This window comes from Ursus americanus, chromosome 10 (genome assembly GCF_024610735.1).
Source record: "Ursus americanus isolate L20-20 chromosome 10, mUrsAme1.1.p, whole genome shotgun sequence".
In the NCBI taxonomy this organism is placed as follows: Eukaryota; Metazoa; Chordata; class Mammalia; order Carnivora; family Ursidae; genus Ursus; species Ursus americanus.
This window is the reverse complement of record NC_142136.1, coordinates 68,565,133-68,835,953: the sequence shown is the minus strand read 5'-3', so window position 1 is coordinate 68,835,953 and position 270,821 is coordinate 68,565,133. Positions and strand designations below refer to the sequence as shown.

At 42.4% G+C, this 270,821-nt stretch overlaps 3 protein-coding genes, 2 long non-coding RNA genes and 1 other non-coding gene across 8 annotated transcripts in view; 3 read left to right on the top strand and 3 right to left on the bottom strand.

Moving 5' to 3' along the window:
• Nucleotides 1-41,944: 41,944 nt before the first annotated feature.
• HMGB1 (high mobility group box 1) lies at nt 41,945-47,120 on the bottom strand. The gene is made up of 5 exons (XM_045797018.2): nt 46,964-47,120; nt 44,657-44,819; nt 44,288-44,433; nt 43,603-43,777; nt 41,945-42,581 (listed from the first exon to the last, which is right to left on the bottom strand). Exons 2-5 carry the CDS (start codon nt 44,804-44,806, stop codon nt 42,405-42,407), a joined length of 648 nt encoding a protein of 215 aa, XP_045652974.1. The 5' UTR covers nt 44,807-44,819; nt 46,964-47,120; the 3' UTR covers nt 41,945-42,404.
• A 339-nt stretch (nt 47,121-47,459) lies between these two features.
• LOC148109382 (uncharacterized) lies at nt 47,460-168,937 on the bottom strand. Its single transcript, XR_015725978.1, has 3 exons — nt 164,889-168,937; nt 50,131-50,188; nt 47,460-47,683 (listed from the first exon to the last, which is right to left on the bottom strand). It is a non-coding gene; the product is annotated as an uncharacterized LOC148109382 (long non-coding RNA).
• A 152-nt stretch (nt 168,938-169,089) lies between these two features.
• Nucleotides 169,090-202,790, top strand: USPL1 (ubiquitin specific peptidase like 1). Of its 2 annotated transcripts, XM_045797016.2 has the most exons (9): nt 169,090-169,224; nt 172,139-172,304; nt 172,831-172,959; nt 179,784-180,429; nt 184,659-184,772; nt 189,524-189,653; nt 192,684-192,809; nt 198,605-198,762; nt 200,736-202,790. In XM_045797016.2, the coding sequence occupies exons 2-9, from the start codon at nt 172,206-172,208 to the stop codon at nt 202,604-202,606; spliced, it is 3,273 nt and encodes a 1,090-aa protein (XP_045652972.2). In that variant the 5' UTR covers nt 169,090-169,224; nt 172,139-172,205; the 3' UTR covers nt 202,607-202,790. The 2 variants fall into 2 exon arrangements, with proteins under 2 accessions (XP_045652972.2, XP_087721343.1); XM_087865217.1 differs by lacking the exon at nt 172,139-172,304 and having other exon boundaries at nt 169,097-169,224.
• A 10,897-nt stretch (nt 202,791-213,687) lies between these two features.
• TRNAN-GUU (transfer RNA asparagine (anticodon GUU)) lies at nt 213,688-213,761 on the bottom strand. Its single transcript has one exon. It is a non-coding gene; the product is annotated as a tRNA-Asn (tRNA).
• Nucleotides 213,762-213,868: 107 nt separating this feature from the next.
• LOC123791937 (uncharacterized) lies at nt 213,869-222,732 on the top strand. Its single transcript, XR_006779560.2, has 3 exons — nt 213,869-213,946; nt 214,390-214,447; nt 215,678-222,732. It is a non-coding gene; the product is annotated as an uncharacterized LOC123791937 (long non-coding RNA).
• A 30,757-nt stretch (nt 222,733-253,489) lies between these two features.
• Nucleotides 253,490-270,821, top strand: part of ALOX5AP (arachidonate 5-lipoxygenase activating protein) — a 24,514-nt gene continuing 7,182 nt past the window's right edge. For both annotated transcript variants that reach the window (XM_045797014.2, XM_045797015.2), the window contains exons 1-3: nt 253,490-253,619; nt 260,253-260,352; nt 266,976-267,046. In XM_045797014.2, the coding sequence (XP_045652970.1) occupies nt 253,550-253,619; nt 260,253-260,352; nt 266,976-267,046 (241 nt within the window). In that variant the 5' untranslated portion in view covers nt 253,490-253,549. The remainder of the gene's footprint in view (nt 253,620-260,252; nt 260,353-266,975; nt 267,047-270,821) is intronic.

Here is a 270,821-nt window from a genome sequence, read left to right as displayed (position 1 = left end):
AAGCCGCCCGGTAGGTGCAAGTGGGGCCAGTAGCCATCACTTACTTTCTTTCTTTCTTTCTTTCTTTCTTTCTTTCTTTCTTTCTTTCTTTCTTTCTTTCTTTCTTTCTTCTTTTTCATTCTTTCTTTCTTTCAATATTTTCAATTTTTATATTTTTACTTATTTAACAAATGTTTACTGATCATCAGTGGGGTACTGGGCACCGTATGGGAGATTCCATGGCGAGCAAGAACGCAGACCCTGCCCTCACTACCCAGCCCACCAAAGAACTGAGTCTTCAGGGCACAAGATGTATGTGGTGTCCATTACTTGAGAATCCCAAACAATGCGGAGGAAGAAAACCACACTCTTGTACCAAAATATGCACTCGGTGCCATTGGTAGGAAGGTCAATGCAGGCATGCGCTCCTTTGGACCTTTTCACTTCATTTCATAGTAACAAAAAACCTCTCCTGATGGCTGACTTTGGGGCTGCGGATACAATGGTCACAAGCGGCATCCCTGTCCTTAAGGAACTGGTCTGCCCCATGTGCAGTAGGCCAGTAAAGCATAAAGAACAATTGTAGTGCGTCTCCGACCCTGGTGTCACCCTGGTTAGCTGTCTTGATTCCACGGATTGACTCCATGGAGCACAAGAGGATCTAGGAAAGAGAGACCCAGCCGGCAGCCCTGGGTAGGACCCAAAAGCCAGCCCAAACAATCTAGATTCCCGTAGGAAAGCCACCACGAAGCGCTCATGCCCAGGCAAGAACATCCGGTGTTCCATTCCCCAGGACGAAGGAATTTCTCATCTTGGGTCCGCTCTGGCTTCATTAACCCCATTTCTGGACAAATTCAATTTCCTGGGAAGTTGCTAAGAGCCAGTGTCACACATCCATATCCTACCCTTCCCTTCTCACAAAACTGTATTCTAGAATCTGGCTGCTGTTGGGAGAGAAAGAAGCTTCACCCCTGTGTCTGCCTTTATACAGCTCAGTAGTTGTTGTTTTAAGGTGCTGAAATTGTGTTTGGGCTTTTTTGTTTGCTTTTTGAAATAAGTTTTACAAATTTAGTATTTTAGGAAAGACTTTTTCTTTTTAGGTTAACAGAACACTAGCCGTGGGGTTCTGACCTCAGACATTTACAGACAGCAAAAATCTCATCACTCAGCCAGAGAAACAGTCACAAATTCCCATGACACACTTTCAAGCTCTATCTCTGTTCTTGGCCTCCTTCAGAACTGTGGGAGTCAGTCCGTGCTGGAGATATTAACTGGAAGGCGCCTGGAGTCCCTCCACGCTGATATTTTGTCCCATTTCCCCAAGCGAGAAACACAGAGTCTTCTGCAAGCCCTATTATGGTTTTTTGTTTGTTTTAATTTGTAAAAATACACAGATCTCTGTGTTCAGTGTTCTCTGAGCTCTGTGTTAAACATTTAGTGCTGTTTTCCAAAAGAAAACTTTTGCCTCATTGAAAAAGCATACCAAGGTCTTGTTTACTCTTTGTCTGTCCATACCAGAATAATTCCTGACTACCTAAATTGCCCTAGTAGTCACAATGGGATCATTCATTTCCTTTCTCAGCTGTTGAGTGCTAAAATCATTCTCCTTGGGACAGATGCCATGTCTTATCTAGAAAGATACTGAGAAAGCAACATTTGTGATTATTTATAAGGCTGGTGAGCACATTGGGCATGTGAATAAGAAAAATTAGGTATATTTTGATCGTTCTTGGGTTGCTGTCAGAGAATACAGAATGACACACAATCCGCACGCGATCCATCTTTCTCCTCTAAATCTCACATATTTCAGACCATGTTTCAGAAAATGGGCATCGTTTCTACAAATCGAATCCTATTATCACATTCAAAACATTGAAAATGTGTTCACATAAGAAAACTTATTTCGGTAGACCAAATTCAGAAATGTTTCAACAAGAAAGAGGTGGCCTAACCTGTGACAGTCTCATAAAATTGGAATAGAAAAAAATCTTAACTATCATTGAATTCAAGTCCCAAACAATGCCTCCGACGAGTGACTTTCTCACACCCGAGGAAACATGCCCTGTGGCGGCGAGGTTCCAAGTGGCCCACCCTTTCCAGCTCTTCGAAATATTTCTTTATATTGAGTCTGCGAATCCCAAAACGCCTTGCCTTGAGTGCCCACTCATCATTCTCGCCTGGCCATGTGGGTGGAAGAGGCCTCTTCCACGAAGTAGATCCTTCAGCGTGTGATGGAGCTCTCAGAGGCTGCCCTGTTGTGGGCTTGCAGTATGGCCTTTGAGTTCCTCAAAATGTGCTCACTGAGAACCTAAGGTGTATCAGGAGCCAGGTACAGAGCCAGGAAGCGAGCAGAGCTCTAGCCATCCTGGGACTTACATTCTTTTTTTTTTTCTTTAGTGATTTTTTATTATATTGTGTTAGTCACCATACAGTACATCCCCGGTTTCCGATGTAAAGTTCGATGATTCATTAGTTGCGTATAATACCCAGTGCACCATGCAATACGTGCCCTCCTTACTACCCATCACCAGTCTATCCCATTCCCCCACCCCCTCCCCTCTGAGGCCCTCAGTTTGTTTCTCAGAGTCCATAGTCTCTCATGTTTCATTCCCCCTTCTGATTACCCCCCCTTTCTTTATCCCTTTCTTCCCCTACCGATCTTCCTAGTTCTTATGTTCCATAGATGAGAGAAATCATATGATATTTGTCTTTCTCTGCTTGACTTATTTCACTTAGCATTATCTCCTCCAGTGCTGTCCATGTTGCAGCGAATGTTGAGAATTTGTTCTTTCTGATAGCTGAGTAATATTCCATTGTATATATGGACCACAACTTCTTTTTTTTTTTATAATGATTTTTTATTATATTATGTTAGTCACCATACAGTACATCCCCGGTTTTCGATGTAAGGCTCGATGATTCATTAGTTGTGTATAACACCCAGTGCACCATGCAATATGTGCCCTCCTTACTACCCATCACCGGTCTATCCCATTCCCCCACCCCCCTCCCCTCTGTAGCCCTCAGTTTGTTTCTCATAGTCCATAGTCTCTCATGTTTCATTCCCCCTTCTGATTACCCCCCCTTTCTTTATCCCTTTCTTCCCCTACTGATCATTCTAGTTCTTATGTTCCATAGATGAGAGAAATCATATGATAGTTGTCTTTCTCTGCTTGACTTATTTCACTAAGCATTATCTCCTCCAGTGCCGTCCATGTTGTAGCAAATGTTGAGAACTCGTTCTTTCTGATTGCTGAGTAATATTCCATTGTATATATGGACCACAACTTCTTAATCCAGTCATCTGTTGAAGGGCATCTCGGCTCCTTCCACGATTTAGCTATTGTGGACAATGCTGCTATGAACATTGGGGTGCATATGGCCCTTCTCTTCACTACGTCTGTATCTTTGGGGTAAACACCCAGTAGTGCAATGGCTGGGTCATAGGGTAGCTCAATTTTTAACTTTTTAAGGGACCTCCACACTGTTTTCCAGAGTGGCTGTACCAACTTGCATTCCAACCAACAATGTAGGAGGGATCCCCTTTCTCCACATCCTCTCCAACAATTGTTGTTTCTTGCCTTGTCTATTTTTGCCATTCTAACTGGTGTAAGGTGGTATCTTGGGACTTACATTCTATTGATAAAGGCAATAGGGGCTGTAAATTTGTAACATAATGTTAGGTACTGATAAGTATACTAAAGGAAAAGCTAGGTAAAGAGACTGGGAAATGGGAGTGTTTCTTTAGGTTGGGAGGTAAGGGAGGTCCAAATGAGGAAGTGACGTTTGAGCAAAGACCTGGCGGCATGGAGGGCATGAGCCAGGTGAGTACGTAGGGGGAAGAGCAAAGTTCCTGCAAGGGATAAATGCTTGATGTTTGAGAAATATCAAGGAGGCCAGCCATGCTGAAATGGAGAAGGGGAGAGAAATCAGAAGGGAGGATTAAGAGGTAGCCAGGAGTCATGTAGCCTTGAAGTTCTAGGACCACACTCTGCAGTGTTGAGAGCAGGGACATGACATCGTTTCAAGACCCTTTCCATATTAGTTGCTGTCTTCTCTACATATTCTAGCTAGTCAAAGTCTCCATAAAAGACAGTCACCCAGAATTGCCTCCAATATTGTAGAGTAGAGCAGGACCATCCCCTCTTTTATTCTGGACAGAATATTTCTATTAATACAACCCAAGGCCTCTTACGTAGCATTTTAAGAAGTCATTTATTTTTTCTTTTGTATATTGTACTCTTAAACCACACTCCCCACCAGAGTTTGTTCTCCACCCTCATCGTCCTGTTCCCCGGTCTAACGTCTACTGTTATCATGGAGCTTTGTGAAACATCCTAGATGCCAAGTGGAGGCCTACTCATAACAAAACCTTTACAGGTACATTTTTGTATTTGCCCTATCCTGGTTCCATTTAAACACGCCAGGTTCCAAACATCTGAACTTGTTTGGATGATTTTTACTGTGGGATACTTCCCTATTAAATTCTATCTTATTAGACTTGACACATTGTTCCAACCTTTGAAAATATTTTTGGACCCTTGCCCTAGCATCTTAAAGTATAAGCTATTCTCCCATATTTGTCACCGTCAGATTTCTTCAGGATATCACTTATCACAATATTGTACTGAGTGAGGCTGAAGGTAGATTCCTGGGGCAAGTCACTAGGGACCTCCCTCAAAATTGAAATGGATCCATTTCAAGACTTTTGGGAAGTGACTGTTCAACCAGCTACAAATCAATCTAATTTGCCCTACCTCTACCCTACATCTTTCCATGAATTGACAAGGACACGATAAAAGATTTTTGACTAATGTCCTGCTGAAATTTACATGCATTGCCTTAACCTTCCGGCCCAACCATGCTGTCAAACAAAGAAATTAAGCTCTACTTACACCTCACAGTTCATATTTTCTTTGGCACCCCTCTTTTACCAATTCTGAACTTTTCCTCCTGGCCTAAGGCTCAACGAACATCAGTCGCTGGCCACAACTAGAAGCCTGTGTTCTCCTTTTCTACTGTAACTGTACAATACGATTTCATCTTCCTAAATGTATGATACATGTAGCTGAAAAGTTGTGAATCAATTGTGATAATGTGAATCAAATTTTAAGTACACAATGAACTGTTCATTCAATAAGGTTATTGATCACTCCCTCTATAAGTCCAGTATAGTATTTCCAAAACGAGAAACCTTTTTGTAATGCAAGTATAATGCTTTCTAATGTAGATTTCTGTTTACCTACACTGAATTTTCTCAAAACATATCATACTTGTAAAGACCATAATAACGGACTAGGGCCACTGTAACTTGAATCACCAGTAAATCTAATACCTGTCAAATGACATCCTCCTGCCAGGAAACTCTTCAACCTTAAGTCTTCAGACTCACTAAAATAAATAGTATTTTTTTAAATTGGTAGTTTATGTGAATACAAACAAAAGCACTTTCCACCCGGTTTTACATCGATCCTGAATTTTCAAGTCATCACTGTTTCTCCTTTGCAAACTAGATCGCAGGTTTCCATGAAGACAGGAATCGTGTTTGTCTTACCCTCCACTGTCTTCCCAGAATAAGGTGCTATACCTGGAGCATACATACCAGGAGCTCAGTAAATATTTCTTGAACAGATAAAATGAGGAATAAATGAATGTATGTATAAAAAAATGATACCTCATCTGTTCATGAAGTGATTTTAGTTTTGCATGGGATCAAATGTAGCCAGGACCACCGCCTTCTAGAAAGAAACTTTTGGGGCAAGAAATCACCATCTTGGATGCGTAAATAATAGTAATACTCCTGATCAGTAGTTCTTGAACATTTGGTCTCAGAATCCCCTTGCACTCTTAAAAAATTGTTGAAAATCTGAGTTTTTTACTTCTCTGGAATATAACCACAATGCTTTACCATATTAGAAATTAAAACAAAAATTAAATATTTTTTATTCATTCAAAATAATAGCAATAAACCCATAAAACACCAACATAATTAACGTTTTGTGAAAATAAATTTCCAAAACGAAAATAAATTAGTGAGAAAAGTGACATTGTTTTAAATTTTTGCTAATCTCTTGAACATCTGGCTTAGTAGAAGACAGCTGGTTTTGTCTACCTGCTTCTGCATTCTGTCTGTGATAATATTACATGACATGTAACTTCTAGAAAACTCCACTGGGCACTCCTGACAGAACGGGAGTGAAAGAAGCAAACAATGCCTCAGTATTATGAAAATGGTCTTGATCTATGGATCCTCAGAAAGGGTTTTGAGGACCACAATAGTCCCTAGACTGTATTTTGAGAACCATTCTCGAGGTTTACACTGTTTAAATAATAAGAGCAATTTAATTCATAACATTCTCTTCTTTGCCTTGAATATTAGAAAGTTCAGAACTAGGTTTACGAGTCAATTCAGGCCAGGCATGATAGCCTGTCCATCTTTTGTCACTTTGTTCAACTGCAAGCTGTTTGCTACATGCCTTTTACTTCTTTTTTAGTATTAATGGCTTTTGGTCATATTTCCTCTGTGTTTTTATTGGAAGTTGCTTCCAATGCTTTTTGGAAATAAGTTGGATTTCTAAACACATATGTATGTGTGCATATATGTCTCTCAACACACAGGAGCTTAAAATTGCACTTTTAAAAAATTAATGTATTCATTTAAGTGAGAGAGCATGGAGGTAGGGAGGGAAAGAGGGAGAAGCAGACTCCCCGCTGAACAGGAAGCCTGACATGGGGCTCGATCCCAGGACCCCGGGATCACGCCCTGAGCTGAAGGCAGACGCTTAACAACTGCACCACCCGGGCGCCCCCGGACCACTCTTTCTGTATCAATAACTAATCTGATTGAAGCCTAGGATAGTCACACTTTAAAATGTCTGTCCACCACACTTCATTCTTCTGTCTGGAAGGGCTGCCCTGCCCGTCAGCCACCCGGGAGGTAGGGCACCCTACCTGTGGCCACCTTCATTGTGCACCTGACCCAGGCTGGGCCAGTCACACGTTCTCTCCTGGGCCGGCCAGTCACCTACAGCTAATCTTTTCCATGGAGGGATCATCTGTAGCCCGGCTGGCTGCCCACAGAGAAGAAAGGAAAGCCGATGGCAGAGAGAGACCTGGAGCAGAGACGAACGCTGAAGAAGGAGTCCTGCCTGGGTTCCTAGCAGCCATCTGTCCTTGGGCTTCAGGAGATATTGCTGTATCCACACATTTCCTTTACTGCCTCACCCAGCTCGAGCTGATCGCTTGCAACCAAGGTCTTTAACCTTGTCTCAACCAAGGTCTTCACTAAGGCAAAGAGAGAGCCAGAACCATCTGTGACATTGTTGGGTTTGTTTTTTTTTTCCCTCTACAGCCAGGTCCCACAAAGGGCCTGGAGTGCACTGTAGGTCCTAAACTTGCATTTACTCTCTGAGGGCTTTCATCAGGCAAAAACATCTTTCCATCCGAGGCCAAGTAGATTAGGAAATCGCATTTCCTCCAGCTTTCCATCCCCAGAGGGTAAATGTACAGATGACTGGAGTTGGCAATTGACTCTGTGGGTTAGTATTTGCTGAGGGCACACACCCAGAGACTTGAATGACAGAAATCCCCAGGTGCCAGGGAGACGACTGGCAATTATGCTTCCAATCACCTGCCTGTTCTCCGAGCCTCCCAATCAGCACTCCCCAGAGCGCTGACCCTCGGTGACAGGCAGGGCGACCCACTTTCAACCATGCCAATTTTTAGCAGCTGGAAACAATCAACGGAGAGGGAGGTGAAGATCCTGGAGGACTGATTTCTCCTTAACTGTTTTCAAAAATCAAAAGATACTGTGTGACTAGCAGGACAGCAAGGATGCAGCGCGCCAGCCACCCCGAGGAGCGCCCTGTGGTGGCAGGTTGGTCCACACGCTTCCCTGGGCCTCAGGTTTCGCAGCTGCGGGACGAGGAGATAGAACTAGATGGTCTTTAATATGCCTTTCATCTCCAACTTTCTACAATCTTTGTGAGCTGGAAAGATTTACACAGAACTTCATCTTGATTTTATTACTCGCAGTTCATCTTCTTGTGACAGAGCCAGCGGCAGCCTGTGCGTGTGGAAGTAAGTGGCTCGCTCTCCGGGATGATTTAAGAGGTGCTGAAAGCCCAGAGTACCTCCCTCATTGTTCTGCCACTGCAAAGGCCTGAAGCTCCCTGGCCCCAGAGCCAGACCTGGGATCCAAGCATTGTTCGTAGATGGTCTCAGTCAAATGGCAAACACATGCCCATTGTTCCTCCCAGAGCACATTCGCCTGGACTTGCCTCCGGATTCCCTAGGAATGATACCGGGATGGTATCCAGCAGAGCCACAACCGCCAGGAGAGGTCTGGGGCCCAGGGCACCCCGGGGGCTGATGGGCCTGGGCAGTGGAGTCTGCAGGGTGGCCCCCAAGGAGCAGAGGGCTCCAAGGGCCACTGAACAGCCGAGTCTCAGTCCCTTGCCTAGGGAGGTGGCCTGTCGGCTTCAGGCACTGCACTAGGCTTTGCTTCCTTTGGACTTGCCTGGTCCTCTTCCCCTCCTCAGGGGCCCTGCAGGAAGGCGGGGTTTCTCAGACCCTGTTCCCTGGTCCCTCCTCAATCCTAGGAAAGCAGGACATTAGTTCCCTGTAGAAGCAGGAGGCCCTTGGGGCAGCCTCCGCGTCATCTTCTATGATGTAGTCTGTGGTGATAGAAAGATCAGGGATAGTTGGCCACCCTGGAGAAAGTGGCCCGATTCTGTGGCAGAGCAGCTGCCTGGGGCCAGAGCAGAGGCCCCTTCCATAGCAGGGATCTGTGACTCGTCGTGGAGGTGGCCAGGGGCACCATTTTCCCTCCTCACTCTGCTGTCTGCCTAGGGAGCCGCGGGCCCCCATCTCACGTGCCCACTACCACCACCAAGGCTCGGGGGTCAAGTTGTACGTAGGAGGCCTCCTTTCAGCGGCTTCGGATCTTAACCTATAAAAATGAAGAAAGAATAACCAGGAGGGTAACTTCCTAGGGCTCCTGTGGGGATTTATTTATCAAGATGGTAGCTGTCCGATGTTTAGGAATCAATGAACCCTCAGACGGCAGCCTGAGTATTATTTCGCGACACAGCCTTTTAAACACCCGTTCCCTCCGCACTCCACTGGAACACGCATAGAACATTACATGTAAGAACCAGTCATCCCACTGACATTCTTAGCAGGCTGGGCTTCTCAAAACTTTATCTTATTTTTGGGTGAGGATTAGGGTGTGTCCTGGTGACGAACGAGCGTACAGATATCAACTAGTAATGAAAATACGACTGAAGCAAAAAACATCCTTCGTGGTATCTTGAAACCTTCTGAAAAAAAAAAAAAAACATCAGAGGAGCCTAACAGAAACAGGTGTGTTTTATATTGCTGGGGATAAACAGGAAAGGAACGCACATACATGCTGAACCACATATATCCCATCACCCTCTCCACCCGGCAACCATCTCCTCATCTCCAGAGTAAGTCACCCCGTTGCATACCATAGGAACAGAGAATCCCAGCTTTTCCCACGGTGTATTTCATAGTCCAGCAGAGATTTCTGGATGTGTTGCAAGGGCCCCATTAAACCCTCAGGTTTGATTTGCCTTGTTCGTCTCCCCCTCCTACTGTTTATTTCCTTTGTAGGAGATAGAGAATTTAGGGGATAGCTAAAAATCCTATTGGATAGTCCAGTAATTTTGCATTGGGATGCCAGTCTAGGGCCCAAGGGATTTCCCTAATGAGCCAAAAGGAGATTTGGGTTAACTAGAGACAATAGCTCTGTAAGTACCCACTCTGGAGAGGGTCTAGGAATTCAGAGATTCCTGCTAATGAAAGGCCTCAGGAACATCCTGGGGGGTAAAGATGCCCTGATTGTGTCCCTTGTGAAACACAAGTCTGGAAGAACTGTAAGCACGTACCTACCTGCCAATCTACCAGACCGTCCTGCAAACCAATCCGTGTTCAAGCTGGACTGAAGCTGTCTTGGACCAGCAAATACTAAGTCAGGTTTTGGGTTTTGGAGTCAGACAGATGTAGGTTTGAGTCTTGGGTCTGCCACTAAGAGCTGTGTGGTCATGGCCAAGTCACTTAGCCTACCCGGGCCTCAGGGTCCTAATGCGCAAATGGGAATAAGAGACCCAGGTGATCTACTGATTTTGATGGGGATGGGAGGGTGTGGAAACCAAGACTGTGTGGCCATCATTGCTGGCAATGGAAATACACCGTCCTTCCATGGGATTCTGCTGTCCTGGCCACCTTACCTTGACATCTACCTACCCCCCTGTGCTGGCGTCCAAAATAGGAACCTCCGCGGTAAAGGATCCCATCTAGCAGAACCCCAGCACCAACTTACTCCCCGTTTTCTTGCCTCCCCTGGCCTCTCTCCCTCTCAGTCTCCTTTTGAGCCCTCACGTCCCTCTCTAACACAAAAGTACTGCTGCGCTTTCATCTGTGCGAACCTTCAAGAGCAGAATCGTCGTTAAACTGAAAAAAAAAAGCGGAGGGCGCTGCCCTTGGGGCTGGGACCACGGGCCCCGATATAAATTCAGCGCTTTCCCCACGCAGACTTGAAGGCCAGCCGAAACGCCACCCGGAGCTCCAGGACACCCCTCCAGGTGGAGGTGCCAGTAAAGTTTTCTCATCTGAATTCCTGCCTGACGGCCTCGAGACCACATTCAGCCCAAATCTGAGTTTGCCCCGAAATGAGCGAAGCGCCCAGTGCGCTGGGGGCCAGGGAAGAAGGGAGGAGAAGGGGTGGGAGGAGGTGGGGAAATGAGGTGGGAGGTGAGAGGAGGTGGGGGAGGGGCAGAAGGGAGGATGATAGAAGTGGGGGTAGGAGAAGATGGGAGGGGGAGAAATGAGGGAAAGAGATAGACGTGAGGGTTTAGAAGAAGAGGACAGGGAGGTAGGAAGAAGGGATGAGTAAGAAAAGGGGTAGCGACAGAGGTGGAGGAAGGAAGGGTTGGAAGAGGAGGGAAGATGTAAAGGAAGAAGTTGAGAGAAGTAGCTGGGAGAAGGGGAGACAGAAAGGGACAGAGCGAGAGGACGAGGTGGGGGACTGGCAAAGACGGAGGAAGGAGGAGGGGGTAGGACGAATGGGAGGCAGGAGAAGTAGGGGGAGGTGGGAGAGGGAAGTGAGGTTAGAGGATGGGAGAAGGACGGAGGGGGGAGGAGGTAGGGGAGGGAAGAAGTGAGGGAAAGGAGGTATGGGGTGAGGAAGAGAGGGAGGGAGACAGGAAGAAGGGGTGAGTAAGAAGAAGGGGAGGAGGAAGAGGGGGGAGGACGTGGGAAGGAAACCGGTGGGGGAGGAAGCTGGACAGGGAAGAAGTTAAGGAAGAAGGAGGTAAGAGGTGGGGGAGGGGCGGAGGTGGAAAAAGGAGGAAGGTGAGGTAGGAGGAGGTGAGCTCGAGAAGTGAGGGAAAGAGGGGGGAGACGCAAGGGGAGCTAAGGGGAGGGAGGGGCAGAAGTGGAGGAAGGAGGCGGGGGGGTGGGGGGAGAAGGGGCAGGGCGGTAGGAAGAAGGGTTGAGTAAGTAAGAGGGGGCGGGGCGGAGATGGAGGAAGGAGGGAGCGGGAGCCCGCTCGGTGGCTGGAGGATCGGGAGCCGGCTGCGAGCCCAGCTCCTGGGAGCAGGAAATCTGGGCGTGCCGAGCAAGTTTTCTAGTTTTTGTAAAGCCCCGCAGCCGGCGGGCGGGTTGGGTTAGCACCGCGGAGCTCTCCAGAAACAGCAAAAAAAAACCCCAGCCCGCAGCGGCGCGCCGGCCCCGCCCAGCCCGGTGCAGCCCCGGCCGCACGGCCGCGGAGGGGGTGGCGGAGGCGGTGACGGGGGAGGGGGCGGGGCGCTTCCCTGTGGCCCGCGGCCGCGCGGCTCCGGGAACTCGGCTCCGTCACACTTCCGGGAGACAGGAGGCTTTTCTGCTCAGAAATCCACCAGGCTCCTCTGATGCGCTTTGCTTTCATAGTGGAAAACTACAATAACAATTAAAAAAAAAACAAACCACCATAGCCATGAAAATAAGTGAAATTAGAACCTGCCGACTTCACTTCCTGGAGGCTTTTTGTTGGGTCTTGAAACTAGGAATCTTTGCGGGTCATCCTTGTAAGTGCCTTTTTCATCTGTTCACACCGATGCTCGTGCGTCTGTGCTGCGTTTAACATCCTTAGACTGGTGACGTTGTGACATTGTATGAACTTGATTTAACGATGGTTTCTGCCTGGGTGGGTGAACATCGCCTCACTTGATAACAGAAATAAATGCATACACGTTGCAAACATAAAGGCACCGACCGAGGGAGAGGTATCTTTTTAACCCTGCCATAAAATAGATAAGAAAATATCCCCGAAGGCAATGCCAGTATCGAAAGAGTGGAGTATTATGTAGACCGTGAATATGTTAGAAACAACAAAAACTCATGGGCTTGCTCGTGGTCATTCGTGAATTAACATTACAAAATCATTAAATAATAATAGGGACGAAAACTCAGTTGTTGTAAACTTGCTGTTTTAGAACGTATATCCTATATAGTAAATCACTCATTATTAGGTCTCTGTGTGTGGGAGAGAATTTCTGCTCTGAAACAGCTGCTTCCATGCTTCAGTACTGGACAAGTTCCGCTTAGGAAATCAACCAACGCAGTTATTATAAAGCAGATGCAGTATGGGGTGCTGACAAAACTGAAGGTTCTTCTCCCCAGAATTTACCCCATTTTCTTTTAAAATGAGCTGAAAAACCAGGGGATTACAAATTTAAAGTTGGCCAATACCAAATAATGGTCACTCCCAAGCTGGAGTGATAAGGTTATCATCCCTAGTGTGGTAAGTTAATAGGTCCGATTCAATTTACAAAAATTCGGCCTTCGGGCCGCATCTGTTATGCCCGTATAGAATCAAAAGATGATGCAATGAGGGTTTTTATCGAATTAAACCAGCAGTAGTGATGGCGAGGCTGTAGCCTCTTGTAAGCAGAAGGCATGGACACGTCTCTGATCTAACCATTTCACGCTGAACAATATCCCAGTCGCTCTGTGTTGCTTAACTCCCCGGGATTTGTATACTTTAGACCGGAGATTTTGTTTTCCAGACCTGTTTGTTTGACTTTTGAGGTGTGTTTTAAACGTTTCAATTAGTTATCTATGTTTAAAAATCAGGATATTTCATGTGCAAAGGTGGACTTTTGGCTTTTCTTTGAAATATGAGACCTGGCCCCTGGGGAGGAACTATTGGCTGGAGCCCAGCAGTATGTAAGGGGGACAGTCTGCACCTCCCCTGTTGTCTACCTCGCCTCACCCCTGCACCCCTCCTCACCCCTGCGTTCACTCTTCAGGTGCTCGTCTGCCCTGTGCCCCTGAGTGTTTTGGTTCTGCCCCAGACAAACCACTTTACCCAGTGCTCCCCTTTTTATTAGGATTATTAAAGTCATAGATGATGTAGACATGCCTAATGCTTGTATAAATTAAAACCTCAAATCTTGATGTCCAGAAATGCATCTTGACAGATTCATCTGATCAGTAACTGAATGCATGTACATTTCTTGAAGACAAGCACTACAGAATGTCCCCGTTCCCTCGATCCTGCATTTCCAAAAATGCAGCAAGACATCAGGGAGAATGTGATCTCAGGAATTAAACCTGGTCTGGATTCCCACAGGCACGTGTGCAACGTTAGGCAAGTTATTTATTGTCCTTGAGCTGGTTTCTTTAAAAATAGATGTAATAAAACTACCGCCTTGGACTTTTGAATATTAAATTATTCTATGTGACAGCATCGTGAATAGTACCTGGTCCACAGTAACCACCCAAAATATTAGTTTTCCTTGCCCTTGGGATTTCAGTTACTAATGTGGGTACTTGAGAGAGAATTCTTATTAGATCTTTTTACTTGTCTACAAAATCCTACTTTAGTAGAATCCAAACTTTGACATGTGGGAGACTTACCTGGATACTTGGTTAAAATGCTAGTTTCTGGTTCCCCGACCAGGATTTTGATTCAGAAAGTCTTAAGTGGAGCCCTGGGGTTTCACATTTTCATGTTTAATTCTGGGTCTGGAGTTCTCAGATTTCACTCGACCGTCTGAGATCCGGACCGGCTAGGGTCCTTCCGGTGAAGGAGGTGGAGGGAACAAGGAGGGAACCCGGGGCGATTCCCTGGCTGGGCCTGGCCACGCGCTGACCCTGCAGCTAGATCCCATGCCCTCCCTGGGTCCCTATTACCTGCTCATCAATTCACAGACGTTGACTGAGCACCTACTAGAAGAACACCGAGCCAGCATTAGGTCTAGGACGGTGCATACAGTAGATGAAGTGGTTTCTGGGCAGGGATCTCGGAACTGAGCACCAAGCCCGGGGCCTGGCGAAAGTTTCAGCCTTTCCTACCAACGCCATTCTTTGCAAAGACACTCCTTGATGCCATCACCGCCTGTCCTCCTCCTCCTACCCGGCTCTGTGCCTTTTCGTGTCATATCGCAGTGCTGTGTATCGGTTAACTACACGTGGACACTTAACATCGCGCAGCTTAGGTGCTCACTAGATATTTGCGGAATTCAATGTCCTTTGACAAATCTGTCTTCTGTAGCTTAGTTGATGTTCATCCAGTCATCAAATATTTGAGCCGGGAACTGTTCCAGGAGCTGGGGGTGTGATCACGAACAAAATTTAAAAATCCCTGCGCACGTGGAACTTCTCTTCCAGCGGGGGAAGAGAGGCCATATAAACAACCTGTTTGGACTTCTCATGTGTTGGATGGCTGTCTGTAGCCTGAAATTTGCTGCAATCGTGTTTGTTCTGACTCCTGCCTTAGTTCACTGCCAGATGGACTTCTTGCCCAACCCCGGGCTACACAAGCCTTGCTCTGTGGTGATTCTCTCTGTGGCTGGAGAGCTCTCAGATATCCTATTGCATTTTGAATCAAAGTGTCTGCATCTCCTGTAGGCTTTAACCAAGATCAACCATTCATTTCCAAATGCCAGAAGCTTCCACGACAGGCTAATTTTTAAAAACTGCAGCTTGTATATTCTCTTCTCAGGGAATACTAAGACTTGACAGAAGCTAAGTGACTCCGCAGTCTCTCATTTGTTTTGTTCTGTGGCAATAGTGCTTTCTTTTTAAGCTTCTTACAACAAATATAAAAATAACTCTACTTTGCATGCGTATTCCGTAACTTATTTTGAGTAGTACTTTTAATAATTTATCAGTAAAAGATAATCTTACCTTTAAATATGTGATTTGGGGGGACATATGCTTTGCTGCATTCTTCTTGAGCTCTTTGTGTTTCTCTGGGTCTAATACTTGTTTTAGAGAAATACAAATCCAATTTTATCATAAAAATGAGAGGGAATTTCAGTTTTCCAAATACTCTGCGAAGCGCGTTATATCTGAAAATTCAGGTAAAGAAGTCTAATTTTAATTTCTTCTCTAAAGAGGCAACTTTTTTGTGAAAATACCCCCAAATATCTTATTTGTGTCTCTTTGCTTGGGTATATTTGTATATTTGACCTCTGTCTGTTCTCATCTTTGGCTCTCCCTTGCATGTCTTTTGTCAATTTCCAAGTCTATATGGCTTCCTGTTGAGAAATAAGAACTGGGGGGGGGCACTTGGGTGGCTCAGTCCTTAAGCCTCTGCCTTCGGCTCGGGGCGTGATCCCTGCATTCTGGGATCGAGCCCCACATCAAGCTCCTCCGCTGGAAGCCTTCTTCTTCCTCTCCCACTCCCCCTGCTTGTGTTCCCTCTCTCGCTGGCTGTCTCTCTCTCTGTCAAATAAATAAATAAAATCTTTAAAAAAAAAGAGAGAGAGAAATAAGAACTGGGCTAATGGAAATTCTTTGAGAAGCAAATTCAGACACCAAGGATTTCACGTTTGGCTGTGAAGTACAAGATAAGTGATTTAATTTGGATATAGCATTAGTCTTCAGTCATGTCACTGGTGAATATGCAGGTAGTGTTAAAACGCGATGAACCACGGATGGTCACTCTAAAAAGCGGGCAAGTTGCTGTGCTGAACGCAAGCTCAAACTGCTACGGTAGAACTTAATTTGAGAGTGTGTGCACATGCATCGTTGAAAGTGCCCATTACTAGATGGCACTACCCATCAGAGCAGCTGGAGTTTTAAAAACCTTAAGATCTGGGGCGCCTGGGTGGCTCAGTTGGTTAAGTGTCTGCCTTCAGCTCAGGTCATGATCCCCAGGGTCCTGGGATCGAGCCCCATGTCTGGCTCTCTGCTTGCAGGGAGCCTCCTTCTCCCTCTCCTGCCTCCTCATGCGCTCTCTCACTCTCTCTCTCAAATAAATAAATAAAAAAGAAATAAAACCTGTAAGATCTGCCTATCACCGGCCAACCAGAACCCAGGATTTACTTAGAGAACCTGAAAGAAAAGAAATTATGTGCTCCATTCCTTTCTCTTCCTTTCCCCCCCCAGTCCCCCTGAGGGTCAGGGTTTGGAGGGGATGGGGGGTAAGGGTGAAAAATCTGAACTTGGATCAGTGCCAGCCACAATAACTGTGAGAAATCCACTTTTGTTTTAACGGATGTTTCCTCTCACTGGACTGACATTTAGTGATCAAGATACTGGAATGCACACCGTAACTTGGGGGTTTTTATTTTAGGCCAAAGATGGAGACAACAGGAGATGAGGTACAAGGGGCTCAGACAGCACTGGTAAAGGGAACAGAGCAAATGCAAACTTCATAGACCAAAAAAAAAAAAAAAAAAAAAAAAAAAAAGGAGCGTCTCCAGCTCCAGGTTTTTCTAGGCTGCTCTGAAATGCTGTATTTTTGTTGTTGTTGTTGTTTTTTCTTATCATGCCTGGGCTTTCATTATCCTTAATGACATTTTCATGGCCCCCTCGTCCCTGGTGCCTCTCCATAAGATCTTTACCAGGCATGCTGGGACTCCTGCCCTTCCCTTTAGTAATTGGCGATAAGATTTCTCCTGTAGTACAGATACATACAGATTTGTTCCCTCTCCTGCTTTTATGATACTATTTTAGAAATGGAGCAGTTAAAGGTTGTGTCTGAACACATTTTCTGAACAAGAACTTTAATTAAGGGATCAAAAGGCTTAAGCTCATCGTTTTTAATAACTGAAACCAGTATCTATAATTTTTCTTATCTAAAATCTATGGAAATTGTTATCAGCCTAGCTTCTTTTACTTTCAACTTGTAAAGAAACTTTTCCTTCAAGCTCCCTTTTTTTTTTTTTTTTACAGCCAGTAGAAACAGCTCCTGTGATTATCATCAGCTGGAGGAAACCCGTACGTTTCAGTGAGCGACATTAAATTGCCAACATTGCCAAGGACTCTAGAGATTTCTTCTCCGGTCATTGTCACAGCCAATTTCTTCTCGAAAGACATGTTTTCATTTCATTGTCGTATTCGGGGGTGAAGAGTTTTCTAGTTATATCACTAAGCTTTTGACTATCTTAGGATTTAGTTTGCTCAATAAGATGGCCAAAGAGAGCCACAGGTGACTGTGTGTACTAATACATATGAAATAAATGACGCATGCCAACCGGGAAAGGTGAGCCACTCCTCCTGTTAGTCTGGGCGAATGTGTGTGAGTTGCTTTGTTTTTGTTTTGGAGGGCGAGGAACACTGGTGTGGGTAGATTTCCAAAGCACCCAAGGGAAACTAATCGGGAAGCTCGCGGCAGCCCCAGAGGGGAGTCCCACAGCGGGCGGGAGAGGGAGCTAGGAAAAGATTGGATAAAGGACCTGGAATTGTTTGGCATGCAAAGGCAAAGGAGAGACAAGAGAATTGTGTCCCACCTGAAGTGCAAATTCAGAGAAAAAAGGAATTTCAACCACAGCTGAACATAAAAGGGGAAACTTTAAATTTAGAACCAATAATTGCCATGAGTTGATTTATTGACAAAAACTGGCCTAACGGTGGTATCCCAAACTGCTGGAGTGTGGAAGAGGGGTGTTCAATTGCCTTTTGTGGGGCACCTGGGTAGTTCAGTCGGTTAAGCGTCTGCCTTTTCCTCAGGTGGTGGTCTTAGGGTCCTGGGATCAAGCCCCGCATCAGGCTCTCTGCTTGCTGGTGAGTCTGCTTCCCCCTCTCCCTCTGTGAACTCTCTCGCTCTCCCTCAAATAAATAAATAAAATCTTTAAAAATAAATTAATAAATAAATCACCTTTTTGTTTTCCTAATTACCTAACATTTTTCTGTAGTACAAGTATCTAGGTAAATACCAAAACAGTGGCTTCGAGAGTCTTGGAAAGTCAGCTGTTGCCCAAACGTAAGAGAAATTGTGAAATGTCAAGGGGCTCAGATGTGAGTCTTACCATTCGGGGTGTTTTGCTCACAGTGGCGCTGTTGGGATGGGGATGGGGTCGGTCATGAGGGTGCAGACCTACTCCGTGAAATCAACTTCTAAAGCTTGAAACATCTTTCAAATAGACTTCTCTACCTTAATTATAACCAACTGTAGATTTATCATGAGAACCTTTCTACAAACTTTTATGAATATATTTTTATTTTCGCTTTGTTGTGTTGGCATAGTTAGTAAAAATGAAGTGATTCCCCCCCCCCCTTAACCTAGCTGGTGGCCATTTAGAAACACAGCCTAAGAGACTTCCAGAATGAGTAAATATCTCCTGCTGTTTAAATGGCCAGCCTTCAGACTGATTACGAGAGTGCCCAGGCGGACAGGTATTCTGAGTCACCGTGTGATTCCGGACATATCCTCTGACCTCTCCCCAGGCTTCAGTGAAGTTAATGTTTTTCCTCCCACCAGCTCACACTGGTGCCTTTGGGACGGAAAAAATGAATGTGGCAAAGTCCAGTGCGGATTTTTTAAATGCCACAGGAAAAATCAGGTAAAAAACACTGCTTTTTTTGTGAAATGCAGCTGCTGTGTGAAAGACACAGGGCACACGGGCTTCTTGGCTCAGGGACAAAAATATCCATCTTTCTATAACTCAAAACCAAAGGTAGAAAAACACGGTGGAAGGTTTTAAGAAAGGAAGCAGAGTGTTCTTTTTAGGCCTACGAGGCAAGTCCTGTTCTTTTCTCATGTCTCTGGGAAAAGTGTGGTCAACATAAAGATGTTTTATTGCTGATGCTTACATAAAGAGACCTCAGTGTTCAAATCTCAAAAACACGTCTTCAGATGCCAATTTCACCTCTCTGAAAATGAGCAGAGCTGAGCTTTCCCTAAAGGAGGGTCAGTGGTGTAATTAGAGGTGTTGGGAGGGTGCCCAGGCTGTGTCTTTCGTCCATCCTCAACTGTTGCTCATTTCTTAAAACATCCATATGCACGGCCCCGGCGTGGTCTCTTGCCAGTGCTGACACACACACACTCTGTGCTGGAATGCCTTTCCTGGCAAGCCGGCCACATGCACCAAACGGTTCCACGGCACATGGTCATCTGAGGGGCCACCTTTCAAGCAGCATACACTCTGAAGCATCTTCCACCACTTCGTAAATTTAATCAGAAGTCAGGCTGGCTGGGATTCCAATGACAGAGAGGCAAAGACTTTGTTAAAGAGGAATTGTTTAATTCTTTTTTTTTTTAAAGATTTGTTTATTTATTTTGAGAGAGAGAGAGAGAGAGAGAAACTGCGTGCACATGTGTGCGCACAAGCTCACAGCGGGGGGGGGGGGTGGGGGTCGTGGCAGAGGGACAGTCCCAAGCAGACTCTGCACCAAGCACAGAACCCAATGCGGGGCTCGATCCCATGACATGGAGATCAAGACCCAGGCCGGAACTAAGAGTTGGATGCTTTAACCAACTGAGCCACCCGGGGGGCCTCAAGGAGGAATTATGTGAAATGTCAGTAAGGAAACAAGTGTTCATTTTTTCTTCATGGGAATACCGTACTATACACAAACCCACTAAGGTGAGAAACTGGGAAGTGGGCTTTGCCATAGTTGGGCCTGAAAAAGGTAAGTTGTGCTACAAGCAGCTGGCCAACTGGCCTCCATCGCGAACCAAAGACAGAGGCTGGCTTTTCCGACTAGCAAGGCTTTCTGAAGGAAGTAGAGGGGTGCTGGGGTCCATTGCCAGGTCATCCACTAAAGTTCAAGGATGCCCCTTTAGGCGTGGAAATATGCTTTGCAGTGGCTTCCAGAAGTGGATGGAAAAGTCTTGAAAGAATGTTTGGTTTTCTGGTTGTCCGGTTGGTTGGTTTTTTGGTCTCACCAAAGTAGCCACCAGTGCATCAAGTTTGGGAAACGCGACTTCAGAAAGCACAAATGCCTGCCCCCAGGGGAAGCTACTCTTCTATTGCCATGGAAAGTATGGAGAACCAGAAACCTAATTTGCTTCTTCTTTCATTAATTTGTCCAACAAACTTTACTGAGCACCTACAATGTACCAAGCACTGTGCTTAGTGCTGGACATAAGGGAGACCCAACTCCTGCCTTCAGGAACCTCCAGCCCATACTCTAGTGAGGATTCTGCATGTGTGATTTTAAGCTGATTTCCCCAACTGCGAAATGCATGGAGCCCAATGCGTTCGGAACATTAGAATCAGGGATAAGTGATCTCTTCAACTCATCAATAATTCTCACTAAAAACATCGTGTCTACAATTGCACTACTGGGTATTTACCCCAAAGATACAGACGTAGTGAAGAGAAGGGCCATATGCACCCCAATGTTCATAGCAGCATTGTCCACAATAGCTAAATTGTGGAAGGAGCCAAGATGCCCCTCAACAGATGACTGGATAAAGAAGATGTGGTCCATATATACAATGGTATATTACTCAGCCATCAGAAAGAACAATTACTCAACATTTGCAGCAACATGGACGGGACTGGAGGAGATTATGCTAAGTGAAATAAGTCAAGCAGAGAAAGACAATTATCATATGGTTTCACTCATTTATGGAACATAAGGAATAACAGGGAGGACATTAGGAGAAGGAAGGGAAAAATAAAGGGGGGGGGACAGAAGGGGAGGCAAACCATGAGAGACTATGGACTCCAGAAAACAAACTGAGGGTTTTAGAGGGGAGGGGGTGGGGAGATGGGTTAGCCTGATGATGGGTAGTAAGGAGGGCACATATTGCATGGAGCACTGGGTGTTACACACAAACAATGAATCATGGATCACAACATCAACAACTAATGATGTACTGTATGGTGACTAATATAACATGATAAAAAAAAACATTGTGTGTAGGGGCGCCTGGGTGGCTCAGTCAGCTAAGCATCCAACTCTTGATCTCAGCTCAGGTCTTGATCTCAGGGTCGTGAGTTCAGGCCCTGCTTTGGGCTCTATGCTGGGTATGGAGCCCACTTAATAAAATTTTAAAAAATTAAATTATATTAAGTTAAATATTTAAAAATGCTGTGTCTAGATATAAGAAAGAGATTCCTGTGACCTATTTCAAAGACCTCACTTAAAAATACACTTGGAAAACAAAAGTAAAATAGTGGACATTTTGATATTATGCTGCACCCATATACCCTGGATATCAACAACAGCAGATCAGAAAAGGTGAGGTTAAAGGGATACTTGTTGGGGCCCCTTCGGTTCAACGATCTTAAATCATAATCCATCTTCTCCGTATCTGAGAGGCTTATAAGGCCGTCACCCACAAGAGGCCAAGGAGGCAAATCCAGCTGTAATGGTTTCACACAGACTCTGTAATCAGATAGACTTGGTTTTTTTTTCTTAGAGGGGGAGAAATGCCTTACAGATAATGAGACCGAGCAGGGCCTGGATATGGAGACAAAAGTCCAGTGTTGAAATGACCCCCTCTGATACTGACCACGTGTTCCAGCCAGTGACCCTACCTCTTTGGACCCCAGATTCCTCACTTGTAAGATGAAGGCACTGTGCTGGATGACATCTGATGCCCCCCCCTTTTTTTTTAAATATAAATTCTAATTAGTTGATATACAGTTCAATGTTGGTTTCGGGAGTAGAGTTCAGTGATTCATCATTTATACTCAACACCCAGGGCTCTTCCTAACAAGTGCCCTCCTTAGTGCCCATCCCCCATCTAGCCCATTTCCCCCCCCCCACCTCCCTCCATGGACCCTCAGTTGGCGCTCTAGGGTTATGAGTCTCCCATGCTTTGTTTCTGAAGGCCCTTCTGAGCCTAATGTTTTATTATTCTGTGATAAAGGTGGCACCGGGCAGCATGTGTTGTGGTTTTAATTCATTGAAGAGGTATTTCCTCAATGGCCAGAGTTGCTTCAACCCTCTGATGAGAATAATTGTGGCAAGGCTTCTGGGTTAATCATTCACTGAAATAAACGAGCCCTTTCACACCTCCACTGGTTTTCTCCTTTCCAACTCTCCACAGGAAAATAAACAGCAAACGGCAATGAATTAATTCACAAGCAAAGATTATTTTTGGCAATTAGAAAAGCTAGGCACTTCTCTGTTTATACATACCCATTATATACATAAATCCGGGTGTACATTTATAAATATGTACATACATGCTACCATTCGTCATTAACGGTGAATATCTCAAGTAATAAAGTTACAATAGCTAGCATTATATTTATTGAGCACATCATATGTGCCAAGCCCTGTTAAAGGCTTTATTTACATTATCAGTAACTTCTTTTAATTAATTTCTTCTATTTCCATCTTAACACCCACAACTGAGTTCTCAAAATATGGAAGTTTGTGAAGTTTATGGCAAACATCTTGTCTGGTAGGCATAACTGTTAGAGTGTGGGAAATAATATTTTTAAAAAAGCACCCTCCGTGTTCCTGATCTTTGGTTAAAGTCCTCTCTAGAAATGCATGCATTTGATCATCTTCATATCTAGGGTAGGGGTTTTGTCTCCAAAAAAACTCTTCTCTTTTGGAGAGGGAGGGACAATCTTGGAGTTTATGGAGGGTGGGAGACATGGCCATCTCTAGTGAGATCAGAAAAAAAAATGTCAATAAAGCTCAAAGAACATTTTCCTGGCAACGAGGGTTCTGTTTGATAAGTCACTATGATATTTGAATCACATGTTCTGGAAACAGTTACAGAATACATTTTCACATACCCAAGACAATTCAGGTGTGCTTCTTTCGGTCTGGGCCCTGCCAAAATTTGTACGAGTACTGAAATGTCATAGGATTCCTAAATTCCACATGCTTTCCTCATGCAACACTCCCAGTTATGAAACATTAAGTAGCAGAAGGGACGTGGTTCCTGTTATGATGATTAAAATTCTACATGTTTCCCCAAAATGAACAAATATAAAATATGCTGGGTTCTACTCATATGCTTGCATATGGAAAACAAATGAAAACTGTTTACTTTGGCTACAACAAGTGTCCTTTTCTTGCCTAGTGGCTTTTGATATTCTTCAGCCAAACCAAACGTGCAGCTTCTCAAGATGCCAGGATCTGTATTTAATACAATAATGAGTTTCTCATTCCCGGCCTCCCTTCTCTCCCTCTTTTTTTTAATGACTCCATTGTTAAATAAGAAATGGATAATGTCAGCTTTCCTAATAGCACTAGTAGTATTTGTTGCCGTTTCATAAGTAATTTAGGAAAGGGACTGAAGCATAAAGAAGCTAAATTATTTATTACTGTATTCTCCTCTACTGGATATCACTATAATCTTCAATATTAATGCCTTCCTTACAAGTGTAAGGTTGGAAAATTGAAGTCAGTGGGTTAAATTGATAAACTAAACAATTATGAAGTGTTTTCAGGTACATGGTTGATTCTGCTTTTATCATTAAATCGAAATAGTGCTTCGCTTAATGTGTGCATTATCCAAATATTAATCTAATATGTGTTTATGTATTCTCTTTGTGTGTGTGTTCATGTATTCTTAATCGTTCTAGTACCTTCTCTAATGATTCCCTTTTAGGGTCAGAAGCAGCTTGATTCAGTTCTCCTGAGTCAAGTGCAAGGTACCAATCACCAACTCAGCCACTAGTGTGGCCGGGATCGAGCAAAGCCCAAGTAATGAAAACCAGTCGTCAGAACCCACCCTCGCCAGAGACGGCTTACAGGTTAACTCGAAAGCCACGATTTGGAGAACCGAGCGTTAGTGGAAACGTGTCCGACGTGGATGTGGTCTGCAAGTTTGTGCATGGGGCAGCTGGAGGAAGTCAGAAGACACTATAGTTCTAACGGGTTCCTCTTCAGCCAAACGTAGAAGAGTTTAGGCAGGGGCCACTAAGGAAAAAAAGCAAAGGGAATCCCTTGCCTGGCTCAGCTACCGTCTCTGTAGACTTCTACATAAAATCTGTCTAGGGCGCTCACTTCGGCAGCACTGGGAATGATACAGGGATTAGCACGGCCCCCAGGCAAAGATGATATGGGAATTCATGTGAATTCATAGAGCATACTTAAAAAAAAAAAATCTGCATAGCAAGCCCTGATCTCTCACCTGCTTGCCCAGAGAACAATTGTATTCAAGGGGTATGAAAATATGGCAGGTTTTTCTTTCTTTCTTTCTTTCTTTCTTTCTTTCTTTCTTTCTTTCTTTCTTTCTTTCTTTCTTTCTCTTTCTTTCTTTCTTTCTTTCTTTCTTTCTTTCTTTCTTTCTTTTTTTTTCAGATTTTATTTATTTATTTGACAGAGCACAAGCAGGGGGAGCAGCAGGCAGAGGGACAGGGAGAATCAGCTTCTCTACGGAACAAGGAGCCCGATGCAGTGCTTGATCCTAGGACTCTGGGATCATGACCTAAGCCGAAAGCAGACATTTCACCGACTGAGCCCCTTAGGTGCCCCCAAAATACCGCAGGTTTTCAAGTTAAAATTCAAAGTCATCTTCATAAATGAGCATCGCCTCGTCCGCATTTTTCTGGAATTAGCCACACCACCATCATCCTCCTGATTCCTGGGGAATGTTTTGGGACCCTGTCCCTTACCATCCATTTCAGCTGCCACACATCTGCCCCGGCCTCCTGGCTCCAGCTGCTGCCCGGACACCAGGAGGACACCCCGCCCTGTAGCGGCACTTCCGCCACCGCCCGTGGTCCTGCTGCTGGAGAACACACAGTGGCTTCGGCCTGCTTTAATCATCACAGCCTCCTTAGGACCCCTCGCCGTCTCCAACAGCTGAGCGCCTGCCTCTTCTCTTGCTGAGCGAATCCATGTAGCAGTCGCCTCCCAGCATGGCTTAGCCTGAGCCCTAGGCTTCCCAGTTGCTCTTTGCCCCCCAAATCCACATCTCCTCCCCACCCCGCCCGCGTCCTCAAGCCATGCCCGCTATTCCTTTCGCATTTGACGATATGTTGGTTGTACACTTCTCCTCTTTGGGGCGTGTCTGTGTTTAGGGCATGGGGTCTCCTGCACCTAGAGGGGCCCCTCCAATCCTATTTTGTGACTTCACACTGTGCAGAAGAGCGAGCGCTCTGTGAGCCCCGCGGGACAAGGAAGGCATATACATTTGTGATGGGCGGGGCGCCCGGGGGGCTCCGTCGGTGAAGCATCTGCCTTCGGCTCAGGTCATGATCCCAGAGTCCTGGGATCGAGTCCTGCGCCTTGCTCAGTGGGGAGCCTGCTTCTCCTTCCGTCTCTCCTTGCCCGTTGTGCTCACTCTCTCTTTGACAAATAAATAAATAAAATCTTAAAAAAATAAAAAATTTGTGATGGGAGATACCATCCTGCTCCTTCCCACAGCCACACACTAAGTGCTTTCGGGGTAGGATCAGAAAAGCCAAATTTGATCCCCTGCAAACAGGCCCCGCTAACTGCCCAATAGGCTGGTCCAGAAACGGCTCCCAGTAGCCTGCTGGCCTTGCCCCAATTAAAGTAACTTCCAGAAATAATTCGTCTTCAAAAATGCGCTATCTCCGCAAAGGATTCTTTACAAATAATCTACATCAGGGTTGGACAAACTATCCACGGGCCAAATCCTGCCCACCTCTGGTTTCGGGAACACAGCCCTGCCTGTCCGTGCTTGTGTCATCTGTGGCGACAATGGCTGAGTTGAGTGGTTCTGACAAAGACCCTGTGACCCACTAAATTAAAAAAAAAAAAAGGCTCTTCAGGCGGAACATTTGCTGACCCTTCACCTGCATGATCTAAGGATACAGTAATTGGTCTAGAAGTGCCATTAACTTGGAAATGTATTATGGTCGGATATATTATTTTCTGAAATAAGGGTGGGAGCAAGGCCTCCTATGCGTGTTTCCCAGCAGGGGCAGGTATAGGGCCCGAAATCTGGCTGCCTTAGGGAGTAAGCCAGGGAGGAAGTTGGGTACCAAGTAGAGTAACCAACCTATTCTGGTTTTCCAGGGACTGTCATGACTTTAAAATTGAGCTCCATATTCTGGGAAATCAGTCCTGGGTAAACCAGGAGCATTGGTTACCCTGACAGGTAGGGTGGGTTCTGGGGCTGACTGACGGGTTCAAATCCTATTTTTGCATCTTCACACTGTGCAGTTTTGAGCAAGTCAATTAATCTCTCTGAACCTCAATTACCCTATCTATGAATTGGGACTGATCTATTCTGAGGGGCTGTTGTAAGGATTAAAGGAGATTATGTACAGAAAGAGCCCAGCACATAATAGGCACTTACTAATACTCATTCCATCCTACCCTTTTGACTGCAATGAACTTTCTTTTATTCACTCTTTTTTTTTTAAGATTTTATGTATTTGTTTGACAGAGAGAGAGATAGCAAGAGAGAGAACACAAGCAAGGGGAGTGGGGGAGGGAGAAGCAGGCTTCCCGCTGAGCAGGGAGCCCGATGCTGGGCTCAATCCCAGGACCCTGGGGCCATGACCTGAGCCAAAGGCAGATGCTTAACCACTGAGCCACCCAGGTGCCCCTCTTTAATTCACTCTTTAACCAAAATTCCTTTTTTCATAAAAGTATCAGAAAGGAAATTTTATTACTTATTATTTTTTTATTTTTTAAAGATTTTATTTATTTATTTGACAAAGAGAGAGATTGAGAGTGAGCGCACAAGCAGGCGGAGCTGCAGAGGGAGAGGGAGAGGCAGCCCCTCCCCCACCCCCTGCCTAGCAGAGCTGATGCGGGGTTTGGGGCTCAGTCCCAGGACCCTGGGATCATGACCTGAACCGAAGGCAGACACTTAACCGACTGAGCCACCCAGGACCCCAAGAAAGGAAATTTTAGAAGACTTTTCTTGTGTCCTCCATTTTGTAATGAGGTCATTCCCGTGCACCTCACAAGTAAACGCTCTAACAAACAACTTGTTCTGCGGTGGGGGAAGTAGCCCATACACAAAACATTGCCGGATTTTTAACTTAAACTGTTTTCTGTTTTAAATATAAATACTTGGAGATAAGTGGTTGTTGAGTTTGGTTTTGTCCAACAGTGGGTGCATCACAGAGAGGTCTGGTCTGCCCAGCTAGTTCTAGAGATCACGATGCCCCAGGTTCATGGCCAGATGCAAAACTTCTGGGATATGAGGTTCAGGGGCTTTTTTGAATCTAGCATTTGGTGCCTGTAACGGAAAATGTTGACAGGATGTTGACAGAGGCTGCGAGCGCTACCCCAGTCATGATTCATCTGATGGATCAGTATGACCAAAGCGCTAAGTGGACCAACACGCTCATTAATTTTTTAAAGAGGTTACTAACACACAGACAGCAGTATACAAACCCAATAGCAACCCGCATGCCTTCAAAGGCCCCCCGGACGACATCAAAGGGATGAGACAACATTAATCTCGTCCCAACTATCAGCATTTTGATTTAACATCCAGTTGGTTAGCAAATGTGCAGGATGGGATTAAATAATGTGTACTCCTGTAGTGATTTATATTCTAAATTACACTTAAAATCCTAGCTGGTCCCCAACAAATCCAATTTTCTTTAGGCTATGGCTACAAGAGTTTGAAAAATTAAATTTTTATTAAATGAATTGGTCAAATCAATCTAGAACTATCAGCATTTTTATTTGATATCCAGTATCTTAGCAAATGTATAGAATGGAATTAAATAATATGAACTTCTATGGTGATGTACCATCTGAAAGTTTCCAAATACCCACTCAATCATAGCTGTTTCCCAGAAAATTCGATTTACTTGAGGCTACGGCCATATAATTATAATGAATCAAACTTTTTACTGAATTAATTGGTCAAATTAGTCAAAGCTTATGAATTCAGGGGCGCCTGAGTGGCGCAGTCGTTAAGCATCTGCCTTCCACTCAGGGCGTGATCCTGGCATTCGGGGATCGAGCCCCACATCAGGCTCCTCTGCTGGGAGCCTGCTTCTTCCTCTCCCACTCCCCCTGCCTGTGTTCCCTCTCTCGCTGGCTGTCTTGCTCTCTGTCAAATAAATAAATAAAATCTTTAAAAAAAAAAAAACTAAAAAAAACCTTATGAATTCAGTGAAAAAATAAGTCAGATTGATGGGCTGATTTGAATGGCTAATGCAGCAAAATGAGTCATTATTAGCTCAGAAGACATGCCGCTTTAATTTGATTTAGACTATGCGCATCGGCTTGCCTTTTTGAGTAGGACAACACCGAAAAGCACTGGTTTCCAAACTTGGCTGTACAATAGAGTCACCTGGGGGAGTTTCCAAAACATCCAAAGCCCAGGCTACACCCAAGATCAATTAAGTCAGAATCTTGGGGGTGAGACACAGGTCTCCATACCTTTGTAAGCAACCCAGGTGATTGGGAAGGCCTGACATCAAGTCCAAATAATTAAGAATGAAGCCACTACGTTATGTTTGGCCTTAAGGTGAAGCCCAAGCTGGAGAAGAAGAAAAGAATGGGACTAGGTAATAATATAAAAGTATTTATTATAAGCTAATAATTTGTTATATCATTTGTTATTATTTTAAAAATATTATTTATTATTACTATTATTATATCATTAGTTATTCTTATTTATTATACCATTATTATTATATCATTTGTTTTATTTTTATTATACATTTGTTATTATTATTGTTAAATAGCTAACTATTCACTGAGTTCTAATTAAGTGGCAAGCGCCATGCTGGGCATATTACATGGATTCTTTTTTTTTTAATTTATTTGTCAGAGAGAGAGAGAGAAAGAGTGTGCACGCGTGTGTGCAAGCACAAGCAGGGGGAGCTGCAGGCAGAGAGAGAAGCAGGCTCCCCGCTGAGTAAGAAGCCCAATGTGGGACTTGATCCTAGGACTCTGGTATCATGACCGGAGCGGAAGGCAGATACTTAACTGACTGAGCCACCCAGGTGCCCCTAATAGATTCTCTTACCAAATTTTCACACGTGCCAGTGAAGTCTTATGAAATCAATACGACTACTATGCCCATTTTACGAATGGGGAAACTGAAGCACAGAAGGTCAAATAAAATTTGCCAAGCATACCCAACTAGCACGTGGCCACATGAGGGCCGGTACCACACACTGTGCGACTGTGCTCGAATTGTTTTTTAAAACCAGTCACTTAAAACTCTCTTTCTTTGGGTCTTCTGACTTCACTATCTTATCTTTTTGGAGCGTTGGGTTATTTCACTTTTCTTCGTTTCTGGATGCCGAGGCCTCTCCAAACGGCACAGCAAAGCAATCTCTGATGCTCCTGGGAGAGAGGTAGGCCTGGCTTTATGGATATAGCAGGCAGAAGACTTAATACTCCACATTGCAATCTCCTGCTCTCTCAGGGGAGTTTCGGGCATCCTTCGAGCACTCTTAGGCAGCCTGCAGAAACCTGAGACAAAACTCCCACCTGGAGGAAACAGACGTATTTACTAAAGTGCGTTTAAAATTTAATTGCAAAGGAGTCTGAATGTAAAAGGACTTCCCATTTACGGCAAATCTTGTTATTTCATAAAGTCTTCCGTGGTGACCTCTCAACCAGCATAGGTTTGTTTAAAAAGTCGTTTGGGTTTTGGGGGGGGGGTTGAGGTAGGTGCCCTAAGGAACGTGTATTAAATACCAGCATCTAAATGCTTAACGTTTAGATGATAAACATCAATGTTTTTTGTTGCATAATGAAAAACAAAATAAAAGGAAGAAGGGAAGGATGAAAACACAATATAATGTCACGGTCATTTGCAGCAGTTTCCTGTGACAATTACGGGGCTGTACACTCATTTCTGAATTATGTCTTATTTCTCCTTTTCACATAAAAGCGGAGAGAGGAGCTAAAACTGCCCTGAGAAGCTCCCCTAGGACCAAGGCCGACCGTCAGAGCAGAATCTGGGCCAACCTCAGTCGTCGCGCTTTTCCTTCAGCCCACTGACCTCAGCAGAGCAGGGCTCCTCCTTCGTTCGCGTCTCGCTCACCCAGCACAGCCCCCAGCCGGGCGCAGGGCTCCAGGGCTCCGACCCGCACCCCCCCAGGCCGCTGCCCAAACCAGGCTGGGCGGACAGCACACAGCCGGGGCTCCCGCCACTCTGCCAAGGCACCTGGGCCTCCCCTCCAGCACCAGGCAGGGCCTCGGAGGAAGCGGTCCCTGTCCTCACGGAAGGGTCAGTCCCACGCGGGTCAGGCAGGGTCCAGCTCCGTGCTGCCAGGGGGCCTCCTGTTTGCGAGCGGAGCTACACACCGGTGCAAAGGGGCACCAACCTTGGAGAAGGTCAAGCCCCTGGGGACCAACGATGCTCGGCTTCCCCAAGGTCCCCTCTCCCACTTTCCCGCAGGCCAGCCGACTGCGGCCGGCAGGACTGGGCCTGTCTCTGCTCTGTGTGTGGCAGAACAGGAGGGTCTGTCTTCATTGCCTTTCACACTTCCTTCTTTAAAGTCAAATGTCCCATGATGTCTTATAAATCATACCGAGATTTTTGAGTTTAGGAATATGGCGAGAGGACGATGTGAGTCTTGAAACTCGTGGCAAACGCAGGTGGAACATATTTTAAGGTGGTAATGTAAAAAGACTGGACAAATCCCGAGGAGAAGACCATGCACCGAGAACACGGAGGGTTGGACTGGTTCCCCGGTGCCCTGTTGATCGGCTCTCCTCAGACCTGTCCCCTTTCACCTTGGACGAAAGCACTCATTACTGGTGCTGAGCGGCCTCTGAGACTGTGTGGAAGAGGAACAGAAAACGTTTCAGGGCACACGTTCCTTTTCTTCTTCGCCTGCCTTCCATCATCACGCGTGCACAAATCAGAAAATAAAAGCCATAATGTGCACTGGTGGGTTGGCCTAAATCCTGGCGGGTTCTGCTAGGCTGCTCGCAGGGGCGCGAGGACGGCCAGCCTGGCTCCCGCGGTGGCCGCGGCTGGCTGGCTTCCCGGCAGCTCCCTCCAGCTGCAGCTGAGCGTGCTATTTGCAGCTCTCCGCATCCTGAGAGCTGGTTCCCCAGGCCTCTCCTCTCAGGGCGTGAGCGAGACGAGCGAGCAGACGGCGAGCCGGGAAGCGGGGAAAGCTGGGAGCACCGGCACGGCCCTCCTGGGCCAGGGAGAGGCCTGGGACGTGGGAAGCAGGCGCCTGCGGGGTCCCGAGGGCCTGCCCCGGCGGTCACTGAGCACTGCCAGCCAACTGAAGAACCACTAACAAAGTTTGAAAGTACCTGAACTGACCTCCTGCTACGATCTCCAGAGAGACCCTTCCAGACTCTCTAGATAGCCTGCTCTCTCATTCACCCTCTGCCGTGGTTCCCCGTTTTATTATCTTCATGGCCCTTAGCGGCATCTGAAATTCCCATTGTCGTCTATTTGTTTGTTTGTTCTCCGTGAAACTCTAAGCTCATAGACACGTGGTGAGGGAGGGCCCTGGGGCTGTGTCTCTTGGGCCAAACACAGTGCCTGGCTCGTTTGTGAATGAATGAACGGGGCCAGAAGGAGCAAGCTGCCTACTAATACTCCAAGGAGCTGGATTTCTCGACTTCACAGGAGGAGGAGGTGTGGTCAGAAAACTCTGGAGAGTGGGGCACCTGGGTGGCTCAGTCATTAAGCGTCTGCCTTTGGCTCAGGGCATGATCCCAGAGCCCTGGGATCGAGCCCCACATCAGGCTCCTTCCCTGGGAGCCTGCTTCTCCCTCTCCCACTCCCCCTGCCTGTGTTCCCTCTCTCTCTGGCTGTCTCTCTCTCTGTCAAATAAATAAATAAATAAAATCTAAAAAAAAGAAAAAAGAAACCTCTGGAGAGAAACTGGATTTATTTGGGGGTAAAAAAAAATTCATTCTTCGTGGGCTTATGTATTTTCCAACCCATTGAGTGGGATCTGACTAAATATTAGCGGTTTTTCCAGTGTCTTTATGTGATGGCTGGCTGCCACTTGTCACTATTTCATGTAATCTCGTGTCATTTTAAAAAGGTTAAATTCTGGGGTGCCTGGGTGGCTCCGTCAGTTAAGCATCTGCCTTGGGCTCAGGTCATGATCCCATGGTCCTGGGATGGAGCCCACATCCGGCTCCCTGATTGGCGGAGAGTTTGCTTCTCCCCCAGGCTCTTAACAGCTCATGTTCTCTCTCTCTCTCCCAAATAAACAGATAAAATCTTAAAAAAAAAAAAAAAAAGTTAAATTCTAGGGTAACTAGAAAGTGACAATAATATAATCTTCAAACTTTTTATTTGGAGTCCTTAAACAGATACTTTATTGATGTAGTTAGACAAGTGGAACCACAAGGGAGAGGGCTGTGCCCCTTACAACCCCTGGTAACCCAGAGGCAGGAGAAAGTCGCATATACACTTTTTTTTTTTTTTTTTTTTGCATAGACACAATAATTGAGAGGAAGACTTTCACCTAAAACTTGATTAAAATAAATTTGAGAAAGACTCAGTTCAATTCAATTCAACAAATTTGACTTGGTGACAGATCCAACATTGTCTGTTGTATTTAATAAGAATTCAGCCCATGAAGGAAGATTTAATGACATTAACGAAATTACCTTTATTCATTAATGGAACCGAAGGAGTCTTAACACTAAAAGCAAATGTTCTCCAAACTTAAATATTTTACACTCGAGAAGAAAATCAGCTGAAAAGAGAAGGCTTGTCAAAAATGACTGTTCTATGTGAGGATGATATCCACAATTCGGAGACGCTGTGAAAATTATATGCACTGGACCTATTAGAATCCGTTCTTCCCAAGATTTCAGAGTTCACCACCTATTCCTCTATAATCAGAATGAATTGTACCCATTTTTTGCTAGCCTCTTCCCAAATCCATCCATGCAAGTGTGTGGTAGGGTACTTCAACCTGTTTCTAGAAGTGACTTGTGTCTGTTCAGTCTTAGAACCAACATGTTAGAGTTTGTAGTTTGCCGCAGAGTAGAAAATAGAATTTATTCGTGTAGGTGCTCACAGGTGAGCCAGCGATCAGCAAGATGGGAACTGTCCCGCTCTCCGGAGACTCACAGCCCTACTTGAAAATGTTACCACACTTCTGAACAAAGTCGCAATCAATGAAGTAATTTGAATTGCATTTGGACTCTCTCCCTGCCTTTTTAATAAAAACTGGAAAATAGAAATCTTGTGTGCAAGGACTTTGGCTTGAAGGTAATGTGCCTAGAGATAGGGAACTGGGGATCCAACCCCACTGCCTACAGATTTTTGGAGTCCAGAATTTGGGCTGGGGTGAGGGGAGTGAGGCTACCACAGCTGTTGACCCCCATTGGAGAAGTCTGTGGGATGTGCACAGGCCCTGGAGGTGCCTAAGGGTCTCACCAGCTCCCTCAGAGGCCACCGACACCTGCTGCCCTGGAGACTGGTGTCAGGGGAGAAAGGATCTGGAGGGATCAGCAGAACCAAAATGAGTGGAAAGGAGAGACGGGTGCGGGTCAGCCTCCTTACAGAATTTGCAGATCAGGGGACATTGGTTCCTACCTGAGACTCTCTCAAGGAAAAGACATTTGAGTGCTCGCCCTGTGTTATCATGTTTCATTGGAAATCCTGCTAGGTCAGTTCAAGTCAGCAAGAGGACACCTCCACAGAGTAAAAGCATACATGCATTGACGGTACCACATCATGTACTTAAAGCAGCCATATTTTGGTGAATAGAATTTTAAAATCCCTTTATAAAAAATTGAAAGACTTCTTCGTACTGGGTGTGAACTTAGACTGCAACCAGAAGTTCGGTCAGCCTTATTATGAATCTAACTTTGCTAGTGTATCTCTTTAAAGTCTTCCTCAGGCTTTCTCCTCTTAACTCTCTGGAGTGATGCTAGATGGGTTTTATTTTATGTTTTTAGCTAAAATTGGGTCCTGGAAAAGAATCTAGATGATGACAGTCATCTGACAATTTCTATTACTTACCTGCCTGCCTTCCTCCCTGGAATTAAAGAGACCAGAAACTTTGTGGAGACCCACATTCCTGAGCCCTCAGGAGGAAGAAAAACAGTTTTAGGAATTTTTTTGTATTTCTGAAAACCAGTAGAAGCTACCCCTGGACGTCTACCGCAGTGAAATCCCAACATACTGCACCAAGCAGCAGGTTGCCTACCTCTAGAAAATGTGATTCCAGATTTTCTTTCCCTGGAACATGGCTCCAAAGGGGCTGTTCCATCTTAAAGGAAGTGCTTTGACTGGGTGCTCAGTAAGTCTTGTCCATCAGGGAAGGCTAACAGTTGTCCTAAAGGTGAGAAAAAATTAGATTTGGTCTAACAATGAAGACACAGCAAAAAAATAATAGTAAAGAAACTGTATCTCTCTCTCTCTCTCTTTTTTCCTGGTTAGTTGATTTTAACTACAATTCTTTAAAAACTCTCAGGACCTTAATGTTTAATTAAAAAAAAAACACTTCAAGTATTATATTTACAATGGAGCTACTGGACAATAACATATCTCTAATTTTTAAAAGTAAAATCCATTTTTTTCCTAATGGTCCATTATAATTATCTATAGAGGCTCAGTGCATAAAAATTCATGACATAAAGTTCTGGAATGTTGACCTCCAAAGTTTAGGTTCTTAAACACGAAAATTATATTACTTTTCAAATTTGATCTATATAGTGTAAAGTCCAATACTCCTCAGTGTATGAAATGGATTCCCATGGGATTGACTAGAAGATGAGCTTTTTATAATTAATCCAATTTCGTGTTGACCTGTTGGTCACCATTCAGTAAGACATGTACTCCCCAGAAAAACTGTTGATCTATGCATTGGTCTTAAATCATACGTGAAAATACAGGGGGTTTTTTTTGTTTAATGAAAAGAATTCTGATACAAATGATTAATTAATAAGTTTTGGAAATTATGTCGATTATGTTTAAGAACAGTGATACAATGAAATGAAAAGCAAGAAAGCTCTAGTGCTTTGGTAAAATTTTCGGTTTTTTCACATATTCCAATTGATCTACACATTCTCGTTTTGTAGTCCTGCAATTACTCGAATATAAAAGCTCTTTCTGTTAATCTTCAACCTGAAAAGTAGTAAAATAACAGAAGTGTAAGGGGGAATGAACATTTCAACCCAATGGCTCTCCAGGCTTTTCATCTGCTGGCGTTTGAAGGTTTACCCCTTTCACAATTTCCCCCATTGCTGTAGGCTCGAACCTTTATAAAACCTTAGAAACCATGACCCTACTCTGTATCCCTTATATGTAAAAAACTGAATAGTCTTTTAAAAAAGTTATTACATTTGGGTGAAAACTTTCCTAAGACAGCTTGCTAAAGTCCCCCAAATTCGGCTCATGCTTTGTTTCAGCAATTTCATTTTGAGGAATAGATTTACTCACAAAATAATCATGGGCGCAAAGGTACGGGTAGAAGGAAAGGGTAGTCATCTTAGCCTTATTCAGGACAGTAAAAAATCAGAAATGACACAAATGTCCAAGAACATGGAATGAACTGGATCACTTATGGTATTTTACATTCGTTCAGTGGGATACCATGCAGCCATTAAAAATAATGCCATGCAGAATAAGAATATATGATGACATAAACTTTTGTTTAAGAGAGACCGTTAAGCAGAAAGAGTAGTTTATAAACAGATTATTTGCAAACATATCACCGTTTTTGTAAAACAAAAAAATATATACAACAAGCAAAAGACAACGCAATTTAAAAATGGGCAAGGGACTTGAATTCGACAGTTTTCCAAAGGTATACAAATGGCCAACAAGCAATGAAGAGACGCTCAACATCACTGATAATTAGGGAAATATGAATCAAAACCTCAGTGATATCACTTCACACCCACTAGGATGGCTATTATCAAGCAAGCAAGCAAGCAAGCAAGCAAGCAAGAAAGAAAGGGAGGAAGGGGAAAGAAAGAAACAAACCAAACAAACATAGGAAGTGTTGATGAGGTTAAGAAATTGGAACACTTATACATTGCTATAGGGAATATAAAATGGTTCAGCTGCTGTGGAAGAGTTTGGTGGTCCCTCTTAAAAAGTTAAACATAGAATTACCATATGATCCAGCAATTCCACTCCTAGCTATATACCCTAAAGAGTTGAAAATCGGGATTCAAACAAACACCTGTCCATGTATGTTCCTATCGGCACTAGTCACAATAGCTAAAAGGGCCAAGTGTCCATCACTGGATGAATGGATAAATGAATTGTGATACATATACACCAGGCAATATTACCCATCTGTGAAAAGGAATGGCATACTGACACATACTACAACGTGGACAAACCTTGAAAACTCTGCTAAGTGACAGAAGCCAGACACAAAAGGCCATGTAGGATTGAATTTATATGAAATATCCAGAATAGGTAAATCTATCCGGATGATGCAGATCCGTTTCTGCCAAGGGCTCAAGGGGAGGGGGGAATGAATAGGTACAGTATCTCCTTTCGGGGGGATGACAATGTTTGGGGGCGGTTGCACGATATTGTGAATGCCACTGTATCGTTCACTTCGAAATGGTTAATTTTATGCTCTGTAAATCTCATCTTCATTTGTAAAATTACATAAAATCTATACCATGTTATATATATAAAAATCTAGAAGGGCACACAGTATAATTAACAGTCTGACTAGTAGAATCATAGATTTTTATTTTCTTGCTTACGTGTTATCTTTCGGTGAAGGCAAATTTCATTCATAACAAGGGTAAACAGTTTTTAGAAGTTATCATAGTATGTAGTGTATTGCAATCCTTCCTTCTACTTGATAAAGTTCATGCTGCAATTCACATTCTTGTGATGCTTCCCAGCTCTTTAGAATCAGGTAGCTTATAACTTCCTATTATTGTTGATATTTTTGTTTTGTTCTGTCTGCAAGTGTTCCGAGTCACAGTAAACAGGAGGAGGCGCTGAAAGGAATCACAGCAATGGCCCATGTGCTGGCTCTGCTTGCACATCCACTATAGCCACGGCAGGAGAACCCAGGCATGAAAGGAAGGGGTAGGGAGGAAGTCTTCCAGCTCCTTCCTGTGGTCCTTAAAGGAAAGTGGAAGGAACTCACACTGTTTTTGCACCTACAGTGAACCTGGCACAGCTAGGTCATTCGGATGCTCCTTTTGGTCCCTGAGCAAGCCTCAGAATCTCTACGGGCCTCTCTGCCACTGCTTCACAAACATGCACAGGGATTGCAAGAGCCCCTGGAGCTTTACCACTCGTGTGCTCCTCCGAGCCTGCCCTGGCGCTCTACTTTATTCAGTTGAAGGCTCCCAAAGCAATGGCAGCTCTTGGTCATCTTGTGAAAAGGGGCTCTCTTCTCTGGTCTGCCTCCCTGCTTCTCAGCCCGAGTCCGCCTAGCCCTTACCTATGCCCAAATCCCAGGAAGGCCAACTCCAGGTGGCAGATCAAGGCCCGAGTCTCCCTAAAGTTCAGGCTGGGGAGTGGGAGGGCACTGGATGTCCTGGTTCTGAGTAGCCTTTAATCCTAATCCTTCACACCTTCCTGGGCATGACAAGGGCCCGTAGTAATTAAGCTTCCTGCTTTTCTTTACCTTTAGTAGGAGTATTCTCTCACATCCAACAGTTATTTCGTTTTAGGACTTTTATTCTCTTACCTGGTTTTAACACCTTATAAGATGATCTCTAATTGAAACCCAATTAACAAAAATATGGTAAAGCCTGTAATGAGAGAGTCTATGTAACTCTAAGGGAGTAAGTTTGATTTCACTTTAAAGCCTCTTAATACACTTGCATTTATAAATGCACTTGGAGTGTGACCTTCTTCCTAAAGTACCCTCTCCAGCAAGGTGGTGAAACAGTGGTCAAGTTTATTCCATTTAAGGCAGATTCTCAATATCCATTTCACTTTTCGAAATAACATGGCATCTTCTAATGCCCCGGATCTGGCCCACATGATCCTTGAGTACAATTTGTAGCTCACTCCTCGCTTCCCAAAGCTGCTGGCTGCAGCTTGTGTAAAGACTGACATTCGCTTTTAAAAAAAAGCTCCCTAATAAAATTATCAGATGCCTCCATTTAAGATGAAGGGTACCAAAATGGGAAAGTTTCTCATTTTCAACAGGTAGAGAACTTAAATATTTACTTTTGCAGTAACTTTTAAGAGCAATACTTTGTTCAGTAGTTTAATAATCAATAGCCAACCTAAGAGTCTTTCAGTTCTGATTCTGCCTTCTTGTATTTGGGTGGCTCTCAACAAACGACAATATTTCAGTATTTGAATTTCTTATCTTTAAAAGATGGATAGTATTTCATGGACCCAAAGAATAACCAGTCAAAATCTTAATTTATCATAAAAATTGTTAAATGTTTCATTGTAAGTATAACCTTTTGAGGGGGGGCAATTTGTCAGTACCCGCCAAAAATTTTATTATTTTTTTTAACATTTTTATGTATTTATTTGTCAGAGAGAGCGAGTGCGAGCACACAAGCAGGGGGAGTGGCAGGCAAAGGGAGAAGCAGGCTCCCTGTTGAGCAAGGAGTCCGATGTGGGGCTCAATCCCAGGACCCTGGAATCATGACCTGAGCTGTAGGCAGATGCTTAACCCACTGAGCCACCCAGGCGCCCCCTGCCAAAAATTTTAAACACACCTGCCTTTAGTGTTAGCAAATCTACTAGTGTTAGCAAATCTACAGATTTACCTATGCCTAAAAGTAATGTACACAGATGCTCACTGCAGTACTGTCAGAAACAGCAAAGACTAGGACACGTGAATGACCATCGATAATGATGAAATAGAGTATGGGGCATACTATGTGACATCACTTATATGTCTGAATTGTGTGACTGAAGAGAAAAAAATAAGTACATCATAAACATTTACAAGGATCTCTTTAATCCCTTCACTGATTTTCCGGCCACTACTGGCTTTCGGCCTCCATTCCTCATGCCACAACTTACAGGTCTATCATGATTCCTCATGTCATTCCAGATCTCTCTTAGTATTTCCTCTTTTTCAGTGGGTGACCAATAAATTCAACTTACATTGGAGGTCCAAACCATTGGACATGCCTGAAGACCTAAGTGATTACACTTCCTCCCGGTTGATATGATCTCTTTCAGACTGGGATATGGGCACTGCCCAGTTGGTGTGGCATACATTTCTACACCATGGGGCATGGTTAAACACAGCAGCATTCCTAGAACAGAGCAACATCTCTGCCTTTTAACTCCAGGGAGCAACTTGGCTCAGACCCAGGGAATTTCCCAAGTTGTGGCAAGTGTTAGCACTGCTGTTCAGTCTTTGCTATTAGAAGACAAGAGAATGAACCAGCCGGCCTCTTTTGTTGCATAGGTATCCAAACCATTTGCTGGCTTTTATGTAGTTTTAAAAGGCATTTCGAGTCATTTGAAAATGAAAAACCACCAATATGAAAAAAGCCTTAACTTACCACAGTCCCTTACTAATAAAGTACCCTAATAACTAGCCAATGGTTCACACTTGAGCAACAGGTAATACCAGGATTTATGGACATTTGTACTGATACCATCATATGCAAAAAGTGCCTGGCTGGTACTGAAAGAGAGCTATTTCAGGCCCTTTCAGAAGGTGTGTTGTACCAAGCTGACCTATATCTGAACTTTCATCATAGATTATGTGATGCCAAGCAAGGGAGTTGGCTGCATTTTTCATTCAAAAAATCGCTATTTTGTCTCTCCAGTGTAGTTTTCAATATAGCTAGTTGCTACCCTAACATCTGAGCAATACTTACAATTCTCTCATTTTTCATCCCTGTGGCGCACAGGACACAAAAAAGACTTCCTTTTTCAGATTTCACTCTAAGAAAAGTAATAAATATGGCAAGTATCAACACCTTGACAGATTACCAGAACAATTACAGTAACTAACCTGCCATAGTGCCCAACCTTTACACAGGAAATGTTAGGGAACTGAGATTTAGTTAGGTTTTAATCCATACTAATTTTTTAAGTGCCCCAAATTTAATACTAAAATTTATACTGGTTTTCTTATCAAGAAAATCTTTATGCCCACGGTGCTGTAACTATCTCTAAATATTAAAATAGTTCTTATACACTAACTTTAAGTTTTTAATCATCCCAATTATACCAAGGCTCTACACTACCTAAAATTTCAAGCCCTAGGGATACTGCTGAAACACTCACCAGAACTGTATTAGCTTCACCAGATTGAAGAGTTCTTGCCTTTTTCCTGTCAAGATCTGAAGCCAGTTAACACACAAAAAAACTTGTTCCCATTCGCAACATCTTAAGAAACTGGTAGTTGTCATGACACACTCACTGAAGTTACAAGAGTTTCCTTGAGGCAGAATTCACTTCTAATTGGATCACTTACTAGCAACAGATGTTGACAGTTGTCGTGCTATAGCTATAAGCAGAAACACCCATGTGAGGATACGGATTTGTTCCTCTTGACTAAAAACTTGACAAGTTTTTACAATCACCGCCTTTCTACTGAGGTCCTCCATGACTTAGAAAATTGATAAATTTAGATTTATAATCACCTTAATTGCATGTGCCTTGCTTTGAAAAACTATCTTGTGTAACCCAGCATTCTAAAAGCAAACTTAATTTTTCTGCATTTATATATATATATATATATGTGTGTATATATATATACATATATATATATATATATATAACATCCCCTGAGAACACTGACAAAAACTTGTTTTTATCAGATCATTAACCTATTTATAAACATAAAGTATTTTTAAAGGGAAAAACTTTGCCAGACCTTATACTTGTTTAAATGGTGTTGCTAAGAGTTACTACTGGAAAGATTAAAATATGTATATAACAAAATCTTAAAATCTTAAGTGAAAGTCATTTAACTAATATTTAAAACCTCTGCAATTATTAGTTTATTAGTATCATCCAGGACTCAGATGTTCAATATTCCTCCTGAAATTACATAAACAAATGCAAATGGAAAGAATCCAAGTCAAAATTATATAACAAAACAGCACTCCATCACAAAAGCGTGTAAAATTACAAGAACGCTATTTTAAAACACTGGCACTTTAAGAGAACGATAATCTCAAAAAACCACAAAATTGCCAAATTGTTCCCTAAACTGCTAAGTAGATAAACATGACTCTAATGAATGAGTTAGGGTTTTGTAAAGAAAAATCAAATTCAGATCAGATAACTCATACTGAAATACAAAGTTTTAAGTGTCTTCTTCCCTCAGGTCTATTCGACTTATATAAAGGAGCAAACTATAATATAGGAAAATATACCTGATTTTAAATGTGGCATACACTTTAGAAGTTGGCCCAATTAATTAAAAATACCTTTAATGGAAAGTCAAGTTTCCTAAGAAATCTATATTCAGATAAATAGGAGAAGACATTTACAGCCAGCACTTTTTTTTTCCAGAGCCTTTGCTGGGACTAATGTCAACAAAAAATTTTAATATGGCAGTCTTGTATTTTAAGCTCACGCTTTTGGGGATACATTCTCAGGTCTTCTTTAATATGGAAACTGCAAATATAACTGCCATTACATGGTAATGGGAGTTAAAGAATGTAGAGTCCTCATGTAAAGATTAGAACATACTTTTCTCTTAGTCCTTCAAGGACAGACACTTCAAAATGTTTGATTCTACTAATCCCATGCTGTGAATAGACTGGTTACTCTTCACTTTATAAATGTGACTGGACTATGTGAGATCTAGTATCAATCGATCAAGATTGGAGTTTCAGTTATGGATGAAAACTGTCTCAATTCAACTTTTATTACCCTCATCATGAGTATGCAGGGTGCAGACAAAAGCTTTTTATCAGCTAACTATATGAAAAGATAAACACTGTAATAATTCATGTGATCCAAAACGGGCAAAAGCAAAAGACTAGCTTCCCCTCAAGAAGAAAAATTTCAGACCTATGAAAAGGACAACAATACTAATAAAAAAAATTGTATTTACTTAGAAGCATTCAGAATGTCAACAAAACAGCCGCAACTTTTTTTTTTTTTTTGCAATTACAGAGTGGTATTCAGTTAACAGAACAACAATTATTTCGTAGAAGCTGCATCAGAGACAACTGAAGATGAAAAACTACCATCCCCATATATAACTAATTTGTGCTGTGCACCAACAAGAACCTGCTTTAAATTTCCATGCCAATTTACAACCCCCATACTGTACCAGGCAAGGTTAGTGGCTATTGAAAATACCACCAGGACAGGGCTATCTAAAGACACATTCGGTAGTGTGTTAACTATACAAAAAAAGACACTGTACAGTTTAAAAACAAATCTTACACAGCCTTACATTTCAATTTTTTTCTTTAAAAGGAGTGAGTTGTGTACAGGGGGGTTAAATGCTTTATAGACAAGAAAAAAAAACTGCGCTAGAACCAACTTATTCATCATCATCATCTTCTTCTTCATCTTCATCTTCTTCATCTTCCTCCTCCTCCTCATCCTCTTCGTCTTCCTCGTCTTCCTCCTCTTCCTTCTTTTTCTTGCTCTTTTCAGCCTTGACAACTCCCTTTTTCGCCGCATCAGGCTTTCCTTTAGCTCGGTATGCAGCAATATCCTTCCAAAATAACGGCAGGAGAAAGTGGAAGGAAAGACAAAACAGTTAAGTAAAGGGAGAAAGAAAAGTAACACTGAACTTGACCAAAACTTGACGAAAACATCAAGATCCCAATTACATGAAAATACCACATATCTATAGACTCACCCCGACTCCATAAATAAGGACTGAAGAATGCATATAAAAACACTAGGAGACAACTACAATTAATAAACCATAACTTATAGAATGACATGGTCTAATATTTGCAATGTTATGCCTCACTAAAGTACAATTATGCACCACATCCTAACTTTAGTTTATTAAAACTAGAATGTAGAGACTTTGATTAAAGGGTAGACACTGCCACCTTCTGAATGCAAAACAGCATTCTACAGGTTTATATCAGACCCGAATCCATAGTAGAAAATTTTGTCTTAAAAAAAAAAAAAAAAAAGAAATTTGCCAGTAATCGTGCAGTTAGGTTAAGAAATATCTAGAAACCAACATTTTTTCCCAGATGCCTAAATAAGCTAAAATTTAACATAATATTCCAATTCAAAGTATAGAGACATAGCTTTTTCTTTATCAACTTACACAGATCAAGAGTCATAACTTTTTTTTAACTAAGTTGGGGGTTTTTTTTGGTTCAGGGTAGGTTTACGAAGGATACAGTCTTTATTACTTTGCCCAGACTATTTTTATAATGTGTCTGATCATTTAACTCGAAGTGACTACCAAAATCTTCACAAGTTTGGAGGTATTAGAGAATAACAAAATCAGCTTAAGTGCGGACGGCCTTTGCACCCAGGTTAAAAAAAAAATTTACGATTTCTTTGATCTTCTATACTGTTTGAATGATGGAAATTAAGACTATAGCCAGCCAATGGCACACTGAATGTAGCTGTTAATCTAAAAACTGCATTACACCCCAAACTCTTGGAAAACCACAAGAAAATAGGAAACTGAGATGAGTACCAAGTATAATCTAACATCTGGCATACCCTTTCATCATTACACTGAGCAAATCCATACTTTTTACCTTTTCATATTTTTCCTTCAGCTTAGCAGCCTTCTTTTCATAAGGCTGCTTGTCATCTGCAGCAGTGTTATTCCACATCTCTCCCAGTTTCTTTGCAACATCACCAATGGATAGGCCAGGATGTTCTCCTTTGATTTTTGGGCGATACTCAGAACAAAACAAGAAAAAGGCCGAACTAAAAAGAGAAATTTAATTTTAGGATTTAAGTTTACTATCACATATGTATTGTACTGTTATATATAAGCCGCTTCTAATTTCTACCAGATACTGGACAGGATGTAGATGTTATATGCTAAATATCCTTTATAACCGAAGCTTAACTTATAGCTATTTAACTCAATGGCACTAGTTGAAGATGTACTATTGATAAATGTTAGAGCTCCAAAAACAATTCTGCAAATCACTCTTAAGTATTTCAGATAATTGATATTTCTCAAAAAATAAAAAGTAAGTTACATTTAGGAGATATATTAAGTGAAGGAGGTGAGTGTCTAATTCAAATGCTCTGGCTAAACCTCCCATTCAATAGGAATTTTACTTACAATATTCAAATATACCAATGTAAGCCACTTATCAGCTAAGAAACTTTGATCATACACTCTAAACCCACAAGGTGGCTTGCTAAATTTCTATCTGATTCTACTGCAAAACCCTCCTTGAAAATAAAAACAGGCATGATACTTACGGAGGCCTCTTGGGTGCATTGGGATCCTTGAACTTCTTTTTTGTTTCCCCTTTAGGGGGGATATAAGTTTTCATTTCTCTTTCATAACGGGCCTTGTCCGCCTTTGCCATGTCTTCAAATTTTCCTTTCTCTTTAGCAGACATGGTCTACAAAAGAATTACTTGTAAACTTAAGTCGATAATTGAATTTTAATAAATTGTCCTCAAAGTATTAAAATGACTAAAATCAGTGTTCATTGCTATTTATTCAGCAGCCTGTGCTAACATCACTACTCATGTCATGCAAATGGCACCTAGACTTTTTTAAAAATCTTAATTTGTATTTAATTTTTAACAAATTACCTCCTTAGTATGTTTCAGGCCCCCTTACCTTCCACCTTTCTGAGCACTTCTTAGAAAACTCTGAGAAGTTGACTGAAGCATCTGGGTGCTTCTTCTTGTGCTCCTCCCGGCAAGTTTGCACAAAGAATGCATATGATGACATTTTGCCTCTCGGCTTCTTAGGATCTCCTTTGCCCATGTTTAATTATTTTCTAAAAAAAGATAAATGACTGATGTTAGCAATGAAATTATAGCATTTTAAGAGCACTTTAACTTCGTGGGGAGTGAATGAAAACCCAAATATGGGTTATTTAACGGTAGTGACATTAACCTCCTATAATACTAAACAAGAAAATGGCAGTGATAACCAATTCCTAGAAGAGGCTATGCCAGGCAAAACAAAACAAAAACAAACCCAAAACGGTCCTTCAGTGAGTTCAAAAATGTGTAGATACAATGGTATCCTCATACAGTATTCGTTACTCATCTGCCTGTATCTGCTCTGAATGAATACCTAACCGGTCATTTAAAAACTTTTTAAATGTACAAAACCATTTTTAATAAACAAAACCAAAGACCACAAAACTAATGCTGGCGATTCGTGGATCTGCACCACATAAGGAATAAATAGGTAAGAGCCCAAGGGAGTAGTCTTTTCCCAAATTACGGGCCTAAATGACCGTCTACCTGAAGTTTTCCCAATGAAGACTTAAAAATACTGTCTCTGCACAAAACTTTGCTGGGAGGAGGGAGCAGTAGAAAGCTCCAGCGCTCGGACCCAGGCTGGGGGGTGGCGGTGGTATTTGTACGGCTGCCACCGCGAGGCAGCCTCCTTTCCTATCGGTTTGGCCCCGAGATGTATTTCAGTTCTGACTAAACACGTCCGGTCTGAAGTTTCTTCGAGTAAACAAGGATGAGGGACAAAAGCCACTCCTGCTCGTTGCTCTGCCTGCCCCCCCCCACAGGAGAGTTTTTTTTTTTTTTTAATCCGTGAAAGTCGGGGCGCCGCGCGAGGCGGGCTCCGCACACCTTCCCGCCACCCGGCCCCCACCCCCAGAACTTCGGTGGCGGCGGGGCGGCCGAGGAAACGCGGGGCCGCGGCCGGGCCTTCAGGCCCGGGCCCGCCCGCGCCGGGGCCGCCACGTGCGCCTGCCCGCCCGCCGGCGCAGGCCCCGCAGGCCTCCCCCATTTTGTCAGCTCCGCGGAGGGAGAAGCCCCGCTCGAAATGGGGGCTGGCTCCGCCCGCGGCCGCCGGGGCCGGCGCGCACGGAATGGCCGCTGCGCGTCTTCCCCGCCTGCGCCGCCGCCGCCGCGAGGGCGAGCGCGAGCGAGAATATGGCTCCTTCCCTTTGTGTGTGTGTGTATGTGTGTGTGTGTGTGTGTGAGAGAGAGTGTGTGAGTGTGAGCGCAGGCGGGCGGGGTGCGCGCCGCGCTCTGGCGCACACACTCGGCCATTACAGCCGGGGGGGAGGGGCGGGGGGCGCGCGGGCCCGGACCCTCCCCCTCCAGGCCCGCGGGGGAGGGGGCCGCCCCGGGAGGCGCCCACCGGCCCGCCGCTCCCCGTCCCTCTCCGCGCGGGCCCGCGCGCCCCGGCCGCCCCCGCACGGAGAACGCGGGGCTGGTTAGAGAGGAAAAAAAAAGTTGCCTCGGAACTGCTGCGCCCAGCTCCCCCGCCCGCTCCCGCCCGCCTTGTTTTCTCTCCAGCCAGCAGCGCCGGGCCGAGTCAGCCATGTTCCAGCGAGCGCAGCGGCGCCGCTCCCCCCGCCGCCGAGCCGCCGCCGCCGCCGCCGCCGCGCCCGGGCACAGGCCGGCGGGCCCGGCCCCGCGCCGCCGCCCCCGGCCCACCGCGCCGCCTCGCCCGCAGCGCCCGCCCGCCCGCGCTCGCCGCCGGCGCCCGGCTCTCTGCGGCGGCCAATGCAGCCCGTGGAAGCGCCGCCGCCTGCCCGCCCGCCCGCCCGCCTGCCCTCCCGCCGCCGGCCCCGCCGCCCGCCGCCCCCCGCACACGCCGGCCGCCCGAACACTCGGCCCGGGGGCCCTAAACACGTTAAAAAAATTTTTTTAATTAAAAAAATTTTTTTTTGCGCCAGTCAGCGCGGACGCCGCCGGGGGTGAAAACTCGCGGGGCTCGGGGTTCGCAGCGCCTCAGGCAGCCTGTGGGCCGGGGTTCCGGCGCGGGGCAGGGCTCCCGGCGCCCGAGAAGAGGCTCGCTCCGTGCGCAGTTCCCCCCACGGTCCCCCCTCATTTGCCTTTGTGTGGATCCTGACCCGCCGGCTCCCGGCCGCGGGGATCCGGCCACCGCGCGGGGTGGGGAGCTGCCGGAGGCGCTCTCCCCGCCGCGGCGCTGCCCCAGACTCACCCTCAGCGAGGCACAGAGTCGCCCAGTGCCCGTCTGGCTCTCACTTGCCCCGGCGCTGTCTCTATGGAGCTCAATGTACTGCAATGGCTGTGAGAGCGGGAGCCAGACGCAGCCTCCTCACTCTCTCCGCTCTGTAACATTACTCTCCAGCCAGCGCGGCTCCTATTGGCTACCGCCAACTCACGGGGCTCGCTCATTGGCCCGATACCTCCCATTGTCCTGACCAGAGCCCGTTTCCTATTGGCTGTCTCCGGGGACACGTCATCAAGGATTGAAACAGCGCGCAAATCTGAATGTGTGTGTATGCCGGGCAAAGAGGCTGAGGCGGGAGAGGCAGAGGCAGAGGCAGCAGCTGCTACGGGAAAGCAGAGCTCTATGGTGTATGTGTGCATGTGTCTAACCCAAGCCAGCCCCACACCGGAGCGGCCGCCGGAGCGAAAAGGGCCTGACTTTTCCACAAGTGTCTCCAACTCCTCAGGCAAAAGAGACACTCACAGGCCTCCCCCCCCCTTCTTACCCCAAACTCACTTACAAAGCCATTGAGATAAGAGGCCCCAGAATTTTAACAGACCTTCAAAAGTGAGGGCGACAGTATGAGATCACGTCCCCTGAAAATTGGGGTATCGGCTAGTGTAGAGGAGCGAGGGCAGCCAAGATTCGAGCCCCTCAACGGCATATGGTTGCAGTACACTTTAGATCTCTGGAAAGGCAGGGCTTTTCCTATAACAAAGTGACATGATCCAGTCAGCCGGTTTTAAAATACCCCTTTTCTGGGCTCGTAAGCCTTAACGTCAAGCTTGCTGAGCAGCTGAAATCTTGACTCACTGAACAGGCATTCAGTTTCACTCTTTTTCTTGGTTTGATCGAGTTTCACAGCATGTCTAGAACTTTTTATTTAAATACAAAGCACTGTCTTAACTTCCTGGAAATCAAATAATTATTCCATGTAATTAAAGCACAGCTACTCCGTCTTGATATGGGGTACTCTAGCAGGAAATGTTTGTGAGGGCCTGCTAGAATTAGCAAATTCATTAGAGACCACATTTTTAACTGTTTGGCTATTTTATTTGACTTGGTGTGGATTACTGTTATAATCAAACGAATCCTTGTGATGCTATCTTTCCCTCCCATCACACCACTTAGTGCATCCATGTAACTGCTCTAGGATTACAGCAGTTGTAGGTGTATTGTTACCCGGAGGATTAGATGCAGGCAGAGAGTGCATATGCCCAAATCCACAGGCTGTGGTTTCTCTAACTCACCAAGCTGCCTGGTATTAATAGACATACTATTATGTTTGTAAAGAAAATGTACTAGTTATAATGGCCAGTTCTCAAGACTATAGCTCTATCAGTCTTTTATGAAACTATTATCTATTCCTCCTTAGCCTAAGCAGACCACACCCCTATTCAGTTATAACAGACTTCCCCTTTTTCACTCTCTAATGGTGTGTTTATACACTTCTAAATCCACCAGCCAATTCCTCCTAATGTAATAGATCAAAGTTAAAACAAATCATTTTATCATGTTAATTTCATTTCTTATATCCACTCAAAGCATCCATAACCTAATGTATTTTGCTCCCATTTATTAAAGTACTTGAGAATAGGCTTAGATAACCTTTCTTGACCTATGGTTTTATGCGTACTCCTTTTTTTAAAAAAAATACACGACCGTTCTCCGGGATTATAATAGTCTTGTTGAATGGACAATACATGACACCTGCATGTGAAAATGAGTATAATATTAAAGACTATCTAAGCTAGTATAACATATGTGCAGTATTTAAAAAGTAAAAATCTAAAGGTAACTTTTATATTGTTATTTTCACACATATTTACTCTTGTCTATGTTCTCTATGAATCAAATTTTGTGCTCTATTCAAATCTAGACATTTACTTCAATTCTGCTTTATATTCTCAGTGCCTATATTGCAAAATAGTCATAAAAATTGTTGACATTTTAAATGGTATCCACGATATCGAAATTTGACTGTTATTTGAAGATGGCACCATCAATATTTTTCAGGAGCAATGCTGGATTTGCATTGTCCCAACCACACACTTTTGCCAGTTTTCTGTAACAGCTTACTCTTGCCAGGCTAATTTCATGGTCACAGAACCACAGGAAAGCAATGGGCCCACACAGGTTTCTATTTAAGCAGAATGGTATGCTGAGTAATAGGCACTGGATTTACATGGACCTGGGTTCAAGTCCCAGCTCTGCTACTTAGCTGTGTAATCTTAGGCAGATTTTTAAACCACTTTGTGCTTCAATTCTCTCAGCTATAAAATGGAGGTGATCACAGGGTTGTTGGAAAGATTAAACTTTTTTTTGCAAAGGTTTCAAATTATGTCATGCTGATCCCTTCAAACCTGTGACTTTTAGAAAACACCAAGTACAATTAAACTTGAGTTTGTCTTGATTATTTTAATTTTATATGAAGGCACTGGTTGCAAATCTAATTAATCTTTTTATTTTAAATCCTACAGTCAAACAACACCAATTTTCATCCATTCTAGTGATGATGCCTTTATATATTCCCAAGTGTAAGAGAGGCCATGTCGGAGAGAAGAATGTAAAAAGCCCCACTTATAGGCACAGCATTTCTCACATTTGGTTTTCCATGCTTTAGGCAGGGAAAAGCATAAAAAGGCAGGAAACTTTTAAATAAAACCTACAGGCTTCTAGCTCTAGTTCTGCAACCTTGAAGTTCACTTACTCATGATGTTAGACCCCTTCCTTCTTCAACATAATTTGTTGGCCAGAAATTGGCATATGTTTTAGAGTTATTGGGTATTTTATTCTAAATTACAAAGAAAACTTATTCAAAAGGCCTGAAGGCTCTCTCCTTACCTGACTTAGCTAACTGAATTACAGATTTTCATTAATATAGCTTACACCCTTCCTGAAGCCTGCCTCGATCTCCTCTAGGATAGGTGAAATGCTTCTCTTCTGTGATCCCATAATATTCTGTACATTAATTACCATGCTCACAAGTGTACTTATCCAGCTATGTGTCTGCTTGTCCTACTGCACTGCTTCCCTTAAAGGCAGGGACCCTAGCTTATCTTTGTATCCCAAGCACCTAGCAGGATGCCTGGCATCTAGCAAGCACTAAATAAAGTCTGCTGAATAAATGAATTAACAGCTGAAAGAGTACTTACTGCAAATTATTGTTTTAATCTTCCTCTTCCATCTTTGGAGATAAGCATTTGGGTCTCTCTAAATCAGAAGGCAGGAAAATAGAATAATAAGTAATAAGTAAATGTTAGAATACTAAGTTGAGGATAGAATCCAATTGCACCTCATTGTTATAACTTAAAAAGGGGAGGATGGGGTTGGGGGGCTGGAGGAGATCTCGAATTTAGACAATCACACATTTTTAGCATTTAACACTTTCCAACTAGGCCAAGGTTATTCCTTGTTAGATACAGTGAACTATGGCAAGCCAAATAAGAATTTATCACAGAAAACTGCAAGAATGTCTACTCAAAGGTTGCTTCTAACAGGTCTTTGAAACTTAACTCTAATGTAAAAAAATATAAAATGCAGACAGGGCTGTTAAGTCTTTGGCTGAAGGATATTGATTCCTCCCCAATGCAATGAATCCTAAAATCAAGCTATGTGAATTCTCTTGTCTCTCCTTCTAGAAAAGGGTCAGGTTCTGAAAAGGAGTAGAAACAGTAAACCAAAATGTCTGATGAGGCCAACCATACTACAGATCATACATACTTAAAACCCTTTTTTTTTTTTCAAGGGTGCTGAAAATAAAGGAGAGAGGAACTAAGGAAAAGAAGAAACAGGTTTGTGAAGTCTGGACTACAAGCTAGGACACTGAGTTCCAAGCCTCCCAATCCCCCACGGGGACTTCTGGGTAGCCCCTAAGGTCTGTGCCCTGTTTCCCCAACTCTTACTTAGGACTAGTGATACCTTATCTAACTTGAAAGGATGTTACAGGATAGGCACAAAGCAAGACCAGAGGTGGAGGGCAGAGAGGTGGTGTTATATTCGTCAGTGTGCAGAGAAGGGGAACCTGGTCTGGAGTTGCTGAAGTACTTCAGCTCTCAGCCTAAGTTTTGTCTGAATGTGGCTTGCAGGTGGGCAAACAGCGGCTTCAGCTGTGGGCTGCACTGACGGCCAACGCAGAGAAAACAGTCCTGAGCTAATGTATACCAATAATATCTCTAGAATTGGAATATTTCACTGGTGAATAAGGAAGAGATATCATACTTTTTCTTAATAAGACGTCTGTTCTCTGCCTAGTAAAAGAATGGTATACACAAGGGGAAAATTTATTAGTAAAACTATATAAAACGATGATCTAAATTCAAAAAAGATCACTATTTTAGGTCTTGATCTCAAGAACCACATCAACAGACCAAATTCAGCTGCTGTATTGAAAGTGCCATAAACCTTAAGAATAAATGTTTTAGCATACCTACGAGGATGGCTATGAGCAAAAAGAGGGACGACAGCAAGTGTGGGTGAGGATGTGGGGTAATTGGAAACATCATACGTGGCTGGTGAGTGTGTAAAATGGTGCAGCTGCTTTGGAAAACAGTCTGACAATCCTTCCAAAGGTTAAACATAGAATTACCATATGACCCAGCAATTCCCACTCCTAGGTATGTATCCAAGAGAAACAAAGACACGTCCACACAAAACTCGCACATGAATGTTCATAGCAGCCTTATTTGTAATAGTCAAAAAGTGGAAACAACCCAAATGCCCCCTCAACTGATGAGTGGGTAAATGAAATGCGGTAATCTATACGGCTGGATGTTATCGGCAGTAGAGGGGAACGAAGGACTGGTTTGTGCTACAACAAGGATGAGCCGTGGAAACACAAGGCTAAGAGAAAAAAGCCAGTGACAAAAGGCCACATATTGTATGACTCCATTCACATGAAACATCCAGAACGTAGAAATTTATAAACATGGAAAGTAGATTAGTGGTAGCCAGAAGTTGGGAGTTGGGGGGCGCCTGGGTGGCACAGCGGTTAAGCGTCTGCCTTCGGCTCAGGGCGTGATCCCGGCGTTATGGGATCGAGCCCCACATCAGGCTCCTCCGCTATAAGCCTACTTCTTCCTCTCCCACTCCCCCTGCTTGTGTTCCCTCTCTCGCTGGCTGTCTCTATCTCTGTCGAATAAATGAATAAAGTCTTTAAAAAAAAAAAAAAGAAGTTGGGAGTTGGGGGAAAGGGGAATGACTGCTAATGGTTATGGGGACAAAAATATTCTAAAATCAGATTATAGTAATGGTTGCATAACCTTGTGAATATACCAAAAATCACTGAATTGTGAGTTATAGCTCATTAAAACTTTTTTTTTTAAAGAAGGAATAAATGTTTTAGGAGTCGTTTTGGTTAACCAAACATAGAAGGGGATATGACAGAACACTACCTACTAGCTAATTCTGTCCAGTCCTTTCCTGCTGCGGCCCCTGATATTGAACACCTTGTGAAAACGGTGGCCTTCCTCTTCAGTAGGTGAAATTTCATCCATTATCGGAGCTACAGATTATGTGCTTACAGTGTATTTTTGCTACAAAATAATGTTAAGAGCACTTTCCAGGGGTACCTTGGGAGGTTTTTCTTGAGAGCCTGGGGTGACTGCAATAAGTCAGTGGAGCCATAAAGGTTAGGTCAGAGGGCAAACTGGCCGGCCTCTGGCATTATCTGATGCACGGACTTTTCATTCGGCCAACACAGTGCTTTTAAAAGCTGGATTTTTTCCACAGTAAATAAATCCAGATATTTGGCTTCTTTTGAAAAATCAGAGATCTGATAAGCTTGCATCCACACTTTGACAGGGTGACAATCTTGCAGCATGAATCGTGGCTGCCTCCCTCAAAGCGGGTGTATGTCCTGTTGTTGGGCCACAATCCCCACCACTACCTAAGCTTTCTACTTGACTTCTCAGCCACTCATGCTGCCTACCGGGCCCGTCTATAGGGGTAGACACTTGAGCTTGCAAGTCCTGAGTTGGGTCCTTATTATTTTATGGCTAAGACCCGTGATTCTGAAATTTTCTTGATGAGAGTTTCCTTTCATAGGAAACACTTATTATCACGGCAGAGAACACAGAGAACAGGAAACTGAAGCAGGGGGTCCCTCGGGTGAGAAACAGAACCATTTTTGGTGATGTCATAGGTTGTATGCATTCTTGATGAGGGATGAGGCGTCTGACTGTGAGGCAGAGGGTGATGTCTTATAGCCCAGACGAAAGACTAGAAAAATAAGCTTTATTTATCACGTGTCTCCTATGTGCTGAGCACTATACATAGGTCATTTCATTTAATCCTCCACAGTGATCCTACAGGTCAGGATGCTTATTGCCTTTTTACAAATAATGACAAGGAGGCTCAGAGAGGTCCCTTAAGTTGCCTAAGGTCCTACCGCTAGCGAGAAAGCAACAATATAGACCCAGTTCTGACCCCAAAGCCAAAGTTTTCTCCATTAAGCCATATGACCTTCCAGTTATCAGCTTAGCTAATAAAATTTTTAAAAAGATCACATTTTCCCACCTAAGAATATTGCATCACCTCATGTGAATCCTGACTTGAGTTTACAGCTTGGCTTCCAAGTTTTTCGGATAGCACCAATACAGTTGGTATATACAACATTTGAGAAAACGTTTCCTGAAACAATACCTACCACTACTGCGATAAGAGTCTGATTTTTTCCCCTAAAATCCTAAATTTACTTTCAGCCCCACCAGTGGGCCCCACAGTTCGTAAAACACTGCATTTGAGCTATAGTAAATGAGCCCCGTTTCCCATCAAGGGTACCAGCAGCTCTAGGTGACGAGTGCAGGTGCTGCAGGCTGACTGAACAGAACTGGAGAGAGAGGGGCACACCGGGAGACATACGGAGCATCCAGGACCTGCAGTCAGAGCCGCCCCCCGCCCCCCAGCACAGTAAAGGAGTTTGGTGCCATTGTTATCAAAAGGTGTCCCAAGCCCGGAGAAAGACTCTGAAGTCAGGAAAGGGGGGTGCTTTGCTCTGCCGGGGAGACCCAAGACAAAAACTAGTGCTCCAGGCCAGGGGCCTCTAAGAAATGCCAAAAAGAGGCCTTCAAATCCCCAAGGCCTAGAAGAGCCATCCCAGCAGCCCTGATAAATATCATCCTCACCTGGGGGAGGTTCCCCACCTTGGATGTGCCTCTCCTGCAAGTCAGAGGCCGGAAGCACAGAAGTCCCTCTGCCGATAAGGAGGTGGACTGGTGGGGAAGATGGTCTCATCTCCCCAGGTACCAGGCCTTTTTGTTTAAAAAACACTGAGCGCAGAATGGCTTGTGGGGCTAAGTAGAAGGTGATTGCTGACCCATACCTGTTGCTCGTGAAGATGTTAATTAAAAAAAAAAAATCAACAACGAAAAAACATGTATGCTTTTTCTGAAAGGTTGCTGTTGATCTTTGTTCTAAGGTTTTCTTTTAACTTGCAAGAATGGGAATAAGGAAGTAGGAAAGAGATAACCCGATTTAACATATTCTAACATAAGTACTACCAGTAAATGGATACCACACTCAGAAGTGGAACTGATTCGGAAACATTTCATGGTATTTGACCAGTGATTTTGCTTCTAGGAAATACTTAGAAAAGTATCAGAAAGAAGTAAAAAGCGCAAAGGTTTGATTAACAATATTAACTGCAGCATTCTCTGCAATGCGGAAACAACCTACATACCCAATGACAGGGGCTTGGTGAAATAAATTCTGGTCCACCCTTATGACAGATTACCATGATGCCACTGTCCAATTGTTATGAATACTAAATTCAATGCCATGGAGAAATACTCAGAATAAGGATCCCTGGTTTGGAAAAAAGTGTGTATGTAAATCCAAGAAAGAATGGAAGGATATACTAAAAAATGTTAGTAGTGCTTACTTGGGGCGAAAGGTTATCTTTGTTTTCTCCTTACACCCTTTAGTATTTCCCCAGTTTTCTACAGTCAATTTATATATTTTCTGTAATTAGAAATAAAAGCCCCAGTTTTTTAAGAGAGGAAATTTGCTAATAAAGGACTCAAAGATTCAGATCATTTTGAAAAATTCAGACCTCATTACTCTAGAAACTCTTCCCTATAAGGAAATATACAACATATATATGGTCTGCTGTACTATATATACGTGAAGTCATGCACATTGAAGTAAAGACATTTCCAGTGTTATCAAAAGGTGACCATCCTCATAACACAAATCAGAATTAGCTAACTGTTGGGAAGAAAAGTCTCAGCATCTACTTAAAACAGCTTTTATGTCTTGTCTCTACCGATGTGTCTTCCTTAGTGGCTCTTCCTTCTTTCCCCATAATTCAGTCCCCAGTCGGCTTTTTGCGTCTCTACTCTCTTAGAGACCTAGGCGACCCCACGTTGAGTATTAACCTCCATCTCTGGTAAATGACCCTGAACTTCCTGTTCAGCCTTAGGCTGTCTCCTGGACCCCACCACTTACCAGTTTCTCAAGTTCACCTGCCTGCTCCCTAGAGCACGCCTCTTTCCAATTTCCCCTCTCACTCAGACTTCCCACGCTGGCTCGTGTTCTAGGAGTCCGTGATTCCCCCTTCTAGCTCTTTCTTTATGTTAAATTCTATAACATCTATGTCACAATGCTTTGAAGCATTTCCTTTTTTTTTTTTCAATTTTATTGGCCCCAACTCTAGTTCTGGCATTTGCTATTTTGTGGTTCAGAGAGGAGAGTTTGGAACCAGACCCCACAGTTTAAAATCCTGGCCCTGGCACTAACTAGCTGTGTCACCTTGGAACAAGTGAATTAACCTCTCTCAGCCTCAAGGGCTCCTGTAAAACGGATAATACTCCCCTTTTCAAAGGGGAGTTGTGAGTTTAAATTAGCTCGTATACAGAAAGAGCTGAGCCTAGTATGTACACTGCTTAGAACACTGTAGATGATCAACAGATGTTGGCTGTTTATTTTAGATCATTTTAAAAAGCGGTATTATTAATATTTTCCTAATGCATAAAACTCCACTGCTTAAAAACTTTCCACTTAATTATAACATTTTCGTCCAAATTAACTGCACAATCCTCACCCGGCCTTTAGGGCCCTCTCTATTAAGACATGTTTCTCTCTGCTTCCCTTTCCCTGCTCGCCTATTTTCCAATCCACCTGGACCTTGTACTCTCCTACCTTCGAGCTTCTGGTCACGTTGTTTCTTTTGCTGGTAGTGTCCTTCCCCCACCTCTACTGCTACAGTCCAACCTGTCCTTTAAAACCTTCCCAGTCTTTTGTAATTCTCAACTTGGTGAGCTTTCTTTCATTTTTGAGTCCTGCCTTTCCAGTGGTTCTACAGCGTTGTGCATAGAACAATATATGATCATATATTTTGTTACCTATATAAATATATTACATATCATGTGCTCTTCCTCGTCTGTTTCTCCGGCACTTTGTTCATCACAGGCATTCAATGTCAGCTGAATGTAAAGGTGCGGTTTGACTTTCTGTCCACACCTATCACATTGTTGATACTCAATTCTAAGAAACGATGTCTAGAATTCCCTTCCCTTCAAAGACTAAATGACATTCTAGTATGTTGACTTTAGGGACGTGCAGCAAAACGTATTGTCCTGCTGTCATTTTTGTTGGTCAGAATCCGTTGATATTTGCAGCTTCATGTTCAATTCTGTTTAGGTTGGCCCCTACCTTGATCATTTGGGGCAAAGTTTTTATAAACCGCTGTTTTAACAGATTTTCTTTTCTACTTTGTACTGTGTGAGGTGTTGTTCTAGTTTGTAAGCTCGTAAATCCATTCATATTTCGATTCATGTAGTTTATTAAAAATCTTTAACGTCAAAACAGTAACGCCCGGCTTCTAAATGGTTGAGTTTGTATGGCAACAGAGATGCTTTCTGACATTAACACACATTTTTTTCCCACAGAGTGCCAGACATCACAAAAGTTCATCAACTCCCCTAAAGTGTTATCATTGTTCCTGTGTAGAAAATCTACTTCAACGCCGAAGTGTGTGCTCCCTGAATTCAAGGAATTCAATCTAGGTTTTAGATTTGGAACAACAACAACAAACCAGTTTAGATTTGCCTGAAAGTACTCCAAACGTAACAGGAGCAGGATTGCCCGGCTGACGCTGGTGGTGGTAGGAAGAGGGACGCTGAGTCAGCCTCACCTGCGAGGTCTCCGCAAGGACCTACTCTCCGGGACTTTGGTCACTCCCAACCCAGTGCTTCGATCCCTGCGCTGTCACTCTCCCCCTCCCTCCCTCCCTGCCTCCCCGCCTCCCTTCCTCCCTCCCCCTACAGCCCCCCTCCCGCCTTCTCTCCTCCGCCCCCACCCGCCCCCTGCTTCTCTCCCAACAATAGTTGCTGCTTCACAAACACAGTGCTTGAAGCACCGAGTTCCTGGGATTTATACTTGCCAAGTGGCTTTGGGAACAAGCTTTTCTCAAGCCCAGGCATCAAAAGGCACTTATTTCAACACTTCAGGGAAAAATAGTAACTAAGGAAATTAATAATCTCATCCCATGCAGAAGAATAGGTTTTGGAGAGGCTCTCTCTCTGGTTTCCAGCCTCTCTTTTAAAAAGAGGTAGAATATTAGTCTCTTCAATCTTTTTCTTTTTGTGTTTTCTTACCTGACCTACAGAAATGTAAACTTCTGGCAGGTAGAAACCATGTCCTGACCTAAGCGGTATATACGATGGCCAGTGGTCTTCATAAGCTATATGTTTATGGATGACAGAGACTCAAAGAACATTTTATGTAGTTCTTAAAATCTTCAGGGGCTGAAAGTGAACTTCGTTTCTTTCTCAAAGGGTTTTTTTTTTTTTAATGGAGCAAAACAATACAAATGAGATTAGAAGAGGAACTGCTAGAGTAACAGAAGAAAAGAATGCCACGAAGGGGAACGGGAAGGCTCTAGATGGGGAAGCCCGTGCCAAAGAGTGTTCCACTCAAAAATGTTCCCTAAATCCTTCCAACATCTAAGAAAGGTGGCCGGAGGGAGTTTGTGAGCCATAAATGCCAGGGGTAGATGCTATCTATATCCAGGAAGAATAATAAGAAAGAATTTACATTCACATCTACAAAAGCTGAAACATTTGGAGCAGACTCAAGGCAGAAGACCGCGTTTTTCTAAAGTGAGATGCCAATCGCATCACAGCTGCAAAGAGTGGTGGGGCAGAGCCAGCCTATGGAGGAAAAGAAGCTACCGTCTTACCGGACATTCCAGCTCCCTTCAAGTATTCTTAGTCTTGAGTGCTCTGCCACAGACACACATGATTGTCACAAGCCACAGGTTAACTGATGGCTGGCACTTGGAGGAACTCATGCAGGCAAAACTTCCACTCGCTTAGAAAAGTTGCTAAATTGGATTTGGATCCCTTGCCCTTTTCTCTCTTTCTCTCCATTGTCTAAGAAATTAAACGCAACAGCAACGGCGAGCCAGTTATCAGCAGGATGGTAAAGCGAAGAGCAGCATGGAGCTTCCTTGATCAGAGCGAGAAGGCAGTGCTGTCTGGGCTGTAAGTGCCCATGGATGGGGGTTGTGGAGGGAGAAACTAATATTTGTCAGGCATTTACCATCCGCTGGGCACCAGGCATGCTTGATCTCATTATAACTCTTGCAGCAAGTCCTTGGAGTTGGGGCTACCGGAGGGAATTAGGGTTGCCGAGGGCTTACCTAGCTGGTCTCTCTGGCTCCAAAGCCATAACATCCTGTATGGGTATCTCCTTATCGTCTCTGCTTTGGCACTAAAACCCAACAACCACAGAGACCTTCCAAAGGTAGCTAGATGACGGCTGGAGCAAGTGGTGCAGCGCTGCCTCCTCCTAGGGTCTCATGGGACTCGAGGAAACCCATAGACTTTACCAAGGAGATGAGGAAGAAGCACAGTGGAACAGAGGATGGGTCAGAGAATCTGCGGGGGTGGGTAGCGCCCAGCGTGCTTGGCCCAAAGGGAAGTGGTACAAGTAGGCACAGAAAACCCACTTCATTCTCTGAATCGTCCCTCATCCTTCTGGGTCCAGCACGACTTAGATACTTGGTAATGCTTTAGGGTGGCCGTGAGAGTCGGGACTTCACTCACCTCCGCGCTCACCATGAACACCCTCTCGTGGTGCTTTCCAGCTCAGTCGCCCTGGCCCTCAAGCCCACTCACTTCATCACTGATTCCTCCCTTTCCCTCACTCCCAACAACCAACAAACCATCGAGTCCTGTGGATCTGCCTCTTTCATTTATACCTCTGCCCTACCCATCCCTCCATTTCGAAGGTCACCCTCCTAGCAGATGCCCCTGCCCCTGTCTCTTGTTTGGTCTACTCTAACAATGTCAAACTATTTTTTATAAGATTTTATTTATCCATTTGAGAGCCAGAGAGAGAGTGGGGGGAGGGGCAGAGCAGAGGGAGAAGCAGACTCCCCGCTGAGCAGAGAGCCTGATGCTGTGATGCGATGCAGGGGGGCTTGATCCCCCAGGACCCCAGGATCATGGCCTGAGCCGAAGGCAGATGCTTAACCGACTGAGCCACCTAGGTGCCCCAATTTCTAACTACCTAATGTCCCTGGGCCTTGGCTTTAGAAAACTCCAGGTGGCTTTTCTTCTAAAGAAAATACAAGGATAAGATCACAAGATTTCCCTCTTTAAAAAAAACCCTCCAGGACGTCTTGTTGTCTGCAGAATGTTCAAACTCCGTAGCAGAGTATCATAGTTCTTTCAGGGTCAGCACCTGCTTCTCTCCCCAGCCCAGCGCTCCATGCTTCCACCATCTTGAACCACTGGGAGGTCCTGGGACGCAGAGGCTTCCTCAAGCCCTTGCAATTCCTTCAGTTAGATAATCCTCCACTTCTGCAACTCCTGCTTAGTCTTTCAGCTTAGATGTCACTGCTCCCAGAAGCCTTCGGTGACCACCTGGATCCGAGCCCAACCCTGGGTGAGGCACTCCCTGCGGAGCTCCTACTGCGCTCTGAGCCCCTTCCTATCTCGGCGTGCTCTCACCCAGGCCTGCAACAGCCCATATTTCCAGTCTGTAAGTCCTTCTCGAGCAGGGCAGGCTTTATTCACCCTTTTTCTCAGCATTTAGCCCTAGAGCCTGGCCTATAGGAGCCACCTGATTCATGAATAAATGCTTCCATATCATAAAATGGAGAAAGTAATGAAGAGATGTGAGTCTAATCATGACTTTGCCACCAACTACCGTATAACCTGCTACTAAAATCCATGGTAAAATGAAATGCTCTTTTCCCACCCTTCAAGTATGATCTTCACCTCTTCCTCACTTACCCTCTCCTACCAACTGCTACCCTCTCCTAGGATCAGGATGAGTATGAGAGTTTATTTTTAATTTTATTTTTTTAGAGGGGGCAGGGGCAGAAGCAGAGGGACAGAATCTTTTTTTTTCCCCCCCAAAGATTTTATTTATTTGAGAGAGAGACAGAGAAAGCATAAGGCGGGGAGGGGCAGAGGGAGACAGAGAAGCAGACTCTGTGCTGAGCAGGGAGCCCAATGTAGGGCTCAACACGGGGCTGGATCCCAGAATCTTGGGATCATGGCCTGAGTTAAAGGTAGGCAGACCCTTGACTGACTGAGCCACCCAGGCACCCTGAATCTTTTTTTTTCTAGATTTATTTGAGATTTAGATTTTATTTATTAGAGAGAGAGAGAGAGAGAGTTCGGAGGGAGGAGCAGAGGGGGAGGGAGAGGGAAAAGCAGACTCTGCATCGAATACGGAGCCTGACGCAGCAGCTCAATCTCAGGATCATGGTCAGATCATTGTCAGGGTCACAACCTGAGCCGAAATCAAAAGTTGGAGGCTTAACCGCTGAGCCACCCAGGCGCCCCAAGAGTGTCTTGTTTTGATTTTTTTTTTCCCCAGCATTTAAAAAAATGACATGCAAGTGGCAATACACAGAGCAGTCTTCAGTTCTGTGATGATTCTTCTTCAAGGTGATGAAGGGCCAAGGGGATAAACAACCAAAAGATCTCTCAAAGCTCTGAGAATGGGCAAAAAGTGGAAGATAGGTATTCATGCGGCAAAGAGTAAAATATTTGGGCAAAAAGATTTCAGATGTACCTAGAAGATGATGGACTGTCAGCTCCTATTTATAATACAGGAAAGGCATCTTGGGAGACACTGTACGTAGCCCCAAAAGGTACCACCTCAGGGCTCTGCTGCCCTCACAACGCCACCAGCCTGGAGTACCATGAAGAAACAAATGGAAAACACCATTACCCTGGCCTTCAGCGCACACTGCTTTCTTCAGGGCTGGGCTGGCTCTAGAGATGGGTAGCAAAGACAATAGAGCATTTTGAGACTTTCTAAATAAAAGTAGATTTACAAAGAGAAAAAAAAGACAATAGATCTGCAGTCAGTAAAGCTGAAGAAAAAGAGGGCGCAGGAGGAAGTTAATTCAGTCGTAAGAGACTGAATGGCAAGTGAACCTGGAAGACCAGAAATCGCATTGCTCTTCAAAGTGTGACCAAAGCAATTTAGGGACAGTTGTGGGGGAAACACTATCTTATGGTAGTGTTTTAAATACTATTGTCCATTTACTATACTATTAAGTAGCAGTTTAAAGAAGGTTCATGGAATTTTAGGACACGGTTATAATCAAATGCAGCTGCTCCCCCGCATCCCCCAATCACATTCTAGAAGAAGGAAGTAGGCCCAGGGAACTCGGAACATCACTTTCTGGCAGACCTACAGATTAAACCCAAGGCTTCTCGCTCCTTGCCTAATTAATGCTATTTCCTTTCGATTATTTAATATAAAAACATTGTGACAGATGATTGAGACCCAAAAGAGAGAAGTTGGAGGAAAGACCAGATAAATAATATATCATGAAGGAAAGCCAGAATGTTGTGTGCAGTAACCTTAAAAGTTTGAGGATGGCAAGGCAGAGAGCAGCAATGTTTTCTCTCAAAATAGCCCTTTGTGCCCCTGTCAGAGGCAGGAGACTAGCCTGGATGACCAGCAGATCTATAAATTGCTCTGAGATTCTTCCTCAGAGCGCCTATTGCCTGGACTCCAATGATCTGCCCTGTCTACAGGGGCAGAGCGTAGGCTGGTTCACTGGGCTGCATTCCCTTCAAGGTTGGGTGTCCAAGCCAACTGCAGCCACTCTAGGAATGTTGAGGTCAATGGAATTCTACCAACACTTGCAGGGTGGGGAGGGGAGACAGCTGCCAGTGGCAGTGGATGGAGGATGGGAGGGCCGTCCATCCCAGAACATTCTGCTGCTGCTTCTGCCGAGAGTCTGGTAGGCAGAATGCTTAGTACCCAGCGAGACCGGGAGTGGGAAATATCATAAGTATTCCTGTCCTCCCCTCTTGGCACCGCAGAAGCAAGAGAGACTAAAGCAGAGGAACCTGTTGGACGAGACGGTCAAGGCCGCTCTCTTGTTGTTGGAGGCCTCTACCTGCTAGAGGAGGCCTGAAGAGAAGAGTAGCAGAGAAGTGAGGCTGGGCCGGAGAGACCTGAGTGAACGGACTGCCATTTGCCAAGATCTCCGAAGAAGTGCTGGGAAACACTCCCCGAACATGCTCGAGCTTCGCATTCTGTGCTGGGGTGGACCAGATGCCTCAACAACATGATCACGGGGAGAAAAGGGAGCTGCTCAGACGGACACATGCGGCCGCGGAGGTGTGCAGCTGAGGAATCCAATTCCCAAGTTTGGCCTTGGAGGGAAACGGAGCCCAGTTTCACCTTCTTCTTCATGCTGGTCTTCTTTCCCCTGGCTCATTTTATTTTCATGAAAAGATGGTTGTAATGGGAGGATAAAGGGATATGAGGACTCTGATAGCAAGAGAGCCTGGCCTGGAGCTTGAAGGGCAGAGATAAGTGCAGGTGAGTGGGGGATGTGTATGTGCCTGTTTTGGGGACAGGTCTTGGTGTCCTTCCCTCAGACACCTTGCAGAATGAGGAAGTGGCTTTTTCAACTGTCAAAGACATCTATACACTGACAGCCTTGACTCGGCTGTGGCCAGGGCCTGTGTTCTGCAGCCAGAGAGTTCTGGCTTGAGCACCTTGCCTGCTGTCCCCATCTGCAAGGAGTGGGATTAAGTATTTAGCACAGAGCAGACCGCAGGAGATGGCTTCGTGGGACACACTTCTTGAAGTGGTGACCGAACTCGATGCTCTTTCCCATGTTTTTCTCAGGAAGGGGCTGGGACTCATTTGTCTGTATGCAGACATTTGCAGGAAAGAGAAGTATCTGAATTGAACTCTGACTTGGTGATTCCGACCAACCTATACATAAACCTCATATAACTCGGTATCTAAGACATACGGTATGTATCTTTTCGTTGTAAGGAAGAAGCTAAATGCCTACCCACCCCCTCTCCTTACCACTCTCCCTTCTCTTTCAAAAAGCTGCCACATCTAGTTTATTTTACAGTCTAAACAAGGTTGCATCACATTTGGTATTCCCTAAAAGGGAAATGGGAAAAAATTATTAAAAAGTGAAGAAAAACAGTACTTGCTTGCTTAGAAAATAAGATGTATGAACCCTTAAGAATGGGAAAACACCAGCTACTACGGCAGGGAGAAGACATTTTGCCAAATTTAGAACCCACTTGAAAATCACGGGTTCTAAGTTTAGAACTGAACTAAAAAACTTGAGCTCACATTGCATTTGGCATTGGTTAAAAAAAAAATCTAAGATACTAATTAAAGGGGAAAAAATTTATACTCTTAGTAGTTCTAAAAGCTGGGAATTATTTTCAAACAAATTCTTTATTGGCTCAATGGAGAGGCCTGCACTTAGAAGAAACCATTTTTTTTCTAATTAGATTTCCTCACAAAATAATGATTTACAATTGAGGGAAAAAACATGTTGCCAGAGTCTTTCAAGAGTTACGGAATGGTTGTGTTACCTTTGGACCCCACCAAATCCACCAGGTGGTCTACAAACTTGATGTCTAATACATTAAATGGTGTCCAGAATGGAAGTAATTGTATCCTACTACCGGCAAACTTGAAATAATAAAAATGCAACTGGAAACTATCATTCTAAACAAAACAAAAACAAACTACTACCAGCATTAGTTTTATTTTCTAATTTAGATGCTAAGATAGTTGTTGCAACATCATGAAGAAATGGATCAGGATTGCTATGGAGATAAAGTACAAAACGTTTCAGATTCAGAATATGCCAAGTGGGAAATCAAGAACTAGTCGTGAATGGACAGCGCTTAAACAGCATCCATTGGCTCACCGTGATTCAAGGCAGCTGACAACTTTTGCAATTATAGCAACTTAAAGATACCTTATGGCATCCTCCACACACCTAACATACACACACACACACACACACACACACACACACACACACACACACGATAGCCTAAGAAGAGGACTTGAATTCAAATTAGACAAAAGGTTAAACATGGGCATTCAGTGCTAATATTCACTACAGCCAGTATTCAAAAACACAAGTGCTGGGAAAAATTTTTTTCCTTTCTTTTTACGGCCTAGGAGTTCTACTACATTTTTCGAGGACCTTTAAGGGATCAGGCTTAGCAAGTGGTGGATTTGACCCTCTTCAGAAAATCATTAACAGTTCCAAAACCCTGTCACTTTAATTTCCAGGCACTTTCAAAAACTCTTGCTGAAGGCTATAAAATTAATTCCTGAGTTGACTGACTTTTTCTACCAAGAAGATGTGATTGTAGTCATGGAAAGAGGGTCAAAATTTAAAGTGTGAAAGCAAAAAAAAAAAAAACAAAAAAAAAAACAGTGCCTGTGTAAGTGGAAAAGGATTTGTCTAGAATATATTTCCAAATATACTTGCCATTAAATAAGCATACTGAAACAGTCCTCGTGTCCTGCTCCTAATACCATGTGTAGCTCTCATTAAGAGAAGGGAGAGAGGTTAACGTTTTTAAGATGTGTGCAAATCAGAATACAAACTTAGATTCCCTGGGTCCCCAGGCCCCATGCTTCCAAACACACGTTCTTCAATATATTCTTCTATCCTTTGAAGTGATCCGCTAAAATTGAATTTCATACTTAGTCTCTTCCCCCCTCTGTCCTCAAAATGGCTCTCGTATTTGTTTCAAACTCTTATTTATAATAAATTGGACTCGTGTCCTTCTTTCCTCAGGCCATTATACCTAGATAAAAGGAGCGAAAGAAAGAGACCCTTGATGGGAACAAAAAGTATTTCTCGAACCCCCATGACATGGCATGAGCACTATTCTTAGATCGTCGTTGAATCCATTTCTGCCAAGCACTTGCTTCTCTTGGGCTCTAGAGATAGAAAGGCCCACACATCTACACCAACGCCAGGGACACACGGCCAGGGATCCTGGTACCCTGAAAGGCGACTTTCTGAGGCATGATTTGGAATAAGAAAAGGCTGGGTAGTTTGCCAACGTCCAGATTCCTGATTGTCTTTGCAGAGCAAGCTCCCACATCCTTAAGCTGTCTTCAGGCATTTTCAGTTCTTTAACCTGTAAATTTGTCCACAGAAATAATACATGAATAAATTTAGTATTGTCAACAGTGAGGTCCCCCCAAATACTTTGTGACATGGTGCATGTGACCAAGTCTACATCCAAGTTTTCATATTTTCCTTATTGTTGTAGGTCTTACCTCTAATGTTAGCCCATAAGAAATATGTATTTCACTCAAGAATTTAAGAATTGACAAGTGAACTTGACAGTGGTAAAGAAAGATGCTTTTCTCCAGGGGCTGGGCAGAGATAGAGGGCTGATACTCAGCAAAAAAAGTATCTTTAAGTCCCTATTTCAATCATCTCCTTAGATACTTCCATATGGAACAGAAAAGAGACTCTAGAAATAGACCCACACATAAATGGTCAACTGAGTTTTAACGAAGGTGGTTAGATGACTCAATGGGGGAAAAGGAAAATCTTTTTAATAAATTCTGCTGGACAACTATGTAGCCATATTGAGGCAGGAAGGATGAACGCTGACCCTTACTTTACATTACACAGAAGAATTAGCTAATAATTTTTTTTTAAAGATTTTATTTATTGGGAGAGAGACAGAGAGAGCACAAGGGGGGGAGGGGCAGAGGGAGAAGCAGACTCCCTCCTGAGCAGGGAGCCCAACGCAGCCGTCAGCTACAGGACCCTGAGATCATGACCTGAGCCAAATTCAGATGCTTAACTGACTGAGCCACCCAGGCGCCCCAAACTAAAAATTAATGACACACCTAAATGTGAAACCTGAAACTAGATGGCCCCTAGGACTAAAGAGATGAGAAAATTTATTCAATATTGAGAGGGACAAAAAAAAAAAAAACTTTCGTAAAGGAGAAAACCGATAAACTGAACTTTATCAAAAATTTAAAATTTGCTTTTAGGAAGATACTCTTAAGAAAATGAAAAGATACAGCACAGAACAAGAAAAAATTTATAATACATAAATATGATAAAGGACTGGTATCCAGAATATATAAAGATGACAGCTCAACAGGAGGAAGACAACCCATGCAATGTTTCAAGCAGGCAAAGATTTCAACAGACACTTAGAAAATAAAGTTACTTGAGTGGCTGATAGGCATGTGAAAAGATAGTCAATATCATTAGTCATAGGGAAAATTGCAAACTAAGACCACAACGCGGTATCACCACACACCAATTAGAATGGCCACAGTTAAAAAGCTGACAGTACCAAGCGCTGACAAAGATATGGAACAACCGATGGTAAGAACGCAAAATATTACAAACACTTTGGAAAACTAACAGTTTCTTAAAAAGTGAAAGGTATACCTACCATTCAACCTGGTCTTTCTACTCCTAGGTATTCACCCAAGAGAAATGAAAATGACACATTCACCCAAACACATTACGGGAATGTTCACAGCAGCTTTATTTGTAATAGTAAAAAACTAGAAACAAACCAAACGCCCAACGACAGACAGACTCCTGGATAAACCAGCCGTGCTTATCCATACAGTAGACTATCAGTCAGTAATAAAAAGGACTGAAGCACTGATATGGGCAACAGCACGATGGTTGTCAAAATCGTTATGCTGAGTGAAGTAAGTCAGGCACACAAAAAGTACGTTATATGATCGATTCCATTTACATAAAATTCTAAAAATGCAAACTATTCTACAAATGGCAGAAGGCAGATAAGTCATTGTCTGGGGCAGGAATTTCTGGAACCGGGGGCCAGAAGGACCAGAAAACTTTTGGGATGATAGAAATGTTAGGTATCTTGACTGTGATAGATGCATGGATGCATGCGTTCATCAAAAGTCTTTGAGTTGCACACTTTAGATGCGATTTACATTGTATACAAGTCTACAAATTATTTTAAAAATCTCCACCTGAATGTTCTTCAGGCCACTCAGATTTCATGTTTCTAAAACCAAGCTCATAAGCCCCTCCCAAGCCTGTTTCTCTTTCTTTTTTTGGTTAATGCTCTCTTTCTTGACTAATGGCCCCATCCTCTACCCAGTCAGCTAAGCTAGACAGCTTGGCAACCACATTCACTCCTCCCTCACGCCTTTACTGCCTTTCTCAAATTTATCTCTCTTTTAAAAAAAGAACAGTGTATTTTAAAAATTGTGTATAACATAAAATTGACCATTTTAACCATTTTAAAGTGTACAGTTTGGTGACATTAAGTACATTCACATTGTTATGCAGCCATCACCACCATCCTTTCAGAGCCTTTTATCTTCCTAAACTGAAACTCTGTCCCCATTAAACAAGGACTTCCCATGCCCTTTCCTCCCCAGCCCCTGTCTCTATGAATTTGACTCCTCAAGTTTCCTTTAGAAGTGAAATCATACAATTTTTGTCCTTCATAACTGGTTTTATTTGACCTAGAATAATGACTTCAACGTTCATCTGTGTTGTAGCATGTGTCAAAATTTCTTTCCTTTTTAAGGCCGTGGAATATTCCACTGCATGTACACACCACAGGTTGTTGACCCATTCATCGGCTGATGGACCTGTGGGTCATCTCTAACTCTGAATGCCCACTGCCACTACCCTAGCTTCGGGTCTCATCATCTCTCGCCTGGATTATTTTAATTGCCTGTTAATTGGTTCTCCCTGCCTTCTTTTCTCATGCATCTTCTAACCCTACTGCCAGCATTGTTTCGCTAAAGCAGCGACCCAGTCCCTCCATTAGTCAAAAGATCTTTGTACACAATTTCAAATTAAAATGGAATCCAACGTCTTATGCGTTCTGAAATTTGTTTTTTTCCCATTGTACTTTCGAATGACTCTGATTAGTACAATTTTTTCTTATTCGAATCCAGTACATATTTCCTCAATCCCTCCCATTGCTCCTAGTTCTGCTCTCCAGAGCGGCACTGAATAACACTTCCCTCTTCCCCACGGCAGACACCCCGTGAGACACCTGAAGATAGCCACGGGGCCCTCTTTGTCCAAGCCTTTGCTCATTCCTCAGATAACATGGTGGCCCTAGCGATTCTTCTCTGATTGGGACCTCAGGGGGTCAGTGCCCCTCTCAAAACGGGATGTCTAAGACAATATAATCCTACAGACGGACGGCGGGACCCCTGTCTCCTTTCCTCTGCTACTCTACTACGGGAATGCAGCCTAACATGCCATTAACATTTTTTATCTCCAAAGCTGATGATGTATTAACCTGTAGTAAATTCAAACATTTAGGCTTTTTTTCCCCAAATAAATTTTGATGACACTGTTGGGCACCTGGACAAAGAGGTGGCCAAAGGAAGGAGGAGAGTGAGAGCTGAGACAGGAGAGAATTTTGTCCTCTCCAGTTTTGCCTATTTCTGAAATGTTTATTGCTCCTGATAGCAAATGCAGGTCACCACCACACCCTTCAGGTCTCCCTTCAGGCCCCTATCGGTTACTTACCGAACTCTAGCCCCTAGTAAGTAACTGCCTTTTCAGCAATCTGCCAAGACACACAATCTGACGCATGGGCCTCCTCCTCACACCGTCAGTGCTATCCCAGATAGCTACTGGGCACTTGTGGCAAGTGATTAGAAGCAGAAACTGGTTGGCAATGGCCATAAAACACACATATCCAGGAAATGCCTTAATGTAAAATATGGGCCGTTCAGACGCCTCGTGTCAAATAAAAGCCTTACCAAAAAATGCAGGGGAATGGTCCAATCAACCAGTCTCCTAGCTTACTTTCTCTGTGTAGCTAAAAAGCTAGGCTATCAGGGGGAGAAGATTCTTTAGGAGCATTGCTTATTTTTGTTGCGTTTTCCAAAGTAAAGTACAATATAATCAATGGGCAAAAAGAAGGATTGCTTTTCCAGGCACTTTCCTTGAAACTTTGAGTTGTTTAAGAGGAAAGACAATGGAACAAAGTTTTGGCACTTCCTCCCTTGTTGGTCAACTTCAGGCTGATGGTCATTTGTTCCTCCACACAGACATCCTTCCATCAGACCAGCCACCCCCACCCTCATAACACACACACCACTGATATACTCATCATTCCCAGAGTCTTGCACATAATGTTTCTTCTACTCTTAGAAATTCAGTGCTAATATTCTTCTACACAGGAAAACCATCCCCTCCCCTCCCCAGCCTTCCTTCTGTTCAATCCTAGAGAGAGACCAGAAGGTCCTCAGTCACCTCTTCTTTTTCCAACATATCCCCTAGCTCTTTCCATTGGCTCTTTCCTCTTCCCCTTTAAATATAACCAGGACTCTCCAACGTGGAAGACATATTTCAATTCAAAACCACTGCACCAACCCCTCTCTCTCTTTTCACTTGCTGAACACGTCAAATGATTATCCAACATTTATTCCCACCTCAGATTCACTACTTACTCCATTTTCACTAACCTACAAAAATAGATTTCCTAAGGTCAATAAGGACCTTTGGTTGGACCAAATCAATGGCCTTTCGGAATTTTTATTCTCATACACTTTTGCTTATCCTTTTAGGATCCAGCAGGTGTGGGAGAGACTTGAGAGGAGTAATAGCTGCTGGGGGTATGAGTTCGTTATCCTCTGAAGATTATCATTCCTCACTCTATCCCCTTAGGGTCCCCGTGCCCTTCACGTCTAGTTATAGAGCAGGATACAATTCCAATGATTTTGCCCCAAATACCACAAATCTAGGGAAATTTTTTAGTGTAGGAAATCAGCAAATTGTTCTGAAGACGGGGTCCGTAATCACCTAACCCTTTTCATTCCCCACTAACAGAAGAAATGGGGGCTGTGCTTAGGTCTGTGAGGTGTCCACTGAATCCCTCATCTCTAGACTGGGTGGCTCTTTACCGGAACGTCTCTGGATCATCAGTTCAAGAATTGCTGATCTCACCCCCCCTTGATCCTTAACCCAGTGCCTTCTCTGGTTTTCTTTTCTCTTGTTTTGAACTGAGATTCTCTCTGTATCATTGTCTTTCATGAAACCTCATGGTCAGTCCCAACACGGATCTTTCCATTATCATGAGCATTCCCCAAACCACTTAAGCCACAATGCCCTTCTCTGGTTCTCACAGGAGCACAACGTATGAGAAATAACCCTTCATTAATTGTGGATTCCCTCTTCTTTCAAAACTAGAGTTGCTAGTCTTGAACTTCTTAGGATCGTAAGACCAAAAACGGAATCTTGAGAAGCCAAGCCTTTAGTTATGCCCCTTTAAATAATTATGTAATGACTATCCGAAGAGTTCAGAAAACTGCTGAATTCACTTAAACAAAATTAAATTCTGTCCCAAGCCACTGGGGTTTGGTTAATGTGAATGTGAGGTCCATCTGCTAATTATCCTAGAGCCACCTGAGTAGCTCTTATCTGGAGAAGTGAGTATGACATTCAAACCAAGGAATTTGCTAGCTTGAAGAGTCACAGGTTAGAGATCGAAGTCACCATCAATACAAAAGTTAGGAGCTTTGGTCAAATTACATGCTTTTAAGTTAAATGTACATATAAATGTATAAATGGAAACTATGGGTGTGAAGATATCTATGGATACTTCCACGCATTTTAATGATTTAGAACAGGAGTTATTAACCTGGGGTGTGGACCATCTTCAAACGTATACATTTTTCTACTGCAAAAGTTCATCACTTCTCTCAGATCCTTAAGGGGTTTATGGCCTCCAAAAGCTTTAAGGACTTTTGTTTTAGAGAAAAGGCAAGATTAAAATCAAAATATTATTTTATATGCTTACAAATGCGTTAAAATAGCAAAAAACTTACATTTTAGCAAACAACAAGATAAAACATGTCAGATACTGTAAATAATCATAACGTGGTCAGTGACCATGTTTAAACACTAATACAGACACATTATTCCAGCATTTCCAGTACCTATCCACAAGTATCTACCTTAATATACATAAAACAAATTTATCTGGGAAGGGGAAATGCAAATACATATTTTAGCCTACATTGAAAACTACTGATAGATGTATTTCTAATATTGTCTAATGTCTAATAAATACTTTAATCAAGTAATTCAAAGGTAATACTTAATACAAATATGATCACATTTTTTTCCTCAGTTATGGCATCTCATCTTCCTGTATTAGATAAGAAAAATAAATTATTTTGCATGCTTTATAACAGATTGATTAAAAGACATACTGTGGAAACTCCTTTCATAGCCAAATTTTGCAGCCAAAAATCAAATTCAGAGCCTGAATTTTTTAAACCAGGATCCATTCAGAGTATTCCAAGAATAGTTCTCAAATTTCTGGAAAGCATCACTTCCATAAATCTATCTTGGAAATGGATTTTAAAAATTAGCAAGTTTGAGTCAGCCACACACAAGCCTATCAAGTTATTGTGCACACTATTTGGTTTCTTCATTTATGATGTAATTTACTATTCCATTCATTTGACAAATATTTATTGATCCTCTGCTATATCCAGGCACTGATCTAGGTGCTAGAGTAACAGCAGGGAACAAAACAGATGAAAAATATATAAAAATACATAAATATAGGCTCATTATAAAACACTTAGACACAGAAATGTATAGAATAAAAAATCAAAGTTGTCTTCCTGAAGGCCCGCCCCCTCCCAGTTCTTCCCTTTATAACTGTTATAATAATATATATAAATAATAGTGTTAACAGTTTAATGTATTTTCTGCCAGACGTTCTGTTTCTTTACACAGAATAGTTTATATAGGATTTTAAGAGCAGCTTTCTTGCAATGTAATGTACCTACTGTATATATGTATATACATACTATAAAATTCACTTGTGTCAAGTGTACAATTCAATGATTTTTAGTAAATCTGCAGGTCTGTGCAACCATCATCAAGATCTAGGTAAGTGGATTTAAAAAGTTCAAATATATATAATATTGTGTATATAATTTATTTAAAAATTCGGTTATCTAGATTATGGTGATATGCGGATCTATATGGATATATAACTTTCATTTTCCAGTTAGTACTAAACATTGAAGATGTTCTCTCAATGTCGGCATGGATAGATTTGTGATTACTTTCTAAAAAGAGAGGCCATCTTCCTTGTCAGTTTCCTTGGAAAAAGAATGCTCAAAGACTGCAATTAGATAGGATTGTTTTTGGTAATCCTATGATTTCAATAGAGAAGTCAGCTGATTTACAAAGTCTTAAGGATCCAAAAATGAACTGGAAAATGGGGGGGAAAAGGGCAGAGAATATATTTTAAAACACACACACGCAAAATAGCAATTTTGAGTATGTATCTTGAAATAATAATAGAAATAGCTAACAGTTATATAACCTTGGCTGTGGGCAAGATGCTGTTCTAAAACCTTAACATATCGGTTCTGACCACTGTTAAAGTTCTCACAACAATTCCATTAAGTATTTACTGTTATTGTACCCATTTTATAGACATGGAGACTAAGGCACAAGAGGTCAGCTTATTTGTCCACTCAAGTAATAAGCTAGAAAGAGGCAGATTGGGCTTCAAACTCAGATGGACTGGATTCAAAGCCCACACTCTTAACTGATTTGATGGAATGCGGGGGTGCAGATGGATGGAGAGAGGGAGTAGTTTAGGATAAAAGTACTTGAGGTTAACTAGGCAAAGTGTTTTGCATAATGGCTGGCTCCTGGTAATCACACCATAAAAGTGAATAAATGAACAAAACAAAACAAAGTTATTATATTCGGTCATATATTTTAGGGTGAATGTTCTTCTACTATTAGAAAATAGTATTTCTGTTTCCACCCTAGGAGTTTCTTTAATGAGCTGTCTTCATTTGGGGCTGCTACCTTTTAGGTGCCAAATACAGGTACTACGAAGGTAACCAAGACTAAACCTGGGCGCAAAACACTTGTAGCAGGGAAAACAATAGTCAAGGTGTGGTATAGATCAAAGCTCTGGAAGCACCAACGGAGAAATCAGTTTGATTTTAAGGCGTCAAGGAAGGCTTCCAGGAAGGAAACCTAGAGATGCAAGGGGAGAGAGACATAGAGTCAGATCTTGATGAATTTGATATGCCCTTTAAGAAATTTGGGTTTTATCCTGAAGAAAATGGCACAACCATTTAGGAGGTGGAATGGGATAGGGTAGTCCTGGAGGAAAGGACAGTTAGAAGGTTGAATGTGAATGACTCTGCCCCAGCCTGTGACACAGGCTCCACCCAAAACATCTGCTGTTCTTGTTAGTTGGTTCCTTATCTTTTGACTCATAAAGTTACTTGTCTTCAAGTTTCTCAATCACAATGTGGTCTCAACTGAAAATAATCTTTTATATCTGAAATTTGTTTTGCATGTTTAATATTGTTAAGCATCTTTTCAGTGCTGGGGAAGTTCTAGACACTTCCTTTTTAAAACATCGGAGACCTGTGAAAAAGCTGGACAAAAAAAGGACTAATTTCGAGACGTCCAAAGGGGGCGGTCATTGAAAAACAAGTAGGACACCCAGCAACTCCCCATCACACTGAAGTCATAGCTGGGGCAGAAAGAAGAGCCCAGACCACGGGAAGGTTTGGCTTAGGTATAAATGGCACCTTCCTTACAATAGGGTTATCCTTTCCAGTTCTGAACAGAGATACAGCATGCTCAGACAGAAGGGATGAAACTGTAGGATGAGTCTGATTAAAACCAAGAAGGAAAAATACCAGATGATACCGCCAAAGACTGGAGCCAGAGGTGAAAGGGAAGGGGAGATCCGACCCAACAATGTTCTCATAAGACACTTCCTGCTTTTTTTTTTTTTTACATGGCTAAATAATGTATGCTTATTCATTTTGACTGGCAAAAATGAGGTATTATTGTAAATTCACAATTCAAGTACCAACTATTTGTTTTTCTTTTATCACGGGAAGTTGCAAACATGCAAAAGGATAGAGATTAGAGAGTAATGCAACCCTGTGAACCCATCCTTGTGATCCCATCGTCCAGCTTCGGCAGCACGCGCCGGTCCTGTTTTCATCCGTACTGCCATTTACTGGATTTTTCTGAGGCCACCGACTCATGTGTAATGACTTCAGTGAGTATGATCATCTTCATGTCAAGCCTGCTTTTTGGATTCCCCCCCTTCCCTTCACTCACTCCCATCCTCTCGAGGAGTCATCTGAGGACAACAAGGAGACAGATTTGAAGAGAGAAGAAAACAATCTCCATAGAAAGACGAAACTGGCTGGAAGGGAGAAGAGTGAAGGCCCTTTGAATCAGGACAAGACTAGGAGAAGGCAGAGCAAAGCTTCTCCCTGGTGGTGGAGGTGGATGGGGCTTTAAGGGCTTCCTCAGCCCCCTGTCAGGTGGGGGCACCTGGGACGTCTGACAGGGGAGTGGAACCTTTGAATGGGGGAGGATAACCAACCTGGGAGGGCCACAGTAGGGGGTAGGCACAGCCTTTTGGCCAGAAGCATCTAAGATCTGCAGACGGTCATTCTGGCTTCCGTGGTGCTAAGGATATACGATTACGTGATTGACTAAGCCAACGTTTACTGAAACTTCATCTATCACTAAGCCCTTCTTTAAACCAATCCGTGGTCACAGCCACCCTCCACTTCTTGCGCTCCACTCTCACCGCAGGATGTGCTCCTCTTTGCTTGGGGCCAGCATGTCTACTTTCAGCTCTCCGGCCATCCTCCCACCTCCTCCAGGGCTCTCTGCTCCTGGGGTCACCCTGCACTCACTCCGCCACACACCTGAGCGCCACGCATGCGCGTGCCTCTGGCTCCTGTCCTCCCTCCCCTTGCCGCACCTGCCTTTCTCCTCTCTCCGAATGCTCCCCCCGCTCTCCTTTGCCTCACTGCACTGCTCATCCTCCAAAGCCTCACCTTTCTGCAGGAAACCCATGACTCGCGGCCTTTCCCCGGGAGAGTCGGGGGCGCTCCCCCGGAGCCCCTGCCACACCCGAGTGTCCCCCGTGCCCACTGCGTGCAGGTGCGTGTTATCATCTCTCTCTCTCTCTCTCAGCTGGGCTGAGGCCCTGACCGCAGGGGCTGAGTCGAATTTCTCCAGCATCCCTGGCTTACACGGTGCTCGCTCAGAAAGCGTTCAAACATTTGAGGGGAAATAATGCGGATACAAAGGTGAACAAAACCACCTCTGCTCTCAGAGTAATTCAGTCTACAGAGAAGCGTCTTCCCCAAAGCAAGGAGATCAGCGTGTTTGCCTCCTAACTGTTCTTCAGGAGGCTTCCCACCACATGCAAGGTAAAATCCAGATTTTTTTTTTTTAGAATGACACGTGAGGCCCTTCTAGCCCTAACTAGCTTTCCAGTTCAACCTCCCTTTACAACATGAGCTTCTCCAAGCCCCTTACTGAATTATCTCATGTTGTGGGTTCTCTCCCTTGCCTGGGATTTGAACCCCTACCCCACCGACCATGTCCTGCTGATCCCTGAAGACTCCGATTTCGTGTTAACCACTTGTGTGAAGTGTGCCCTGATCCGAGCCCTGGCATTGTCTTCTCCACTAGCCTCCAGGTTCTTAAGAGCAAGGACTTCATCTATGTATTTCGAGCAATTAGCACAATGTCTGGACCTACAAACACCTTAGTATATGTGGCAGGAGGAAATCAAGTATCTGGTTCCTTCACTTTCTGTCACTGCAGAAATACAAATAAACCGACACTTTCATGCTAATTTCTGTGGTCTGAGGGGGATGAACATTACAGTTTGAGTACCCAAGGTCTTGAAAATTAAAATCTCAGGAAACTACCCACTGTGTTTTGGTGAATAGTAGAGTAAGCACATTTCTAGCACAGGGTGCCCCTCTTCCTTCCCCTGCTGAACTTCAGAGACAGAGTGCTAGCAGCAAAGCAGGCGTACCTATGGCCCTGGCCATCAGTTAACAAAAGCCAGAAAACTCAATGGCACGGAGCCACTGCTCTCGTATCACACTGCATAAAAAATTAAAAACTGGGTGTAAATGTGTTCCTTAATATTCCTAGTTGGGTTCTAACCCATAAAGTTGGTTGTAGTAACATCATCTGAAAAATAAAGATTCATCTAAGAAAGTTATTTTTAAACCTTAGTGTCACAGAGCTGAAAATGGCAAAAAAAAAAAAAGAAAAAGAAAAAAAAAAAAAAGAAAGATCTTAAAAAAAAAAAAACCCTCTTTATCACCTATTTCATCCTTGTACTCAATCAAAACAGCACTCCTAAATTTAGCCCCCTCCAAATTTGCTTTGAGTATTTTTCTAAAGGTATCCTGGCTTTCCCCCTGGCTTTCACTTTGACGGTCGGGGGGTTTCCTGATAACTTGAATTTTCCTCTCAAATTTCTCTAAATTTCCCCTCTTGCTTGCTCTTCAATAGCCAGAATATCTGAAAATATTTCTTGCCTATTAATTATTCATTAGTTGTGTTTTTAGAAATCAGGCTGAATAAAAGTACAACTTTCTGCTTTGCATTATCTTCCTGTCTTGGTTCCTGAGTAGACACACCTCTCATCTCTAGACTATATTTATGAATTAGTCTAGTATTCTTCATTTCCATTCACAGCCAAAATATCAGGACCTATTCATATTTAGCTCCTGACCTCTGCCTGGAGGTGTGACGATAATAAGATAATAGGGGGGGTGTTAGTGCAAAATTTGCTCTTCTTTAAGGAATTTGCTCAACTGTTCGGTTCGAGAAGGTGCTGACACTATAGCATTGAAATATCAGCGATAATATTGTCAGCGTCTATAATGCTTTGCTATTTTCCAGGCCCATTCACGTTCGTCTGATCGAAGATGATCCTGTGATGTACATATTATCTTCATCTCCCACAGAAGGAAACTAAAAGCTCAGAATTGTTAAATATCTTATAAGATCTCCCCAGGTCACTTAACCCACTCTCGGTTTTAATGCTCACCTGGAGGCTAGTGATTTCCAAATCTGTATCACATCCCAGACCTTTTTCCTGAAAAAGTCAAACTTTTCTGTAAAATCCCCTACTTGCCAATTTCACCTGGGTGTCCCACAGGCGGCCTGAATTCACAGGGTGGAAACTGGAAGGACAGTCAGGAGCAGGCAATGTCTCTCCACTGTTGCCTGCAACACACCATGACGCTATAATCCACCTGGCAGCCCCAGCCAGGAATATGGAAACCTAGCCCGAGAGAGTAGAGCAGACACGTAATAGACCCCCAAGAAGTACTTGTACGAGTGATTTAATGAGTGAATGAGTGAGTGAGCGGCGGCAGGTCATCCTCAGCTCGTCCTTCACCCTCAACCAGAAGATTTAATTGGTCATAAAATCCTGCTGTTTCTACAGCATAAATCTCTCCCAAATCCTTCCCCCTCTTTATAATCCCTACCTTGTCTCCCTTGCTGGATTGTGTTGAGGCTAAAATGAGATTAATACACAGAAAAGTGTTCTGCAAAGAATAAACCTCTGGGGAAGTGGGGGGGGGGATAGAGAGGATAAATCCCTCTGGAATCTGTTACTAAACTTACCAGCCCTAGTTTGCCTATTCCTTTCAAGCTATGATTTTTTTTTGTCCTCCTAACCTTGTTGTTTTCTCTGCTGTAGCTTCCAGAAGCCCATCACTCAGTCTGTACATAAATACTGCTAATCTCTATGCACGGCTTAGTGGCTCAGTTATAGACTCTTTTATGTTGCTTGCTTCTGGTTATTTCTTCCAGTAGGATCTGGCTCCAGAGCAGGTGTTAAGCTCTTACGAGAAGGAGCTGTCATACAGCTTTTGGAGCCTCCATAGCACCTCATGCCACCTCGGGCATCTAGTAAGTGCCTAATAAGCGCTTACCGAATGATTCTTTCCCCCCACCCCACCCCCTCCACTAGCCTGAGTTTCTCTCAGAATTCTATTCCTTTTTCTTCCAAAGTCACTGCTTATGCTCAGGAACATTTCCTCCTAAGAGATCTGAGAAAGGAAAACAGTCTCGATTAGCCTATAGGTTGGCATTTTTTTTAAAGCTGCTCGTTCTATTAAATGTCCTAAGTAAACCAGGGTGAGAGTGCCACACTCTGACAGACTGTTTGTCACACTGAAACCACAGTTCTACATACATAATGCTTATAGACACACACCTCAAATGAGTATAGTTAAGTCCCCAAAACGCGGCCAATAACAATCATACAATTCAAGAAAGATAGTATTACCAATGTCTTGCTCTTTTATTCTCCCTAGCCCTTCAGTCACCGAGTCTTGTTGCTTCAGTCTCTGCAATGACAATTCAACGTGGCATTTCCTTTCCCTACCTTGTCACCGGTTTAGTCCTGGCCTTGCATTTCTTCTAAGCGCATTGTCTCAGCTTCCTAGCCGGGCTCTCAGCTTTTGGTTTCTCCTTATTTGAATGCAGTTTACCCCCAGCCCCAGATCAACTTCCCCTCAACATAGATTTCATCAAGCCATCCCCCCACCCGCACCCACATCTGCAGGGGCTCCCTTCTGTTCCAGAGGACAAGGGACACAATCCTTAGTCAGATATGCAAAGACTTTTTTTTTTTTTTTAAGATTTTATATTTTTATTTGAGAGAGAGCCAGCACGAGCACAAGCAGGGGGAAGCGGCAGGCAGAGGGAGAGGGAGAAGCAGGCTCTCCGCTGAGCAAGGAGCCTGATGCAGGACTCGATTCCCTGGACCCTGGGATCATGACCTGAGCTGAAGGCAGACACTTAACCGACTGAGCCACCCAGGTGTCCCAATTCAAGGACTTTTAAATCTAAGCCTGCGTTCCTGGTCTAAGCTCTGTGACTCTTCTTTACAGGGGGGTGACTGTGGACTGCCCTGTGAGTCCTGGGAAGTTGTCATCATGATTTACCTGGGTACAGCTCTACAGAATGGCTGTAACCAGCAGAAATGAATCAAAAGAATGTCTGCTCCATAAATGAGTGACTGCGGAGCTGGGGATGATGCCAAACTCCAATCAAAACCTGGGAGTCATACCAGGGAAGGATGAAAAAGCGACTGTCATTTGGCAAGCAGAAGCAAACAACAAACCTGGGTTAGAGAAAGAGTGTGACTAGAAGGGCCAGCAAAGGGAACCTAAGGAGTAAGAAGGGGGCAGCAGTTGTTAGGTCAACCAGAACGTCTACCCATGCCCGCTGAGGGAGAACGTGATAACTCAGGCTCTGACACTAGTGAACACTGGAGTCACCTAGCAATGCCCTTCACTAGCCCACAATCCCAGAGCAAGCTCCTAGCAGACTGGCTTCCTATGGACTGGGTCCTGGTCAGCCAGGCAGACAACTGATTATCGCTCCCCCTGCAAGTGGCCACTTCCACTTCGACGATAATGATAATTAACAAATAAAATAAACCAAATTTCTGAGCCTGAGGAAGAGCTCCAGGACCACAGTGAACTGACCAAGGTACATGTGTTCAGGGAAGGCCTCAGAGTGGAGAGTCTGCTCACCATCCGGGCACAATGTCTGCATCACTCCACGCTGAGCTCACCCTTGGAAAACCACACCACAAAACACAGAACTGTCTTAATCTGAATTCCATTTTATCTCCAGTTACCCCCATTTTTGGCTCTCCAGTCACCTTTCACTTGCTCTACAGAAGATCCCTTCTAGTATTCTCTCCTGGTTTTACTTCTGTCTCCCTGGAATCACCTGTTTTAGGAAGTTATTCCCCACGAACGTTCTCGTATGCTGTGCACGTGCCCACCCAGACACTGCAACATTCGCACATGTGTTTGGATGTCTCTACTTGGATGTAATACAGATAACCCAGCCTTAATGGAGCCAATGCTGAATTTACTTTTCCCTCCTTATGCCATCATCCAAAGAACATGATAAATCAGACCCAGAAGTCATCCCAAATCCCCTTTCTTGTTCATGCCCCACATCTAATCAGGCACTAAATCTCATCTACCCATTGTCCCTTCACATTTGTCTATTCTGCCTCTTACCTCAGGCCCCTGATGTCGCTCATCTAGACTGTGATGGTAATCTTCTAACTGGTCCCCCCACTCTACTCTTGTCCTTCTCAAATACATCCTCCACATGAAAGCTGAAATGATCATTTTGGGTCAACTCTGTCCATGTTATTCTCCTATTTAAAACAACTCCTATTCCCTACCTATGGGGTAAATCCAAACTGGTCATTATGTCATGCAAGTCCCTTTATGATGGGACTCCTGGCCTCCTTTCCAGCCTCCTCCATCTTTGCCAGTTCCCTGAGATCAGGCCATACAGAACCACCAGGTACATGAGCATTTCCCTAAAAGGGCTACATGATTTCATTCTTCCTTGCCTTTGCTCCTATCTGGGATTTTTCCTTGTCCATCCCAATGCTCCACATTCTCTTGGAGAACTCTTCATTCTTCAGATATACCTCAAGGGTCACCCCTCTGAGAAGCCCTTGGTGACCCACTCAACCGGAGTCGATCATTCCTTGTTTTGTGAAGCCATTGTACTTGATACATGCTCTCTCACTGCGCTTTCCATACTCAAGGGTGATGATTTGTTTCCCGCACCCTCTCTCTTACTGTGAAAGTCCCGAGGACAGGAAGTGTAGCTTACTTTTGTATTAAGGGCACCTCGCAGAGTGCCCAGCACGGGGTAAAGACCTAACAAAGGTCTGTCACATTGAATGGTGACAAGGAGCACACTGGCTTGGCAGTGCTCCCGGTTCTGCCACTTGTTGGTACTTTTGCCTCTCTAAGCTTCTGGTTCTTCGACTTTAAAACAGGAATCATTGTACTTGGACTTTGTAAAGATCAAATGAGATAATACACATAAACAGCACAGTACCCAGGGCTCATAACTCAATAAATGTTAGCCATTACTGCTATTATCCCATAGGGTCGAGTGCAATTTCTTTTTAAACTCTATCTGACCTTTCTAACCAACTGATTCCACTGATGTTGCTCTTCTATAAATTATTGCTGCACTAACCATACTCTCCATTTAAAAATGTATATTCTGTTCATGTTTGTGTATCTACCTACTGACTAATTTTTAAACGTTGGACAACTGGCATGTGCCTTATACTTTGTGGTAGGCAGAATTCTATGATGATTCCACATCACCCCTCTTACTTGTATCCCCTCCCCTTTCAATGTGGGTGGAATCTGTGAATGTGGTAGCATTCCCACAATTAGGTTGTGGTGGACAGAAGAGCTGACTTCAAAGAAAGGGAGATTACCCAGGTGGGCCAGATCTAATTACACGAGATCATTAAAAGCAGAGAGTTTTCTCTGGCTAGAGGCAGTAGAGGAAGTCAGAGCACAGGAAAGACTTGGGCATACTCTTGTGGCCTTGAAGGTAGAGGGGGTCACATAGAAAGGACCTGAAAGCGGCCTTTAGGACCATGGAGCAATGCCGCGAGACAACCAGCAAGAAAATGATGACCTCAGTTATGGAGTGGCAAGGAACTGTGAATCTGACAATTACCTGAAGGAGTTTGAAAATGGATTTTTCCCAAAGCCTCCAGACAAGAGCTCAGTTTGGCCAACATCTTGATTTCAGCTTCCCCATACCATGAACAGAGAACCTGGCTATGCCTAGCTGGATTTAACACCTGCAGAACTGTGAACTGATAGGTGGCGGTCGTTTGAAGCTTCCATTTGTGACAATTTTTGTTATGCAGCAATAGAAGACTAATACTACTTTTTTAATGTCTTAATTATTAACACATTATTTAACAGTATAGTCAATACATATTCAATGAGAAAACATTAATAGCTGAAATAACTTTACCTTATCACCAGTAATGTCAAATGTTAACTAGTCTTCTCTATTATTAAAATTAAAAAAAAAATTTAGCAAAGATTTTAATTTGAGCAATATCTGTCACGCTCATTTTATATTTATTAAATTGCCTAAAACACATTATTCCAGAAGTGTTGTTTTTATAAAACATAAAAAGCAATTACTTAAAGCAGAGATGCACCCAGATACACATTTCATATACCCAGGGGCTATATTTTAGTTTCAGGACACCAAGAGTCAGCTAGCAAAATATTTTACAAACTAAGGTAATCATCAAAGGAATTTAAAGGTAAAATTTCTTTGCATAAATTACCATTACAAAGAAGGATTCCCCGTAACAATTCTATTTCCATGTCAGTGCAGAAGATCCTTAGAAACAATGCTTTGTTGGTTTGTTTCCAAAAATTTTTATTTGAAAAAATCTGGCAAGTGCTGGGTACTACATACCCCTTTGGAGAGTCACACTGCATATTACCATACTAAGAATTCAAAGAAGTCATGAAGTGAATCTACTTAATTTTTTTTTAAGCACAGCATTTCCCAGATGTATTTACCACAGAATCTTTGCTTTGAGACATGACTTGACATCTTGTAGGAACACCATTGGGGAAATGCTGACCTAAACAAATTCCTCACTTCCCCAGACCAAATTCAAATCAAAATATTAGTAGGGAAAGAAATGTTTCAGAAAGTGAGTTGATTAAAGATATTCAGGAGTCATGGAAAGTGTCCTCCTTTCTTTCCCTATTGGCTACAGCAACTTTTCACTATTTTTCTTCCTGGTGTCAACAAATTGGAAAAATGAGTTTTAACAACCATATTAATAAAATACCTATATAGCCAAATGGATCTCCCAAGAAATTTTCTAGAATAGTTTTAATGATATCATACCTATTTGTGCATTTCTAAAATGGGTATGTTTCAAATATAAGTGGAACAGGGTGGTTTCTGTCAGCTAATACTTTATAACTGAATGCAGAAAACACATCAGACTATAGAACTTTTTAAGAAAAGGTACTTTTAGTCAGTGTTAATTGTCAAGTCGAGTAAGGCCCCAAGGAGGAGAGTAGGAGAATAAGATCAGAATTTCAGGCTAGGATTCTTGTACTTTTAAATACTCCGAATTCTAAAAGAGATCATGTATAAAATATGAAAACAAATATTTTTTTAATTGAATTTGAAATAGAGCTGCAATGTACTTCAAAAAGGAGGAATAACCTTAGGATCCTACCCACACTTCTGCTCTAGATCAGTGGGTTCTCAGACTTTAGGAGGCTTCAGGAACTACTGGAAGACTTCATAAAGCAAATCACTGGGCCACAGCCTCAGAGTCTCTGATCCGCAGTTCTGGGGTGGGGCCCAAGAATCTGCATTCCTAACAAGTTCCCAGGTGATGCTGAAGCTGCTGGTCCAGGAACCCTATTTTGAGAACCACTAAGAATCTAATTCTTCATTAAAAAAAAAAAAGATTTTATTTACTTCTCAGAGAGACACAGAGAGAGAATGAGCAGGGGGAGTGGCAGGCAGAGGGAGGAGCAGACGACCCATGGAGCAAGGAGCCCGAATCGGGACTTGATCCCAGGACCTTAGGATCATGACCTGAGTCAAAGGCAGACGCTTAACAGACTGAGCCAGCCAGGCGTCCTGAGAATCTAATTCTTACCCCAATTCCCTTGATATTCTCACTCAACAGGTCTGGGAAAAGCTGCATAGATGGTTTTGATGTGTGCCCATCTCTGGGATCCCATTTAGCTCTAAAGCTCTGTGTCTGGGGATTTTGTTATAAGATATCCTTGTTCTGGCTCTGCATCTCAACTCCTCTGCAGTTCTCTCCGTGGGTGTTTCAGCACACAAAAGCAAAACCAGAATGTTCAGAGAATGAAGGTGGAAGACAGAAACTTAATTAGTTTCAATAACTGATTAGCAGAACTTACAGAAAGAGAAAGTTGGAGCCTTTAACTACAGATTCTCATTTCTCCTGTTCCAACTTCCATCTAGAACATGGGAAATGCAGTGTTGGCCTCACTGACCATTAGTGTAATTAGAGAATGCCCAGAAGTCTACAACTACCGTATAACTTCTATGTCCATTTGTTTACTTGTCTGTGATTTTAAGATTCAATTTAGAATCTGCCACAATGTGTTCTGGCAGAGCAGTCAGAGCACGATCTTTTCAGTCGGATGGATTCAAGTCCTAGCTCCGTCATTTGTTGCCAAATGACAACAAATAATAACAAATGATAATAATGATAATAATAATAATAAGGATAATAATATTGCTAAACCTCAGATCCCTTTACTATAAAATAGGAAATAGTACCACCTTCTACATATCATGTTGTTAGGCACCAATGAGAAAATACATGAAAAGAAAATATAGCATAGTGTCTGGCAGAGTAAGGGGTCATAAACAGCAAACAACACTTGCTACTAATAAAAATTCTATGGAAGTCCTAGAACAGGTGTCAATTCTAACGCTTAAGAAGCTAGAATTATACTATTAATTTGTTTTCTCTTTTTTTCCCAAAGATTTTATTTATTTATTTGAGAGAGAGAGAGAGAGGGAGAGCATGAGCAGGGGGAGGGGCAGAGGCAGAGGGAGAAGCAGGCTCCCTGCAGGGAGCGTGACACAGGGCTCAGTCCCAGGACCCCAGGATCATGACCTGAGCTGAAGGCAGGCGCTTAACTGACTGAGGCACCCAGGTGCCCCTTGTTTTCTCCTCTTGGTGGATGCACAGGTTGGCAGGGCTGGCCTTGGCACCACTATAATATTTTTCAGTGCAACAGCTAGAGATGTTACTTTCAACTTAGAGGTTCTCACCACCCTCATGAACTACCTTTAATAAGTACCAAATATTATCAAATATAAGACCTCTGATTCTAAGATGCAACATTATATTATGTAGCACTTAGAAAAAATGTTGCCAATTAGACTATCAGATGATGCTTATCACTTATGATTTTCACTGCATACATTAAGAAGTTGCTCTTTCAAACTTTGATTTTTAAAAAGGAAAACAGAAAAAGGAAAGCACAGGGAAAATAAGTTGATTAAAAATATTCCTATGGGTGGGTGGGGGGATGGGGTAACTGGGTGATGGGCATTATTAAGGAGGGCACGTGATGTGATGAGCACTGGGTGCTACACGCAACTAATGATCACTGAACACTACATCAAAAACTAATGATGTACTAAATGTTGGCTAACTGAATTTAAATGAATAAAATAAATAAATAAAATACAATAAAACAGAAGAAAAATATCCCTACGTTGTCTTCATATTCAGAGTCCCTTACTCCCAGATCATTTGTTTGACTCAGAGTCCATGTCCCTGTTTATCCACTCGATGTCACCCTCAATACCGTCGGGGGTATTGGCGAGGCAGCATTTCTTTAAAAGAATCCTAAAGTACGAAAAGCTCTTGGGGTGGGGCTCTTTGCTTGCCTATTTTTGATTCCTGCTTCAAGAATACTGCCAAGCATGTGATGATTTCTCATTTTCCCCACTCCCTTTCTCATAAACATTTGGTTCTTGGGATTTAAAGAGTGCTTCATTCTTCCTTCTGGGAGTTTACTGCAAGCAACGGACACCCATTTCCCATGTTCCCCTGGACACTGGTGCATTTGAAGCTCATGACACGTAGGCAATGACAACTGTGGCCTGGTCAACACACTGGAAGGCATCTTCCATTACAAGATACATCTTGATCTCACAGATGTCGGTAATAAGTCAACGAGGCCCTGAACGGATCCTTGCTGAGGTTCAGCTCTGTTCGGAAATTGCAGAAAACACAGTATCACTATTAATGCCTTTGCATTGCACTTATTTTTTTTTCCATAATGGCTTTATTGAAATAAAGTTCACATACCGTACAATTTACTCATTTAAAGTACAAAATTCTATGGTTTTTAGTATATTTGCAGTGTATACCAACAAATCAATTTTAGAACAACTTTATCACCCCAAAAAGAAATCCTGGACCCATGAGTAGCCGCTACCCATTCTTCCCCCAACTCCCAGCCCTCCAATAATTCATCTACTTTTCAGCTCTATGGATTTTCCTATGCTGGATATTTTACATATATGAAATCACAATATGTGGCCTTTTGCGAACGGCTTCTTTCACTTCACATAATGTTGTCAAGATTCAATCGTGCTGTAGCCCATGTCAGTTCTGCATACCCTTCCCTCGTTGAACAATATGCAAGTGTATGGGCATACCACATTTGATTCATCCAGTCGTGAGCTGATGGACACTCGGGTTGTTTCCACTTTTTGGCTACAATGAATAATGCTGCTGCGAACATTCATGTGCAAGCTTTTGTATAGATGTATGTTTTCATTTCTCCTGGGCACATCCCCAGGAGTGGAACTGCTGGGTCTTACGGTGACTCTATGTTTAACTGTTTGAGGAACTGCCAGACTGTTTTCCAAAGCAGCTGTACCATTTTACAATCCAGCTGGCAAAATATGAGGGTTCCAATTTCCCGACATCCTTGTCAACATTTGTTATTATCTTGTCTTTTTGCTTATTGCCGTCCTAGTGGGTGTGAATGAGTATCTCATTGTGGCCACTGCATTTATTTTTAAAAGCATTTTCACTTGCATTTTCTCATTTGATCTGCAGAACATCTGTCACCATTCCTTACCCACAGTCAAGGAAGTAAACACTAAGACTGATTCACTGACTTGCTCAAGATAGCTCAGTTAGGGACAGCACGTGAACTAACATGCTTCTAGATTCTGGGACCACTCCTCCTCCTCCACACCCGGCTGTTGGAACCGCAGGAGAGCTACCTGCTACGGAGTAAGGGCAAGAGTGATGAGAGATCATAGGTACGCTGGGAAGGGTGGGGCGGCCGGTGAAGGACACAGTTGTGAGATGCTGTGGTGTTGCTGCCGGCTTTCACAACACATAGCTAGTAGACCACACCGGCCAGCAACAGCTCACGAACAGGAGTCTGATTGGGGAAAAGGCCCAGTTGTAGCTTGGGAGGTCCAGAGGCAAACAAGTCTTGCAACAAGGTCTATGACGTGGCTTTCACAGCTTATAGTAAAAGGCTGTGCAGTCCAGGTTAGTCTCTTTGGGGCATATCTGTTTTTGGACTTATGACATTAAGGAAGAATATTCTAGCTCTGCCCACCCCCCACCCCCAGAGGAATAGTAGATGTCAGCCTCCGTTGGTAAGCTGGATTCATTACTTTTCGTGTTCATGAACTGAGAGAACGAAAGAATTTTTGCTTATGCTTACATTTTCTATTCATGAACTATCTCCTTTATGTGCAAAAAAAAATCAATATTTTATGAAATAATCTCCTCAGAGGCGAAGCGCTACAGCACCACTCTTCTCTAGTCAAAGAAAATCCGCACGTTCCTAAACCCCGGCTGAGCGAGGGAAAAGGCCTTTTAAAAGAGAGCTTCCTTACTTCCCTAGTAAAGTCAACTTCTCATCATTGGACCATGACGTTTTACTGGGTTGACAGAGCACAACAGGTTGACTAGCACGCGGTGTATATCTACTGAAACCAAAAAAAAAAATTTTTTTTCAGGATTTGTCCCAAAGATGTGTTCCGTTCTTAGTGTAAGAACCACAAATGAAATAGGGCGCACTCTCTGCATATGCTGGTGTGGTGAAAACGACCGGAATCCTTTTCATATCTGACACCTGCAAAGGCGATCCCCGTTCATGCTGACAGCAGCTGCGACTTGTAGCACCTGGCGCTGCTTTTGTTTTCGTTGGGCTTTTCTTTGGTTTTGTTTTTTAATTGGAAGGCAGTATCTAACAACATTAAAGAACCTATGTCTACCTTTAATTATTACATTTTGTTTCCAAATCCTTGTCTACGCTTTAATTTATATAGCTCTGATTGGCGTACATCTGCAAGTTTGCGTTTTGCTTTATTGATCTGACATAACATCGCAAACACTTTCCCTTTTATATTTTTCTCATAAATATTTCAGTGGCTGCGTCACATTCTGTCATAATCTGTTAAACCTTTTCCTGTTTTTGGACACGAAGGTGGCTTCCCCAAGACCCCATCTCTATGCTGCCTAGAAGAGACTCACTTCGGATGTAAGGACACATGCAGAGTGAAAGGGAAGGGATGGAAAAAGACCACGCAAACGGAAACCAAAGAGAGCGGGAGTAGCTATCCTTACATCAAACAAAACAGACTTGAAGACAAAGACTGTAATAAAAGACAAAGAGGGGCACTACCTAATGACGAAGGGGTCAATCCAACCAGAGGATATAACATCTGTAATTATTAATGCAACTAACATAGGAGCACCTAAATATGTAAAGCAAATATTAACAGACCTAAAGAGAGATGGTGGCTTCCAGGTTACGTCCTCGTACATAAGGAAGATCATCTGCTCCTTTTTATTATTTCATTAGGACCCGTCCTCATAGAAGAAAGTTTACATTTACTGAACACCTCTTGTATACCACTGGCTCGATGGAAACTATTCATTATTTCTCCAACTCTACGAGATAGTGTTTTTGTATTCCCATTTTGCAGACAAGAAAGTACCTAACGCTGCTTGGCACAGACTAAGACCTGAATACTTGTGAACGGCAAGAAATACTAATGCACTCTCATTTCCACCATCACTATGGAGGCACTTGTCCCAGGACAGACAGCAGAAAGGGGCCTGGGCTATCTGATGTCACAGCGCCTGCTTTCCCCCACTGCAGCACTCTGCCTTCCTGTGGCAGGGCTAGGTCAAAGGATGGACCATCTTCATTCTCTTGCTGTCTTCCACAATTGTCCTAGTGATTTAGAAATACTTGGTGCTGTTTTGTCTCAGCTTCTCAGATCACAATCAGCCTGAGGTCTTTGCTCCCACGAGCCACTCATTTCTTATCTCAATGTTTTCAACACATCCCACTGATGGTCTTTTTCTTTGCATCCCACAGCCATGAGGGCTTCTGGGCCAGGTAGGTCAAGAAGGGGGCCGCGAACCTGCAGTCTGGCAAGTAGCCTGGAGACTGGGCAGCTCAGGCGTCCTCACCAAAGCAGGGTCTTCTCGCTCTCCGGGGAGGTAGGAGAGAAGGTTGGAAGGAGTACTTATTTCAGAAAGGGAACAGGACCCCGCCTGGGGAAGCAGTTGCTGGCACCTAGACATAAGTCCCTTGACTCCTGTTTGCCAGGACTGAAGCTTCAGTTCTAAGAGAGACTTAGGGAGAGAAGGCGCTGGCCAGAGGCAAGACAATGGACAGAACCCTCAACCTACTCTCACCTGGCCCTTCCGCTAATCCCGGCAGGCATGGCTTCCCCTTCCCTACGGGGGATGACCAGGCCCCACCTGAGCTGGCAGTCGCCCAGGTGAGTCAAGCCTGAACACGGTAAGAGCTCCCACTGCTGAGCCTCTTCTGACCTTCCTCAGAGGTTCTCCAGTCTGCAGTGGCTCGGGGGACTTGCTTCCATGGGCCAAACAGGACTACCTGCCTGCTACCCACCCCCTCCTCATGGCCCGTCACTTCCTCAGTCAGCATCATCATGTAGCATCCAGGGTCCCTTACATACACACGAAAGAGAAGGCTCTAATTCCATGTGACCTACAAAGAGGTGGGGAGGGAGACAGGCAAGCTCTCCCTCACTGAGCCCGGGCCCACGCCAAGCACCAGGCTGTGTCGTTCCATATTTGTTCTTTATGCTTCATAACGAGACTCAGAGATGGCGAGGAAGTAGTATTCCCACTCACAGAGAAGCAACTCAAGGCTTCAAAGTAACTTTCCCAAGGTCACATAGCCAACTACTTGGTGAAGCCAGGTTTCAAAGTCAAATATGTCTAATCACGAAAAACTTGTGTTCTTTTCTTACAGTGCCTTCCATAACTCCCAAATCCCCACTCTTCCTACATCCTACCTCACACATCAAACTTTTAAAAAAAGCAAACCAGGTGTTAATGATTTTTAAATTGTATTGAAAGTTGAGAATGGCTGTTTAAAGAAACCTGTCAGTGGATTTATGGACTCTGGTAAAACTGAACTGGAAAAGGCAGACACTTTTACAGCATCTCATCCTCACGTGGTCTTAACAACCTGATCCCCGACAGGGAACTCGGTGTGCTCCAGTGCCCGCGACCGGCCACTCGCTTCCTAGGCTGTTTTCTATGTAAAACTTTCCACTCGGGTCTTCCATTGCCAGCAAAAGGTAAAATGTGCCCTGTCTTTTTTCAGGTGCAGGGGTGAAGTGGGTGATCTTGAACCACGTACCCTCTCACGTGGCCAACCACAAATGACTTACGAAAGTCAGAGGGGTGGGAGAAAGGAAATTCGTACCATTTAGAAGGGATAACTTAAGGCGCTCTCAGCCCGGAATCTTTCCCTTTTTAGGAAAACAAAGAAGGTAACTACTGTGATGGGGGGAGGGTAATATCATGTTTACCCACGAAAGTACTAACTTAGCACCTTCCCTTGCCTTTGACTGCGTTTACATAAACTCATGAGGTAACACCGGTTGCCACAGGTTGACCAGACATCCTATGTGCAGTTGTATACACATCTGCTTGACTTAAAAAAAAAAATGAACTAGTTGTGAATGCAGTGTGTTTGGAACACATGAAATCTCAAGACATGAAGTCACAGGGGAAAAGCTGATAGGTATAAACACAGATGAGAACCACTGGGCTTACCTCATGGAAGCTACCAAAAAAAAAAAAAAAAAAAAAAAAAACCTGGGAAAATTTCTTACCGGAGATTTGCCGAGATTGAAATGCCTTTTTTTTTTTTTTTTTTTTTTAAAGAGAGAGAGAACAAGAGGGAGAAGAAGAGAGAGAATCCCAAGCAGGCTCCAAGCTCAGCGCAGAGCCTGACGCTGGGCTCGATCCCAGGACCCTGATACCCTGAGATAATGACCTGAGCCAAAATCAAGAGTGGGACACAACCAACTGAGCCACCCAGGTGTCCTGAGGTTGAAATGCTTTTGAAGGTCTTGAGTAGTGAGAAAGAATCATGTCCTTTTACAAGTAGGTATCTCTGGCTCCTAGGATGGTGAAACCAATAAACATGTCCTAACTGATGAACAAGATTGTGGTGGCCTGAGTTCCTTGTCTGGTCCCATCACAGTGGGCCTGGAGGCCAGTCTTTCTACCTGCCCCCCCTCCCCTTAGTGATGTCCCTGCTCAGACAGGCTTTCACTTGAACCAAGGCTGCTAGCTCTGAAGGGCGGAAATAATCTGCATGGGAACAAACTTAATAGTTCACCTATGCTGGGCAATACAAGCCCTATCTACCACTGACAACTAAGGAGATAAGAAGTGATGGAGCGATCACCAAAAAACCGGTTGTAAAGATATCTGAACACTCTTTCTGCATTGAAGGCTCTGCCTACATTTTGCCACATTGACAAGTTTCCTTACAGAGGTTTAAAACATGACGATTTCAAGCAGTAATTCTAATGAAGTCTCATGAAATCGCTTAGGCATACGAGGCACCATAGCTGATGACTGCAGGCTTGATAAACTGGTATTGGCTCTTCCAGATGCTGAATCAATAGCATGCCAGATTCTGTGGGAAAACGTACAAAGAGAATAATGGACAAGATTTCCGTAGTTTCAAAAAAAATTGAACTAGAATGATCCATTTCAGTTAGGTGAAGAACTAAGGACTGCTAAATCAGCAGCCATACATTTATTGATTTCTATGCATAGAAACAGGCCATCAGCCAACCTATCCCCCATTCCTGCCGATGAGGTCCAAATATGAAACCATGACTATACTAGGTCGTACTATCTGCTCTGTCTATTCTTCTTAATGCTCAATCCTGGACCATGTTTCTAAGCATTTTTTTTTCCTTTTTTTTTTTTTTTGGATGGTGAAACAGGAAAGTTTATTTCAATGAGGCCAACACCGGGAAGACTGCAGACTAGCATCTCAAAGACTTCCTTTCCCCGTTTCTAAGCATATTAATATATCCCCACCACCATTTAACCAAGAGTCAGACTCCAGGCCAACCTTCCCACTGGATCTGCAGACACGCATAACATTTCCAGATAGGTGTGGCAACAAAGAGATGTTCATCTTCAATCAAAGAAAATTCAAAATACACAACTGGATCCATTTGTCATATATCAGGCTTTAAAATAACAATAACTACAATCTAGGTGAAGGGGTGTGCACGGGGAAAAGGAATTGATACGGTCACTGCTGGTAGAAGTGTAAGTTAGTGCAACATGATAATAATTACTATTCGCATAGGTATCTTTTGAACAACACTAATTTCGCTTGTAAGAATTTATCCTACAGATCTGCTCACTGAAGTGGGCAATCATATATGTAAAAATATTTTGGGGCACTGTTAGCAATAGCAAGAATTATAACAATAGAGGGAATGGTGAAATAAATTATGACACACCTACAAAGTGGACTATTACGTGGTTCTTATAAAGGATGCATTATATCTAAATCTATAATATGGGAAGATGTTTACTGGTATGCATGATATAATCTTATTTACGTAACAGAAATATACACATAGACATTTGCGTACGCATAGACGTTTTGAAGACCATACACTGAACCATCTCTATGCTTGGGTAATGGGACTGAAGGGCAGGGGAGAGAATAGGGACTTTCAGTTTTTACCTGATAAACTCCAGTACTGTTTGAATATTTAAGATGAGCTTAAATTGCTATTATAATTTTAAAAATTAAAATGAATGATGGCATATCTTGTGAAGGGAGCCCTGAGACCACTGATTAAACGGTAAAAGAGAACAGGCCTCAACTATAATACTCAGTCTATCAGGAACGAAAAATAGGTATATTTTCTCTCAGAAACCCCAGGCACAGTGGTCTTACTGCTATAGAAATATTCGATTTAAAAATGCAGACCACCCGTGTTGAAAGTGAGTACTTGTAAATAACCACTCACTTCCAAGAGGGTCTAACTGCCTGCCCAGAATTACTGTGCTAGGTAACACGAGCATGTGCATGCAGATATGTATATCCAGCTAATTTTTTTCTGAATATAAATTTCACATATGCCCACCATAAAAAGAGAAAAATTGACAGAACAGAAATGTAAAGTCCCTTGTAATTCTGACTTCCAGAGATCACTACTATACCTGTCTTTAGGCTACTGTAGCATTTCTTTACATATTTCCAAAAAATAGATGCATTTTTAAAAACGGAGGGGTGCGTGGGTGGCTCAGTCGGTTAAGTGTCTGCCTTCGGCTCAGGTCATGATCTCAGGGTTCTGGGATTGAGCCCCACGTCAGGCTTCCTGCTCAGCAGGGAGTCGGCTTCTCCCTCTTCCTCTGCCCCTCCCCCAACTGGTGCACCCGCATGTTCTCTCTCTCCCTCTCAAATAAAATCTTTAAAATAAATAAATAAATAAATAAATGGGATCATGGTTTTACAACTGGTTTCTTTCCACTTAATAGTGTTGCAAATAGGAGGGACCCGGGTGGCTCAGTTCGGTAAGAGGCTGCCTTTGGCTCAGGTCATGATCCCAGGGTCCTGGGATTAAGCCCTGCTTCCGGGCTCCCTGCTTAGTGGGGAGCCTGCTTCTGCCCTGCCCACTGCCCATGAACACGCGCTCTCTCTCTCTCTCTGTGTCTTAAATAAATAAAATCTTTTAAAAAATTGTGTTGCAAGTATCTTTCCTTATCAGTAGATCTAGGTACACCTCACTCTTTTTAATAGCTACATAGTATTCCAATAGACTGATATATCGAAATTCTAAAAAAAAAATCAATCCCCTATTAGGGATTTATGTGCTTCTAAAGTTTTTGTTCTAGAAGTAAGACTGCAACTAATCATCCATGTGTATGAATCTTGGCACATGAATACTTACATAGATATACGTCTAGAAGTGGATTATAAACAACTTCTTTGAAGAGGACATTAAATTTTCACTATGACTCTATCAGATAGGTATTATTTCTCCCCATTTTTACAGAAGAGGCAACCAGGGCTCAGCATAGCTTCATAACTTTGTTAGTAAGTGGCTGAACTAGCTTCGAGCCCAGATCCGCTGAATCGAAAACAGATACTCTTTCCACTACATACTACATGGGTTCACGTTCAGGAGGGTAAAGTGAAGGATTCATCAGAAGTGAGGAGTGGGGCTGAGCAAAGGGTCTTGAATCCAGTACCCCTTGCAATGTCCCCTGCTGGGAGGATCTGGGATTGGACAGATGGGGGGACATCTGTGTCACCACAGCCCAGAGACTTCACAAAACTGTGGTGCACTCTCACGTGGCTCAATGGGAGGGCTTCCCATTTTAAATCTGTACCAGAACCACAGAATTTCTTCTACACCAGTGTCTTTCCAACTTTTTGACTGCATTTTACCCTGTGACCCAGCATGTACACACACACACACACACACACACACACACATACACACAACTGCAACAATACTTCTACTTGCTATCTGCAGAGCACTGTGAAATTTTCTCTTTCATAAAAAAACAATGCTGGTCCAAAACCTTAGTCTGAAAACTCTCCACTATATCCTGGAGGAGACCATGTTGATCTTCCTAGGAAGGTGGGCAAGTGAAAAAGATTAAGGACCATCTAAATTCCTCATTCTGATTATTCTTTCGTGAGCTGGTCCCCTTCCACCTTCCCATTCTCAGCCACTTCACACATCCTCAGTCAAGTCGCATCCTCTGGCTCAGCCCAGGGTCAGTCCTGCCTGTCACTTTAGCCTTACAAGGCTCCTCCTTTTGAGGGAAAGCTCTGTTTTATCTACCCTCTGTGGCTATCAGTCCAAACAGTAACATTCCTTCCAGCCCAAGTACAACCTGCCCTGGACATTCTGTCCCACATTGTTCTCTTCCTTTTCTATCTCCCTGAGCTTAATACCCGATCCTGCATGTGGTGACACAGATTCTGTCTTGCGTTATTGCACGTGTGAGGCTGTGCCTCTGCAGTGAGATCGCGAGCATTCCAGTGGCTGTGTGTGAGTAATGGGCTGCCTCATTCAATCCATAGAGGATAGAGGGTCCTTCACCATAAGAACATAGACCACAGCATACTGATAAAAAAGAAATAGGAATCAAGAATCTGGACCAGGAAAAACTTAAATAAAAGAAAAAGTTCAAGGCCATGGCAAGAAAAAAAGAGAACATCAACTTTCACATCATGAAGGGCCACATCAATGTTATCGTTGAGCTCTGAATTTAGCTGGGAAGCTTCCTGACCATCAAAGGTAAAAGGGGATTAAAGTTAGACATACAGACCAATGGAATAGAATAGAGAGCCCAGAAATAAACCCTCGAATATATGGTCAAATGATTTTCAACAAGGGAGCCAAGCTCATTCAATGGGGGAAAAGACAGTCTTTTCAACAAATGGTGCTGGGAAAAGGATATCCACACGCAAAAGAATGAAATTGGAAGTTACCTTACACCATATACAAAAATTAACTCAAAATGAATTAAATACCTAAAACTATAAAAGTCCTAGAAAAAACATAGGGGATAACTTTGCAACATTGGATTTGGCAATTATTTCTTAGATACGCCACCATAAAAAAAAAGCACAGGCAAAAACTCAAAACAGACAAATGGGACATCAAACATATCAAATTCTGTGCATCAAAGGATACAGTCAACAGGGTGAAAAAGCAATCCGCATAAGGGGGAAAATATTTCCAAATCATATGGGTAAGCGGTTAATATCCAGAATATATAAAGAACTCCCACAACTCAAGAACAACAAAAATCAAATAACCTGATTTAAAAATGGGCAAGGAACTTCAATAGCTATTTCTCCAAAGATGATATACAAACGGCCAAAAGCATATGAAAAGACGCTCAGCATCACTCATCATCAAAGAAATGCAAATCAAAACCACAATGAGTTACCACCTCACACCTATTAGGATGGTTACTATAAAAAAACACAGAAAATAACAAGTGTTGGAAAGGATGTGGAGAAACGGCGCCCCTATGCATTGTTGACAGCCACCATGGAAAACAGTATAGTGGTTCCTCAAGAAATTAAAAAGAAAATGACAAAAGAACCCAGCAATCCCACTCTGGATATATATCCAAAAGAACTGAAAGCAGTATCTGGAAGAGATATTTTTACACCCATGTTCAATAAAAGAATTCACCACCATAGTCAAAAGATGGAAGCAACCCAAATATCCATAAACAAAGTGGTATATCCGCACAACAGAATATAATTTAGCCTTAAAAAGGAAGGAAAGTCTGTCACTTGCTGCAACATGGATGAACCTCGGGGACAATATGATTGGTGAAAATAAACCAGCCACAAAAAGACAACTACTGTAAGATTCCACTTAAACGAGGCATCTAAAGTAGTCAAAGTCATAGAAACAGAAAGTAGAATGGTGGTTGCCTGGAGCGGGGGTTAGGGGGAAATGGCTGCTGTTGTTTACACAGAGTTTACTGAGTTTCAGTTTTGCAAAATGAGAAAGTTCTCGAGAGCCACATCTTGAGATGCAGTGTGAATATATTTAACACTAAAGTATACTTGTACTTCATTAGTGCTAAATTGTACGTTTAAAAATGGTTAAGATGATACATTTTATGTGTATTTTACCACAATTTAAGACAAAAGGTAAAAGGGGAGACAATTACATAATTTTTGATGAGAGAAGAATCATAATCTTCCCCCAGGGATCTAGGGTTTTGCCTATGTTCTCAAAGACTCTTAAGCAGTGAGCTATATTCCCTTCCCATCTACTCTAGGACCACAGCCACCCATAGTAAAAACAACTGCAGTTATCCTCCTTGGCTGAGGAAATTGCTCTAGCTTCTGGGAAACCGTTTTATTCTTCTTTGGGCCTCCTCATCTGTCCCCTTGGCTTTGTAGTTCATTCACCCTTCTCTCTTGGCCCTAGAGCCTGTGACATTCACCCCTGCATTCAAACAAGGCTTTCCAATTAGTGGACCTCAGGGAGAGTGCCCACATCTGGGGCCCTACTTAAATGTGGGGGTCGGGGGTAGGGGCGTAGGAAGGAGTGGGGGAGAGGGGGTTGGGGGTAGGGAGTCAATTTCATAAAAAAGATGGAGAAATCAATGCTCTAAACTGCCTTCCTACAGCAAATGCAGTTAGAATTTCATTATATATACATAAAATTTATTTCTTACAATGCCCTTTAACAAAAGCATTTCATTAAAGGGCAGAACATCCAAATGCAAATCAGTGAAGACGAAATAATATCCAAAGATTTGTATTTTGAAGTCCCTCTTTTTTCTTTTTTTTTTAAAGATTTTATTTATTTATTTATTTGAGAGAGCGCGTGCGTGCGCACACTAGTGGTGGGGGAGGGGCAGAGGGAGAGGGAGAAGCAGACTCTCCACTGAGCGGGGAGCCCAAAGCGGGGCTCCATCCCAGGACCCTGAAATCACCACCTAAGCTGAAGGCAGACGCTTAACCGACTGAGTCACCCAGGTGCCCCGAAGCCCTGCTTTTCTAAAGAAAATACTTTGTGCACTCAGATAATCTCTTCTTGTGTGCCATCTATGTCCATTCTGCCAAGTGCTTGCACTGTGGTTGTTCGTATCATTTTGTTTTCCCTGTTAGACTGTGAGCTGTATGAAGGCAGGAAATATATCTTATTCATCTCTGTATCTCTCACGTTGAATAAGTAAGAAAACTATGTTTAGTGTTGGCTGTGCTTTAATCTATAGAAAAGTGTTAAATATTATAGGCTACACTACTGAGTCGTGGTACACGTTTTTTAAGCATACACATTAATCAATATGAAAAATAACAGAAACACCTACAACATAATACATTTTGAAAGTACTCCAGGAGATCCTTATATCCAAAAAAACTGACACCAGAAAACACCACATAAATGAATTCACTTAGGGGTGCCTGGATGCCCTGGGAGGGTGCCCCTCCCCAGGCACCTCCACCCCCGCCCCTGTGCGTACTCTCTCTCAAATAAATACATTAAATCTTTAAAAAAATGAATTCACTTATATCATGGCTAAATTTTGCAAATAAATCTTTTTTTGGGGGGGAAGAAAGCTTAATTGATGAAACTTAATATTATGAAAATGTTGGCTTCTTTTTATGTTGATCAAAATTTAGATATTATTGCAATATCATGCTAGTTCTCAGAATGAACAAAGTGAGTAAATCACTGACCTCAGGGGCTATATTTTATCTGACAACAATTTGTGCTGGCACAATGTCATACCCTTCACTTCAAGTTTGCATTGTACAGCTTGATTACTAAAATGGTCATTTTTTTCCACAAATATTAAAGGAAGGGCTCATCAATTTTCCAAGGGCCTCCCTCAAATTTTAAAAAATTCACATCATCCTTTCTGAGGCATCTCTCACAGTATTATCCTTAGCGATCCTTTTTTTTTTTCCTGCGAATCTCTTTCCTGTGATTTAGCCTGTTTCCGAACATCACTTTCAAGGACTCCATAGAATCTTCCATCTTTTTGAAGATTTGCATTTTCATCCCGCTATCGACCTGGTTTGCACTGTCTCGCATTTACAACATTGGAGAGACTGGTCAATGGCTGACATAGGTTAAGAGAGGGAATGTGAATGAGCAATAATTTCCCAAGTCTGTGTCGTGTTATTCGTATTTTCTGTGGGGACCCTGATCATGACAACATGGATGAGAAGGCTCCTTTCTAGGACTTTCCGCATTTGGGCTTTCTCCGTCTGCCCTCTCATGAAGTGATCACAAACCTCAAACCCTGTGTTGACAAGCCTCCAACACCAATGGAGGGACTTCTTAGGAAGCTCTGCTTTGTCAGCCCTCAGAGAAGATAAGGGGGGAACTTCCATACTTGCTCGGTTCATTCTGAAGTTTCATCATTGTCAAGATTTGGAAAAAATAAATTGCTTCTCATGAAAGTGATACAGAACTTCTTGTGAAATTCACCATTCTGGGGGAATTGAAGACTTGATTAAAAGGTGTGCATGTATGTGTGTGCTGCTACTTTCTCGAAGCCGAAAGGATGAGCAATGTTAGTAAGAAGAGAGTAAGAGGGGAATTTTTTCCCACCAGGCCCATTTTAACCACCTGGGCCTTTGGGAAAAAGTTTCTAGGATTAACTGCCTCAGCAGGAAAACTGCAAAGATGTCAGGTGCCGTGCTTACTAAACTTTATTACTCCACTTATTTGAACTAATGCACACTTTCCCCCCCCCTCAATTTCCCCCACACAGTTGTGACAGGAATACACTATAAGCAAAAGCTAAGCAACACACTCGAATAATATAAGTCCACTTTTGTAATTATTACAAAGAACATTAACTCAGAAAACAGAAGCATGTTTTAAATTTGATTTTCTAACATTGTGCTTTAAATTTGATTTTCTAACGTTTACAGAACTGGACAAAAACACTAAAGTGCACTTTATGATCAAGAAATGGAAAACTTTACTTTCCCCAATTAAGTAGAAGTTACTGTAAGAAACAATTCTCACTGTGTTGCAGATGGACCAATTATTTTTCTTCTGATGATTACTGTTTTGAAAATTAATTATTAAAGTATTATACACACACAATATACATAGTATTGACCTCCTTTCATAGCCTATTAAGACTCAGACCTTGTCCCTAACTTCTTTCTCATGGCACAATGCACTTTTCTTTTCCCCTTTTCTAATATGAAGGTTTAAAAAAATTAAGTCATTTTTCAACACTTACATTATAAAACATAAATACTGTTCACTGTAGTGTACCATCATGACATTTCCTTTCCTGTCTTTGTTTTCCTATGGTCAGGAATTATCTTTTCTGTTTTCATTTGCTTACGTTTCTATGTGCTCACCACCATTCACCACCCTACTCCCCAAGAGAGCTGTTCACCTCCTCTCACACCTCAGACTACTTTTTGGCAGTATTCCTTCTAGAACCCTTGTCCTCCTGCCAGAAGCCACACAGATGCACTGCTAGCCTATGGCAGGGCAGTAGTTTTGGGATTTCTTTTTACCATAATTTTGGAGGTTATCTTTCCATCTCTTCTGCTTCTTGGATCCTGTCTTCCCTGTTCTTTTACTTTTGTGAAGTATCTTCTAGAAACTGCCTGTGGAAGAACGCATGGGTGCACATTTTTTGAGACTGTTTCATGAAACGTCTTCATATCACCTCCTCACCTGACTGATAAGGTTGGAAATAGTAATCCCTTGGAATGTTATAGGCACTCCTCCATTGTCTTGTAGTTTCCAACATCACTTTCAAGAAGTCTTCAGTTATTTTCTGTCTTCATCCTTTTATCTCCCTACCTCCGCCCAGTCACACTAGAGGTTTTTATCTCTGGTTCTACATTTCACTACGATGTGTTTGGGGACGGAACTTTCAGAAATGTCAGCTTTTTTCTGAAGAAGAATATACTTAACAGAGGACAGCACGAATCATAAATATCAACTTGATGAATTTTTACAAAATTCACACATACGGTGTGGAACTAGTACCTAGATGAAGAAACACTACCAACGAGAGCCTGCTTGCAGCCCCTGCCTGCCCCTAGTGGCAACCACTATCCTAATTGCTAACACCATAGATCCACGTTTGCCTGTTTTTGAATTTGTATAGAAATGAAGTCATACAATCTGTATTCTTTTACTACTGGTCTCTTTCACTCACCATGAAGTCTGTGAGATTCAGCCGTGTCACCTGCATGTCGTGGTCATTCATTCATTCTTGTTCATTATACGATTAATTTTATCCAGCACTAATGTTGATGGGCTTTTCGTTGTTTTCAGTTTCTGGCTATGGAAGATGGCGGTGCCATGAACATTTCTGTACATGGCCTTTGCTGAAGAGATGTAGGCCCTTCTGTTGGCTGGCGTGAGGCTTTCCCCCATTTTTTTTTGGCTGGGGACTCAGCCTTTTCAATCTGAGTATTTACTTTTTTCATTTTAGAGAAATTTTCTGGAACTGCTTCTTTGGTAAATTCTTCCTTTTCTTCCCTTTTTCTTTTCTAGTTCTTCTTTCTTTCTGGAATTCTAAGACTCACAACTTTCCTTTCTTGTTTTCTTTTTGGTTTATTTTCTGAGAGGATATCTCAACTTTATCTTTCCAATATTTCTACTTTTTGTCTTATTTTTTTTCATCTCTAACAGATTTAAAATTATTTTTCTGATTTTTAAAATAGCACCCTGATTTTGTTTCATTGTTGCAATGTCTTGTCTTCTCTAAGAAATTTTTTTTAAAAAACTTCTTTTCTTACACTCTCTGTAATACCTTGCTTTCGGCTCCCTTTTTCTGCTTATTTGTCTCTCTTTGACTGGGCCAGCTTTCCTCAAATGTGTGGTGATCCTTGACTGCCTCATCATATTTAAGAGTGAGGCATTTAAAAAATGGACTTGGAGCTCCAGGTGTGGGGGGGTGCCTGCCATACACAGGATGAGGAGGTGGGGTGCCAACCACGCCGTGGGGGTTATAGATCTTTCCCCTCTGGCAGGTCGATTTCCTCAGGAAGGAATCCTCCAGTCTGGGCCCCAAACAGTAGAAAGGGTTGAGAGATCTTACTATTCACTATAAAGAATTTTACTTAATTTCCATTACTCAGTAAGATAATCCATCCCTGTTCTCGGCAGTGCCTGGTGTCCCTGGGTCTAGAGCTGCACTGCCCTGCACAGTAGCCACTAGCCACATGTGGCCATTTGAATTTAAATTAAAATTAAATCAAAAGCTTAGTTCTGCAGTCACACCAGCCACACTGACTGTTGAGCTACGTGATGATGGGCAATGCTGATATAAAACATTTCCTTCATCACAGAATGTTCTGTCAGTGCTTGCACTGAACCTCACGTTTTATGCTTTGGGAGAAGTGGTTTCTTTAACTGTATTGTTGGATACGTGGATCTGAAAGTTGATGCCTTTTTTTTTTTTAAGATTTTATTTATTTATTTGAGAGAAAGAGCGAGAACAGGAGCGTGGGGAGAGGCAAAGGTAGAGGGAGAAGCAGACTCCCCGCCAAGCAGGGGGCTCAAGGATGCAGGGCTCCATCCCAGGACTCCAGCATCGTGACCTGAGCCAAAGACAGACGCTTAACCAACTGAGCCAACCCCTTGCTGACTTTTTATATAATTTTTTAAATTAATTCTTTAGCTTTCAACCTTGCCCCAAATCCAACTTCAGAGGTCCTGAAAGGCCTCCATTTTTGAAATTTGACTTAACCTCTCCCCACTCAAACAAACACTCTTGAAGGCAGGTTGCAGCTTTCTGCTATTCGTTACCACTTGTCCATCTGTCTTCCACCTTTCAAAGCGTATTCATACCTATATTACTCGTTTACTATCATTTTAAGGGGTTTTAGGCAGAGAGCAGAGATAAACACGTTCAATTGGCTACGTTAGACCTGAAATCCTCCTGAGAATGTTTTGAACATAACTAACAACAAAGTGAATGGGTACAAAGTGGTCTGCTGCTTAGCTTTGCCCAGCAGAATTTCCCCAAGGTTTGCTCTTAACTGTTAGAGTTGTCAGAAAATTTTATCGCTTCTGAGTTTTTTTAATACTCCATTGCTTTATCTCTTTCCAAATTTTATTTAAGAACTCACTGCAGGCAAGGCACTGCTCTAGTTATAAGTTTTCTTACTTTATCCTTTCATTTCACAAAACACTGTTTCTAAACACTTTCAGTGAAAGTTTAATAATTACGTATGGTGACAAAACCTAATGGACATCATATAGGGCAAGGTTATTTTCATCGGACTAAATATTAGTGTCCTTTACCCACAGCCTGAAGCAGAGTAACCCAGCTGAGCCCCTTCCTATGTAAGCGACCCTCGATCAACCTTAGACCCATGAGTATGAGAATAAATACATGATGTAAACCACTGTATTTGAGATAACTTCTTATACAGCACTATTGCTGCAGTAGAGGTCTCATAACACGGGATAAGGGTCTTTACCAACAGGACTCTAGCATTAAAAAAATAAAATAAAGGTCTGAGTTAGCCATCTATGTTTAGAAGAAAATAAAAATTCTCACTTTATAATGGGAAGTCCTTTCTCATCATTTTTTGCATTTTCTCTAATGGTGTTTTCTTATGAGAACTTGCAACAAGACCACCACTGCATTTCAGGTTTCTAAACAAGGACATAAGTATCTGTTACAGGAAACTCTGAAATCATGAATATTTTTTCCCTTCAACTAAAAGGATATTTCATTCATAAGCAGTGACTAGTACACAAATGGCATCAAGATCTGGGTGCTTCTTTCCCAAAAGATAAATTATACGCACTGTAACAAAATTTGAGAATACATATTGTTTGTAAAACTTTTCTGAGACAAGTTCTTCTTTGCCCAGAGTTATGCTTGCTTGCTGCTCAGTGTTTCTACTGAGTTGTGATAAGATGTCACTCCAGACCTACAGTTGTCGCCCTAAGGGACATATAAAAGAGTCAGAACATGTCTCCCATGGAAGCAGTTGCCCACAAAGCTGGGCTGTGAGTTGTGCCCCTAAGATCAGTTGGAAGTGATGGCCTTGGACAGCCCTGTGCAGAGAGCTGGCAGCAGTCACTAGTAACTGTCCCTGATAGTAAATAAAGGGACAGTGGGAGCTCCTTTTGGCTGCCTTCTCTCTTGGTGTCCTGAAATTTTACTTTTATTGGAATCAAAAGAATCAGGGGAAGGTCTGGCCCGCGTCTGAAAGGTCTGGGGTAGCAGCCCTGTATTTGGCAGATCCTGAAACAACACATTAAGTAATAAATACTGATTTTTAAAGCACACGAGCTTAGATTATTTTACAAGTTAATATTCATATTTACTAGAAGGACTCTGAATGGAATGTGTATGTGTGTGTGTGCGTGCACTACTAAAAAAACCTCATGTTTTCTTTAAAACACTAAATTGAAACTCGTTACAAAGAAAAGGGTTAATCCTGTTTTGACTATTGGGAACTGTGATCCTTTCAGAAAGTCATGTCTGTGCATTTGTCCATATGTTCACTCATACATGTAAAAACTATGGGGCACTGACCTTGTGCAAGGCACCATATTAAATGCTAGAGACACAAAGGTGGGTGGTTTTCATAGCACTTACACAAAGTCAAAGGAGGAAAACAGACAATTATCAGCTATTACAACAAGTGTGATAAGTCTGTAGCTGGGCGGGATGGGAGTACATGGTCTCCCTAACCCGGTAGGGAGGGATGTCAAGGACGAAAAAATCTAAATTGAGGCCTGACATCTTCAGTGTTTCCTTGATTTTAGGGAGTCTCTCTCTGTAATGATCTACCATTTACTCGCCTTCTTTGTTCAGCTCACCAGCCACCCAAGGAATTGTTGCCATCCCTAGGGATCATCTGATGACACACCCAAGCCACCTCTTTGGCCAGGGCTGCAATGTCTAGGTGAGTTTGGCTTCAGTATCGTATCTGTTCTGTTACTGCTACTCAAGCATTGGAATCACTACCAGGAGGAAATTTTTATATTTGAAAATTCATGTTATATGAAATAGAAATGTTTCCTACTTTGCAAATTCTGTAAATGCACATTTCACCTATCAAGTTTCCTAAGACATAGAAATATCTGTACTGTCTAAACTGAGAAAATAAACTAACCAATCGAAGACAAAGCTAATTCTAGACAGATCCGATGATTTAGAAAGTGCAGGAACTTTAAGTGGCCCTACCCTGGCATGTGTTCATTGTAGATTGCACGTAAACCAGTCCAACAGGTGTTAGGAGACAGATGTTCACCAAATGCTTAACCCTCAGGGAGAAAACATAAACGAAATATAGAGCATATTTCCCCTGAGTATCAGCAACTGAAGGAAGCACGTTACTATCCACTATTGTGATTTCTTAAATTTTTTTTTAAATTTATTGAATACCTACTATATGCCAACCAATACCAGATATGGAGATGGCAGAGAAGTAAACCTTTGATGTATAAACCAGTCTCCTTAATTTATCAGGCATGGCTAGAGAAGCTTGGCAATTTTATCCCTCCACAAGTCTTCCTTTTCCTTCGGGTTTAAAAGAGTCAAACAAACTGAACCACGTCAGCCTTCTTCTGCACCGAGTGAACTTGATGGCCAAGTCCTGTTGATTCTTCTGCCCATCTAGTTTCAAAGGTGTCTTCTTCACTTGATCTTCGACACCATTCTCCTCTAGGCCTACAGAATTTGTCCCTGGAACTGCTGTAATGTCCTATGAACTAATCCTTCTGCCATGATTTCGCCTCTTTCTAATCCAGTCTTACTAAACTCCCGCTGATGTGACCAACCTAAAACACAAAGGATGTGTGGATGCAGGATGCGGCCTCGACACGCTCGCGCAGTTCACCACCTTCTCTCGCCTCATTTTTGCCATCCTCCCACCATCAGCTGCTGCCTCTGTTCTGGTCATACCCAACCACTCACCATTTCTGAAAAGCCCCAAGCTTCCTCGTGCTTCAGTGCCTGTCACCATCTCATCCTAGACCTCTCCTCCTCACCTTCTCCCAACCCCTGCCTGTGGCCCCCAATTAATTTTTTCCTCCAGTTTTTTTTATCTTGGAAAATTTCAAAAAGTTGTAAGATCAGTACATAAGCACTCATTAGCCCATCACCTATATTTATCCATTGTTAACATTTTGCCATTTGTGCTCACTTGCTCTCCCCCGACCGCCACACACGTATTTGCTTTTGCTGAATCATTTGAGTAAGTTGCAGACATTATGACACTTTACTCTTAAATTCCTCAGCATGTATCTCCTAAAAATAGGACATTCTCTTACATAACCACAACACAATGATCTCACTTGGGAAATGTAATATTAAAATGTTAAAATTTAATTGGAACATACAGCCAATAGTTAAATTTCTCCCAAATTCCCCAACTGGCTACTACTACTTATATTTTAAGAGCAAGCTTTAGGAAAATGACATGACATTCTAACACACACACACACACACACACACACACACACACACACACAGAGTTAGGTGTCTCCTGTATTTTTATTAACCTTTCGTATTCTTCTACTGAAGCACTTACCACGCTCTACCATATTGTCTATTTCCTTTTTTGTTAGTATCTGAAACTCAGCTAGACTCACTTCAATTTCTCTTACACTTCACATACTACTTGGCGCGGTTGATGACTGAAGGGACAAAGGAATGGTGACGTTTGAGATTCTCATTCTACATTCTCATTCTAACTGGTCAGCATGTCTCAGAGCTTTCTGGGCACCACTCATGTCTTCTCAGTTTCACCTCTTATTTCAAAAGCTGTCACTGGTGCCCAGTCCTGCATCAGCTTCTATCAGCCTCATGTAGATGCAGCCTGACAGCACCTTGTTTTGAGCCCGTGCCGGGAACTCTCATTTCTGGGCCCAGGGCTGTGCTGGTGCGTGGCAAAGGATTCCCATGGAACCACCAGGCCTCAGACATGCACAATCTGGAAACCAGGCAGTTAGGGTCTATAGGGCCACCCTTGACCACTGAGGGACAGAAGCTCATGAAAAATGCTTCCCCACTTTCATATCCCCAGGGTAGCCAATTCTGAGTTATGTTCCACAGGGTTCCTCAGAAGCTGCCACAGGATCAAGTAGCAGATATTCACAAAAAGGATCCTCGAATTGGCTTTCCCTCCTCCTGGGGTCATCCTTTTGTTTCTCATAGCCTATTCCCTGGGGTCACATTCTCAAACAAGCTACCTGCAGGACAGCCCAGCCTAACAGAGTGTAGGAGAGTGAACAGAACATAGGCTTGGGCGTCAAGCAGACTTGAATTTGAATCTAAGTTCAGTCGTTCACCACCTATGATCTTGGGCTGCTAATTTAACCTCTCAGCCTCACTCTCCTCAGTTCATAAAGAAGATAATAATACTTTGCAGGATTGTGATAATTAGAAATTAGAAATTTCCTCCCCCCATATATCACACACACACACGCACGCACACACACATTCCTAGAGTAATCCTTGACTTTAATAAAACACATTGGATGTCTGCCCAGCTAGGAGCCATCTTCCCCTTTCTTATTTCTCTCAAAACTACTCCTCCCCTCGGTTCCCTGGAAGTGGGCTCATGTGTCCACATTTTTACTAAGAGACTTCGTCATCCTCCCCCTCAAGACATAGCTAATTAAACTATGAGTAGATTCTTTATCTGGGGAAATTGAATTTGAGATCAAGAAAGAGGCAGTTAACCTCTCATATGGCTTTAGCTATAAAATGAAATCCAGGATCTGTGGAGTGGCCGGTCATACTCTGCCATGTGGGTGAAGCAACACAGACGTCGGATTTAGAGAAAGAAGCAAATGTGAAGCATAGTACTTCATTATGATACTTTGTGAAGAAGCAGAGACAAGAGACAAGATGTGAGAAAGAACTTCTTGGAGTTAAGATGGCTTCTAGTTCCACTGGCCATTCCCTTCTTGAGGCCCAGCTGCCTTCCTCTACCTCCATCCCTTTTAGCACTGGCTAATTTTAGTCACTTTTATTAGCAACCAAAGTTCTAACTCATGCACTGAACACACTATTACCCTAATAAACAATGTCCAGAATTATTTTTTTTAATAATCATCCTAGGGACACCTGGGTGGCTCAGTTGGTAAGTGTCTGACTCTTGATTTTGGCTCAGGTCATGATCTCAGGGTCATGAGATTGAGCCCCGCATCTGCATTGGGCTCTGCGCTGAGCGTGGAGCCCACGTGGGATTCTCTCTCTCTCCCTCTCCCTCTGCCCCTCCCCACCACTGGCTTGCATGCACTCTCTCTAAAAAAAAAATTCTAAATTTAGGTAAAGACAAACCACATTTCACAATATAATGTGATATAGTAAATCTAAATTTCAGGAAGAAAGTCTCAATCTGTAGGTGAGAAAAACTGGTATGACATCAGGATCTCATAGGAACATGTTGTCTTATTTCTATCAAAGATTTTTGAAGCTTTGGGACCTCAAGAGTTGCCTTAATTCAAAACCTTCTACCCATTACCATATTCTCCACAGTGAAGCTAGGATGTATAAGGATTATTGTGCTTGAAATATTAATCTGTATGGATCTCACAATATACGCCAGGTTGTTTATACACTTAGTAAGAAATGGGAATTATTCAAAAGAAAGAGTCTACTTTCTCAATGTGAGAAGGGTCAGAAAGCCACAAAGACCTCAGAAAAAAGCAGCTGTTGGAAGCTGTTGCCATTGCTGTCAATAAGCAGGACACACCAGTGCGTATTTAGAAAGAATTCACTGAAACGATTTATTGAATTCTTAAGACACCAAAATTAATTTACTTACACAACAAATTAAAAACATTATTTCTTATTCTAATGTTTTTTAACATCGTAGCTTTTGATGATTTTAGGTAAATATTTCAAATGTGTACGGGGGGAAGAAGAATACTTGTATCACGGGTTTTTGTAGGCTACCAAAATTTGCACTGAATTCCACATTTTTTTAGAGTCACCTTTCTCCCTGTTTTCACCTTGACTTTTATACAAGCAGTGTTCTAATGGAAATAATTCCTCCCATTCTAGTAAAAAGAAAACTCCTTGGTTGCTGCACATCAGTCTAAATAATGCAGTCTCTAAGAATTCAAGTCGAAACATACTCGTAGTGATTCTTACCACCAGTTCCAGGGCAAAAAAATAATGCCTTGCCCAGATTATTTTGCACGGTTATTCATTTTTTATGTGTGTATATACGTATATGCCTCTTGAAGGCAAAGACCATGCTTTATGTCTCTTGAGTATGCCCAATGCCTGCACGATGCCCTGGCCACGCCTGTGCTCAAATGAACGCTGACCAAAGAATCCTAGAATTATAGATTCACCTTGGAGTTAAAGGACTTTTGGAGGTCACCTAAGCCGATTCTCTAACTACCACCCTACGTGATGAACAGCCAGTCTCTGCAAAAACACATCCAGGGAAAAGAATGCCTCTGTGCCCAGACAATTTCATTAACTACGACAGAGCTAATTTTTACATAATCTTCAACTGGAGTCACATTTTGCCCCTTTTTAGTCTTTTGTCCATTGGTTCTAGGTCTCACCTTGGGGATTATGTCGAATACAGTTATGGACAGAGCAGGGAACCTGGGGGACAGAGGCAGGAAGAAGGGTTATCTCTCCATATTCAGAGATGGACTTGAACCATGGGTCCATCAATTTGGTAGGTGTTGAGTGTCTTCTGAGTTTGGAATATTGTTACACCAGTGCCCCAGAGGTTCCTGTGCTTGGCTCCCTCCCCTTTTCACATGTCTGGCATATCTTGTGTATGCGGAGAAGGATCCATGCTAAAACTGTAATGACATATATACCGAAATTAGCATCATACAACTTCCAAAAATCGAGTCTATGCAAAAGCTATTAAAAAAAGGATAATGAAGGGAACAAGAATTTGTGTTGCTGCTTCTTGTCTTTCCTTTGGAGCAGATATGGAACGGAAAGCTTTTCCTCTCAATTCTGACTTGTGGCAATCTGGAAACTTAACCCTTGCTAGCTTGAGATTTGCTACCTGGATTGCCTGACTACATTCTTCAATGAAAAGGTAAAAATGATAAAATAAAATATTCTAGATACTGTGTTCTGTGTAATTTGATGCAATTCAGTTTATGTTCACTTGGCAAAATTGAACAGTGCTGAATTTTAAGAACTAGTGTCTATATCTTGCATCGCATTGTTAGCCAAAATTGTGGAGTTTAGAACCATTTGCTCACCAAGACCTCAGGAGAAATATATAAAAAGATAATTGAAATGAACACATAACTCACATAAAAAAGAGATAAACATTTTAAGATGAAAAAATGTTCAACCTTGCTGGCTTTGGACAACTACAAATTAAAACAGCTGGGCTTTTAGCAATAATACTAGTTCTCAGTGAAACACCAAATCTATCTTTAGCAGTCATGGGCTATGAAATCTTCCTTCCTCCAAAAGACATTCTGACAGATACAATCAAATCTTTCAAGTGTCCACAATTACTGCAAATGTTAATCCTTAAAATCTGTTTTAGCTCAGCTGCCATAACGAATTGCCACAGACTGGGTGGCTTAAACAACAAACATTTATTTCTCACCGTTCTGGAGGCTGGACGCCAGCCTGATAAATTTCTGGCAAAAGCCCTCTTTCTGGTTTCCAGGTGGCCATTTTCTTATATATCCTCACCAGGCAAAGAGCAGAGACAGAGGAAGGAAGCTTTCCCTTGTCTCCTGTTCTAAGGCGTTAACGCCACCCTCATGACCTATTCACCTCCCCAGGGCCTTCCCCAAATACTGTCACATTGGGGGGTTAAGATTTCAGACTATGAATTTGAGGGCAGGGGGAGGACACAAACACGCAGGTCATAACAAAACCACAGGTGTTTGCACAACTGAGTGCAATGGTTCTCACAGTGGTATTCTGGACCAGCTTCATTGGCACACCTTGGGAACTTGTTAGAAAAATGCAAATTCTTGGGTCCCACCCCAGACCGACTTACTGAATCAGAAACTCTGGTGGTGGGGCCCAGCAATGGATTTTAACACATGTCTGGGAGATTCTGATGCACTTTAAAATTTAAAGGCTACCACTGCAGACTGGATTATGCCCTTGAGGGCGGGGACCAAAGCCTGTTGAGAGCGGCAACCCTGGTGCATGGCTCATAGTTGGATGACTGGCTTCCACATTTCCCCAGAAAACTCAGAACCTATGTTTTTTAAAATTAAAAATACCTTTTGAGTACTTCACTGGAAATAAGTGAAATCTGGTTCTTTCTTCTACTTTTGGTGCAGAGTCGCTACGTTATTACATTGCCGTTACTCCTTAAATTAGGACTTTTTAACCTTGGTATTTTTTTCTTCACCTTGGTATCTGGGACCAGATCAGTTCTTTATTGTGGGAGTGTCTCCCCCGCATTGTATGTTTAGCTACACTCTTGGCCTCTACCTCTACACCAAGATGCCAATAGCACCCACCCAGTCAGGAGAATCAAAAATGTCCCCCACACATTGCCAAATGTACCCAGGGGTGGGGAGCAACCCCCCCCCCCCCCCCGTGGAGAACCACTGCTTTAGATCATTCCTTACCAGCATAGATTAAGCTACCTGCCTCTCTCCAAGGCTAGCTGCTTTCTCAGCATGGAAAGCAAAGCCCGCCAGGGGAAAACTGCCTTCTAGCCGTGACAATGACCATTTACAAAACCATGGACTAGTTTACATGTTACACCCCCAATCTCAGTTAGATTGCCAGAGTCTTAATGCTGATTTTCGGGGCTTCCTTGAGCAGCAAATTCAAATAATTTGTCAAAGTTATGAAACAATGGAGGCCAGACTCAAACCAACTGTGCGCTCTGTCCGCACCTCTTCAACAATATGGCATACTAACACGGAGTGTTCTAGATGTGCTTGTAGTAGGCTGCCTACTCTCACGCGTGAGACTTAAATTTAGAAAGCTACATGTGGAAAATCCACTTTTTAAGACAGAGGATGGAGCTCAGTTTCAAATAGATGGGCACCTGGAATGCTCTGGAGTTGTTGCTGCTCACGTATGGAGTAAGTGAACTGAAGAAAATTTACAAAAATGTATCTAAGACCGAGTCTCTACATAACTACTAATAGGCTGAGGAGACTGTACATAAAAAGGCTAAAAATATCTCCATTTGGAAACAGCAGATTGTGAGAGGGTATGTGACTGACAGTTATTAAATAATTAAGGGTATGACTAAGACGAGTATGCATTCATTCACCAAAATCTCATACTGAAAAAGAAAAGTAGTACAGTATGATGGATGATGCCTATAATGCTTCAAGTCTCAGGTGCGCTAGGACTAGATCAGGCCCCTAACACATGCTATCGCAGCACTTACCAGAATTCATAATGATTTTTAGTTATTTGTGGGATTATTCAATTGTCTCTCATCCCTTGTATCCTACGAACTCCATGCGCAGGGATTATATCCAACTCATCACTGCAGCTACAAGGTCCAGCTCAATAAATATCTGCTAAATCAATAAATGAATGAAGAGGAGCCCCAAAGAGGCTGCAAAGGAAAAAGCTAGAAAAAGGGGAGAAGTACCAGAGAAAAGTAGGATCGTGTAAATCCAAGGAGAAAAAAGTTCCAAGCAGGGGTGGTCAGCAGTGTCTAATATTACAAAGGCACGAGGTAAGGTAAAGATAAAAAACTGCCCATCAGTTTTGGCAAACATGAACTTTATTGGCAAGTTAGCAAGAACCATTTCATCAGTGTTTGAGGAAGAGAAATTAATGGCAGTGGGTTGGAGAATCAAACAGGCATAAGGAAGAGGGGATAGCCAATTACAGGTCACTCTTGCAAGAAACTTGATTCTGAAGGGAAGCTGAGCTAGGTCAGTAGCTAGAAGGAAATACAGAGTCAAGGGACTTCTCTTTTCCAAGGAGTATTAGAGTATAACATTGGACCAAAACTACTTGAGACAAAAGCCAGTATCAACAGAGAAGTTAGAACACATTCCTCAAAGTCAGGAAGGGACTGGATTGGGCTTCAAGAAGTGGAAGCACATTTCTTTCCCTGAGACTAATAAGAAGAAGAATGGGTAGATTCCCATGGAGGTAAATTAATTTCTAAATATTAAGGAGGTGGCTGAGGAAATCCTGGTGTGATGGCGAGAAGTAAGGAGGGGTCTGATAATCACTGAATTTATCATTCATACTGAATTCAAATCAATGAAACGTTCTAAGTAGGAAAGTGACAGATTGAAGAAGACTGAGGACTATTTGTCAAAGAAAATTAGAAGTAAACCAAGGCATTCTGGAATCAGGGAAGCCCATGGGAAGAGAGTATTTCACAAAGGCAGGATGTCAGTGACTTCCTGGTCTGGAGCTCCAAACGAGGAGGCAACTCCATCTGATGGTATTAAAGTCATAGCTGAGATTGCCCAGCCTGGGTGTGCTGAAGGAGAAGAGAAAAGGCCCAGGAGAAGTTCCTGAGGAACACACACATTAAGTGCGGCGGTAGTGGGAATACAGGAAGAGGCTTGCAAAGGACACTGAGCAAATGTCAGCAGGGAGGTAGGACAGTGGACTCAGGGAAGCCGAGGGAAGATGTTTCCAAAAGGAAGGATGAATGAATGACAGTGAGACTGCTGTCAAATATCAACCCACTGGAGACGAGGAAATTTCCAAAGACCCTGCTGAGAGCAAAGTCAGTGAAGTGGTGGGAGAGCAGGCAGATGACGTTGGGGTGAGGAGTGAGAAGAGTGAGAAGTGTGTGAGTGGAAACAGAGCATAGACCACTCTTCTAAGGCATTTAAGAAGTGCAGTTATGCAAGAAAGGGGAGTAGCTAGAAAGGAATGTGTGGCTGAGAAAGATTTTTTTTTTTAGTAAGAAGAAACTTAAGCATGTTTAAATGTTGGTGGGATAGAATTCATAGATCCAGCAGACAGACCTCATTCTTGGACACACTGGGGTCAGGACTGGCCAACACATTTAAAGATGGAGGAAGTGCCCCAGGTTGGCTGGAGGTACTACTATCCAACGGCAGGGGCTTGGCCTCCATGGTAGGGGCTTGGCCTCCACGGCAAGGAACAAATGAAGAGGAAAGTTTTTGGTGTTAGACTAGAGGATTCCAAAAGGGTAATGGTTAAGATGGTTTATAGAGAAGGTGTAAGGTCAGTAAACCATAAGATTTGTTCCAGAAGAGAAAAGGGAGTAGATTAGGCATTAATGACTATACCATGTTCCAGGTGGAACGGGGATGCATGTTCTACACAGCTTGGGCTATAAATAAGGGGTCAGCCTCCAGGGCACGTACTTAAGATCCCATGAAGCATACTAACCCTGCATTCTAAGGGCAACTCTCAAGCAAATTTTCCTAGAAAAGACTTGCTTCAAGGTCAAAATAGATTTCTGCATTTATAGAAGAATCTAGAGGTTTTCTTGTTAAAGAATGGGGGAAAATCCTCACAAATGTAATGTCTGACACGGTGTCCCCCTACACTGCCTTGCCAGTATTAATAATACTGCCTGGGTATTAATAATAAAATATTTTCTTTCATTTAGTACATTATAGCCATGTGCTTCAAAGGCTAGTAGAATTATTTTTCTGCAAATCTACATTTAGATTCTAGCCAAAAGGAATGTAGGACCTTCATGTTAGAGGTGTCTCTGACACAAATGTTGCATGGGAGAAATGTATTAATCAGTTGAGGATAAAGATACCTCACTGCTGCCTGAGATATGGTTTGAGGATTTTATGTATCCAGTTCATTTATAAACAACTTCTTTAACCTTTATTAGCTGGTTTTCTACTCTACAACTGCGTTCTTCTTTAATTTACAAGGCAATAAAGATTAAAATAGTAACTGGAAAACCTATCTTGCTTTTCAATAAAGAGTTTATTTTAATAACTTCAGGGGCATTGTGCCCAAAACATTTTAGCTGTGGAAATAAATTCGATTCACATTTTTAAAGGATCGATTTTATTGAGGTGATAGATTCTCAAAGGAAATGGAGACAAATGATCAGGACAGCACATGCTTACCATACTAACCACTGTCCTATGCTTGCAAAGATCTGTTCTTCTTCAGTTCTAAAGATCATTGGAAATACATTTTCATAGGTTTATGATAACAAAGAGTAATCATCTCTGTCCTACAGAAAGGTTCTGCTGAGATTTTTCTATTGTAGTCAGTAGTGGCAATATTCCAGAAGTCATATTTAAGGAACACACTTAGTACACTCAGCAGTTTTTCAAATAGGTACTTTTATCCCTCTAATATTCATGATTGCAATTTATCAAATTGACCTGATTGTATAAACAACTGTACTGTCTGTGCCTCATAGTGACAGAAACTGGAGACAACAGTAGAAACTGAATGTCTAAGTATCTGTAATCCTAAAACTCAACATGAGATACTCGGCATTAGGAGCTGTAACAATTCTACTGTAAAATGAGTTAGCAGGAGCTAACACTGGTTAACAAAAGCATAAAGTACCATGGTCTCCTAGTGCTGCAAATTAAAACAAACAATGATGGCCATAATTACTGGAGTACATAGGTCTTGCTGGACACAATGGTATCTCCTTCACAGAGATTCTCTCTCATATTATTTAACCCCATTTTAGAGATGAGAAAATTTTGGCTCAGGAAGGTTATATAAATCATATAAAAATCACAAAATAGGCGATAGAGCTGGGACTTGAATCCAACTATGACCGGGGTCATATTAAACCTGTATTTCTGAATTTCTATTAGGTCAATAACTCACCTTTGGCCCTGTGACCTTCACAGGCAAGCAATCACTTACAAACAAGCCCGTTTCCCCTCCCTGTCCACTTTCACTGTCGGGACTCCTGGTGCACTGCTGTGGGAAATGCTACAATTCCAGAGCTTTTAAATCCGAGGGTTTAAGAAAGGAAAATACCAAAAGGTATTTTCATATCTCATTCCCTAGCCTAGGTAAGCAGGTTCCCAGATAGAGCAGGCATGTTTATGTCACCTTCCAGGGCCAAAAATACATGCCCCCAAATTGTCTATTTGCTTTCACTTCCTAATATTGCCTGAAAGCCTGCCAAATTAGAACTTTATTTGGATCTCATCTCAATTTTTAATGCACATACAAATCACCTGGAGATCTTGTTAAAATGTGAATCTGATTCAGTAGGTCTGGAGATGGCCCTGAGAGGTGGCCTTTCCACCACACTCCCAGGTGAGGCCCGGTGACGCCTTGTCTTTGCTTAAGAGTAGCAAAGGTGTAGAAGGCATCCAGTTTATATTCTCTAGCTGCCTAGCATGGCCTCCCATTTGGGGGAAATCTTCTCTTTGTGCATCACCCTGGGAGGGATGGACTGAAAATTAGCGAATTAGAACAAGTACCTCACTCTCCCACACTCTGACAACGCGGTATGGGCATGTGGCCTAGGTCTGGCCAACTAGAAACCTTCTTTCCAGGGCCGTGCTCCTTGCAGAGATGCAAGGGCAATTTAGAAATCATTCCCAGCACGGTGGCATTCAGAGTTCAATGTCAATGGTGCTGGAGGCAGTGTCCTGTTCAGACCGTTCCTTGGCTCGCCTGCCTAGCGGTATTTGACCAGTCTTTGAACACTGTGGAGCATGTGGCCAGCTTACAAGTGACTGTACGCTCTTCCTCAGCCCACAGGAGGGGAGCTTGGCAGCCCTGTGACACAATGCATCCTTACTTCCTGAAGTCTACTACGAAGTGAGGAACAAACTCAAGTTCTAAATATTCTGAAGTTCAAAAATCAGCATTTTGATAGACACAGCACTAAGCAGGTGTTGACAGAATGCCAGATTCCTTCTGTAAAAGGTCAAAGAGTACCTGTTTTGGGATTTCTGGGCCACATATGGTCTCTATTGCCAACTACTCAACTTCACCACTGAGGGCAAAGGTAGCCATGGACAATACAGAAATGAATGAGCTATGTTCCAATATAACTTGTTCTGTGGACCCTGGAATTTCTGAATTTCATAGACTTTCCATGTGTCATGAAAATCCTTCTTCTGATCTTTGTCCAACTGTTTAAAAAGGTAACAACCATTTTTAGGCTGCAGGCCACACAAAATTAGGCAGTGAGCTGGGTTTGGCCCACAGCCTATACTTTGCCAACACTTGTTCTGAAGCAGTGATACCTTGATCTGATTTACACCAACACATTTTCTCCTTGAAACCATGCATTTTTTCCTTCTTACCAAGTCAACAGGAAGTTATTCTGAAAAATGAAGAGTCTGTACTTACTCAATCCAGCATTTAGATCATATCATTTACTTTCTCAATATTTTGATCTTTATGGAAATCAATCATAGCAACTTAAAAGGTGAGCAGTGATGGAATATACTAAATTATTGGCTGGTAAAACTTCTAAACAGGCACTGCAATAGGAACCACAGATGCAAAAGGGAACAAGGTAGTAATTAACTTTGAGGATATCTTGGTCAAGAGATCTGATGGACAAACGAGTTTTGATTTTAAAAATTTGTTCAACGCTCACTATTTTTATGGGCAGCTTACTACACATATTGGTAGGAAATTTTATAAGACAGTTACAACTCTCTACAGCCTGGGTTTTCTTGAACTACTGCTCCAAACCATTTTAGGTAGAGGTACAAGGACTCTTAAGTATTCAAATTCTAAGTCTCAGGCAAAGGGTCCTCGTATTGGCACTGTCCTTTTTCCAGCCACAAGTCACACTACTGTGGTGAAAAAAATTCGGTGACTTCCCAGCTTTCCTTATTCAGCACTGGCAGCCAATTCCAGTGCTCCATTCAGAGCAAAACCCAAAATGTCAAAAATATTCCTCTCCTCCACTTACTTTCTTGTCAACCAAATTTCCCATTATGCACGCCTGAGGCAAGGTAAGTTCCTGCTGAAAAGGGGAGATGGGGGTCAAGTGACTGAAGGGGCTAATAAGTACAGATAGCTATTGTTATCTTCTTCAGCTGGTGCTGCTTAGAACATTCCACCATGGCTCTCAAGCCCAAACCACATACTTCTAGCTCCACTGCTTGTACTTTCCCAAATATAGTTAATAGGCTCCAGAAACTATAGTACTGACATACTTGAGAAAGAAAACTGGCCAAATCCCTTCATCTTCAACAATCCCAGAGCTGAAGATGAAGATTGGGTGGAGATTTTATTGTACCTAGAAAATTAATCTTTAGGGGTTCCATGACAACGCTGACAATGAAGCTCTAGTATGCCCGCTGGGTGGAATCTTCAGGAAATGTAGCTTTCCTTTACCAGTTCATTCTCTCTTTCACCTCAGATGCTGGTTCTTTTCCTTACACAGTGCTCTCTAATACAGTGGTTGAATGGCAGTCCTCCAAAAAGATATGTCCATGCCCTAACACTGGAACTTGTGACTTTATTTAGAAAAACGGGTCTTTGCAGATATAACTAAATTGAGGATCTTGAATGAGATCACCCTGGATTTAGAGTGGGCCCTAAATCCAATGGCAGGTGTCTTTATAAGAGACAGAGGGAGAACTGAGATGGACCCCAAGGGGAAGGCCATGTGAAAAGAGAAGCAGAGATCGGAGGGATGCAGCTATCAGCCAAGGAATGGAGGCAACAACCAGGAGCTAGGAGAGATGCATGGTACAGTCTCTCCCTGAGAGCCTCCGGAAGGACCCAACCCTGCTGACACCCTGATCATGGACTTCTGGACTCTAAAACACTGAAGAATGAATGTATGTTGTTTTAAGCCACCAAGTTAGTGGGTAATTTGTTATGGCAGCCTTAGGAAACTAATTCACAGTATAAAAAAGTAAAAATGGTTCTTGGGACCTAGCCAAGTTTTAAGCAGCAAAAAGAGGTTAATCAGGGGCTGCAGTTTTCTATCAGCAAAACAGGCGTGTGCCTACGACTACGGGGTTGCTGGGATAAGGTCTTTTAAAGCAAAGCCTTTTCCACCAATTGTGTGGAACTCCTAATTTCATATTTGGAGATTATGTCATTATACCCTGTTCGAAAGATTAATTTTTCAGAGGCAACATATTACAACTTAAATGGATGAGCCTTACTGTAGGCAAGTGTAGTTCCTTTTTCATGTTTAGCTATTTAGCATGCAATTCTAGAACTCGGCAGTGTACTGAGCACTTTAAATGCACTACCTTGTTTAACCTCTACAGGATTCTGTGAGGTAGGCATTCTACCTATTTTACAGATGAGAAAAGTGAGGAAGCAATGTCATTAAATGCCTCACTTGTTTGAGAGATATACTTACTATGTGGCGGAGCTAGGCCATAAGCTACTCTGAGTCTGATTCCCAAAGCCTCCATTCTTTTTTTATTTTTTTTAAAAAGATTATTTATTTTGAGAGAGAGAGGGCAGGAGAGAGAGAGAGAGAGAGCATGAGCAGGGGCAGGGGTAGAGGGAGAAGCAGACTCCCTGCAGAGCAGGGAGCCTGATGCAGGACTCAATCTCAGGACCCCAAAATCACAATCTGAGCTGAAGGCAGATGCTTAACTGACTGAGCCACCCAGTGTGGCTTTTCTATATTGCCTTTTCTATATTGCCTTCAGAGAGTGTGCTTTGATGGATGAAGAACATAAGAACATAAGAACGGGTCACAAGATGGGGGTTAGGGGAGGAAAAGAAGATAAAAAAAATGAAAAAGTTAAGGCTTTAAGACACTAAAACCAAACGTATATACAACTTGAATCAGTTCTTGTGCTAAGGAGGCCAAGAGCCACGCATTTCATCTCTGTATGTTGTTCACCCCTGCTGAAGTCTGGAGAAAACCAAGATGGGTCTAGGCAGAGCCCAGCCATCCACAGTTCTCTGACGTACCAAGAATTTTATAAATGCATGGGCTTAATTAGAAGGAAGATGGGGTAAAGCAGAACATGCAAATTCAGTGCATTCCCTGATCCTGCTGATGGGTGTTTATGTGTGGCCCCCCTCCCCAACCCAAGTCATAGGTTGAAGCCCAATTCTCCGATGTGATGATTTTTGGAGGTGGGACCTTTGGGAGGTAATTAGATCATGAGGGTGGAGCCCTCATAAATGGGATTAGTGCCCTTCTAAGAAAAGACACAAGACAGATGACAGATATAGAGATCTAAGGATATGGAGCAAGAAGACAACAGCCTGCCTGTAAACCGGGAAGAGGGCCTTCACCAGAACGGTATCACGCTGGCACTCATCTCCGACTTCCAGCCTGCAGAACTGTGAGAAATAAATGTGTGCTATTTAAGCCACCCGGTCGATGGTAATTTGTTACAGCAGCCTGGGCTAAGACAGTGGGTCAACAGCATTTTCTTTGTTTGCGAAGGACAGCACACTGGTCTTGATGACTCAGGAGCAGAGAGTGGGAGTGGAAAAGAAGTCTGAGGCATTGCACAGAAGAGACTCTTCTGCTTAAACAAGTACACTAATAAAGAAAGCTACAAATGATTCAGTCTCGTTCTTTAAAAAAATCACTTGCACATTTCTAGATGTCAGTGAAAACTTTTACATGTTGTAAAATTGCTTTAATGCCTTTTTGGGTTCTCATTTTACTCTTAAGGTTAAGGTAACTTTTTCACTTTGAACTTCTGCATTTTATTTTATCATCACTTAGCTTTCAGAAAGTGATTTCAGTAAGCGCCTAACTTAATCAGTTTGTGCGCACACACTGATGCATGGGACTCTACTTATCCTTCATGTGCTTGGGCCCCCATAAATCTCGATCTTTCCACATGGTATACTTCTGATTTTGTGTGAGGCTCTCTTGTTCAAGCACTGTATTAAATGCTCTGCTTCCTACACTTTTAAGAATAAAAGCAGTTTTGATTATTCTTTATATCAAAAGAAGTTCATCTCCTGATTATTATAAGCTCTTATTAAATGTCCATCTTTTCCTGCTACTGTGTTAGGTACTCTACCAAGATGCATCAAACAGATAAGGCCCATGCTCCATAGAGATGATTAAATATCTCATATTTTCCAGGGGAGTTCTGATTTCATGTATTTCTCTCTTCCTAAATAAAGGCAATTTTCATTTTCATATCCTCATATGATTTTCTATATAAATTAATTCTCAAAATTTAGTATCATAGGCCCTTTACAAATAGTTGTGTTCAAAAGGTGGTCTCATGACACGAAAAGTGTGTGTATTCATTACAAATTATATTCTCATAAATTCAAACTTGAAAGAGTAAGAATAGTTAGAAGGGGTAGAAAAATCATATCCTGACTAGAAATGCACAGTCATAAAGAAATTTTTGACATAGGCAGACATTATATTCTGTATTGTTTTATTTTTGATTGGCAGGCAAAAAATGATGTAGGGAGTCTGACAACTTATAAAAGTAAGAGAAGTGTAGGAAAACACTTCTAGGATTAGCAAAAAATGACTAAATTCTGTTTTGGACAATTAAGCTGAAGAATAAAACTCCACTTATAATAGATGGCATAGTATTTTGTGGTTTTGAAGCCACAGATAGGGTAATGAAAAGCATTTAAATCTATTCAAGTCTAGAGAAAACTAGAATTGCCTAAACAGAATGAAAGCAGTTTAAGATTAGTAAGAAAAATGAATACATTCAAGTATATATTTGCAAATATTATTTTATATTGTTTTAAATATGACAGTGATACTAGCTAATATTTATACTTGAACGCCTCTTGTGAGTTATAAGTATATTTTAAAATAATTTAATGGAAAACTGCTTATATTTGCTCTCAGTAAATTTAGTGTATCATCAGTCTAGCTGTAGGGACCACGAGACTACACCCGAGACTGTGTCTGTATTGATATAAACTGAATAGCAGGTGTCACTTGGGAGGAAATGAAGTAGCTTCAGGCAAAGTTTTGCAAGCTGATGATGGGAGAGTAAGCATGACTTCAAAGAGCTGACTCTGAGTTACAATTTGAAGGATGAATGTGATGTCACCAGGTAGGGAACAATTCCCGGACTATTCATGAGTACTGGGGGTAAGTGGTGCAGATAAACACTCCAATTAGAAAGTAACTTTCGTTTCTCTGTCTCTCTTCTTAAAAGATTTTATATATTTATTTAACAGAGAGAGAGAGAGAGAGAGAGAGAGAGTGCAAGAGCACAAGAAGGGGGAGCGGTTGAGGGAGAAGCACTGAGCAGGGAGCCCCACATGGGGCTTAATCCCAGGACCCTGGGATCATGACCTAAGCCAAAGGCAGATGCTTAACTGACTGATGCCCAGTAACTTTCTTTTCTTACACGCATCAGGCGCCCAGTAACTTTCTTTTCTTATATGCATCAGCAACAGACTGTAAGCACACACAAGAGACAAAGTGTTCATCTCGACCTTTAGTCACCGTTCAGTTACATTCCGTAAAGGCATAAGAATTTATTTAATTTTGAAGGCCACTCTAAATGCAAACTCTCCACCTTATTGATAGAAATTGGGCTGTGTATTTATTTAAAAATTTTTTTTAAATAAGTAAAATATATTAGCATTTACACTAGCAAAAGAAACATTAGAATTCAAGACTTCACAATCATTGTGAGATGATTTTAATGCATCTCTGTTCATTAACTGAAATCTCCTTTAACTCTCACATCTGCCTTTGACTTATTCAAAACATTTTTCTAGTATTTCACCAGAACAAGGTATCGGCTGGGTAAAATCTCATATTGATGAACTTTGCTAATTCTTTGTAAGTCTGGTATAAGGTTTGAGGAGAAACTGAATGAAATTCTCATATACTTCTGCTTTCTCCAACTCCTAAGACTACTATAGAGAATAAGTATTTATAGCTATTATTTAAAAATTTGGATTAAAAGAGACCATAATTATGCTTCATGGATTTTAACAGAACTTAAATGGTTTCATTAGAAAAGCACGGAGACCTCCCACACTGTTGGTTTAATCTCACAATTACCTAGATATCTATCAACAGAACTCTTAAGTAGTTTGTTAACTCTGGATGCCAAGGGCTGACAGTTTCACTTTCAGCTTTCAGAATATCTATTGTTTCAGTGGTGTAAGAACGTCATCAGAGCCTCTACAAAATAATTTGTTATAATTGTAACTTGTATTAGATTTAGTACCAGAGAAATGTGGAAGACACAATTCATTAATTATGGGAATTTGACTAACAATTCTTCTGGGGAGGGGAGGGTGTCTGAATTTCAAATGGAGGCATCTTTGCAAGTCAGACTCAACTCCTCACTACTCTGTGATGCAGGCTCCTCCAAATGGCAGCAGAAATGTACTACTCTCTAGAAATTCTACAGTAGTGCTAAAATTTTATGGTTTCGGAGATAGGCACAAATTTAAAAAAATATATTCTCAGAAGAACAGCATTATTTAAAATAAAATCACTTCTGTGACTGTAAACCAGGATAGCTTTTCTATAATAGTTAAGCTCTTTATAATTTTCTGTACATTTTTTAGATAAAACTGTATTTTTTTCAATGTGGAAAAAAAGTGAATTGTTTGAAAATATGACATTTTTGTGTATAATTTAACAAAACTTAAAATACGTAATTATACATGATACCCTCACATATTTTTGATAAGCTTCTGATTATATACAAAGCATGTCTATTATAAAAAACCGTCAATTATTCAAAACTTCATGTAACTATAGTAACCGAATTAATACTGGTGGGGAAAAAGAGTCCAATGATTCTAGCACTTCCTCAAAGGAAGAATCCAGGCCAGGGGTGTATCAGTAATCATGTTCAAGACCATCAGACATGTTGATCTAGGACAGATGGGTGGAAGGGAAAAACAATGAAGATACCAATGGGCACGGTGGATTTGAGATGCCCAAGATCAAAAGTCACTTCCCCTGTGAAATCTTGTCAAATACTCCTACCTCCAACTGGAATTAACTTCTCCTCTGAGCTCACACAGCACTTTCCTTGTATTTTGATAATCACATAACTATATTTTGTTTATAGATATTTCTATTGTTATGCTATTTTATAGTTGTTTTCATATTTCTTTTGTAGCACCAATCATCTTTATCATATCAGCCTACAAGTGTTTTTTTTCCCCTTTCATCTACTCTTCCCCAATCCCACTGCTCGAAGGCCTATCTTACTCATTTTTGTATTCCTAGTGCCAATACAGTCAGCATCCACACAGAGATGCTGTCCAATAAACGGCTGCTAAATAAATCCTCTTATGATAACAGCGCTATGTTAATATAATCCCCAGTCAAAATTTCTTAATGTTTTACTTAATAAACAGAACACATTCATTTAATAAACATTTACTAAAAATCTACTAATTTCCATGGACTGCTCTAGGATGGGAATATTAAGATAATTATGGTTAGCTCCACCTTCTACTGAAAGTCTCAACGGTGCAGCATTATGGGTCAAACTTTTCATGAAATGCCTTCAGATATCATATTTGGAATAATACATGTTACTGGTTATACCAAGATTCTGCTACACTCTGAAGCTATGCTTTACCTATTTCATAATTTTGTCAAGGGCCCTCCCTGACGCAGAAACCTATATCACACATGAAAATTCTTCTTATGATGATAACTACATGCTATCTAGTTCTTCCATATAATGCTTACGCATACAGAGTTTGCTTTATTTTCCATATAATGAGCTCTTTGTAATATGCACGCACCACATAAAAATTCTTTAATGGCCTAGTACCAACGTTGTATCTGTTGGCGCACTGGTTGTTTACTCTATATGATTCTACTTCGATCGATATATTAAAATCAAACGTAAGTACAGAGCAAGAGTATCTTTATGGTATACATATACTTATTATTTTCAATGTCTGTTTACACATATGAAACTACAGAGTTATAAAATGGAAAAAATAGTGTTATTAAGTCAAATTCGTGTTTGCTTACTTGGTAAGAAACAAGAAAGCAATTAATACACAAGGCAAGTTGGTGGCTAAACCTGATTTCGTTTTTGTTTTTTAAAATTTGGAAGTGATAAATATAAACCAAAGTGAGCTCATGTAATTCTCATCATAAGTACGGAAGAGTACATCCTAGCACTCTTGACTACACTGACACCATTAAAATATTTGTGAGTCTAAAGGATCACGTGACATTGTTCCTACCTGCAACAGGTTCAACTGGTCTTACAGAGGGATGCTCTTTAATTCATTAATACAACCTGAAGTGCTTAACACAGTGCTTTATTTACAGTAGATACTCAAAAATACTTCACTAACTGAATTACAAGATAAACTATTACAGACAGAAGTCTTTACTTCAGGGCGGGGGGAGATATATAGCTGAAGGCAACTCTAAAATCCTGGAGAAGAAAGCTTCTCCACAAGTAATGAAGTCTGTCAGTTTCAAGGCTACAAGAAGATACTGACTTAAAATTAATTTTCTAATAATATAGTATCACTATATATCTAAGATGGGGTTAGTAATAGGAAAAAACATAAAAAGGAGTCACATTTGAAAACATGTGCCCCCACAAAACCAATCACAACACAACAAAAGAACTTGTGTGCCCAGAGCGTAAGAGGCAATGTGCCATTTTCACTCTCAATGTAGCAGGGACATCCCGTTTCCAAGCCCTCTTCCACAGGTCAATTTTCTTATCACTATCCAAGGCCAACACTATTCACCTCTCCTCTTAAAGTTTTCCACATTTTATATACTACTTCTTCCTCTCCCCAAATGCATATAATAGTAACTCTGTGATGCTGCTTTCTCCACTTTAGTGGAATTTTTTTTACAACTTAGACCAAATTTAAAACCCCACAGTGATGAATTCCATTTCATATATTGTCAAAAGCACTGGACTGACGTCAAGAGGCTTGGGAACGAAATTCTAGTTCTGCCCGTGCCATGAAAGAGACAAATCACTAGGCTTCGCCAGCCTTCAGCTTCCTTGTTTGTTGAGTGAGAGGACTGAAAAATCATCTCTCTGGTCCTATTAGGCAATGAAATGCTGTGATTCTATGACTATTTCCTTTTCTCACCTAAGAATACACATCAGACAATCAAGACGCTACAGAACCTGAGTGTTCGGCTCTCTATTGTTTGAAATTCTCCCTTGCTTTGGATTCAGCCATAAAGGTCTCTTATTTCTTAAGTCTCTCTGCTGTTCTCTTATGTCCCTGGCACATATTTTTCCATCCCTGGCAATCCTACCTCCTTTTCAGCCCTCAGATTTTCTCTACATGATGTGTGTGACCCAACCTGTGGTTTCCGCAGCCATCCATGTGCTGGTGCCGCTCCTCACATCAGCACTGCCAGCTAGCTCCTAGATGCTTCCAGGCACTTCTAATTTACTAGAAACGCAACCAAGCTGTCCTTCCTAAGCCCTCCCTGATTTGTTCCTTTTTCTGTGTTCCCCCCCACCTTTAAAAAAAAAAAAGATTTATTTATTTAAGAGAGACAGACAGACAGACCAACATGTGGGGCTCGATCTCACAACCCTGAGATCATGACCTGAGCCAAAATTAAGAGCCAGCCACTTAACCTTCTGAGCCACCCAGGCGCCCCTTTCTGTGTCTTTTGTGAGAAATCTGAGTCATCCTAAACTCTTCCTTCTCCCTCACTTTCCACACCAAATCACTCCCCAACTTGTCCTGATTTTATCTTCTAAATGGTTTCTGGAATGTAGCTGTTACAGACTGGATGTTTGTGTCCCCTGCCCCCCATTTATGTTGAAGCCCTAACTCCCCACAGGACTGTATTTAGAGATGCAAAGACCCTAAGGAAGCAATTAAAGTGAAATGAGGTCATAAGGGTGGGGCCCTGATTCAACAGAATTAGTGTCCTTGTGAGGGACACTGGACAGCCTGCTCTCTCTTGCCCCATGCATACACTGAGGAAAGGCTATGTGAAGACATAGCAAAAAGGCAACCTATCTACGAGCCAGAAAAAGGGCCCTTCCAGAACCGAATCCTAAAAGCACCTTCATCTCGGACTTCTAGCCTGCAGAGCTGTGAGGAAAATAAATCTGTTGTAAGGCTACCTAGTCCATGGTAATTTGTGATGGCAGCCTGGGCTGACTTCTCTCCATCTGCTACCACCCCTCCAGGGCAGCTCCTCATCATCTCTCCCCTGTACTCTGGCCACTCTCTTCTCACATACCTAACCGCAGCAGAGCACTGTGGGTTAGTCAGATCACTGGGGACTGAGTCCCTGCTCCACCACTGATTCCGTATTCTTGGGCCAGCTACTAAATCTGGGTGCCAGTGACCTCCCTATAAGGTGAGGCTGTGAACAGGAGGGCTGTTTCAACAAGGTGACACAGATAAAATTCTTACAATAATGCCAGGCGTATTATCAGCATCCAGTGAAAGTTGGCTATCATCACCGTCTACGTTACCAAAACAAGCCATCTGAACCACAGAGCTGCCCATGCCATTCCCAAGTTTTAAAATTCTTCACTGGGCTCCCCGCCACCAACAGCATGAAGTCCAGGCTCCTCAGAATGACTTATGGGCTCCATAGGAACCTGCAAGTTCCATAGCAGGAACTCACGTGCACCTTCCACTCCTCCTCTGGCCTCATTCATGTCACTCTTCACCCACATTACGCTCCAGCAATACTGAATTCCAAGTAGGACCCCGCTGTTCCATGATGCTCTCGGCTGCTTTCCTGTGCCCTCTGCCTGGTATGCCCTTTGTCCTTTGCTTCAACTGGACAATTCCTATTCATCCTTCTTGAATCCACTTGGATGTTTCCTTCCGAGGAAGCCTCCATGACCCTCTCTCAGTCTTGGTTATGAACCCTTCACCTTTGTTCTTTTCATACTTTATGCAAGCCTTTATCTTAACACTTAACCATTATAACACTGAAGTGATCTATTTGTGTATCTTAGTTTCTCACTAGACAGAAAACTCTCTAGATCAGAGATCATTTCTTATTCTTTTTTTTTTTTTAATCACAGCATGTAACAACCAGAAATACAGTCAGCATTCAATACGTATTTGACAAACTGGAATTGAGCTCTGGGATGTGGATGGTCCTTTCCATGCCCACTGCTGCGTCTCAGTTTAAGTCTTTACTTCTCACGGGAAGCCATGCACAGGATCTCCTGCCTCTAACCTCTCTCTTCTCCATACTATCCCCTTTAAGCAGCTGTCAGAACTGTTTTCCCAAAGGCACAAATATCTTATCTTACATAGCCTGGATTGAAAACCTCTCTGGGCTTCTCCCTGCATAAGAATCTAACCTCTTTAATAAGGCATACAGGTCATTCAACCCACCCCTCTGCTCACTCCTCTTCGTGCTCTTTCTTGCTACACTAAATTTCTTACTGTTGCTGGAACGTGTCCAGCCTTTCAAACCTCCTTGCCTGTGCATACACAGGTCCCTTTGTCACAAACGCTGTGCTCTCTTACACCTGGAAAATCCTCATTCATTCTTTATGACCTATTTTCATTAAGTCACCTCCCTCATCAAGCCTTTCTTGGATTTCAGCTAGGAGAGGAAGTTGCTTGCTCCTCTGTTCCCATAGCACATGGTTCATATTGATATTATAATACAGGTGACCTCTGAACAACACAGGTTTGAACTGCGTGGGTTCACTTTTACACGGATTTCTTTTGGATAAATACTGTACAGTGCTCTAAATATTTTCTCTTTCTTATGATTTTAATATTTCCTTTTCTCTAGCTCACTTTATTGTAAGAATACAGTATATAATACATACAACATACAAAATAGGTGTTAATCACCTATTTATGTTATCGGTAAAGCATCCAGTCAACAGTAGGCTACCAGTGGTTAAGTTTTTGGAAGTCAGAAATTATATGAAGATTTCCTTCCTTCCTTCCTCCTCCTCTTTTTTTCTTTTCTTTTCTCTCTCTCTCTCTTTCTTTCCTGGATTTTATTTATTTGAGAGAGAGACAGAGCAAGAGAGAAAACCAGCAAGAAGGAGATGGAGAAGCAGGCTATCTGCTGAATAGGGAGCCCGAAGCGGGGCTCGATCCCAGGACCCCAGGATCATGACTGGATACAAAGGCAGACTCCTAACCGAATGAGCTACCCAGGTGCCCCTAATATGATGATTTTTAATTACACAGGGGGTTAGTGCCACTAGCCTCTGCCCTGTTTAAGGGCCATCTGGACTTACTAAAAGTTATTGTAATTGTTGTCTGTCTTACCCATTTGAGTTCAAAGGCAAGGACTGAATCATCCTGGGACCTAGAACTGCATCTGACATCAGTAAGTGCTCAATACATATAAACGTATTTTGAGATAAATTTATGAACAGAATAGCTAAAAAAAGAAGAGAGGAAGCTCAGGCTTATTATCCTACTGTCAAACTAAGAATACATCCTCAGTAGACACACATTAGATCACTACTTTTCAAACTGTAGGTCCTGATCCATTACAAAAAAGAATTCGAATAATAGAAAACCTCAGAGGACATCATATACAGCAAAGTTGGGCACTAGTTTACACAGCTTTTGTTTCAACTCCATATGTGTGTGTGTGTGTGTGTGTGTGTGTGTGTGTGTGTGTGTATGCACTGGGTTGAAATGTAAAATTCTTTTCCCACAATGGGGTGTGATTTTTTTTTTTTTTAAAAAGCTTGGGAAACATGGCATATGTCACTTCTTCGTTTAGTTCATTCGTTTTTGTAATGACCCCAACTATAAAATAATGTCCACCACAGAGTTTTGGGAACATTCAATGAGATGTGAAGACTGGTGAGAAAGGCTGGGTCCATAGCATAGCTCACTGGGACACCTTCCAAAACTTCCTTCTTTCACCTTACCCACAGGTTTCAGTTTCCTCATCAAAATCAGTAAGAGTATCCTCTTGACAGAGTGGAGATAATAGGATCCTGCATGTAAATGTATGTAAAGCCCCCAAGTACCAAGCACCATGCTTTTTATTCAGTAAATCTTAGCAGTGGTGATGATGATGATGACGATGATGATGATGACGACGACGATGATGATGATGGTGGCATAGTGGCACATAAGACATTGAAAAAATATTAGTTCCTTCCTTTGATTAAATAAACTTAAACTGACTGCTGGTACTCAATTAGGCAGGAGGTCATTGCTGGTATCTTGGAAAGGTAGATTAAAATAAAAAATGACTACTGTAGGGGTGCCTGGGTGGTTCAGTCGGTTCAGTATCTGACCCTTGATTTTGGCTGAGGTCATGACCTCAGGGTCATGAGACTGAGCCCCACATTGGGCTCTAAGCTGGGCATGGAGCTTTCTTGAGATTCTCTCCCTCTACCCCCACCCCTCTCTCCCCACACTCTCTCTCTCTCTGTCAAAAACAATGACTACTGTATAAAAATAGTGAATACCTACTAACAAAGCCAGGTTCACCTCGTGTGATAGTGGAGTGACTTGATTAGAAGGAAAAGGAAAATAATGCAAGTGAATATGTACCCTGACATATGACAAAAGAAATGAAACATTGGACTATCAGTCTCCTAAACCAAGCCTTTACCTCCAACACAAAGAGCAAAAAAAGAGGGCTTCCCTCAAATAAATGACTATTGCTTTTGGATTCAGTTTTTCATTAGTAAAAATATATAAGTACAATTTCACAGAATTTTTCATTAAAAAAAAAAAAGTCCTCATACAACACCGAAACCAGAACTTAGTAGGTGTTCAAAAAGAACTCTTAGCTCTGCTTTATTAGCCAGCAGATACCCACCTGGTTCTAACCCCCAAATTAGGTCTTATTTCTTTTCCTAAACAAGTCTATTGTATTTATTTAATTCAATCACTTCCCTTTACATATATCAGTGCAGTATAAGAGATATTTAAATAATCTTGTTAAAACAGACATCATAGCTATTTGAAATCACCCTGGGTTCATGGTTGGACATTAGCTTTGGCTTGTTTTACTTATTAATTCATCCACTGATTCATGTTAATTGAATCCCCTAGCGAGTAATTTACAAATAACATCAATTTATTGATTTAAAATAGGAGATATTAATTCAGCCAGAAATATTTATTGAGCACCTCCTACATACCAGGGAATGAGCTCTATATGCTGGAAAGCAGATACCAATAGGCATTTCTTCCCAGTAAAAAAAATATTTTCAGGAGACATTGCTGAATACCATGCGTTGCACATAACAGACATTTAACAACTATTAGTTGAATAAAATTAGAGACTAGAATGACATCCAAGAGTCAAGAAAGAATCAAGCTGGCTTTTTGAGAATTTCTATCATGTTTTGCTCTTGACGTTGTCTTTCTAAAAACAACCACAGGCTGCCTTTATCTATTCTCCATAGTTTTCCATGCAGCTAATTACCACTGGTTATTATAATTAAGACACCCTGTGCCTGGGAACTACTGGCTAAATAACGACATTCCTCTTCTTCAGCATTTCTATCATAGATGATGCAGACTTACAGTTGTATGTCTAATACGAAAAAAAAAATTTTTTTTAATAGACAAAAGAAGGGATCAAATCCAAGAATTGAATCTTAGAGTTTGGATGACTTATAGGAGTGGATATATGATGGCTCCTTCTAATCATAGTCCATAAATAGCACAGCTCAGGTTTTGAGATTCTCTCTCTCCCTCTCCCCCTACTCCTAAAGAGTGTACCAGTTTGGTTAACAAAGGCCTAGAGAGAAGAGTTCAGCAAATAATGGTTTGTGAGCCAAATCCTGCCTGCTGCTGGCTTTTGTAAATAAGGTTTTATTAGAACATAGCTATGCCCACTCATTTTTGTATCATCAATGGCTGCTTCCAAGCTTTAACAGCAGAACTGGGTAGTTGTACCAGAGGCCATATTTATCACCTAACCCTGTATTAGACAGCTTGGGCTGCTATAACAAAATATCATAAATTGGGTGGCTTATAAACAACAGAAATCTATTTCTCATAGTTCTGGAGGCTGTAAGTCTAAGACTGAGGTGCCAGCGTGGTAGGGTTCTGGTGAGAGCTCTTCCAAGTAGCAGACTGCCAACTCCTTGTTTCCTCAAATGGAGAGTAGAGAGAGGAAGCAAGCTTTTGACTAAGTAATTAGGATTAGGTGAGGTGATAAAGACACTAATCCCATTCATGAGGGCTCGACCCTTATAAGGCAGGGCTTCAACATATGGATTTATGGGCACACAAACATTCGGTCCATAACAGACCCTTTACAGAAAGTCCGCTGACCCTTGGAGAGGACAAGTACTCTAAGTTGATGATTAAGAGCCAAACCTATCAGAGGCCAGAAAAGCAGGTGATAAGGCTAATACTGTATAACGGAAATTGAGGTTCCTAATCAGGGCTCTTGCTTTGATAGACGGTTATCTTAATGAGGAGGGAAACACAACAGGCAAAGTCAGAATTTTCTACAGGCAGAAGTTTTGAGTCCATTTTAACAGGTGAACAGGTGCTCCGCTGTATTTCATGTGTTAACTATGCTTCTACTGATGGTTCTCCTTAGGAGAGATTGCTTTCTTCAATAAGCTCCAAGACCTTCTGGGAAGTGGGGAAAATGGGATAAAAAGCGACTCAGGACTTACTTAAGGGAGTGCTTTATGACTTTCAATAGAATCACCATCTCGTGCTAGGATAAATGGGAATCAAAGCTGGAGCCAACAGCAAGGAGGGAGAACAAAACAAGACAGGAGGAGTAAGAGAGGTGGGGTGGTTTAGAATTAACTGTGGAAGTGTTTATGTGGTGGTATGTATGTTTCAGTGTGCTAGGAACTGGACACTTGAGCAAGAAGACATATGTAGGAATGCTGATAAAACAATGGCCTCTATTGGAATTGGCACAATTTCTTTGTTTTTGCAATCAAAAGCTTTTGAAAATTGTTTGAAAAAACACATTTTTTTAAGTAGCAAGAAAATTGATATTATGCAATCATTTAGGTGGTTAAAAAAAAATCAAAACACGAAAATGGGAAGAAGCGTGAGGAATTACTATCCAAGAAGGAAGGGACAGAGCTGCTTAAATCAATTTGTATATTTGTTATCTAACATGACACCACATCAGGACAGGTACTTAAGTCTGCTGAACATGACGATTCTCTCTCCCTTACAAGCCCCCATCCAAACCACCTGTGCATCCTGAATTTAACCATTCTCTACCATCTCCAGGGTTACAGCTCAGGAGAACCATCATGATCTCACTGGACTACCCTAGAAGCCTCTTAGTGAGTGGGCTTCACACTGCATTCAGACTGATCTTTCCAAGCGCAAATCTAATCCTGTCCCTTCCCTGATTAAAACCTTTCCAGGGCATCTGGGTGGCTCCTTTGTCGGTTAGGTGTCCCACTCTTGATTTCAGCTCAGGTCCTAATCTTAGGGTGGTGAGACTGGGCCCTGTGCTGAGGGTAGAGCCTCCTTAAGGTTTTCTCTCTCCCTCTGCTCCTCCCACCACCCCCTACATGGGCAAGTGCTCTCTTTCTCTCTAAAAAAACAAAAAACAAACAAAAAAACTTTCAATGGATTCCTATTAAGGAGAAAACTCAAATCCAAGTTCCTTGCCCTAAACAACAAAACTCAAATAATCCCAACAAACTCTCTGAACATCTACCAATCTATTCCTAGATTATTCCATATCCCAGGCACATTAGCCTTCTTATCTTCCTGTTACCAGGCAAATACAATCCTGCTTCAAGACACGTAGACTTGAACCTCCTACACCCATTATTCAGTCTTAACTCAAAGGTCACCTCCAAGAGGTTTTTCTTGACCACTTAGCAAAAGTCATCATTCCAGTCACTCACTACTGTATTATTCTGTCTTATTTTATTCATAGTAGTTGCTAATACTAAGTACTGAGTAATGTTATATTAAGTACCAAGTACTTTGTATTATACTAAGTAGTATGTGCTTTTTGTCTTCCCCCTACCTCCTAAAGTGTAAGCATTTCTGTAAAGCAGAGATCTTTTCACTCCCGTATTAACAGCAGCTAAAACAGTGCCTGGACATAGCAGTGTTTCATATAAATTTATTTATTGACTAGCTAGAAAACATTCTACTTAATTTCATTTTCTCAGCAAAACACATATGCATTGAAATGTAATTAATTAAATATTGGTATTTTTGCAGGTATGTTCCAATTATTTAAATAAAATATTTACTATTTTGGTCAACTAGAAACATTACATCATAAAGTGTTTTCGCAGCTGGATAGCTTCCAAAAATGCTTACATTAACACAAGTTTTTCTAGAAACCTGTATTCATGACTGGACAGAATACACTGAATTTTTTTTAAGTATAGACAGAACATAGTGAACTCTTTTACATTTATAAAAAGCAGTGCAATGTGGAAACTTTAAGCCCAGTATATATAAAATATATACACAGTTGATTCTGCAGGGACTTTAAAAAATTTTTTTATTTATTTTTAAGTAATGTCTACAGCCACTGTGGGGCTCGAACTCACAACCCCAAGATCAAGAGTCTTACGCTCCACTGACTAAGCCAGCCAGGTGCCCCATTCTGCAGGGACTTTTAACGTGTAAATACCTCTTTTAACACCAACCATAAAGCTCCAATATCTATAGGTTTAAAACTGATTGCTAGCTCATTCCCTTCAAAATACTATGCTGTGACTTCTCACCTGTTTACTCATTTCTCTTTTTTTCACAGCAAAACTTCTCAAGATAATTTTCTGTTTCCTCCTGATCCACTCACTTACCTTTAGCCCACTTCAATATGGCATCAGTTCTTAGTACTACTTCACTAAAACTGCTTTTATAAAGGCCACCATCAATGATGTCTATGTTGCACAATCCAGGGGACATTTCCTGTCCTCATCTTACCCAATCTCATAGAAGCATTTGACATAGCCGACAATTCCCTACTTAAAACACTCTCTTATTGACTTTTAAAAATACCCAACTCTACTTTTTTCCCACTGCTTCCTACTCTTCTATTGGTTTCTCTTTGTCTGACGTGTAAATATCAAGAACAACTCAAGGACTGGACCTATTCCCTTTTCCGTGTGTTTCTCCTGGGTGATCTCATTCAGTTCCATGCCTTAAATACTAACTATAGGCTGAAAAAAACACTGCTATATCCCAATTTTTTCCCCTAGGCTCTCTTAAAATAATTGATCTACTTGACATACCCACTTGGACTTTTTTTTTTCCTAATATTTCTTTATTTTAGAGGTTGTGGGGTGGGAGGCAGAGGGAGAGAGAATCTAAAGCAGACTCCAGGCTGAGCCCAGAGCCCGATGTGGGGCTCAATCTCGTGATCCTGAGATCACGACCCAAGCCGAAACAAAGTCAGACACTTCAATCAACTGTGCCCCCCCAGACACCCTATCTCCTTCAATAAATAACATTACCATTCCGTATTCATATACTGAATAAGTGCTTGTTCTGTAAGTATTTGTTGTTGTAAATTTACCAAAAATTCTTTTCTCCCTGGGTGTCTGGGTGGCTCAGTTGACTAAGCATCTGCCTTTGGGTCATGATCCCAGGGTCCATGGATCGAGCCCTTCATCAGGCTCCTTGCTCAGCGGGCAGCCTGCTTCTCCTTCTCCCGCTCCCCCTGCTTGTGCTCTCTCTCTTTCTCTCTGTCAAATAAATAAAAATCACTTAAAAAAAGAGTTAGAAAAAATTTTTTTCTCCCTAGTTATTGTGATTAAAATGTTAAATTTATTTTCTCTAAAAACTTCACCTGTAGGATTATTATTATTTTAGTAAGCTCCACACTGGGGAGCCCAATTCAGGGCTTGAACTCACAACCCTGAGATCAAGACCTTAGCTGAGATCATGAGTCAGACACTTAACCAACTGAGCCATGCAGGCACCCCTAGGATTATTTTTTAATTTATTTTAAAGATTTTATTTATTTATTTGACAGGCAGCAAGCACAAGTAAGGGGAGCAGCAGGCAGAGGGAGAGGGAGAAGCGTGCTTCTCGCTGAGCAGGGAGCTGATGTGGGGCTTGATCCCAGGACCCCTGGGATCATGACCTGAGCTGAAGGCAGATGCTTAACGACTGAACCACCCAGGCGCCCCTAGGATTATTTTTTTAAACAGAGATCAACATTAAGTAATATAACTTCTCTACTCTGTTAAAACTAGGTTTTCTCCTTATGTTCCATTCAGTATTTCTTTGTGAAAACAATGAACTAGACCAATATTGGTGTCAAAAAATTCATAATCTTACAATTTTAATAAGCACAGTGTGTAGCAAGGAATTTTGCCATCTTATATTACAATAAAATTTTTAGCTTGAATATTGGCAATCAAAAGATGGGCTGCTGAGAATAAAACTGCATTTCCCAGGTTCCCTTGCAGCTAAGTGTATTGCTGTGTGAACAAGTTCTAGCAAATGACATGTAAATGGAAATGTCAAGTGATATCTTCAGGATGCCTACCCAAAAGAGAGAGAGAGCACATGCATGGTTTTTCCTTTATTTTCATACCTTTATCCTGATACCTAGAATGCAAACGCCACCACCTTCAACCATGTTTGAGGCCAAAGACAGCATGGCAACAAGCCAGAAGTTTAGTTCCTTGATATCTTAGGACACTATACCAGTCTTAGATACCTATACAGTCTTGTGGTCAAAGAAATGAACTTGCAACTTGTTAAGCCACTGTAATTTAGGGTTTTCTGCCATCCAGAACTGCATCTATTTCTAAATAATTAGCCACAGTATCTAAATTCATGTTCCACTGTGGTAAGTGTTTTCCATAGGTACATCATGTAAACCTAATAACCACCTTAGAACAGTTATCCTTTTCCCCATTTTACAAATAAAGGAAACTAATGCTCAGACCGAGAAACTTGCCCAAGGTCCCCCAGCTCTCATCCGAGAAGAGTTATTAGAATTTAGTCTTCGATCAAAGCCCATGGCCTTTATCCATAAGGCACCAGATACAACTTTTATCACTTCCTACTTCAAGATGATCATATAGGTAATACTAAATGAATACAGTTAATGCCAAATTTCCATATTTCTATTATATATACCATATTGTTTTATACAACACACAACGTAAATAAAAACTAGGAGGTAGGACTGAGCATGGCATATTAATGGGATGGTAAAGAAAGATCTCCCTCTGTAGTAAAAAAAGAATAACAGGAAGTGAGATGGTTAAAAGATTTGACAGTTAAGGTAGAGTGAGGATACTAAAGGTCTTGATGTTGAGGCAAAAAGGTACAATGATAACACAAGAAATAGAAGGTTAAAAAAATGAGACAAGGTGGGGTGCTGGGGTGGCTCAGTGAGTTGAGTGTCCAACTCTTAGTTTTAGCTCAGGTCATGGTCTCAGCGTCCTAAGATTGGGCCCCACATCAGGCTCTGTGCTCAGAGCAGAGTCTGCTTGTCCTTCTCCCTCTGCTCCTCCCCCTCCTCTCTCTCAAATAAAATCTTTCGAAAAAACAGAGAGACAAAGGAGTAACAAAGATTTGTAAATGTGGCATAAAGGATGGATTAAAACAGGGAGGGCCTGGAGTCGGGGAAGTTAGCTAGAAGGTTACATAGTTAGAAGGGCTTGGATGAAGAAGGTGGAAGTAGACATTCAAGAGGAAACGATGGATACATGGTCAGTCATATCATCTATGAAGGACATGTTTTGGTAAAAGTACATTCTGAAATCTTCACAATGCAAATGGTACCAGTCCAGGCCCAAAAGTTCTTCATTAGAGTCTCTCTTTTCATAAAACTCAAAGAACTGAGGAGGTCGGATGTGTAACTGCTTAGAAACAATTAATTTAATAAAATTCGTTATTTAAAAATAAATCAGAAAGCAGAAAAAAACAGGTTATACTACTTTAAAATTATGTGCTTCCCCCTCCTATGCTGCATTTTTGTTTATAAAAAATAGCCTTTACTGTTCTTTTCTAATTATATATATTTATGACCTCTGTCTTAGTTCATGGTGCTATGACAATATCATAGACGGGCTGGGGGGCCTTATAAACAACAGAAATTTATTTCTCAGAGTTCTGGAGGCTGGAAGTTCAGGATCAGGGTGCATGGTTGGGTTCTGGTGAGAGCCCTCTTTCAGTTGCAGACTGGTCTTTTCTGGTTGTATCCTCCCATGGTGAAAAGACAGCTCCCTGAGGTCTCTTTTATTAGGAAGCTAATCCCATTCCTGAGGGCTGCACCCTCCTGACCGAATTACTTTCCAAAGGCCCCACCTCCTAATAAGACCACATTGGTTGTTAGATTTCAACATGGTAATTTTGGAATTTTGGAGGGACAAAAACTCTCAGTCCATAACAACCTTCAATCATAAAGTTGAAGTTTACCACTTCTATTTTATACATGAATAAACTAAGGCTGGACAAGATTAAAGCTAAGATCACAAAGGTAGTTAAGTGGAGAGCCCAGGACTTAAAATGAGATGTTTGATTCCTAAGACTATGTTGTTTCACTATATTTAGTGTGAATTAGATGGACTCAAGAAACATTTAAAAGGAGGAATTTGAAAAGTGTCCAGGCTGGAAGGAAAGACATACATGACATAAACCTAAATTTTCAACAGCAACGTGCCTTTATAATGAAGGCAAAACGCTAAAATAAAGGAGAAATCTAACCCAGACATTGGGAATGAACAGGACTGGCTAGAAATGTTTCTTGCATTAAATGACACACGTTATAAATCTTGAAGGAAAAGTAGGTTTCAAATAGACAAGGAAGAAGAGAAAGTTGTAGTGGTCAGAGAGTGTGGAACAAAAGGCTCTAAGGACATTGGCCAGTAGGACTTTCTGTGGTGATGGAAATATCTGCTATCTGCACTGTCTAATAAGGTAGCTACTAGTCACATGTGGCTTTTGAGTTTATCATACGTGGCTCGTGCAACAGGAACTGGGGTTTTAATTTAATTTTGATGCATTTAAACTTAAATTTAAATAGCTACATGCAGGTAGTGGCTATCAGAATGGACGGTGCAACTCTAAACTGTGGAAGTTAGATGTGAACAAGGAAATGACAAGCTATTTCATGTTGCTAGGAGATGAAGTTCAAGGTGGGCTGATGCAGGAGAGGAGGCTAGGCAGAAGCCACATTATAAAGAAACCCATTTTAAGGTTGAATCACATAAAATTTCCAGTATTCAACCAGTTTTCATTTTAAAAAGAATCACCTGGGAATTTCATAGCACACTACGTGTGTTAAAGAATTTAAAACACTTTGCATTCTGCTCTCTAAGCTCTGTGCAAAGCAGCAGGGATTTTTAAATTTAAGACAAACCTAGTCAATTCTTAATCAATATTAACCATGTAAATAAGAAATAACTTCTACGTATCCTACATTCCATATAATCAGATTCAGAGCTTATGTTTACAATACGGTCCTACTATGGGAAGCCCAACAACTAAGGTAGTTTGAAAGATCAATTATATTTATATACTATAATTAACTGCATTTAAACTACATAGGTTAAAAGTATCCACGTTCTTTTCCTTTCAATGTTAATAAAAGTAAAATTGTCAAAATTAGCTTATTTGAGAGTCTTACCAGAGAATTATTTTGACTAAAATGTACATTTATTAATAAAATATTTCTCTTTGTCAGTATTTATCAACATAGAAGGAAGGACATATATAGAGCCACTTAAAAAAAGTCTTTCCCAATCTTCCATTAGATTTATGGATTCTTGAATTCCTTTCTGTTCTCTGGGTGCCTTTTAAAGTCATATTTCTGACAATATAAAACCAACAGATCCTTTGCTTGAGCCTGGTATTTAGTTACTGCATTAACAGAATATAACATAGAATCTTAAATAGATAACATTTTCTTAATTCTTATATTGAGCATTCCATGAAAACATCAATCTTTCCAGTTAATTGACTAAGACACTGCCACACGAAGAGTCAAAAACAAAGCCGTAACTATCATCACAGAATCAGAAGATACAAAGCTGTTTTATCTTCAGACTTAAAAAAACATTTTTCACCTTAAAATAATATTGAACCATTCACCTGTGATACTGTTGGAAATGATGCATAAATAAATAGACAATTAAAAATTTAGTGCTATTATTTTTTAAAAAGGGAATTCCTGGACATTCCATATAGTACAACACAACTGACAATTCAAGAATTCAAGCATTAAAAGAAATAATCTATCTTATCCTGCAGTCTTTTATAAGGGATTGCTTGTACTACACTATTCAATGCGATTTAGTCATTTTCAACGCACCGGAATAGGTAAAAATGCCAAGCAGCAGCAAGGTTAAGTTCTTACAATGCATGTGACTCTTATAGGAGCAACTGGGATTCCTTTTGGGCAGAAAGGAGCATCCTGCACAGTTACAGACCATTGCCAAGCACAGCCTCCTGTCCTCTCTGGCATACTGGCCTCTCTGGTGGTCTTTTAACATAGAGTGTGGTATAGGAAGTCTGTGTCACATTCTTCTTTGTAAATCCTCACGATCCACTCCAATGTCTGACAGATGGTAAGAACTTCGCAATGTCCACTGAAAGTACAGCAATAGTTGGAAGAAAATCCTTTGCTTACACAGAAAGGTATCACTGGCTTTTTGGGTAGCTAAGTTCATCGTAAAGCTAAATAAAACTACTTAAGGTCGTCCCAATGCCAAGAGCTTTCTTGACTTTAAAAAATCCAGTTGTTGGGCCAATCAATAATACTTATACTAACATGAAAGACTGAAAATGCTCTTATTCTAAACATTTTCTAAGAAGTTGATTCTACAACAGGTTTTGGGTTTCCATTTTGATTTCCAATAATTCTTCCAAACTAAGCGTGACCTAAATTTTTCTTTAAATTGATCCTTGGAATGGAATACTGTTTTCTCACTTTAGAATATTTAAGAGGATACTGAATCCTTCCAAATAAACCCCAAATGAGGAACATTCTAACAAATAAGTGTGTGCAATGGGAACATGTGTTCTTCCAAAATGCCAATCCCATAGAAGACGAAGCCTATGGTAAGGTTACAGTTTAAAGGAGGCCGAAGATACACTAAATGCATAACCCCATACTTGGTCCTGTACTGGAAAGGGGGAAAATGGCAAAAAGGACATTACTGGATCAATTGACACAACTGGATTACAAACAGTAAAGTATCAATGTTCAATTTAATCAAAATTTGTTAACTATAATTCTTAAGAATGAAACACTTAAGAATTTAGGGGTATAAGGGCTATGATAATATGTGAGCTACAAAAAATTATGTAGACATATACATACATATATGTAAACACATACATATACACGTACATACATGTATGTATACATCTACAAACACATCACTGAGAGCAAAAGGACACAGGAACATAAATGACAAAGCAAATGAGGCAAGATCTTAATAGGTGAATCTAGGTAGAAGGTATATAAGTGCTCTTCATGTTTTTTTTTTCAACTTATCCATATTTGAACTTATTTTCAAATAAAGAATAAAAAAAAAACAAGGAAAAAGGACATTCTTTTTCTCAGAAAATGTTTTAAACATAACCAACTTTAACAGCTCTTCCTGGTTCCGAGTCTTTTCTCTCCATTTGTTTAGATACTTGTTAAAATACTAAGTCCCACATAAATAACTGTATTTTTGTTTCACTTGCATCTTTTAAACACTCGAACTTCTTAAGGAAACCTATTTAAAATACCACATCTATTTCCAAATAAGATAGTAAAGGTAATTTACATCTTTCCAGCAAAAGCCATAAAGGTGCAACCCCAGGTGTTCTAGCCTTTATATAAGCCAATCAGATTGAATTAAATATTTTCAGAGCCCTGTAATAACCTCACTTAAGGCATACAAAAGGGAGTTAAGACATGAACTCTGCCCTTCAGTAGATAATCTACTGGGAGATAAAGATATAAACAATGATCTGAAAACAGGAGCAAAATTAACAAAGGTGGTATTGTTACCTATTTTTGCATAGCATATTTGCCCCAAACTTAGTAGCTTAAAACAACAAACATTTATTATTAATGTTTCTGCATCTGAGAATCCAGAAGGGCTTAGCTCCAGATATGGCTCAGTGGCAGACAAGATGTTGGCTGGGCTGCAGTCCTCTGAGGGCCTGACAAGGACTGCACGATCCATTTCCCAGGTGACTCCCTCATATGCCAGGCAAGTTAGCACTGCTTGTTGGGAGGAGGCCTTAGATCCTCATCACCTAGACCTCTCCACAGGGCTGCTTGTGTCTTTATGACACAGCACCTGACTTCCTATAGAGTGAGTGATTCAAGAGAGCAAACTGGAAGCTAAACTGTCTTTTATGACCTAGCCTCAAAACTCACACACTGTCATTTCCACAATATCCTACTGGTTACACGGGTAAGTCCTATTTAGTATGAGAGGGGACCTCACAAGGACAGGAATAACCAAGGGCCATCTTGGAGGCTGACTCCCACAAAAGGTTGTATGAGAGGTAAAAAAAAAAAAAAAAAAAAAAAAACCAAGTGCAAAGGAGGTGCAATTAAACTCCATTCCTTGGGATGTCAATGTTAAGACATACTAGGTTATCTGTGGGGTATAGCCTTTTATTTTTCTCCATGGTTAAGAGACTGTTTTCTGGTTTGTCTCTTTTTTTATTTTACTTATTTGAGAGAGAGAGAGAGTGTGTGTGTGCGGGGGGGGGGAACGGGCCACACGTGCGGGCACACACAGGGTGGGGGGGGGAGAGAGAATCTTCAGACTCCCTGCTGAGCACGAAGCACCATGCAGGGTTTGATCTCACAACTCCTGAGATCACGACCTGATCCAAAACTAAAAGTCAGACACTTAACCGACTGAGGCACCCAGGCACCCCTGGGGTATAGCCTTTTAAAGTTAGTTCTTCACTCAGAAATCTGGCCCATAATTGTAACAGAAATTATGGCAGTCCAGCAATATTCCTCCCACTTGTAATCTAGCATACACTAGAATGTATCCAAAGAGAACTTTACAAACAGTTTTTATAATCAAATACTGGGGCACTATAATTCATGCTCATACGTAATACTCCAGATTGGCTAGATAAGCCTTAATCTGTATAGAGGTTTACCAGATCTCTTCAGTATGAAATTAAATGTATTGTCCCTAACCAACTGATACCCCAAATGCAAGAGGGTCTCATCACATTCACAGAATTAGAATCTTGGAATCCTAGACATACAAGGTACTTTTGAAAACCTTATCTCTTCTTTTAAAGAAATGGGAATTAAGGCTTAGAGTGATTTATCACAGGTAAAAAATGAGTCTCGAATCTTAGGACCTGCAGCAGAGTTGTGACTAGAACCTCTGGATGAGCCAACTGCACATAAATGCGACTAAAACAGGCAAAGCACAGTTCTAGACCAATGCGTGCTCTCTACAAATTCTCAACAACTACTATCTGGCTTATACTGTACATGTACGCTTATTCTCACTATAGTAACAACAGACCTTCCATAAGTTCTTTCCGAACTAAACATACAAAAAGTTTAAAAAATTTTTAATTCCAGTATAGTTAACATACAGTGTTATATTAGTTTCAGATGTACAGTATATGGCTTCAACAATTTCATATATTATACAGTGCTCATCACAGTAAGTATCTTCTTAATCCCCTTCACTTATTTCACCCATCCCCCGACCTACCTCCCCTCTGGTAACCATCTGTTTGTTCTCCATAATTAAGAGACTGTTTTCTGGTTTGTCTCTTTTTTCCCTTGCTCATTTGTTTCGTTTCTTACATTCCACATGAATGAAATCATATGGCATTTGTCTTTCTCTGACTGACTTATTTCACTAAGCATTATACAAATTAGTACATGATGTGCTTATTTCTGTAATGGAAATGATGGATTAATTCTAATCCATCTATAATTTATTATTCTTCTGTGATTATTGGAAGGCACATAAAAGATGACTGGAATAATGCAACTAGTACAAGCAAGTACTACACCTGATTTGAACCTCATTCTATTATCAATCGTGTATTATGGTTTAAAGGATGTAGGTGAACAAGTAGTGGACCAGTCAGAAGACCTACATTTTAATACTAGTTCTGCTCCTAGATAGTTGCAGGTCCTGAATTTCTTCTTTGTGCTTTCTTGGCTTTGGTGTTCTTATCTGCACAACAAAGGCTTACAAAATGTTGTGGGTTGATTTGGGTTCTCCAAAAAGATGCCGAAGTCCTAAGCCCCAGTACCCGTGAATGTGACCCTGTATGGAAATGGGGTATTAGCACACCATAAAGTTAAGATGAGATCACTAAGGTGGGCCCTATGCCAATACGATTGTATCCAAACAAAAAGGGGAAATTTGGACACAGAGACAGAAATACAAGAAGAATACCATGTGAACATGAAGACAGAGATCAGGGTGATACATCTACAAGCCAAGGAACACCAAAGCCTGCTAGCAAACCACCAGAAGCTAGGAAGAGACATGGAACAGATTCTTCCTCACAGCACTCAAAATGAACCATCCATACTGACACACTGATTTTGGACATTAGCCTCCAGAACTGTGGGACAATATATTTCTGTTATATAAGTCACCCAGTCTGTGGCACTTTGTTACAGCAGTCTTGCAAACTAATACTGGAGAGATGATTTCTCAACTTTCTATAGGGTCTAAAATTGAATAATTCTATAAAATACTACAAGTGTTCAGAAAAAATTCTCATATTCAACTCTTTACAATATACCACCAGTCTTTCAAAAGAAAACACAAAACAGATCCTCTATAACGATATGCAAGGGATGACAAACTTTCTGCAGAGACAGACAGTAAATATTTTAGCTTTGTGGGCCATATCAGGTCTCCATCATATTACTTTTAACAAATCTTTAAAAATGTAAAATTCATTCTTAGGGACATACAAAAACAGCCCTCAGTCCAAATCGAACCCACAGGCCATAGTTTGCCGAACCCTGATATGCAGGGCTAACAAGCTTCTTTTCCCTTAGGCTCCTTTCCTTCAGAATCCCAAATCCAAGGAAACCATTTCAAATTTTTTTCACAACTGAGTGGAAGATATTTTATACAGACCAGGCATGCTTCCAATGTCCTTAGAGCTAGCTGTCCCTTCTTGACTATTGCAACTATTGTAGCTATCAGAGCAGTTCAGGGGATAGCAACTTTGTCCATTTCTCCTCCTGTTACTCTCCATTAAGAAAGGGGCATGCACATGCAAATTACTTATGACTGTCAGTGACATGCTCTCAGAGTATTAGTACCCCCATGCTATTTCTGGGGCCATTCCCCAAAGGTACCCCAAGGATATGCAGCTTTCATATCTCACAAAAGGATATACATCTAGAGATTTCAATAGTTAAGGTACTTTTCAAAACCATCAGGTATTGTGAATCTGATAATGGCAGGGCTAAGTATATAGAAACTAGGGCAATGGCCAGAGACTCAAAGTTCCAAAGTGATGTCACAAGTCTATTACTGTTGCTTTTCCTTCTTTTCTAAATTGGGCCACTGCTGTTTTCTCACCAAAGTGGATGGTTTATGAAAGTGAATAACATAGTACCTAGCATGAAACAGGTGCTCTATAAATGTTAAGTCTCTCTCCTCCTTCAACTGGGCTACTCAAGTGTTTATTCTACAGAGTGAAGGCAGAAAAACAACATGGATAATTTTCTTGTTGCTTAGGAAAATAACTGAAGCTTGTTGAGAGAATGTGTCTGGAAATATAAGGACTGAAGGAAAAAGAGCCAGCTACCTGGTATGTATGTGTGCTGAATAGGGCAGTTTAGGGTAGAGTGAAAGGGTAAAGAAGTAGAAGGAAAGAGTTATAGGCATGGTGGTAAGATAAAGGATAAGAAGACCCTTCTAATCTGTTCTATTTCAAATGCTAGATCGTAATTTGGCTACTTTGTAAGAAAAGGTTCCTATAATTCATTTCTGATTTTTGTTCCTGTAACAACAATTTTTGGTTTTGAAAAAATACCAATTATTAAATACCATGTGCAAGGGTGGAAAATGGCCTGGCCCCTGTATTTGTGTGCATGGGAGGCCATTACAAAACACCACAGACTGAGTGGCTTATACAACATAAATTTATTATTATTTTTTTAAAGATTTTATTTTTAAGTAATCTCTACACCCAACGTGGGGTAGAGATCAAGAGTCGCATGCCCCACTGACTAAGCCAGAAAGCCAGGCGACCTCAGAAATTTATTTATGAAAGGTGGAAGTCCAAGATTAAGGTGTCAGCAGGTTTGGTTTCTTCTGAGGCCTTTCTCTTTGGTTTGTAGATGGTCACTTTTTTACTGTATCCTCATGTGGTCTTCCCTCTGTATATGTGCAGGTCTGTGTCCTAATCTCCTTTCCTTATAAAAACACCAGTCATAATGGATTAATGCTCAACCTAAAGATTTCATTTTGACTTAATGACCCTTTCAAAGACCTTATCTCTAAACACAGTTACATTCTGAGGTATGGGGAATTAAAGCTTCAATATATGAAACTTGGGCGGGGACACAATTCAGCCCACAACAGGGCCAAACCTTAATTTGTCAGCACTGTAGTTGGCATTTACAGTAGTGACAGCATCTGTGTACCTAAATGTCACATATGCAAATGAAATAATATCGCATGAGACAATCTGAATTCATTAAAAGGAATCTCTCCCTTTTTGCTATACAAACCCAAATCTATGAATTGTATATGTGACTGATGTAATCAATTGCCAGGGCTGGTCCATGAGGTAGGCAGACCACAAGGAGCACCACTGAGAGATCCCTTTCTTACTCTTAGCCTCCTCACTGGCTCGTCAGAAACCTAAAATTCTTTTACTCCATTCATTCATTGGCATTATATTACCTCTGAAAATGTAAATAATTTCTGGAAGAGTGATACAGTAAGTGATCATCAGCCACTAACACCTTAGGGTAGAACAGCTAAGACTGCAGTCTTATAATAACTAATTCCATCAGATGGAATTTATTATTGCTCTACTATTAGAATGTTAATGACAGTCTCCTTTAATAATAATTCTAGTCTGGGTCACTGAAATTTTTTTTTAAAGATAATGAGACAAATAAGATGTATAAAAACATTTCCTAATAAAGAAACCTGAGAAGAGTATGAGAAAGGTGGTGAAATTAACACTTTTGAGTACCTGCTCTGTATCATGCACTCTAAGTGCTTAATTTTCATTATTTTTTAAATTGAGGTATAATTGGCAATAGAACACTTATTAGTTTCAGGTGTACAACATAATGATTTGGTATTTGCATACACTGGGAAATGATCACCACAATAAATTTAGTTACCATCTGTCACCAAACAACTAAGAAAATTTTTTTCTTGTGAAACTTTGGAGATTTCCTTTTTTAGCAACTTTCAAATATGCAATACAATATTATTGACAATAGTCACCATGCTGTATATTACATCCCATGACTTACTTATAACTGGAAGTTTGCACCTCTTATAACTGGAAGTGAACCCCTTCACAACCATTTTGCCCACCCCCCAAAACCCATCCTCTCTGACAACCTACAAGCTGTTCTCTGTATCTATGAGTTTTTAGATTCCACATTTAAGTGAAATCACACAGTATTTGTCTTTCTCTGATTTATTTTGCTTAATTTCAAGGTCCATCCGTGTTGTCACAAAGAGCAAGATTTCCTTCTTTTTATGGCCAAGTAGTATTCCATTGTGTGTGTGTGTGTGTGTGTGTGTGAGAGAGAGAGAGACAGACAGACAGACAGACTTGTTTCCATATCTTGACTACTGTAAATAATGCTGCAATGAACGTCGGGATGCATCTATCTTTTCATATTCTTCTACTGTTTTCATATTCTTCAGATAAATCCCCCAAAATGGAGTTACTGGATCCTGGTAGTTCTATTTTCAATTTTTTGAGGAATCTCCATACTGTTTTCCATAGTGGCTGCACCAATTTACATGCCCACCAACAGTGCACATGGGTTCCCTTTTCTCCACATCCTTGCGAATACTTGTTATTTTGTCTTTTTGATAAGTAATTCTAACATCTGTGACATATCTCATTGTGGTTCTGATTTGCACTGTGATGACTAGTGATGTCGAGCATCTTTTCAGGTACCTGTTGGTCACCCATATGTCTTCTTTGGAAAAACATCTCTTTAGATTCTCTGGCCACTTTTTAATTGGATTGCTTGTTTTTCCTGCTATTGAGTTGTAGGAATCCTTTATATATTTTGGATATTAACCCCTTACTGGACATATGATTTGCAAGTATTTTTTTCCCATTCAGTAGGTTGCCTTTTCACTTTGTTGATGGTTTCCTTTGCTGTCCAGAAGCTTTTTAGTTTGATGTCCCACTCGTTTATTTTTGCTTTTGTTGCCTTTGCCTTTGGGAATCAAAACCAAAAAAATCATCGTCAAGACTGATGTCAAGGGGCTTACCACCTAACATTTTCTTCCAGGAGTTTTATAGTCTTAACACTTAGGTCTTACATTTAAGTCTGTCATCCATTTTGAGTTAATTACTGCTTATGGTGTAAGACAGTACACTAGTTTCATTCTTTTGCATGTGACTGTCCAGTTTTCCCAGCATCTTTCGTCGAAGTGACTGTCCCTTCCCCACTGTATATTCTTGGCTCTTTTGTCATAAACTAATTGACCATAGGCCTTTATTATGTTGAGGTATGTCCCCTCTACACCCAATTTGTTGAGTTTTTATCATAAATGGGTGCTAAATATTGTCAAGTGCTTTTTCTGCATCTATTGAGGTAATCAGATGGTTTTTACTCTTCATTTTGTTAATGGGGTGTAGCATGTTGACTGATTTGCAGATGTTCAACCATCCTTGCACCACTGGAATAAATCCCACTCGATTATGATATATGATCCTTCTAATGCATGTTGAATTTGGTTTGCCAATATTTGGTTGAGGACTTTTGCATTTATGTTCATTAGGGTCATTGGCCTGTACTTTTGTTTTTTTGTGGTGTCTTTTCTGGTTTTGATATCAAGGTAATGCTAGCCTTGTAAAATGAGTTTGTAAGTGTCCCCTACCCTTCAATTTTTTGAAAGCATTTGAAGGGGACAGATATTAAATCTTCTTCAAATGTTTGGTAGAATTCACCAATGAAGCTGTTGTCCTGGACTTTTGTTTGTTGGGAGGTTTTTGATTACTGATTCAATCTCCTTGCCAGTAACTGGTCTATTCAGATTTTCTGTTTCTTCATGTTCCAGTCTTAAAGATTTTATGTCTCTAGGAATTTCTCCATTTCTTCTAGGTCGTTCAATTTGTTGGCATATAATCATTCATATTAGTCCCTTATGGTCCTTTGTATTTCTTTGGTATCAGTTGTAACTTCTCCCTTTTCACTTCTGATTTTATTTGAGCCCCTCTTTTTTCTTAGTCTGAAAGTCTGTCAATTCTGTTTATCTTTTCAAAAGATATCAAAAGATAGCTTTTCTTTGACAGAAATGTTACAACCCCAGCTTTCTTCTGGTTTCAATTTGTATGAAACATCTTTTTCCATTCCTTTCCTTTCAGTCTGAGTGTGTAACCTTACATCTGAAGTCTCTTGTGGGCAAGCATGTAGGTGGGTCTTCGTTTTTCTTATCCATTCAGCTACGCTGTGTCTTTTGACTGGAGAATTTAGTCCATTTACAAATAATTATTGATAGGTATGTATTTATTGCCATTTTGTTCATTATTTTCTGGCTGTTTTGTAACTCCTGTTGCTTTATTCTTCTCTTGCTCTCTTCCCTTGTAGTTTGATGACTTTGTAGCGTTATGCTTGGATTCCTTTCTCATTACCTTTTGTGTAACTTATATATTTCTATTCTGTGGTTACCAGGAGGTTTACCTTTAACATATACATATTATATTTAACAGTCTGAATTGATAGCAAGTTAAGTATGAACACACACTAAAACTCTACATTTTTATTCCCCTGCCCATGTTTTATTTGAGGTCACATTTTATATCTTTTAATTTTGTGTATTCCTTAACTACTACAGCTTTAGTTACTTTTACTACTTTTGTCTTTTAACCTTCATACTAGCTTTCTAAGTGATTAATCCACTACTTTTACTCTACATATTTACCTTTACCAGGGAGATTTTTGCTTTTATAGGTTTTCTTAGTGTCCTTTCTTTTCAGCTTAAAGAAGTTCCTTTAAGTTCCTTTTAGTTCATTTCTTTAACATTTCATTTCGCCAGTTTAGTGGTGATGAATTCCGTTTTTCTTTGTCTGGAAGACAGTTTATCTCCCCCTTAATTCTGAGTGATAACCTAGCTGGGTAAAGTATTCTTGGTTGGAAGGTTTTTTTCTTTCAGCACTTTGAATATATCATGCCACTCCTTTCTGGCCTGCAAAGTTTCAGCTAAAAAATCTGATAGCTGCATGGAGGTTCCCTTATATGTAACATGTCATTTCTCTCTTGCTGCTTTTAAGATTCTCTCTTTAACTTTCGACATTTTAATTGTAATTTGTTTTGGAGTGGATCTCTTTGGGGTCATGTGGTTTGGAATTCTCTGGGCTTCCTGGACCTGAATGTCTGTTCCAGAGCCAGGCACTCAAGGGGCGTCCCCTATGTGGACTAGGCACTTGCCAGCTTTAGCAAGGCAGCAGGAGAGCACAGGGACAGGGCATGTCTGCCAGCTTTAGCAATGTAGTGGGGGAGTACATGGGCTGGGTGTGCTGGCCAGCTTTAGTGGGTCAGCAGGAGAGTGCTGTGACTGTTATATGCCTGCTGGCACTAGCAAGAGAGGAGAGCACAAAAATGGCACCCGCCAGTGCCTCTGTCCCCACAGAAAGTCACAACAAGCCCCTACTCCTCTGGCATATGCTTTAAGATTAGCAAATGAATCTCCCTTTTATAAGGTCTAGGTGTTTTACAAACTGCTGCTTTTCTGCTGGGCCCCGGGATGAGTGAGTCTGCATACAAGCTCTTTAAGAGTGGAATCCCTTACAGTCTCTTGGTTCTCCTGGACATGTAAGCTTCACTGGCTTTCAAAGCCAGGTGTTTTGGGGGTTTGTCTCTTTGTTGCAGGTCACAAGAGCTGAAGTGATCAACGTGAGGCAGGAACCCCTTGCTCCTCAGGGAGAAGTGTTGTATTTGTGAGATCTCTCTCAATTTTGAGTTACTATGTTGGAGATGGGATTTTTAGTGTGACCACATCTCTGCTTCTCCCACCAGTCAATGAGGCCCTTTTAGAGGAACTGTTGTAGAGGAACCGTCCAGTTAGTTTTCAGGTCTTTTCCAAAGGGAACCATTCATATGTAGCTGTGGATGTGGTGTGTCTGTGGAAGAAGGAGAGTTGAGGATCTTCTTTGCTACCATCTTGAACTGCTTCTGTTAGGTACTTCAGAAAGCAAATCATTCAATCCTGAAAACCATTCTGTATAGTAGTATTACTGCCATTGTACAGATGAGGAGTCAGGCTCAGATAAATCAACATCACAAAGTTTGCTGATTGGTAAGGAGAGACTGAAACCCTTGTTTGGTTCTGTGGCTTGCCTTTTTGGTGCCTGTGGTCAAACTACTGGTGCTGAGCTTTAGTTTCCTTACTTTAAAAATGAGGCTAATAACGGTACCTACTTTTTGTAGCACTGTTGTGAGGTTTAAATGAGAATCTGCATACATAATAGTGTGGCAGAATGCAACAGAACTGATCTTACGCAACTCCTAAGACTAGGCATTAAGAAGCCTTGGAGGCTTCTGCTTTTGCCCTCTTGGAATACTGCTGGTGCCATGTTACGAAGCCCAAGGGAAATTACATCTGCTTGCAGACAGAGAGAGATGCACAGCTGATAGGCAGCACCTTGGCCTCAGACATGTCAGTACAGCCATCCCTAGACCCTTCAGTCCCAGGCCAAGCTGCCAACTGACTGCAGCTGCATGAGTGGACACAGGTGAGAACTTTGCAGTGACCTACAGAATTATAAGAAATAATAATTTTTTAAAGCCACAAGATTTTGGAGTAGTTTGCTGTATAACAGATGACTATAAGTTCGACTAAAACATGCTAGTTTACCACCCCAAGTCAAAAGTATAAGAATGAAATAAAAAGAACCTCCATAATCCACACTGTAAAGTTTTTCCACCCCCAAATTTCCAAGTTTGAAAAACTGATTTTTCTAAAGCATAAAAGTTAGAGTCTTGGTACCCAAGACTAGTCATAACCAGCAGGTTCTATTTGTCCGATGTAATCAACACTTTGATAAGCCCTGAGGAAGAACAATTATTCAGTTTAAACCGGACTGAAGTAAGGGAAAATGTTCTAAAATATGATGACCAACTGACCCTATCTCATTTGTTTCCCTTGTCTTAGAGAAGCACATCAGCAGTCTCTTATCTCCCTCCCCCAACATTTCCCCTATGGCACGTCATTAGGGAATTTCCTTAGGTTACCAGACTACATTTCAAGCCTATCTTTCCAATTATGACATGTAAACATCCTCTCATTTCTGCCTACTTAATGATTATTCCCAAATCTATATCTACAGCCCAGTTGTCTCTCTTGAGATCAAGACTCATTATCTCTTAACCACCTGACAGAATAATCTCATGGAGGGATCCTGGAGTCAGTTTAAAATGGAACTAATCATTTGTTCCCCTCTTTCTCTTTTCCCTCTACTATTAAATACCTTTCTCTCCTTCCATACTACCAGACTAAGTCCTATTTAGGCATCATTTCTTCTAAGAGATCTTTTAAGAATCTCTAGGCTAGATTAAGCACTTAAGCCTTTCTTGAAATTTCAGTACTTATCTTGGCACATCATTACAATTATATTATTAAAACTCTAGACTTTGTATACATTATTACAATTATACTTCTCATTTTACTTATCGTTCAATAAATATAAGATGTAAACTGGTAAATGACGCAGTAAAGAAAAATAAAGTAGGGTAAGGGGCTGCCATCTACCTAGTGAAAAGGGTGTCCTTTCCAATTTGCATAAAGAGAAAAAACTTTGAACAATGGGAATAACCAGCTCTTCAACAGGGGTCTGGGTGTGTGTGTGTGTGTGTGTGTGTAGGAAAGCAATCTGTAGGTACTTACAGATTTGTGCCTAATGAGATGGGAAGCCACGGGAATGTTTTGAGCAAAGGAATGACATGATCTTACTGATATATTTGTGTGATACACTGGTTGCTAGATGGAGAATAAACTGTGGGGAGGCAAGGAAGTAGAGAGAACAGAAGGCTATTGCTATAATCCAGTCGTCCCCAACTGGAGGCAATTCCGCGCCCCCCTCACCCTGGGACATTTTAGCAATGTCTGGTGACATTTTTGGTTATCACAACTATGGGAGAGGCAGTTGCTACTTGCATCTAGCAGGTAATGGCTATGGATACTGCTAAGCATCCTACAATGCACAAGACAGCCTACCCCCTCAAAAAGAACTCCTGGCCCCAAATGTCAATAGTGCCGAAGTTGAGAAACTCTGCTATAACCTGTCATAGAATGGTGGCTTGGATTAAGATGGTAGTGGTGAGAGTTCGAAGAAGTGCTTAGTTCTAGATATATTTTAAAAGTAGAGCTGACTGTATGTGCTACAGGATTAAATGTCTTGTGTGATAGGAAAAAAGGAGTCAGAGATGATATCAAGTTTTCTCACTTGACCAATTAGAGGGATGAAGTGCCCAGCACTGAGATGAGGAAGAATGTGGGAGTGGTAAGTAGGAACAGGGGAGAGCAGAAGTGACTGATGAGACTCAGGCATTTAGTTTTAGACATATTAAATTTGAATTTGTCTATCTATTTGGAATCAAGTGAATATATTAGGTAGGCAGATTGATATGTGAGCCTGAAGTTCTGGGGAGAAGTTGGGGCTGGAGATATAAACTTGGGAGTCTTAGCATCTATATAGTACTAAAAGCCACAGGACAAGATAAGATTAGTTAGGGAGTGAGTGAAAATTGAGAAGAGATCTGGGTTCTGAGCCATTCCAATGTTTAAAGAGGAGGGGAACCAGCACAAAATACTAAAAAGGGAAAGGAGAAGACTTGAAGTAAGAGTACCAGCAGTGAGAGAATCAACAACTGTGTCAAATGCTGCTGAGAGGGGAAAGGAAAATGAGGACTGAGAAATGACTACGAGATCTGGCAACATGGATGTCAATGCTGATGTGGAAATGAACAGTGCAGTGGGGAGGCAGGAATGAAAGCCTGACTGGCCTGGATACCAAATAGTAAACAGAAGAAGGTAGAGACAAGAGCTATACAAGATGATAAAGCTCTCTTGAGGCCTTTGTAAATCTGAGTAAGAAAACAAAATAGTATCTGGAGGAAGATCTTTTTCTCCCAACTTCTTATTGTGCATGTTCAAACATACAGAAAACTACAATATGACAATACCTTGTATATCTACCACAGATTCAACATTTAACACTACACACATTAACAAACACACAGTTTTTCCTATTTGTACATATGTATACATACACACACACACCCTTCTGAATATTGAAGATAACTTCACCTCTAAATACTCGTCAGATACATCTCCTAAAAAAAAAAAAAAAAAAAAAAAAAAAGACAGGGCAATTCTCCTACATAACCGCAATAACCATTAACAACGTAGGAAAATAAAAAATACACTCACAAACATATTCTATAGCTATGCATATTAAAATTCCCCCCCAACATGTTTTGCAGCAGTTTTTCTCAAGCCAGGATTTAATTAAAGTCCATGCACTGGGGGGAGGAGTTAAGATGGCGGAGGAGTAGGAGACACCGTTTTCAGCCGGTCCTCCGAGTCGAGCTGGATAGGTACCAGACCAGCCTAAACAACCACGGAACCAGCCTGAGACGCAGGAAGACGCATCTGGATCTCTACAAATGAACATCTCCAGCGCTGAGTATTGAGGTACGAAGCGGGGAGCCATGAAACTGTGCACAGATATCGGAACATAAACGCAAGGGGGAGGGAGCCGCCGCGTTCGGGTGCCGGGAAGCGGTAGCCACTTGCACGGGAGAGCGGGCGGGGCTCGCGGACGGCACCCGCAAAACAGCAGACTGAGACCGTGAGCCCGGTGCGCGCGCCACTAGGCATCTCGCAGAATACCGGAATCCCGGTGCGCTCACTGGATCCAGACTGAGACTGGGAGATCCGGGAGCGCGCGCGGGGCGGCTGGCGGCTGGCGGCATTAGAAACACAAAGGACAGAGACGCGCCGGCCCTGGAAGTGAGGGCTGGGACGCCGGGTGTGGGGCGCACATCCCGGGACGCTGCAGGGTTGAGCAGCACCAACAGAAACAGAGTTAAAGTGGCCAGAACATTAGTAGAGAATGGGCCGCAATCCTTCTGTTCCGTGACAGAGGCTGAAATTTGGCCGCTGCTGCTCTGACTCTCAGAAGAGGCACAGCAAACCGCCAGGGAAAGCCGCCAGAGAACAAAAGCCTGGAAATACCGGCTCAGGGAGTGCCCATCCCCATCCCCCCTCGCAGGGGACGCGGAGACTCTACCCAAACAGGGTTGCCTGAGTATCGGCGCGGCAGGCCCCTCCCCCAGAACACAGAAGGCAGGCTGAAAAATCAAGAAGCCCACAACCCGGGCTCCTGGGTGGCGCAGTCATTGAGCGCCTGCCTTCGGCTTAGGGCGTGATCCCGGCATTCCGGAAAGGAGTCCCTCATCGGGCTCCTCCGCTGGGAGCCTGCTTCTTCCTCTCCCACTCCCCTGCTTCTGTTCCCTCTCTCGCTGGTTGGCTGCCACATAAATAAATAAATAAAATCTTTAAAGAAGAAGCCCACATCCCTAAGATCCCTATAAAACAAGGGGCACGGCCTGGGACCCAGTCAATAATTTGGGCTCTGGAAACCCCGCAACCTCTCCTCATCAGAATGACAAGAAGGAAAAGCCCCCCCCCCCCCAGCAAAGAAAAGACAGTGACTCTGTGGCCTCTGCCACAGAAATAATGGATATGGATGTAACCAAATTATCAGAAATGGAATTCAGAGTAACGATGGTCAAAATGATGAGTAGAATTGAAAAAACTATTAACGAAAAGGTTACTGAGAATATAGAATCCCTAAGGACAGAAATGAGAGCGAATCTGACAGAAATTAAAAATTCTATGAGCCAAATGCAGGCAAAAGTAGAGGCTCTGACGGCCAGGGTTGCAGAAGCAGAGGAACGGGTTAGTGAATTGGAGGATGGGTTAATAGAGGAAAAAATGAAAATAGAAGATGGTCTTAAAAAAATCCATGACAATGAATGTAGGTTACAGGAGATTACTGACTCAATGAAACGATCCAATGTTAGAATCATCGGCATCCCCGAGGGGGTGGAGAAAAACAGAGGTCTAGAAGAGATATTTGAACAAATTGTAGCTGAAAACTTCCCTAATCTAGCAAGGGAAACAAACATTCGTGTCCAAGAGGCAGAGAGGACCCCTCCCAAGCTCAACCACGACAAACCTACGCCACCTCACGTCATAGTGCATTTCGCAAATATTAGATGCAAGGATACAGTATTGAAAGCGGCCAGGGCAAAGAAATTTCTCATGTACCAAGGCAAAAGCATCAGAATTACGTCAGACCTGTCTACACAGACCTGGAATGAGAGAAAGGGTTGGGGGAGCATATTTAAAGCTCTTTCAGAGAAAAACATGCAGCCAAGGATCCTTTATCCAGCAAGGCTGTCATTCAGAATTGATGGAGAAATAAAGACATTTCAGAATCGCCAGTCACTAACCAATTTTGTAACCACGAAACCAGCCCTACAGGAGATATTACAGGGGGTTCTATAAAAGTAAAAAGGCCCCAAGAGTGATACAGAACAGAAAGTCACAGCCAATACAAACAAAGACTTTACTGGCAACATGGCAACATTTAAATCATATCTCTCAGTAATCAGTCTTAATGTAAATGGTTTGAACCATCCCATAATACGACACAGGGTTGCAGATTGGATAAAAAGAAATGACCCATCCATTTGCTGTCTACAAGAGACTCATTTCAAACCCAAAGATGCATTCAGACGGAGAGTAAGGGGATGGAGTACCATCTTTCACGCAAATGGACCTCAAAAGAAAGCTGGGGTAGCAATTCTCATATCAGATAAATTGGCTTTTAAACTACAGACTATAGTTAGAGATGCAGAAGGGCACTATATTATTCTTAAGGGAAGTATTCAACAAGTGGATATGACAATTATAAATATATATGCCCCCAACAGGGGAGCAGCAAGATACACAAGCCAACTCTTAACCAGAATAAAGAGACATATAAATAAAAATACATTAATAGTAGGGGACCTCAACACTCCACTATCAGAAATAGACAGAACAACCTGGCAAAAACTAAGCAAAGAATCAAAGGCTTTGAATGCCATACTCAACGAGTTGGACCTCATAGATATATATAGAACACTACACCCCAGAACCAAAGAATACTCATTCTATTCTAATGCCCATGGAACATTCTCAAGAATAGACCATGTTCTGGGACACAAAACAGGTCTCAACCAATACCAAAAGATTGAAATTATCCCCTGCATATTCTCAGACCACAACGCTCTGAAATTGGAACTCAACCACAAGGAAAAATTTGGAAGAAACTCAAACACTTGGAGACTAAGAACCATCCTGCTCAGGAATGACTCGATAAACCAGGAAATCAAAAATCAAATTAAACAATTTATGGAGACCAATGAGAATGAAAATACAACAGTCCAAAACCTATGGGATACTGCAAAGGCAGTCCTAAGGGGGAAATACATAGCCATCCAAGCCTCACTCAAAAGAATAGAAAAATCTAAAATGCAGTTTTTATATTCTCACCTCAAGAAGCTGGAACAGCAACAGAGGGACAGGCCTAATCCACGCACGAGGAAGCAGTTGACCAAAATTAGAGCTGAAATCAATCAAGCAGAAACCAGAAGTACAGTAGAGCAGATCAACAGGACTAGAAGCTGGTTCTTTGAGAGAATCAATAAAATTGACAGACCACTGGCAAGACTTATCCAAAAGAAAAGAGAAAGGACCCAGATTATTAAAATTATGAATGAAAAAGGAGAGGTCACGACAAGCACCATTGAAATTGGAAGGATTATTAGAAATTTTTATCAACAGCTATATGCCAATAAACTAAGCAATCTGGAAGAGATGGAATCCTTCCTGGAAACCTATAAACTACCAAGATTGAAACCGGAAGAAATTGATTCCTTAAACAGGCCAATTAATTATGAAGAAATTGAGTCAGTGATAAACAACCTTCCAAATAACAAAACTCCAGGCCCGGATGGTTTTCCTGGGGAATTCTACCAAACATTTAAAGAAGAAATAATACCTATTCTCCTAAAGCTATTTCAAAAAATAGAAACAGAAGGAAAGCTACCAAACTCATTCTATGAGGCCAATATTACCTTGATCCCCAAACCAGGCAAAGACCCCATCAAAAAGGAGAATTACAGGCCGATTTCCCTAATGAATATGGACGCCAAAATCCTCAACAAGATACTTGCTAATAGAATCCAACAGTACATTAAAAGGATTATCCATCACGATCAAGTGGGATTCATACCTGGGATGCAAGCGTGGTTCAATATTCGCAAATCAATCAGCGTGATACATCATATCAACAAGAAAAGACTCAGGAACCATATGATCCTCTCAATCGATGCCGAAAAAGCATTTGACAAAATACAGCATCCTTTCCTGATTAAAACCCTTCAGAGTGTAGGAATAGAAGGTACATTTCTCAATATCATAAAAGCCATCTATGAAAAGCCTACTGCAAATATTATTCTCAATGGGGAAAAGCTGGAAGCCTTTCCCTTAAGATCAGGAACTCGACAAGGATGCCCACTCTCGCCACTATTATTCAACATAGTACTAGAAGTCCTTGCAACAGCAATCAGACGACAAAAAGGGATCAAAGGTATTCAAATTGGCGAAGAAGAAGTCAAAATGTCTCTCTTTGCAGATGACATGATACTCTATATGGAAAACCCAAAAGAAGCCACTCCCAAACTATTAGAAGTTATAGAGCAATTCAGTAACGTGGCAGGATACAAAATCAATGCTCAGAAATCAGTTGCATTTCTATACACAAATAACGAGACCGAAGAAAGAGAAATTAGGGAATCCATCCCATTTACAATAGCACCAAAAACCATACGTTACCTTGGAATTAACTTAACCAGAGACGTAAAGGACCTATATTCTAGAAACTATAAATCACTCTTGAAAGACATTGAGGAAGACATAAAAAGATGGAAAGATATTCCATGCTCATGGATCGGAAGAATTAACATAGTTAAAATGTCCATGCTACCCAGAGCAATCTACACTTTCAATGCTATCCCGATCAAAATACCAAGGACATTTTTCAAAGAACTGGAACAAACAGTCCTTAAATTTGTATGGAAACAGAAAAGGCCCCGAATCTCCAAGGAACTGTTGAAAAGGAAAAACAAAGCTGGGGGCATCACAATGCCGGATTTCGAGCTGTACTACAAAGCTGTGATCACAAAGACAGCATGGTACTGGCACAAAAACAGACACACAGACCAATGGAACAGAATAGAGAGCCCAGAAATGGACCCTCGGCTCTTTGGGCAACTAATATTTGATAAAGCAGGAAAAAACATCTGGTGGGAAAAAGACAGTCTCTTCAATAAATGGTGCTGGGAAAATTGGACAGCTACATGCAAGAGAATGAAACTTGACCACTATCTCACACCATACACAAAAATAAACTCCAAATGGATGAAAGACCTCGATGTGAGACAGGAATCCATCAAAATTCTAGAGGAGAACATAGGCAACAAAGCAACCTTTTTCATGACACATCCCCAAAGGCAAGAGAAACAAAAGATAAAATGAATTTATGGGACTTCATCAAGATTAAAAGTTTCTGCACAGCCAAGGAAACAGTCAGAAAAACTAAGAGGCAGCCCACGGAATGGGAGAAGATATTTGCAAATGACACTACAGATAAAGGACTGGTATCCAAGATCTACAAAGAACTTCTCAAACTCAATACACGAGAAACAAATAAACAAATCATAAAATGGGCAGAAGATATGAACAGACACTTTTCCAATGAAGACATACAAATGGCTAACAGACACATGAAAAAATGTTCAAAATCATTAGCCACCAAGGAAATTCAAATCAAAACCACACTGAGATACCACCTTATGCCAGTTAGAATGGCAAAAATAGACAAGGCAAGAAACAACAATTGTTGGAGAGGATGTGGAGAAAGGGGATCCCTCCTACATTGTTGGTGGGAATGCAAGTTGGTACAGCCACTCTGGAAAACCGTGTGGAGGTCCCTTAAAAAGTTAAAAATTGAGCTACCCTATGATCCAGCCATTGCACTACTGGGTATTTACCCCAAAGATACAGACGTAGTGAAGAGAAGGGCCATATGCACCCCAATGTTCATAGCAGCAATGTCCACAATAGCTAAATCGTGGAAGGAGCCGAGATGCTCTTCAACAGATGACTGGATTAAGAAGTTGTGGTCCATATATACAATGGAATATTACTCAGCTATCAGAAAGAACAAATTCTCAACATTCGCTGCAACATGGACGGCACTGGAGGAGATAATGCTAAGTGAAATAAGTTAAGCAGAGAAAGACAACTATCATATGATTTCTCTCATCTATGGAACATAAGAACTAGGATGATCGGTAGGGGAAGAAAGGGATAAAGAAAGGGGGGGTAATCAGAAGGGGGAATGAAACATGAGAGACTATGGACTATGAGAAACAAACTGAGGACTTCAGAGGGGAGGGGGGTGGGGGAATGGGATAGACCGGTGATGGGTAGTAAGGAGGGCACGTATTGCATGGTGCACTGGGTGTTATACACAACTAATGAATCATCGAGCCTTACATCAGAAACCGGGGATGTACTGTATGGTGACTAACATAATATAATAAAAAATCATTAAAAAAAAAAAAAAAAACTTAGGAGAGGAAGACAGTCTTCAAACTTCAAAAGGACCCAATCAGGTACAGTTAAAACTAGTGCATAAGTAAAATTCCATAAGTTTGATACTTAGAATGATATCATTCAAAGAGGGATAAACCATCTTAAATCATTGCTGGAGACCTCAAGCTGAGAAATCTTAGGAACCAATTCAAAGTAGATGGTCTTTGGAAGAAAATGGCTTCTACCTAAGACCTTGCAATGAAGTAGATGACTGTATGAAATGTAGATAGCTTCCACTCAAGGCCTACAGAACAACACTATAAATTGTTATGTTTTAATCTGCATTATTTTATTATTTTTTATCTATCTGGTTTAAAGTTACATTTAACTATGTTACTTATAAAACATTAAAAAAAAAAAATAAAGTCCATGCACTGCATTTGGTTATCATGTTTCTTTAGTGTCTCTTAATGAGTTTTTGAAAAGACCTGTCTTTCAGAATGGATCTGACTGATCCTTGGTGAAGCCACTTAACTTGTTCTTCTGTCTTAGAAAGGAGTTTCTGAAAGTAGTAAATATATTCATTATTCCTGGCACAATATCCTAAAATTAACACTTTCCAACTTTCCTCTATCTCTCTGCCCTTTCGTTTTCAGAACATTGTCAATTTATTCCAGATTTTTTCTTTTTTTTTCTTCATTTAACTGCCACTTATAAGCTCTGAAGACTCAACTGAGCAACATTCAGGGTTTATATATTCCATAGTCAGAAAAAATATACTACCACCTCTCATTTACCGTAAGAATCATGGGAGATCTCATCCTAAAACTAATCAGTACCCAAACCATTTTATTAAGCACTACAAACTACATTTGGAAAATAAAATGAATTCTCTGAAATTTCTTTCCTAACTAGCAAAATAATAACTGAGGGTGAAAGCTGCTGTCAAATATGCCTACATGACTGGAAATTACAAGAGCCAAATGAGTGCACTGGGTCTGGTGCTAGTATCCGCTATACACGCTTCTATGCAGTAAACAGCTTAAATACAGATGAAAGATTTGATTATACTTGTACTTGGGCTTCTATAACTGGTCATTCATGTATAAACTCTTTAAACAACTTAATAGATGTTCTTTAAGGAACTTAAAATGCAAACTGACCCAACAATGTTTATGACTAGAATTCTAAAGAACATTTAGGCATTGTCAATTTATCTTAAAACATTTTCTGCCACAATCTTCAAATTATCTTTTCCATATGTTGCCAAACCTTAAAAACAGATTTTTTTATACAAATGATTTTATACAAATGAATTTTATACCATTTAATTCAATAAATATTTCAAATTCCTCAACTTACATTGTTATTTATGTTTCACTATCTTTTAAAACCTGCATTTAGCATCTTATATGAAGTATAATTTATGATAAAGGAGTTCATTTATGAGTTCATAAAGAAATAGAACAGTTCACCTGACCTGGTGAAATAAATGACCAAAAAAAAAAAATGGTTAAAAATTTTTTCCCCAAAATTTTATTTTTAAGTAATCTCTACACCCAATGTGGGATTCGAACACATAATCCCAAGATTAAAAATTGCATGTTCTACCAACTGAGCCAGCCAGGAGCCCCCAAATGGTGAATGCCTTTAAACCATTTCATTTCACTAACCTGGACTTCCTTAGTGATTTGGCATTAGAATTATAATCAAACCACTACTGCTTACTTAAAGTGCTGTTTTTTTAACTCCTTAGGGCCTATCACACTACCTTCTTGCTAACTCTTCACTACAGTAGGAGGGAGTAACTGGTCTGATAAGTTTGAAAGAAAAAATTCTGAGGCTCAGCCACTTCCTCTTCCCTTTCCATTTGGGATTTGTCTAACTGAAGCCAGCCATTTATTCTGGGCTGTTCTCTATCACACAGTAAATACAGTGGGACAAGCTCCATTCTTGTAGACAGAGAAACTTGAGGTAAATCAGCCTAATTCTGGAATGCAATACTAGGAAGTTCATTGCTGCTGCAAACCTCGGCCACATTTCCCAAACAACTTTTTCGGTAATTAAACTTGTATATGAATCTTCATCTATGTGATTTCTGCATCTTATTTCTTAAATGGATCTATACTTCAGCAAGGAAGAAAGGTGGGGCATTACTATCAACCTCTAAACTATGTACACAGCACTATTTCGGTATTTTATGCCCATATGAACTGTACAGTATAACTGGTGTATAAACTAAAACAACCTAAAGGTTAAATAGTAACATAATAATTACCTAGCAAATATAAACTATAAGAAGCATAAAATTATTAACAAATAAGTGAGAAATTATCATCACTGGTAAGCATCAGAAAATCTGGAGAAGCAAAAAAACAGATGCCAAGACCCCATGCCAAACCCACAGAATCAGGAATAAGACCCAAGCAATTGCATTTTTAGTAAGTTCCCAATATAATGCTGATCCATACCAATTTAAGAACCAAGGTATACACAGTGAGTGCAATGACTTTGGAAAAAAAAGAGACTGCTGTAAACTATCAAAGGAAAGATTATAGCAAACACAACTTCAAACAAATTTTAAAAGACATGCAGGGTTTAGATGAGATGGAAGATAACGGAGGGAAACCAACACTTGCTGAGGGCTTATTAACTGCTGGGCACTGTTCTACGTATCACCTCATTTAAGATAATTTCATTTCATACATGGGAAAACTGAGGCCCAGACAGATTAAATAATTTACCTCAGGTCACAAAACTAGTTAAATGACACAGTGGGATTAGTGGATATTTTCATCATATGGATGAAACTGAGCCTCAGGGAAGTTAAGTATTTTGTTGGAAGAAACAAAACTGGAAAGTAGCAGAACTGTGATTAATAAGTGGACAAGCTGAAATCAGGTTTGTGAATCTAAAGACTGTTTCTTTTTTTTCTTTTTTTCTTTTTATGGTAAAGGGGAGGAGAGAAGTCTATTGTTTAGGAAAACACAGAATAGGAAAGCAACAGTAAACCTAAAAAGAAATCAAATTAGACGGTCAAAAAATAGTCTACATCTTAACTCATGATGTGGTCAAAGAACCACACGTTAAAGACCACAACAGCTTAAAAATCACTTAAAAAAAGAGGATTAAAAAATCATTCAATAGTTTTGTCTTGATTAACTTACTAAAAATTACTAATTGCAATTAGCAATCAGAATCTAATTATTAGATTGAACCAATGACTTAGCAACCAGCTGGAAAACACCAACCTAGTCAAAATAGTCAAATTAATTTTAAAGTTAGCCTCAATTTAGAAGTAAAATGTGTAAGGCCAGAGGAATTTTATTTATTACTGTAATTTTTAAAAATTGCCTTATGACAATGTTTTATAAGAGGTCTTTGTGATAATTATTATTAAAGACTTTCTAAAAAGTAAAGCTAAACGTTTACTTATCCCTATTCACCTCAACTGTTTTTCTATCTTTAAGACCAAAGTCAAAATTCAATTCTGAGGCTCTTCCTGTAATTAAAATTAACCATTTTTCTTCATTGTTGCTACTATTTCTTGTACATCTCTATTTAGTATTTATTTCATTTTGCCTTTGTATAAAAACTATTTGTTTGCAAATGTTTCTACTTTTCTTTAGGGATAAGAATTATGCATTATTCACCTTTGTATTCCCCAGCATTTAGCATAGTGCTTTTCATAGTCAATAAAAGCTTGTTGACAATTAATATTTTTCTCAGTAAGAAGATGAGCATATAAATTACATATACATCTTCCAAAAAACCCACTGAACTACCAAATATAAAAACATGGGGAAATATACCATTGAAAACATTCCATTTTAAGAGTAGGTTTTGTCAGCCATATGAATTGGGAACTATGAAGATCGTTCACTGATCAACGAGTATGTACTATGTATTACAGAATGTAAATGTAACGGAACAAAATAAGATGCAGCCCTGCCCTCACAGAGCTCACAACTTAGTAGAGACAGACAATACACACACACACACACACACAATGAAGAAAACAAACAGCAGATGGTAATAAGGAATTAAGAGTAGGGATGGCAGGTGAGGGCTGCTCAGATAGGGTGGACAGCTTGACAAGAGAAACTGAGGCTGACACTTGAAGGGTAAGAGTCAAATATATGCAAGGAAAAGGGGAACGGCCCAGAATTAAGGCCCTACAGCAGGGGTGGTGATCATATGCTACAATGCCTGCTTCGGGGTAATAGTTACTACAGCACATTCTCCATTTTTCTATTTATCAATTCTTTTGCAGTTGTTTCTATCACTTCTTTTCTGATGGTTCAGATATTCCAGGATAAATTTAAAAATGGCATGAACTCAGGGGAATGTCAGACTGTTTCCAAATAATCCTAATTTCCCTCCGGTCGTTATGACTGATAGATTCATCTCCAAATGACAACTGTGTCCCAATTAGGAAAGAAGAGTATTTTTCTAGATCAGCTTCAATTTTTTGAGTTGGAGTCCTCCTGACTGCTAATCAACAAGTTGCGTAATTACTTCAATAATTACTTATAGAATGTTCTTTTGTCTTCAGAAAAACGCCCTGCTGCTTTCTGAACTCTAGGTTGCTCTAGAGCCTAGGGAGAGAAGACAGACCGAAAGGAGTCCCTACCCACTGGGCATTCTCAGATCTACTGCTACAGCTACATGTGAAATTATGAGAGCATGTGATATACTGGAAAAAAACCCTGCATTAGAAATTAGAGGATATAGGGTCTAGTCCCAGGTCTGCCACTTTGTTATGCAAATTCGGGTCAATTGTTTACTTTTAGGTTTAGTTTTCTTATTGGTAAAGGGGGAACACAAAAAAGTTGCATCTTAAACAAAGTCAACTGTATGTGCTTGGCAAAGAAGTTTGAGAGAAAAATATCAATTTAAATAGTACTCAATGAGTATAAGCCCAGGAGTGAGCATGAGCTGGAAAACATAAATATGTTGTTACAACAATTAGTCCATTCTTATGAGCCTCTCATTGAAAACCTTGCTCTGCTGCAGGATTTTAATGTTTAAACATTTACATACTTATTTATATATACTTACATATATACTTGTTTGTTTGTTTTGGACAAGGTCTCTACATATAATCCGCTTGCTTCATCTAGGTCTCAAATAAAGAAACAGCCATTCAGATGATGTGATTATTTCATCATGCTTATTTTAGAATCAAATAGGGTATTGACTCCACTATACAACTATACTATCCTGGCACAGAGAGCACGTAAGTCAAAGTTGATGGAACCCTGGAATATACTGTTGAGACCCTGGGCCATCAATTTCTTGTTATTGGTAACTAAATAACATAAAAACACAAATGACATAGTTTTACTAACTATGTCACTATCCCAATAGAGCTGTGCCACTGTTTAGGGAAAAGACATTCACATATATGGAAAATGAGGATTGTACAAAGTTATTAATTGTATAATGCTTTTAATAAAGACCAGGAAAAAATCTAAATGTCCAAAAGGAGAGGGCTGATGAAGTGATACATCTTATAATGGAACATTATGCTGCCATAAAAATGAATAACGAACCACCTTATTTAATGACATAGAACTTCTACGCTAAATGAAAAAAATAAGGTACATAAACTGGGCATAGTACCATCTATGTTAAAAAAAGGCAAAAAATAAAATATGTGTAGTATTCATTTGCTTATATACATGTAAAAGTTTTTTGGAAAAATTTATAAGAAACTGTTAGCACTGGTTGCTTCCTAGGCAAGGAACTGGGTGGCTAAGGGGCAGGAGTAGAAGGAAAACTTTTCACTGCATATTCTTTTTTATCTTTTGAACCAGGTGAATGTATTACCTAATCCAAAAGAAAACACAGAATTTAAATCGGCAGTAAAGTAGTTTGAGATAAAATAGGATCATGTTCTTAATGGAAAACATTTACAAAAAGTAGGCATAGTTCTGAGGATAACTATCTGCAGGTAGGATATTGAAACTGTGATTATCTATTCCAAACTTCTCACTTTATAGAGCTATAAATGAAGGCCTTGAAAATTATGTGACTCATGTAAGGTCACACAGCAAAAGAGGAACAGAAATCAGATATTCCAATACCTACTCTACGACTCTTCTTTATCATACTGCTTTCTCATTTTGTGTGGGCAAAACACAAACAAGTTTAGGCTACATAATGGGTTGTCATGTTCCGTCTGAAATTAAGAGTCTAAAGTATGAAATAACTTCAAATCCTCAGGCTAATTTCTTGTGTGGCCTTGATGTGGCTACACTTACAAATATGTGAATGCACATATTACAATATGATAAATGTACTTTTTTCTATCCTATCTCAATTGAATTCACTGAGGGCAAGAACTAAAGTGTCTTATTTTAATTCTCTAAATATGCAAATGCCTAGCACAAGTGTACTGTCAAAAATATTAATATAGGTTCACATTCCTTAACCAAAACCCAGAGCCTGGACGTGCTTTAAAAATAGTAATTTCTTGGGACGCCTGGGTGGCTCAGTGGGTTAAGCCTCTGCCTTCCGCATCCAGCTCCTTGCTTAGTGGGGAGCCTCCTTTTCCCTCTGCCTGCCACTCCCCCTGCTTGTGAGTGCTCACGCGCTCAATCTCTCTCTCTAACAAATAAATAAATAAATAAATCTTTAAGAAAAATAAAAATAGTAATTTCTTGAAATTTAAAAATGTTACAAGGTACACAAACCATTATGTAATACCTCCCATACCACTGGCCAAGGGCAGCACCCCATTATCAAACATATAAATATTTTCTCAGCAAAATATATGGGATAAAAATTATATATAATTTCTCATTTGCTCACGTAATATTTTGTTACCAAATGAATTCTGTCTCCAAGTTTAAAAAGCTTTTGGTTTGCAAGCCTCCTGAATATTGGAATTAAATAAGAGATTATATAGACTGTATTCACAAAGGTGCTGTTAAAAAATATGGTTAGTCACTTTAGCTCTCATCTTTTTGATGAGATCAGAACAACCAATCACAGCAGGCAGCTTTTACATCCCAGGTTTGGGCTGAAGACTTGGCTTGTGATTAAGGAATCCAACCTAGCAGATAGGACAAAACCTGACACTATGAGAAGAAAAAATTTTTAAAAAAGAAAAAGAAAGAGAATCCTAATTGTACATTATATTCCTATTGCAGCTGTTCATTAATTTAATAAAAGCTTCCTTTGATTAGATTGTGTTAGTTTTTAATTGGAAACAGGTAGATAAAATTTCGGTCCCACACTGCTGACAACAGGATTGCTTTAATTATCCTGGAAGATAACTGCACTCTTTCTGGGACCAGTGTACATAGAAAGAGGCATTCCAAATATATTGGTAAAGAAAAAGCATAAACGTATTCAATTTTTTCAACCTGGGACCGCTACTTTAATATAAATGAAAATTGCCTCTCCTGTATTATCATTCTTTTTATCTTAGAATGTCCTGCAGAACTTTTTCTACTTTTTACAAGGGGGAAAAGCTCTGTGGAGTCAAAACACAGTATACACTAAATCCTCTTTTCTTTCCACAACCCAAGTCCCACATCCATTTTGTTTCTATTACTATTACATATTTTTTCCTGGCAAAAAATCAAATTCGCACTAAAAGGCTGTAAATCAACTTTACAATGTTTCATTGATACAGTTCAGTTTCGCAATGTTGATTTTTCAATCTTAAAATTTTAACTACAATTTTAACTGAATCAATTATTTTGTTCAACTTACGAAGTTAACAATTCAGCAAGCATTTTTTTACAAAAAAAATAGTGTATGCCATCCTAAAAATGGAAATAGCAATGGTGAACAAGAAAAACTCTGAGTTTGGCTATTATTTCCAGAAGGAAATACTACGTTCTCATATTTTCATAATTCACTTAAAAAAGAGAAAACTAGTTACATCTTACAACAAATACACCAGTATATTAATAATCAAGTAAGACAGAAAAGGTAAAACAAAAACTAACCAGCCTGGTTTTCAGTCTGGAGAAAAAACAAAACAAACTCCCCATTGGATTTCTGGGCCATCCGCATCCGTAAGTACCGACAACTAAAATCCTTTTTACTGAGGAATTTCTTGGTATATGGGACTTGTTTCCTCTATACCGCCCTATCAAAATTACCAGCATTTTTCCAGAATATAGTTATTTAGTTTGAGACCACTAAAAATACCCCACAGTCCAAAATGCCAACAGCGGTTACTCTGTAAAAAGAAATGGTCAGAAACTACATATTACTCTAGGACATAGAACCAATCTACCAAAAGGACTTCTAGAATACGCTGCCCCAAGCTTCAATGCAACTCAGAAATAGCACACGCGGTCACGATGTCCCTTAAACCACATGACCTTCCTACGAAAGCAGAGCCTTAAACTTATCAACTAAATGAGAACTCCCCCTTTCTCTTAAGTTAAAACAAGGCAGGGCAGCTGAAATGAGCGCAGCAGGGACGGATCGGCTGCTGACTAGTAAGAACGGGTCGTGGATAGCAAAGTCCCTGCGCTTTGACTACTCCCCTTACCGTTAGAAGATCTGGGAGGGAGGAAAGGAGGAGAAACACCCCAGAATCCTGGCAGAAAAGCCCCTGGCCTCGCAGATGGGGTTTAGGGAGACAGGGAGGGGCAGCTCCGTGTGTGGTGAACCTTTGTGAACACACACTCTGTGGCTGCTCGGCTCTCACCGAGGCTTTAGGAGAGGGGACTACGGGGGCCTTGCGCGACCCACAATCGTCGTGGAGGCCGCAGCGCTGCAGGGACGCGCCGGCCGAGAGCCTCCATTGCACCCTCCGCCTCTGCAGGCTAGGGAGCCCTTCCCTCGCCCAACCACCCACCCACCCAGGTCACTCTCCGCCGCGTCGACTTCCGACCCGGGCTCGCGCGGGCCAGGGCGCAACGAGGCGCGTGCCAGTTTCTTTCCTCAGCGTAATCCCTCCGCTGCCGGACGCGCACTAGTTTTAATCACGCCCCACCCCCTGGCCGCCGGCGTCACCTCCGCCACTCGAGCGCTTTCCAGCAGCTTCCAGAAACGTCGCCTCCCCAAACCCAGCCACTCACAGATGCAGGGCTCGGCAGCCACCGGCCCCGCCCCTAGCCGTCGCCGCAGCTGAAACTGCGGCTGCGACAGCCGGGCGGACAGCCACGCCTCTGCAGAGGCCGTCCGGAAGTGCTCCCGTTCTCGCCTTCCCCGCCACGCTGACGTCCTTTCAGGCCCCGCGCCGAGCAGGAAGGGGAACTCTTTTGCCGCGGACACAAACCGGAAGCTCCTTCTGTAGCCCAGAGGCCGGTGGGGGAGGAGCAGGCCGAGGGGAACGTGGGTTGAACGTTGCGTGGTGTGGTGTGGACCGAACCTGGAACAGGAGTTCGGACCGACCCGGTGCGAGGAAGGGGAGTGCACGCGGCAGGTAAGGGAGGAGAGGAAGTAATTTCCCCCGGCTCCCCAAATCAGGAAGGCGAACGGAGCTGGGGAAAAGGGACTGCCTGTGGGGTAGTCGGCGCGCAGAAAGGTCGGCTGCCCTGGGAGAGGAAAGGGGCTGGGACTGGGCTTAGGTGGGAGGGCTGGTGATTGAGGTATGGAGGTAGAGTTACTGATTTCTTTTTGGCTCAGAGAGGTAAATGCTGAAGAGAAACCAGAGTTGTTGTTTTGTTTTTCGCTCTTCCAAAGAGCTTGAAGATGGGGAGGGTTAACGGAACCCTGCACCTCCTCGGGTTTCCAGGGTCGGGTTTTGAAACTGAGATGTCTTGGTCCTGTGCGTCTCTGATTGTGGAGGGCTGGGTTTGGTACTAGCCAGGGCTGGGCGCCCAAAGCCGACCGCATCCCTCGGCGTCAAGTCCGCTGTGGCCTTACCTTTGACAATTTATATGGTGAGCCCGCTTGGTCTTGGAGGGCAAACTCAAAATAGGTTTAAGGCACTTCTCGGAGCAGGTGGTTCTCTGGGTTTCCCCACTGTGCACACGGGACTGTGAAACAAGCTTCATTACATATCTTTCGTCATTCCCAGGGCAACCTTTACACATTCATTGTGCTGTAACTGCGTTCATAGGGGGCTAAGTAATCCACATTCGGGGTCCGGGAGTATCAGTGACTCACAGAAGTAATGAAAAGAGGGCGTCAGAAGAAAGGTGCTGAGGGTGAAGTGGAGTAGAGGAGAGTAAAATTGGAAAGCCAGGTTGGTCTCAAGTACAGTGAGCTTTAGGTCATAGTACTACCTTCAGGTCCATACTGAGCGGGAATGGGATGGAGAGGTGGGAATTTGAGGCTTCCAAAGAACTGTCCACAGAATTTGGTGACTTTTACTGCATGAAGAAGTGGGAAGTGAAAGTTTCGAGGACCACTCGAATTTTCTAGTTGTGTGTGTTTGGGAAGAGGAAGATACCAAAGTCTAGGTGAGATAGAAGAAAGAGGAGCAGGTAGGTAGGGAGAACAATGAAGATAATCACTGAGGGCAAGGTAACTTGTAAGAATCTCCCCAGGGTTTTGTATATAAGACAAAGTTAATTGTTTTTGGAAGACCTGGATAGCTCACCTCTGGTATTTTGTTTAATGAATTTTCTTTAGCGGGGTTTTGCATATTCAGAATTTCCACCAACCTATTTGCTTTTCCTATTGAAATGTTGGCTGCTGGGATCAGAATCAGAGCAGATTTGAAGGCTTCTTATGTTTTTCTTTTATAATAGAGAGAGAAAACAGCCCCAAAAAAGTTTTCTAGATCCCTCAGGCAGGTGGAAATTTTCATCAGAAACATCTTATTCAAGGTATATAGAGTACCAGTTTTTCTTTTGAGAATGATATAAGATGTGCAGCATGTTTTCTACATAGAGTGAAATATAAAATTAGCACCAAATGAATAGTAGTTAAAATTTACTGTCTGTTCAGGTGCTAAGCATTTTACATGTATTGTATTTAATTCTTGGTACAAACCAGTGTTACAAATTTCTGAACCCAGATGAGCAGTTGTAAACCCATGCTTTTAGCCACTCTGGAACCATAAGCAGTTTGACTCTTTCCTGTATAGTTCCCTTTTGTAAGTATATTATAAATAGAGCCAGCCAAAAATAATAAATTGGTGTTGTCTGTGAGGAGCTGAAGAAGTAAAAGTTAGCACCAAACTTATTTTTATCTTTTTGGCGGTGGTTCTCAGTGGGGCAGTTTTGCTTTCCAGCGGTCATTTCGGCAATGTCTGGAGACTTTTTGGTTCTCACAACTGAGGAATGCCAGTGGCACTCACTATCTGCTAGGTAGAAGGCCGTGATGCTGCTAACCATCCTACAACGTGCAAGACAGCCCTCACAGCAAAGAATTGTCTGGTCCAAGATGTCTGTAGTGTTGTAGTTCAGAAATCCCGCCTTAGTAATATTTCTTCAGGAATTTGAGATTCCCTTACACTTTACTTAGAAGTGTTTTTATTTTCGAAGTTATTCCTTGGCTTGAAAGATGTGTAAAGTTTATACATCTGGAACAGAATAGCATAACTGGTTTTTAAAGTGAGTCTGTAAGCCACAGTTTCCCAGGAGGTGGTTGTCATAGAAATTCTTAGATTTGGGAAAGACTTTTGCTTGAAATTATTTTACAGCATCCCTACTAAGTGGTGATTTACTCTGCTTTAAAGTCTTTTGTATTTGATTTCCCTATATTTTAAATCCATACCTAAACTACTCTTAATAATTAATTTTTCTTTATACTGAGCTCCAGTCTTATAATTTTGACTTTATTGAGTGTGATTCTTATTCCATGGAGTTACACTCAAAACAAGCTTGTTACATGTGTAATTTGTACTATGATAGTGTTTATATTTTTGTCTGGTACAGTTCGTTATTATAAAATAGCATGTTGTTGGAAACTTCAAAAAAATAGCATTATTCTCTTGATGACCTTGGTGGTTGAAAGCAGTAGAAATGTATGGGGTTCTTTTTTCTCTGTCAAGCAATGGCACAATAGATCTGGGGTCTTTAAAATACATTCTTAGTATAATGCTGACATAATTGTTTCATATTATGCATAGGCCCTAAAAACTTGGGTTTTTAAACTCTGGTCAGTATAATTTGTAATTTAATAGTTTACCTCTATTATAAGTTTTAATAAATTTGCTTACAAATGAGTCTGAAACTCGGTCCTGTTGGCCAGTCTGCCCTCTTCCAACAAATTTGCAAGGTTGGACAAATTATTTGTTTTCACTTTAAGATTACAATTTTCGAATATGTTTATCTTGGGACATATAGTTTCAAAATATACTTAATATATATACATCTTATAGCATAGCTCTTTTTCAAAGTAAATAGGATTTTTATTTAATTGTCTATTGACTTTTTTTTTTCCAGGGTTCATTGAAAAATCCTTAGTGATATTGACATGTTTCAAGTGACATAAATTAGCCAATGACTCGGAATGATGGATTCCCCGAAGATTGGAAATGGTTTGCCAGTGATTGGACCAGGGACTGATATAGGGATATCTTCACTCCACATGGTGGGGTATTTGGGAAAAGTTAGTGAACTTATTTTTTGCCTCAGTGCAAAGTTGGGTTTTTTCCTCCTTTTTTTGAGACTTAAATTCGGTTTTAGTTTTACCAATTAACTGCTAAAAAATTATATCTTCCACGGAAATCTTACAGCAATGGCGAAAGATTATTTTAATGTATTTACCTCTCTGTGTTTTATTGATATGTGAAAGTAGAAATAAAATATAGACCTTGTGGTTTATTATTCTCTGAAAATATGAAACATACATTTTCCCTGGCAGTTGACGTTACTTTTTTTCTTGCAAATAAAACTGATGCTATTTTTAACACTTAAAATTTAATATTTAAAACTGTAATACATTCTTTTTAGAATAATAGCTGTATTTAAAGCATATATGCATTTCTTTTATTTGCCATGTTTAAAATATTAGCCAGGACACTTCCAGGTGAAAATTGTATTTTTTTTTTCTGGGTTACTTTTCCATTTAACTTTTTGTAATTTGATACAATCTAGGAATGTCTATATTTTAATTTACTTTATTTCTTTTTTAGAATTATGATTCAGCTAAAGTCCCGTCAGATGGGTATTGCCCTGCTTGTAGAGAGAAGGGAAAGTTAAAAGCCTTAAAGACTTACCGAATTAGTTTTCAAGAATCTATCTTTTTGTGTGAGGATCTGCAGGTAAAGTATTAATCTTAGATAGTATTAAGGTTTTAGCTTTTTGCTTTTTTATTCAGTGTTTCAATTTGTACTCGTTTGTATTTTTTAGACTGTACATTTTTAATACATAGATGGTCAGTTTCTAGATCTATCTAGTATACGCTTTTAAATATTTTCTGTTATTTTTCCTGAATTATTGCATGAATATACTTGTTTTTATTATCATTAGACTTGTGAGAGGGGAAAATACATTTCAGGATGGATTTTTTTTTTTTTTTTTAACCTTGGGGGGGTCCTTGTTAGTTGTTGGTATATAGTAGATATCCTTTCATCTCTTTGATTTATAAACTTTGGAACTTAATTGGAAAAGTTGTTAATCTCCAAATATTAGATACTTAAGGATCTAAATATCCAGTGTATCAGTGGTACAACTTTTTAAAAAAGATTTTATTTACTTATTTATTTATTTGAGAGAGAGAGAGTGAAGGCACGCAAGAGAGAGCACAAGTTGCGGGAGAGGGAGAAGCAGACTCCCTGCTGAGCAGGGAGCCCTACTCTGGTCTCAGATCCCAGGACCCCAAGATTATGACCTGACCTGAAGTCGTTTAACTAAGCCGCCCAGGAGCCCCCAGTGGTACAACTTTTATATAACAGCTCATTAAATTCCCTAATACTCCACATTTTATTGTACTTGACAATTTATGAAACTCTTATATACATAGTTCTCAAAACTTTGCAAGGTAGGTATTTCCATTATGAATAAGAAATCAGAGAGGGTTGAGGAACATAAGATCTTCATAAAGTTGCAGAACTGTAATTGGAATATAGTCTTCTAATTTCAGACATGTTTTATTCCAAGTAAACCAGAAGTTCATCAGAATCACCTGGAGTACTTTTTAAAAATTTCTGGGTATCACCTCCAGATGCCAATTCAGTAGAATTGACCCAGAATTATATAATTTTGTAACTCTTAGGGATGAGTCTGATGATCAGCCAAGTTTGCAAAATACTAAACTAAATGACACTGTTGGTGATAGATACTTTTGCTGAGTGTACCAGGCATTCTTACAAATAGAAATAAATTTCGTTTCGCATTTATTCAGTATTTTTTTTTTGAGTGTCACCACGTTGGCAGTGTCCAAAGGCTAGGATGCAATAAATAAAGCAAAAAATATCTTACCCTCAAGGAAGTGCTTATGAGGGACCCTGGGTGACTCGGTTAAGCATCTGCCTTCAGCTCAGGTTATTATCCCAGTGTCCCGGGATGGAGCCCCAGGTCTGCCTCTGCTCAGTAGGGAGTCTGCTTCTGCCTTTTTCCCCTCTGCCTGCCGCTCTCCCTGCTTGTGTGTGCGCATGCATGTGCTTTCTTTCTCTACCAAATAACTAAATAATTTTTTTTTTTAAGGTGGGTATGTTCTGGAGAGGGGGAAAAAATAAGTGATATTTTTGTGTGTGTGAGGTAATGAAAAGTGCCGTGGGGAAAAATAAAGCCCAGGGACTGGAGTGTTAGGGAATGGGTAGTTAGCAATTCTAAGTAGAGTGGTGAAGGGAATTCTTCATTATGTAAATGACGTTTGAGCAGAAACCTGAAAGAGATGAAGAACAAGCCATGTGAATACCAGATGGACAAGCATTCCAGACAGGGAGAGTAGCAGCATAAGGCCCTGAGAGAGTAGAGGTTGCCTGTGCATGTTTGTCCTATTGCAAGGAAACTAGCAGAGCTGGATCTGAGTAAGTGAAGCAGAGTAATAGAAGATGGGTCAGAAAAATAATGGGGAGGGGCTGGACCACGTAGGGTCTTAGAGGCCATTGTAAAGTCTCTGGCTTTTACTGTGACTGAAATGAAGAGCCATAGCAGGGAGTGACATAATCTGATTTACACGTTGAAAGGATCACTGTGGCTCCTGTGTTGAAAGTATGTGTAATGGGCAAGCCCTGAAGCAGGGAGACTACTTGGAAGATGGAGTATTCCATGGGAAGCAGATAGTGGCTAAGGTGATGGGATATGGTTGGGTTATCTATCTATTTTGAAAATAGAGCCAAAAAGGATTTGCTGAAAGATTGGGATACTTAGTAGGAGAGAGAGGAATCAAGGATGATTCCCAGATTTTTGGCTTGCATAATTGGAAGAGTGGAGTTGCCAGTTACTAAGATGAGAACAACTTTGGGAAGAGGAAGATTTTGGGGAAAGATCAGGCTAGGACCAGTCAAGCTTAAGATAGCTATCTAGTACTTGAGGGTATATGGAATAAGTGGTCGGATCTATGTGTCTGGTATTAGGTGGAGAGTGAGGTTAGAGAGATACCTTTGGGAGTCATCAGCATGTAGATAATTGAACCATGAGAGTGGATGAGTTTACCTAGAAGTATTGGTGGCGATCCAAGGACTAATCCCTGTTACAGTCCCGCATTAAGAGATTGTGGAGATGAAGTGGAACCAGGAAAGGAGTGAGAGAAGTGGACAGTGAGGTAAGAGTAAACCCAGAAAGGGGAGGGTATTTTGTCCTGGAAGTCAAATGAAAAAAATATTTAAGGAAGAAATTATTTATTTTCAACTCAAGGAGAATGAAGACTCAACTCACCATTGGCTAGAGTGTTGTGGACCTCACTGAGAACCTTGATGAGAATATTTTGGGTGAAATGTTAGTGATAAAGGAAAGCTTGGTTGGAGTGAGTGATAGAAAATTGAAGAGGAAGAACTGAGAAATGCAGATGTGGGGTGGTACTTGGAGGAGGAAATTTTTAAGTTGGGAAAAATAACAGCATGTTTGTATGCTGGTTATATCCAGTAGAGAGGGAAAAATAGAAGAAAGTGTCACAGAATTGCTGGAGAGCTATTCCTGAAGCAGACAGTGGGCTCTATTGAACAGTGAGAGGGCTTGATGTTAAGAGGTTTGACAGCTTATCCTAACAGCAGACCATATAGGTTACTCATTAACTAGCTCAGAACAGAGTTATAGAATGGTGAATATGGGAAAGAGAAATCTTTCTAGAAAAAAACTTTTTTCCCCTCTTCCAAACAGTGTATAGTATTTCAATAGAGTTCTTTAACCGTGGACTGCCATAATAAAGTCCCTGTCCTCAGGACATTAGGTTTTGGCTATTAAAGTTAGAAGTATTATTTGTGTTTTTAGTTTTGAAGCATTTTTTTTAAGTGATGAGGAAAACCAATAGTATTAAGAATATATAACCAAGAATTTTAAGTATATACTTTACAGATGTAAAAAAATAACTTTAAAGTAATTATTGATCTAATTTTTAGTAAGTGTTCTAATCAGTAAGAGCCCAGTGTATTTTATGAAGTGGATTGGTTTATACCAGGAGTCAGCAAACTCTTTATATGACACCCACAGCCTAAGAACGATAGTTACGTTTTAAAATGATTAAGCAAAAATGAATAGAATACTCTTTTGTAATACATGAAAATTATATGAATTTCAAATTTCAGTGTACATAAAAAAAGTTTTATTGGAATGTAGCTGTGCTCAATCATTTTTGCATTGTCTGTGGCCGCTTTTGTATTGTAATGGCGGACAGAGACCTTGACTAGCTCACAAAGGCTAAGATATTTATCTGGCTTTTTACAGTTAAAGTTTGCTGATCCCTGGTCTATAAGACCTTTCAGTCAATTTGTTAATTTGTTAGTTTTTTTTTAATTATAAAATTTGAAGTCCACTGAACATTCTGCTTTCATTTGCCCAAATTGCAAAGAGCCACATGGGAAACCCCTCTTAATTGGAAGTTTCTTGAAAAAAAAACACTAAGATTCAAACTCTGCTTTCAGATTAATAAATTGAAACTCAAGTTTTTTCAAACTGTAGGGAGTTTTCTCTCTCTCCCTTTTTTTTTTTTTTGAGTATTCCATTGTTTAGTCTTTTATTAGAACATTTATTTAGTTCTTTTTTAAAAACATGAAATTTATAAGGCTCTGAAATCTTTAGTTGAGTCGTCAGAGAAACTCGTGTTCTTGGTTTTCTTCATTTGTAAAATGAATGTAAATTATTTTTTTGTAAATATTTTTATAGTTTGTTTTTGGCACATCCTTATAGATAATTTTCATATAAGGTAATGTGCAGTGTTTTGCTTTTTCCATTTTATAGGAAAATGGGAATGTATCTAAGCTGCTCAAAAAATCAGTGGAAGAGGCAGCATTAGATTTTTTCAGCCTTAGGCTTTAAATGCTCTTGCGTGGTTGAGCTAGATGGAAAAATTAATACTCTATGTATTATCGTTTTATAACTTTCCTTTTTTTGAAGACAGGTTAAAAAACTTCTAGTTACAAAAATGGCATATGTTCATTATAAATACGAAGTAGAAACTAAAGTCAGGGTATAAAGGAGATAAAAATCTGACCGCATTAATTTATAAAAGGGAAAAATTGGGGCAAGGGCAAATTGTATTTTATTTTATTTTATTTTATTTTATTTTATTTTTTTAAAAGATTTTATTTATTTATTTGACAGAGATAGAGACAGCCAGCGAGAGAGGGAACACAAGTAGTGGGAGTGGGAGGGGAAGAAGCAGGCTCACAGCGGAGGAGCCTGATGTGGGGCTCGATCCCAGGACTCCGGGATCACGCCCTGAGCCGAAGGCAGACGCTTAACCGCTGTGCCACCCAGGTGCCCCGCAAATTGTATTTTAAATTGGCCCTATGACTGGAGCACAAATTGTAGATAGAAAAGTCAGTTGAGACATTTGCAAATAATGTAGGGGGAAACCATTTTAGGCCACTAAATTCTGCAGCCCCAGGGCCTTTTATTGTTTATTCTTTTTAATTAAGTGGGGGTGCTGGTAGGATGTGCACACCATGATCTTGACTCTGCTTGAGATAAAGATTTTTTATATTTTTGTTTTTAAAACATTTTTTAATTGTAAAAAAAACCCTGCATGAAATTTACCATCTTAATCATTTTTAAATGTACAGTTGAGGAGTGTTAGGTATATTCTCATTATGTGGCATGTCTTGGACTTTCTTGTCTTGAAAAATTCAAATTTTGTACTGACTGAATACCAGCTCCCCTTTTCCCCATGCTTTGGAAACCACCATTCTACTTTTGGGCTCTATGAATTTGACTACTCAAATTCTCCTACCTCATATAAGTGGAATCATACCGTATTTTTCCTTTTGTAACTAACTTATTTTACTTAGCTTAATGTCCTCAATATTTATATATGTTGTAGCCTGTGAATGAATTCCTTACTTTTTAAGGCTGAATAATATTTCGTTGTATGTATATACCACATTTTCTTTATCCATTTGAACATTTATGGATATTTGGGTTGCTATCGCCTCTAGGCTGTTGTGAATAATGCTGCAAGGGATATGGGTGTGTAAATATCTCTTTGAGATCTTCCCTTTTTTTTGGCTGTATACCTGTCTTGTGACTATGAGTACAAAATTATTGCGGTTTTAAAGTGTTCTCTATTTTCTGACATATGGTAGGATTTAGGAAATAATGTCAAGGTATAAAGTCGAGGGTCAGGTTTTTAGTTAATGGTTAGTTACTAGTTGGTAACAGTGACAAGAATCCAGAACTTATCCTATTAAACTAAAGAATTTCATAAGTACAATATTATGAGTATAATGTTTATTTGTATAGAAGAAGCTGTACTTGAAGAGAGGATTTAGTGCATTTCAGTATCTGTTGCTTACAACCTAGTGACTAAAAAAACTTAACGGCTTGATTTAGTATTCCTCGTGATTCTGTGGGTTGCCCAGGTAGTTCTTAGACTTCACCTGCTGTTGGCTAGGAAACCTAAAATGTCCACATAGCTGGCAATTGGTACTAGCTGCCTACTGGGAACTCGGCTCAGGCAGTCAGCCAGGATCTCAGTTCTTTTCCATGAGGGTCTCTCCATGAGGCTAATTGGGCTCCTCACAGTATGATGGATGGGACTTCTTTACAAAGGAGTGCTCCAGAAGGAAGACTCCAAAAGGACTAGCCCAATGAGCCCATGCCTGTCAGGCTTCCATGCGTGTCATGCTTGTGAACATCCCATCAAAGCTGGTCATATGGCTAAGCCCAGAGTGGTGCAGCAGAGGACCAACTCTACCAGGCCATGAATAGCAGGAGGGGTAGTTCTTTAGTTCTTAGAGGCCACCAAGGTAGCAGTTACCATGCTTATGTAGAGAGAAGGCATTATTTTAAATGAAGACACATAGAATATTAGATTTCCTGAATTTGTCTCTTAAAATATTTTCCTAGGTTTCAGACTTGGGGAGAATTGGTTATTTTGGTGATTTGTCTACACCTTTGATATTTGGCTGAAATTTTGTTAATATATAATAAGATTTGATGAAGTTGTTAAAATTCAGCCAATTTGATTCTTAGATCCAGTAAGGATGTAAAATTGATAACGTTGATGTGCTCTCAGATTAATATTCAGTTTTAAAATTAAGAAACACAAATTAGTAATGCAAATTTTTTTTATTTGAAAATACTCCCCCCCAAAAAATGAAAATACTTTTCTAGTTTTTAATGTTATGCAGTGTACCTGTCCCAAAAAGAATAACACTTATCACAGAATGTTTCTTTAAATTGTTGAAATTTGTTAATTCACTCAACATTAGGTTTTTTATTAAAACAGAAGTATGTATGTTTTCCTTATTAGCTTCCTCTGGTGTGGATCAGAGTAAACTCTTGATTGTTAAAATTAACTAGGGAAAGTTATGCTTTTGGGGGCCAAAATTTTGATTTGATAGTTGTTCCTAGTTCTTTTAAATTTAGATTTGTACAATTGTATTGATGCTAAAATTTTATATGTATTTTTCATGACATAGAAGTTGTTATATAAAACCTGAGCTTGAATTTTTTGTAGTTTTTATCATTTTCTTTTTTCTTTTAGTGCATCTATCCTTTGGGCTCTAAATCACTTAATAACTTAATTTCTCCTGATTTGGAAGATTGTCACACTACAAATAAGCCTCAAAAAAGAAAGTTCTTGGAAACCCACTATAAGGAGTCACCTCTTTTAGCAAATGCCAAAAAGACTAAAAATCATATTGTTACTGATGGTGAACAAGTTTTGAACAGCAAACATAATGGAGAAGCATATGATGAAACCTCATCTCACTTACCTGATTTACCACACAGTGGTCCACAGAATCCAGTTAGGACAGCTGATTCCTTGGAACAGAATGAGATTTCAGAGGCTGGTATTATTGACATGGCTGCTGAAGAATATCCTACTAGAGTTGATGTTTCTGGACCTGGAGGGATTTCTCCTCAAAATGAAGGATGCACGTCTGAACTGGAGATGCCATTGGAGACCAGATGTTCATCACTTTGCCAGTCTTTATGTGTCCAATGGAAAAACGCTAATGCTCTCTGTTGGTTAGATTGTATTCTGTCAGCATTAGTGCACTTGGAAGGGTTAAAAAACACTGTGACTGACCTGTGCTGTAACGAAGACTCTGTGTTCTGGCAGTTGTTTATGAAGTATAATCAAGCCAATAAGCTTCTGCACACCAATCAGTTGGATCGAATTAAAGGTTGGTAATAATAATTTATTTCTCTTTTACTTTTAAAGAAGTTAATGTTCACGGATGCCTGGGTGGCTTAATCAGTTAAGCGTCTGCCTTTGGCTCAGGTCATGATCCCAGGGTCCTGGGATCAAGTCCAGTATCGGGCTCCTTGCTCAGCAGGGAGCCTGCTTCTCCCTCTACCTGCCTTTCCGCCTGCTTGTGCATGCGTGTGCTCTCTCTCTGTCTGTCTCTCTGACAAATAAATAAAATCTTTAAAAAAAATTTAATTTTCAGTTTTGTCTCATAACATGTGGAAAAGATGCAGATACAAATCATTCATTCTGCAACTTCCCAAAAATCTCTTTTCACAGTCAGGGGTATATATCATTTTTTTTTCTTATAAAATAGGATACCCATGAACCCACCTCCCAACCCAAAAGAATTAAAATATTTCCAGTAATTTCATTTACTTATGTGTTCCTCCCAACCCCTCCATCTACCCCCCCATGGTAATTATTAACCCGAAATGTGTTTTATCATTTCTTCTTTTTTGAAATAGTTTGTTTTGCATATGTATTGCTAAACAATATATTGCCTACTTTAGTTTATTTTGAACTTAATAAAAAGGGTATTGTACAGTAGGTCTTCTGGGATCTTTCTTTCTTTCTTTCTTTCTTAAGATTTATTTATTCAAGGGGCGCCTGGGTGGCACAGCGGTTAAGCATCTGCCTTCGGCTCAGGGCGTGATCCCGGCGTTATGGGATCAAGCCCCACATCAGGCTCCTCCGCTATGAGCCTGCTTCTTCCTTTCCCACTCCCCCTGCTTGTGTTCCCTCTCTTGCTGGCTGTCTCTATCTCTGTCAAATAAATAAATAAAATCTTAAAAAAAAAAGATTTATTTATTCGAGAGAGAGTATAAGTAGGGGGAGCAGCAGAGGGAGAGGGAGAAGCCCGGGATCATGACCTGAGCTAAAGGCAGCCGCTTAACTGACTGAGCCACCCGGGTACCCCGTTTCATTTTCTTTTTATAAAGATTTATCTATGAAGCTGCTTGTATTGGTGGTTTATTATTTTTCATTGCTACAGATGTCCATTTTGTAAATATACCAGTATATTCATTTACCTGTCATTGAGTTGTTTTTTTGCCATTACAAATAGTGTTGCTGGGACTATTCTTGGGCTCCGAGAGTTTCTCTTTGAGTACACCATAGGAATGGAATCAAATCGTAGACTCTGGGGCACCTGGGTGGCTCAGTCACTTAAGCATCCGAACTTGATTTCAGCTCAGGTTATGGTCTCAGGGTCATCAGATCAAGCCCTGTGTCGGGGTCTGCACTCCGTACAGAGTCTGCTTGAGATTTTCTCTCTCCCACTCCCCCTCCCCCTCCCCCTGCTTATGTGCACTTGCTCTCTCTCTCTGTCTCTCTCAAATAAATGAAATCTTAAAACGAATCATAGGCTCTTAAGTTCAGATTTACAAGGTAATGGCAAATTGTTTTCCAAACTGGTTGTACCAATCAGTACTCCCATTAGCAATGTGTGAGAGAGCTTCCTGATCCATGTATTCTTCTTGGTTATTTTCACACTTGGAGAATTTTGCTATTTGAATGATGTAAAATGGTTTATGGTCTTGATTTGCCTTTCCCAAATTTTATTTTATTTTAAGTTTTTATTTTAATTCAGTTAACAGTATTATATTAGTTTCAGGTGTATACAGTGTAATGATACAGCAGTTCCATATGTCATCTGGTACTCCTCACAGGTGCACTCCCTAGTCCCCTCACCTATTTAACCCATCCCCCACCCACCTCTCTGCCTTTCTCAAATTTTAAAGAGGTTGGACAGCTCTTCACGTGTAGAATTGATCATATGTTTCCTCTTTTGTGAAGTGCCTGTTTGTGTCTTATCATTATTTGTTCTGTTGCATGTACTTATTTGTTTGAGTTCTGTATATCTTTGTTGCTATCTTTATGTCAGATATGTGTTTCTAAATCTCCCAATTTGTATCTTGTGTATTTACTTTTTTAAAGATATCTTTTGATACACAGAAATTCTTAATCTTCCCTTTTGTAGCTGGTAATACTTCTGACATTTAAGAGGAATCTTCCCTTTTCCAAGATTAGAAAGTCATTCACCTATATTTTCACTGAAAAGTCAGAGTTTTGTTGTTGACATTGAATTTTAATTCAGCTAAAGTTAATTTTTGTGTGTGGTAATCATCCCCTTTTTCTCCCGTATTTCTCACCTAGCTAGTTTTTCCTAGCTCCTAGCTCCACATTTTTCTTAACTGATCTGCCACCTTCGTGGCCACCTTTGTTATATAGTCTTCCATATATGCGTGCAGCTGTTCCTTAACTCGCAGTTTTGTTTTCTTGGTTACTTAATCTGTCCCTATGTCAGTACCACACTATTTTAATTACCAGGGTTATTTAGGTCTTGCTGTCTGGTAGTATAAGAATGCTCACCTTTATTCAACTTGTCTTTGGTCATGCAGTCTTTTATATACATCTTACACATTTTTCCCCATTGTTGACCATTCAGGCTGCTTATTATTTTTTGCAATTATAAACAAACACCATGACTGATAACTCATATATCCTTTGAATCCATCCATTGCCGATTATATCTTAGAAGGGATATTAAAATTTGAATATAGAGTCTTTCTTTTTTCTTTTTTTTTACAAGATTTTATTTATTCATTTGAGGGAGAGACAGCCAGCAAGAGATGGAACAAAAGCAGGGGGAGTGGGAGGGGAAGAAGCAGGCTCCCAGAGAAGGAGCCCGATGTGGGGCTCGATCCCAGAACACCGGGATCACGTCCTGAGCCGAAGGCAGACACTTAACGACTGAGCCACCCAGGTGCCCCATGAATATAGAATCTTTCTGAATGGCTTCCCAGAAGGGTTATATCATGATGTAATTCCATTTTCATATGTAGAAGAAAACATCCCAGAGCACCTTTGAGTATAAACATTTTAAAAGTTATAATTTTGTTAGATAAGAAATATTGCTTCAACTTGAGTTTCTTTGAGGTTGAATTTTTTGCAAGTTTTAAAATGCAGTTTTTTACAGGCGTTTTTGTTTTTGCCTTTTCTTCTCTGTATTCCTGTCCTCTGTAATTACAGGAACCCGATACTGAGTTAGATGACAGTTCAATTGATTATTTCTTGTTCAAATTTTGACTTGAATGTTTTTTATAAAACATAGCCACTTTGTTTTGTGTGTTTTTTTTTTTTTATTGAACCATAATTAGCATACAGTGTGGTATTAGTTTTGGGTGTACAATGAAATGATTCAGTAGTTCTATACATTACTCAGTAAGTGTACTTTTAATTCTCTTTATTTCACCCATGTTACATGTCCAATCATATTAATTTTCTACAGAATAATTATAGTTTTTATAGTATGGTTGTAATTGCATTTAAATTGACTTTGAATTTTCAGTTTTCTCTCTTTTTCTTTGGCATGGTTAAATAAAAATTCTAGTTAATGCTTCGTATTATAGGAGAATCCAGATACTTCATAGTAAAACATATCAACAGTATGATCAGGCTATATGAATTATTTGTAAGAGATTTTGGTGAAATCTTTTGTAGCTTAAGAATAACTAGAGTCAGATACATATGGGGGCTGGTTTTCTTACACAGTAATTGTATTTTGAGGACTTTAGCCCTAAAGAAATGAACAAAAACATGGATAGGTATGTGCCCAAAACATGTTTATCATGATAGTATTTATAATAGTGAAAAAAGAAACACTTGTCCAGCAGTAGGAGAATGGTTAATAAAACTGTGATTCAGTTGGAGTGTAATAACTAGCTTACAAAGTTTTTAATGAAGTCAGTTCATGTGAAGTAATAAGTTACACAAAGAAATAAATGAGTAGATGTTGTCTCTAGCATGAGTAATAATCACATGTAAAGACACAGCTTCAGCTGTTTCAAAGATAGGCAGAAATCTGAAAGCATAGCTCTCTTGCTAGGCCTGTGATTATTTGGATAAGAAAGGCTTTTACTGAGATTTTCTCAAACAGTGATATTGGCTCATGTAGTCAGAACTAATGATACTGGGCTGAGGGAATATTAGGGCAATATATGGTGTAGCACAGAGAGAGAAATAAGAATTAAGGACATTTTGTGTTCTCCATTTTGTCTCTGCTAAATTTATTGACTCTGATGAACTTTGGTTCTTGGTAATGTCTTAATTTTCTGTAGAAAGAGATTGGTAAGAAATTGATAATGTATATTTCATTTTTAGATGGAGATTGTAAAAAACTTACTTCAGAAATATTTGCAAAGATTGAGACCTGTCTGAATGAAGTCAGAGATGAAATTTTCATTAGGCTTCAGCCTCAGCTTAGATGCACATTAGGTAAGTAATTTGTATAATTTAACTGTATTACTCATGTATGTATTACTACCATAAAGAAATACATCATAGGAAAATATAGTACTATTTTATTACTTTGGGTGATTAGATTCTTGGGAGAGAGAATCTGCATATATAGGAGCCTACCGCTGGTTAAATCATTGGTGGGCAGAGTTGTTGTTCCATATACATATCCAGGCTTGTGTTCCACCCCTTGAGAGTGGATGTATTTCTCAGAACCAGGTGGATACTCAGAGGTGGACACCATTGGTTGCTTTTCCAAAACTTTCCCCAGTGGACTAATTCAGTGTCTTCAGCCTTGACTGTGCATTAAAAAGCACCTAGGGAATTGAAAAGTGTTTGGGGTCTATTAAATAAGAATCTCAGGGGTGGAGCTCCGGTATCAGCAATTTTTAGAAGCCCCCCCTGTGATTCTTAAGGATGGACAGGGTTGAGAATCTCTGATCTAAACCAGCGATAGAAATTGGACTTCCCTTGCCGGTGAGTGGTTCAGGGGAATAGACATATGGTACAATTTTCGGCAGTAAAATATGAGGAGAAATAACTGATGACCTTTTGGGGAATCTTACTTTTAAAAAGGGCAGAAGAATGAGACCTGCTTTGTTGTCTATGAATTGGCTTTTGGCGTTGGAGCAGAGTAGAGCTAGGGTACTAGAGTCCTGGGACTTTCAGAATTTTTTTAGTGTTGCAAAAGAGTCATTGCTGATTTTTTTTTTTAAGGGTAGTGTCTTTTTGTTTTCCATGAACTTCTACATGTGTGTTTACTGTGTTAAAATAGTAAACTGAATTTCCATATGCCAAATATTTGGCATTGTCTCCTTTAGGTCTAAAGGACTGTTCTAATTTATCATCAGGTAGGATCTCAGATGGGATGAATATTCTTTTTCTTCTTTTTTAACAAGGTATAATTTCTGTAATAGTAAAACCCTTTTTAAGTGTATATGATGTATAACCATTACCACAATCAAAATAGAGAGCAGTTCTGTCACCTTAAAAGTTTTCTTCAGGCTCCTTCAGCCCCTGTTCTTACCCCAAACCACTGATGTTGGGTGGGTACTCACTTCAAAGGAGCCTTTTCCATAAGATTAACAGAGTATAGACTAGGGGCTCCCGTGGTGCATTCTGCAGGTGTCTTTTCCTTCCTGGAGTGACCTGAGATGTTTTATTCCGGGTCCCTGCTCCAGTTTCCATTTGAAAAAAAGAGTGGTTTCTCCCCCATCTGAATCAGCACTCCTCTTAGCTCTGATAATTCTATTTGGAACAAGGTTGCATCTTGTTCCACTGCCGCCTTGGGCCTGGTTTTCTATGTAACAGAGAAGGAATTTTTAAATTATTATTTTGTGCAATCATAGCAATTGGGCAGGCATACAGCTCTTCTAATACAATAGAATTCCTTTCTTGTTTATGTTACATGCTACTAGTTCGACAGTAATAGGTGTTCAACAGTAATAGGCGTTGTGTTGGAGCTTAAGATCTTACCAGTGAAATCTAATCTTTGCTTTGGAGAGCATTTTAAAATCCTACAATGTATGCATCTTTATTTTGAATGTTAATGTTTACTTTCCAGTACTAAGGAAAGAGAAATAGAATCTGTACTGGCCCTGGGTGTTGGTTAAATTTTTAAGATCGGTCATTGTATCATTTTGATTATTGTTTTTAAAAAATTCATTATAAACTATCCTTTCTGTTCCCCCTCCCTGCAGTTTAAGAAATAAAATATTACAAATACACATGAAGCCCCCTTTGTACTCTAATTCAGTTCTTCCTTACTTCCCCACAAAGGTAATTGCTCTCTTCAATTTAGTTTTTTCTTTTTCTCTAATGTCTAATTTTTTAAAGGAAAAAGCTAATACTGTTTTGGTTTATACTTATTTATGTAATTTTAAAGAATAATTTAGTCTTTGAGATATGCGTACCAGTGTAAGGATACACAGACCAGTAGAACAGAATAGAGAGTCCAGATGAAAACCCTCCCTTTTTGCTTAGGTCATACCGTGTGACAGAGGTGGTGATGCAGGTAAGTGGGGAAAAGAAAGGCTATCTATTAAACGGTGCTGGGACAGTTGCTTCCTGAGACCTGGGGGGGTGGGGGGGCTTGGATCCCTACTTGACACTAATCAGAAGTAACTTCAGCCTAATATTTAAAGACCTAAACATGGAAAAGCAGAATTATAGAACTTAGGGACAAAATATGGGTGAATATTTTACCACTCAGTGGAGAAGAATTTCTTAAATAAGGTACATAAAATAGTGGTAGATAGGACCACATTGAAGTTTGAAATCTCTGGGCAAAGATAGGACAAAGAAATAATTTCCTGGCTATCTGGTAAAGAATTCTGTACACTAGTTTAAAAAAAGGACAGCATGATAGAAAAGTGGCCAGAAAACATTAACAAGCAATTAACAGAAAAGAAAACTTGACAGCAAAGAGTTACCGAAAGATTTGTATCATGGCAGATGATGGTATTTTTAGGGAAATATGCAAACTATGTAGTTGGGTAGGCTTTGGGGTAAAGATACTAGAGGCAAAGAAACCACTTAACTGATTTCAACAGGAGGTTATAAAAATGGGAATTAATTGGTATTATATGTTCTCTAGTGGATGCTTTATGGTTAATACCCATAAAATTTGTAAACAAAGGAAAAATAATTAAGATCAATTAGGAGCTATATAAATTCCCTAAACTGATCAGTACACATATAACTTATAAGTGTGTTTTGTGCTCTTCTTTGGTATTTTTTTTCCTTCATGATATTTTGATTCACTGAGAACTTTATATAGTTTTAGAACTGAAGATTCTGTGTTGTCATTATGAAGTGTAAATTATTTACTTTTCAATTAATATTTAGTTACGGTGGAGTAAGATTTAAATGCTAGTAACTCTTGGGGCACCTGGGTGACGCAGTCGTTAAGTGTCTGCCTTCGGCTCAGGGCGTGATCCCAGGGTTCTGGGATCAAGCCCCACATCAGGCTCCTCCGCTAAGAGCCTGCTTCTTCCTCTCCCACTCCCCCTGCCTGTGTTCCCTCTTTCGCTGGCTGTCTCTGTCAAATAAATAAATAAAAAATCTTTAATAAATAAATAAATGCTAGTAACTCTTACGAACTTCTGCTTGTACTATGCGCTGTTCATGCTGCCTGTTCATGCAGTTTATGTGCTGGTGATGCTGTGTGTTCCTGTTTAGGAGACTGATTTGTATTTATTTCTATTTACAAAAAATATTTTATTTTGATTTTTATTTTTGTACAAAAGTAGTGGCGGGACTGTACCACAAAGGTGACTGTTAAATAGCCTTTGTAACTACTGGTATTTATAGAGTGTGCTTAGGCAGTAACACCTCCTGCTCTGCCAATGGGTTGTGCCAAGGTGACGCTTGGTGGCCGCGTTCCAGGCTACTGTTGTTCCAGGCTACTGTCGCTCCATGCTAGGGGGAGAACTGGACCATGGAAGTGAGACTGTCCCAGGAGAGGCAGGGGAGGGAAGGATTCCGATTCTTTCTAGGGCTGAATCAGTACGGCAGCATCTAAGCTCCCCTGAGGACAGAAAGGTGAGAAACCATTTGGAGAACAAGTGTTAAGAGGAGAATGTAAATCCTACTGTTTAATTTGCCTGTTGATCTCAAAACTAGATGACTGGATTCACTGTTCAGTTTTTGTTTTAATGACACTAGGAATCAGATCTTTTCTAGTCTTAAAGCCATTGAAGCTTAATTTTAATTGGTTTTTTTTTAGAGATTGATTTATTTGAGAGAGAGTGGGGGGAGGAGCAGAGGGAGAGCGAGAGGATCTCAAGCAGACGCCCCACTGAGCTCGGAGCCCAATGAGGGACTCAGTCTCACACCCCGAGATCACAGCCTGAACCAACATCAAGAGCCAACGTTCAACCAACTCAGCCACCCAGGCACCCCTAATTTTAATTGTTGAAAGATGAGACTAAAAGATTTTAAGAAGAGTGGTAGATGAGGAATGGGGAGATTTGAGGCTGGCCCTTTAACCCTGTGTATCATGTCTTCTCCACAAGTAGAACAAGAGAGTCGGACTAGAAATGGCTTTTTAATGGTTTTGTCTACCTCTGACATCATTCTACAGTGTTAAACCGGATATATTATTTTTAATATTTGTGGTGAACTATTTATTTTTATTTTGTTTTTATAATACTTTATTATAATTTTTATAATGCTGTATTATAATTTTGTTTTATACCCTAGAGCTGTTATAGCTCTGAGGATTTTTTTTTTTTTTTTCCAGAGAAAAGCTAAAAAAGATCTGAGGAGATAGTTTGGGTCTTTTGTCCTTAAAACATTTTTGTAAGTGTCTAACAAGAAAAATGAAAGACAGGGACTGAAGTGATAATTAAATCTTTATGATGGATATTTTTAGAAAAATACTTTAAAAACTTCCCTTAGGCTGGGTGGCTCAGTTGGTTAAGTGTATGACTCTTGATTTCAGCTCACTCAGGGTTTGTGAGATCAAGCCCTGCATCAGGTTCCTTGCTAAGCGGAGAGTCTGCTTGAGATTCTCTCTCTCCCTCTCCCTCTGCCCCTCCCTTCCTTGTGCGTGCACTCTTTCTCTTAAAAATAAAACAAAACTTCCCCTTGCCCAACTTCCTCTGTCATATAGTCATATGTTTTCACATCTATTCGTACTGTAAATATAGTGGGAAAAGATAACAGTTAATAATTTTGTTTTACTTTTTTCAGTTAATGAGCAATAATTTTCCCTTTTCTTTTTGGAGGTGATATGGAAAGCCCCGTGTTCGCCCTTCCCCTGCTCTTAAAGATGGAACCCCTCATTGAAAAGCTCTTCATGTATTCTTTCTCTTGGAACTTTGAATGTTCGCAGTGTGGACACACGTATCAAAATAGGTTAGTTTTTCTTTTTCTTTTTTTTTTTAATGGACGTATTTTGTTGAAAATGGTTCCAAATAATAAAATTTGAACAAAACTTGCTTCCACTTGTGGCACTGCATAAACTTGAGCTCCAGAAACTACAATTTGCTTGCTTTGTTAAACTGGAAAATAAAAAATGGTTTGCTGGATTATTAGTTAGTAGGAGTTTTCTTAAGAAGTTCTTCAGGAAATGGGGACAAATGGTAAGAGTAGTATATTCCCCTCACAGCTCCCCCTCTGGATTCCCTGTTGAATAAGAATACTTCTTAGAATTCCTTGAAATGATATGTGTTTTGTTTATTCCTCTGTTAGCAGCTAGGGGTTTTGTTTGGTTATGTTTTACATCATGGAAACTGATTTGAGGTTCCCAGATTCTGGCAGCAGTTGCAAGAAGTAACTTAGGCTCTCCCATTCCTCCATGAGAGACCAGCCACCGCCAGAACCCTCTTGCACATGAGCTGTCTCAGCCTACTTTCTACTTCCCTGATGCCCTTAGGTGAGAATTAGAGGGATCATGATTGACACACACACAGTTTATGCCCTGAGATTGGGACTTGGGAAGAACCACGGAGAAGAAAGCAGCAGCAGATTTCTTTTGCTTCCTTACACTGACCACATAATGTAGAGTAGATTTTGGAAGAGGAGTCAGAGAAAGTTTTCATCACACAGAGAGAGTTGCTGGCTGGCAGTTAAAAAGATGACCAAACTGGTTCTGTTGGTCATTTATTGAAATTACTATAATACAGATCAGTCCTTTCCTCTTCTCTAACCTACTAGCAAATTAGAAAAGTTGGAGTCTCTTAAAATTATTAAATAAAAATGTGAGAGAAAACTATTGCTTAGATATTCATTATCTAAATTGAGATTATTTTTGGTATGTAGGGGTCAGTCAAGGAGAGTCAAGTATGAGAGAATGTTTTTAAGGAATATAAGCAACAGAACCAGAAAACTTTATTTTTTTTTTTTTAAACCAGTTAACTGGAAAGTATTAGAACAGAGTAAGAATAAGCATTTCACTCTCCTCTAGGACTTAAATTTTCTGTGAGTATAAGAATGAGTATTTATTTCCTGATCTTCTATCATTGATTTATATAAATTATCTGATTTTTCTCCTCATTTGACAGATGTGGAAAGTGAACCTTCAGAGGGGTTAAATAGGTAGACAAGGTCCAAGGTGACATACTACTAAGTGACAAAATTCAAGCTGAGGTTTCCTGACCTCAGACTTTCCTGCTCACTGTGGTATACTCCTTAATCACCACCTGGATTTTAAATAATATAAACAAGCGTGATGATTAAAATCAGCTTAATTATAGCTTTTCCAAAATCCACATCTGAGTTGTTTGACAGCTTTTCACTGAGTATATTTTATGTGCCAGGAACTCAACAGAAAAATAATCTTTATCCTGGCCAAATTCAGACTAGTTAGTTAGGGAGATAACATATAAACACATAATTGAGGGCCAGTGACTTAGTAATTATTTTTGATCTGTTGGTTGCATTAAGTTACTTTGAATGCAAAACATTGAGTGCATTTTGGAGGTGTATATAAAAAACTCTGAGGGTTCAAGGGAAAGAAGCCATTGGCATTTGGGTTTGCTTTTTTTTTTTTTTTAATTCCTTTGTTCTAAAAATAAGGAATTAGAGGAAAAGCTAAAATGAAGTGGCATTTCATTAAATACATCTTAGTATATATCATAGTTTAAAACATTTCCACTAAATCTAATGGGAGAATATCCAGCAAACTCATGGTTTTGTGCTGTTGTTTTTAGGACCAGTTTAAGATCTTATACTTGATTTACAAGGTATATTTTGGAGGCAGTTTAAAAACATGTGTTTGGAGTCAGACTCCCTGGATTCAAATTTTAGGTCTGTCATTTATCATCTGCTGTGCGCTCTGTATTTCACTTCCCTCATCTGTGAAATGGGGAGAAGAATAGTACCTGCCACTTAAGGTTGTTTGGGAGACGAGTGCTTAGCACAGCACCCTGCTTTTGCACGTTGTAAGTACTCAGAAACGTTTGCTGTCATGGAGCATTAACATTTATTTGCTGAGACAAACTCCTTTTTATAGACTAAAATATAGGAGCCTTTACTCAGCAGTCATCTGTGAGAAGGAAGAATTCAGTAGAACTAAGTCATTCAATTTTAGTGATAACTTTATGCTGCTTTGCTTTTAACATGTTAGCTTCCCTGAGAACTATTATTTGTAACAGCCTGTGCTTATCTCACTTATGATTGAACAATGTTTGTTACTGTTTGGGAAGAAAGCTGGTATCTCTTAGGAAATTAATTGCTCTTTTAAAGGTATTATTATTAAAGTGAATCCAGTTGAGATGTAGTGTACCTCTTTAAATATCATCTTTTTAGGTGCTTGCTGTCAGGTACTTAGGCTAAAGTGCAAATTTAGAACTTCTGTAACCTTTGAAAACAAAATTATTTCACAACTGGTGTTCTGATTTTTTAAAGATCAAGAGAATTGAATTGTATGTATTCCTGATTATATATTTGGAAATGCCTTTTTTCATTTTTGGTTGTCAATATGGATAGCCAGATTGTGAGTTTTGTAAGTAAGAGTGAGCTCTTAATAAATTTGGAAACAGTGGTTCTCAACCAGAGCCAGTTTTGCACCTCATGGGACATTTAGCAGTGCTAACGGTTGCTACACTTGGGGCTGTTAGTGGCATCTAGTGGGTGGAGGCTATGGATGATGCTGAACATTCTCCGTGCACAGGACAGATGCCTCACAGCAAAGAATTACCCGGTGTAAAATGTCAGTGGTATTGCTTTTGAGAAACCCTGCTTTGAACATTTTCTTCATCTCACAACTGAAAATATACACATAATTATGGTGAAGAGTCTTCGCAGAGAACTTTACTATGGTTTGGAAGGAACACTGGTATATTACATGGGGGAAATAGGAAAGTATGAATAAACAAACCGAGGTTTAGGCATTGATTTTAAATTGATGTAAATGAATTTAAGTTACATCTTCTTTTTTTGCAGACATACGAAGAATCTGGTCACTTTTACAAATGTTATCCCTGAGTGGCACCCACTTAATGCTGCCCATTTTGGTCCATGTAACAGTTGCAGCAGTAAGTCACAGAGAAGAAAAATGGTATTGGAAAAGTGAGTTAAAATTGCCTTACTCTTTTTGGAACAAAGTGAAGGTGGATTTAACGTGTAGAATTGCAAGTGATGACTACAACCTACTTTTCAGAAGTTTGAGTTAAATAACGTAGTTATGAATTGCCAAAATGCCCCTCTATCAAGAACTCTGGCCAGTAAGCAAACTGTCCCAGACAAAATACTGCTGAAGACCTGTGTTCGGGTGATCGTCTGACTCCGCTCTACTGGTGCCTTTCCTTCTTTTGCCTTTTTTCTCCCTTTAAGGGTATTAATCTTCAGTTTTTCTTTCCTCTGCCAACTGCCTAGCGTCATTAGAATTCTGAGATTTCCTTAATCTAGTTTCAAGAACTAAGTTGACTCAAAGATGAACCACAGGCTCATCTGTCTGAATTCCCATCTTCTCCCAGAACTTGAGCTGCTAATTCTTCATCTTCTTGTAAGCTTTCTGCTGCCTTTGAGCAGATGTGTTTTTATTTTTATTTTTTGCCAGCTTTTCTATTTGTCCTCAGTTGGGACCACTGGTCAGAATTACCTTGTTCCAAAATTGCTACCAGAAGCCCCGACTTTTAAACCCGGGTCAGTCTCACTACAGGCAGTTTGTCTATCTCTCTTTTGTTAGTTAATACACTCACGCACTTACACATCCTCTGTAACCCGAGTTTAGTCGCCCTCACCTCTGACTCTACAGTAAAGAAATGTTTGGAGGTATAATTTGGTGTCTTAAAGAACCAGGTACATTAACCTTTTCTTACCTTTTCTGATGGCCCTTGGAGGATGTACCAGGAAGTCTCTCAGTCTTTACTAAAGATTAGTTTTCATCCAAGTAATAAATTCTCAGTTAATCTAATAGTGCCCAGACTTAGAAGGAAAAAGAGCCCCTCCTACCGCCTCTTCTTTAAGCATCTACTTTACACCTTTAAGGTAGTATTTACTTTGACAATTCAGAACAGTGTGCTTATTCCACCTTTATATAGTCTCCTGTTACAGTAGTTGAGGGCTAGGGCTCTGACACTAACACTGGGCCCCATTTCTGTATAACCACTCCCTGTCATCCTTCCTATAGGATTACATTTTCTGTTAAATCAGTACTCATTGTTTATTATTATGAATATACATATATTCCCTTTCCAGCCAAGCAGTATACATGGTTATGTTTCATTTCTTTTATAACTTCATTTTTTCTGAAATTACTAATTTCCTTCTGTTTTCATTTGCTTTATGTATGCATTGTGAATTTTTTCCAGATTCTTCAAACACCCATCAATGAATTTTCCAAACACTTAAATATTTCACAATTTTTTAATCCTCCTCTTCCCCTCCACCCCCCTTTTTTTCCCAGAAAACTTCCTTCGGCCACTTTCCATCCTTCTGCTCCAGTGTTTCTGTTTTTACTGGTTCCTCTCTGGGCCTGGTGCATGGGAGTGTGCTCTTCATACACTCTTTCTGTCACCATCCTAGTTTTTAGCTCAAAACCATACCCCTGCATTCTTCAACATCTGTCACCAGTCAGTATTGAGTCTTTTAGGGTTTCTGTGGGGTACATAAGTTCTTCTCATCAGTGTGCCCACTCCATAGCACTCATGTCATCACTTCATCCATTCTGCTAAGTTACCACTTTCGCTTTTGTTTTTTGCCTTCAAAATATTTGGTTTTTTCTTATTTGTTTATGTCTCCTTTTCCTTGTTGGTCCTTTTGGTTTATTTACCGTGGGTTTGTTTTTGGGGGGAGGGGGTCATTCACTATCATTTGGATCATTTGAGTGGAAAGGAAGAGGAGGTAACTTTAAGCTGGAGTCCATAGTCTTTCTTGGCTATCTGGGATTTCAAACTTCGAGATTGGAGTGTTGTGGGAGCCTTTTTTTGTTGAAGCCCTGTCCTTGATGAGAAGGAGGTAGAAGGGTAGCAAGATGTGGGTATCTGCCATCTTGTACTGCACAGTTGGGTTGCTTGAGACTTCCTGGTGTATGTAATTCATCTAACTGTTAAACCTGCTTTTTCTCAAGCCCAGCATTGAAGATAAACTTATACTACTATTTCGTTTGATCTGTTAATTGGTCGCTTTGCAACATAAAATTTTTAATTACACAAATATGTTGCTTTACTTACATTAAAGATTCATGCTCTGATCTGGCAGTGTATCCGTTAGATATAAGTGTTTCAATGTGAAATGTGTTTAGAGTTCTAATGGGCTAATTTATAAGCAGAATTTATAGTTTGGACATTTACTGTATTCAAAAGTAAATTGAACTAGTATGTGAAATTTCACTTAAATTTTAAATGACAAGATTTTTATAAAGTCCTCTGTAGTTTTTACTTTGAAATTCATGTTCTTGATTTGTTGATGTCTAATGGAATTTAGAAACAAATTTAATATAGGTTTTGAGGATAACTTAAAAGTAATTAGGTCCATCATGATATCATGCATAATTCAACCTTACAGCATTCTAAAAACTAGTAGTGTTGTAAGTTCCCCGAACACCTTGTCTCAGGCAATCCACATCTCTAATATGTTCCCATTAGAAAGAGACCATTGATAAATCAGATGAATGAGATCTATCAAGTTCAGATCTGCTACTTTTAAGTAAATTATTTAGGAATTACATTCAGAGCATGGTGGCGTGGAGTACCAACTTAGAATCTGATTTAATTTTACTTCACAAACTCTTAAAATGAACCTCATTACTGCCATGATCACCTCTAGGAGTCCAGTCACACACTATCTTGGATTGTCATTTGAAAAGTTTATTTATTTAAACCTTGCTTTTGTTTTTATTTTTGTGTATTTTTTTTTTTAAGATTTTATTTGTCAGAGAGAGAGGGGGAGGGCACAAGCAGGGCAGAGGGAGAGGCAGGCTCCTCACTGAGCAAGGAGCCTGACACGGGACTCGAGCCCAGGACCCTGGGATCATGACCTGAGCCAAAGACAGACGCTTAACTGACTGAGCTAACCAGGCACCCGTAAACTTTGTTTTTTAAAAATAAATAAATAAATAAATAAATAAACAAACCTCCATTTTTAACAGTGATTTTTTTTTTTTAAACAGCTGTTTGTAAATGTTAGGGGAAGGTAGGAAGAGAAATCAGACGTTTCTGTTCTGTGCTTATAGGCCTTATTAAAGTGTCATCAAAGTATCATTAAATAAAATGATTTTGAGACTCTCTTCCAAGCAGATAAACTAAACCATCCCCTTCAAAAGTTTGGATGTAGTACTGTTATATAAAATAGTTAAAGTTATGTTTCTTTCTTTTTTTTTTTTTTTAAGATTTTATTTATTTATTTGACAGAGAGACAGCCAGCGAGAGAGGGAACACAAGCAGGGGGAGTGGGAGAGGAAGAAGCAGGCTCTTAGCAGGGAGCCTGATGTGGGGCTCGATCCCAGGACCCTGGGATCATACCCTGAGCCGAAGGCAGACGCTTAACGACTGAGCCACCCAGGCGCCCCTAAAATTATGTTTCTTAATTTAAATCTTCATTGTGTGTTAGAAAATGCTTTATTACTTCACGAGATACTTAAACTTACCTCACCTCCAAAGAATACAGTTGTAAACCTTTGTTGAACAGTTGAATATTTCTGAAGTATTTTGTTTATAATTAATACGAACCAATTCTAATTATTTTAATTACATCTGATTTGACTCATATATTTCATTTTTGTCATAGAATCTGATATAGGAAATCGTTCAGTGATGTAATTAGATCTAAAATGTAATGAGATTTTAAAAATTATATTTGCAGATTTTTTTGCCTAAAGCCTACATTATTACAGTTCAGAAATACATACATTTGCACATTGTTAAATTAGCATTTTCTAAAATATAAGTTACTATGTTACATTAGTTGGGATAAAAATAAAACACTCGTCCTCCAGGCCATTTGCACAAGACTATGGCTGCTGTTTGTGGGACAGGGATTTGGTGTTTCCCTGCCGTCTGTGGGTAGCAGGGCAGTTGGCACAGTTCCCGTGTGCTGCTTTCTCTAGTTCCTGTTTTCTTTCTTTTCCTGAGAGTAGATTCTTACAATAGGAGGAGTTTAAACCTAAAGTTAGGGAGGTGAATGCAAGTGGATCTTGGCTTGAAATCTCTTGTGACTGTCGTTCCAGTTCTTTTAACGCGTCCCATCCAATATTTTTATGGCTGAATCAGTACCTACCTTGATCCTCTCAGCTCTGAGCATCATCTTTGCCAGGCATTGCAGGTAGGAAGAAGCCTGAAAACAAAATCTATTGCCAAGCTAGGAGTAAAGTTCTACCCTCAACTGAGAGGCTGGATATGACATAAGCTGGAATTATGGGTAAGAGGAACCTGTGACTTTTAGGGGACACTGGAGTGTAGGGGACCCAGAGAAGAAAATGAACTAGAAAAGGATGAGGAGCATATGCTTTATTTTATTGAATCCAAGATGCCATCGTTTATAAGTTGTACCAGTTTTAAAGTATGCCATTAAGGAAAGAAATGCTGCCTATTTAACACTTTCTGTATTTAACTCACACAAAGAAGGCAGGGTAGTTTGCGTAGTGTAGGGATCAACAAGAGAATGTTTAATAACTAGCCTCAGAAGACATCTTGAAAAGGTATCTATCATGAGACAAGGAGAATTTAACATTAGTACTTAGTCATGCAGGTGCCTAAGCCTGCATATCCATCCAGCTGTGAGAACAGCTCTCTAGCTTCACTGTGGATCATTGATTCAAAAGCACACTCTTCACATGTTAACATTTTAAATGGGAGTACATCTAAGAATTGGTGGCATGGTAGAGTTTAGTTGGCAGTTTTCTTTCCTAGTGGTATATGTTATAATCAGTGGTATCTTAGATCAATTAAGCAGATATGATAAAAAAACAAAGGGGGTTAGCATTATAGACAGTTTTGCAGGTCTTTTTATTTATAGGCACTTAAATTTTGAAGACTTGATTACTCCTCTAACGTGATTGACAAGAGATAACTTACTAATTATTCCTTGTCAGTCTGAATAATCCGCATTTTGGACATTGATTCAAGTTCATTTCAGCTGAATAAATTTTGATAAGCTAAGCAAGTTTGACAGCTGTTTAAATATTGGGAAAAGAGATATTCAACATTTTTCTTAAATCCTGAGAGCTTTGTTAAATTTGGTTATTTGAGGCCCATCATTAGGTTCTATGTTCTACTGTAATAATAAAGTGTATTTTTGAAATTATGGATGTCTTAAAGTTTATAGTAAATCAGCCAGTATGTTGTATTTTCTTCTCTATTTTGGGTACAAATTAAACTTCCTAAGTAAAAGCTTGACTTTGATGGACCGCTCTGCTTCTGGAGATAACAGTGAAATAGGTCAAATTATGAGCACGTTGAGGTTTTTTAAATGTTTATTTTAATGTCTTAGGTTTGTTATTTTGTTTTACGTATTACCTGTATAACAGAAGTAATTTATTTGGGCACTGGATACCAAGAAAATTCTAAAAGGTCTGGATTTTTCCCTGTGATTTTACAGAGTAGTCATGTTACCAAGAGATCTTTAAGCCAAAGCAGCATTGTGGCTTACAGAACAATTTTTGTTTAATGGTCTGTGTTAGAGCCTTATTGCATGATGGCTTCCAACTGTCACTGATACCATTCTGAGAAGGGTTTACTGTTACATACTTCATAGAGTGAGTTCTCCATTTCTAATTAAGGCACACGTCTGGAGGTTCTCAAGAAAAATTAGTGCAGTTAGCCTTGAAAGTGTTATGTGTGACTTCCTTGCTTCAGACCATCTTTTGTATAACCAGGCACAGGGCATTACATTTGTTTGACTTCACTTGCCTTTCTCTCCCACAGACTGTCTCCCATATTCATGTTGCACTTTGTGGAAGGCTTGCCACATAACGACTTGCAGCACTATTCATTTCATTTTGAAGGCTGTCTTTATCAAATAACTTCTGTAATTCAGTACCAAGCAAATAATCATTTTATAACATGGATTTTAGATGCGGATGGTAAGTATTTAAACCTTTTTCTTTTGTGATAATAGGCATGGAGGCCAAACTCTAGATTTTTTTTTTTTAAAGGCAAACTTTGCCTTGACCCTTTTTTTTTCTCTCACTTCTTGTCCTTGCCTTTAATTCTTCTGCTCCCTCTTCTTTTCTGTCACTCTGGTTTAGAATCACTCCTGTCTTTCCTTTGTATATGTATGGGTATACACATGCATATGCATATTTCTTTTCTAGACAGACAAGGAGATCATGTAATACTGTTGAGTTACAGTTTGCTTTTTCCCCACTCAGTATGTTTGCTTTTACTCCATGAGTATAGAAAAATGAATGGTGGCAATTTTGATTTTTTTAGATATGTACTTCTTTTAAAAAGAAAGTGCATCGTACTGAAGGTTTTTCATTGAGAAAGGACAAAAACAAATTTTGCTTAGTTTGCAGTTGTTAGTAATATAAATAAAAGTAAATATCTATTGGGTGCCTGGCTGGATCATTCAGTAGAGCATATGACTTTTGATCTCAGAGTCTTGAGTTGAAGTCCCATATTGGGCATAGAGCCTACTTAAAAAGAGAAAAATTGAGAAAAAGAAAAGTAAACATTATTTCTGGGACTATGAAATAGAATATCTGAAATCCATAATTTATTTATCCAAGATAAACCTTTATTTAAATAATTAAACTTTTCAGTAGGAGGTTAAATAGTACAGCTCATAATTTTTGCTAAGTTTTTCCTTCTGTTTATCTTATATGGTTTAATATTGAGTTTGTTTTTCTCACAATGTTCACTTTGTCTTAAACAAGATCACTCAGCCCCGTAAAGTGTTACATCAGGCTGTTGGTAAGGGGTCTCTTTGATATTTTTATTTTTCTCTTTTCTGTTGTTTGGACACTTTTCGTATTTGATATTTTCCTCTTGGGGATAGTTTGGGTGGATGTGTTGTAAAAGCACTTTGCAAACTGAAACTCACGTTATAAATACTATCACCTTAAAGTTTTACACTACTTCAGAATTTGGGGGGAAGTGGTTCTCAATAACATAAGCAAAAAATAAAAAAGCAACTTTAATTTTTTACTGCATTCCAGGGAATCTGAAATCCTCTTCAGGTAGGTTAGATGGTTGTATGGTTTGCATCCCTGACAACATAAAAAAATCATGGTTACTTTATAAAAATGTCTTGGCTCTCCCCTGTCATTGAATCAGTCTCTGGGGATTAGGCCCAAATGTGACTCAAGTAATTCTAATGTGCATGTGTGGTGGTGAACCACGGACGTAAGGAAACAAAAGAGTCTCTAAGTTTTAACGGGCATAGAAGAAGAAATAGTAGATTCATGTGGTTTATATAGGTGAGTCCATGTAAATTTAGTGAATGGTTTTCTTGGGGGTTTTTTGTGTGTAGAGAAGGTTAACCTCTTCCCTTGTAATCCATCACTTTGTTTTCACTTGACAAATGAGAAAATAGAAGCTCAGAAATAAAATAAGCAAACACCTAAAAACGTCTAAGTTTTTTTAACCAAAAAAAAAAAAGAGAGAAAAGAAAAGAATAATTGAATTAAAATAAGAATTGAAACAAATGTGGGTACTTGAGGGTAACCAGCTTCATTTAGCTTGAAAATTCATGTGTATGGAAAAATTGAATCCATTTTCTGATGTTGTTGGATAAATTGGGTGACACACTGTATTCTAAGTCACAAAAGTTAAATACACTTCTGTCTTGATTTTTGTAGGTATTTTAGGAAAGAGTAAAAACTATCTCAGTTTTTCAAATTTCTAGATGTTAGTCTATAACTTTTATTAGGCAAAAAAGGACTTTAACCATGGCAGAGGAAAATGGTGATATAAAGATAAGACCATGTTCTTGAGTGTTCTCCTTTGGTGGATATTCAGGGATATAGCAGTTAAAATGGCCAGAAGAAAATGAATCTAGGCTGGTGAGTTTTGAATGTCTAACCTCATTTACTGAACTTTCTTCATCCCCCAGGAAGTTGGCTGGAATGTGATGACCTAAAAGGCCTACGTTCTGAAAGGCATGAGAGATTTGAAGTTCTTGCTTCAGAGATACATATTGTTATTTGGGAAAGAAAAACATCCCAAACAACAGATAAAGCATCTGCTTGCCTTCCACTTAAAAAGACTAATGATGAGCCTACTTTCGGTGATGAGAAACCAACCTCTCCAACGTGGTGTTCTGTGGGTGATGCTTCCTCTGCTGAGCCGTCCTCAAGAACTCTCCCCACAGGTGTGGCAGTTGCACCTCGCACTCTGTCACAGGGGGAAGCTGTAGCTCATGGACATTTACTTTCAGGTCCAGAAGGTTTGGTTGACAATAATATTTTATCTTTGACACTTGAAGAAATACAGGTTAACTCTGAACATTTCCTCTTAGAAAATGAACCTGTGGCAGAAAATACAAGAGTTGGCAAAACAAATAGTTTGCAATCACAAGAGTCACTAATTGCTTCTCTAGTATCAGCTCCATGTTTTGAAAAGCTTACTCAAGACCAGTTCGTGGATTTAAGCCTCCCATCTCAGACTGTAGATGCAGACATGCAGTTGGCCCAGCCGAATACAGAAGACACTGTGGATACTACTCATGCTACTGACCCTGTAAACGGAGTAAAGCTCGTAGATGTTGAGGGTACGGTTGCCCTAAAGAAGGACACTCCATTAAAACAGTTTCTTTCACCCAAAACAGAGAAATTAAAACCAGAACAAGCCGTTACAGCTCAGATATCTAATTTGAAAAAAAATGAAACTGTGGCATTTTCTCAGACCATAACGGCGAAGTCAGTACAGAATCCATCTCTGAAAGAAACTCCAAAGAAACCATTTGTAGGAAGTTGGGTTAAAGGCTTATTAAGCAAGGGTGCTTCTTTTATGCCACCTTGTGTTTCAGCTCATAATAGAAACACCGTAACTGATTTGCAGCCTTCAGTTAAGGGGGCAAGTAATTTTGGTGGCTTTAAAACAAAAGGCATAAACCAAAAGGCTAACCGGGCATCCAAGAAAGCCAGTAGGTGTGCAAGTAAGCCGCCTACAGTTAGTATCCCTCCGTCAAGCCATCCATCATCTGGTGGCACGACTTCTGGTGTATGTGCTAATGTTACTGCTGATTCAGATGCTTTGAAGAAATGTGAAAACACCTCCTATGGAGCTCACCACAGTCATGATTCTTGTGTAAAAGAAAATGGTGTTTCTGCAGCAAACCATGGAGACTCAGTTGAGGGTCAGATTCATAAACTTCGTCTAAAACTTCTTAAAAAACTTAAGGCAAAAAAGAAGAAATTAGCTGCTCTTATGTCTTCCCCCCAGAAAGGAACACTTCCAAGTGAAAATTTAGAACATGTGTCCCACTGTGGGTCTCCAAGCGATTGTGAATCAATAGAAGACTTGTTAAAAGAACTACAGTATCAAATTGATACTGCTGATAATAAATCTGGGTGCACCACGGTTCCATACAGTAGTCAAAGTCATGAAGAAATTTTAGCAGAATTATTGTCTCCTACAGCTGTTGTCTCAACAGAGCACTCAGAAAATGGGGAGGCTGACTTTAGGTATTTAGAAATGGGAGATGACCACATCCCAGCACCGGTGTCTACTGAATTAAATGATATTCCCCAAAACACACATCTGAGACAGGACCATAATTACTGTAGCCCCACCAAGAAAAATCAATGTGAAGTTCAGCCAGACTCACTGACAAATAATGTCTGCATTAGGACATTGAACTTGGAAAGTTCCATGAAGACTGATATTTTTGATGAGTTTTTTTCCACTTCAACGTTAAATTCTTTAGCAAATGACACATTAGACTTACCTCATTTTGATGAATATTTGTTTGAGAGTTGTTGAGTGCATGTTATCTCTTTATAGTTTAATATTTATTACTGCTCTTGGAAAAACTTAATATGTTATTAAATAGTGTTTACACACTGGCCTTGTCATGAACAAAATGTAAGCTACTGAAGGTTTTACCTTTGGTTCTATTCACAAAGCATGTAATGTGTTGTTACGAATTAAAATGATCAAGAATCGGTTTTCCTTGTTTGCTTCATTTTGTATTGTAGGGGAAGGAGGATTTCAGAATGTTAAAAATGAAAACTAATGTCTAGTTTCTGGCATTTTTTACAGTTGGGTGCATTAAATTTCTACATTTTAATTTTGGTTACACTGGTTCAGGAAAAACACGAGTTTGTACAAACTTATCGTATATGGAATATAGAATGTGTGACTCTTTGGTAATGGTTCTGGAGATCATACAAGACTCTAAGCCTGTTTATTATACCAGTTTTGAGTGCTGTGGAATATAAACCTCCCCCCATACAACTTCTCTACTTACAGAAGATGACAGGAAACCTTGTTACTAGAACTCTAAGTAATGTTACCTGATTAATAAATGATCTCTAACGAAAATACTCTTGTGTTTGTGTTGATATGCAAAGAGTTCACATTATCATAAATACCCTCTTTCTCCCAGCACATGTATTTCTGCAAGCAAAGTGGGTCACCAACAGTTCTGTTTTGGGAGAAAATAATAACCAGGTACTTATTAGGCTTGCTATATGTTCGGTTCTGGTTTCTATGAAACACTAATTCATTCAAACCCCAACATTTCTATGAGCGAGATACTTTTATCACATTTAACAGATAAACAGCACAGAGCTTAGTAAATTGTACATCTGGGATTGAGGAGCGTGGTTACTACCGTGCTTAGAAGTATGTGTTTTACCTGTCAGTTTTCATTTAAAGTTTGGATGCTTAAACAGCACCACAGCTGTAGTGATGTGAGTTAGTAGGAATCCTTACTAAGGTTTTAAGGGTGGCAGTCTTGGGATAGAGTACTTTGCCAGGGACTCAGCACTCCATGATTGATTTGTCCAATTTATTCCCAGTGCCCCCCCGCACTCCCTGTTTTCTGATTACAAAAGTACTGCATGTTTCTTCTCAGGGAGACTGGGCAAGTACAGAAAAATAGGAAGATTTTGGATCATCCATCTTAACATTTAGTGGTAATAAGTACTACAAACATTTTCTTATTTTTATACATGTAGACTTTTTAAAATGTGTGTGTTTTTTTTTTAAGATTTTATTTATTTATTTGACAGAGAGAGAGAGACAGCCAGTGAGAGAGGGAACACAAGCAGGGGAAGTGGGAGAGGAAGAAGCAGGCTCCCAGTGGAGGAGCCTGATGTGGGGCTCGATCCCAGGACTCTGGGATCACGCCCTGAGCCAAAGGCAGACGCTTAATGACTGAGCCACCCAGGCGCCCCTAAAATGTCTGTGGTACCTATTTATACAATCTTTTTAAAAATGTTTAATGAGCATTTTTCCATCTTACGGTCTTAACAGCTTTTGGATAGCTATGCTATATTACATTGTATGGGTTATTGTTTCACCAGTCTTTAGATTTTGAGGGGATTTGTACCGTTTTTTTTTTTAATTAATTGTGCCACAACAATTATTCTCAAGTTTTTGCACAGACCAAGGTCTTATTTTCTGGGAGTGGAATTGCTGAGTCACAGGATATGCATTTTAAAGTCTTAATGATTGCATGATTGGTTTTCTTGAACCCTCACCAAGTAGTAGCATTGAGGGTGGAAAAAAAACCTTGGCTGTTTTTATTTACATTTTTATGATTACTAGTGAGGTAATTTAATAAAGGTTAACTTTATTTAATAAAGTTTATGTTTGTATAACTTTTTCTATAACTTTATTGGCCAGTTGAGTTTCTCTGAAGAATTGCTTGTTCATCTTTGTTATTAACCAATCATTTAAGTATTTCTAGATTTCTGCTAAGTACCAAGCAATTTTGTAAACCTCAGCGACCAAGCAGTAAAAAAAAAAAAAAAAAAATTCTTGCCTGTTAGAGGAACTTGCCTTCTAAACAAGGAAATATATAATGTTAAGTGGTCGTAGGAGATACAGTTGATTGTTATTTGTGGTGTTTCTTTTCTGTAAAGTTTCTGAGAACATTACATGAACATGAAATACTGAACCATTGCTCCTAGGGGAAATACAAGGTTAGGTTCCTGTGAGCCTCTGGTCACAACATTGTCGTTAGCTGATCAACACATAACCTTGTTTTTTGTGTGCTTCTGTTTGAAGACACCTTATGTAATACATATTATTTGTTCCTTTCCATTGAATACAAGGCCAACAGCACTATTAGTCATGCCTAAATGAAGCTTATCTAACACATGAGTTTTTCTGTAAGGCACATGACAACTTTCTTGTGCTTAGGAACACCAGACAGAACTTAACACTACACGTGCAGGCCATTTTAAATAGTGAAATCACCAACAAAAGCAAAAAATGGCACTAGATATGCCGTAGAAAGAACATGTATTTACAGTATGAGAGCTGAATCAAAAGGGCGTTCAGTCGTTAGACCTCAACTGGGGTCATACATGTTGGACGACTCTGTGGGTGTCCATAATGACCACAAAAGTGTTAACTTTTTTTTTTTTTTAATATTATTAGAGAGCAGGGATGGGAAGAGGCAGAGAGTCTCAAGCAGACTCCACGCTGGGGGTGGAGCCTGACGCAGGGCCCCATCTCAACCTGGAGATCAGGACCTGAGCTGAGACCCAGAGTCTGAAGTCCAACAAACTGTGCCACCCAGGTGCCCCTGTAAGTGTTGATTTTTAAGATTATAAATAAGTCTTAGCAAGTAGGCAAAATCACAAATACAGAACCTGAATAAAGAGAATCGACTAGATAAATGTCAGCACTAAATACTATGGAGGAAAAGAGCAGATGTGAGAGCTCTTAGACTGAATGCACTTAGGTTTCTTGGAAGTGGGTGTCATTTGAGCAGGGACGTAGTGAAGTTAGGGAGTTTGGCCATGTGACTGGAGGAAGGGCATTCCGGGAAGAACAAAAGTCCTGAGGAGTGAAGGTCCTTAGCAAGAACAGGGACAAGGAAAAGGCAGTACGGTTGAGGAAAGTGAGAAAGGGAAAGAACATGAGATTAAGGAGTTTGGCAGAAGCGAGATTTTGTGTGGTTTTGTGGGCCGTAGTGAAGAACTTGTCTATGTTTGAGAATAATGGAAGCCACTGAAAGTTTTCAGGTAAGGGCATAACAAGATCTAGTCTCAGTTTAAGATTTTTTTATTTGTCAGAGCATAAGCAAGGGAACAGCAGGCAGAGGGAGAAGCAGGATTCCTGAGGAGCCCAATGTGGGACTCGATCCCAGGACCCTGGGGTCATGACCTGAGCCAAAGACAGACATGTAACCAACTGAGCCGCCCAGGCGCCCCTAGTCTCAGTTTGAAAAGAATCACCAAGGTGTGGAGAATGACTACACCCACTGGAAATAGAAGCAGTAGTCTGTTACAGGCTCCCCAGAGTTTAGGGTGATAGCTGTGGAGGTGTTGAAAAGTAGTGGGATTACTGTAGCATTTCAAAAGTAGAGCCAGCAAGATAGGTTTAAAGGGTTGGATATTTGACAGAAAGAGGAATTTCAGGTTTTGTTGCCTGAGGAGATGGGTCATGCCATTTACTGAGATAGGACAGACTTGGGAAGGAAAAAACTTAAAGGAAAACATTCATTCAATTTTGGATACGTAGGGTTCCTCCTATCCTATTAGACTTCCAAGTGGCGACAATTTAGTATGAAGGTGGATCTGCAACTCTGGGGCTCAGGAGAGGCTGACACTAGAGATTCTCATTTAGGAATTAGGAAAGCATGAATCATATTTAATGTCACAATCAATGATGGGGTCATTTAGGGAGTTAAAATAGCTCTGAGGAACATGAGGGGCCATGGGAGGAAGATCAGATGAGTGTGGTTTCCTGAAAATCAAGGGAAGAAAGCTTTTTTTAAGGAGGGAATGACGCTGATCTGTCAGATGCTGCGGAGAAGTAGAGTAACATGGGGACTGGGAATTGACCATTGGCTTTGGTAATTGGAAAGTTCTTGGTAACTTGGTGAGGACTGAATTCAGTGGAGCAAGGACAACAAGTGTAAGTGGACCCAGGAGAGAAGGAGTGGTGAGAAAGTACAGATAGAGACCCATCTTTTGAAACCTTCACCTGGTTCCTGGTGAGGGAATATGGGATCCAGGTTTTTGTTAATGTGTTTAAGATGGGAGATCTCATAATATGTGTATGTGTGGACCTGAAGCTCCTATGGATATTGTAGATGAGAGGAGGGACAGTTGCAGGAGTAGATTTCTCCAGGGCTGAGTGACCTTAGGAGCTAGAAGAGTTAACTGATTTTAATACTAGGGAGGACAAAGTATATGGATACAGATATTAGGAGATGTGATGATTAGAGAGTGAGAAAGTTCACATTTTAATTTTCTCAGGGGCATAGTAAAATTACCAGTGGAGAGTATGAGGGGAAGAGGAGTTGAAAATTGAGGAGAGATTAGAATTTTTAGTTTTGAGAGCTAATTGAACAGGGACATAGCATAGCTTGCTAGGCAGTGCTGAGAAACCACCAGAGGTTTGTGGCCACAAATGTAACTGAGATGAGCAAAGATGGTTGTTTATTTTTTCTCCAATCACATACGCTGCTCAGGACAGAAAGAGTAGGTAGGAAGTTGGATTCATCCAAGGTTAGAGGTATTGCCAGGCAAATGGGACAGAGGAGAAAAGGAATTAAGGTTTTATGAAAGGAAAATGATGGTAGTGATGGATAAGGAAGGATGTAGGGACATAAGATAGATGATGAGCATTTAAAAAGAGGTGGCAGATCCCAGTGGATTGGAGGTGGATTCAAAGAATGCCAGAGGGGGATTAGTGGAGCAAGTAAACTGGTTAGAAAGTAGAGCACTTGAAATTGAGCTTTTGGGAAGAGTGCAGGTACTGGTGTTGACAAGGTCTGAAGTATAACAAGGGAAATGCATGGCCAAGGTTGGGTGAGAAGTCCATGAAAAGTGAGTAGAGAAATCAAGAGGCCAGGATGGTGTATGGATAGTCTTTGTGGAAGGTAAAGTCATTCAAATGGCTGCAGAAGTCCTGGTGGAAAATAATATACAGTAAGCCAGGAGCTTAAATCCTCAAGAAAAGGCAGAAGACCACAAAAATGGGTGATGGCAGCGAAAGGAGCAAAGTGGGTAGTTCAATCAAATGGTTTGTGGTTCTAAGGCACTGGAGGGTTATAATGAAGATGGGGGAAGAGTGGTTGAAAAAGCAACACGGAGCCAGGAACATAGGACAGTCACCACTCAAGAGGGTTGTCGAGGGAGCTATTTCTTCAGCAGATGTTCAGGCTCATTAGCACGGGGCAGGGAAGACAGTGTTCAGGAAGTTGAGGACATGGGAGGGCCTGTCAGTGACAGACCATGCAACCCAGAGGACACTGGCAGTGGGGCGGGGTTTGGGGGGTGGGTTAAGGTGCTGGATAGGAGTGGAAGATTGGGAGAAATGAGATCTAGAGTTGAATGTCCCGGGAGGCTTGGGGTCACAGGGTGACGGAGATACACTGCAGGTTATGATGAGCTCGCTCTGGGAGAGGAGACTGGCAGGATCATGAGTTCTAACTGCGGCACCCTTCTTGAGAGGGGGTTTTTTGAAGAGGGAGACTGGGGGAAAGGCATATGGAGAAGGAGCATGAGGAGCACTGTGGGCCTCCCTTCCATCCTGTGGTGGTTGAATCGGAGTCTAAATCATTTATATCTGCTCTTTATAAAGGGATTAAACTTTTCTCTGCCATGTGGCAATTTTGGTTTCTGGTTGACCATTTTTAATGGTTTAGCAGAAATTTTACATTATTTTATAGTCCCTTCCTTTTGGTATTATGATTTAGCAAGGTCATTTCCACCCCCCCCCCAAAATATTCAAATATATACATGTATCTTCTGATGAAACTACATTTCCTTTATTCTTTTTTTTTTGGTTGTGAATCTTCAATTCTTTTGGAGTGTATTTTGATGTGTTGCACTGTTTCTTTTTCTCCCCTGATAGTAAATTTGTTTGAACACCATTTACTGAATCCCCTTACTGTTCTTTAACAGTTCACAATACACCATTCACCTATTTTTCATATTAAATTTAAAAAATGTTCAATTCCTGTAGTAAGCTGAGGTTATGTGGGGAAAAATTTGGTGCTCAGTTACAGAATGCCAATTAAACAGTGTAAATCCCAGTTTTCCAGAAGAAAATAGGCTGGGAGGAAGGTATATTACCTTTTAGCTGTTTTTTTCTTCCAGTTAACATCGCAATAATGCAGTCTGCAAATCAGAAACACCATATGAAAAGTGGAAGATATGATTTATTAGAGTTTGGTTCTATTTTTGTTTGCTCCCAATTGTATTGAGATATAACCGACATGCATCACTGCATAAGCTTAAGGTGTGCAGCATAATGGTTGGACTTACATGTATCGTGAAATGATTACTGCAGTTAGTTCAGTTAACTTAGAGTTTTGCCGGGTACCACAAATGCAAACACAAAATGAACCGGCTTCTCCAAACACAGAGCCTGGGGGCCAAAAAACATTGGTCGATATGTGTTATGGCAGAGGAGGAACGGGAGGAAGGGTGGGATCCGAAAAAGCATCCCAAGGAAGTCACGTTTAACTAGTGACTTCATTCTGCGTGGTTTCCAGAGGCAACTTCTCCTGTGGGTGCCCGTCAAGAGCCACTCATAGTTGGTTGGCTCTGAAACAGGCCTGCTCAGGGAGCTTATCTGTGACTATCTTTCTGACTCTTTTGCTTTTGGGCACCAGGAGCTCCACAACCTTCTTCCCAGCCAGTGTTCCTCAGGAAGCCACAGAAGAGGCGAGGGGGGCTGAAGGGCACACCAGGATGCTTCTAATTAAAGCAGATCCATGGAAAGGGGCTTATTAACTTCTCCAACACAGCACAAGTGCTTAAGTGACCATAAATCTGGTACTGGAGAAGTTTAAAATACAGTAATCAGGAGTTTCAGTACAACCACAGAAGCAAGAGGTCATCAAGAGAAAAGGAACTCCTATGAAATACTTCAGATCTCAAAATGAAAACTCATTTTCTGTTTGGTTATTGTAGGCGCTTAATAGTTTGATAAAGCACCTTTTTGCCAGCCTTCTCTTTGTGACAGCCTTCCCACCGGGTTTGGAAGCAGAGGTGATCTAAATATACTGAGGAGGTTCAAGTGTCTCTACAATACACCAGATATTTGATGCTCCCCCAGCCCTAAGGCAATGTAAACCAGGCCAATTCAGCAGGATGACAAAACGTTTGCAGTTGTAAACTGACGTCCCCACTGGCTATGTGAAGAGTCTCCATGACTGCTCATTAGTGGAGAAATTCTATATTTCAAACTTCACTTCTATGTTGAGTCCTATCCATTGTAGATTTTCACTTCTGTAGTATTTATTCGAGTGAATTTCAATGATCAGACCAGCCTATACTCTAGTATAAGTGAATACGTTGTTCAATTAAGTATAAATAAACTACCACTTGCTCACACATATATATATGATAATCTATAATAATCTACTTCTCAGTTTATTACTAAGGTAGTTGAGGATCTCCTTAAAGTGTATATTTGATTTACTTTGTCACTTTATCTTTGTTTGGAAATAACTAGTTTGAGTCCTCTTCGACAGACAATAATTTCTGTTGTTTTGTTTTTACTAAAAAAAAAAAAAAAAAAAGGCAATGAAAAATGGCTCAATTCCTAGAAGAGGGTAATAAAATATGACAGTTTGCTGGGTGTAAGTTGCAAGGAAAGAAACACAAATTAGAATCTGCTGCTGCTATAAATCCCTACAGAAGCAGCCCCAAACGGATCAATATGGTAAAGCCCTTCACACACAGTCATTCCAGATTATAACAATAAGGTATTAAGTGTTAAAACTCAAAAGCAGCTTTTGTTGTCTCAAGTCGTTCATTATTAATTTTACATATCTACTTAATTGCTCAGTACAAAAAAAATTGGTTTCTTTGTGGCTTGTCAACAGTATTAGACTATTCTATTTCTTTGTATTACCCTAAAATCTTCAGTTTAGTAATTTTCCATACCTAAACACTCTGGATTTGACACACTTTATAACCTTTACCAGTAATTAGAATACAAATTGAATAAATACAATACAAAGCCTTCAAAATCGGGCGGGCCAGAAATCTGTTCCAGACTCTGTGACTCCCTTGGACACTGTAAATAAATTTTTTTCTGTGAATGTGTACATTGTGGGGAGAGGGTCCTTAGCTTCCATTCAGGTTTTTACAGGGCTCTGTGGACCCCTAAAGTGGACTCTTGGGAAGGTTACCTTAAATAAATGAAGTTTAAGTTAAAATGAAATGAAACTTAAAAAAAAATGATGATTGATTTTGGAACTAGGTTTTTTTTTTTTTTTTTTTTTTAAAGATTTTATTTATTTATTTGACAGAGAGCGGGACAGCCAGCAAGAAAGGGAACACAAGCAGGGGGAGTGGGAGAGGAAGAGGCAGGCTCCCAGCAGAGCAGGAAGTCCAATGCGGGGCTTGACCCAGGACTCTGGGATCACACCCTGAGCCAAAGGCAGATGCATAACGACTGAGCCACCCAGATGCCCCTGGAACTGGATTTTAGATGAACTCCACTGTGGAAAACCAGCCACAAGTAAGTAAGCTAAAAGTATGCACAATTTATAATTTCTCTAATTTTGAGATTTCTTTAACACCCCTCCAAATTCCCGGTATCAAGCAAAACCACTATCACCATTTCCTGGGGCACCGAGGCTCTAAATGTAGGCATCACCCTCCCCACTTCCCTCCTGTTTTAGTCCCTAATCTTACCCAATCTTCCCTGGAATTACATCTTTCTTTTCTAGACCCACCTCATTGCCTCTCCTTTGAAATATAATTGCCTCTTAACTGTTCTCTGATCTCTATTTCCCCTATTCTGTTGCCAGACCAACCATCTAAAATAAATTTCATTATGTCCTGAAAACAGAAACCTTTAACAGTTACTCCCTTGCTTTATAGGGTAAAGTCTAGCTTCCTGCCTTGTTCTTCAGGGCCCTTCCACAAGCTAAGAACATTTTCAGTGCACTCTATTTAAGTACATTTGTTCTATATTCTGGTTATGCTCGTCTCCTACCCACCCCCAACTTGCCTCCAAATTTTGCCAGCTTTAAATAGCCCTCCCCAGCCTTCTGGCCTGTCCAGATCTTTCAGGCTTGTTTCAGATCCTCGGTGAAGACACAATCCAGCTTATCTATGCTGACTTCCTCCTCTACTACCTGGGAACATTCTTCTGTGGCCCTCATGCTAACACTTCATCATATGCATTTTTATCTGACTGCCCATCTCTGTTAATCACATCCTCTGAGAAGGCAGGAAATGCTTCAGTCCTGGGAATGTGCTGTGTGACAGACCTGTGCCAGATGAGCAAACAACGTAAATAAAGACCTACTCACTACACTCAAGGAGTTCATATGCTAGTGTAGGTGACAACTCCCTGGTTTCAGGGTAGTGTGATGAATGAATAAAGGAGGGGCACCTAAATCAGACAGAGGCAGCACCAGGGGAGGCTTCCCTGAGAGGGTAACTCCCCAGCAGATGTAACTCAGGTAAGTACAGAGGAGGCGGGAACATCAGGGCAAAGGCAAAGACATCTGGGGAGGCGGGGGTACAAGGCAGCATGGGCCACTGAAGCTCCTGGTAAATGCATATAACAACTAGAGGATTTCACGCAGGAACAGGGTGGGGGAAAGCCCCTGTGTGCTAAGCTGAAGAATTTGTATCTGGAAGGAAATACTTTGGAACCTGAAATGACCATTAATAACAGTAAATGGTCTCTTCCCTCAAGGAGCTTACACCCTAGTACAAACACAGTCCGCTTAAAGTGGAAGGCTGTGCTTTCTAAGTCCCCATAACGTAGGTACTAGCAAATATTATGCCTTCCTCATTTTGAAATGTTAGACTAGATCTGAACGGTATATAAATGATCTTATGACCTAATTTTCCTCGTTTCCACTGGAGGCTATCCTTTAGTATGAGGGGAAAGTTTGGAATTGTGAGCATCAAAGAGGCACCTACCTAAGAATATTTGGGGGGGCTACCCCTTACTCTGTCTGAAATTCCACAAGTGCCACACTGTGTCTCCTTTTTTAGGGCCCCTAACTAGACAACAGAGGGTATTTTATTACCAACAATTATTTGATAAATAATTATCAGCCAGCATTTGCCAAGGCATTCCCTAAAGGACAACCAAGTGAGGCAGTTTATTCCTTCCTCAGGTTTCTAAATTCTATCCACGAAAAGTACATCCCAGAGAAAGCACCCACCCCATAACCTCAGTCTTGGCAGCAGTGAATTATATCATCACGTTATCATGTTATCGTGTGGTTCTCTATCTTTACTGAAAGTCTCATGTGAACCATCTGCTTGAAAAATATCTGTGTCTTCTGTGAGACCAGAGTTGAAAACACATCATTGAAAACCTTTTAACAGGAACCCATGTAAACAACTTCTGCCCGAGTTAATTTCAGGGAAAATTCTGTCAGCGATCTAAAGCAAACATTAACACCTTCGTCTAGGTTCAAGTCCATTGTCCAAAAGCTGTAACAGAGCTTCATTTAGCAGACAGGTACATAGGGTGATTATGCCTCCACAGACTTTTAGGTGACTCCCCTACTGAATAAGGACATTTACTTTCTGGTGAAATCAGATTCTCCGAGACGAAACCAGTGGCATTTATTCACTCACTTGTCAAGGGGCACTTTTTCCCCCCTCCATTACAATCAGTGCTGGTGAAGCACAACCTTTGGGCCGGTCTCCTGAAGAATGTGTGCAAATTTCCCGTGGACGTACCGTGGACTTGAATTACCTAGCCCCGGGGCTGCCAGTCCAGAAGCAGAGTCGCTCCTCCATCCAACCCCGCTGGGCGACAAATACTGAGAGAACACGGTCCTCCTCCGTCCCAGAAGTACGGTAGCGTCGCGGTCCTCCCTAGTCGATTAAAAATCTCACGGTTGCGGTTTTAAAATGAATCCGTCTCAGGAAAACGAGCGCCGTCGTCCCTGGGTGGGCTCGAACCACCAACCTTTCGGTTAACAGCCGAACGCGCTAACCGATTGCGCCACAGAGACGCAGCTACCAGACCCACCGCGCGATGTGTACAGACTTCCGAGGCCGCGGAGGCTCCCGCCGCCCAGGGCGTCGCCGCGCCAGCCCGGCGGAGGAGCGCGCGGAGGCGGCGGCGGGAGGGGCCGAGGCTGCGGGCGGCCCCAGCGCGGGCGCGGAAGGGGAGAGTCCGAGCCCGCGGCTGCTCGGGGTAGGGGGAGTGGGGGGAGTGAGGGCGGGTGGCCGGAGCGGCGGGGCACCTTTTGGGGTGAAGCGCGCCCCGGCGACCGGCGCGGGCGCGCTCGGGAGGCCGGCCCCGCTGGGGTGCGAGCCGCCCGCCTTCCCGCGCCGGCCCGTAGGGCGCGGAGGGGCGCACTGTGCGTGTCTACGCGGGCCGCGTGGGGCACCGCCGGGTGAGCGCGCCCCCGGGCAGGCGAGCCCTGGGTCCGCCAGGGAGAGCTGGGGGAGAAGGGGTCACGGTCAAGCCTGGGAGAGAAGAGCCAAGTGCTGTGTGGGCTTGAAACACGGGGGCTCGGAGCGTGCTAGGCCCCAAACTTTCGGGCTGTGTTTCTCAACCTTTGTGTGACCCCTCCCCCCCACAGCTCCCCGCCCCCCCAGGACCACCACCCCCACTGTTAAATTTTAATTCCACAGATATACCGTGTATCTGCATTTGCCGAACGTTTATCTGTGCTTGCTCTTTCAAAAAAAGGTAAGATTTTCCCCCCCTCCTAAGAACCAACTTCTGGCCGCTTTGAGGGAATATGGCCTCCGTTGATAACGCAGGGTTTAGGGGACATCAGAAGGGGCTTCGTGGAGGGTGTGGCGATAAAGGTAAGCCTTTAAGTTCGAAATGGCCACTGAAGGCCACTCTGTCCCCGATTTCTGAATTGAGCCCAATGAAATCGAGGATGCCGCAGTATCCCAGGAGGAGGGCGTCAGGAGCGTTAGCCTGGGCCGGACCCCGACCAGGGCCAGGAGAGCACTTCCTGGCTGCAGTTTTCCTGCTGCTCAGCCCCGTCGCTAGAGCTCAGTGGGATCGCCTCCTCCCTCCTCACCCTACAAAACGGGGGAGCTCACTCCTAGCGCTCTACGTGGTAAATCCAGGCCTTGTATGTTCCCTGTTTCCATCCAGTTGGACCCCAGACCCACCCCCCTCTGAAAGCTCACAGTTTGCTGACAGTAAGGACATCTCTGTCGCTCTGCATCCCTACCACTCTCCATCTGCAGAACCTTGTCCTCCTCAAGGAGGCTCTGTAGCCATTAAACAGCAAGTCCTCATTCCCCTCATCCCCCAGACCTGTCACTACCCTTCTACTTTCTGGCTCTGTGAATTGCACTATTCTAGGTATCTCGTGTGAGTGGAATCAGACAGTAGTCGTCCTTTTGTGCCTGGCTTATTTCACTTAGTATGATGTCTTCAGAGTTCAAGCATGTTGTAGCAGGGGTTCGAATTTCATTCCTTTCTAAGGCTGAATGATATTCCATTGTATGACTACACATTTCCTTTACCCAGTCATGTGTCCATGGACCCTTGGTTGGCTTCCGAAACCTTTTGGTTATTGAATAATGCTGCCATGATCATGGATGTGCAAGTATCTCTTTGAGACCTTGCCCTCAATTCTTTTGGGTCCATCCCCAGAAGTATAATTGAGGTAATTCTGTTTTTAAATGTTTTGAGGAGCCATCAGACCATTTTCCACAACAGCTGCACCATTTTACATTCCCACCAACAAGGGTTTCTGTTTCTCCACATCCTCACCCACCTTCCTTCCTTTTTTATTTTATTTTTTCAGTAGTCATCCTCATGGGTGTGAAGTGTTATCTCATCGCAGTTTCGATTTGCAGTTCCCTAACCATACGTGATGTTGTACATCTTTTCTGAATCCTTCTTTTGAATCTGGGTTCTATGACCAATCTTCTACTTGCTTCCTCCCGGCAGGAGCCAGCTCTGCTTCATTGAGGAGGAAGCTGAGAGTGACCCGGGGCAGCTTCTGATGAGGAGGGCAGCTTCCGATAAAGAGCAGAGAGAAGGGGCAAAGTGGACCCCGCAGTCGAGCCTGAGCTGTGCAAGGAGCGGAGACGAGGGGGGAATCTTCGGAGTAGGACCATCCGGAGATTCTGTTGTCAGGAGGTTCTTGCTCATCTGTGCTGGGCAACTTTTGCGGTCAGTCATGTTTATCCTGGCTCTGTAGGGATATTTATGTACATGTTGCTTGGGAGTGGCCAAGGGTGAAGAAGGAGTTGATGACTCCCACCTCGTACATATTGGAACGGTTGTTTTTGGAACTGCGTTTGTAAAAGTTAACTTAAAATGATGCTGATTTTCAGTTTCTTCTTAAGAACTATGGGAATTCTTACTTAAGTGTTTAAATAATTATCTCTATTTTTTGTGTGATTGCTCTTAAAAACACGAGATCTTTCAGATGTATAAGAAATGGAACTTTCTATGATTCCATTCCATTTTTATTTTGGTTCCTATTCTGCTGCTGCCAAAACCACCACCTCAGTTAATTCAGGATTCCCTCTGCTTCCCTGGAGTTGTTTCCAATGGCTGACACTTTAGAGCGTGGTCGTTTATCTGGTCCTTGAGTCACATGCGCACACAGATTGCTTGGGAGGCCATTTTGCTCCTATTGCAGGCCCCACGGGTCTCCTGTGCTTCCATTGAGGGATGGGAATCTCTTCTAAAATTGACATTGGGACATCAGCCATTCCGTAAAGTCATTCCTGGCACAGTGTCCTCTGCTTATGGGACCTGTTCATGTCCCCCACAAATTCAAATGTTAAAATCTAACCTCTAATGTGATTTTTGGAGGGGAAGCCTCTGGGAGGTATTTGGGTGAACCCTTATGAATAGGATTAGTGCCCTATTCATTCAAGAGGCCAGAGAGCTCGCTCAATCTTGTCCCACCACGTGAGGATACAACAAGAGATCAGTGGTCTGCAACCCAGAAGAAGGCTCTCACCAAGCCCTGACCATGCTAGCACTCCAGTGTGAGACTTCAGCCTCTGGAACTGTGAGAAGTAACTTGTTGCTGTTTATAAGCTACCCAGTCTGTGGTACTTTGTTATGACAACCCGAGCCAACTCAGATAGGACCCCAAACTTCTCTATTCTCATCATCCCCCCTCACACTCCTTTGTTTCTCCTGCCCCCAACTCTGAGATGTACAAGTGAGGTACCTGTGTGAAAGGAAAAGAAAAAAACAAAGAACCACTAGGTGTGCTCCTGATGCCCCAAGTCCCATCTGAAAGTCTATGGCTGCCCTTTCAGTCATACTTGTTTGAAAATATTACCTAATTTTCTCTATCAGGCTAAGCCCTGGAGTCTCTCTTCCTCTGTATTCATGTGACTACAATGGTTTTCTGAAAGGAAGACGACATTAATAGACCAATTATGTCTAAGAAATAGGTACTTATGAAACTCTACAACAGGCATTCCAGGAATTAGATGGTTCTGTTGATTGCAATTACACTCTCAGCTAGAAGCCCCCACTAACAGGTAAGCTCTCCAAGGACAAAGATTTTAGTTGACTTTGTTCTGTGCCGAATCTCCAGCACCTCCGACAGTGTGTGGGACAGCAGGCACTCAGTAACTATGTGCTGAGCCAATGAGGAAATGAAAGCCGTAAGCCATAAAGTAAACTGGAATAAATAAAATGGGACAGAAAAATTAAATTCCTAATATATAAAGAACACTTATCAATTAATTTAAAAAAACCTCTTCGCAACTCACTCAAAAAAAAAAAAAAAAAACCAAACATATGCCAAAAAATTGGGACATGAATGGAATGTTCCCAAAAGAAGAAATACACAGGACCAATATAATCATAAAAGTTGGGCTACACTAGTAATCAAAATCAAAATTAAATGAAATAAACATTTTCTTTTCCCCAAATAGCGAAGAAGAAAAAAAAGAGATAACACTAGAACACCATCACTGGCACAGAGGCCACTGTCACACAGGGCGGATGGGAGCAAACTTGGAATGTCTTTTCTGGGTAAGGGTTTGGTCGTATAAACATTAAACAACAGGTTTATGCCCTGTTGTTCTAGAAATTCTGTGTTAGAAATCTATCCTAAGAAAGCAAACAGAGATTGTGTGACTCAAGTTTTAAGTATATTGTCACGGTGTTATATATCACAGTGATAAATAGGAAACAACTGGAACATCCCCAAACAGGGGAAAGTGATAAATTGTGGTATATTTAGAAGATAGAGTATTAGTTATACAGACATCAGAAATAATTTTTTAAAAGAATATTGAAAACATATAGGCATGGTAAAGCGTTAAGTAAAAAGTAGGATAGAGAAACATATAATCGTAAAAACAGTATTTTCAAAGAAGATTTGAGAGCAGGGTCCTGATAAAATGTGAAGTTCAAAGGTAAGACGGGGAACTGTATGATAACTCAGAGCTGCATCGTTCTTTTTACGTGTCTCCCTGGTGGAAACACTGCATACGTATCACCGCCCCTAAGCCCACGGCAACCTTAGGAGGCAGGTACTATGACTCTCGTTTTACAGGTGAGGGAATGTGTGCAGGGAGCGATGTATTCAGCTAACAGAGCCAGTGAGTGGCAGGGCCAGGCTTCAGACATGGAGTCAGGCTCCAGTGGCCTTGCTTGTAACCTTGACCCACACAACCTCTCACTGCATAGGGGACATGAGCCTGCAGAGTGGTGCGCGTGTGTCCACATGTGCACAGCACCCGGCAGATTCTCCACAACAGTATTAGTGGGTATCCCTGGGTGGTGATTTTTCTTTTCTTCTTTTCCCCCTTTCACTATCTTCTCAAGCATTTGCAGCAAGCAGCACTTTTTAAGGAGCCAGCGAGGAAAGGCGGCCGCGGCAGTTTCCCTAAATTACAGATAGAGGGTGGTAGGTGGTTATTCTCCGCCCGACCTTCTCAGGCTGGGGCCAGAAGAGTCCCCATGTGAGGTGGGGACTGGGACAGTCCAGTCTGCGTCCTTAGGGGTCTCTGCCAAGCACAGTGTAACCGTCTCGCTGGCCTCTCTTCTCCAAGTCTTTAACCTTCTGAGAAAAGGGTGTCCGAGGACATTGTAAACCATTTCTGTGGGGAGTTTTACAATGTGTGACTCTTCAGTAATGGGTATGTTTTCATTGAAAAAGAACTGGAGTGCCTGAGATTTTAGGCGACTTTTCTATTTCCTCTTAATGTTTAAAGACACCTCTTTGCATTAATTTTATTTTCTCTTTTACAACGAGTTGTTTTCATTTGGGAAGTATAACCCAACCTGCAGGAGACTATGAAGACTTTTGTAACATTGATAAATATACTATGAGATATTTAATACATACTGGGCTAAATGCAGTTGACAGATATTTATTGAATCCTGTCAGGAACTCGGCTAGATGCCTCAGGGACCTTGCTTCTGTCCCAGACTCCCTGACACATCATTCCTGCCCACAGATCACTTTAAACTACTTTGGGAACCAGGAGATATATAAAATCATTTCAAGGCAGCAAGTGCTAAGTGCGTGGCACAGATGGGAAGTGTTTTAGGAGTCTGAGGTGGGAATAATCACTGAGAAGTCAGTAAAGAACCTATGGAGGGAGTGGGTCTTGGGCTGTCCTTGGCAGGATCCTTTCCCTGGGGAGGAGAAGGAACAGAGGCAGAGAAGAGATCAGCCCAGAGGAAGCTGAGGATTTTCATAGGATGTGATGGGACATAAAGAAAGCTAATGAGCGACAGAGCGTGGAGGGCCTTAAATACCTGGCTAGAAAATTCGCCTTACGAACGGTATCGTCCATAATAGTGGAAAGATTTTAATGACTTAAATAGGCATCAAAAGGACAATGTCTCCGAGTCTGTGGCATATTTATGCAACGTGCAGCGAGGATGCCCTGAAAATTTTGAGAAGAGAGACTTGGTAACAAGCAGGTTTTGGGGAAGCTTCATCTGGCACGTGAGGATGGGAGAGCAGCTGGAAGTAGGATGACTAGTTAGGTGACTGTTTCACTAAACCAGACGTGAGGAGAGGAAGCCTCGTTAGGACGGGGCCACGGGGACTGGAGAGGAGACGAAATGCAAAGGCTTAAGGAGAGAAGCAATCGGATGTTGTTGTAAACACACGTGTTGGAGCTATTGACTTGCTGCTTCCACGGCAAGAACTCTGGCCTTGAAATTTTATTGTGCCGTAACATCTAATGATTGCTTACGTTGTGGTTTTTTGTTTTTTTGGTTTTTTTTTTAAAGAAGTTCCACAGCTCTCCTTACAGGTCTGCCATGTCATTGAGACTTAAAACAGTTTTTGACCACATGGGCTGTTCCAGGTGCCCTGTTCTATTGTTGTAGCCCTTACTAACAAGATTTCTTTCTGATTTCTATCTAAATATTGCTATATATTAAAGCCTCATTTCTCAAATGTATCTTTTGTGAAGAAGAATAATTAGCTATTCCTGCTGGTCGTACACTTTCATATGTGTAAAGTAAGGCATCCTTCAGCTTGGTTTCATTATGATAAATGGCAGCAACCCCTGTAACATTTATCTTTAAGTCGAATTTTGCAATACAAATTTGCCTGCACAAGCAAGGTGCTTGCACAAAATAAAAATTGGATTTGTGTAATGTCCTAGAGACCAACAACCTGGAAAGAATTTATTTATTTATATGTTAACTGAGGCATTAATTTGTGCCCCGTGGAAGACAGAACGATGACCTCAGGATGAGAGGGGATTTCACAAACACAATATAAGTATAAACGTAAAAGAAAGGGTTGATATATTTGATTTAATTTAACACGTAGTAAAACTTATGTTAAATGAATAAGCAAAAAGTAAACAAATTTAAAAAACAAATTGTAGATCGAGAGAAGAATTTTCAATGCATGTACCCAACAAAACCTTAGTATCCAGAATTGATAAAGAATGCCTACCAGTTAGTAGAAGATAAACAACAAAACAGAAAAGCAGGCAAAACATCAATGAAGAGAAAATCCATATTGCCAATAAGCTCGTGAGAAGACACTCAACTCTTCTAACAATCCGGGAACCAGAATCATAATGAGATGTTATTTCACACCCATTGGGTTGGCAGAATCTAAGAAACTTGACAAACTCAGTTGGTGAGGATGTGGAGCACCGGCCCTTTTCATCTATTATGGATGAGAACTGGTGCACCTGCTCTGGAGAGTGATTTGTCAGTTTCCTGGTGACATTAAAGAGGCTCCTTCCCTCCAGTGCAGAGTTGCCTTCCTAGAGACATGTATACAAGGATATATACAAGACTATTTGATCCAATATTGTTCCTAATATTGACACATTTTAAATGACTCAGATGCTCATCTGAAGGACGGTTTATAAATAAACATGGTATATTTAGACACTGCAATACTATATAGCAGTTTCAATAATGGATTGGACCTTTATTTACCAATGGGACCTTTATTTTAAATCTAAAAATATAATGTTGCAGAAAGCATAGGTATAGTAGTCCACGTGCCCATGCAGATCAAATAATACAGAGCAGGTTACAGTGGGAAGTCATGATCTTCCCCTTTCCCTCCCCTCCTTGAATCCACAACTCAGAGAAATGTTTTCTTTCTCTTTCTTTCCCTTCCTTCCTTCCTCCCTCCCTCCCTCCCTCTCTCCTGCCCTCTTTCTCTTTCCTTTTCCTTTTTCCTTTCCTTTCCTTTCCTTTCCTTTCCTTTCCTTTCCTTTCCTTTCCTTTCCTTTCCTTTCCTTTTTCCTTCCCTCCCTCCCTCCCTCCTCCCTTCCTTCATTAAAAACAGTTTCTTCACTAAGTTCTTCTTGTGGCTACCTTCATAACTCTGGATTGTATGTTGTTATCTCTATTAGTTAGCCTCTACTTATTTGGAAGACTTTGACATTACCTTTTAACTCCCCAATATGAAGATTTTACTTTGCATTCTCCCAGTCTACCACCCTCTTCCCAGTATTTATATTTGTGGTAGGCAGAATTTTTAAATGTATAAGCACTCCTTTGTGATTCTCTGAATGTTCCATTTTCATAGCACCCTATTCTTGTTGCATGGGTACAACAGGAGTGGGGGGGGCCTGTGGTTCAGCCTGCGGGACTTTCAGTTAATGCTCGGCTCTGGGTGTGGCATCATCTGCAATTGTGCCGAGTCCTGCAGTGGAGCCCCTCATTTATCTGGTAAGCCCAAAGATTTGCTCATAGACAAGGCAGGAAGACTGTGGGCTTCCATAGCTGTTGTCTGTTTTCAGGCAAAGTATCTCTACTGAGTAGCCTTTGGATTCAGAGCTCTGGGTAAGATGGGCAAGAAGTGGGCTGTCAGGCTGCAGAGGCCTCCAAATAAAGGCCTCAAGAGGGCTGAAATATTTTGTTCAGTATCTTTGGGTTTGGTTTGGTTTTGCATAGAAGTAAATGCTGATGGCTGGCTCTCTGGGCGATGATGGGTAAGATGGTGTCAAGGGTAGTTGTCCATATAAGATGTTCCCGTGTTCTCCCTCTTTTCAGCCCACTTCTTGCTTCTACCCTCCAAACCAGCTGCTGACTCTAAGCCCAGAAACATGTCAGGGTTCTATCAGGTAGATCAGCTTTCAGCATCTCTGCAACAACCACAGAAAATTCTAAACTATGGTTTCTCTTTGAGTTTCATCAGTTAACTTTCTTCATTCTGTCTTGCAGCTTCCAAAAACTTACAGATGTTTCTCTTTTGTTGGAGTGGCAGAAACTGCTTTAGCTGAGCACCCAATATTCATATTACCTTCCTTACTAACAAAACCTCTCTATTGTTGGGAGTGGCCGCTGAATACATACCCCAGCTTTCCTTGCAGAGAGAAGTGGCCAATGAAATATAAGTGGAAGTCATTAAGAGAGACTGTCAAAAACAAAAAACAAAAACCACAACTCTTAAAAGAGATAGACTTGGGGGGCCTGGCTGGCTCAGTCAGTAAAGCGTGAGACTGTTGATCTTGGGGTTGTGAGTTCGAGCTCCATGTTGGGTGTAGAGATCACTTAAAAATAAAAATCTTAAAAAAAAAAAAGAGAGACTCAGCCAGCAGTTCTTCCTGTTTATCTTCCCCCTTTCTTTTCCGTCCTGTGTGGAATAGGGCTGTGTTTCCTGGAGCTGCAGCTGCCATCTTGGCACAATGTAGAAAAGACCAAGAACGCTCCCAGACCTCAGGCCTGACATTTTTGTACATTTCAAATATTTGCTTCTCCAGAGGAGGATTAGATATTCTTGCCTAGTGCCTCGGGACTGTGGCAGGGTACATTTCCCTGCCTCATGGTCAGGTTTGGCCGTGTGACTTGCTTTGGCTAATAAAATGTGAGTGGGAGAAACTTGAAGAGCACTGCATGTTTCCACCAGCATTTTTGCTCTCTTCCGTGTGCCTTTAGAAAGGCACACCCAGGATAGAGGCTGTTCCTTTAGCCTGGATTCTGTTATGAGACGACATCTAGAGGAGACCGGTAACATATACAATGAGTTAGAAATAAAACTTTGTTGGGCACCTGGCCGACTCAGTCAGTAGAGCATGTGACTCTTGATCTTGGGGTTGGGAGTTCGAGCCCCATGTTGGGTGTGGAGATTACTTAAAGGTAAAGTCTTAAAAAAATAAATTAACCTCTGTTGTCGTAAGCCACAGAGGTTTTAGGTTTTGTTACTACAATGTTATTTAGAGAAAGTTCACTTATAAAATCTGTAATAGGATATCGGGTGCTGGTGTTTCAGAGCTGCGGGAAAAGGGTGAAAAGTGCTCACACATTCTGAAGAGATGCTAATGCTAGCTCCACCTGCAGCCATTTACTATGATTTAGGGAAACCAGTTCTGAAATTCTGAAATGGTGGCGGTTTGGATCCTCTTGGGAGCAGACCCTGAGCTGAGGTTATGAGTGCAAGAGGTTTCCTGGGGAACAATGGCTGTAAAAGATGGTGGAGGAAACAGGGTTGGACGCAGAGACCCCAGACTTTGATGGGAATCTGAGAGAGTATTGGCCACCCCAGTGGGGACCTCTGGACCAGCAGCTGTCCACTAGACGTGTGCCACATTGAACAGAAATAGGCTGACCCGAGTGTTCCTGTTTGAGGTTCCACGGTGACCCCTCTGCTGGGGAGTCTGTGCATGTCTAGCCCTTCAAGTGGGTGACCCTTCTCCGGGTGGCCTTCCACCTCTCAGCTCGGTCCCTGTCCCAGAAGAGGCTCTGGCCTCTTATGCCTTAGGTTTCTCTATGGTGGGCAGTTCTCTGGGTAGGGATCGTTTTGGGCTCACAACAGCTACCTTCCACAATGCCCATCTGGGCCGTGGAAAACCCTGTGCATCCCTCTTCTTTTTGTTAAATTGCAGTCAAAGCTGTATTATAAACTTTGCCACCTTAACCATCTTTAGATGTCCAGATCTGTAGTGTTAATTATATCCACGTTGTTGTGCAGCAGGAGACCCGTGCATCTTTCATCGACAAATTCCAGGAGCGCAGGCTGCTCCCGCTGTTACCCTCATCCCATTCCCTTGGCACCAGCCTCCATGCCTCCCAAACTCCAGAGACGCAAATCAAGCTCTTGTAAGAACCATCCGCTTCCTTCCACCAGTCCTGCCATAGCTCCAGGCACATGGCCTAATGCACGGGAGAGGGGCTCCCACTTCTTCCAGCGGCTTCCTTAAACCTCCTTTCACGTCTCACTTGATCTGGGGAGGAAAGCACCCACGTCCTGTCTCAGGGAGGGAGAAGAGGGGGAAATGCGTTAGAACTCTTAAGCTAACATTGCTTCTCAAAAAAAATCTCTGTTCCTGGATCCCTAGGAGTAGGTTATAGCCCTGCAGGTGCCCTGGATTCTCTCTACAAGAAAGAACTTGCTGCCAGAGGGGAGGGGTGGGGGAGATGAGTGAAGTAGGGGAAGGGGATTAAGAGGTACACACTTCCACTTGTAAAATCAATAAGTCACAGGGATGAAAAGAATTAGCCAATAATATTGTAATAACATCGTATGGTGACAGACGGTAACAACGCTCAGCGCTCGTGGTGGTGAGCATTAGGTCATGTATAGAATTTCCATTCACTACATTGAACACCTGAAACAATATAACATTGTATGTCAGCTAAACTCCAATAAAAGAAAAAAGAAAAGCAGGAAAGGACTCGCTGTCGCTCCGCGAAGAGAGCGGTGGCACCAGGCCTTCGGCCGTAGCACCTCCGGCATCTGCTACAGTATTTGAGCCAAGGCCATGTGCTTCCGGGAAGTTCCCCTTGGAGGGGTCACAGCAGACCCTCCCAAACTGATTCAGATGAGAAGTAGGCAACATTTGGATGATGTGTGCGGCCATGACAGTGGGCACTGGACGGCAGAGAGAACTTAGCAAACAGTACCAGCCAAGTAAGAAAACCAACACAAGTACTTCCTTCCCACCTCCATGTCCCTCCATCTCCCTTTTCCTCTGATCCTGAGAGCAAGTTGGGGAGGGAGCCGTGTGGGGGTTGGAGTCCACGCACCCACTGCTGGCCTCAGCCTGTGGGGGTCCCCCACGAACAACCTCTGAGCCTCTGCTCTTGGGTTTTGCTCCCCATGCTCACTCCCAGTGGGGAGATGATGGCTGTCTGGCTTGTACACTGAGTGCTGATGTTTGGTGGTATCTCACAGGGAACGACTCCTTTCACGCTGGAGGACTTGGGGAAGTCTCTGATAGGAGGAACGTAAACAAAGCAGGACATCTCTGACACTGGAGAAAACACTGGGAGGACAGAGGGCTAAAGTCTGGCTCAGGGAGAATCTTCTACTTTGGAGCAGATTGAGGACGGGCTCTTGGTAATTCGGTTGAGGACAGACAGAGTGGCAGAAGGAAATCTGTAGCCAGGGGAGATGGCCAGAGAGGAGTTGAGAAAGAGAGAGAGGCAGCAAAGAGAGGAGAATTTAGAATGGAGAAGTGTCAGGATGCCCCCATCCCGGGTCTGACACTTGTAACCCCAATTAAAGGGCAAGGGGATCTTTATACTTCCTGTGAGATGTCACCAGGTAGTGTTCAAGAGTCTTGAGCCAAATGACAGGCTCCCTCCACTGCTGTGTAAGCACACTCTCTTGCATAATCACTCCTGCACAGTTTTTTTTTCATTTTTATTAATTTGTCTTAATTTAATGCATATATAAGAATATCTTCCATTTTAAAAAATTTGCATTTCTTTAATTGCTTTGGAGTCTGTGCACTTTATTCTGTGGTGATTTACTCTGCCAATAAACATGTAATCCTACCATGAGCACGTTTTATTTGTGTAATAAACCAAGATAAAAAATACACAAGATCCACTGACTGTGAATTAGACAGTTGATAGGGACCAGGGCGACAGAGGTGAACAGGGAGCAGTCCGTGTTCGGGAGCAACCTGCAGTTTGGTTGGAGAGACTAGGCTTGTACATCAAAAAGATTAAAGTAATAAAAGGCAGAGTTTATTGGAGGCTGGGCTCTCGTGCTACAGAACACACATGCTGAAAGGAGTTAGGTGTAGGGAGAGATCAAGACTATCCTAAGTGATAAGAATAGGTAAATTTATGACATTCATTTAAAAACTCACCCCTTGCTTAGTGGGATGCGCCTTTTGGGGTGGGGATGGAAGTTCTGCGGGCCTTGCTACTCAGGTCAGTTCTCAGGGAGACTGAAGGGGGGCGGGAACACAAAGGAGGGGCGGTGGGAGTGAATGGACGCATGGCCAAAGGGAGGAGGGTCGTGCCAGCTGCATGCCTGTCACCTTAGCAGCCTGTTTGCCTTTACAAGCCCTTCCAACAAGCGTTGTGTAGGGTCCTTTCAGGAGTTACTTCAGGAGGATGAAGGCAGGAGGAAGTTTCCCGCAAAAAGATCAAAAGGGAAATGTATGTTACATGCACAGCACTGTTGTCCTATCTTTCCATATGGAATGTACCTAGAAAAGCCCATTTCTCTGACAAGGTTCTAAAAGAAGGGACCATCCTCTGAGACAAGATCGTGGCGCTGACTGAGTACCAGTGTCAGACCTGTTCTTGCTGCTGCCTGGAGGGTTCTTGGCTTTTGTCTTGCAACAAGCATGCTTAACTAACTCTTCCTTGAAGTCTTGACCATGATTAAAAAAAAAAAAAAAAAAAAAAAGAGGCAGTTTCCTCAATCTGGCTCTGCCGGCCTTTCAGAGATTCTAAATTCCCGTTTGTAAGTCAAGCTGGGGTTAATGCCTCTTTCTTGCTGCGCTGAGAAATCTGAGTGCTCTCCCACAAGTGCTGAGCAGACGGTTTGAAAGCCCCGCTCCCTGTCTCTGGGTGTGCGGAAGCGCCCCTTGAAAGCTCTGGGCAGAAGGAAGGAAGGGATGCTGAGAAAAGCCGGCCCCCAAGTAACAGCAGCATGGACTGCTTCCCCCAGTGAAGCCCAGGCAGGGAAGGGAGAAGCCACAGTTTTGAGAAAGAATGCACAAAGGAGAGAGGGGATAGGAAAACGAGCCTGAGCAGGGTGGGGTGGGAAGGGGGAGAAACACTCTTGTCGGATGATGATAGGCAGATGGCTTCCAGGGACTGAGAAGCAGCCTGATCTCACTGGAAGAGAAAGATACACTGAAGGACAGCAGGAAGGAAGGGGAACACAGCTGTCATGTCTGGGCTGGCAAGGGCCAGTGTTCTCATTTTACAGATGAGGAAACTGAGGCCCGAAGAGGGGAAGTGCTTTGCTCAAGAGCACATTCTTGAAAGCATCATCTGCTTCCCCCTCCCCCTCCACCGCCTCACCTCCTCTGTAGTCCTGAGTCAGACCCGAAGGACTGGCGGGCTGGAAGCCCTATGCGGATGGGCCTGGGGGGATGGGGGTGGGCCTGAAGCACGCTGAGGTCCTGGGTGTGCATTCGAGCCTTATTGCAGTCGGGGAAGGGAAGATCTGTAAGATCGTCGCTGCTCCCTTCTGGTGATTTCCCTCCGAGCTCTGCACCTCTAGACAGAGTCCCAAGGAGGGCAGAGCTGGCAGTGTGAGCTGGGCTGGAGCCAAGAGCGTGGTTGTGTGCAGAGCTCAGACTCAGGCAGTTAAACAAGTGGGTGCTGAAACTCTCCGCCAGCCCTTTCTCCGTATTACCCCCAGGAAGACATCTCTATAGAGCATTCTCACAGGAGACTTCAGAGCTAAGAAAGGCAGTCCCCTGCCCTTCTGCTCAGTTTCTGCCTCCTCCAGGAAGCGCTCCTGGTCTGCCGAATGAATCTGGGCTCCTCCCAGGGTCTGTCACCCATAATATTAACTCTACTTTTATGCCTTGTCCCACTCAGCCTGTATTTCAGTTCTGTGGGCCTCTGTCTGCTTCCTTCTCTAGACTGGAAGTTGTCTAAGGCCAGGAGGACCTAGTCTTGTTCATATCCGTACCAGGCCGACCTATGTCCTTGCACTAATGTGCTCCGTGCTTTGGCGTTTGCAGGCAGCATTAATGGTGGCACGATACACATCTTCAGTGAGGGGTCTGAAGGGTGGAAAGAAGAGGGATTTGGGTGTGGAAATGGAAGGTTATTCTAAGAATGGGTGTGGAAGGAAAGACAAATGTAGCTTATGCAGTGGAGGGCGTGTGGGAGGAAAGAAAGTGGAAGTCAGAAGGGAAGGGCGGAGAGGAAGAGCAGAAGCATCATAAGAGGAGGAGGGGAGGGGAAGGAAGTGCCAGACCTCGCCCAAAGGGCTCTGCAGCGGGCTCACCCCTCCCCCTGCCCCTCCCCCCATCCCATCCCAGGATGTGCTTGCCTGCTGTCCACAGACTGACCTTCCTGGTCTTTTGTGTGCCATTCTAAAGCCGGGTCATTTAAGATCTTTTCTTTCCACCAATATCTGGTTTTGGACATTTGGGGGGGGGGCGGGGAAGGCCATGGTCCCTTGCATGACACTCTACTGAGATTAAAAGAAATATATCCATTGAAATCACTTCTTCCCTTAATAGTTATTTGTGGAATTAAAAATTTTCATGATCATTGAGGCTCTGAATATCATTTTTGGCTCTTTCAGGATAAAGTTTGCATTTGATGCAAAATAACCATGAGGCATATGTGTCTGTAGATGCGGGTAATGGGATTTTTTTCATCATTACATCTTCTGCCCTGTGCTTCTGCCGTGACATCTTTTAGCTCTGCTGCGGTTTGGCACCCATAGTGTGGGTCTCAGGACTTTGTTGTTGTTAGAAATGAAACACCGGTTGGCTCCTGGCTCTGCGGCAGGGTCCTTAGAAGAAAATGTTGCTGTAAGTCCTGGGCCAGAGGTGCCTGTGGCGTAAGCTGCCCACTGACTCGTCCCTCTGCTTGAACCCCATTTAGAAACCTGAACATTTTCTTTGACATTTTATAGTCGCCAATCCTCATTTGTCAAAATGTGTTCCAAGGAAGTTTTGTTTCAAAGTGAAAAAAAGTCCATAACCTCTTCTCAGGGACCCACGAAAAGCCAAAATTCACGTGGCCACCCTCAGCCAGCATGGGTCACTGCCCCTCCTCACCCCGCCCCCCCCATGGCCATCAGATGTGCTGGCAGTCCATGCAAGGACCTCACAGCCCTCCACCCACTCTGGCTGGCAACTCTTGTTTTCCACACCCTGTTTCAGATGAAGGCTCCTCCTCCCCATGGACAGTAAGTGGCTTCTGCCCATCTGGAGAGCCCCCGCTGCAGAAGGATCCAGCTCATCACTGAGACGCGATCTGGGTCCCACCTCCTTATAATAATGAGGACATCACTTCCCTGTGCAAAGGCTTCCTGCTAGTCCCCGAGTTACCAAGATATTCCAGCTCCTCCTTCAAGGCGTTATTATGAAGACCCGTTGGGTCAGATAGTCTAGGGGGCTCAGTGGTAAGCTCTTCCCTAATTCCCTGCCTTGGGCCTCCCATGTGACGTTGGCTGGGGGGGTGAGGGTGGGGGGTTGAGGAAGAGGCCCGAGTTCAGAATCTTTGCTCTCACAACCCACTCCCACTCTGAAGAGCAGCGTGAACACTTACTCTTGGGATGCTGTTGACTTTTTCCATTAAGGTGATTTCAAGGAGAGGAACTGAGGGAACTAAATTCCCCCAAATAAATATTTGTAATCAATTATGGACAGAGAACATGTTAAAGAAGAAACATGGAGAAACCTCGGCTTGAATGCCCGGTTCAAATCCAGCATCGCTGGACTTTGGTCGGCATGGAAGCATCGTTGAACCGTAGAGTAGTGTATTCTGTGAGCCAACATACAGAGGGGAATGAGCCACATTGCCAACAATTAGCTTTGCCTTCTCATTCACTCTGTGACTCTGGAGGTCCTCTTGTTCGTGTGTCTTGGTGAAGGAAAGCACGATGCTCTCATTACTTGCAAAGAGGAGGGTGTTGTGGGGATACTTCTGGGGGCAGAGGGTGAAGTATTCAGAAAGCTTTGGGAGTCATTTTTAAAAAAGATTTATTTATTCACTAGCGGTGGGGGGGAGGGAGAGAGGGGAAACAGACCCCCCACTGAGCACGGAGCCTGATGCGGGGGCTCAATCTCACAACCTGAGATCACCACTTGAGTTGAAACCGGGAGTCTGAGGCTTAACCGACTGAGCCACCCAGGCTCCAAGAGGTGGGAGGTAACTTTTATAGGCTTCTCAGACTAGTGAACATTGATCTTATCTTTTTATAGGAGACAGGACATAGTCATTGAACAATTGGGATGTCAATAGCGTGACCATGAAAGGAAAGGGTGGCTACAGAGCCTGACATAGATGGTCTCTCTGTATACACCCTCCTGCCTCTCCTCCCCGCCCTCCACAGTCCTTAGCCCCCTCTAAGCCAGCGTTTCTCTCCTGCTTCTACCCCCCAAATCACCCTCCATGTAAGAGTAGGAGTCAGTGGAGAAATGTGGTTTGCATCCATGTTTGATTTTATGGTCACTTTGTCCTAATATTCTGTACAACGAAGGGCCTCTGTACAGTGTAGTGATTTAAAGTGTGGGCTCTAGAGGCAGATTGTCTAGGTGTCTATTCCAGCTCAACCACTTCTTATCTGTGTGTCCTCGGGCAAGCTCGCTCACCGAGACTTGTTACCCGATTGTGAAATGATAACAGTAATACTTACCATATAAGGTTGTTGTGAGGATCCATCAGAAATATATGTAAAGTGTTTAGAACAGTGTCTGGTACATAACAATTGCTCAGAAAATATTAACTCTTATTATTTATAATAAACTGACATATATTTCTTGAGTGGGGTGGTGGGTACATGGTGTTCATTTTATTAAGCTTTAAACTGTGCGTATGTCTTATAAATCCTTTTTATGTGTATGATATATTTTGCATGCATTTAAATAAATGCATTAAAAATAAATGAGCATTTATGAGGTTTGTTTTAGCAATCATATGTCCCAGGGTTCCAGGAAAACAATGAGGTAGAATATTCCATCCATTATTGGATCCACGTACCAAATAATGGGACTGCCCAGCTATTCTTATTCATGATTCAGAAAAATACAGTAACTATAGAAAAAAACACTGATTTTCTAGGAATTAATATGTGAGCATGTTTTTATTTTTTCCCTTCCTAGATGATCAGCAGGCTCTAGATTCATAGAGGCACTAATATTGAATCATCGCTATGCCTGTGCTCTCCAGGCTGGGCGCCCCGGTTCAGGGTGGGGATGGACAGTGCTGGGCAGCCAAGGTGAGGACTCATCCGTTTTCCAGAGAAGGCATGCTGCCAAGAATTCTCACCTGGCGAACTTCAGCTTTGCCATTGAGACTGGCAATCCCGTTCCTGTTTCCTTTCTTGGCTCTCAATTCCCTGCATAAATAAAGGGAGGGGTTCGCTCGGAGGTTTTGTTCTAGGGACCAGGGGAGGATGTCCAGATCTTTCTGGACAAAAAAGACACCGCTGTTTATCTCTGATGTAGTTTGTGGAGGTTAGTCTTGCTCTCAGCAGCTTCTAGAGCAGAAGGGGGGAGGGTCCCACCCCTCACCATGCAGTCTGTTGGGATATGCTGCTGTCATTCTACTCCCTTTTCTTGTTCCAACCGTTGTGTTATAGTCCTTTGTGTACCTGTTTGTCTCCTCCACTGGATTTCAAAGGTCTTGGAAGGAGAAGCTTCATCTTGTTTATCTCCGAATACCCACGGTGACGTGCTCAGTGAGTGTTTTTTGAGTATATGAATGGATGAGTACATAGGCGAATGAATAGGAACCATCATAAAAAAGTTGAGAATAAAGTAGAAAGATGGAGCCACAGAATCTTCTAGATAAGATATTTTTCAAATATTAGGAGTATTCTGATATGCTGAGTTGATGGAGTAGAGAATTTTAAATGTGGCTTCATTTATCCAGTCATTTATAAGAATTTACAAAGGTTTCACGAGGCTGTAACTCTACGTCAGCAAGGACCACACTTACCCCATCAGCTAGCACACAGCAAGCACATAGTATGACGTTAAATGAAATAGTGGCTTCTCTTTTAGGATTTAGCCCAGCCAGTAGAAGGAAGACACATTCAATTCAATAAACTCGCACACAGCATCTTCTTCTGAAAGTACTTTGCCAAGAACTGGGTGAACACGAGAAGTCATGGGTTCTCTTTCAGGAGTTTTCGGAGGTAGATACATTCTCAACCAACTGTAATACAAGGCAGAATGTGGTAAGTACTATAATAGAAGTGGAAGTGCTAAGTGGACCAGGAAGAAGAATTTATTAAAGCTTATGGGATCTGGGAGGACTTCACGGCAGAATGAGTTCTGGCGGGATAGGTGGGATTTTGTCAGGTAGACGTGGGAGGAGGATAATTTGTGTGACTATGACGCAGGGCGCACAGGACAAGAGGGTAAGGGTCAAGGTGGGAAACTGCCTCCAAGATGGCGCCCAATGACCCCCACCTCCTGGTACTCGTGCTCTTTTGGAGTCCTCCCAGCGTTGTATTGGGGTTGGTCTGTGTGACCAATGGAAGATGGTGGAAGCGATGGTGCGTGGCTTCTAAGACTGCGTCACAGAAGACGCTGCCACTTCCCTGCTGCTTTCTGGATTGCCTGCTCTGGGGGAAGCCAGCTGCCTGGGCACTAGCCTGCGTAGCAGTCTAGGGAGAGACCTGCCTGGAGAAGGAACAGAAGTCTCCCACCAAGAGCCAGCACCAACCTGCCATCCGTGTGAACGAGCAGCCTTGGAACTTGATCCCCTGGCACCGGGCCAGGCCTTCAGGTGTCCGCAGTCCCAGATGACATCGTGACTGAAACTCTCCGAAGACCTTGAGCCAGAACCACCCAGCGAAGACGGTCCTGAATTTCTGACCCACAGTAACTGAGAGATAACAAGTGTTTTATTGATGCTTTAAGCCTCTAGTTTTGGGGACAATTTGTTAGGCAGCAATTGACACACTGTACAGAAATGAAGGCTTGGGGACGAGTTTGGGGGAAACCTTGATTTTCAAGGAGCTGTACTTGCGCGCATTGGGGGCGCTGTTTTTTGTTTTGTTTTGTTTTTTAATGTAAAGAATGATCATTCTGATGCTGTGCTTAATCTAAGTGGGCAAAGGGAGTGCTGGGGCAAGAAGAGAGGCCACCACGGTGGTCCAGACTGAGAGGTGATGAGGGAGCCTAGGTGGAGGCACCGCGGGGGTGCAGGTGGGGGGGATGGAGGGAGGGTGCATCAGTCAACATGGGGAGTGAGGGCCAAGAAGCTGCGGAGGCGACTCCTCGGCTTTGAGCACAGGAACATGGGAGCCGTGATCTCATTTACCCAAAGGGGAAACACAGACGTGAGCACTGGTTTGGGGGCCGGGATGGGTGGGGATAAAGAAGCGGGGTGTCTGTCTCCTAGTGAGGAGCACTCCTGGTGCTCCGAGCTCCGCGGAGGGCCGACCAGCAGGCTCGTGCACAGATCGGGCTGGTTGAGAAATCTCTCCCTAAAGGACAAGGCTGTTCCATTTCACAGCACATCTTCCTCACTGCCAAGTGTTCCCTGGTGACAGCCTCTGCCATCGCTATTTTTAGCATGTGGCCTTTCCGAGCCTGAAGAGCGGCATGCACTTCCCGGAGCTCCTTCTCCAGCTGACAGCCGGTGACCCGCGCAGGGAGCAGCTTCAGCGGGGCCTGACAAGCCAGAGCCCGTCGCAGCGCCAATCTGCTGGGGGAGAGGAAGTCAGACCCCAAGTTTGAGAGAAAGCCTCCATCTCATCCCCTTCTGTTCTGCTGCAGAGGCCTACAACCTCAGTGCCAATCAGAAGCTGGAGAGTAAAAAAAGCCTCTTCGGGAATCCCAAGTGGAAGGAAGCTTCTCACTCCCTGTCTTTATGTGACAGCTATATCGAGCCTGAAGGTAACACCTGGCCAGGTAATGGCAGAAAAGCACCAGGACGTAACGTATTGTTTTGTAGATCCTAGAACAGGCCTGAGAGAAAACCTATTGGGATTCATAACATGCTCTGTTGCCTCGAATGGAGCCAGATTTGGGGCAAAGCAAGAAGGCACTGAGGGAGACTTGAAAAGGGTAAAGTGTTTCTCAGATGGGGGTCTGCAGTCCCTGGCCGAGGCTGGGGGTATGAGAATACACCTGACTGTCCTCCAGGCTTGTAAGAGTTCTCTGCAAGAATTTCAAAATTGTGTGTTTCATGGTTACGGTAAGCTAAACAGATTGGGACCCCCCACATTCGGTGCTGACTGACTGGCCCCCTGATGGAGGACTAATATCTTGCCACCTCGGGACCCGTAGCCACAAATGTGGTTATGGTCATTTTGATGCCAACTGGCATTTTTGTTTTTTAATTTTTTTAAAGATTTTATTTATTTATTTGACAGAGAGAGAGAGTGAGAAAGACAGCATGAGCTTGGGGGGCGGGGAAGGCAGAGGGAGAAACAGACTCCCCGCTGAGCAGGGAGCCCGATGTGGGGTTCGATCCCAGGACCCTGGGATCAAGACCTGAGCGGAAGGCAGACGCTTAACTAACTGAACCACCCAAACACCCTTCCCCCACAAGTGGCATTTTTAAAGGTGGTTGCAGACTAATGGAAAAGACAAGGATGGATTTAGTCCAGAACAAAGCATTTGTGTCACGTGAAGACCATGTGACATCTTCCTGCCCTGTCCTAACGAAGGTAGGTAGCAGCTGCTCAAAGCAGGAATGCCAGCAAAGCTGCGGGGGCCCAGGCGGGGCCACCTTCTTGGTGTGAGGATTAGAGTTCAGCAAAACAGTGTCATCTGTCACTCGGAACTCATGTGGTCCCTGGACTTTGGGGGTTTTGAAGAAAAAGAGCCGCTCTTCGGGGGACTGTAATCACCGTAACCATCACTGTCATCACCAGCACCATCATCGAAGCATTTACCTGGCGTGTGCCCTCGGAGCGGCGGCAGGGTTAGTGTAGGAGGTGGTGGCCGTTGCTTCTCCGTGAGGACTGCGTGGGTGTGGAGGATGTGTGGGCATCAGAAGACGATGGTCTGTCGCTAATGAGGTGAGGGCCCCACATAAGTCTACCCTGGGTGATGTGGAGGGACATAAGTCTATCCTGGAAGGACAACCGCAGGATTTTCTTCCTGGAGCCTCAAGTGGGCTGGGCTGGCGGGGATAGAAGAGGATTTGGGGCGAAGACTATGTATGTTGGCTAGTACCAACTGGGCCAGGCAAGAGATCTTCCCCACGAGCTCCCTGCTGTGAAAACTGCCCTGAGCTAACACCAAATCACCGCATATGTGGACATGTGGATGCCGGATGGGAACAGAAGCACCAGGGGGACCTCAGAAGGAGTCAAAGCCCCAGGAATAACCCCCACCTTCTCCCTTAGGAAACCCAATTCTTCTTTCAGTTGGGGCCTCTTGGAACTTCAAAGCTTTGGGTGTACACACCCAAATCAAAGCTTTGATTCACACACCTCGTTTCCTGGCCGTGAGTCTGTAAAGCTGGTCCCAGGATGCCTGGAACGTCTGGTAGCTCACCTTCCCTTGGGCCTCAGTCTCCCCTCAGGAATAACCACCTGTGTCCTGTTTCCATGCAACGTGACTTGTGTACCAAGCTCGCCAACTACACAGGAAAATCCTTCAAGCCATGTGATTAATGCAATTAAAGGTATGTGCTTCTGAAGACTGAAGGACTCGTGGACGGAGGTGGTGCCGTGTACCATGCTGCCTGCTGTTGAGTCATTTTCCCGGTATTATCTCGGTATTTTTACTCTCGTTTTTCCTTCCTGAATCAGGATGGATTGCATTTGGCCACATTAACAGAAACCTGACTGCAGGGGCTCAACCAAATAGGCAATTTTTTGTTTTTGAGATATTGTTTGTAAATGTAAATCCACACATTTTAAGTTTACAGTTCAATGGGTTTTGAAAAAGGTACCGTAGCTCCTAAAACCACCCCATCAATATACAAGACATTTTCATCACCCTAGAAAATGAGCTCATATTCCTTTCTGGTGAGTCCTGACCCTGTCCCCCAGGCAACCACTGTTCCGATTTCTCTCTCACCATAGCTTTGTTTTGCTGTTTCTAGAACTTCATTTAAATAAAACAACACAGAGTGTATTCTTTTGTGTCTGACTTCTTTGGTTCAACATAGTCATGGGATTCATCCGCGTTGTTGAAATTTCAGTAGTCCTTTCCTTTTTATTGGTGAATAGTATTCTATTGAATAAATATACCACAATTTGTGTATCCATTCATTGGTTGATAAATATTCAGATTGTCTTCAGTTTTTGCCTGTTGTGAATAAAGCAGTTAAAAACATGATTGTATAAGCCTTTTGTTTGTAAGTTTTCATGTTCCTGGGGTAAATAACCAGAAGTAAAATAGTTGGGTAATAAATAGGTGCATATTCAATATTTTAAGAAACCACCCATCAGTTTTTCAAAATACCTATGCTAATTTACACTTCCAAAATGGCGACGTGTGAGAGTTCAGTTGTTCCACATGCTCACTGACAGTTGGTGTTGCCAGTTTTAAATATTTTAGCCATTCTGGTGGGTGTGAAATGTCACGTGGTTGTGATTACATTCCACTGATAACTGATGACATTGAACATCTTTACAGGTGCTTATCGGCCATTTCTACAGCTTCCTCTGTGACATGCTCCTTGAACTATTTAGTTCATTCTTTAAAAACATTGGGTTGTATTTTTCTTTGTTTTCTTTTTTAGTGTTTAGCAGTATATATATCCTGGATACAAGCTCTTTGTCAGATAAATGTATTTTGAATATTTCCTCTCAGTTTGTGGTTTGCCTGTTGATATTCTTAATGTCTTTGATGAGTGGAAACTTTAAATTTTGATGAAGTTCAGTAGATCAGGTTTTAATTTTATGGCCAGCATGGATCTATTTCTGGGCTCTCTGTTTTGCTCTATTGATCTACTTGTCTACTCTTCCTTATGCCAATTTCCACCTTCATTATTCAGATAGGGTTATTATTTTGTTTCTAGAGGTAGGTGTGCAGGGGCTGGGCAAGCTGCTCCAGGGAGTTGTCTGCTCAGGGCCAGGTTCCTTGTAGCTCTCCGCTCCACCATTTTCAGCAAGCAGTTTTTGTTTTCCAGATAGCAAGATGGCCGCCTCCTTATTGGCATCACATTCTAGCTTCTGGGAAGAAGAAGAGGATAAACAGGTTAACAGCCCTGCTGAGTCTGCCTTTTTTTATCAGAAGGAAGAAAAAATCCCCAAACCCAAAGAATGAAACTATCATAAAAAGCATCCTGAGGCCCCAATTAGAATTTTGTTTATAGCTCAGAGCTGGTCACATGACCACCCCCCTAGCGGGTGTGGAGACTGAGGAGAGGAATATTTGCATGCTATGCATTGACTGCATTAGTGAATTGGCCGCTGAGGCAAAAGGGAAGGGATGGCACCTATCAGTCTGGGCAAGTCAGAACCCACCCTTGGAGCTGGAGGTGGGTCAATCTCACAAACTGTGAGGACGCTACAGAACATCTTGGGATGACAGTGAAGAGTGAGGACAAAGAGAAATATCCAGTACACACACACACACACACACACACACACACACACGTATTTTTAAATTGAGTTTTCCTTCTTCAGTTAATTCTGTATCAGTGCTTCTCAACCTGGTAAGGGGTACACAAGAGGGCGTAAGATTCACGAACGGAGTTTTTCAAAAGACACAACCTTCCTTCCGCAGGGCTACCCCTATTTGCACTATAAGCAGCAATGTCTCCTTCAGATCATTAATTAAATTTGCAAATTTTGAATCTTTGAAAGATAACTGCCTGCTTAATATCTTAAATGGATCAATGTCGTAGAAACCCAAAGCCAGACAAAGCATTATGGCAGATGTTTGGGGTCCCAGAAGTGTCCATGATCACAGCCACTTCTGTGCAGAGCCTACTCTTCGTGCGTTCACTTACTGACAGAGTAAAAAGGCCTTTGCAGGTTCACTGTATTACCATGTTCCAAGCAGGCATTGCTCAAGGTCCCAGTTTGGCTAGTGTACCATTTCTTGCCTATGGCTCCTCTAAGTCCATTGATACAGCCTGCTGTTGAGTCATTTGTCTCCCCTTTGATATTACCCCATCCTTGTTCCTGGAAGAAATTGAGTTGAGTAACAGGAACCAGGCAAGAGCCTAGCAGGCCTCAACCCAAACAGTTTTCCTTTTGGTGGGGTGACTTGAGACACAAGCATCTTGTATCACAGTGATAGTTAGCCATCTTTAAGAATCAATTTGAGCTGGTACAATCCATATTTCCTGCTGTATCTGTTCCCTAGAACTGCTGTAACAAAACACCATAGGGACGCCTGAGTGGCTCAGTTGGTTAAGCATCCTGGGATTGAGTCCACATCCGGTTTCTTGCTCATCGGGGAGCCTGCTTCTCCCTCTGCCTGCTGCTCCCCCTGCTTGTGCTCGCTCTCTCTTTCTCTGACAAATAAATAAATAAAATCTTAAACAAAACAAAACAAAGCACCATAAACTGGGAGGCCTTACACATCAGAAATGTATTCTCTCGTGATTCTGGAGGCTAGAAGTCCAAAATCAAGGTGTCGGCAGGGCTGTGCTCTGTCTGAAGCCTCCAGGAGAGAATCTGTTCATGCTTTTCTTTTAGCTTCTGGTGTTGCCAGCAGTCCTTGGCTTATAGATCCATCACTCCAATTTCCTTCTTATACACGATAACGGCCCACCCTACTCCTGTTGAGTTCATTTCAACTTCAACGGTTACAACTGCAATGACCCTATTTGTAAATAAGATCACAGTCTGAGGTTCCAAGCATGAGGACTTGAGCATATCTTTTTGGAGGACGCAATTCAACCGGTAACAGCTGCTAAGACATACCGTGGAGCTTGTAAGGTGAGCCAGACCAAGGTACCAGGATTATTATTCTGCAAGGTCCGGGAAGGAAGCTGTGCTAACAGGAAGAACAGCTTTTCCTCGAGTCGGCCAGGCTGGGTTGCTGCTCTAGCTGGCACCAGGGGTGGTCTGCGGCAGCTCTCACTGCCGGGGAGTTGGAACGGGAATGACACACCCACCGCCTCGTTCGCTCTTGCATTAGAGCCGGGCTGCAGCTGGAGAGGAAGAAACTCGCCTGCAAAGACACAGAGCTGTAGGTAGGAAGCATTCTGAGGATTTTGGGGTCCTGGTCCTGGAGGTGCCTAAGGCTGACTCCCCTCCCAGCCATATACCCATAGCCATGTGGATATATGAGCCCACAAATCTTCCTTTCTGCCTATCATTTTCTCCAATCCTAAACTGGCTAAAGTTGAGCAGAGGAGAGGTTCTGTGTGCATGTGAGCAAAGCCCAAGGAGCTGGATTTCCTAAGACCCAAGACGGGACACCTTCTGGGAACGAGGGGTGGGGGGTTGAGGGTAGAGGGGCTAGAAGTGGTGGAGAGGAGGATGAACTTCCTAAAGAGGTGAAGGGGCGTGGACACCAGGCTGCAGGGGTGCAGTAGGAGGCAGATTAAGTGGAGTGACACAGAGGTTAGGAAAGAGGAAGTGTCCATGCGGAACACTTGTCCTTCTGCAGACCTGAATCGACGAGCCTTCCTCCCTGCATGGTACAAGGAAATGAGTAAGTGAGATAACGTTGCAACTGTGGTCCTCTCCTTGTGCTGTGAGAAAACTGCGCCTACCCCGATCCTGGCCTGGACTGTGTTTGGTCTGGGGAAGGCTAGTAAGGCATGAGACCCCCTAGAAAAGGAGCAGAAATCACTTCCTGTCACATGGGACTCTGGAAGTGAAGGTGTCACAGCTCTGGCAGAGATGGGGCCGAAGGGGCACCCGCTCTAGCTAGGGGATAACTCTGCAGTTCCTGATTTCCCCACCCCCACCCTGCCTCTCTCTCCCCTCCCATCCCAGAACCCTGTGAGCAGGGGGAGTCCTGTCATACCTGGATGACCCTGCAAGAACTATGTAGAGTCAGTTTCACCGCAAACAGGGCACTGTACAACTCTGGGAAGTCAACAGAAGCAAAAAGGCTAGCATTTAAAAAATTTTTTTTTTTTTGTTTGAAAAGGCTAGCATTTAACAGCAGCTCCCATGGCGTGCACAGGAAAATCTGACAACCTCTGAATTTGGGAAATCTTTTGGCGCCTTGGGGAGCCTTGAGAATGTATAAGCTGTCGGTTGTCTCTGAGGTGCTAGTTGTGTGTGTGTGTGTGTGTGTGTGTGTGTGTGTGTGTGTGTGTTGGAGGCACCTTCTACAGGCCCCTGGGGCCCCATGCAGTGGTTTTAAGAGCTGGCATTCCCAGAAGCATGAAGGGCAGCCGGAGGAGTGGTCCTGGGCTCTATGTCCAACTACACCTGCTTCTGAACCAAGTTTCTTCTCAAGTCTAGTGCCATAAATCTGAATCATGGGGTCACTCTCCTAGTCAACAGCTAAGGGATTCTTACCTGCCTTGCATTAAATAATTGTGCGTCCCTGAGAGGTGCCTTGTGGAGGGAACTCCCAGCCCCGGCTCTTTATAAATGGACGCTGAATAAGCATTCCGGTAAATGATGGATGAACCAACCTTAGAAGAAAAGACCTGAGCTGAGTGTTCAGAGATTCGCCAGGAGCTTAGAATCTCTCTCTCTTCCTCTGGAGGGAGATGCCAGGGGATCCCTTTTACTCCCTCCTGAGAAGGGCACCTCAGCAGGGAAGAGCTCTCCTTCCCTCCTCACAGAGAGGCCTTTGCAGATGCAGGGGTGAGGGGGATGGGGCAAGGAGACAGAGACATCCACACCTACAGAAACCAGGGCGTGAGCGCTCCTTTTCCGAAGGCTGCCCCGCTCTCCCTGCCTCCCCTGGCTCCTGCCCCTGGCTGGCAGGGAGCTTGGCTGGAAGACCCCTGCCAGACTGCCAGCTGCCCGGGAGCCCAAGGAGCACTCTGGGGAGCCGGCACATGGTCTGCGGGCTGCTGACGGGCTCTCGAAGCCCCTCCAGTGGGGAGGGTCCTCAACGTGGGAAACATTGGCAGGTGGTGCTGTTGGGGACTTTTCGTGGCCTCTTAGAAGACTGCTTGCCAACGGGCCCTGGGCATTTGGCAGAATGTCTCCACTTAGCTTACGGTCTCTGGTTCCTGTTAGGAAACTTAGGGCTTGCCAAAGTGTTCATTTTCCTAAGTGAACAGCGCGGCGCTTGGCATCTCTCTCGTTACTCACTGCGGTATTGTGCCGTGCTCCCCCTTTCGAGCGGGCGTCCGGCTTGTGAGAGACCAGCCCTTGGCTGGGCAGGGGGCAGCTCTGAGGTCAGATCATTTCTCAGCTGGTCACAGCATATCACAAGGTGTAGGAGGGCTGTCCCTTTCCTTGGGTTTGCCGCCTCGCTCCTCCTGGGCCTCCACGGGACAGCTAGATCTCACTGGCTTTGGAGACTGACAAGTCTGGCTTTGCGTTCGATGGTCTACCTTGCTGTGTGACCACGGACAAGTGACTGGGGCTCTCTGAGCTTCACTTTCCTCATCTGTAAAAAGGGCGATCATAACAGGGTTTTGTCCATATTCAATGAGACCTTGGGTACAAAGCGCTTGGTACAGTGCCTGGTATATTTACTGGAATTGATATATGGTACCTTTTGTTATTTGGAAGATTCTATGATTCTGTGAGGAGAGCTGTGCCACACTGCACTGGCCAAGGAGAAGGGGGTGAGCGCCTTCCTTCTCAGGCCGTGGGTACGGAGAACATGCCCCTGCCCCTCCTGGCTTGCTGCTGAGCCAGATGCTTCTCTGTCAGTCCCGTGCAGGGGAAAAGGCCACATTAACCTCCAGGGCCTGTTAGGCATTATCGTTACTGTTATTATGATTCTCTACAGCCAAACCCACCTCGGCCAGGACTTCACTTTTACCAAGTGCTCACTGTGTCACCCCTCAGTCTCAGTGTTCCCATCTGGAAAATGGGACAATAAAACCTCTTCAGAGGGTTGCTATAAGGATTCAGTAAAGTAACAGGCACAAGATTGCTTGCATTTAGCTGCTTTTGGTAAATGTTCCCATATCCTCGCTCACATTTCCCCTTGTTCTCTTGTGGTGGGTATAGACCCAGACCACTAAGCGAGTTACAATCCTGTAGAAAATGACCAGGCTCCTTAGGGCATTTCAGAGTCCAGTGCTGCTTGGTGAACATTCTCTGTGAAATCTATGTGGGTTGCTCAGGGTGGTCTTTGCTATGTCATACGTCATGGCGTGTCCTCCATAAGTGGGGTTCATGGACAAACTCCAGGTGAGTGAGGAGGGACCGTGGGAGCTGTTCTGCAGATAAGCTTGTGGCCATGCCTGAGATCCAAAAACAGCCTGAGAAGGCTCTGCTTCAAATGCTTTGTTTCCTCCCTTTCCAAGGGTCCTCTTCAAATGTGTGCTTGCATTTGGAAAATGTGATTGGCATTTGTTTTGAATGTTACAGTATTACACGCTATCGGAGGCTATGGATTACTTAAACCTTAAGCCCTCTGGCCAACTAAAAAAACCTTTAAGTGGTTCTCAGCAACCTGCATATACAATGTAAATTGTAATATCTCTCTGGGTATGTGAGAACATCTGTTTTTCTTCTAATGCGGTAAACATACAAGGGTCTCTTGGGATATATTTTAAATAGACTTAATACAACATTCAGGAATGATAAGCAAAATATAATCACAGTCTTAGGGGAATGTGAACATTTCATATTAATAACATTGGAAACTTATGTTTAATGCAGTGTTAAAAGCTGACAATTAAGCATGTAAGAGTCAGGAAATTCAATTAAAATTATCACAGTAATATGAATTTAGCCACATCCTGTATTGGTTATGAAATCCATTTAACACCACAAACAATAATGTTTTCAGCTGGTTTATTCAAAAGGAAAACAGGAACAAAAACACTCCATTGCTATATATATTCTGTTACTGCGGTCAGGCTAATTTTGCTGGGGGAAGAAGTTTAACTTCTGAATCTTTAAATGCCCAGTCATTTAATCTGAGTATTCTATTTCCTTGCTTGTTGCATAATTTCTGTCAATAAAATCAGATAGAACAACCACCAAAGAGCTCTCCTCTCCTCTCCCTGCTCCTTGCTAGGGGGCTGGGCTGTCTGCAGCCTGAGGGTATCCTCTGGGAGCCCGGCCACCTTCCTCATTTCTCCCGCCACTTCTCTGTGGGCTCTGTGCTTATCGGGATGGTGATTCCATGTGGATGCTGCACCCCTAATCTAGAGCTGGGAACCCCCTAGGACCATGCACTTGGGGAGAAATGAAGCTCATAACTCCATTCTCCGTCAGTGCACGGGGTTCACGGACCCTTCGTTGAATCTATTCCTTGTGCCTCCCTTCTACTAGCTACTCACACCTTCCTCTAGTCCTTTCCTATCTGAGACCATCGAAGATGGGCATTCATTTTTAATACACATCTGCAGCAAGTCGAATTTTGCCACATCCCAGGAATTTCACCAAGCGATTGTTTGGGAGCTAAGGTGCTTAGCAAACCTTCACTCAACAGTAGCCAAAGTCGACCAGGCCCTGGGAACTTGAGCTATGGACCCACGTCCCCCTGGTAAAGTGCTGTAAGAGTAATGATAGGGAGAGTCCCAAGAGGAACTTCTCAGGGAATTACACTAGCACTCATCTGGAAGGTTGTCAGAAATCTGAGAATCATTCTTTTTTAGTTGTTTTGTATTTTTTGAGAGAGAGAGAGAGAGAACGAGTGGGTGGAGGGAAGGGGAGAGGGGGAGAGAGAGAATCTCATGGAGGGGAGGGAGGCTCAATCCCAGGACCCCGAGAACATGATCCAAACTGAAAATAAGAGTCAGACGCTTAACCGACTGAGCTGCCCAGGTGCCCCGAATCATTCTTGACTCCTCTTCCTTATCCCCCATCCCTCACGAAACCTATTGGTATTCAATAAACAGCCCTCAAATCCACCAACTTCTGCCCAAGGCCATTTCCACCATGCCAGTCTAATTCATCACCTTTTCTTCATAGACTTCTGGAACCATCTCCCAACTGCTCTCCCTGTCTCCATGCTGGTCCCTCTAATCTGTTCTCCACTCCAGTCAGGTGATCTCAAATGCAAGTCTTGTTTTGAGACAAGTCCTCTTAAAGTCCTAGAGTGACTTCTCTTTGTTCCTGGGATCATTTCAAAATTCTTGACCTCACTGGCAAGGCCCTTTGTGATGTGTTCCCCAGCCCCCTCCCATACTGTCTCCTCAGTCTACCTTCCAATAAATGCAGATTGTTTCAGTTCTACAACTGCCATGTGACCCTTCCCTTGCTCAGGATCTTTGAACACATCATTTGTACTTTCCTCAAGTCTCTGAAAAGCTAATCTCTACTCATCCTTCAGGTTTTATCTTAGATACCACCTCCTCTGGGAGGATGTTCCCAATATCCTCTGTAAAGTGAGCTGAAATGGTTGCTTACCCCATATCCATTCCCCATTCATCCAAATCTCTATTCAGGGCAAGTAACACGCCCAGCTGAAAGACTATGGGCATGCCTCATTTAATTGCACTTTGCAGACATTGCATTTTTTACAAGTTGAAGTTTTGTGCAGCCCTGCATGTAACAAGTCTATCAGTGCCATTTTTCCTTTTTTTTTCCAAGAGATTTTATTTATTTATTTGAGAGAGAGACAGAGATGGAGAAAGTGAGTAGGGGAGGGGCAGAGGGAGAGGGATAAGGAGACTCCCTGCTGAGCCAGGGCCAGACAACTGAGGGCTTGATTGCAGGATCCCGAGATCATGACCTGAGCCAAAGGCAGACACTTAACCCACTGAGCCACCCAGGCGTCCCTGGGGTTCCAGAAACCACGGCAATATAAGACTGTGAAATTAATCAATAAATGTTGTGTGTTCTGACTGTACCACCGACCAGCCATTCCTTCATCTCTCTCCCTCTGCTCAGGCCTCCCTTTTGCTCAAGAAACAACAATATTGAAATTAGGCCAATGAATAACCCTTCAGTGGCCTCTCGATGTTCAAGTGAAAGAGAGAGTTGCACATTCTCACTTTAAATCAAAAATTAAAAATGATTAAGCTTAGCGAGGAAGGCATGTTGAAGGCTTAGGCCCGAAGTGAGGCCTCTTGCACCAAATATTAGCCAAGTTGTCAATGGAAGAAAAAGTTATTGAAGGACATTGAAAGTGCTGCTCCAGTGAGCACACAAATTAGGAAGTGAGACAGCCTTCCTGCCGGTGTGGAGAAGGTTCGAGTGGTCTGGCCAGGAGATCAAACCAGCCCCAGCATCCCCTTAAGCCGAAGCCTAACCCAGAGCAAGGCCCTAACTCTGTCATTCTGTGAGGGCTGCGAGAGGTGAGGAAGCGGCAGAAGGAAAGTCTGAGGCTGGCAGAGGTCGGTCCACGAGGTGTAAGGAGAGAAGTCAGCTCCGTAACATGAGGTTCAGGGTGAAGCAGCAAGTGCTGGTGGAGAAGCTGCAGCAGGTTCCCCAGGAGGTCCAGCTACCAGAGTAATGACGGGCTACACGCAACAACAGGTTTTCAGTGTAGACGAGACAGCCTTCTACTGGAAGAAGATGCCACCGAGGACTTTCAGAGCTAGAGAGGAGAAGTCAGTGCCTGGCTTCAAAGCTGCAAAGGGCAAGCTGACTCTCTTGTTAGGGACTAATGCACCTGGTGACTTAAAATTGAAGCCAAAGGTCACTGACCATTCCAGAAATCCTAGGGCCGTTAAGAATTATGCTCAGTCTACTCTGTCTGTGCTCTGTAAATGGAACCACAAAGCCTGGATGACAGCACATCTGTTTACAACATGGTTTACTGAATATGTGAAGCCCACTGTTAAGATCTTCTGGTCAGAAAAAAATTCTAAAAATTCTGTTCAATGACAACACACCTGGTCACCCAAGAGCTCTGATGGAGATTACAAAGAGATTAAATTTTTTTGAGAATAATGCTGTTTTCCTGTGAGCTAATACAACATCCGTTCTGCAGCTCATGGATCAAGTAGTAATTCTGACTTACAAATCTCAAAACATATATTTTGTGAGCCTATACCTGCCAGAGGGAATGATTCCTCTGATGGATTTGGGCAAAGTCAATTGAACACCTGGAAAGGATTCGCCATTCTAGGTGCCATTAAGAACATTCGTGATTCATGGGAAGCGGTCAAAATATCCACATTCACAGGAGTTTGGAAGAAGTCAGTTCCCACCCTCCCACAGGACTTGGAGAGGTCAGGGCATCAGTGGAGGCAGTCACTGCAGGGGTGGTGGAAACAGCAAGAGAACTGGGGTTAGCAGTGGGGCGAAACAATGGGACCGCAGTGCTGCAATCTTATGATCAGACTTGAACGGATGAGAAGTTGCTTCTCATGGATGAGCAAAGTAGCTGCCATCTGTCACCAGACAATCTCATGCTTGAGATGGAAACTTCTCCTGGTGAAGATGCCGTGACGACTGTTGCAATGACCACAAATTTATTTAGAATCTTACATCAATTTAGCTGATAAAGCAGCTAAACTGGATTGACTCCAGTTTTGAAAGAAGTTCTCCTGTGGGTGAAGTGCTATCAAACAGCAACACACACTTCAGAGAAACAATTCCTGAAAGGAAGAGTCAATCAATGAGGAAAACTTCAGTGTTGTTTTATTTTACGAAATTGCCACAGCCACTCCAATGTTCAACAGCCGCCACCCAGAACAGTCAGCAGCCATCAACAGCGATGCAACACTCTCCATAGCAAAAAGATTATGATTCGTTGAAAGCTCAGATGATGGTTACCATTTTTTTAGCAGTAAAGTATTTTTAAATTAAGGTATATACACTGTTTTTTTAGAGACATAATGCTATTTAATAGACTACGGTAGAGTGGAAACATAACTTTTACATGCACTAGGGAACCAAAAAATTCATTTGAGTCAGTTTATTGTGGTGATCTGGAATCAAACCCACAATATCACCCAAAGATGAAGAGAGATTTATATCTTCTTTTGGGGGAAAGGGTTAGTGCATTTTCTAGTCTATGAGAGAAAGTTTCATTATGTTGTATGGAAGCATGATTTTACCATTGTCTTTCTTGGAAGTTAACTTCAGTTTGGTTGAAGGTGTGAACGTGGATACCAAGTTGACAAGGGGTAGACTGTGGTAGATAGGTTTGTATTGTGTCAGTTTCCCTAAGCTGGAGCCATGTTTTCTTCACTTCATTTCCCTGCATAGTTCTGAGTTCGCGCGGACTACAGGAGACATTTTGCATGAGGTCAGAAGGTGGAAGTGAAGCAGCAGCCATCTTTGACGCTTAGCAGGTGTGGCAGGCCACATGGCTCTCTTGCACACACATTCTTGCTTATCTGTTGGCTCAACTGGTTGACTTAGGGCAGTTCGCTGGAGTCCTCAGCTTAGCTTCTGCTGCGAACTCCTTCAGCTTCTCTGGGCTGTGACGAGGAGACCAGATTCCCCTGCAAAAAGCCCTGGTCCTTGAGGTTCGGGCTTAAAGTCAGTGTGTGACAGACATGGGTTCGAGCTTGTCTTCATGGTTTCCTCACAGATTTTAGTGTCCGTTCAGTTCTTGCTTCCCTCGCTGCGTGTCTCTCTTTACCTGATGCTCTTTGCCTGACCCTCTTTACCTGACCCTCTTTGCCTGACGGCTCACCCTTTTGGATTTTAGCTTCAGCACCAGCCCCGGAGAACAGCAGCCGTACTGTCGAGGGTTGATGTGTCTTCCAAAAGATCTGTTGACATCTTAACCTCCCGTACCTCAGAATGTGACCTTATTTAGAAATAGGGTCACTGCAAATATAATTAATTAAGAAAGGTCATACCAGAGTAGGGTGGGCTCCTGATTCAATATGACTGTTGTCCTTCTAAGAAGATGGCCATGTGAATGAAGACAGAGACGTAAGCTGTGAGCGCCATGTGGTGACAGGTGCAGAGACCATACTGCTGCAGCTGTGGGCTAAGGGACACCAAGGACTTTGATGACCACCAGAAGCTGGGACGAGCAAGGCGGGATCTTCCCCTAATAGGTTACAGAAGCAGCATGGTCCGGCCGACACTTTGATTTTGGACTTTTTCTACTCTCCAGAACTGTGTCACAATAAGCTTTTATTGTTTTAAGTTTCTTCTACAGCAACCCTAGAAAACAAATACGTTCCTATAGGCGATTCCGCCAGCTCCCACAGTTGTGTGAGCTCAGATCCCTGTAACATATTCATATACGTATATGGATTATATATATAATCTCCTAGCAGTTCTGCTTCTCTGGTAAAACCCTGACTGCTACGAGACATGTGTTTTAGTTTCTTCTGGAACAATATCTAAAAGTGGAATTGCTAGGTCCTAGAGCAAATGCGCATTTAACTTTGTAAGAAACTACCAAACTTTTTTCAAAGTGTTTTTATTTCTATTTTGCCATTTTTACATTTACTACTTTACAGTCTGACCAGCCACGGACTGGAGTCCCATTTGCTCCACAGCCTTGCTAACCATCTCTGGAGGTTTATGATGGGATCTTTGACTTTGCATGTCCCCGATGACTAACGACGCTGAGCATCTTTTCATGTGCTTATTGGCCATTTGTAGACCTTTTTCTGTGAAATGTCTGTTCATGTCATTTGCCTATTTTTAAAATGGGGATTTTTCATCTTGTTATCATTGACTAGGAGTAAGTTCTTTATATATTCTGGGTAAAAGTCCTTCATCAAATGGATATATTACAAATATCTTCTCCCTGTCTGTGGCTTGCCCTTTTATTTTCTTAATGGTGTCTTTTGAAGCACAGATGTTTTAAATTTTAATTAAGTCTAATTTACTGATTTTTTTTTTCTTTACACAGCTCACACTTTTTGTGTCTTAAAAAAACAAATTTACCGCACAGGGAATCTAGTCAATGACATTGTAATAGCATTGTCTGGTGACAGATGGCAGCTACACTTGTGGGGAGCACCGCATAACATATAGAGACGTTGAATCACCATGTTGTACACCTGAAACGAATGTAATGTTGTGTGTCAACTATACTCAAATAAAAAAATGTTAAAAAACCACTTTGCCCTCCATATGGTCACAAAGACTTTCTTTTATTTTTTTCTTCTAGAAGCTTTATAGTTTTCTTTTTTATGTTTAGGTCGAAGACCCATTTCTAGTTATATTTGTGTGATTTGGGGGGAGGGTCAAGGTTCATTTCCTCCTCATATAAATACCCAGTTGTTCTAGTACCCTTTGTTTGAAACACTTTCCTTTCCTCATTGAATTACTCTGTCAAAAATTAGCTGAGCATATATGAGCCTCACAATTTTTATTTCTATTAGAATGGAAGGCTCCCATGTCTGGTCACGCCCACAACTGACCTCCTTTCCTTAGAGAGGCTGTAGACAGATTAAACTGAGAGTTGGGGAAAGGAACCCACACGTAAGATTTGTTTTCGTGCAGACACACGGCGTGACGTTCGCTGCACTTCTGGGTCACTTGCTTAATTTCTCCGCAAACTCGTAACAAGGCACTGTGTTTTGTGTGTTTGGGACATGGACAGAAGATGTTTTCTGGATGCCACCTTGGGTTCTTGCAGTCTGTGCGAGGGTCTGTGGCCTTCTGCTTCTCTTTGTGTCCTTGCACTGATATTAGCAGCTTATAGCTCAAGAGTCTAGGGGATGGAGGTCGTATTGGTAAATGTCGTTTTTGTTTTGTAAAGCGCCTAGCTCTGGGCCCTAAGCATGTGTGGAATTTAATCGATATCATTGAGATTACGGCAAATTCGCTATCCCTCAGTTTCCTCATCTGTGTAATGGCCTGAAGGCTCATCTCTGTTTCATTGAGTTCGGTTCAGGATCAAATGGGCTATGTGTGTAAAGAAAGACCATCAGACCATGGCTGGGGAAGGAGACCTGACATTTTCACCAGGCTGATTTGGTTCTCTTGGAGACTGTGGGTGTGTGATATCTAGAACAGACTGTGGCCTGGTCTTTGTTCATATCGCTCGTCTTTCCGATCGACGTTGGTCTGAATAGTTTTTAGGTCAGCCGAAATTAAAGGAACTACTTTGTACCTGTGGACAGTTTGTGCCCGTGGCCCCGGGCTCTATCGCTCTGTCCCCACTAGTGCTGACGCCCAGCCCAGGAGAATTCTGCGCTTGCTTCCTCACTCCCCGCGTTTATATGTACAGTACAGGGAAGGCCTCGTGCTAAGGAGCACGGAGGGCAAGCCTGCATGGAAAGCGAAGGGAAGAGATGTCACGAAATGGCAACATGCACCCGAGGTGAGATGAAGGATATGTGAATGTTGTGGCTTGACAGCCAGACGAGGGGGCCCAGCGTTGCCATGGTGACGGAGCCTGTTGACGCTAAGTGTATGAGCAGCTCCCATGTTTTTTATAGCAGCTGGTCAGTGCCACCGCCTTCTCTGGATAGCTGCCCCCCTGAGTGGCTGCTTGGCCCCAGCTGTCCTGATCTCCGTTGACAAATGGTTGTCCTTCACAGTCAAACTACTAGCAGTACTCTAATTAATGAATGTGCTAATTATCCTTCCCGACTCCCAGCACATTTGTCTAACTAACCTGCCACACGTGTGTAAGTGCAGCACAGGCATGATCGGGGAGGTGTGGGAGCAGGGGTCTGGGAGCGGAGAGCTGGGCTCACAGCTTGGAGCCCGGGGACAGTTCTTGTTAAACTACCTTTACTAACAGCGGGGATCTGGAGACTCTGTTATTTCCTGTGACATGGATCTGTTTTCCTTTCCTTTCTTTTTAACAATCTCTCTTTAGGGGCTGGGGGGCCATTGCTCATGGCACTAGCATGGATGCCGGTGGATCGGGGAGTCCCGAGCTCTGAAAATGGTTCCAGAAGCTCCAGAAGGAGCATTCAGAGTGGTTAAGGACCCACACTTGGAAGCTAGGATAATAAGCCTGGGTCTGAATCCTGCTTCTGCTCCTTACTACATGTGTGTCCTTGGACGTGTGGTTTAACCCCTCTGCACCCCAGTTTTATCTTTTGGGCCATGGGAGGAGTAACCTGTCCCCAGGGGGCTGTGTTGGGGAGCAAAGGTGCAAGCTGCTCAGGCCTGCGGGTCCTGCACCTGGTCTGGCCTGGCCCGGGGCCCTGCCCAGACTGTCTGCAGGGCCGAGGACCATCTTGCTAGGAAGGGAAATGGAGAGCAGGGCCGCTGCGCTCCCCTCCCCCGCTCCCCTGGCGCCCCTCGCCTTTTTGTTCTGTCTCAGCAGCTCTCTATTGAGATGAATGGCATTTCCAGAGGCTTCACCTCTGATAAGTGTTCCTCTGCGGCGGCAGCCAGAATCTTAATGTGCGCACTGTAATTTAATGGCCATCGAGGCTGACTATTAAAACGCTCTTCCTGGGTGAAGTGGACTCGCTCCATCGGCACGTGCTCTCCACCCTGGTGGGGTGACTCCAGGGAGCTCAGAGGTGGAAGGCCCCCACGGAGGGGGGTGCAGCTATCGAACCTCCTACCAGGGCCCTCCAGCCTCCTAAAGTGAAAATGGCTGGGCATTACCCACCCCCACCTCCACCGCCTCCCCCACCCGCAATCCCCACCCCCATCCCCTCACCCATTTTGTGGGGTCCCTGGAGGCTTGGGGAGCAAGAGGAGAGGCTGCCCCTTTCTGGGTTCCTGCGTTCCGGGAACCCAGGCTGGGATGCTTTCCCAAAGCATCATTGGATTCTGTCCATGCTGTTTTTTATGTGCCTGCAAATGGTGGCACCCACTTACATGCCATAAGCACAAACACCCAAGCAAGAAAGAGATTAGGCTGAGCCTTAAAGTCATCAGGCTGTGTGACAGAGAAACTTCTTTAATAACTGTGTGTTTCAATCTGGAATTATAAGTGGTGGACAGTCACAGCGTGATAGCAGATAAACCCGGCATCCCTCCACCCCCACCCCCCCCCAACGCCCAATCTTTCTTTAGGGAACGATCTCCCTCAACCATATGACAATTATGGAAACTACCAGGTTCTTTCATTTTCCTGCCATCTGGTTGTCCTAGGAATGATATGTGACTCGCCAGGGCCGATGAGATCGTTCTGAGAATTTAGATGAGAGAAGTCGGTCCTTTACACTGTGGAGAAAAGTGGTCTGCCGAGAGAATAAAGCTGACAAACTAAGAGGAAGTTGAGAGAGAAAGAGAAAGAGTGAGAGACAGAGAACTCTATTTGAGAGAGAGAGAGAGAATGCCTGGCCTCCAAGGCCCAACCACAGACATCTCTGCTCTTTTCCACTTTCGGTTGTTCAGTTCCTTAGAATTTTTGAGCCAATCAATTTCCCTTTTCACCCAAGCTGGTTTGAGCTAAGTGTCTATTGTTTGCAACTGGAGTACTTTTAAAAGGGAGTGGCCTTCACTTCTGATGCATTGGCCTTAGTTATGAGAAGTGTTGGAAAGACTACCTCTTTACGAGGGTCAGACTCCTTATCCCCTGGGACCTAAGCATCCTCTGAAACTTACCAGACCGCCCATACAAATAAGATCTCATTAAGTGGAATATGTAAATCTTGCTGATGCTGAGCCCCTAACTGATCTTGTGACATCACACTTGGCAGAGTGCCCCAGGCACTCAGAGAGTACTCCCAAGGGTCAAGACCGTGTCTGGCCTGCCCTTGGCACAGACCTTCACGAGTCTGAGCTCTGGACATTGCCTCCACGGACCTTTGTCTCTCTCTGTTGAATGGAGGACGCTCAAGCTGGCCTCTCCCACACCAAGATGCAGTTCCCTGCTGCCACCAAGTATAGTGGCTAATGTTCTCTTTCAAAGTGAGGTTTTGATAAAAGCTCCTCTTAATCACCACCAAATAGTTGTGGAGTCTGGGCTGAAGATTGCAGGAATCTTGCATTTTCTGTGTCACTTCTGACAGACTGCCATTTACACGGAGGAAGCTGTCCTGCAAAATGCCAGGCGACCACCTACCTTACCCAGCAGGCTCATTCTTACACCTTCTCTCTACTCTTATTATTACATTGAGAAGATTCCAGGAAGGTGTCTCGACAGTTACCTCTCAGGAGCCAGCTGTGGTTTTGAATAATACTTCCCGATTGGAACTTTTCCTTACAGGTCATCTGTATCCTCATTTCTGCTCCTTATCTAAATTCTTTAGTTTTACTTCTCTTGTTGCTTTTTTTTCCTCTGGAGAAATGGAGATGTCAGCTTGTCCCCCCTCCCCATTCATTCATTCATTCATTCATTCATTCACTCATTCAGCCCTTATTATGTGGCTGCCACTCTGGACCCTGCCATGTGTGAAGTTTTCCATTTTTTCCCCTGGGAATTCAAGAAAAGAAAGGCAGCTCTCAAAACCCAGATCTTTTTGGTGCTCTATAAATAAAACCCAAGTTTCATTTTTTCTTCCTTTCCTGCTTCTCTTCCAAGCTCTGCTTCCCCTGGCAGGTCACACATAGCCAGGGAGCTTTGGTGGCTAGTGAAAAAAAGAGAAAGAGAGAGAGAGAGAAAGAAGTCACTGTTTGTGCTGGGACCTTCGGAAATTCTAATGATGAAAGACAGAGTGCGGGCCCTCACTTCCCCTTTCTGCACCGCGCAGGCCTGGGTGCCCGCCACCACACTGGAGCCATCAGTCCTCCCCGGGGAGCCCGAAGCAAACATGGATCAAGAAGCCGTGGGCAACATTGTCCTGCTGGCCATCGTCACCCTCATCAGCGTGGTCCAGAACGGTAAGGGAGGGTCCTCACTTGGGGGGGGGGGCAAGTGTGGATTTTGTTTTCCAGTTGTTGGAAAGTCAGGCTGACACCCGTCTGTGTGTCTGTGTGCACTTTGGCCCACTTTTGCCTTCTTTTGTTATTTGTTTCTTTTTCTTTGAATGTAGCGAGCGTGTGCATTTTTGCATGCATTCGGGGTTTTCCTTCTCCTGGTATTCCTTTCACCTTAATGGTGGTGACTAACCATGTTTGCAGAGCCAGGGCAACAGCCTAGAGGCTTTATCCAAATCCTTACTGAAGTGTCTGCAATCAGCATTTTAACTATTAATTACTGTGGCCAGAGACCGGGTGGGAGGCAAAAAGCCTAGAAGTACATGTTTACTCAGACACTGGGCTTTTAGTAAGTGTGGCTGGGCTGACTTCAGTGCAACTGAGATTATCTGTCACCTGTAGGCTAAAAAAAAATGTGAATTGGGGAGGTGGGAGGGAAAAATCACCTTATCATTCTTTTATCTGATGTTGCTCTTTTTTTTTCCTTGTGGAAAAACAGGTTCTTTGTAATACTTCCTTTTATTTTCTAGCAATGTATAATTTTGAAGCATTTTTCCTATGCATTATATATTTACATAAACAGAGAGAGGAAGCGTTTTTCTTGCGTAGGGTCTGCATTTCCATTAACCTTGCTAGCACTTAAAAAACCAAGAAAGGGACCCAGACCTGAAAAAGACAAGACCGTGTAGAATTTTCTCTTTGCAGTTCTGAGTTAGGACTGCCACAGACTTTTTTATACATGTTTCCACTGGCTTTGTGTTTTGTAGTTTATTAAGTTAGAGGAAAAAGGGGAGGAATTATTAAGGGCAGCTGCTGTAACCTAATGGTCATCACTGCGTGTCCCCACACTGTCACACTTGGAAGTTTGAGTATTTAACCAGTTTGGGGTATCCTGTTATTTTCCCCCCAGCTTGAATGTGGACAGAGGCTGAGGATTCGCCTTCTGAACGCAGACTAGGCCTTCCCTGAGACCTCCCCACACCAGAGAGGCCCAACTTGGCTCCTCCGTGTATGTTTCCCACACGGAACAGCAGTTGGCAGCTTTTTGACCCAAACATTTTCATACTAAATCCACACCATCAAGTTACGGCTCAGAGAGAGAGCAAAGGGGTTGTTCAGGCTGCCATTCCTCAAGCCATTGTTATTCCACGCGGGGACCATGAGCTCCCTTGGTCTTGCACATCAGCCAGGGATTCATTTATTCAACCTGCATACACCTACCAGGACCGGCTGTGCTGGGCCCTGTCTTGGCTTTATTGGGGCTATCGCTATGGTGCGGGGCCCCCAGGAAAGGAAAAGATAGGGAGAAAAGATGGCCAAGCATGGTCAACAGGAAGCCTTCAAAGACCCTTCTGGGGTCTGTGGAGGCAGTTTTGCCTGGGTGGGTGGGCACTGCTTTTTCACCTCTGTGTAGGGTCTCCCCTCTGGCCCTTCCCCTTATAAGTAGCAATGTAGCTGACAATCTCAGTGGACCCGGGAGTCAGTGCCCCATCACCTGCCTGTGTGGATGGGGCTAAGCTCGCTGGAAGGTTGGCACTCACCCTGAGCTGCTCGCTCTTGGTTCAGAGCTGACTTGCGGGAGGCTGCAGGGTCTCCTATTGCGAGTACGGAGTCCCTTCATCTCTCCCAAGATGCAGAACCCAGCCTTGGTCTGTTGAGTGGGTCCTGGGCTCTCTCCCTAGTGGCAGAACAAACCCTGATCAGACTTGAAGGACAGTGAGGTTCCTAATTATTTTTGGCAATGAGATTAAGTCTTCTTCCTTGGTACAGTATGGAAGGAGAGATTATAGCTGGCCAAATGTCTGAGTCTTAACCCCTGCAATCTAAGGGCCATGACTTTTGACAAGCCATTGCAGATAGATAGTGACAGAGCACAGTGACCTCGCTAATAGAGGCCCAGCAACTGATGAGCAGGATGGAGGCTTCCTGCTGGGGAGATACAAGCATGGACCTGAGTGGAGCTCCCATTTTGGGCTGGAGACTTTTTCAGGCTGGGCAGACCCTCCATGGTGGCCACATCCTGTCCTCTGGCCTCCCCAGCCCCCTGTGAGCCGCTAGGGCAATGCGGGGCGTGGGGGGTGGGGGAAGAGTGACTTTGCACAGCCCTGGCGCACCCTTGCTTGGGGAAGGGACAACCGGCTGCTGTTTTGTAGCCATAGAAGCAGCCCAGCCGCACTCCCCTCTGAGCCAGAGACCTTAGACTGCCATGTGATGCTGAGACCACTGGGTGAGGCCTTTTATTTGTAACTGTGAACTGTGCCCATGGTGGGGAACAAGAAAAATTCCACTGACTTGGGAGAGAACATCTGTACTTGCTTGCACCATGAGTTTTCAGGTAAACACAAAGGTTCAAGTGCATGTCCAGAGCCTCTCTTTGCAATTCTAATTAACCGCAACCTTGCCACCATGGATCTTCCTTACAGAGTTCAGAAAATATGCAAAAACGGCTCCTTTCTCCTCCTGCCCTGCAAAATGCCATTTCAAACACTTCCTGTTAGTTTTAAGGAATATTTACATGTTGTTGCCAGGCACCGCATGCTTTGTCTTTGTCCCAGGACACAGAGGTCCCGTCCGCCTGTGTCCATGATGGTATCCAGGGTCTGTGCTCTCTGTACACTATGTGAACCTCATTTCCTGGGAAGAGGCCAGAGCCCAGCCCGCCTGGTGGAACTTCCTCCTCTGACTCTTAAACATTCTTTAGTCATCAAGATCTTTGAACCTGTGGCCCTCCTCCAGCTTGATCCAGCAAAACACAGATTTGGAAGCACAGAACGAGTTTAAACTACATCGTTCCAAGAAAGCTGGGCCAGAACCACCAAAGCCTGGTTTCCCAGGGAGTATAGATAGATGCATTCCCTATGAATAGCGTCCAGAGAGCCTCCAGCTTCTCATGCCAAGGTGCCGGCAGCGTTGACACTCAGCGAACCTGCAAAACACAGATTTGGGGAAAGTGATTTCCATAGGAAGCCAAACTTAATGAGATTGAGAGGAGAGGGTGAGCCGAGGGGAAGGGCACTGAGCCTCGTGCATGGAAGCCTGAATGGCAACAGCAGAGAAAAGATGTCCTCCAGCAGGAGAGCCATTCCCACAGCCCTTCTGGTTGTACGGAAAGGTGGTGGGAATTGACATCATCCTCTCTCCTCCACTCTCTTCTTACTGTGAAGCCAAGAAAGGGAAGACACGATGGCTCTGTGGACACGAGGGTTTGTGAGAATAGTGGTAAGGAGGGATATAAAGCTGGTAGTGAGCGTCTGTCTTCCCATGCCATTCCTGGTACTCCCATCCCAACACACACACTCATAATGAATCTCATGGGCACCATATTGGAAGACCTAACAACCCAACCTAGGGTTGGATGGGCTTTACAAACAGGACTCATGAAGTGCCCCATAGCAGAAATCTTATTTACACCATTCTCAGCAGCTCCTACCTGAACCCTCCCGCGCTAGAGAGCTCACGACCTACCGAGCTTGCCCTTCCCATCGTCAGGCGTATTGAGAGTTTGCTTTGTGTCAAGCACATTGCTTTGTGTTGGGAATAATACCTCACCGAATCCTTGCAGCCTGTGAAATAGACACTATTCTTATTCCTCTTTTACAGAGAAGCGTGTGGGGCTTGGAGAGGCTAGCCCGTTGGTTGAAAGTCCTAGAGCCAGTCGGGGTGAAACTGGGATTCGAATCGTTCCAAAAAGTAGATGCTTGCGCTATGTGTATTGCCTCAGATACATTTATTCAAAAGCACTCTCCTCAAGGAGTTCTCCTGCCCTATAACTTCCGGCCCCTGGTCCTGAGTCTATTCTCTGGAAAAGCTTGGACTATGCTTGCTCTTCTAGGCTTATGGAGTCGGTTGTACCATCCTGCCTTCAACGCATCATTTCTCAGGTCACTTGGTTTCCAGGGTCCCTTATCGTTGGGTTCCCCCCTCCCACCCATCTTGCCCTGTGCTCTCTAAGACGCAGATGATAGACGCTTGCTGTACAGGGAAACAGTTCCTGAGATCCAGACATCAGTTCTACGAAAATAGTCATGGGTGTGTTATTCTTTGAACACTTGTATCTCACTGCTGGCACCTATTAACTTTGTGCTTAACTAAAATCTCCAGATCTTTGTACGTGATCCTGAGAAAGTTAGTTGGCTTCTCTGACCCTCGGATTCCTCCACTGAGAAGTGGAGCTATGATAACTTCCATATGTGCTTCTTGGAGGTTCTGCACGGGGTACCCGAGGGCAAGGAGCCAGCAGGGCCCAGTGTGTGGTAGGCGCTCAGGAATGGCCTGCAGCCTTTTGTCTCCGTGTCTCTGGCTCTGGCGCTCTCTGGTTTGGCCTACCGTCAGCAGATAGCCCAGATAAGTGTGTTAATGGTCTCTGCACGCGAGGTTTCTGTGGCCCCGTGGAGGATAACGCGGGCGTGGGGTGTGAGTGGGCGGTGAGGAGTGGGCAAAGGAAGCCAGATTCTTTCCAGTTTAGCTCAGCAGGAGGAAGAGGTAGAGCTTGGTGGACTGAGGAAGGCTTGCTTCTGTTTTGTCTGATGGGTAGGAAAGATCCGAGTCTGTTTCTAGGGTCAAGAGAAGGAGGAAGAAATAGAGGGAAGGTTCAGGAAATGGCGAGAACACTGATGGAAGGCGTGGCAGAAATGGGCTCAAGGTCACAGGTAGAAGGCAGGCTTTGGAAAAGAGGAAGGGGTTGGTTTCTGTGAGCACGGAGAGGAAGAAGAAAGGCCGATGCCGTGAAGTACAGCCGAGGGGTGCCGCTGGTTGTGGAAATAACCTCTGACTTTCTTAATACCGTCTCTGCGACGTGTTCAGAGGCAAGGGCCATCCCGTTGGCTTCTAGAAAGACAATGGTCAGAATTTTCTACTGCATTTTGTGGTAAGAAGAGACATTCAGAAGAGACAGATGTGTACTTAAACCCCGCGTGGCTGATGTAAGCCCTGCGGTAAGCTTCAACGTGACAGTAATGGGGAAAAACCCATCCTCATCTGCCCCCCTGGATTTGAATCCCCAGCTGCACTGCTCCCCAGCGGAGTGACTCTGAGCAAGCCAGCCGACCTCCCCGAGTCACTGCGTCCTTCTCTACGAAGCGGGAACAGCACTGCCCACTTCGCGGCGTTGGCGCAAGGCCCGGTAAGGGAGTAGATGTCAGGCTGCCGGAGTGCCTGGAGGATGGCCCACGCCCCCTTCGTACAGCGGCCCTGCAGCTATGCTCCCGACAGGCACGTTGCTAGGCAGGACTGTACTTTTGCCCAAAAGAAAACCAGGACAGGCTTTTATTCATATATACGGTTGATAAGGCATCTGTTTGACATATTTTTGAGGAAGCTAATATGAAGCTGATGGAAAGGAATCCCACAGGACCCCTGATATTCTTGAAATAGGAGTAAAGGAATATAACAGGAGGGAGGTGAGGGAGAACTTCATTCCCCCACCCCCATTCAATCTATAGACAAACCCTCGGGATTCCGGCCCCTCGGCACCCCTCACACCCCACAGCCAGCACCCTAGTCGGCTCCCTCCTATCTTCCCCCTGTCGTGGGCCTGAGCCCTCTCGACACTCACCAAGCAGAAGACAGAGTGGCTCCCTGCCTCACACCATTCCTCAGCTTACACCTGTCAGGAACTCCTTGCTGCTCGTGAGATGGGAAACAGTTCTGATTTTCTTAACATGGCTCTCATCAAGGTCACGGTCACACTGCCAAATCCAGTAGGCACTTCTCCACTCTCCTCTTCTTCAGGCCTGGGCTCACTTACTGCTTTCTCACTCTGTCCACCCTGTGAGCACGTCACACGGCTCCTTACGCTGCTCTGGCTTCTCTTCTGTCCACGATCCGGCACACCGTATAATTTTAACGTTAGTGTCCTGTTCCCTGTGTACGGTCTGTCTCCTCTTCCACTCTTGCTGGAACACAAGCTCCCCAGGCCAAGGTTCTTTGTCTGTTTTGTTCTCGGATGCAAGCTAAGTGTCTGGCATGTGGCAAGTCACAAAGAAAAATGTCTTTCAAAGAACAAATCACCATCTACCTCTTTGGCCTCATTTGTAATTCTGCCGGTTTCCACTCCCTGCTCCCGATTTCCCCCATCATAGGCTGGACGTAGCAGACGGAAGACAGAGCCTGCGTCTGCACCTTTGCATATTCCATTCCACCTGAGCGGGGTGATCTCTTCTGTTGCCCCCTCCATCGCTTTAGCTAATTCCTACTCGTTCGGTAGATCTCATCGTAGATGTTGCTTCCCCTGTGATCCCAACACTGAATTAAGTTTCCTCTTGGAGCCTCGATGGCTTCATGTTCTCACTCAGTTTCATCCTAGCATGAATCACTAGAGTGCAATTTCTGCTCTAATTGTGTGTTTATTTCCTTCGACTGTAAGATCCTCGAAAGTGGGGGCTGTGTCTTGCTCACTGTCACTTCACCGTCACCAAGTGCTGTGATTTGTAGAGATAGCTGTTGAATGAATTTTGGGTAAATGACATTTGATGGAAGACATTTAGGGCTGTTTGGAGGGGACACAGAGGGAACATTTGACGTTCTAGTAAAATAATGGGACACCAGGCTCATGAACTTGCCCGTTATAAACCAGATCCAAACCTTTCTCTCTGCCAGGGTTCTTTGCCCACAAGGTGGAGCATGAAAGCAAGACACAGAATGGGCGGAGCTTCCAGAGAACGGGAACACTTGCCTTTGAGCGGGTCTACACTGCCAAGTGAGTCCAAACCCTGATATTGCAAACTAACAGAGTGGGGCCCTGGGCACGGGGGCCTCCCTACCAGAGTGAACACCACTGTCGAGGCTACCTGTCTGTCTGGGCCAACCTTCAGAGTGCCGGGGAGGCAGAGCTCCCAGGGAAGCTTGAACCTCACCTGGGCGGATGGGAATGGATTGTGGACAGCACTTCGTCTTAAGAAGTGCTCGTGTTTCAAGAAGGGAATTGGGGATATTGGGGGTGGGGGTGGTGAGACGTGTGATCGCCACAGCTCCCCCTTGCTCCAGAAACCTCTGAGCCAGTCATGGGGTCACAGTGTTACCGGTTTCCTGGGAATTAGAGCAGAAGTACTCCCATGAAAACCAGCCATTACTCATCTCTGGCTTGGGAAGCAGCAGGTGGGACCGGATGGCGGCGGCCTCCAGCTCACTGCACCTTGTGTCCTACTCGGTGGACATCTGGAGGTGTGGCAGGACCTTGCATAACGCCCGGTCTCTTTGAGCAACCGCAGCGAGAACAGCAAGAATGGGGGAACTGTGCAATTTCTCCCCCCACCCCATTGTTTACTTTTGAATAAAAAGGCTGCTTGAAAACACCTGACCGGCTCCGTGAAGGAGATGGGAGCTATTTGGGATGCAAATCTGAATGGATGTTATTCAAACACTCATTTTTTTCCTTTATGCAGAATGTATTTGAACAGCAGTTTCAGGCAGTGGCCTGTCTGCTTCTCTGTGCCTGTGACGAGGGGCCTGTCAGAAGGAAAGGCTGCAGCTATGAGCTGGCTAAGGAGCCGGCCTTCAGTCTTAACTCAGAGGTGACTCTGATGGCCCCCAGAGATCTGTCCAAAGGGGCAGTCATGGACACCCAAGGAAATTACAGGCGGATGTCCGGGTCCCCTCACCCTCTCTGGGCCCTTCGCCTTTTGGCCTCGGGGCTTCAGGCTGCTCCTGAGTGTTCGCAGTCCCTCCAAGACCTCCCCCTCCCTGAGGCCCTCGCCACCTGCTCTGGTCCCCCTTCCTCGGACTAAGCAGTCCTGTTCAGGGTCATTCCAGCAGTCGGATCTCAAGGAAATCCTCTGCTGAACTCCCTACAGGGAGATTTCTTTTTAACATTTGGGCCTCCAATGTATGAATTCTCAGACTCAATCGAAGAAGTTTGAAGATGTGGTTTAAGCCATTTTAGACATTTACGTTGAAAGGAGGGTAGGGAATGTATGTAGGGTACATCGGTGGCTTTGTGCCATTTGCAGGGGGACCTGTGAGGCACCCCTCAGATGCATCCATGTGCGAGAGGTGCAAAGAAGGAGTCTTCGATCAGGGGCCACACCAAAACCGCTCTGAAAACAACACAAAGGCAGCATTAATACTTTTCAGTTTGGAAAGAGAAGCTTCTTTCTGCTCAGATCACTGCATTATTCTTGGTTATGTTGTGTTCCCATAAACTCAGCTGGTCCATTCTGGGGCAGTTAGACAGGGCAGCTGGCCTGCAGTGGAATATTCCACCACACCTTGCGAGACGTCAAGTTTCCATTTTGCCAGCAACGAAGACGACATGGAGCAGGCCAAGCGGTTCAGTTTCTGCCATTTGCCCCAGGCGTGGGCTCGCTCTGTGCTCACACCTGGCCCCCCGGGCCAGCCCCCAGATTGCAGAAGTGCCCTTTGGTGGCGGTGGCACTGCGTCATTTGGAAGGGCGGTCTGGAAGTTCTGTAATGGTGTAGGGTTCCTGCTGGAAGAAGGGGCCAGAGGAGAGTGGTGGGACATTCTTGCTGCCCGGGGGGGTCTCCTTGGTGTGGTCGCTGCAGCCCAGCTCTCCAAACCCACGCGTCTGTACCTCTTGACCTCTGGGAAAGGAGAGCGAGAAGAATGAGGAGGAGAGGGAGCTGTGGGGAGGTAAGAACTCAGGGGGAGAAAAGGAGAATTTTCTGTTAGACGAAGGTTGCCCAGGCACTGCTGTGGTTCTGTTACTGAGACCACTTCCTCCCTGAGCCAGCTAACAACAAGCGGTCTGGTGCCTGCGGTGGCTGATAGAAGGGCGGAAAGATCAGGGCTGCAGGCTACTGCGCGCCGGCGAGACGGGCGGCACCCAGTCTGCTTGTGTCCGCCGGGAGGCTGTGTTGGTCCAGCGGTTTCTCCTCCAGTGGTAGCTTCCCCAGGGGCCTCCAAAAGCACCCAAGAGGGTGCAGGTTGAGCCATGCATTTGCAAAAAGAAAAGAACGCGTATTTAATCTTGGTAACTAAAAACTAAGAAATTAAGCTTTACTCATGTTTAATACACAGGTTGAAAGCAGAGTGTGTCTTAAACCTGCCACAGGGTTGTGTGATCAAATCTTCTGGTTGATGGGGTGTGAGATCATAAATGTTTCCAGACCACGGCTACCAAGAGAAACTAGCATAACAGGATAAATGACGCTGGTGGATTGAAAAGCCTGATGCTTATTTTTCAGCACAAAATATGACTGCTGATGGATCCAGATGGTTCCAGGTTTGGGGGCAGTTGATACACCGACCTTGCAGCGAGGTGTGGCCCATCAGCTCCAACCTGGCCTCGGTTAATGGTCTTTTCCATCACCCACTACCCACCAGGGCAGAACTGAGTCAGGGTTTAAGAGACAAAAAGAATCTTGACCTTGACTCTCCGTTCATGTGTATAAAACATAATTCAAAGCCCTGTTCCCAAATGAGGAGCACAGCTAGAACAAAGGTTGGTTTCTGGAGGACAAGCTCAGTTAACTGGCCAAAGATTCTTCCCCAGGAGTGCAGGTAAGCGCAGGTTGCAATGGAGAAATGTAAATTTCTGACGTGTGTTCCGTAGATTACAAGTTCGTGGGCTGATAACACAAGTCACAGAGAAGAAAAAGTTCTGGACAGAAAGACTTTTGAGAACTTTTAATGGACTGAGGAACATTATGATTCTTGGTTCTCCAAGAAAGGGAAATCTTTTTTTTAACTACAGATCCACACCCCCTCCTTTTTTTTCTTTTTGCAAAGCATATCAAGGGTTTAGTGTTTCACAAAATGCATTTTGGGAAACGCCACCCTAATGTCCTTTCTCCCCTGCACTTCTCAAAATCCACTTCACGCTCACTCCTCAGTGGGGTGGACTCGTACATAATTTGAAGGTAATAGATCTACATTAATCCTATTGGTTAGTAGTGATACTATTACTATTGTTAGTGATATTTACTTAAGTTAATCCAAACTAACAAAACACTGTGTAAGTACTTCTGTATCTGATTCCCAGAGGTAGAGAAAAACAAGAGGGAAAACACAAGTCCTTTTCTCCGTGAAAACATTGATAGTGTAATGCATCAGATGGAACGCGGCACAGCGAATTGTCGACCAACCTGGCAAGCACCTCCGAATTGGACCGCAAGAAGTGAGAGCCAAGACGGGTTTGTCAGTTTTGTCTTGCAGAAAAAAAATGGTACAAAACTCCCCACAAAAGAAAATTTGGAATAATGCTAATTTGTCAGCAGAAAAGACATTTCCACTGGGGATTTAAGAAGGAAGACTCTAGAACAGTAATAGCCACCATTTATTGAAAGCTTGTTATGAGTCAGACACGACTTTATCTCATTTTATTTTCACGAGCCAGGACGGTAATTACTGATGTCTCCACTCACCTCTTATAGATGAGGAAAACCAAGGCTCAGCGAGGCTAGGAAATGTACCCATGCTCACACAGCGGCTGACTAGACGTCTAGAGGCTTTGTGACCATAAAGACCATGTGAGCGTTCGCCAGGCTCCATCTCAAGAGACAGCCGTGTCATTGACCAAGGCTACTTGAATTCGGCCCAGCCGCGGCCCTCTGTCAAGGAGGGGCATCTTTCGTGGAGCTGTGGGGAGAAGACATGTCAGAGATCCTGGAGCAGAGAAGGACTGGCTTGAGCCAGAGCGAGGGGCAGGATTCTGGGTATATTCTGGAAAACCAGAGAAGGAGCCTGTTCTCTTAAAGTTGGGAGAATTTCATTTAACTCCAGACAGACCATTTTTATTGGGGACCAAGGTGACTTAAGACAATAGGAAGAATGATTGAATGACCAATTCAATGTCACATTACTATACCATTCTTTTGAATGAGCAAATTCCTTAGATAATTAAGAATTTTTTAAAAATTTTGCATCACCCAGACGAAACCAGTACTTAAAAACAAACAAAAACAGAAGCATGAGCATGAGAAGGAGCAGGGGAGATCTTGGTATTAATAAATTTTCAAACTGCGGGAGCATCAGGGATTAGGTACCATCAGACGTAGAACATTATTCAGTCAAGCAAGGGATGTCCTCCCACTTTTTCTTGAACTGGGAAATGGATCACATGCTGAGTCCCAAGGCTGTGGTTTTGTGCCTCTGACATGTAAGAATAGATAACGATGCTCGTGCTCCGTAGCTGTACATAGGACCTGTTTATTCACTCAGTACTTCACCCCAAATAATAAATTCGTTCTGCCTCCCGCCCTTCAGAGTTCCTACTGTATCCACTAGACACGGTGAACCCGCTGGGCACCTGGAAGGTCTGCAGAGCTCTGCCCTCTCCCCTGTGCCTGTAGCTCAGGATAGAGTACTGCTTCCTTACCTTTAATTTCATCGACTTCTCCAATAGAGGATATTTTGATCATCAGAGGCACATGAAGCTTCCTGTGGCCAGAGACACAGCCCGTCCTCTCTGAGTTCTCTGCAGTTGATGGACCAAGGGCTGGTCATTCCAGAGTTCTCAGGGTTACCAGTGAGGCCTGAGACGCTATCGGTCTGAACAAGAGTTCGTAGCTGATTTAGGAGGAAAAGCATGAGAACAGATCAAGAAGGATCCCGATGAAGGACACCAAGGAAGGAATTTGGATAAAAGGCTGAATACATTTTGCACACTGCATCTCTGCTTTCACCTGTACAGTTTGAATTACAGTAGACCAATGGTTTGCAAACGTGAGCATGTTTCAGAGTCACCTGGAGGGGCTTGTTAAAACAGGATCGCCAGGCCCCACCCCTGGAGGGCTTAATTCTGTGGGTCTGAGATGAGCATTAACATCCGCAGTTCTAGCAAGTTCCCAGGTGCCTCTGATGCTGCTGATCCAGGGACCACCTCATTACAGCATTAACTCTTAGAGTTTATGTGGATCTTAGAGTTGCTGTTAGTCTCTTAGTTTTTCAGGTAAGGAAACTAAGTCCAAAGTGATTGCTTTGCCATTGACAAACAGCTGCTGGATGTCAGGGCAGGGACCAAATCCTGGTCACGTGCCCTTTCCACTCTGTTGCTTTGCCCTCCCATCCTTTCATGCTTCCACGTCTTGTAAGGTCGTTTTTCTGTGGACGTGAATATTGGTTGTCCTGATCTAGACTCTACGGTTCTCAAGAGGACACTCGCTATTTATTTAGCGTAGTCAAAGAGGTAACAGATCTGGTTTTAGAGTTGGACTGCCCAGGATGCAAATCCTGGCTTTGCTACTCCGTCGCTCGGTGTTGCCGAGCAGGAATACTCAGCTTCTCCAAGCCTCAGTTTCTCGTGTGAAAATGAGAGTAGCTGCGGGAGGCTGAATCAAAGGCTCCCAAACACGTTCACACCCCAACCCTGGGAGCCCAAGAATATGTTCTATTACATGGCGAGAAGGAATTAAGGTTGCTAACCAGCTGACCTTGAAATCAAGACAGTATTCTGGATTATCTGGGTAGACCCCGATGTAATCACAAGGGTTCTTTAAATGTGGCAGGAGGCAGAAAAGTCGGTGTCAGGAAGACTTGAACAGTTCGTCGCTGCCTTTGAGATTGGCAGGGGGCCACAAGCGAAGGCATGCAGACGATCCCTAGAAGCTGAGAAAGGCAAGGAAGCGGGTTCTTGGCTGGCGTCTCCAGCAGGATTGCAGCTGTGCGGACACACCTTGATTGCACCCAGCGAGACCCATTTTGGACTTCTGACCTTCACGCGATTTGTGTTGTTCGAAGCCACTGAGTTGGTTCCAGCAGCCATAGAAAACGTGTGTAGTCACCCCTGCACCTTCTCGGGACCTCAGTGAGTTTACAGGAGACCAAGGGTGTAAGACACCAGCACGATGGCTGGTGTGAGCCTGGAGCCCCTCCACAGGACTGAACCCTGCACGCTGCGATCACGCTACCAGCAAGAGACCTTTCTGAGCATCAGCTTTTCTGAGTCGACTGTGGTTTCTGTAATGCTTGAAGCTCACCTTTCACTCCCCAGCCCAGCCTGTGGGTCTGAGCTGACTTGTGCAGCAGACAAAGGTTTCCTGAGTTGGGCTACCCTCCCCCTCATCCTGACAGCTGCCACAACCCTGCTGTCTGTGTTGCTCACTTTTCAATTCCAAGAAGTACTTTGGCACAGCCAGGGGCAGGAACCCTGCCAAAATGAATCCATCAAGAAACCAAGTCTCCTATTGGCTTCGCCGAGGAAGTGAATGGATTCTTAACGTGTGTTTGCTTTGTACCACTGCTTATTTCTGATGGGGCAGCCGTGTCTTATTGGTAGATGTAAGTGGAATTATGAATGGAGTTTGTGCCTTACGCGTGATGGTGATTATCAATTTGGGGTTTCAGGTGATTTTCAGACTATGCTGCAGTAACATGTTTTCTGACTGATTTTTCTTCTCCTAATTATTATTACTTCTATTCTACAGCCAGAACTGCGTAGACGCGTACCCTACTTTCCTTGTTGTGCTCTGGAGTGCGGGGCTTCTCTGCAGCCAAGGTAACTCGGGCTTATCTTTGTGTGTTCTCTTTCTGAAACGTGCGTCTTGAGGGGGTTCAAGTGCAGGCTTTTTGTTGAAAAGACTTTGCTTGACCTCCAGCTCGGCTCTGTGAAGCCCCAGAGAGGTGAGAACCCCCGGGAGGTCGTGTTTCAGGCGTGCTCTGGGCCCGGGTGGAGCGGGTGCGATAATGCATTGCTAATGCTTGCTCCCCGGTGGCTGGTTGAGAGCTGCGGCACTGACAAGGGTGGTTTAAGGCTAAATGTGACTCAGAATCCTTAAGCAGTGTTCGCTCTGATACAAGGGCATTATAAATGAGAGCGCCTGAGGGATCTATTCTGGGCCCGCTGTCACTTGGTGCTGAGGCTAATAAGCTCCCAGTGTGGCGGTCCTACGTTGGGCGGGTGTCTGCAGAGCCACGGGCTGGATTCCAGGTCTCCAGCCTTCTCCCGGGTTATCAGCAGCCCACAGCCCCGACCTCAGCAGGCTGACTCCCAGAGTCGATTTAAAATGAAATGGAAACCAGAGTCCTGTGTGTTGGTTCCCTTTGGAGCTTGGCATGGTGCCTGGTGGAGGCTTGGCATGACTTGGCCGGCTTCCATGCCGTGGCCCCGCAGGGTGCGTACCTAAGAAAAGGCCACTGGTGTCCTCCGAGGGGCTAAGTAATCCTCAGCATCTTCTCCTACCTCATAGAGGAGGTAGAGGGGTATTATCTCCCTCTGGTATCTTTGAGGACACTTTGGTTCAGGGAGATAAGGTAACTTGTTCGAAGTTTCTCAGCAGGTGAACACAGAGCCAGGATGAGAGCCCAGGTCTTTCTGGGCTAAATCCTGGATTTTTCACGAGTATCTTTCTGCATTATTCATGGATCTGCTGCATATCCATTGAACAACTACTATGCGGCAAGCCCCGCGCTTGGAAACACGGTGATAAATAAAGAGATGGCAGCGAGCACACAACGCTTGGTGAGATGAACCACAGGGAAGACACGAATGGATAGATTATTGCCGAGAGTGAGAAGTTCCAGAAAGGAAAAGAATCAGGTGCAGTGACAGGGAACAGAGGTGAGGGATGGCCGCAGAAACTCCTTCAGGGACACCATGTGGCCTCCTTCTGTGCTCCATAAGGCTGTCATTACTCACTATTTATTTACCACTATCTATCCTGAGTGAAATGAGAAACACGTCTGGCATAACTTGAAAAATCAAGTCAAACTATGCTTATATGAGGAGTTATGATTCCTTTTATGTCTTAGATGATACTTGATAGAGATGAATCTCGAGTTGTTCTAGCTAGATAAATACACAGGGAGTGGGAAGGTGGGTTGGAGCCCTGGAAACCACGCATTTCAGCCAAAACAAATGTTGGCATCGTTAGGGGACCAAAGCGTCCGTAAACCCTCTTTGATCATCGTCATTCCTTATGACTATAGTAAATTACTGAATTTTTTTAGTCAAAAGGAACGTCAGCGATCATTCTAGCCCAGATCCTTCACTTTACAGGAACAGGAGCCCAAGTCCCAGAAGGACAAGCGGTTTGCCCAAACCTCAGAATTTTCGAGTCCAGATTCGAACCCACTGTGCCCCTCCTGCTGTTCCGAGCAGCCTGGGTGCACGAGGCACACACCGTTCTCTGCAGGAGGGGCAGTGAGCACAGCCGTTTTCCACCCCTGACTCCGTCAGCTCTTGTTCAGTTTAGCTGCCCATTGAGAGAGAGACGGGCGGTAAGTTAGAGCGGAGCCGTCCAGCTGGGACAAACCAGGAAAGACTTCGTCCGGGGCAGACTGTGAACGGTGACAGTTCTGTGACCTTCAGGTAATAGCGTGAACCTCACAAGCAGTGTCTTTTGTGCTTTGGTTTTCTTACCTGGCACGTGACACTAGGATTTGGGGAGGCAAGGCGGAGTGCGTCAGTGTCCCCATTTGTAAAGCAGGAATAATCGAGTTCCCGGGATGATTAAGCGAGAGAGTGGGCATAAAGCCCCTGACATAAATCAGCTAGAACCTCACCCAACTGCCAATGCCTGACTGTTTAGGACCCACAGAAATGGCCATTTCATCCAGTCTGGCCTAACAACAGAAGCCCAGTAGATGTTATCATGGATGGGGCTGGCGGTCGCAATACAGTTTTGAAATTATACAAACCTGGTTTCAAATTCCACCTTGTTAAAAAATAAAATTCAACCAAGTGACTCTGAAGATCTAACTGGCTTTATCAAAGGATTCATGAATCTGGCAGCATCCCGCCTCACAAGCAGAGGGGAGCTCCCAGGGGTTGCACAAAATGGAAGGTTTTTATAGGAAGGAGGGCGGGGCAAGAAAGTCGATAGCAAAAGAAAAGGATGGTTCCAGGCAAGGTTTCTTTCCCGTAGGGGGAAGGAGGAGTGGGGGTTTTATCTTGCAGATTACCTCATCTTCCTTTGAAGGAAGGAGAGGGCCCACGTGGCCTATTACTTCATTGGCTCCCATCAGAACATTCCTGACTGCAGGTTAAGACCACATTTCTGGGGGAAGTTGAAATGGCAGTTAGATTAGGGATTAAGCCCTGGTTTGGGGCCTTGGCCTAAGTGAGGCCATTTTGGGCCTGTGGTTTTCTTTTTCACAACCTTTTCCTTGGCTCTCCTGACTTTTATAAGTTCATTTGACAAATAATTTTTGAGAGCCAGTGTGTGCCAGGCACTATGGCAAGCACAGAGGGGATGGCTGGCCAGAGATGGCTGTCCGCGTGGGTCTTTTGGTCTGGTAAGTGACTCTGGGCAAACTGACTTCCTTGAGCCTCAATTTCCTCATCTGCCAAATGGGGACAGTAATGTGCTCTTCAGCAGGCGGCTGGGAGGGTTGGAGACCCAAGTACCCAAAGTGCCTGGGGCAGTGCCTGACATATAAGAAGTGCTCTGTCAACGCAATTATCGGCTTTGGAACAACGCCGGAAGCCTTCGGAGTGCTTTTATTTTTATTTTATTTTATTTTTTAAAAAAGATTTTATTTATTTATTCGACAGGATAGAGACAGCCAGCGAGAGAGGGAACACAAGCAGGGGGAGTGGGAGAGGAAGAAGCAGGCTCCTAGCGGAGGAGCCTGATGTGGGGCTCGATCCCATAACGCCGGGATCACGCCCTGAGCCGAAGGCAGACGCTTAACCGCTGTGCCACCCAGGCGCCCCCAGAGTGCTTTTATACCCCAGCACCTCTTTCACCCCCACGATTATTCCTGGTAGGTAGGAAAGCCACAGTCAGCCCTTTGTCCAGATGCAGGATGAGTGAAGTATTAGCTCCTGATCATAATAGTTCTCGTGGGGTTGGGTTTTCTAACTCTCAGCTCCAAGGTTCGGGACTCCTGCTGCTCACGGCTGTTACTCACAGGGCAAGAAGGCAAAAGGAGTCTTCCTCCCTAGAGATCCACCCCCCAAAGATTTATTATTTATTTGAGAGAGAGAGAGGGAGAGAGAGAGCAAGTGCACGCAAGCGGGGGAGGGGCAGAGGGAGAGAGAGCATCTCAGGCAAACTCCCTCCTGAACTTGGAGCCCAACACGGGGCTCAATCTCACAATCCGATATCACGACCTGAGCCAAAATCAAGAGTCGGGTGCTCAATGGACTGCGCCCCCCTGGCGCAGTCCTTTTCTTTTGCCCCTCCCTAGAGATCTTTTCTGAATCAGCAGCAATTGTTCAGAAAAGGTTGAGCATTGAACTGCCTGGAGGCCCAGAGGGGAAGGGTATGTTTTTAAGAAAGCCAGCCTAGAGCTGGGCTTGGGGTTCAGGTCTGGCTCCCCCAGCCTCT

Bases quoted from the DNA above. Each gene is read 5' to 3' on its own strand.
- HMGB1 (XM_045797018.2), bottom strand. From the start codon at position 44,806: ATGGGCAAAGGAGATCCTAAGAAGCCGAGAGGCAAAATGTCATCATAT. The intron at 44,434-44,656 runs GTAAGGGGGCCT...ATTCTTTTGTAG, and splicing joins AGTGCTCAGAAAGGTGGAAG to ACCATGTCTGCTAAAGAGAA. The intron at 43,778-44,287 runs GTAAGTATCATG...TTCTCTTTTTAG, and splicing joins AATGCACCCAAGAGGCCTCC to TTCGGCCTTTTTCTTGTTTT.
- USPL1 (XM_045797016.2), top strand. From the start codon at position 172,206: ATGATGGATTCCCCGAAGATTGGAAATGGTTTGCCAGTGATTGGACCA. The intron at 189,654-192,683 runs GTTAGTTTTTCT...CTTTTTTTGCAG, and splicing joins GGACACACGTATCAAAATAG to ACATACGAAGAATCTGGTCA. The intron at 192,810-198,604 runs GTGAGTTAAAAT...TCTCTCCCACAG, and splicing joins AGAAAAATGGTATTGGAAAA to ACTGTCTCCCATATTCATGT.